The sequence below is a fragment of the Fringilla coelebs genome (genome assembly GCF_963513975.1).
Source record: "Fringilla coelebs genome assembly, chromosome: Z".
Taxonomy (NCBI): Eukaryota; Metazoa; Chordata; class Aves; order Passeriformes; family Fringillidae; genus Fringilla; species Fringilla coelebs.
The window spans coordinates 9,222,385-9,483,238 of NC_140031.1; the positions used below are offsets into that span (position 1 = coordinate 9,222,385).

The 260,854-nt window shown below is 42.2% G+C and overlaps 2 protein-coding genes across 4 annotated transcripts; both read left to right on the forward strand.

Annotated features, from left to right (window-relative positions):
• Nucleotides 1-22,003: 22,003 nt before the first annotated feature.
• Nucleotides 22,004-229,769, forward strand: LOC311165470 (protein unc-13 homolog B-like; the record flags this gene model as incomplete). 3 transcript variants are annotated; one of them, XM_084225439.1, is made up of 39 exons in its annotated part: nt 22,031-22,052; nt 48,926-48,955; nt 52,209-52,308; nt 56,140-56,257; nt 57,201-57,324; nt 64,940-65,010; nt 68,098-68,155; nt 85,787-86,009; nt 101,037-101,363; nt 103,279-103,369; nt 144,632-144,678; nt 148,931-149,009; nt 150,724-150,798; nt 151,438-151,657; nt 159,396-159,623; nt 159,932-160,073; nt 168,677-168,846; nt 169,712-169,827; nt 171,666-171,829; nt 173,688-173,838; nt 174,821-174,889; nt 177,137-177,226; nt 178,665-178,799; nt 179,599-179,732; nt 180,640-180,725; nt 188,186-188,312; nt 193,400-193,496; nt 194,285-194,428; nt 194,557-194,634; nt 195,197-195,274; nt 202,277-202,365; nt 205,432-205,584; nt 207,500-207,623; nt 214,137-214,193; nt 218,690-218,770; nt 219,161-219,308; nt 225,292-225,384; nt 226,460-226,619; nt 227,821-229,769. In XM_084225439.1, 39 exons carry the CDS (start codon nt 22,031-22,033, stop codon nt 228,104-228,106), a joined length of 4,785 nt encoding a protein of 1,594 aa, XP_084081565.1. In that variant the 3' UTR covers nt 228,107-229,769. The 3 variants fall into 3 exon arrangements, with proteins under 3 accessions (XP_084081566.1, XP_084081565.1, XP_084081567.1); XM_084225440.1 differs by lacking the exon at nt 48,926-48,955 and having other exon boundaries at nt 22,004-22,052; XM_084225441.1 differs by lacking the exon at nt 214,137-214,193.
• On the forward strand, nt 131,216-136,688 carry LOC311165559 (uncharacterized protein; the record flags this gene model as incomplete). The annotated part of the gene is made up of 2 exons (XM_084225635.1): nt 131,216-133,514; nt 136,528-136,688. The coding sequence occupies 2 exons, from the start codon at nt 131,216-131,218 to the stop codon at nt 136,686-136,688; spliced, it is 2,460 nt and encodes an 819-aa protein (XP_084081761.1).
• Nucleotides 229,770-260,854: the final 31,085 nt, after the last annotated feature.

Sequence of the window (260,854 nt, forward strand, 5' to 3'; positions counted from 1 at the left end):
CATGGGCACTGCGTGTCCCACCCCACGGGCAGCCGTCTCATTCCTAACGCGTCCCACCCCCACGCTCCATGGCGTGTCCCACCCGCGCACACACCCACGGGCACAGTATGTCCCAACCCCAGAGTCACGCTTCGCCCAGCCCCACGCGTGCGACGTGTGCCAGCCCCAGACACGGCCCTCCCTGGCCCCATGAGTATGGCCTCCCCCGGTGAGACCCCCGCCATGTCCCTTGCCTCATGTGCCGAGTGGGGTCACCGCGGCGTTCCCCACTCCCCAGGTGGTGCCGGTGCCCCGCAGGCCGGGTCTGCCATCCTGCCGGGCTGGGAACTGGCGGTACCGGCCTGTGCCAGAGCCCACCGTGGATGCCGGACCCGAGGGGGCAGCTGCCCCCTGGGATACGGCTGCTCAGAGATATCGAAACACCCAGCAGCCGTGGGGCTCCTGGGCACTGCCAGCCGCCTGTGGGGATGCCGGCAGGACCCACGGCCTCATGGGGAAGCCGCCCTCAGCTCACCAGCCTGACCACGGGCCATTCAGGTCAGGGATGAGATGCCTTGACTTTATCAATTTTGGGTGAAGTTTGGTAAAGATCAGGCCCCCAACTGACTCACCTAGCTCCTCAGAGAACTGCAGCTGCAACACCACGCTAAAAATAGTGGGGACCAGTATCGTCAAATGATAAATATAACCAAGATCTCGTCTTCTGACAGTGTTAGTGTGAACCTGCAGTGCACTGGTTGCTGAGTCCCAACACTCCCCTCGCCTTGCTGCTGATCCTGTAGCATTATTTTCGGAAGTGCTGTCATGGATAAAGCTGTGCTGGTGCTGTCTGGGAATAGCTGTGAGCAGGACAGCCGTGCCCTGCACGTGCCTCTGTGCAGGGCGAAATGGCAGCTCAGTGTCCTATGGACAGCTATGTGGCCATGGAGCAGCTGCCAATATAGGACCTCATCTCCTCCTGGGGCCTCAGATTGCTGCTCTTGGAGATTTCTTGCTAAATAACCCCTGGCTGTCCCCAAATTCAGCTTGTGAGCCACTAAAGGGTATTTAATGTATGGAACATTCTAATTTCTGAGTGTAATGACAGGAACAAAAGATTCTCAGTTGTTCCTGGTGACTTAGGAGCTGCCTCAAACTTCATGTGTCCAGGTGCTGGCGTCAGGAAAATCCCAGGAAGCTCATTTCCTCCACATGCCTACTTGTCCTTCACATTGCAGGTTTCCTACAGACTTCTAGGGCAAAATTTAGCTTTTCTGCCTTTTGACCCTGCATGTCGTCTCTGCTGAGCTCTCAAGAAGCTCTGGAGTCCAACCAGCAAGGCAGCAGAGGCCATGGAAAACAGGGACGGGCTGAAAATGGCTCAGTCCCCATCACACAGCTGCTTCCACAGGCTGTGTTTTCCAGTGTGAACTGGCTGAAATGAGGTCACAGTTAAAAAATGGTTAATGAATCTTTATTGGCCTGAACAGGAACTCAACTGGAACAACTTCAGTCAAAGCTGAACCCACTGTGAAGCTGAATCAAAAAAATTTGCTGGTTCAGCTCCCTGGCTGGGGGGAAATATGGGCTCCTTTGTCCTTGACAAGAATAATACATTTCTGTTTATTGTGTGGGCAGTGAAGGATTAATAATATCCCAAGTTATTTACCTCCTGCTTTTGAGTGCTGGGGGTTTGTGAGCGATGTCCCTGCTGAGCACACCGTCCCTTAGCAACCTCCTCTGATATTTGAAACATGTTCTTGCTCCAGAAGCAGGATTAAGGAGCAGGACATAAAAGCCCCTTTTAGCAGTCTGATGGGGTGAGGCTGCTCCCATTGCTCTTCCCATGGGGCAGAACCTCAACCATGGCCATTTGCTGGGCACAGAAACACAAACTGTGGTGGTTTGGAGAGCATCTGGAAAAACTTCCAGAGGCTTGGGAGGGTTGAGGATGGGGCAGACTTACTGCGCAAGCTATGCTACTTCTTTGCAGAGGGGCCCACTCTAGGCCTTGCCAGGAGTAGACTTCATCTATTCCTTACACACCCTGGGGGCTTGAAAAGGGCTTTACAAGGGTTGGTGAAGGCAAACGAGGGGTTTAAGCACATTAGGCATGGCTCTGCACCACAGCTGGCCACTTTCCAGAGACTCGCCTGCCGGGAGGGCTGGGAGAAGGGTGTTTTCCCAGGAAGATGAGGTTTCCCAAGCAGCACATGTTGGAATGACGTCTTTCCGTCTTGAGCCCTTCTGCCTGCAGGGCTTCCCTTTGAAGGGTGCCCTGGTGAGGTGACTGAGTGGTGGTGAGTTCATCCCTGGGTTACCTCCTTCCTGGAGCTGCCAGTGCTGCCCCAACCTGCCGGCAGCGGGCTGGGGCTGTTCAGCCTGTTTGCCAGGCTGGCTGCTCCCACCGGAAAAGCTGTCATGTGCCAAGCTCCAGGATGCTGAGGAGCTGACACCAGCAAGGCTCCTGCCCCACATTTAATTTAATTTAGTGGTTTTCATCAGGGAAGAGTGATATCCCCATGCGCACACTCGTTGTGTTGGTGTGGGCAGATTTCACAATTGCAAAAGCAACTTTGAGAAGTACATGGATCATCTCCCAGTGCTGATGAGGCAGGATGTGCCTCCATAGAGGTGATGCTACCCCTGCGTCACCTGTATGCTCCCCGTGCCAGCAGGCTTGCCATACTATATGCACGTCTGATCCAAGTCCATAGGTGGGTAAAGCAATAAAGGACCCACGTGCAGAAGCAAGCCTAGAAAGACCTGGAGTCCTGCCAGGGAGAGATTGTAGGAAATTTTAAAAGGACCTTGGAGGAAGCTGGTGGAAATCAGCTGTCACGTTGCTTTGGGGCCCTGGCAAGTGGTGCCAGGTTGGGTGGGGTGTGGAGCAGTGGCAGAGCTGGACCAGGCGCTGTGTGGTGACTCATGGCCTCATCCCAGCTGTCAGAGGAGCTGGAGAAAGCCGAAAAGTACTAGAGGAGGATTGGGTGTCACTTCCATTCTTAATGGTGTGTTGCCACAAAAAAGCTTGGTTTTCTGTATCTCACAGCCCCAGTCCTAGCTGTGCAACACGGACTGTATCTCCTGCAGTGGCTGCCTCCAGGAGGGTTTCATGCTTCTTGTCCTCCCTGTGTTTTGCAGGAGACAAAGGCCAAAGCCTCTCCCTCTTTCCCTGAGACTGTCACAAGGAGAGGATGCACTGTAGTGCCTCATGGTCCTGTGTTGGAGCCAGGGAGTGTTCCCAGGGGAGTGTGAACCAGTGCTGCAGGACCTTTCCCCCGCCAGAACCTGTTTCCATGACATGCTTGGTTTACCTGTTTGACCGAAACAGCTGTAAAACGGAAGATAGAAATCAAACTCGGAGAGTTTCCTGCTGGAGGAGTGCTACTGCTCTCAGGGGTAGAGGTGGCATTCTCTTTTGGCACTGTGGGAATCCCTTCTGGTACAGCTCCAAGCAGAGCTTGGGATCACAACAGAGATGTAGTCACTGTGGTACACTAACTGAGTCCCAGTGCCCACCACCTCATACCAAACTGGGCGTGTCTGTCAGAATTCAGAGTCCTGAAGGGAAAGGGAGAAGTGAGAACAATGGATCTGGGATCACTTTAACAAGCACTGGGTGGTAGGGCCAGGCAGGGCTACTTCTTTCCTCCCATACCCACACCACACTTATAGTTTCAGTGTTGCCTCTCCCATCAGCTGTCTCCCAGCACCTTTGTAGAGGACCCCCAAGGGGTGGGCCTTAGAGACCAAGGAACAAAGGATGGATGCTCTAGAGCCTGATGCAGGTCATTAACCCAGTGCTACAGCCACCAGACTTCCCTGTTGCTTGGGGTCTGAGACACACATGGGACTTCCAAGAATTAAACAGGGGTCTTGGCTCTGTGCAAAACTCAAGTGATCCATCCTGGAGCTGCTGGGAGACTATGTTCTGAGGGGTGAGGGCTGTTTGCTACAGCTGGGCAGGCTGAGGATGCTCAGCAAGAAGAATTTCTGTGTAGCCCAGGGCAGGGATCTCCAGACCTGGGGATTTGAAGCACAAAACCATATCAAATATGATGTTGTGCTGGTTACACCCTACTCTGAGCAGGAGGTTAGATTGGGGATGTCCCTGCCTGTCTCTGCCACCCTATATCCAGGGCTGGAACAACACCTAGGGACTGCATGTGCCTGTTCAGCACCAGGGAAATAATCCCTGCTCTCTTTTCAATGTTGGAAATGTAGAGCTCCAACTACTGCCATTTTACCCCTCCAGGTCACCCATTGTCCTGGACAGTTGTCTTCACATAATGGCCCTCTGCCCTAACCTGCAGCTGGGGAGATGTGGGAGGGGCTGTGGATTTAAGGCAGCATAAGGGATGTGCTCTGAAGAGGATGCTGGTGATCTGGGCAGACTCTGGGAACAGAAGTGCCTGGTCCCACCACTGGATGTGTGAATGGTCCCCTCCCTCGTTCCTTTTTCATGCCTAAGCCTCTTTCCCTACAGCTTCCCTGCAGAAATGTTTCCTTTCTTTCATGCCTGCCTTGAAAATAAAATAATAATAATAAAACTAAAAAACCTAAAGGAACTGATAAACTCCGTTTACCCTCCCAGATAATATCGGCTCCAAAGAGCTGGCCAGTGTGGGTTGTGCCAGGTCTGGTGCATGCCAGGGCTGCCCGAGCTGGGCAGTGACGTCTCAGTGTTTGTGCTGCCCCTCGAGTGCCCCGTCAGCCTTTGCTGGTGCCAAGTGTGCAAACCAGGGCTGATAGCAGAAGGCAAAGGTCTCCTTGGCGTCACCTTGGTGAGGTGGCAAAGCCTGGGGCCACCCAGCAATGCCTCTCAGCACTGCAGACTGCACCAGCAGCTGAGGCTGCTTGCTCATTGCCTGCACCTACGTTTAGGAATTTTGGCATTTCTCCCTGACCATGCTTGGCATTTGGGGCAGAGCCCTTCTGCTGAATTCTGTGACTCGGAGCACTCGCAGGAATCCTGTGCCCGACACAGTGCCAGCACCTTGGGTGCAGCACCCTCTCTTCCAGCTCCCAGACATTTCCCCGAGGACTTGACTGCTGGATGACAGGGCCAAGATCTGCACAAATACAGGAATTTTGAACCCCAAGGTGTGTGTGAAGATGACTTCATGGAGTGACAACAAAGTCCCTTGCCTGCTCAGCAGGGAGCTGCTGAGCTCTTTGGGCTTCATCTGGAAACTGGGATATTCCAGGATATACACTGAGGGTATATCCCCATTTAGGTGACTGAAAATGTGGGGTAATGGAAAATCTTTGGGGTCCATACGGAAAGGTCCCATTGCCAGGCTTGGTCAGTGGATGCTGCCTGTTGGCACAAGGTGGCAGCCCAGCCCAGCTTATTTTCAGCAGCAACTTTCCAGGAGAGCCCGCACCCTGGCATGACCTGCCCCTTTCCCCCAAATCTGGGGTGGGTGACCCCCACGGGCTGCTGCCCTCACCCTGCCAGGGGTCAGAATTGCAGGAGGGACAAGTCCTGCTGCAAGGGGCAGCCCTGCCCATGCGCACACAGAGGATGCATTTTGGCTGTCCTGGCTCTGCTGTACCTTCTCTCTGTGAGGGGATGTGGGGACAAGGGGCATGCTGGTGGGCAACAGTCCTTCAGCTCCTGGACTAGAGAGGGCTTGGGGTGAGGCCACACCAGGTACACAGCTGCTACCAGAATCTTCTTTCTGAGAGGTTTTCTGGGCAAAAAGGAGCAATGTAAACATGGGGGAAATTAGCCAGCACAGCAGAAGGGAATGATGGGTTCTTCTCTGCCAGCGTGGGAGAGCGGGGACACCCTGGAGAGTTTGTGATGACTAGTCCAAGGTGAGGGTGTTACAATGCATTTAGAGTGCTCATGGACTTGTCATCCTGATGTGCCCATGAACCTACAGTAAAGGGATAGAGAGACTTCTTACAAAGTCTGGATGCTGTGGGGACTCCATTGTTTTGCCACCAGTTCTTACCTCTTGTTATCTACTATATTTCCATATCCTATTGCTTCTCTCTGAATATGGCAGGTTGGAGACTGGTTTGTGCCTGAAATTCCCTGTGAATATGTTCAATGATACAGCTGTGAGGAGGCGTGGCACATTCCCATTTCTTCCCTCTATCCATGTTTGCCCTGCAGGTGCATTTTTTTAAGGACAAGAAGAGCTGTGAAGTTCCTGACATGAGATCATTCAGGGGGTCTCCCTGATGGAGCCTGGCTTAGTTTTGGGATTTAGCCAAAGCCATTGTTTGTGCATGCATTGCTGAACCAACTCTGTTTTAATGTGCATCCTTTCACATTTTGTTTGCTCATCTGCAACGGGGACACATGAGAATGCCATTGATGTGATAGACCTTCTTAGAGACCCATTTACATTTCCTTTGGGTTTACAGTCAAATCTCATGCCAGACTTGTTTATGCCTTGTTTTCATCATCTGAGCCTTGACTTCCTAAGGCCAAGAGCTGAGCCCCCCCAACTCTTTGGAGGGCCCCGCTTTCTAGGTGCTGCACCTTTATCTCAAAAACATTTTTTTGTGATAGGAGCTGTCCCTAGTTTCTGTAGAAAACTATGGCAGAAATATATGTCTCTCTGAGCCATTGATCTTCTCTTCTGTGCATCTTAAGCTCATCTCCATCTACATTTATAGAGGAAAGCAGGTCAGAAGGAGCCCATAGAGCTGCGGGTCAGATCTGAGTAACCTGGTCTAGTGGAAGGTGTTCCTGACCATGGTAGGGGGATTGGAACGAGATGATCTATCAGGTCCCTTCTGACCCGATCCCTTCTGTGATTTTATGGTCTGAAGGAGGGTGTGCCAGTGTTATCAGGGTGGGCTGGGCAGCACCAGCAAGCTGCTGGACTTCCAGAGTGCCTGTGAGCATCTAGAAAAATCCTACCTGAGCCCCCATGTACAGACAACTGCTCAGTGTGCTTGGATGTGCAAACACACACAGCACCACAGTGTGGGCATTGCTGCACTTGGGGGGCAGCACATGGCAGAGAGGACAAACATCCCTGCCCCAAATCACAGCTGCTCATGGCCTGTCACCTCTGCTGCACTGGGCTGGGACCCTTCCTAAGGTTTCAGTGTGCTGCATATAGGCACAATGGGAGCTGCTGGCTCCAGGTGGTTTGCTGGACAGAGAAATGCCCACACCAGCTGTTATTTCTGCCTTAGTTTTTCTCACCCAAAGGGACATTTGGGAACAAACTGCTCTCAAACCGGGTCTTTCCAGCTCCCAGTGCCTGGCTCTGCCCCTCAGGCCTCTCCTTCATTTCAGTGAACACACTCAATCCCTCACCAGGCTCTTGGGAGGATTGAGAATTAAACGATGAAAAAATCCCTGCCAGCTGCCTGCGTGGGGCTCTCGGATGAGCCTCACTGGCTCAGCGCAGGCGGGTGCACACGAAATGAGGTCACGGCCATGGGGGAGGCAGAGCTCCCGGCTCCAAGCACCACGGCTGCCCCTGTCCCAGGAGCACCTGCCAGGGTGCAGATCCCTGGCACTGTGCTGGAGAGGCACAAGGGGGTCCGGGGTCTGACTAAAGCCCTTGCACCCATGGGCTGCGCATTACACTGCTGGAGGGTGCTGCAGCCGTGCTGGCAGTGACAGCAATGTTTGGGAAATGATTTTAGGCTCTCTGAAGAAATTTTCAGCCTGGGTGACTGACCTCCATATCCTTCACACTTAGATCTGGAAAAGTAAAAAAGCCCAAGGAAAAAGGTCCCCCTAGCAGAACTGGTTTGATTTTAGTTGAGAGAGATAAAAATCATTACATCCCATATGTGACGTAGCACTGATAAAACATAGATTCACAGAATAACCTGAGTTGGGACCCACAAGAACCCCCAAGGATCATCAAGACCAGCTCTTGTTCCTGCACAGGACACCCCTAAGAGTCACACCATGTGCCTGGGAGGATTGTCCAAGTGAACTTCTTGAACTTCTTGAATTCAGACAGGCTTAGTGCTGTGGCCACTTCCCTGGGGAACTTGCCCAGAGCTCAACTAACCTGTGTCTGAAGAACCTTTTCCTAATATCCAACCTCAATCTCTCCTAACACAATTTAAGGCCATTCCTTTGGGTCCTGTCACTGGTCACCACAGGATGATGATCACTCAAGTGACAGGTCATGTCACGTTATGCCACTAAGTGAGTCCTGTGTGCATCATCTTCAGGCTGTGGAGGCCTAAAGGCACACACAGAGCATAGTTCTCATCAGCAAAGCTTTCCAGTATGAATGCTCAAGGGCCAGGCGAGGAAGGGATCACAGCTCTTTTGTTCCAGGTACAGGTGGCTGCACAGCAGTGGGAGGCACTTGGTTACTTTTGGGGTAGCCGTCCCCAGGTTGTGCTCTCTAAACATGCTCCACATGGACAAACTGTTTCCAGGAGCTGGCCTCTTGCCCCAGCAGGGCTGGCCCTTTTTCATCTCTCCTTGCTGCAGCTGGAATAAACACACAAGGAAGCAGAGGGGTGCATGTAGTTCTCATAAAAATGTTGCTCAGTGGCCTTGCATCCACTTTAATGCTGAATGGGTGAGGGAAGAAAAGAGGATAATGTTCATAAATTAAAGTTACAGCCCTTTCCTCCTCTGCCACTAATCCCCATTCAGATTTAATCAGACAAAGAGTCCTCTAGTCTGAGCTATTGCAGCAACAGCCTGCTCCATAGAGGCTGTGCCACAGCAGCTGTTGTGCCAGCTCACAATGAAAGGACAAACGTGGCTTTGAGAGGTTGGGATCTGAAACACAGCAGCAGGTAGAGACAACGCCAAGGGGCATTGAGAAAAATGTCAGCCAATGCCACATGGATCTTGCCTGATAGCTGAGCTAAACAGTCAGGTTACATTTTGGGAGTGTTGCAAGAGGAGTGTGGAGGGATGCTGAAAACCTCAAAGATGACAGGCAGATAGTGGAGAACTAGGAGAGCTGGATGAAAAACACAGGAGGTTCATGTAGTTTCTCTTTAGGACTGCATCAGCCAGATGGGTCCAACATTTGGCAGGGAAAAGATCCTTTGCCACAGAGTTCAGAATAACTCAGATGGGAGTTTTGAACAGACTCATTCATGTGAGGAAAGGGGGAAAGAGTAGTGGTATTCTGAAGGAAGGCTCTGCAAAACCTTGGCCAGGAGGACATGGTTTGAAGTTGACATATTTGTTATGGCCTGAAAAACTGGCAGGATAATAATTCTGTACTCCACCATGGAAGGACTTGTGAATATGAAGAGCTCTGCTCTAGCTGGGTTGAACTTGAGGCCACAGGATGTATCTGTGAAGAGAAAATTGTAGGACATCAAGGTTTGTTTTGGACAAAGAAATCTTGGTCTGGGACAAAAAAAAACTGTAAGCATGATGCTTTATGTGGTGGTGCTTATATTCAGAGGTAAAGCATTAGACTCATCTTATCTGACATTTGCCTTCCTCTGAGCTAAGGTTCCCAGGCTTCCCTAATGGTCAGTTAAAAGAGGTATTTTCAGGGCATCTAACCTAAGTTTGAATATTCTTTTCAGGGTGAAGAGGACTGTTGTCAAAAAGTGTTTGCATGGATTATAAAGAGGGACACAACAGAGGAGCTCACAGACACCCAGACTGCAGGCACCTGCTTTTGCTAAATCCTGACCCAGAGAGAATCTTACAGAAGCCTAGGGGCATTCCTGCTCCAAAGGACAATGAGGGAATGAGCAATAAGGACACAAAACACTGAATCTGATGGAAAATGGGGTCTCCAGGAGAAAAGTGTGGTCAATGACCCAGAGGTGACAAATGAGAGAGGACAAAGCATCTGCTCACCCTTGTAACACTGCAGCAGAGTTGCAGCAGGACAAAGACAGGGCAAAAAAATGTTCTCAAAACCTTTGCCAAGGGACAGAGCAGTTCACAAAATCACGAAATCAGAGAATATGCTGAGTTAGAAGAGACCCACAAGGATCACTGAGTCCAACACTTAGCCCTGCAAAGGACACTCCAAGAGTCATATCATATGCCTGAGAGCATCATCCAAAATTGTACATTTGCACAAACTCAGTGTCAGGATAAAGCCGTATCTCCTGCTTTTGCTCCATGGCCAAGGCACAGGCATATTCCATACCTGTCAAACAGCAAAAGCTGCCTGAGTGGTGGTACAAGCACTCAAAAATGTAGAAATTATGAGGCTGAGAGCATCCAAAGCTGATGGCTTTGGAATAGGGTGGAAGGACGAATTTGAGAAACCTCTGTGTGCAGAGGGGAAGTCTTTTGTCTTCCTTTGATTCTGTGAGAGAGCTGTCAGTTCCCAGCTGTGCTGCTTGCTTGGCTTTTGGCCAAGACTCCAAGAGTGTATCATAGCCCCCCTTTCCTTGCTGTTGGGGGTTGCTCCTGGTTTGGCTGATGGCCCAATACACACCTAAAGCACTAGAAAAGCTCTGCCCTTCCTTACAGAAAGCTAAGATGTGGTACAGTTGCCAGCTCCCCCATCCCCACATTCAGACATAATTACTACTAAACGTAGTGCCTATGGTGTTGGCTTCAGAGCATCCTGCAGTTAAATGTTTTGGTCTATGAACACTCACTCTGCCATCATGGAATTGGTGAGGCCACAGGGAAAACTTCCACTGAATGACACCAGAACTGCGCAGTTTTCTGGTAATTCCTCAAATTAAAAGCAACCCCCAAGAAACAAATTAGGTTCAACCTATGAGGCTCCTGGATACCTCCAGCCATCCAAACCTCTAGATCCTGCAGGGAAACATACCCTTTATTGCTGCTTGGTGTTGTCTTAACAGATCTTTGCACAAAAAAGCAGAACTTGGGCTGCTCAGTAGTAGAGAGACCTCTAGAGAAACTTGTCTACCTTATGGGAAGGTGTATTTAGATAGGGATGCTTTTCTTCTACATTTGTGTAGTCTCTATAGGGTATCTTAGTGCCAGAATATCAGTGGCTTTTTTGCAGTCAGGTTTATGATGGATGCTGTCTGCTGCCGTCAGACTGAGGAACTGGGTTTTCCCCTGCGGATGTGCCAGCCAAGGCTTGGCTTTAAGGATCTTCTGGATGCAGAATATAGCACCAGTGTCACCATATGGGAACAGGAGGTGATAGCTGACTGGATGAGAGCTGCAGACTAGAGGGGAACTGCTGGATATGGGAAGAGTCAGACAAAGGATAAAAGTCCTATGACAGAAGAAAAATTGCTTTATCTGGCATCTTTGTGAGACATTAGCATTTTTGTATGGCACAAATAGTCCACAATAGATAAATGGCTGGCAATTAAGGATAAAAAGGCAGTGAAAAATTATGGTATCTGACTAAAATTTCCTGCATTTTGGATGCTGACTTATCTTGGATTTGTGTAGCTGTAAATGACCATTTTTCCAAACAGAATTTTCTGTGTTAATGCATGTAGCTCTGAACATGAAAGCAAACAACATCTGGAAGCAAACTACTTATGAGTGCCATTAAGAATTTCAATCTGGAAACCACAAAATGATCCCTAGCACATGTAAATGACTCCACCAATCTGTTTCTTTCCTACCCACTAAGCATGACAATGGCACTATGTTTCTTTCCCTGCTTGGGGGTCTTACTGCTTACCTCGGCTTTATGAGCAGGCTTGAATCAGCAGCTCCCCAACGGAGAGATGGCAGAAGGACTCTACTACCACAGGCAGTACTCCAGCTAACAGGCAATGCCATCCTAAAGCAAAGCCATGTAAAGTGAAGCCATTCACAGAACCAGAGAATCCAGACAACCCCACTGCTATGGGGTTCTGGACACCTTCCACCAGACCAGTTTGCTCAGAGCTCCATCCAGCCTGGCCTTGAACACTTCCAGGGACAGGGCATCCATAATTTCTCTAGGCAACCTGTGCCAGTGCCTCACCACCCTCTCAGTAAAGAATTTCTTTTTAATATCTAACCCAAACCCACCCTCTTTCAGTTTGAAGGCATTCCCCTTTGTCCTGTCACTGCATGCCCTTGTGAAAAATACCTCTCCATTGTTCTTGTCGGGTCCCTTCAGGTACTTGAAGGCCTCAATAAGGTCACTCCTAACCCTTTTCTTTTCCAGGCTGAACAATCCCAGTTCTCTCAGCCTTTCCTCACAGCCAAGGTCCTTCAGCCCTCTGATCATCTTGGTGGCCTCCTCTGGGCTGACTCCAGCTGGTTCCTGTCCCTCCTGTGCTGGGAGCCCAGCTCTGGATGCAGTGCTCCAGGTGGGTCTCAGCAGAGCAGAGCAGAGCAGAGCAGAGGGGCAGAATCCCCTCCCTGCCCTGCTGCCCACGGGGCTCTGGATTAGCCCAGGACACGCTTGGCTCTCTGGGCTGTGAGTGCCATGGCAGGGCATGTGCAGCCTCACATCTACCAGGACTCCCAAGTCCTTTTGGGCAGGGCTACTCTCTGTTCATTCCACAGCCTGTGCTGATTTCCCAAGCTCTGGCAGCATTTAGTCTCCCACTGGCAATGGAAACAGCCTTAATAATGACTAGAAATCCTAAAGCCATCAAATAACTTAGAGTCAGGATCCCTAGGGAAGTGTAATGGCATATGCAAATGGTTACCTAATAACAGGCTAATTACCCAACTGGAATTTGGCCAGGATGCTGAAACTAAGAGTAGTACCCTAAGGAAAGGGTTTTTGGGTCTCTGATGAGTGCACACATTTGGGATCCTGGCTCTGTACATTTAGCAGGAGTTGTAGAGGGGCAGAAAGCATGCCTGGTACTGCCAAAAAACCACTCTGGGCTAAGCAAAAGATATTGCATGTAGGTTACTTCTTCACAGCCTCATACTTCTAGAAATTAGACAACCACCTCTGCCTTCCAGCAGCTTTTAGACTCCCCAATGATTAACTGGCAGGGGCAGTTTTTGGTTCAGATGGTGGACCAAGGCTTAACCTTCTGCTGCGTATCCCTGTAATGATCCTATCAAATTATATTGATGGATGTCACTACAGACTGTGTGGCCTCAGTGCCCAGATTTGAGAAACTTCACAGATGAGGAAAGGGAATGGCATCTCAACAGACTGGGAAAGTTTGTCTCCCACAGATGATGGGAGGCTAGACCTGAGCAGCTCTCCAATCCCTCCTACACACTCTGCTTTCCACTGTGGTGTCTGTGACTGTATCTCATTGGCATTACTGTGTTGCTGCCTTTTCCTCCATGATTGTTTTACTTTTGTGTGTATCCCTTTCCTCAGTGAGAATCATTAGATTCTTGCACAAGGCAAGACCTGGAAAACTCAAGTCAGTTAAAGTCTTGCATCCATGCTCTGACTGCAGGCTCTGAGAGAAGCTGCAGCTGAGCCCTTAGGCAGAGGGGAAGAGATGAGGAAGAGGAGAGGCAGAGAGGGAAATGACAGCCCTGGAATCAAGCAGGTCCTTTTCAGAGTGGAGATGGGGGTTGAGGGTGGTGGTGGCCCCTGCTCCTTCCCTTTGAGTGGGTTCAGACAAGTCTCCCAGGTTTGCTGAGGGATGGATGTGGCATCATGGTGTACGGCAGAGGCTCAGTACTGCTCAGGGCTGCCCCATCACCCCACAGTTATAATCCAGTGACTGGGACTGCTTACCCTTCAGCTTTCACAGCTTCCTGCCAAGGCAAACCATGGCCGTGGCAGGATCCTTGCAGACCCCTTATCACAGTGCCAATGTTTAAATACACTATCTGTCCCAGGCTGTTTCCCTCCAACCTTTGCTGATTTTCCTAAGCAACTTTATGTAACCAGCTGGGCTGGATTTCCATGAGTGTAGAGCAAAGGCTTATTGACCTTGTTTGTTCTTTTATGATAGAAAAGAAAGTTGGAAGAGCAGTTTTAATTTACATTTTTTTAAATTTACATTTTATTTCTTTAAATTTAAATTACATTTTTTAATAAAATGTAATTTTATTTTAAAAATAATATAATTTTTAAATTATATAATATTTTAATATTTTTAAAATAATAAAAAATTAAAATTAAAAACAATTTAAATTATATTTTATTTCTTTTTATCCTTGGCTCTCAGAAGAGGCTCAAGAATTCATGGATGACGTCTGTTCTTATTGCAACATAAAATGATAATATCCAGCCCAAGAAACACAAGAAATTTGGGATTCTTAGCTACAGTTTTGAATTTTGCTTTTGTATTTGCATTTCATCAACTTATTTCATTCAAAGATGTGAAATAGTCCCCAGATGATACCCATCCTGTTCATGGTGCTTCTGAAGGGAAGATTTCAAGAGGATCCTCTATTTCAGTTATTCTTTCAAGACTCACCCTCTCAGACCTGCCATCAGAGATAGAAGGTGAAGTTCAGAAACAGGGTAATAAAGAATTATGGTCCATAAAACAACTTTCAGGCTGTAATGCTGCATGTTTTGTGACTTATCTTCACCTGCAGTTTGCTTTGTTATTAAGGGAACCATGCCCCACAGCTGCCAGGCACACTGTATTGTGGACACAGGTTTGTAAAATCTGAAGAGTCTTAAATTTTCATTTTTTGTTGTTTTAAAAAAAAGCTTATAGGGAGTAATAGGAAAAAAATTACAATATGGACAGTGAGATATTTCTTAATTACTTGTTAATGCTTGTCTTACACTGCAGCCATCAGCAGCACAGTGCTAGACATTGCATGGGCATTTAATGAAATGGATAAGCTTCTCTTATCTTTGCATTTAAAATTCTTTTGAAAAGGATTTTTCTAAATCCTTTGGAAACAGGGGCAAAAAAGGGGAGTGAAAATGTGAACTAGAGAGACTCCTGGTGAACTGGGGAAAACAGAACTGCAAAATGCTTGCTTTTTGCACACCCCTTTGAGGAGACTGGTGGCAAAAAGTGTCACAACTGGGCTTTTACTCCATTATTGCAGCTCCAGAAGCTTGGAGGAGGGTGGGCCAGCTTGCCTGCCTGCCTGCTTTCCCCTTTTTCTTCAGGTAGCAGGAAGGCATGGTACACATGCACACTGCTTGAACTCCAGCACTATGGAAAAATTTAGCTGGAAGGTTAAACAGCCTGTTTGCATAGGAAGTGTCAGTCGCTTGGCCTCATCTAGAGGGCTGATGGCTCTCCTGAACTGTGTGAGGCTGGCCTTTCCCTGCTAAGTACTTTATTCTTCCAGAAAGCAATTTCACAAGAGCACTATAAAAATTCTCTGACAAAAACTATGTTATACATAAATACAGTTAAATACCCTCCTGTATTTTTCATGGGTCTTACCGAAGCATTTTTTTTGTTTTCATGTAGAACCCCTTCTTCTGCCCCTGCTGCTCTCAGGTACCAGGTATGCTAAGACAAAAAATCACACTAGAGAGGAGAAACTCTCAGCTGCCCCACAGCAAAGTGAAAGACATCCAATATTCCCGAGAGGTAACTTTTCTGCCTGTGATACTCTTTCCTACAGGTTGACTGACTTGGTGGCTTTCGACTGGTGGTGCTGGGATGGTGCTGCCAGTCAAGCAGGCAGAAGAACCCTTTGTGGTCTCACAGTGCTTCTTCCTCAGAGCCAATTGCTTCTGCTGTGTTTGCCAACAATTTCAACTTTGACAAATAGCTCCTCTTTTATGTCTGACAAATGTTCATCTTCAAAGAATAAAAACTACAAAAGCAAGAGAAAAGCTACTCCCCTAGGCTCCTCTATTGAAGAATAACCTTCTGCACTGCTCAAATATCTGCTAATGTGAACAGAACAATAACTGAAGACACAGCTGTGAGGCAGGAAACAAGCCTAGGTAGGCTAAGGGGATTTTGCACCTTGCCAAGTTACTAGTGGCTCTTCTTGGAAATGGAAAATATCTGATTTACTTGAAATAAAATATTTATTGGCTCCCTTTTAAGAGGGAAGCCATGGCTCAATTTAGACATTAATCCAGTCAAAGCAGAGCATGGAACAGCAGAAGGGGTGTCACCTGTTCCTGTAGAATCAGTAGGTGACCATCTCACAGGACTCCACAGCTCTGTGTAGCTGATCTGTGGCACCAAGAACAGGTAATACTGCTTTTACCCTGATGTGACCAGCTGTGCACAAGACACGGCACTTGTGCTTGAGAAGTGCTAACTCAAACTGAAAAGGTGCAAAACACGAATAATAGTCAGAAACAGACATCTCTAGACTTTTTTGAAAAAAAAATCCTTTTTTTTAATCTGAGAAAGCAACTCCATCTTCTAATTTTGCTGGCTTATGTCTAAATATTAGAAAGACAGAAACACTACTTTAACTGTAAGGTGAAGTTGGCAGAATGATGAACATGAGTATGTTGGGATTTTGGAATAGTTCCTGTAAAGTGCCATGGTAAATACCCAAACTGTAAATAAGAGAGAGCTGGGGAATAGGGGCAGTGTGACTGTAGGAACAGGGGTTATGATCCCAGGGGTCTTCTCAGTCTTGTGTCCCATATCCCTATCAGACTGCCAGACACTATGTATGTGTTGAGGGGATACTTAAACTAAATGCAGCCAAGAATAAATATTGCTCAAAGTACAGTATTTTTGTTGATCAGAATGATCCTTTCAGCCTAAGGCAGAGGCTTTCAGGCCTCCTGAGCATCCTTCAGCTCGTGGATACACTACAACAGAAATAGTGGGTCCACGAGGATCAGGGAAGTGATTGTGCCTCTCTATTTGGTACTGGTGAGACCACATCTTCTGTCTTATGTCCAGTTCTGGCCCCTCAATTCAGAAGGAACCTTGAGGTGCTGGAGTGGGTCCAGCTGTAGCTGGGAAAGGGTCTGAAGTTCGAGGAGGAGTGAATGAAGGAGCTGGGGATATTTAGCCTCGAGAAAACAATGCACACAGGAAGCTTATCTCTGGTAAGAGTGGTATTGCTCTGACAGTGACCTGAAAGGAGGGGTGCGGGGCAGTCCCTTCTTCCTACAACCAGAGACAGAATGAGAGGACATATTCCCAAACTCTGTGAGGAGAGGTTTAGGCTGGACATTTTGAGGAATTCCTTCACAGAAGAGGAGATTAAACACTGGAATGGGCTCCCCAGGGAGGTGGTGGAGTCACTGTCCTTGAAGGTATTTAAGGAAAGACTGGACATAGCTCTTTGTGCCATGGTCTGGTTGACATGGTGGTGTTAGGTCACAGGCTGGACTTGATGATCTCAGAGGTCTTTTTCAACCTAATTGATAATACCTGCTTTTGGCAAAGCAGCGATAATGGCACTGTGCATGCTGGCTAGGTGAGGGATCACTGGCAGATAGCATCAATCCTAGCATGCTTGGTTTGATCCCAGGGAACTATCCCTTTTGGGGTCTCTACTTCACTTAGCTGCTCAGACAAAGACCAATACTGCATGTGTGTAGCTCTGGGTGTAGTCTGCAGTATAATCCTACTGCATTGCTCAAGGAAAACTGCCTCAACATGAACAAGAAATGCCATGTCTAGGATGCTTGGCATAATTGTAGAAGAAATGGGTTCAGTTCTATCAACTCTGCCATAAGCAGTTGAAAGACTTTTCTGCAGAGTAGCTGTAATTGAAAGATCAGTTCCCATGGAAGCTGCTCTCATGTAGAGGGTTTTTTCCTTGAGATGAAAGGACCCCTCTTGCCTCTCCAGCCTTTTGAATACGCATTTGTAATCTAAAAGCTGGCAGGTCTCTTTGTGCTGTTTTAAATGGTTATGCAGTGACAGTGTCCATGCATCTCATCATCCCTAATGTATTTATAATCAGGACACCCTTTTATACCTCCTTCCTTAAAAATTATCCCCACCTCCATTTTGTGGGTGGAGAATTGAGGCACAAAAACTGAAGCCTACCCAAGTGGTCATGCTGTGCACGGAGAAAAGCTGCAGAGAGTTCCTGAGCATGCCAAAAAGAAAGGCTCAGTACAGGGACTTCAGTGGCACAGCGGTGGGTAGGACAGGACCATTGGAGGGGCTCTGCTTCAAGAGGCAATTAAAATTAAGCCACTGATTAATGCCTCAAATTTCCAAACCACTGTCACTTCCAGATGTCATCAATCTTTAGGAAAGGACAGGACTGGGACTGAAAAGAGGATGTTCCAAGTTGCAACTCAAAGTTTGGCTGCTTGTTTGGTGGGGGCTGACGCCCTGTCCACCTTGCTACAGGTGCAGAAGTCCTATCCATTCCCCAAACTTTAAATTTTTTTTAACATTTTTGAGTGTTAAAAACATCATTATAGTTCATGTATAATTGAGAGGATGGCAGGCTGCTTTCCCTGTACACTTCAGTGCATGTATATGGTGTTTTTTAGCTAGTGCACTGACTATAGGCTGCAATCCCTCCCACAGAATGTTGCATTTCAAGATGTTATTCAAATGTATATTGCACACAGGTAAAACACCACATCATGTTGTCCCTAGTGGTTGTGCAAATATTACATTTTACTAATAAAGAAATTAATCAGAAATACCAGTGAAAGCCATTTCAGTAGCCTGTTATTTTACAGCCAAATAAATCTGAGGGCTGCCTCCCAATATCAGAATATCAATCAACTGCTTAGTCTATATTCAGCACTGAATTCCTGCCAAATGTCATAGGGAAATTAAAAGCTTTTTTTTTCCTTATCTTTAGAGCTTAGCCCCAAAAACCAGGTCTGAGATTTTTTTTGTCAGTTGCATAACAGTAAAAATGGTTTAACAGATCTAAACCCTTTCATTTAAAATAAAGCCCATGCGGGTTTGCTACACACTGACTTTCAGCTTGACCCATTCTCTAGCAATAAATACAAAACTCAAAAAAATGCAGAACAAGAAGACAAGAAGCAAACACAGTTTATGTAGACTGCAAATATAACTATAGGATTGCTCTCTGAACAGGGAAAGTAGAGCAAATAGGCAGGTATAAAACAGCTGGTAAGCTGCAGCGACTGGAGTATCACCCATTTATTACTTTCCTCTTCAACAGCAGGTGAACTGAGACCAATGGCTGGGGTCTGAGTAGCCAAGAAAATTAACTCTTGCTCTTCAGTGAGTAAAAAAAAATCAGATGTCACTTTGGAGTTGACAGTAATGCCTCTGTTTTGTGTTTGCAGAATACCTTTTGTTGTTCAAGAAGGCAGATATATTCTCACTGTGTATGGAAGTTACAGTAGTGTGCTTGCTGCACTGTGTTTTTTTCTCCTTAATTCAGCAGGTCTCCAATTTTAAAAAAAAGTACACTGCTGATGAAGTGTGCTGCCTGTGCTACCAGAACAGCTGCACAATTTAGATCTGGTCTGCTGCAACAGGTTTTAGGGCTTTGCTTCTAGTTAAGCATCTGTGAACCTGCCATTTCCTTTTGCAGATTTTTAAAAACAAACTTGGAAAGATCAGCCATATTTATTAGCTTGAGAACAGCACTGAACTTGGGGGTTTTTTACCCCTCTTTCTACTGCAGCTTTTCTATCTCTAAGCTATTTTTTGTATTTATGACAACAATGTCCAGAGGAAGAAATAAAAACAATAACAGAGCAAGATCCACTGGGGAGTGTCACTTCAGCTGGGAAAACACAAGGAAGTTGATTTCAAAGAGCAAGCATAATTTAGAAGAAGGTAACTCTACCATGCAAAAGTTTTGCAGCAATGACTTTCTCTTTCTTCCAGCCTATCTGAGATGGAAAGAAGAGATGGACAGATACACAAGTACAAATTATTTCTTTTGATTAGACAAAGTCTGGTAAAACATTTACGTCTAATTAGACCTCAGAACTGCAGGGAAATCATAACATCCGTGATAAGCCCAGTGTTCACTGTTACTGCTGGTGGTAAGAGATCTCATCCTAGCTACAAGACACTTACTTAATTGCCACACTTGCTAATAACGCATTACTATGATTTTAAAATGCATATGACATCATGTGCCCTTGATGAGATAATTTTCCTATTCTGGTAGCATTTACAAGCTGTGGGCAAGATAGGGACTTGCTGTACCAGGTGCTGTGTGACGCAGTCTGTGACAATTATGGCCTTGAATGTTTTAATTTTTAAATTAGGACAGGCAGAGCAATGGGGCCCAGTAAAGGGAGGAGAGCAATCATGATGAGATTGTGTGATTGTGGCAGAAATTAGTTTATGAACAGTTCAAAGGATTTTGTTTGCAACAAGGCTGCAACGAAGACAGGGAAGGAAAGGCATCAGGGCAGCTCATGGACCCCTGAGCACACCTTTTGTCAATGAAAAGCTCTGAGGCTCTGAAGAAATGCAAAGGAGCAACAGATATCTGAAAAGGCCAGGGACATGGCACTATACCCTGAGACACATGGGAAATAAATAATAGTGGACTTTGCAGAGTGAACATCACGTTAACTGGAAAGTCAGAGGCGTGCCCAGCTCACAGGTGCAGCAGCCTTGGATGAGGTACTGCCACAATGTAGAGTCTGCTGTGCTAGAACTCTTAAGAGTCTGCTGCTGCTACATGCGATGAACACACAGAGAAGAAATGCAGAGTTTTTGAGGAGTCTAGCAGCATTTCAGCAGCACTAAAGCCACTTCAGGGGCAAGAAGAGGAGATTTCTTCCCTGGCTGCCTCAGTGCTGGCACTTGCAGCTCCCTGCACTGACAGTTCCCATTCACACTGCTAAGTGGAAGTGTTCCCAGTCCCTTGAGTCTGCCTTTGGTAACACTCTTAGCACACAGTCTGGTTGATTGTTTGCAGGAATATCATAGTTTATCCTTACAACTGGTTCCTCTTGGTATCTCAGAGATATGTATGTTTTTGACACATTCCCTTCACTGATGCACTTCTGGGCAGCAAACATAAAGGCAGAAATATCTGCTGTGCAGAAATGAAATCTCCCTTGTCTGGGTGTGAACCTTGGGAAGGTTGGCTGGTTTTTGAAACATGCAACCTTTGAAACACCCAACTAGGAGTCTTGTCCTTCACACTCTCTGCAGACTTTGAAGTTGTTCTAAATATTAAGGGACTAGCAATCTCATTATATGACATTTTGCTGTTGAGTTTTCAATTTCAGAAATTATTTGCTAGATCTTCTGTTGGAACTAGAAGCACATTCTGCAGTGTTGTGGCTATTTATAGTTTGGGATGAAGCAGCACTAAAAGCATTAGAGACAATCAGAGAAAACTGCCAGAACTGGATTCAAGGGAAACCACCTCAGGACGTTCTTTCTGCAACAGGCAGCTGACCTGTGATCTGCTCAATTAGAAGATGAGGATGCAAACTTTGGAGGGGTCTGAGATGGACTAGATAAGCAGAGAGATGGACTGGGCATTACCACACAACACAAGGGTTCCAGAAACCCTCAGAACTGCCTGGTCATTGTAGCTGGAAGGGTACGGAGACAGATCTTTAGGACACAGTAATCACATCTGCTCGTCCCGCTTTTCCCTAAGTGTTGGCTTATGGCTTTTTCCACGTGTGGAGGGATACAGACAGCTGCTGCTGCGCATCAGTTGAGATTCTTCATCATCAGCTGAGCTCCTTCCTCAGCAGTGGAGATGGGGAAGGGCCTTGAGGGGAAGCCATATGAGGAGTGGCTGAGGTCACTTGGGCTGTTTATTCTGGAGGAGACTGAGGGGAGACCTCACTGCAGCTTACCTCTTCCTCAGGAGGGGAAGCAGGACAGGCACTGATCTGTTCTCTCCAGTGACAGGACCAGAGGGAATGGCCTGAAGTTGTGTCAGGGAAGGTTTTAGTTGGATTTTGGGATAAAGTTCTTCACTCAGAGAGTGGGTGAGCACTGGAACAGGCTCCTCAGGGAAGTGGGCACAGCACCAAGTCTGACAGAGTTCAAGACGCGTTTGAACAATGCTCTCAGGCACATGGTGGGATTTTCAGGTTGAACTGTGCAGGGCCAAGAGCTGGACTCAATGATCCCTAAGGGTCGCTCTCAACAAATTCCATAATTCTTACGCTAGCACACCAGAACCTGTCCGAGCACTCCCGCGAAGACACATCCAGGGCGTTCCTCCTCCATCGAGTTCCCTCACCTTTCGGGAGCGAAACAAAAGCCTGAAAAGAAGAGAGCCTAAGCAGCAAAGCCCCGCGCCCGAGCGCAGCCTGCCCGGCCGGCCACGAGCTCCCCCTGACGCGTCCGTCGTCACTCGGCCCTGCCCCGGCGGGACAGCCCCGCCCCGGCTGAGGCGCCGCCGCCGCCCGGTGTCCGCGGGGCGGCATGAGGAGAGCCGGGGGCGGCTGCCGGGGCCGCCATGTCGCTGCTCTGCGTGCGAGGTGAGCGGGGCGGCGGCGGCGGCGGAGCGGGGGGACACGCCTGGGCAGGGTTTGGCTTTGTCCTGGGGGAAGTGGGTTTCAGCCTCCCTGGAGGCAGGGACGGGCGTGCCGGTGTTTCCAGTCTGAGCTGCGGACGGCCGCGGCCCGGGCCGCCACCTGCACCCCTGGGCCGGAGGTGCCGCATGTAGAGGGAGCAGGTGCGGGTCCAGGAGCGGCGGTCTCGGCCGGGGAGGTGCGGAGCCCCGGGAGGAGCCGTGGCTGACTTTGGGAGTTGGCTCGGACACGAGTTGAATCGCCCAGTGAACGGCGCGGGCAGGAAGCAGGCTGCTGTCACTCCGTACACTCGCCTTAGAGCCTGCATTGTTATTTCGCATACATTCCTAATTACCTCCTCATCCTGCTATCGAGCCTCGCCTCCTTGCTGAACAGGTTGCGGGAAGCCGGCACTTTCTCTGCTCAGTGGATTATAGTGCTGTTTCTGGTTTCCCATTTCTTGCTGCCTTGTGCTAAAATATAATGATAAAGAAATCCGTGGGGGAAACCATCTGCCAGGGCTCACGCTACTGGGACGTGTCTCCCTGCACTGAACGCCGCGGTCACCGGGCGTCCCCGAGCGCAGCCGTGCCCTGCGGCTTAAAAGTGTAGTTTTAATGTTCTCAGCTCCTTTGCCAGGAATGATAAAAAAACTGGCACTGCTGGCAGTTCGGCTCTTCTTTTACACGCACAGGTTAATTGATAACAGTGCCTTGTCCAGCTGTTCGTCACTCTTTTGAGTCAAAAGCCCTGTGTCGGTGATGGTGTAAGATGCCCAACAGAGCATCTTCAGATGTGTTCTTTTGGGGAGAGCGCTGCTTTTGGAGAGTGTTTCTGGATTAAGTTTCAGCCCTTTTATTGAACACATGTTGTGTTTAAGGGATTAGGAGAGCTGCACAAGTGCAAAGTTTATCTTAAATATGCTTTTCGTACACATATGTGTAAACTGTGAAGTGCAGACTTGTGTAGCCCATTTTGAAGGTTTTGCCAAAATCTCTTCTTTGAAGTGGAGTCTTACTAGCCAAAGGATTCCTATGTGTATTACAGGGTTTTTTTTATTCTTGTTGGTGGCCCATCCTCAAAATGTTTTCAGAGTGTCCTTTAAAGTAATGTGGGTTTGATATCACTTGAAGCTGATTATCTTAAGAATGTATTTACATGCCGTTAGTGAGGAATAGTGAAAGAGCACAAACTGAATGAGCTGCTGAAACTGTCTTCTGTTTTCAAGGTGTTTATTCTTGATTTGTACAGTTTTTAGGACAGAAGCATTTCAGGAGCCTAGAATGGTGTGCTCTTGTGTTTCATTTATTCTTTGTTTGTGTGAAGAGCTAAAGAAGAAATTTGAGATGGCTGGTGACTTTGTGTGAAGATTTACTGTGAAAATTTTATCTTCCATTTCCATCTGCTGTGCGAAGACGGTAGAAGACACCAGAATTCATTTAAGTGGATGATACTGAACAACTTTATTGTAAGATTGCAGAATGTAGTCAATTTACTAAACGTCAAGAAACATGTTTTCTGAAATAGGCATGACTGAAAGGATGAGCTGATGAGCTCTCACAAGAAGCAATCATCTAACATGATATGGAAATATGTTGAGGTGGAGCAGTGTGAAAAACAAAACAGATACCAGGAGCTGAGATAAAACAACCGGGGCAAGGAGGAGCAGCTTCATTGTTACTTTTTTAAAAAAGGCCAACATAATGGCACTTCTCTTGATTCTTTTACCTTTCCATTGAGATGAACTAATCTTGTTGAGACAGCAGTGAGCTGTTAGTAAGAAAGTTGGAAAAGTTGTTTTTTTTCCTATTCAAAATGGTACACATATAAGTACATAGTAGTGTGGGGTTGGATGGTATAGAGCTGAGACTAACAAAGAAAGACAACAAAAACCCCCATGGAATAAATGTAGGTGATTGGGACACTGTTAATAGCATCTGGATTGCAGCTTTCTGTATAAAGTAAAATGTGGAAAAAGCCATAAGTGTCAGCGTCACAAGAAGCCTGCCAGTCAGAAAGATAGTGTTTTAATTTATTGATTTATTTTCCACCCTCCTTGTATTGTGTGCATTAATAGTATTTTAATGAATCACTAATCTAAAACAGTGCTCAGTGTTTGTGACTAAACATGTCTGGGTACTGCCTTTGTTCCTGAAAGACCAGCTAGCATATGTCTTCTTGATGTCAAGTGCTACATTTCCCTTACTTTCTTGGAGAACAAATAATTTTTTGTGTGCATGGTTTTTTTCTTTTTTTCCCTCTTGTTTATTTGTTTTGATTTGTTGCTGGTTTTATTTGTTGTTGTTTTGTTCTGTGGCATTTTTTGTTTGTTTCTTTGGTGTATTTTGTTTGCTTTGTTCTGTTTTTTTCAGAATCATTGAGCTGTATCTGCCATAGAAATAGGAAACACCTGACAGAAAATCTAAGCTCAGAGGAATTGTGAGTCTGGGTTTGTCTGCAACAGTTCAGGGTATGTGTGAAATAAGCCAGTGATAATGGGCTGTTGTAGGAGCAAATTAAGCATTTCTTTGGAAGCAGGAAAATATGCAGTGAGTGTAAGTGAAGTGAAGGAGAAAAGAAGTCCTGAATATTACATGGTTGAGGCTTTTAGGAGTCTTCTTTGTATTTTGATTCCACTGCTTAAGTGCAAGAGAGGTTGCATACACTCCTGTTCAGAGCAGCTGTGTCTGGATTATGTCTGATAATCTTCTCTTGGCATAGTTTGCTTTATTAGTTTGCATTTAGTGTTGTATTTGTGAAAATAGTACATATTAAATAAAACTAATCCCAGGGAAGCAGTCTAGTTTTTCACATCAGTCTTGCATTGTTAATTTTCTTGGCTTTCTCTTGTAACTGTTGATTTTACCCCACATCTAAATTAGATAAAATTTATTTTCCTGGTCTTTCCTGTCTCCTGACTTGGTGATGGGAATAACTGCGGTCTCAGCACAGCTTGCAGGGGTCATAGCAAAGTGGACCCTGCTGAGGCTGGATCACTCGGTCACTGGCCCTGTTTATCATTGTCCTGGCACGTAGTTCATGCCCTTTCACCTGCTCACTTTTATTGCATCCTTTGTTCCCAGCCCTTGCTGTCTCAAGACTGATGGCTCTCTTCTCATTTTTCTCCTCTCTGCTTCACAGCAGCTTAAGCTGTATCTTCACTGTCACTCTATTCCAAAGTGTTTGACTTACCTGGTCCACCTGATAATTATCAGGCCAAGAATGTTGGCAGTGGGGTTCTTCCCTCATCCCTGTGTACAGTACCTGACTTAGTCCCATAAAGGTCATAGTGCTTTTGTGTAATATGCCTTTGTCTTGGGGCCTGCTATCTGTGTGAGATTTGGCTGCCGGAGTTACATGGAAGAATGACTTGGGTGAGCTCTTGCACTCTAGAATTTCAAGTTGACTGCTGTGTGAAATGACATTAGCTGGAGGTTAGGAGTGATTTTTTTTTTTTTTTGTTTGCCTAATGTTTATCTTGTGGCTCCACTGAAGAATTAGAAGAGCTTGTGACATTTTTGTCAAAACAGCTGGAGTGTTGGAATATCACTCCAAGAACTTAACTGTCCATCCCTGTATTGCCAGAAAAATTTGCACTCCAGTACTGAATTGAACTGTGTTGACATCCAAGAGAAGGAAGCAAAGAAGGAAAATGGAAATGGATGTTAATGATAAAAGAAATGAAAAAGAAATGAAAACATGTTCAATCTTGCAGTGTACTTAGAAATACCTTTACCTAGAAGTGGCCAAGCACCAGGAACTTCTCTTTAAAGGATTTTTCCCCTACCTTGATGTAATGGCCTCAACTTACCTCAGTGTTCTCTGAAAGACTGAATGCAATGCTTCTGGCTTGCTGTTATGACTGTTCTGAAAGCGTTGTGGAATTGAAAAAAAAAAACCCATATCCACCTTTTTGTAGGTCAAAATGATGAAGAATTGAACATTTAAAAGTAGCAGCAGAAGTGCAGGGTTATAGCACTAGGATATTAAAATAACATAATGGTTCATTTGGAATTTGCTGTGTGACTATTACAAACTCCATTTCTCTAGCTGTCCTTAGTCAGGAAGTTACCAGTGTAGGTAGTGTTGGAGCACAATGAAGTGCGTTAGAAATTTGGGTAATAAGGCTAAGATAGAAGCGTTCTTTACTAAAAGAGCATTTTTGTGTTGAGAGTTAAGCTTTAGGTTTATAAAGGTGTGATTGAAGAGAACTTTTTAAGATTTCTAGCTTTTTCTGTTGCTCAGTAAAACCTGCAAACCATGTCTGGCTTTTGTTGCATGGGTGATCATCTGATTTCCTGTTTAAAATCCTCACCCTTTCAGCTTTGGGCACTGTTCGTGCAGTGTGGAATCTACTTTTTAGGTATTTAGGGGACTATGAACTACTTGAAATCTCCCTGTATTTCTCAGTGGGATGAAGGGAAGGTACAGAGATGCATCCTGGTACAGAGATGCATCCTGAATTTGAATAGTGTCTGCTTCTGTCTTGTTCTCATGGTGTGGTACTCTGAGCTGACTCCTTCAGAGTGGGATCTGCGAGGCCTAACTTGTTAAAGTTGTTATTAGCATTCTCTTTTAATATGCAATAAAGTGCTGCATTTAATCTAAATGCTGAAAGAACCTAATTTTAAACTCTTAACCATCCAAGATCTAATTGCAGCTTACACAGCAGCAATGAAAGTCCGAGCAAATTAAACTGCTTTTTTAATCCAGGACCTTATTTCAAGTACTTGACTTGAATGCATGTGAAATGCATATGTCTGATGGCAAATCATCTTCCTATATATCTCCTTTGAAACTTCTTCCTGGTTATTTTTTTGTGCCTTGTGATCAAATTTTACTGGGTGTTTTGAAAAATACTTTTATCACTCTATAAAAGCTGTTCTTGCTGCTCTTCCAGCAAGAAGAACTGGAGGGATGTGTCTAATAACTCTTTCTCAGTTACTTTTTCATTCTCATAATTCCCTGTGTAGTCTTGCAAGCAGATTTGGAGCTGCTCTGAAAGTGTGTAGGGTCTTCACTAACTCTGCCTCTTTCTTATGTTAGAGCTTACTGGTTAATCCCTGGCATTTTCTTGGGGTGGAAGTGTATGTAAGCAGTTTGCTGGTTTTGCCTCTTGTTTGACAAAACGATTTTTGGAGTCAGGAGTTTAAAAGGTTTCTCTTTAGCACTTGGATTTGCTTTTCTTTGCTGCTTTTACTTTCTGACGGTACTTCAAAAGTTCGTTTAGTAGTGAAATTGCATTTAATATAGTTGTGTTGATATAATCATTGTTAAATAGAGAACTAAAATCTGCTTTACTTGTATTGTTGGTGTGTGCTTATCTGTGCCTGCTTTAGCCATGTTTACCAAGAGCTTTGCTGAAGTGTTTTGCTTGTAAACTGTCACCTGTAAAATTTGGCAGATGCTTTCTGTGACACGGATTCCTATTCCATAGGTATATCCTGGGTGTTTGGATCAGCTCTCTTTGCATTTAGAAAGATTTCAGATGGATTTTTTTTTTCTCTTGGGCTCTTCTTGTACCTGACAAGGCTACTGTGCATAATTCTGCTTTTATTATTTGCCTTTTGACTGGCCTCTGTGTCCTGCTTGATTTTGTGTAAGTGGTAAATACCCAGTTGAGAAAGAGTGAAATATGGCACGCTTTGGGACAGGAAACATCGCTGATCATGGCCAGCCTCTCAAGTGACTCTCTATTACTGTTTCAATGGATACCCACCCTACTATGTAATTTTTCACTTTATCGAGACACTGTTCTACCCTAAGTGAGTTGTGTGTCTCAGAAAATTCCATGTGTGTACAGTTTGGATCAGTCTTTCCAAGCTGGTGCTGAATAGTAGTCACCTTTTTCTTCACCAGAACTTTAACTCCTTAGACATTTCAGACATTTGTCTGGAGTGCTCAGTGATGTGTAGGTACCTAACCTTCTATAGGTGTGCTCTGAGTGTCACCTTGGGTGTAATACTCTGCTCTTTTTGGAGCCTCTTTTCTAATCTCTCTGGATGCATTTAAAACAAAGGTTGTTGGGCTACAGACTACTTCAATTACATGCAAGTTGCAGTTTTTTAGACCACCTGATTTTTATTACTTGCACATTGAATATTTAACATTATCTTCACTCGCCTTGGGCTGGAAAGTACCTGATCTCACAAGTGCTTGCCTCTTCCTGAGCATGTGGCACATGTTTATGGGAGGCTTAATGCTTTTTCACCATCAGCAGTTAAATCAGCTGATGAGTTGGGAGGCCAATACCCTTGTTGGTGTTTTGTCTCTATTCAGATTTTTTGTTAAGTCTCTTGCTTTTCCATGCATTTAACTTTCTACATCTTGGGCCACACAACCTGTGTCAATACAGGTTCTTTCCTGTATTTTACCATGGCTTTGTAGCTCTTTGAGGTGGAATGGAATTCAGCTATCCTTCTTGCTTGAGGAGTAGTGGCTTTTTGGTCCCCTGGAAAACACCTAATAAATGATTCCTAATCTGATTATGATGGTTTTGGTTCATATTTATTCTTAGTCAATTGGTAGTAATTAGGCTCAACGTTGTGAAATTAATTCCCTCTGAAATGTCTCTCGTGTATTGCTAGGGATTGTTTTTGGACAGCCCATGTTTTATTTGATTTGATCACAGCTACTGCAGGTAACTATTATATAATTGCTTTGTAGAAGAAAATGGGAGTGGTGATCCAAAACAGTTCTGCCTGTTTAACAGTTGTTGAGTTGGAATTCTATTTGCAAGTTTTGAAAGAACTGAAGCAGTACTGGCAGGCATATGAGCTCTTCAGCATTTCTCTGTTTAACTGTCATATTTATATGAGTACTGCTATCTTCTGTGATGAGCAGATTTCAGCTAAATATATTATGAAATACATTATGTGCATCTATATGTCTATTTCAGCTGGGAAGATCCAGATTTAAAAAAAAAAACCTGAGAAATCTCTGGTTGATAATTTCATTAGAAGATGCAAATGTGATTTACTTGGTGCATCGTAAACATCTAATGCATCTCTAGCACACTAAAGACATCTAACTCCTTCACCAGGCTTTCAAGACAGATTTCTTACTGTTCTTTTAAGGTATTTCCCCATTATGAACTTTGAATAATTGAATAATTACACTTAAAAAACCCAAAATGTTGAGTACGTACAGATCTTAGGAGCCTTTCCCTCCTTGTGTAGTGTGGGGTGCAAAAGACCAGCTGTGGCTAGAGGATCAAGTTAGATGATAAGTCCTCAGCTGAGGAATTTTTTTGACTGATGCTGGTTGAACTTACTAAGTGCCATATTATGGCTTGGATTCATGTCCTGCTGTTGTAGAAAGTGGCAAGGAATTGGAGCACAGTACCGCCAGGAATGCTGCCTCTGATAGCTATGTGTGGGCATCCTAAAAATGAAAGGGAATGCTGCCAACTAATGGTTGTGGCTTAGTTTATGTTCCCTCTGCCATACTGCTCTTGTGTGCATGTTCATCCTTTTGTCAGAATAGCTGGGGTGGGCTTTGGACAGACCCCTGTGGTATGTGGGTCCATGAGTTCACCAAGGAAGTATATGCTGAGAGAGGTTCAGTTCATGGAAACCATGTGCTGAGAGAAAATTAAATTGAGGCAGTGTCAGATATGAGTAAATGTTGTCTGCTTTGTTTGCTGGATTTAATACGGCTGGCCACACTTAAGTTTGTAAAAATCTTAAAATTGCTGGGCAGGATGCATGGCATAGGAACTATGTTAAAGGAATTAAAAATCCTGATTTTGTCCCCTTACGGATTGCCTGCGTCTGGGGAGTCGGAGCATTAAAAAACATAAAGAAGATGTGGCATTTCAACAGCTTTGTGCTGACCTCAGTTTCTTGATGCTCTTCCTTGCAGTTGAGCAAACTGTATAAATGGAAAGTGAATTGGACTGGGATATCTTGTCTGATGAAGTATAAGAGGAGGTGTCTTGTTCAAGATAATCTCTAGCCTAAATCTGTTGGCGAGTTTGAAAAGAAATTTGGCTTCAGGCCTTGACCGTGTCCCTTTAAGGTATACTGGTTTTAACCTTATTACTTAAAGCTCTTGTGACTTAACTCTCTTAAATCTTTACAACCTAAATGCTCTGCTAAACAGACTCCATCATTTCCACCATAGAGACCTAATTATTAGGTATAAAATAACTGCAGAATTATGCATCTGAGTATTGGCACACTTCTGTTTTGTCTGCTCAGGCCAATGTAGTAATACTCAGTTTAAAAAACATCATTAAAAAAAACCCCAACATGCTTTGTCCCTTCACTTTTGGGTTGCTGGTCTGTTCAGGCAAAATCTGCACCATATAACCAACCTGCTGTTGTCTTTGTTGGCATCTGCTGAAAGGATTTTGGATCTGGAGCTAAATGTGGTGGCCCATGAAAGCTTTCACTTTTCTGAGCTGTCTGGGCAGCACAGTGCTGCAGTCCATGTGCCAAGGATTCAGGTGTGCTTGGATAAGGAAAAGGGAACTGTGAAGGAGCTGCATCACCTAGAACATGTTCTGAAGGATATGTATGGCTTTTATCCAGCGTCATTACCAAACTCAATTTTTCCCAATCCTCAAGTACTGGAATGGCAAGGAGTACAACTTTAGTGATAGTGTCTCCAATCTAAGGAAAGGCACACCAACTTCTGCTGTTCTGATGCTAAAGTTAGTGAACCATTTCAGCATAAAAACTAGAAATTCGTCATCTATGATAATCAACATAAAGCTGATGAGTATGTAAATACTGAATTTCTAGATAGAAACCTTTTAGAGACATTTTCCTTTCCTAAAGACTTGTATAAAACTTCAGAACAGGTTTTCAGAAAATGTCCAGGGATTTCAGTACCTGTGGTTATTTGCTTGTAGTTATCACATACTCTTCTGTTCCAACAACCTCAGTCTTTTGCAAACAAAGTCCTTGTGGAGTGTTACAGCTGCAGTTGCACACTGGAGAGCTACAAATCCTTGTTGTGCAAATCTTCAGTAATTATTTCTTCCTATAGGGCCAGGAGTACCAGACACACAGTGCCAAGGTAGTTTGTCAGCTTTGTGTGAAGAAGGAATTTGACTGCTTAGTAAACTACTGCACACATCCTAGAAAATTGTTGTTCCCCATTTTTACCCCTTCCAAATTTAATGTGTTATTCTTCATTGTAAGATTTCTTTAAAGGCAACCAGGTGGTATTTTTCAGGAAATTGTTTGGCCTCTTGATGCATGTGGCTTGGCTTTGAGAGTCAGAGAAGTCATAAATTACTAGAAAGCTGAGATTGCCTTTGTTTTTGGATTTGGGATTTCTGACCTTTCCAAAATCATAATCCTATTTCATAGATTAATAAAGTAATGGTTTTAAATGAAACTCTCAATATTTTGGGGTTAGGACATCCCCCAGTTTTGAGCTTCTGATCTGAACCTAAACTTGTAGTGTGTGACTTGAATTTGGCATGCAACGTGGATATGGATTGGTAGGAAGGGAAAAATGGGCATGAAACAGTTTTATTTCAGCCTTTCCCACCTGGTATAACTTACTGCATGTGCAGAATTTTATTAGATTTTGAGCTATCAAATTGAGTAAGTGGAGTCTCTGTATACTCCATTTTAGTAGGAGATTTTTGGAGGAGATTAACTGCTTAGGAACTCCATAGTTATAAGGCCAGAATGGCTTGTTGTAATCATCTAGTATGACCCTCTGTAATACATAGTATTTTTTAAATGTAACAACCTAGAGTCTTAACAGAAAAAGATCAGATTCTGAACTAAAATTGATGAAGGATTTTCTATGGTTCTTGATAGCTTTATGTTGATTACCTTATGTGATGAATTTCTGCTTTTTATGCTGAAATGGTTTATTAGCTTCAGCATAAGAACAGCACAATCTGGTGTGCCTTTCCTTAGGTTGGAGAAGCTATTATGAAAGTTGTACTCCTTGCCCTTCCAGTACTTAAGGATTGGAAAAAACAGAGTTTGGTAAAGTCTGTTACTTGAGTAGAGGCAAGTGGATGTTATATGATGAGTAATCTGACTGTAATGACAAGTGTTTACATATTTTTCCATGGTTAAAAAGAGATCAAGACATGCCATGCCCTAATAGATCTCAGTTTTAAATCAGTGTATTGTTACACTTTCGCTTGGTGGCAGGAGTGTGGTTTACCGGAGCTCGACTGACAGACCTTTTACTTCTGTTGTGAACTTGAGTTTGAAGTTACTGTTCTGTATAAACCTGACACTTTAGTCAAAAATGTAGAAAGATGCTCAGGCTGTATTGGAGAAGAGTTGCTCGCAACAGAGGTTTGAATATAAATGAGTTAACCCTGTGCACTCTTCCTGGGGGCCCTGCATTGTATATTTCTTTTTCCTCACAGAATGTCGTGAAGAGCTGGTGCTGCAGATGAAATAGGGGTTACTGGATCCATGACAAATGTACAGTTTTATGAAGTAAATAATGTAAAACATTTGAATTAGTACTGTTGAGTTAGTTTTTCTAGAAGATGCAAACACATTTGTGTTATAAAGCAGGATGGGAAGCTTGTGGCTAAGGTGGTGGGAAGGAGGCTGTTAGTTTAGAACTCAGAACTAGCCCCCAAAAGGTTAGCAGGAGTCACAGGAGTGGGGGTTATGAGGGGAACAGAGATGTTGGAAGGGCTTTCCTACTCTAGAAAGAGAGGAATAGAGGTGACTGGGAAAATTCCACTGTGGTTTGGTGATGCAAAATTGTAAAGCAGCATTAGCGTGGATAAAAGAGAACCAGCTGGGCTGAAATTGCTTTGGGAAGAGCTGATAAGAGATTTTGCTGTGATAGCACAAGAGATCTACTGCACGTAGTCCAGGATTTAAATGTGGGTAAAAATCTCATAACATGGTTAGAGTGAAGTTCTTATGGATGTTCTCACTGTGAAAGACTGACTCCCCACAGCAGAGAATATATCCTGCTGGTTGTTCCTGGGGTATAGGGATCTGTGTTATTTGACAGTTTCACCATCAGACAGTGACTACAGCCATAAAACTCATGGAGTGAACTGTAGGTGTGACTTTGACAGGCACAGAAGATGCTTCAGGGAAATTGGACATGGAAGTGAACTTGGTTTGAATGATCACAGCTGAAGCTAAGTTAAGGTAAATAGATGAATATGTAGGTTAGTAACTGTCAACCCTCCAGGGAAGCTGAAGAAGCTTTCTGGTGAAGTGAGGAGGTTGGATACCGAGGAGGGCAGGAAATTCAGGGAAGCTACAGGGGTAAATATTTGCATCTCAAATAACAGAAAAGGCTCCACCTAGGAAATTACCCCAGAGCTGATGATTCACCTGTTCATTACGTCAGGATATGCTGAGCAAACAGAGAACCTCTGAGAGGTGTGGGTAAAAAAAAAGTTTGTAGAGGAAGGTGTATGTTGAGTATCAGAAAGTCCTAGGCTAAGGCAGGGGCTTCCACCTCAGCAGACAAGGTGGCATCTTGCAAGTGGTAATAAAACAGGTAACAGAAGGCACTTTGGTCACATGAAAAGGGGAAACAGCCAGCCTCCAAAGGGGGAGGTATCAGACTTCTGTGCATGGGAACAGGGGAAGTGTAAAGATGGCTGGGTATGGTCCCTGGACTATAGGAATTGTTTCTTATGAAACTGAAAATGATGCACAAGCATGGGAGAAAAAATTGTAATATCCTGCATTTGAGTCTGGTAGTCTGTATCCCAGAGTGCTGAAACATGCAACACTTTAAATCTGAATTCTGCCAGCAGAAGTTTAACTGTGGCTACAAACAAGCGCTGACATTGCCTAACTGGAGAGGAATAGATGTGGTTTCTGTGTATAGGTGGGAAGATAAAGGAGATGCATGATAAATGTGGATAAATATGGATCTTGACTTCAAAAGCAGGGAGGACTATGACAACATGGAAAGTTTAAAATAAACTGTTAGGAGAGAATAATAAAATTATTTTAGACAGGTGGAAACAATATGGAAGGGTATCGTATGAAATGTGACATGGGTTTGTGAGAAGAAAATTGTTTGGGCTAGCTTCTTATTTCTACATGAAAGCATGCATCTATTTGTACTTCTGTAATATCTCACAAATCCTATAGCAGACTTCTTTTTAAAGAAAATAGAAATTGACAAAAGATTGTAAAGAGGATAAGGAGCTGGCTGTAGCAGAAGCTGGTAATGTTACTAAGACTAGTGGGAGAAGCAGATACCTGTCTTCAACTTGTGTCATGACAAGAAAGAATACAAATGTGTGTGTCAAAGCTGTTCTTAAGAGAAGTCCTAATTACATAGTAAATTTTGAAGCAAATAAATACAATGCAGGAAGGACTCCCTGAGGAGAATGAGAATGAAAATGAGTTGATGTTCTGTAAAAAAACTATATACTTAAGAGGCAAATGACAAGCATTGCTGAGAGATGTGAAACTTATTGAGAGATGTTGGGGAGTCCTTGTGTCTCTGCACCATGCTTGTAAACAGAAGCTGATGGGATCTGTAACTTGTGTCCATTAAAAACATCAGGAAATTAAACATGGATTGAGGAAAAACATAGAGAGGGGGAATAGTGTTGACATAAGATACAGAAGGCATACACATGCCATTAATTAGAGTGTTGGGTAGAAAGTAGGAATGATTTTGAATGGTGTAAGTGGTCCAGGTGTTGGGAGAAGCAGCATTAGAGTTTGGACCCTTCCAGTCTTGTGATCCTCACTGCGTTAACTTGTGCAGTGTGTTACTGTTCTGACAACAAATTGCAATAGACAAACTGTATATTGAGGTAAAATTTTGACATGGTATCTTCCTTATTTATAAATGTTAATAATAAGGAAAAGAACCTACATGTGAAGGAACTTGCTTTTACTTGATTCTTACCTCAGGCTGTTTATTTTGGTTAATGGTTTTGATTCTTAATTTAACCTGGTGTATTTTCACCTCGTTGTTTATGGAGATCGAAATGCAAGCAAGCAGCATGGCTTTCAAGGGAGCAGTCTTGAGGACACTCCTTGTCAGTAGTAAGACCATCTTAGGATTCAGTTCTTTCTATACATGATGTTTTGAAACAGTGTTTTGAAAAGTATGGGCAGGTGAATGCTAATGTGTTTGTGAGGTGCGGCTCTTTTAGATGGCAATTTATCTGACTGTCCTATTTCTGCAATTTGTGGGTGTCCTCCAGGAACCAGTATTGTCTGAGCAGTTTGTGAATGTGAAGATTAAAATCAGACTGCCAGAGGTATAGTTTGCTAACAGTGTTTTTTTATTAGGTTTCCTGTTCCTGTCTGGAATCTCATTCAGTTACACCATAATTCATACCCTAACAAGTTCTTCTACTCTTTCTTAATTGTTACAGTCAAACTTATTTCTGTCTCCTAGATACTAATATTTTCTCTAGTTTGTGATGCCAAACAGGTAAATATTAAGTAACATAATAATAAGATTTTATTAATATTTTACTTTAAAATATTTTTCATGCTAGACCAATCTTCATTATTCGGTGTGGAAAACACAGGTGCTGTTTTTCATGGAAGTTTATCATTTACTCTAGGATGGCAGGATGTTTTTGTTTAAAAAATTATATATAAGAATTTACTGAATACACCACAAATGGGCTGTTGCTTTATTTTTGAGTTTCTCTTTTGGTTAATATGCTATACTACTGAAGTTGAACAGTGATATTTGTTAGTACTATTTTTTAATCTCCGTGCCTTTCAGGACTTGTGCTCAGTCCTGCTTCACAAGTAGCTGTGTTCCAGTTGGCTGAGTGCTTGCAATCCTGTAACTTAAATCAAAACTACCAGAAAACAGACCAAGTCTGTGATTAGGTAGCAATCACTACTGGTCAGGTTAGTCAGCAACTGTTTTTCCAGGGTGCATCTTGTTTACACTAAGTCTGAACAGGGAGTGTAGAAACCTGAGTCACTGGGGAGACTGTTCAGGTGACTTTTGTTGACAGGTGAAAAGCACACGCCAAAGGACAAGTGCACAGGTGGGTTTGTTCTGTCATTTCTGCTCTTTCCTCTTTGGTACCACAGTACTTGTGTTCTAGCAGCTGTTACCTTGGCTGTGACCAGGCTGTGTGATTTGACCTAATAACTCTGGCAAGATTCTAGTAATTTAAGTGGCCTTTACATCTGTGTACAATGTCTGAGCAGAAGATGCATGTGCTCTGTGTCTTGGAAGAAATGATTCTGCAGAGAGGTGTATCTTTTTTCAAAATAAATACACCTACCCACCCCCCTCAAACCTGAAGAAACCATTTTCTCCATTCATTTGGTTTATGAATTACTATTAAGGGGTTTTCGCTATGTTTGGAGTTTTAAAATAATTTTTTATTTGCTCTTTGGTTTTTTTTTCCCTCACTGACACTTTTATTTTAAACTAGTTGAGCTGTTGCTTTGTCATCAAAGTCAGTTTACCAGCTCAGACTGGCTCCTAGCAGACTTGATACATTATCAGTCTATCTCTTTTCCTGCCTTCTGCTGCAAGGATATGGCTTTCATTATGCATATTTCCTTAGTCTTTGGCAGCTGGAGGCATATGTAAGTTGCAGTCTGTTTTGTGTAAAATTTAGTAGTGTGGGTTTTGTTCCCTTAATCAATTAAGGCATTTCCATTAACTTAAAAGAATATATTTCTGCCACTAACTTAAAATAATGTATTTCTGAACCTTGCAGAATTTGAAAGAAGGGCTATTATGCCACTGAAAATTGGAAGCCTCCTTTACTATTCTGTAATCCCCCAGTCGTACATATCTTATACATTTAAAAATTCTGTAAGATTTGGTTGATGTTTTTTTTTTTTCCACCATAAAGCACAGATTTGGGAGTAGGATGCTGTCTTTTCTGATCATAAAACAGCTAAGAAGTTGAGGAGAAATCAGTAACCTGTAGGGAACCCCTTAAGGCAAAGTACCAAAGCACAGTCTAACAGAATGTATCTTTGGGGAGAGTCAGACACGCAATAACTCGCTCTAGTACACTATACCCAAGCTGTTTTTTGACTAATAATATTAAGGCTGCAGGAGAATATTGGAGAGGCGTGGCAGCTTGGATTACTGCTTAGTTCACCTCTTGGTTGGGGAACCAGGTCGCCTGACAGAGCTGTCTGTATTGCCAGCGTCAGGAGGATTAACCTTTTATAATCTCTGTGATTTGAATAAGAGATTTTCTTCCTGTCCTCACTGCTCAGTTCAAAGCAGCTGCTGCGCAGAAACTTCATGGATCTTCAGAAATGTGTCTGTGTTGGTCAACTCAAAAAGGAAGAAATAGATGTTGCAAGGATTTCTGCTAGCTGTGCTTTTTAGCAACTGATTTAAATGTTTGCAGGGTAAATGTATATAGGTGGATTTAGCTCTGGAATCAGGGAAGTTGGCTAAGTCCTTAGTTTCCTTTCTCTTTGCAAGGTGTTTTGTTACACAAATAGTATCAAATCCATTTCTCCATCCCTGCACTGCTTCCCCAGCCCCTTGGAGAGCAAACTTTGGACAAAAGCAGAGTCTTGTAAGCGCATAATAACAAAACTTCAGTCTGTGTTTTCCCACTTCTCAAGTATAACTGATCCAGACCAATCAGTTGGAGGTGATGCTCACCTGCCTGTGCTAGGTCAAGCCAGAACCAGGAGGGATTACTCAGTCAGCTGAGGTGTATGTGTTTGCCCTTGAGAACTGGTGGTGGTAGTAATAAGGTACTTAGCTCTCTGCTTACAGCCCCACAAAATTTGAAGGATTTTCTTTTGTATGTTGTGGCTGGAGAAGAAGCTCTTCAGTTTTAAAAAAGCCATGTTCTGTTTGCTGTGTCAAACAGGTAGCAAAGCTTCTTGCATCTTTGATAGTCCCTTTCTTCTTGACACAGAGCAATATGGGTTTGCTTCTGCTGTCTACTTTAAAACATCTGATGCTGCTGTCAAGTGACAACAAATACATATAGCAAAACTATGAAATAAGGTGTCTCAAGCATGTATTCCCCCTTGCTTTTGATGAAATACCAAAGTGGAATTCATCTGTAATTGCTGGCACCCTTAAGCATTGATTATGTTGGTGATGGAGGAGGTTTGGGGGTAGAACAGACTGTATGAAACTACTTTCAAAAATGTCACCTGGGTCCCATGCCTAGGGGCATATTAATTTGTAGAGTCGGTACTGCTGTATCATCTGTCATGCTCTTTTCCAGGAATTGTCTAGATGTTTGTATGGATGAGATGCCCGCTAATGGTGTTGTTTTGCAGCCCTCACTCTCATGGTGTAGTTTCTCTTAGTGTAAACTCTTGCTGAAGGTGTAGAAGGAGCCCCTTGGTCTGCAGGGCAGAAGACATCTGGTTTGGGACCCAAGTGCAAGATGTCATTGATGTCAAGGTGGTTTTTGTGAGCTCCAGCATCTAATTTGAGCAGTGAGAATGTCAGATTTTTGAAGCAACCGATGTTTTTAGGGGCAATGAACTACAAATCTGACTGGCATTGTCATGGTGCTGGCAGGGGGAGATGCAGTAACCAGAAGGTAAACATCTGTGGGACAATATAAAGAGTCTTTGTGGCACCTTGCTTGTGAATATTCTTGTGTTGTTGTTGAATATTCTTTGTGGAGAAATAGGACTGACACTTCAAAGGCTTTTCTCAGTGAAGAAAACCATATGAAGGTAGTTTGAATGGTCCACTGTGTCTCATAGCTCAGGCCTTTGACTTAGGCAAGAGGCTGTTGAGGTGACAGCTAGGAGCAAAGTGAAATTACAGGTACATTTTAACATGTCTGTGGGAAGGTTATGAAGCAGCGAAGCACAATTCTGAATAAGCATCTGAAGATGCTGACTCTTGCCTTGCTAGAATTGACTTGTCGGTTTGCACTGAGATCATGATTGTTGCTAGATAAGTTGAAAAGGTGAGTAAAGGGCTCTCTGCCGAGCAGTGTGCAGGCTGGAAACACCTTGGACTCCAGCACTGGCTGTGGGGCTCTGGAGCAAACATTTAAGGACAGTAATGAGATGGATTGTGTAGAGGAAGGATTTTTGTCTGGGTACTGGGAGGCTGTCATTTCAGCAGGTCCCAAAGCAGACAGAAAATGGCTTATGATTCTTGATCATTGTAATCACCTAAACGATGACTTGAACTCAAGGGATTTGTCTGTTTTATGCTGGCCAGAGAAGTATCCTGAGACTCTCTGCCTGACAGCTGAACTGGGGGACCATGCAGGCAGGAGAAAGGGGGTTGGATACGCTCAGAGCCTGGAAGAGCATCTGCAGTGATGGGAATTTCTGGAAGAGTATTCTTTCTGGTTTTGGGAGTTCCACTCCTCAGCTGCCACTTTGTCTCTCTCCTGTTCAGGGTTTCAGTGCACAAGCTGCCTGGAGGTAGAAGCTTCTGCACTTTTTCTGGTTCCAAGTGTATTTAATATAAAAACTGGAAAATATTTAATAAGCTGTTGACATTCTGGATTCACTGGCTGTGCAGATCTGTTTCAGGAGGTTATAAAGTTCAAGACCTGCATGTTCCTGGTTTCTTTTACTGCTTCCAGCATCTGATTCTAGCTTTCTTGGCTGTATGGTTCATGAATGCATTTTTTTTTTTTCTCCTCCTGGATAGAAAAAACAATAATGTCCTGCTTATTTCAGCTGCTCTTTATCTGAAATCAATTGAATGCTTCCTACTGCCTTTCAGGAAGCTTTTTCTGGGATTAGCTGTAAGTAAACTTCTTGCAGCTTCTGCAAAGCAGAAGTTCCACTAAGTGCTAATGTTTAATGTAATAAAGATTTGAGCTGTGGTTTACCAAATAGCTTATCAATGTTTTAAGCATTTTATTGTTATGATCTCCTGAGGCTTTTTTGGATAAAATGATCTGCATGTTTTAAAATGCTGGATTTCTTCTGCAGTCCTGAATGGTCGTGATGTATTGTATATATTTTGGCAGTGTAGATCCTGTTCTGTGCTAGCTTTTTAGTAAAATCAACATTATTTACTTAAAAGTTCAAAGATGAGGGTACTTCTGCGTTTTGGGACCTGTTATTTTGTGAATCTCCTCCCTCCCTTCCTCTCTGTGAACCCTGTCCTAGTTGCTCTACTTCAAATACTGTTTTCAAACCAACCAACAATAGCCTGACCTTGCATCCTGGTACTACTTTCCTGAGAAATGCTGGTGTAAGAATTTGGGAGAGCAGTCCGATGTGTGTGTCAAGGAAGGAATCAGTTGCAGACCTCTTTAGTTTTCCTTTTGCCTTTAGTCCTCTGTCACAGTTGCCTTCTACTAGTTGGCATAGTTTGAGTTCTACTTTTCCTGTTCTGTAGTTCCCTAGTAAAATTGTTTGTGTTTGAGATATGTTTCATTTTTCTGTCCTAAATTGTTCACAACTGCAATCCCCATATTTTCTGCAGCACTATTTAATTTTTTTTTTTTAATTTCAGTAGTGTTTTCTTCACCTGCAAATTTGTATTGGTGAAATAGTTCAAGGAGTATTTCAGGCAGGTGAGTTCTTGAGGTATGCAACAATCAAGAATACATACAAAACCCTTCAGTTCAGGAAGTTGAAAACCTGTGTGATGTTAAGTCAGTCTGTCAAATCAGATCTGGTAACAGATTAACCTGTTAACAAGACCCAGATGTGTCCCTTAACTGTCTGTTTTGTCACTGAAAGTGTTTAGAAGTCTACTTGCATTAACTGCCTAGTACATTAAACCAGAATAGAAAGTAAATTGTCGCCCCTTCTGTTGCATGAAATACCTTTTAGAGAAGTAGAACCTTTTAAAAGAAGGCTTCTTTTGCTGATGAGGACTGACTTTTATAAAATAACCCCCACAATGGAACAGCTCTTGCCAAAAGATTTGCAGAGTTTATCTGCTCTTGCAGGTATATTGTCAGAATGTGGGGAATATGTGCAAATGACAGAAAGGGTTTCCTACACAGTTCTAAAATTTGTTCTGTTCACATTACATAGTAATTTTGGTAGGGATGGAAGAAATTGAATGCTATGAAGTTATGATGAAAGCCGAGCTATGTTGTACACACAAAGTTTCATGCAAAGGCTGAGTTGAAAGGTGACAATATTTGCAGGAGGTATGAAATTACCTGCTGCACTGAGGGGATCAGACTGGATGGTTGAGCAAAATAGTTGTATGTATCTTTCATTTTATAACTGGATCAGCACAGTGTATTTACTGTGGGCTTCCTCAGGTTTGTATAGATTTGCCATCGTATTGTTCTGCAAGCTCTCCCCAGTTCATGTACATGAAATACTGGGGAATAGTCCAAATATTCAGTCACTGTGCAGTGTTGCTCTGATGTTCATGGGCTATGGCAGTAATAGAGATTTAGACAAGACTGTAATATATAGCTTTTACATAAAAATGTTAAGCATTTTCTGCTTAGGTTTTAATACTTTGCTTACAAAAGTTCATCCTATACAAGTGAAAATTCTAGGAAGAAACAAATGTTTAAGTTTAGTAACCAGAAACATACAGCAGTATCCCCTTAGGACTTAGCTATGAGCCCCAAGTTGTGGAGTGTCTGGATTACAGAGGGGAGCAAGTGGGCTGCTCTCTTCCTGCAGGTTGTGACTCTTGTGTGCGTGCAGGGCCTGGATCTTAACTGATCAGAGAACTTACAGAGGAGCAGGGAAGCATCTAGTGAGGTTTGGCAGTGTGGGATGTGTACGTTATGTAGTGCTTTCTTGGAAATCCTCTATGAAATGGTGCTGAACCTTGAATGGGAATGGTGAGTATGTGTCCCCTTAGCACAGAGATTTGGAAAACCCTGCAAGCAGTCACATGTCCCAGCTGCTATCAGTCACTGTCCAGTGGGCAGGAAGGGTGGAATGGCTGGTAGACAGCTGTTTGTTGGAAATTGTATCATAAATCAAATAAACTTCGTAGCTTTGTGTGCCTCTGTACAGGGTAATGAATTTGCAGATCTTCTGAGCAGGAAGATGCTAATTCATGTGAATTAGGAAGGATTCTAATTAATTTTGAAGACATCTGGCAATACAGAAATCTCTTGGGTAGATCAATTTGCTATCACAGACTACAGATTAAAACTCTCTTTTGCCCACCTCCTTCCTAAGAAGAATCCTTGAGTAATGTGAATAACAGCTGGTTGCTGAAGGAAATATATCCTTCCCTTTGTTTGACATGATTCTAAAGGCCTTGGGAAGGGCAAGTCAATCTGTCCTGTGGGCATTCAGAGTGGTCAAATTGAAGAAAGCTCTTTGCTACATGATTGGAAAATGCAATATGTGAGTGCTTTGTGGTATGTTAGGCTTTTTTTTTTTTTTATTTCTACGAACTATTAAAAATTAATGAACTCATATCGCATCTATTCCATTTATTCTGGACTACTTATTAAAGCAGATTGATCCCTCGGTTCAGTTGAGGTAAACTTGGCTATCTGGGTTCCCTCACAGTTGTCTCAATCAAAGAGGTAATGGATTTTTGAAGGACTGTTTCAAGTACTAAGTCAGAAAAATTCTGTCCTTAGAAGCAACCTTAGTTCTTTGGGCACTTTTAAAAATCTATGCTATTTTCCTGCTCTCTACTAGTTACCAAACAGAGTGGCATTTCACAGTGGCTCTTCCTTCTGGCAGCAGAGCAGTTCTCAGATCAGCCCAGCCTGCCTTTCACATTAAGCAGTAACAGAGTGTTATCCCCAGTGTACTGTGGAATCAGTCTCAGCTTTTAGGACTGTTGGTCCATGAAGGTATCCACTGTGTTTCCATCACGTCATTCTCAAAGAGAATACTGGGGCATAAAGTACTCTCTTTCCTACACAGTGGAACAATGTTTATATGTAAACCAGTGGTTTGTTTTGCCTGGCAGAAAAACAAAGTATGAAGTAATGAATGTGACTTAGGTCCTGTGTCTCTCAGTGGCCCCTGAGGCTGCAGGAGGCTTTCTACGGTAACCACCCCAGCTCTGCAGGGCTCTGCTGGGAGAAGTTGGAGACTGCTGTGGGCTCTGCAGTTACAGCAGAGGCTGTTGAGGTGCTGCTGAGTGCTGGTGGCTCCCTGGGGATTCCTGTGCAATTATCCTTCCTTTGAGCTAGTTCAGGGAAATCTCTTCCTACTGAACGTAATTTAACTCTAAATGTATGAGAATGCAGTGGAGCCTTTCTTTTTACACCTGTCTCAGGCTGGGAATATCAAGGTGGCTTTGTCACATTGAGTCTTTGTAGCAGACTTGGAAAACCACCAAACTGTTGTTTTATCCTGCTTTTCCTTTCTTAGGAATTAGGAAGGGAGGAGAAAAGTTTCATGGCACAGTCAGTACTGCTGTTCTGCTATGGCACTTGCAATTGCAGTTAATGGTATAATTGATGTTGCTGGGCTTTAATAGGGGTAGTGTGAAACAAAACAGTGACTGAGGTGAAGTCACAGGTGAGGTCACTTCATGGCCTCTGCTTCCTCCAGGCTAGAACATCTTTTGGGTTCGAGTGGTGGAAAAGAAAAGGTTTCCTCACCCTCAGGTGGAAGATGAGAGTGTGCAAAAGCTGTGCATGTTTTGATCTCCAGGGCAGGGAAAGAGATTTTGGAGTCTCCCTCCTTGGAGGTATTCAAGAACCCTCTAGACACAATCCTGTGCTGTGTGCTCTGGGATGACCCTGGCTGAGCAGGGAGGTTGGACCAGATGACCCATTGTGTTCCCTTCCAACCTGACCCATTCTGTGAAAGGGGCTGTTGTGTCAGGGTGGGATCTCCAGGGACAGAGCAGTTCTTGTTAAAAGTGCCAGTCTTGAGCCAGTTGCCAGCCTGTTGTGGATTTTACCAGTAACTTCCAAGAAGTGAGTAGGAGGCATTGATTTTCTGGCTCTGCAATGGGGTATAGCTGTTGGTGCAGGGTTTAGGCAGCAAAATTGTTTCCAAAGGCTTAGTTGTAGAAAGTTAAGGGCTGGAGCACTGCCTAACCACTCCATCCCTCACAGAGGAGTTCCCCTCCCTTCTGCATGCCTGCTGGAGGGCACATGGGTGTGAATTTGGTGTGTTGACTTAGTCTTGGGTAGTATTGCTGTGGTCTCTTACTTATGTTGTTTAAGCAACCTTTGCACCTAGTGCTGCATGTCACTGTACACTGAAGTCTGAGCACCTGGAAAAGGTGAGAGGAGCAGAGTGAAATGGAAATATGTATTGATTCTGCTGTTCAGCTGGGGAAAGTTACTGTAGAAGTTAGAGTGCTCTCAAAAACACATTAATGCTGCATTTGTGTTTCACAGAGAGGAGGAAGCTATTTATCAAGTAGCTGATCAGGAAAATGCATTTTGAATGCTCTGCTTTCAGCATTGCAGTACTTTTTAAAAGTGGTAATTAAAACTGTGCCCTTCCATTCTTCTAATTTCTCCCACAGCCCCTCCATGGCACTTTATTGTCCCCTGCGAAGGGATGTTGGTTTTGTTTTAGTGTGGGAGTGACCGGGTTGTAAGTCATGTGCTGGATTTAGTTAGAATGTAATCTTTTGGCCATCTGCTCAGGCACTCCCTGTGTTGCATTCCTCTCCTTTGCAAGCAAGTGTTAAAGTGATCTGGGATGTGCAGGTGTTCACAACACTTGGGTTCCCTTTAACTGAAGAGGATCATGTGCCTGCTTAGGAGGTTTGAGTAGAGTGTTTTTTGAGCCTTGCAGTAATTTGTCATGCCTAATTTTAATTATCTCACTGGTGTATGTAGCACCTGCTCAGAAAAAAAAAACCCTATTCAGACAGACTGTTTGAAAAATATGTGGATAACAAGGCTTCCTCTTTTGAACTGAGCTTAAGAATACTCTGATGTATGCTCTGCTATTGTTTTTTGTCCTCCCACAGTGATTCTTGATTTTTTTTTTTAAATTTCTGGCTTGTGTTTTCCTTTCCTAGTCTTTAGGAGTTTGTCTGGCCCTCCAGTCATTTGTAAGTGATGGCTGTAGAGCATCTGGAATCTTGCTATGGCTTCTTAAAAAAATACTTTATTTTATTTTATTCTTTTTATGGTGGTTTTTTTTTTTTTTTTTTTGTAAGTTGCAGGCAAGACTTCAAGTTAATTTCTATTTTGTGTCTATTAGAGTAGCACCAAAATGGTGAGAGATGCTTAGAGGGAGGAAAAAAATCTCCGGATGAATTTAATGTTTGCATCAAGTTTTGTCTGCTTTCTAATAACTCCATGGAATAGATGTATCTCTGATATGCTCAAGTCTTTTGTGTAGATTAACTGAATCTGTGTGTGCAGGAAGAGCAGGTGCATTTCTTTCATGAAGTGCTTGCACATGGCAGTTCAAAGCACTAGGTCTTGCCTTCCTTTCTACTTTTCTATCATTTTCATTCCCTCCCTGGTGTCCTGCTCATCCTCTGCAGTGACATAGGATCAGTATAGTTCGATGTTTGTGTCTGAATGAATGCACTTCGTGTGCTGCCCAGTTTGCTGAGAGAAGCCATTTGAAACTGAACAGAATTTGACATCTTCAGCTGGGTTTAAAATGTTCTTTCCCCAGAGAGCAGGAGTACTGTGGGATTACTGGGAGTGAGTCAGGAAATACCTTATCTAGACCATTAACTTACTTTATGTTTAGGTTTTTGCTTTATGGCAGTGCAGGAGCAACTGTACCTGTAAAACTTGGTGTTGCTGGGTGCTCTAGAGAATAATTTCATTTTTGTGGAACAAGTTTTATATGATAAAAATGAGATTTTGTATTATAAAAATGTACTGTTACACGTGGCTTGACTTCAGAGTACTTTCATGCTGCATCATGTAGCAATGACTTTTCAGCCTTTGCTGTAATGCTGAGTAACTAATGCATCAGTAACTAATGTAGAACTTCAGAGCTCAACTTCCAGTCCTTCCTGAGAGCTTGGCATAGAGGAGCTATAACCAGAGTGAAAGATCAGGTGTGGGTACTAAAGTTTTCTTAGTAGTGTTCCTTTGGAAAGCTGTGGTTCTTTGTGGCATGGTGCATGGTGTTCAGTGCAGTGCATCTGACCTGCATCTGACCTTCCCTGGGCTGACAAACAGGCTGGGCCTTAGCAGTGCCTAACAGCCCATTCCAGCTCCAAATTCCCAGAAATTCAAGCTCTTTTTTGGGGAATCCTGCAGTCTCCCAGCCAATCCTGGGGGATGTTCTGGGAGCTGCACTTTTGGAATGCTTTCTGCACACCCCTAGGAATTGTGTTCCCATGGGGCTAACAAAATAAAAGCACACCCAAATAATTTTTCATGGGAACTTTATGGACATGCTGTGCAGGCTTACAGATAGAGCAAAAGAATTACTGATGAGATGAGACTCTCAGGTTTGTGATTCAGCTCTTAGTTATAAGTTCTATTTCTACAGCTAAAGGTGTAATTTGTTGCATGCACTTTGTCTAGAGGGGTGCTGCTCATTCCTGGGAGTTGCTAAGGATTCAGTCTGTCAGTCTGTAGCAGGCTTGTGGTCTTTGTTTAGTCTGGCTGCTTCCCTGGGATATCCATGGGACAGCTCTTGCTGAAGTGCTAAACAGGCACCCCTCTCAGCTGCTGAGGCAGTGCAGGTTTTGCTGGCATTCATCAAAGGAACCTCTGAATATTTAGGGCCTGTGACCACAATGTACAATTGGCATCTGTCTCTTAGTTTGCATATTGCTGCTGCAGAGGCTGTGTCTCTTCTCTGTGTTTAGGAGCCAGTGGCCCTCTCCAGCTGCTTTTGTAGCAAATAATACCAAATTTCTACCATTGCCTCTGGTTCCATGCTAAGAGTAGGGGAGCTTGTCACAAACAGGGAGAGGCCAGTGGAAGCTTCCTCTGTGTCCATTGCCTGCTTTTGCCTTTTTTCCCCAGGCACATGCATTTGTTTCTTTGTCTCCTGCCTCTTCCAGAGGAGGGGAGCAGGGAGGTTCATAAATTAGCTGGTGCCTGCCTACTCCAGGGCAGTATTTCATGAAATGTCTGCTTTTGTGTAGTATACAAAGGAACCTAGAAAGTGGGTGGATTGTCCCACATATTTCTCAGTGTTTAAACAGACTGATTTGGATATTTAAAGGCATTTGTATCTTCAGTCAAGAACACTGACCCACACTATAGTATGTTTTGCTTGCACCATTACGTTCAGCATCAGGAGTGCTTCAGGCCCTGAATTTGGGAGAAAATGAACCAATTTATTTTAGACTTAAAGGCATGTGGGCCTTGTCAGTCTAGGTGAAAGCTCCAGCCCTTTTAACAGTAACAATTCCTAATGTACCTGGTGCAGCATTTTCCTTTGTGTGGGCATGCATCCGCCTGGACTGTTGTCCTTGGTTGACTGTATGATGCTTTTATCCCCAGTTGTCTTGTTCTGTTCATGCTGAATAAGAAGTTTTGCACCTTTAAGACTTGTTCCAGAGAGTGAAGGGATGAGAGAAGAAGCATGCAGTTTGTTTTCAGACACTGCGCTCACTCCTCCACATTCCTGCTCCTGGACTGTTTGTCTGTGGATGAACAGACAGCAGGACTCTCCTTTGTTTTAGTTAGTTTTAGCTAGCTGAGGCAAAGAAGTTCCCTGGACTGTGGGTTTTTTTCCCTTTTCTCTGGACCTGTTTAAACCTGGTCTGGACTGAACACCCAGCAGAGCACTGGCAGCTCGCACCTGTGGCCCACTGGGCCAGGCCTGGCCTGTGACATTTCCAGCGCCAGAGGGACTGATAAGAGACTGAGTGAGCTGAACTGCAACCCGGGAAGGGGACTTTCTGGGTTTGTCATCTCTTTTGGAGCAGCAAGGGGTCTTATTGTTTAATATTGTTTAGGTTTTATTGTTTAATAAACAGTTTTTTTCCACTTTTCTTGAAGGAGGTATTTTCTCCCGGACTGGTTGGGGGGAGGGGCCGATTGAATGTGCTTTCCTAGAGGAGCCCCTTTGGGGTTTCTCTCCCAGATTTGCCCTAAACCAGGACAACTGTAAATGCTCACAAAGGAGAATTTCTCAAATGGCAATCTAAATAGACTGTTGTCACACTGCTGCAGCTATGAGTGTAATGGTGTCAGGGCATTAAAAGAAAAATTAACGTTTCTTTCTAGAACTTTTATATTGAAAATTGGACACTGTTGAGCCTCTTATAAGTATTGGCAGCTCTGTTTTCTGGAGGACATTTTACTGCATCAGCTTTTAAATATTTTTGTTGTGTGGTATATCTTGCTTCTTAGCTTGTTAAGTATGTTTTCTTCTTAGGGTTAGTTTTCCACTGGGACAGCTAGGTGGAGCCTAGAAATGTCTTCTCTTAGCACTTACACTTAGCAGTTCTAGAGAGGATATGAGCTTGCAAAAGGTAAATGTAAACAAAATCTCCCCTAGGTAGACATGGACCTTCTCCATCTGGTGAGATAAGAGCCAATACTGTTTTATGTTTTAACAATTCTATTTTTATATATAAATACTGTCCTGGAATTAAATTAACAGAGTCGAGCTTGTAAAAATGACATTTGAGTTTACACTGCTGTTTGTTTGGCTTATTTAATTTAATTGACAATGTCACAGTATAGAGCTACTTACAGAGCTGCTATTCAGGCTTGATTATTTTCAATTTGTGCTCTGCTGTACAGCGTTTGGAGAATTTCTTTGTTTATAAAGAATTTCTTCTAGAGTGTTTGTAGGTAATTTTGTAAGTGAGGTGGTATGAAATGACATCTTGCTAAGCAGCAGTAACTTCTGGTTGCAAAGGGCTGATGTTGAGATTGCTTTGCATTAGACATATCACATTGCTTTCCAAACATTAAGACTGCAATTGTTTTTTTAAATGCATCACGTTAGAGAGCTGCCGTGGGGTACCACAGAGTTTTTGTCTCCAGATCTGTTTAACTGAGTGTGAATTTCCAGCTACCCGGACTGTGCAGGGGATGTTGTCTAGTTATGATGCACTGTGATCCTTTAACTCAAAGGAAACTGTAGCAGGACAAAATCACTGACAATATCTTATTTTGTTCTTTTCCTTTTTTCTCTCTACAGTCAAAAAAGCTAAACTCCATGGACCACCAGGTAAGTCATGCTCTTCTGCTTGTTTGCAGCAATGGGGACCCCAGCTCTCTCCCTGCTGTTCATGCTGCTCTCATCAGTTTTTCTCCACCTCGTCTCATCTCCTTCCTGTTCTCCTTAGGAGTGACCTAATCTACCTTGAGAATCCAGGCAGTTTGAGTCAGTAGAAAACTTGAGGCTGTGACCTGGTGTCACAGTGGTAAGAAACCTCTATCTGCTCATCCTGGCCTGAACAGGTGATGAATGAGGAAATGTGCTCCTTAACTGTCACCCTTCCCCACCCACCCGGCCCTTTCATCTCATCCTGCCTGTTTCCCTGTTCAGAACAAGGTCTGAAAATGTCCACTAGGCAGAACTGGTGTGTGCATCTGTGGGTTTAGTGCCTTCTCAATCCTGACTGGGTTTGCTGGATGGAACTGCAGAAACGAATCTGAATGTGCCAGTTAGTAGTGGCTGTGCTTGGAATTAAAATCCCCTCTGCTAGGTTTTGTGTCTGCAACAGCTAGTCACACCCAGAATTTACAGGCTGGGCAACTTCTTTTCACTGTGGTTCAGAAGCTAGCAAGGAATTCCTTAGCAAGTAAATAGATTTATCAATTGAAATTTGATGTACAGTTTACAAAAGAATAAGCACTTATATAAAATTCCTATGAATAAAAACTTCTGGCATAACACCTATTCAGGGGTTTAGATCTGAAACATTTGCCCACCTAAATTCATAACCTAATTGTTCAGCTTAATTCTTTGGACATAGCCATCCTCAGATTATGGCAGAAAACTTTACAGGACTCCTCCATATTCCACGGCAGATCAAGATTTCTCTGTGCACCAACCTTTAATTTCTGGGGAAGGAAAACTGAGTGCCCAGACTGGGAGGGAGACAATGTGTACTTTATCTTTTCCCTAATCAAGAGACCTGCACACAAATGCAGAAGATTTGTCCTCTAGACTAGGTTTAACTCAGCCAACGTGTGTGGTTTCACTGACAAGCTCAGTGTCCCCAGGAGGATGCAGGAGTAAAATAGACAGGGAGGAGTAATGTAGTAGTGATAACTGGATATGTAGGAATCACAATTCAGTGACTCTGACTCCTTCCTGAGCTTCTGGATCATATAATTTCTGTTTCTTCCCTGCATGTTAGGATATTGGAAGCATTTAGGCTGAGGTGTGCTATAGTAACCCGCAGCAATGATGTATTAAAATTACACAACCAAGCAGTTATAGAATGTTAAGAATTTGGAAGGGACCTAAAGAATCATCTAGTTCTATGCCATGGGCAGGGACACCTTCCACTAGACCAGTGCCTTATCGTGCCTGGCCTCAAGCACTACCAGAATTGGGCATCCACAGCTTCCTTGGGCAGCCTGAGCCAGTGTCTCAACACCTTCACAGTAAAGAATTTCTTGCTAATATCTGACTAAATTTCCCCTCTTTCAATTTGAACCTATTATTCCCTGTCCTAACACTCTGGTCCCTGATGAAGAGTCACTTTCTGGATTCCCTGTAGACCCCTTCAGGTATTGGAAGATTGCTATGAGATCTCTACACAGTCTTCTCTGTGCCAGTATGAACAGCCCTGACTTCCTGAGCCTGTCTTCATAGGGGAGGTGCTCCACTCTTACCAACTTTGTTTCCTCCTCTGCACTTGTTCCAACACTTGTTGTCCTTCTTAGGATGGGGATACCAGAACTGTATGCAGTAATCCAGGGAGGATGTCGCAAGAGTAGAGGGGATGAATTGTTTTCCTCAACCTGCTGCTCACACTCCTTTGGTTGCATCCAAGGGTACATTTGGCTTTCTGGGATGCAAGCACACACTGCTTATGCTGAGTTACTCATCATCCAACTTCATGAGGTTTGCACAGTCCCACCTCTCCAGCCTGTCCAGATTCGTTTGAATGGCATTCCTTCCCTCCAGAGCATTACTGCATCACACAGCTTGGTGTCATCAGTGAACTTGCTGAGGGTGTCCCTGATCCCACTGTTCTGTCACTGACAAAGATGATGAACACTATCAGCCCCAGTTCTGACCCCTGAGGGACACCACTTGTCGCTGGTAACCAGGTGGACAATGAATCGCTGAACACAAGTCTTTGGGTGTGGCCAGCCAGCCAGTTCTTTATCCACAGAGTGCTCCATCTATCAAATCCATGGCACTCTGATTTAAAGAAAAGGATGTTGTGCTTTGCATAAGTCCAGGCCGACAATGTCAGTTACTCTGCCCCATCCAACAGTGCCATAGCCCTAGAAGGTCATCAGATTTGTCAGCTATGATTTCCCCTTTGTAAAGCCTTGGTTGTAACATCTTTGTTTTCTATGTGAAATTTTGACAGTATTGACAAAATTGGCTTAAGATTGAACACAGTGAATAGATGTAGCAGAACACTGAAGTATTAAAATATGTACACTGCTTTCTGGGTATTTAGCATGTCTTGTTGCAGGCTGTTCGAAACTGATAGATAGGCCTGAGGTGATAACTCCCCGTAAAAGGGAGTTTGTTCCTTCTTGCATGCTGATATTCAAACGTTGAATGTGTCTATGCTTTGCTGCTTTTGGTTTTATTAGCAAAGAGATAGCAGAAATTAGGAAAAAAGTTCTTCCAGGATTTTTCTTCCGATTTACAATTTAAAGCAAAACATCTAAACAGAGGCTGTCTTGTCTAGATATGAATGTGATGTGGTTTTCCTATGTCAGGTCTGTTTCAGCACCCTTACCAATAAATCTGTATTTTTCTTCTGACCCTGACTAGTCTGTAAAGTTCTTTGTAGAGTCATGGGTGGAAAACTGAATTGCGACTAGGAGAGCAGTTGGGTCAGGAGGAAGGAGATGAATGACCAACACAATCTCTTGGGTTGTATGTTTTGCAAGTTTGTTTTTCACAGTTTGGTATTTGTGATGGGTCCTCTGCCTTCGGACTGTCTCTTCTTCCTCTTGTCTGCATTTCAGGAGCAGCATCATACTAAGTGTCTGTGATTTTTAGGATTTTGCACCCTTTGTCCCTGTCTTATTGCAAGTGAACATTTGGGGTTCTTGTTCATTTGTACTTGGATTTCTAAAATAGCTGTGATTGAAAATTTGATGCATGTGGAAAACATCTTGATCATTTGGCTTCTCAAAACCAGCGATATCTTCCCCTATGCGCTTTTCATCTGAGGCCTCTCTGGATGCACTGTATGAACTGAAAACATTGCAGTGTTGCAGGTGATGTGATGAAAGAGTATGATGATGGAGGTAACATTTTGTGTCTCATTCCCCAGATAAATTCAATACATATGTGACCTTGAAGGTGCAAAATGTGAAGAGCACAACAGTGGCCGTGCGAGGTGACCAGCCCTGCTGGGAACAGGATTTTATGTTGTAAGTATGGTGGTGCACAGCATGGTGGTATGGAGGTGCTCATGGTTGAGTCCTTCTGCAGCCCTGGTGTTCATACAGAGCTGCTGCTGTGTGAAGGAACCGGAATGTTTGGGTAGGTAAAATGCACAATCCTGGTGACAACCTAATTAATTTTCTTTCCTGTTGTATGCATTGGCTTGTGGTGGAGGATGTGTGTTGGGACATTGCCTTTCATGGTGCCATGGACCATTGTCAGTCAGGTCTGTAGTGAGAGGCTGAGTTTGAGGTTGAACTGGGAAGTTGCAGTGTGGGTTGGGTCTGGATTGATGTTGTCCTTGGCCAGTATGTGCACAGCTGTGCCTGTAAGCTGAGATGCACACAGACACCTACAACATAGCTTAGCCAAGGACTAAAGGCCCATAGCTGAGCTTAAATGGAGCTCCTGGGTGTGGGAAGAGGGCTGGAGAGGCTGCTCAGGGCAATTAAAGGCTGTTGTTAGTGCACTCAGGGCCTCTGCGAGGTGATCCTGGTTACCTCAGTTGGGAGCTGCTCCGTGAGCAGCAGAACCAGTTCATTCCAACTTTCCTGGGGCTTCTGGTGCAGTTGGCACTTCTGATTTGCTTTGGTTCTCACAGACCTGACATATAGCCAAGGATTTCCCGGTGTCTTTTAGAATGGTGTTTTTTTTCAGGTGGATGAATGATTTATTGATTATACTGCATCTGCTTCTGTAAGGCAAATTGAACTAAATTTACTAAATGGCGGGGGGGGGGGGGGGGGAGGGAGGGTGGGAATGATGTTGTATTCATCTTGTGGGGTCAAAGCTTGTGCTGCTGTTTCTCAATGGGTTTCAGGTGTTTACCTCGTATCTGCAGTAAGAGGCCCTCTGTGGAATTTTGTGAATATGTTTCCTAATCCAGCAGCAGTTTGTTTCTCCTCAGCTGAAAGTGAGAGGTTGTTGCCTCAGGTTAAGGAGGTCACCTGGGCCAGTACAGTATTTTCATCACAGCTGTGCTCCCATCTCCCTTGTTTGGTAGTACTCTGCTTTTGGAGCAGCACAAGAGGTGTGTGCTCCTGCATGGAGGGTCTGGAGCCTGTCCTTTGGCATCTGGCAAAATGCACACACTCCTGAACACTTCCATCTGCTCAGCTCTGCAGCTCCTGGTCAGACAGAGGCCGTGGCTGTCACTGATGTAAAACATTTCAGGATGGGTAAGGCCGGGACAAGGAGTTGAACCTACCATTCAAGTCACATGCCCATACTCAAACTACTAACTCTTTCTGCCTGTGATTTGTGCTCATCCTTGGGCAGGAGCTAGGTTTAAACCCAGCCAGCTACGAAGGAGGCTTCTCAGTGGTGATTTAAGAAAGTATTTGAATGTGTTGGATGAAGGCCCCCATGGTTGCTTCTCCTCCTTCCCCTCAAGCAGCTCCTAGAGCTGCACTCTGGTACCAGCTGAGAGCTGAGCTAGCCTGCTGTAAAGTCACTGAGACGCTCCATAATTAGTTGCTAGGGAATATGGAAGCAGAATATTAGCTGAACTACCTTGCCATTATTGTCCCTGCTTTAGCCAGGCAACTCTACAGTAGTTCTGGTGTCTCCGTCTCCTTATAACAGAAATACTACATGTGGGAGCGAATGTGTTTTGCATGATCCCGTGTACATTAAGTTGTCCTAGGGGAAACAGTGCTGGTATTCCAATATTGCTGTTCTCTAGTTTGCTCTTTTTCTTTCTGGAGTTGGAAAAGGATTTTGAGCACAGCAGTTTTTCCCCAAGGGAAGGTTGCTTTTACTGTCTGTGTTGTGTTTACCTTTTTCATGAGGCATAGTAGAAGAACAGACCATTGTAGGAAATGCTTCCTGTCTGTGTTTGTTGGTTTTGCTGCTGAACTCCTTGTGAGACAAAGCACTGCAGAATCTGGGGCTTGTTTGAGATTTGGCTATGTACCAGACCACTTCAGCAGTTCAGTGTATTCCCTGAGGACATCTTCGAATTTTGAAGGAGCTTTAAAACAACTGCGTATTTGCTGCATATTTGCAGGAAACACCTTGAGTGAAAGTGCCCACTGATGTTTAGAACACGGTGATTAAATTGGTATTGAAGTTGTGAGAAATGCTTTTATTTATATCCTCTGTGTGTGTGAAAAGGATAGACACCAAATTTCACTCTCAGCTCTATTGTTCTTAGAAGCTGTTCTGCATCTAACCAGAAGGTGGAGAAAGGGAGACACAAAGGCAGTCAAAGCCACTGTACAGAAATTATTTTTATGCATTATTCTTACCTGGTGATCTGTCCTTTGGAGATCTGTAGAGGAGCCCTTTGGGTGTATCATGACCAGAGTCCTGCTCTGACAGTGTACATTGAAGCAAAGTACGTGATTTTACACTGTGACTGAAAATAGAGTATTACTTCCTTCTCTTCCCTTTCTGGACTCACACTGTTCCAGCCAGCAGTCAGCCAGTCATCATCAGCCTGCCATCTGATGAATATCAAGCAGGGTGAGGGCAGAGCAGTGCTGGTACAGCTGTTGGCCATACTGAGTAACCCTATCAGAACAGTGGATGCTGGAGACTCGATTACAAGATGCTAGCAGTGGACTCATTGAAGGCTGTGTAACAGCTTAATTTTGAATTGTTGCAGGCTGAGCCACTCAAGCACTGGACCCTCCTAACCTCAGTTCCCATGTCTCAAACAAGAACAGAAGCACTTGGATTTAAAATAGATATTTATATGCTTTATTGTAACTGTAGGGTTTGTCTTGAACCTTGTAGGTATTATGTTCTCTTTCAGTTGTGAGAAGGAGATAAAATTCAAGTGGATACTTGGATTTGCAGCCGCTCTTTCTTATTTTGGCCATGAAGGCAGTCTATAGAAATAAGACAGTAACATGCTTTTAAATTTCCTTGATAGTTGTAACATAAATATTTTTGGTGAGAAGGCAGTAACACAGGCCTACTTTTGGGGATTAACAGTTGCAATAAAGGGAAGCCCTGAGCTCTAAAAATTACAGGTTATAGCCTTTCTTTGTTGTAAGTGTGAGACAGCTGTGATGTCAACAGATAGTTCAGGATTCTTCTCTACTTTATTGTTTTTACCAGTGTCTGCTTTGTATGTGTTAGGCTTTTCTGAAGCAGGCATGTTGCAAACCAGTATGCAGAAGCGAGGTATAAATGCTATAAAGCATTGAGAAGAAGCAAATTTGAGATGCATCCTTTTGTTAATGAGAGGAAAGATGTTTGTGAAAACTTTAAGATCAGTGTTTCCAAGAACCTGTCACTCAGTGGCTGTGTGGAAGTAGCTGGTGCTGGAGCAGAAGTGGTGCCACACAGCCCTGAGAAATAGGTAGTGCTGCTGATGCAGCTGTGCTGGATGTGGGACTGTTACTTTTGGCTAGGAGTACCTCCACTCACAGGTAAGTATTGGCATGTTTGCACCTGCCAGAGTACACTTGTATTGCTGTGCTGCCAATGGAGACAGTCGCTTTGTTAGAAATGGGGTTCCTGATGACAAAGAACAGCTCACCTCTAGGTTTTGGTCCAAGGTACACTTCCTTCTCCTGTGTACATAGCTGCAGAGATGAGTTCCCTACTGGCAGTTCATGCATGACATAGTTCAGAGTTTTAGTTTGCACTCTTTGTGTAATTAGTATTAAACTGTGAGTTACTAGAAACTGGTGTTCCCTGTGAGTATAAGCTGCCTCAGCCACACACTTCCAGGAGCTCTCTGTAGCTTGACACAGCTCTGTGGAAATAGTTCACTGGTATAATCATGGTGGTAATGCACAACATGAAACAAAATGAGATTGTGTTCTGCTTTTTTCTCATCTGTGCTGCCTTTACTTTTCTTGCAGTGAGATCAGTCGGCTGGACCTGGGGCTAATTGTGGAAGTATGGAACAAAGGACTGATATGGGACACCTTGGTTGGGACCGTGTGGATTGCTCTGAAGGCCATTCACCAATCTGATGAGGTTAAGCTGACAGAGAACCTGTATTTGCTCCAGTGTTGATAATTAATGCATTACAAATCTGGCCTGGTGCAGCCCAGACTGAGCTCCTCAGCAAAACTTCCACTTGCAAAGTCAGGAAGGCTGAGTGAGCAGAGAGGGCTGTCTCATCACATTAGTTTTGATTTTGTAGCGAGATCACAACTGAGAGCCCTCACATAGGGCTCTTAGGTCTCTTTTCACTCATGTGGACTCCAGAACTAGGAACTGATCTGTTAAGGAGCACAGACAAGTATCTGAAGTCTTAAGAGCTGACTGCTTAGTCTGATGGTTTGATTCCTATGACTTACTGCTAAAGACCTCTGTCTTTTCCACCTGACATGGTAGGCCCAGAGCACATATGCAGTATCTTGTTAGGGCTTCTGGTTGTATTGTTAGGTGAACCTTGTGCTAATATGTATGGACAAAAGGAGGAAGTTGGATGTGCCAATGTCTGTAACTGCCCTAACTACTGAGTTTGGCAGTTGCAGCTAAGCATTTTTAACTCAAATTTTAGGGTATTTACTTAGAAGATTATTGGATTTGAGCAGAGAGAGATAGATTATATTTGCCATAAAAGGAAAAGAGTGGGGGTGCTCTGCAGTGTGGCCATGAGGTCTGGCTGGTGCTCAGTTCCTCTTGCTGTCCAGATGCTCCTCAGTCCTGCCTTTGAGGGTCTACCTTTGCAGTTCCACTGAGAAGGCAGCACTTCTCTTCGCTGCTTGCTCTGGTAGAAGCCTCTGAGATTTGGAAGGAATCCAGTTTGGAAGAAAAAGCCATTGCCTACTGGATGGATGTAATTTTTTGTTAAAATAGGGTTGATAATGCTGTTAAGCTCTTTTTGGACTATATTAGCAAATGTGTGAGAGTTGGTGCATAAAGTTCTTCAGACTTGAATGTTCGTTCACTTAAGGCCTTTGATTCACAGGAAGGTCCTGGGGAGTGGTCTACGCTGGAGGCAGAAGTTGTAATGAAACATGATGAAATCTGTGGAACCAAAAACCCAACTCCTCATAAAATTTTGCTGGACACAAGATTTGAATTACCTTTTGGTGAGTGCATTTCCATAACTTGCCCAGGGTGCTGACAGTGGAGAGAAAGTGAGAGCAACTTTGGGGAAAATTTTATAACCAAGGTGTGTTTTGTGTTAATTTTCAGTTCAGTCATTATAGTTCACTGGAGGTCATATGGCTGGTATTAATTTTTTGTTTAGCTTTTTCCTAACAAGATCTGAATATGTATGAAATATTTGAAAGTCTCTGGGAGCTGGAATATTTAGATTAGCAGCAGTTTTTTCTTCTAATAGTGTTTCAGGATTGTGCAGTGACACATTTTCTTCCTGAGCAGGAGCATTTGCTTCTTTGAATCTAGACAGATTTGGCTCTAGAGGAGGTCAAGTGTGTTGTTAGAGCTATTCTCTGGTGAGTGCACGTAGCCCTCTTAGACGTGTGCAGTTCAGTTAGTGAAACATTAATGCTTAGTGCTCGTGAACATTATCATTAGCAGAGTATATAAATAGCTTAATGTTGTAAGAACTGCCTTTCTGGCAATTACTTATGGTTGAAAAATGCAAAATACGGAAAAGCAGCTAATTGGAGCAAATTGATATCAAGTAAAGCTGTGTGTAATTTTAAAATTTTATTTTACTTAAGCAAACAAAAACAACCCCCTAACCAAATAAACCCAAAAAGTAAGGCCTTAGCCAGAATACATCCTAGGCTTGCATAACTTCTCTTTCCAGCTCTTAGCTGATGCTGGAAATCAAGAGCTGAGATGATGTTTTTGGGGTTTGTGCTATCTTTTTTTTCATGCACTGAGCATTGAAGTGTTTCAGTGTTCTGTCATTGTGAGGCTCATCCCTCTCCTTCTGCCTGTTGCATCCTTTTTGCTGCAATGCCCAAGTCAGTGTGAGCAATTTGTATCCCGCTCTAAGCAGGGGTAGAGCATTTGTGGAGCTGCTGGCATTAGGTCAGCATCTGTCAGGATTGTCCATCTGTTGTGGGAAGAAGTTAGGACATCTGTGGGTCTCCTACTCTGCTTCCTGGTGCCAGGGGACAATGCAGGCTTGGCCCTGCAGGTGGACAGTCAATCCAGATTGAATTTTGTGCTGTGAGTGCACTGTTGTGAGTGCGCACAGTCCCCTGAATGGTTGTACTTCTGGGAGAGCACAGTGTTCTGTAGGAGCAGTGGCACTGCTCTTTAAATACAGTCCAGTGTGCAAAGGGGAAGAGGTGTCTGGCACCTCAGCTGACATGACAGCTGTCTTATGCTGGTCAGGAGCCATCCCTCTTCCTCAGGGAAATATCCTGGTGTTCCACTGCTGCTGTCCATGGGAAGTTTATTGCTGAAGTTATTTTTTATGCGAGAGGAGGAACAAGCCTGTTTTACCTGACCAAAAATCTTGGTTCTTTGGTACAAGTGTTGAGGCTTCTGGGAGGGACAGAACAACCACACAGAGCTGAAGGCAAGGCTTGTAGCCACTGCCTTCTCATCTGAATTAATTTTGCCACACTTGCTTGTAAACTGTCACTGCTTTAAAAGAAAATGAATTTCTGGTGTCTCCCTATGCATTTAGAGTGTCCAAAAGAGAATTTGCATTCTTTTGCCATTCATATTATGGACTGCATTGCATTTTGAGGTGTTTTTTTTCAAGCATAAGAGAACAGACTCCATGGTAGATATGTTACAACATCTGAATTTTAAAAATCAAAGTATTTCAGGTAATAATGTGTTTTCGCATTACTTATTTCTTTGCTTACCATGCCAAATACTGAAATAACAGGGATTCCACACTGTCATGTTGAATGGATTTTGTTCTAAGGTGTGAAAAGTTGTCTGCCTGTCCAGGGTTTCATAATATCCAGGTAAAAGTGGGCGCATGAGTTAGCTCTTCCAAGGCTGCTCTTCCCTAGAAGAGTGCTGCAGTTTTTGCTTTGATCTCCATTTTCAGTCTGATGTGCCCTGGCAAGGTCAGAAGGAGGTTGAAAAGCAGGAGGCACTAAGAGTGTGCCTCTAGAAAGTGGCATCTACCCACGTCCCCTACTCCAGTGGGGCTTCCCCTCACACCACGACTGTCTCCTTCCATCACCTTTGGGAGAGAAGGACTCTGCACCATGGATTAGGCTTTGTCTCCTTTCCCTTGGGAGATGCCTCTGCATCTCTCCCAATGGATTTGCAGGTCAGTTTCCCTTTGCTGGATGGCAGCAACATGGATTCTTAGTCTCCTACATGTTAAGATTCTTTGCCATATGAGTTGGGAGCTGTTGCTTTATCCCTACACAGGGAAGTAAATGGATCGCTGATACACTGTGGAAATTCTTAAGTCAACAGCTGGGCTTTAGAGGCAAGATTTTACTAACAGCAGGTTTGGAGTGACACTTAAGAACATTGTGTGTCGTGTTTTGTTTCCCAGGTGAAGATCTCTGGGCTATTGTAGGTGCATGAGAACCAGAGTGATGTGTGGGCTCATGTACAGCTTGTGCTGCTTTTCAAGCTGGGTAAAACACTGCTGCTGGGATAGCAGCTTTAAAAAACCTGTGTGTTCTCCTATTTGGCTGTGCTTTTTCTATACTTTCTCACAGGTGGCTCATTTAGATACACACAGATGCAGTACCCCAGGTTATTCAATGTATTTAAAATATTTCATTATATTTAGGGGGAGCTTGAGAGGTTTTTAAAGGTTTGTAAAAAAGAATAAATTAATTTGAAAACCAGAAAAGCTGAAGTCCTTGATGTAAAACATGATGGTGTATGCAAAGAGGTTTAGAAACTTGTTTGTTGCTTGCACTATATTTATCCCAGATTAGTTTGCTGTTTCTGCTTCCTACCTTGAATCTTGATACATTCAAGATTCTTCCTTCCTGGTATCTCTTCTGCTGGTACTCTGGAGACGGGAGCTGCTAAAGCTAAAATAAGTGCAAAATGTGCTGATGCTGATAGTGGTAGTACGTGATGAAGACAGGTTAGAGATTTTTAAAATTTTTTCTTTCATATAATGTTGTTTTCAAGTATTTACCAGGCTTGGAGTTGCGAAGCAGTCATCTCCTAGCAAAGGCTGGTGGGAGTTTAGTCTCTGCTTCTGGTGATAGAAAATAAGGGACAAAGAACACTGATGGTGGCCCTCATATGTCCCCTGTGTGTGCCATTTCATGTTCCAGATGCATCTGTTGCCTTGTGGTCAGCTAGTGTGACATCAGCACATGCTGTGCAGGGGAGGGCATCTCTGTGGGCCCTTCTGTGTTGCATATCTCTGTGTGATGGACTACAGTCTTGGGGACCAGGCTGTCATATCATGCTCTCTGCCAGCCCCATGTTCTTGAATGTGCAGTCTCGCAGAAACAGAATGGCTGCAAATCCTCTGCTACAAAAATGTAACAAATAGTGGGGATGGGAAATGTGAGGCATTAGTCTGCAGGGTGAGAAGATTTGTGCTTGCTAGTCTATTAAAAAAGGCAATAAACTGCCTTCTTCATGGCAAGAAGTGGTTGTTAGCTGGGACAGGCTGGAGCCACTTTCTCCTCTGATCGTATCTGTTTCCTCTTTGGAACAAGAGAGACAGTGGAGGGATACTGCTTTCCTTGGTTGGTTTAGAAAATTTTCTGGTAGGGAGAAGACAATCTTGCTGTTATTATTTTGATGCAGTGAGTGTGCATTGGCACAGATTTTTCAGGATGCTGCTTTCCATGTGTAAAATTGTTCTGCTTGATAGCAATTTACTCTGTCCCCCTTTTTTAGAAGTGCAGTGACTGTGCAAATCCCTCACAGGATGCAGTACTCAAAAATGCTTTTGGCTCCCAAACGATAACAGTTTGGTTCTGTGCCAAGCAGTTTCTAGCTCATAATTGGAGTGAAGATGCTTTTAGTGTTCTCAACACTCCCAGGGTGGGAGCATGCTGATCTGCATCTAACCATGAGGTAGGGTAAATGTGCTTTGTTATTTTAGTGTCTTGGGAACTGAACAGAAAAAAAACTCAGCTCAGCCAAGTCATTTCAGTAAGAACTTAGGAAGATTCCCATACATTGGAAAAGGGAAGAAATTTGGGCTGGGAAGAGGGGAAGCCAGGTGAACACTTGCAGGAAAATAGAGGAAGAGAGGATATAATTTCTGCTTTCAGCACTTGTTCTCACTCCTGCCAAGCTAGGTTTTTCCCCAGCCCAGGACTTGTTACCTTGGGAAAACTCAGAAGGAACAAGGTGATGTGCAAGGTTCAGAGCAAGGACCAAAAAACCTGAGGAGAAGAAGGGCTTTAGGGCTGAAGTGCCTGCTTGTTGCCAAGCTAGAGATCTCTAAGCAGGAATGCTGTCATATTTAGCTTTCTGAGGGGTTTAACTGAGTGAAGTGGTCTGTATGGATGCATCAAATTCTCCTCTTTTTTCCTTTCTCACTCTGACAAGTCACTGTACCGCTGTGTGCCCATTCCAGGTGTTAGGGCATGCACTTGCCCTGAGCAGCCCCACCTGGGACCTGCACCCACACCCCTGCTCCTGTGCCCAGAAATCCCACATCAGCTCAACTTGGAGCCTTCAGTTCTGAAAGATGCTGTGGGAGTTGCTCACCCCCCGCCAGCCATTGTCATGTCTGTGCCTGCTTATGGACCCTGCAGGTTCAGGCCCTGTAAATTCAGGAACTCAGAGAAGATGGGGTTCAGCTTCCAGCTGAGGATGGCAGTAAAAGCAAGGACAGTAAAGCTTGCAGTGTCTCTGTATTGGTATCAAATTAATAAGCACTAAAAGATACTGAATCTACCTGTCTCCTCTCTGTTGTTTTTCAGCAATTTTGTTTCACTGACATAAGGCCCTACTCCTTGTGTTCACCAAACATGATGTCTGTAAAGTCCTGAGATGGCTGAGGCCTCAGGTGGCCTTTCTCTGGACTAGTTCCTCTTTCTATCTTTTAAGCAGAAGTTCAGGTAGTGCAGTAATTTCCATGGTAGTCAAAAGCTGAGCAGTGATGCAGGAGCTTGCCAGTGGATGGGGCCTTGCAAGCAGTCTGTGATCTCTGTGCTTGGGATTTCCACTCTGTGCATTCCAGAGAAGCAACTTCAACAAGACTGCTGATTGAGGCAAAACACAAAAGAAGCTTCCTCAAAAAGAAAATTCTATCTCATTGAGATTTCTTTTGGGCAGGTAACTTCACTCAAGATCATAGGCCAATTGCTTCATGTTTAAAGTTTGCTGTACAATAATTTTACTGATACTAGTATTGATGACAAGACTTTCTCTGAGATTAGGAAGATGTCCTTACAGCAGCCGTTATCTGGACAGTAGCTGATTTTTATCTCTGACCTGCATAAGAAGCTGTTTCAATAGAAGCAGCAGTCCGGCAGTAAAAATCTGACAGCTCTGTTTATGGAATGGGCATCTGGGCTGTAAGATACGAACAGTAAATCCAAGAGACAAGTGTTGCTCCTTGATGTCTGGGCATGCCACTACACCAAGGGTTTTGGGAAGGCATTTGAGGTCTACCCTGAGACATCCTCAATTTCTGCAGTGTTAATGGTAGTCATTGTTTCACCCCGCCTCAGTCTCTTTAGTCTTGATTTCCAGCTCCAGATTTGCTTAGGCTCTGCCTTTCAGTCCTCATTTCATGAGTTTTTCTTTTCCAAGACAATTCCATGGGCTTTGCTGTAATTTTTTAATTTCTTCATGTCATTGTTGGAGTTTGTTCTCCTAAATCTCATCAGGTTGCATGCTGATAGCCATTTACTTCACTGATGCCTTCTTTCTAGATCAGTTCTGTCCAGATTTGCTTTGAATGCCAGCCCTAATTTGCACAGAGACTATCTAATAAATCTGTGCAGCTATGATCCACAGCCCTGAAGATCAAAAACATCTGTGTGTTTCTACAACTCTCGTAGTTGTGGAAGAGTCTCTCATGTTTCTCTTACCGTGTTTTCCGATGGGTTTTAACAACAAAGTAATGTACTGTACATCAGAAAGAGCAGCTGGTTTTGTGTATTTTCATTAAAATAAATTATTTTGGTCTCCCTCCAAACAAGGAGAAATTAGTTGTCTTTTTTTCTACTTATTGCAGGTTTTTTGGAGTCAGATTCTAAGCCTCCATAAAACTTTCTCAACTGTGAAGTATTTTAACACCTTGTGTGGGTGAGGCTACTTCCATAAAAACTCAGTGGTGTTTCTGTTACAAAGATGTGGACATGAGTTCATAGTCCAAGAAAGTATCTACTGCTGAAACTTGAAATTCCACTAAATCTGGCATGTACTTGTTAACAGTGGTTTGTGTTCTGTTGTCTGCAGTGTTTCTGCCTTCCCAGGACGATTGTGTGGCTGAGAGAGGGCACAAGTAGAACAAATGTTCTCTCAAAGTACAAGAAGAAAGCAGGTCTTGCTCCTTTCTGAAAGCATTGTGGGTTCCAGTGGAATGCTCACCTGCCAATAAATCTTGTTTTGTTTTTTTTTTTCTGTGAGGAGTGAAAGTGGATGTAACTTTTGGAATGACCTTTTCATCAGGAGGTCACCATGTCCTGCTTCTCCCATTCTTACCAATGCATAACTTAGCATATCATTGTGGTGGTGTCCATGAAGTACAGTTCATTGCAGGGAAGCAAACTTTTTGGCTCTTTTTGAAGCCACCTGAAAGTGTGAAGAGTTACAGAAGATGGGAAAACCAGCTGAACTAGTATAGCACTATCTTCCTGACAGCTTGCAGGAGTGGTGGTGTTTTTATCTCGAGCACTCTCTCCATTTCCTTCCTCTGTGAGCTTTGAAGTTTGTGCAGTGGTGCAGTTTCAGGCCATAATTAGCCAGATTTCAGAAGTTGCTACATTCAGGGATGCTGAGTGGCTAGAAAAAAACCAAACCAAACAAATCCTTATTTTTTTCCTTTCCAGTGTTTTCACACCACTCCATCCCTGAATAATTTTGTGTTAAGCTTTTCACAGCAGGTTGTCTGCATCTCTGAGCATGTGCTTTGAAAGGCGAAATTTTGAGTGGCAGAAGTCAGTGTTCCATTAGGACAGTATATTACTTCAGGGTGTGAAATAGAAAATAGTTACCACAATAAAAGTGATAATGCTTGCTACTTGCTGTCAGCTTGGTAACTCTTCTTGACGGTGAAAATGTTGTGATTCATTTCACAATGAATCTGCAGTGGCGTAAAAGTAAGAATGTACTTTCATGTGAATATGACTGCCTATCACACTGTTTATTCCCTCAAAATATTTGGTTTATTGCTGGCAAAGAAATAAGAGATAGCTTATTTTTTGGTACTTAATTTTTGTTACATCAGGAGTTGTGCTATTGGTGTGCATAAGGTGTGTTATTCAAAGGCAGCCCTTGTGCTGCTGGGATTATAAAAAGCCTCCAGAAAATGCTCTTGTTATGTGTTATCAAACATAAGCAAGTGTATTAAAATACACTTGCTGTTGTGGAATGGCTCTCCATCAAACTAATACTTGAATTAAATGTGAACTAGTCTGTCTTTCTCTTTCCTACCTTTGTGTAAGTGTGCATTTGGTTAATCACTTTTAAACAAGAAAGCAGGTAAACCCTTGAAGTGTGCTGCTATTTACAGTGTTTATTTTCCATCTGAGTTCTTTTTCTTAAAAATCACATGGGGGTTTTTTTGTGTGTGATCTTTAATAGTAATGGTGATGAATGCAAAGTTGCCTGGTTAATAAGGTGGTGTGACTTACTCTTTTGACTTAGATATCCCTGAAGAAGAGGCCAGATACTGGACCAGAAAATTAGAACAAATAAATTCACTGGGAGATGATGAGGTAAATATCTAAATTGAAAGAATATTGTAGCCCTGAATGTCTTATAACTAGCTTTTATTCTTTGTATTAGATCCCTGTGATTAGGATAACTACTGAATGTTGATAATTTGAAAGTCCTTCATGAACTGCTTACAGAACTCTTTTCTCAAGTATACTGTTCAGTGTTAAGGAGGGGAGTATTTTTCTGCATGCTGGTAGTGCTTGAATAATGTTTTGTTGATGCAGATATGTTCAAAGGAAAGGCAACACCATGCTTTACCTGAGCAGACAGTGAAACCATTTTTGACAGGCTGTGGTAGGTTCTTTTTGTGAAATCAAGTCAAAAAAGACTTTTTTTGCAGTTGACTGTTTCTTTGAAGATGACAAAGCAAGATAATGAATCTTTATTTGAACTGAGACTGTTGGAGTGTTGGCTTTTGTCCTAATGCAGTTGTTAATGGCTCAGTTTATGTGCATCTTGTATTAGGATAAGTCATAGCTATGGCTTTATGCTTCCCCAGCTCTGGTGTGTACTTGGCTAAGCAGCTATGAAATAGAGGTTACTTTTTTTTATTTCTAAGAGAGACTGTTGCATGACTGAAATTTTGTTTGCAGTTCATACTGTTTGCAGAATAAGATTTAACATGTATAATGAAGTATATGGAAAACCCCAATGCTTTTGTGTTGATGTGAGCATCATTGACTAAGAGTACGGTGCTGGTGAAGCCTTTTTGACAGGTCTCTTTCCATAGAAAGATAACTTGCAAAATACTCTGCTAGTGCAATGACTTCAGGAGATTTTGTTCTGGGATCCTTCATCTATTCTTTTCTGTTTATTATGTGAGTGATTTGGTTTACTGTGCAGATGAAGGAAATAAGGTGGATTTTTTATTTTGACCGAGGACAGACCAATATTCGGGTGGGTAAAAACTTAAAGAATTTAGAGCAGCCTATCCTGCCTTCCTAGAAGTTTGAAAGCCTCTAAGAATCGATGAAAAGCCTAATCTGTCAGTTGTCCTGTCAGTGATGCTCCTGTCCCTCCCGGTCCTTTGCGCTGGAGCAGCAGTTCAGGTAATTCAGTGAAGCACAGGTGCCCTCTAGTGCTTCACTGAACTGGTACGTGCTGAAAGATATCCTGAGCTGAGTCTCCCCTTTCCCTGCAGTGCCACACATCTGCTTGCTAATTTATGTGCTTGTATCAAATACCAGTAACGAAGTAGTATCTCCTTATTTGTGACCTAGAAATTCATTATGGATGTTCCCTTTGACCAAGGAGAAAAAAACTTGTGCAGGGCCTGACCTCAGGTGGTTCTTCTGTAGTTCTCCACATTTGCCAGCCACCCAGAATGGGGATGAGATCTTCCTTGCATATTCCCCTTAGTGGCAGTGACTTGTAGCTCAGGAGCTTCCAGAGCCAGAGGCAGTATCCTTGTGTTGAACAGCACTCAATGGATTTCTCTTTTGTGGATGCCAGTTGCCCTTTAAATGCACCCAGGTCAGTTATGTTTTTGCAAAGGAATTCAGCACCTTAATTGTGCATTGCCTGAAAAAGTATCTTAATTGCTGTGAGCAAACAAACCCAGTGTTTGAGAAACCAGCTGGAGGCAGGTTTGTTTGAAGAAATTAAATGACTGATCCTCATGCATTCAGTCCCTGCCACTCAGCTTCACAGACCTCAACTTTTGGGCTGCACAATCCTGGTCTGCACAGTGTTTTTTAGCACAAGACAACTTTGTGCCCTTGTCTACTTTGTTTTAAGTGCACCTATCTGTGTTTGAGATAATGAATGAACAGACGGAAGCTGCAGAGGAGTATTGAAGAAGTAGGTTCATGTGGAGTTCAGATAGTGTCATAGAAACGTTTTCCAGCCTCTCTTCCTAAAAACACTTAATATTTTCATTTTGGGACTCTTGATAGCCATCAGGCTGATGCCTTAAAAAGAGCAAACTGCTGCCATTCTGGGATCTCTGAGGATAATAATTCAGAACCCACTGCTGTCCTGTGCTACTGCAATTGCTCATCAGCAGACTTCCTTTCACCACTTTGTCAACCAGTCAGTGCTGTGAGATCCGGCAGTTCTTGTTTTCGAAGTCCTGATTAACTCAGTGGGTTGGCAGTTTGCTGATGATAAGACTAACCACCTTTCAGGATCCCTTGTGCATTTTAAATAGCACAGATTGAAAGATAACCGCAGCGGAAGTTTGCAGGCTGTCACCTTCCATGCACAGAACTGGTCATTAATCCCAACCAAATCCAAGGAGAGACTGTCTGGTGGCTGTGTTTTGCACAGGCTGCTGCACCGGCTTGCTAAGTTTGCCACTTCCTTTGTTGTCAGATCTTTTTTTCCTAGCAAATACTGTTCTCGTTATTTTGGTCAATTGTCCTAATTTTCTCATATCTTTATGTAATACAAGATAGAAGAGAATAACAAAATAAAACCACTAGGTTCCCTAGGGTGTTCCCCTAGGGAATGCTTTGATGCTGTAACAAACAGCTTTGTAAAAAGTCAAAGCTGGCTAATTGAAATATCTCTATGTTCTCTAATTTAGTATTAAATGAGATCAAAAATTCTTCACTTCGGATGTGAAGTGGATCACAGGAGAGTTTGCAAGTGTTAGCTGGGCAAACATTGTGTTCTTGCCTTGCCAGGCGCATAATTACCTTACTGCTGCCATCTCCTACTCTGGGTTTGCTGTGAGCCCGCAGGAGATTTGAACTACTGTGGTGGAATGTCTAAATGTAAACAGGCTTATTCCCAGTTTGGAGCTCCCTATCACACTGGTATTGTGGTGTGAAGAATCAGGTCTTTTCAATGTTTAATTCAAGGTCTCAGAGTTGGTAGTAGGGCCTATGCTTGTTCTAAAGCAGACTTCACCTTAAACAGAAGTGCACTTTGTAACGTGATTTTGGCATGAAAAAAGAGGACACTTCTGGGACTGTGTTTAAATACAGATATAATGGAGAATATATTACAGATATTATGCTTATAGATATTGTGTTTTGATAGTTCCAGGGATATTTTCTCTTATGTGTGGATGCTATCATAAAGTTACCACTTGCTTTCTTATCTCTCTGTATGCCTTCCTATTTTTTCTTTCCTTCCTTTAGTATCCCTTTCAGGAGGAAGTCCAGAAGAAACCATTGCCCAGTGCTGCCTCCCAGTGTTGTAAGTTAGACTAATTTCTTCTCAATATTTTTTCCTCTTTCAATGTACTTAATTTCCTTTTGTGGTTAGATGTCAAGTGATGGTACATCTGACCAACATTTTCTTATTAGAAGTACTTAAATTTCTGTGCAGTTATGAAAAGCTGTGCTCATCAGAATATTGCTCTGCAGCTTCTGATGCCAGGAAGTTAAATCAGGCATTGAGTCTTGCACTTGCTGTTGTCCTTGTGTGCAATAGGAACAGAAAATGTGTTCAAAGTCACTAAGATTGTCAGACCCTTGTAATATTTATACCACTAAGAAAATGCTGTATTTTTTCATGTGACTATATTAGGCTATGTTCTGCTAAAACTTCCTGTGTTAAATATAATTTTTATTACTGTTTAATGAAATTTTAAGAGGCAGAAAATAGGTGGAGACAAGTACTACTGGTAGCCTTTTAAAATGCACCAGAGGTTTGTGTACTTGATGTCTAATTTCTTCAATATTACTTTTCAATGCTGCGTTGATGGATGGAAAAAATATTTTTACTAATTTCTGCTTGTCTTGTCTTGCATTTTTTATGCTTCTGAAAACATGGATGGAAAAATAATATAGCACTTACTGTATCTGATGATTTGCTAAATTAGATTTCTGAAACACTGCTTTTAACATACAATAGATGAAAGCTCAGTGATGTCTCTTGTGAATGTCTTATCTACTTTTGGCAACAACATTAATAAAATTCAAGCCCCATAATTTAAACAAATCTTTTATCCTCTACTTCAAATCCTTTAAGATGTGCATATTACACATTACAGGCTGTTTATCCATTAGGCTGATTATAGGATCTCCTCAAAACTGATAATACTAGGAAATGCTAATTACTGTTTACCTTTTTTGAGTAGAATTAATTTCTCTGTGTACTATTGTTATGTTATCTTTAAAGTATCTTCAACAACTCTAGACATTAAAGAATTGCCTAGGAAACCTGATTGTGGCGTGTAGCTGGAACATGACTCTATATCACAGTATTCCAGTAATACTTTCATTCTAGTTCATTCTAGGTAACACTTTATGTGTCCTCCCTTTTCGGGAAAAAAAAAGTATGTTAAGAATAAAGCAGAGGTTTTTTATTTGGTAGGGTGTTTTTTTGTTTGTTTGGGTTTTTTTTGTTTTGTTTGTTTCTTGTTGTTTTGGGGTTTTTGTTGTTGTTATTATGCTGTTGTTGTTCTGCTTTGGGGTGGTTTTTTTTGGTGTGTTTTGTTTTTTTTCAAATGGTCAAAAGGGTACAGTTGATTTGTTAAGCCCATAAATAAGAAACATTATGGGAGAAACTAATATTTGATTAAAACATACTAACACACTATGCAGAACCCGTAATGTCAAAAAGTCAAAGAAGAACTGCCTGCTGTATGAGGTGTCCAAGAAATGAATGTGTTATTTGCTGAAATTATTTTCCCGGCTCTGTGCTCTGGGCTTTCCTTTTGTTTGAGGGAGGCTGATTTGATTGAATCTCCCAAGTATTGAGATGTATGGGTAAATTAGAGAGAATGCTTCTGTGTGGGGAAAATAGCTGCACCTGTTCCCACATCAGGGTGCATTTACATCCCCCTGTAGCTGGTTTCTCCCCTGGAGAACCAGCTGGGCTCTTGCACACAGACACAATGAGAAGCAGCACTATGGCCACCCTTGTTGTGCTGCCTGTTAACAGCTTGCAACTTGCTGGAAAGTGACCTTTTGCAATATTCAAGTTGAAGGCCTTGTGGTTTGAACAATTAATGTCACATAGGAATTAATATAATCATTCATGGGATTAAAAATACTCATTAGAATGGATGTTAAACATTTCATAGCAGTCTGTTGTTAATGTATTTAAGAATTTTCAATAAAGTTGATGGCACTGCATGTACTTTGGCTTGTTTACTGCCTGCAAGTATCTGATCTCTATGAATATCTATTTACATGGAAAAAATACAAAATAGACATTTAATATAGAGGTACTTTTGAAAAATGAACTCTGCCTACATCAACTTGTGTATGAGTTGTCAGCTTGCCTCAATACAGAACAGTCCTTTGAGACTCAAGAGTTTAACACAGAACATGCACAGATTGTATCTCTATTGAAAGCTGACCTGACCTTTGCATGTGACACAGGAGCTCAACCCTTTTTACACAGGAGCAGGGTGGGTGTCCTTTACCACACTAAAATGTGTTCAATATGGAATGTTCTTACTTACCATGTGGGTAAGTAATTGGTAGGTATATTTTTAGATAAAAAAAAAATATCCTCAAGAAGACTTTTAAGGCTCATCCAATTTTCCACCACATCATTTTTCATTTTCATCATCTTGATGTGCTGGATAAGGTATGGTTACTGTGTGGAGCAAGACAGCAAACTAAGCGTTTATTTAGAAGAAGGAAAAAACATGCTCAGTGTGAGTAGGTTTTACTCCACGAGAATGTTTTCCCAATCCTTCAAAAACCACAAAAGTATCTTAAAACCTGAGGCACTATAGAACAAAAGTTCTGCCAAACATTTCACATAGCTTGCACTTAAAAATAATTGTACATAACTGCATGTGCCACTGGTGTCCTGCTTAGCCACTCTGGCTGCTCTCAGAAGACCATTTTGTTGTCCTTGTTCTAGCTAGAGAAAGTCCTACTCCAGCAGGCAGGATCAGGTTCACTAATTAGGAAGATACATGTCCTTGCATGTTAAAATTAGATTACACTTCTGCCCTCTTCTGCATGTGTACTTTACACACATCTTTTACCTTTTCCAAACCAGATTTTCTTGTGGTGGTTTCCCACTTCCTGCAGGGATACAGCTTGTTCAGTTATCTCCCCTGAGTAGAGGCGGGGAGAAGGATGGAGCAGGATGTGAGAGAATTGGCCCCATCTGAAAGCCAGCCTCTGCTGTGAGGGTGGGTTTTTGTTCCTGGGCATGTATGGGCTGCTGCCTTGGCGTGGTGCCATGGGAAATCTCAGCCCACACCCGGAGCTCTAATGTTTCCAGAGATTGTTGAGCTTTCAGGCTCCCTTTTACAGTAAGTCTCAAATGCTGTTTTGTTCTTAGAAGACTCTCACCCATAATTTCTGAGGTAATGTGGGATTTGGGCTTGCTACCTATTCTTAAATGAGGCAGGTGGTTCTGTTGCATATACAGTCTTTTCTAGGCCCTGCTGATTTTGGCACTTTTGCCTCTTTCCTTCATTATAGTTAACTGTTTCATTTTTAACTCCCAACTGCGGTGTGTCCCTATGTATTCCTCCTGCCCCAGAAAGATCACATGCTTCCAACTGATTTAACTTTCAGTGATCCCAAGCAATAAACAAAGCACTGGAGTGTCCATGCATCCAGTTTATTTGCCTTTCTATTAAATGTAGTCATAATTATTAATGTTTTGATATGTCATTGTTAGAAAACTGCAGCATCTCCATATTGGCTTTTACCCACAGCCTGAAATTAAATATAATTTGAAAAGAAAGCAAGGTTTTGTTTTGTGTGGAAATTCACTTTAAATTATGCAGATTGAAAACATATTATTTGATTACTTTGGCATTGAGTCAATAAGCTCTAAGTTATTTATTGTGAGGAGTTACAGAAATGTTTTCCTTGCAAGCTCAAGATAATTTCTGGACACACAGAAGTCCATTGTAATCCACAAGTGAGTCACACTGTGAGTATTTTAAATGCAGCTCTGACTTGGATCAGTTTCAGTGCAAACTGGGATGAGAAAGATACTCCGCATCTTTGCAGAATCAATTTGGCAGACTTGGTTAATATCAGCTGCTGTAAATACTGCCCTACACCATTTGTCAGGGAGTTTACAAATCTGGAAGAGAGAAAGTTTGTTCAGTATGATTCTCAGGCAAGATAACCTAAGTGTCACTTATTGTCCCTTTTCTGCTTCAGTGTTTTTGTTCCATTTCCTTTAGTCCTTTGCTCTGTGAAATCCCTGATTACCAGAGCTGTGGTGGGTGTTGATGTTTTGTTGTGGTTTATTTTTTTTGTTTTTGTTTTGTTTTGGTGGCATTGTTTTTGTGGGTTTTTTGTTTGGTTGGTTGGGATTTTTTGTTTTGGTTTTTTGTTTTGGTTTTTTGGTGGGTTTTGTTTTGGGTTGGTTTTTGTTGGTTGATTGGTTGGTTTGGGGGTTTTTTGTTTATATGTTTGTTTTCTTTTGGATTTTCTTTCTTTTGGGGAGTTTTGTGTTTTAGTGTGTGTGTGTGGTGTTTTGGTTTTTTTTCTTTTTGTGTATATGTGTGTGTGTGTTATATTGTAGGTTTTGTTGTGCTTCTTTTTTATCAGAAGAAGATAAAAATTTTGCTTGGCTCTGGATAGAGATACCAGCAGTAGGTTGGTAATGGCAACAAAAGAAGCAATAGCTTCTCATATACTCTTTTACCACTAGAAAGAATCAAAGCCAGCCTGTGCTTGGTCTGCCATAAGATGAGAGAGAAAAAAACAAGATTACATCTCTTAATGCTCTTTGGAACATGTGTATGTGCACATGCATGCAGGAAAAAAATGCTGCAGTTGTTTTAGATACATAAGCAGCTTTTTATCTACTTAAAATCTGGCAAAATGTTTTATACATATTTTAGGAATGGGGGCTATTTAATGCCAGATCAGTTTGTGGTGGTGACCCTTCTTTGCACTGATATTTGAAGAAATCTTGTTTTGCAAAATTCTTCTAATTCCTCTGCATGCACTGCTATTTCAAAGGTACCACAAAGGCTGACTTTGAGAGGTTTCATTCCTGATGCTCACTGGTTTTCTTTTTGGGAGATCAAATTCCAGTGGTACATTGGGGAGGCTTATTCATTCCCCTGAACAGACTCACTCTTAATGCTGAGATGATGATGCTTACCATGGCACTGTTGATTTTTGTCTGCTTAACAGCCAGATGATTGTCTTTCCTGCCCCTTACTCCCCAGCAAGCCCCCAAACACTGATTTTATATTTGTGCTGTACTGTGGATGCAGCATTTTCTGCTGCCATTAATGTGCCACTGGGTTTAGAGTATCCAGCCCTGCTGTGGGGTAGATGGCCATGTCTCAGCAAATGGCAGAGAATTAGCTTCTTTCCTTCTTTGGTAATAGTATATTAAAAAAGTTATCTGCTCTACCAGTCTCTCAAGGCCAGGCAGCATCGAAACACTTAAACAGACCCAGAATGTGCCAGTCCTAATTGTTCATAGAAGTGTATGGTCTGTGACAGTGGAGGGTCAGACAGCATTGAGAGTCCTGGGAGGTGACACTGCCCTCTTTGTTGTTAAGGTGTGTGCTATACATCAAGATTCTGGCTGGTTTTTTGTGGTTACCAGCCTGATTCTGCACTTAAACAACAGAGGTCAGCAGCCACCTACAGCATCTCTAGTCCACACCAGTTTGGGAAGGGTAAAGTAATCATAATAATGGTTATTTTACCCTTCTCAAGGGTAGGCAACCCTGAAGATCATGTTGCAATCATCGTATAGGTGTACTCTAGTAGGAGTGGAACTTCTGGCTGCAGTGCAGTTACAACTCAAAAGACTGTTCAGTGTAAGTGTAATTCGAAACAGTATACATGAATGACTTTGTTTGTTTGTTTGTTTGTTTGTTTGTTTGTTTGTTTGTTTGTTTAAGCTAGGCCAGGGAAAAACAGTTTTAGTCCATACAAGGGGAACCATTGTATGAGTTTTTTTGTGGTAGTTTACTGGAGGGCTGGGAAAGCTAGATCTTTGGCCTCTCTGCTTCTGGGTGACTGGCAGCTCCTGTTTCCCTTTGTTTAGGATAAATCCCCTCTGGGATGCTTGTTTTCCCGTGGCTTTGTGGCACTCACTTTCTGTGCTGACTGAAGGCATGATAGATCTGCTGAAAGGAACACAGATTCAAGGTTTTACTCTAAAATATCTGCCTGCAATTTTAGGATGAAACTGCTACTTCAGGACTGGATATGCCTAAGGAAGAGTACTCAGCATATGGAATTTAAAAATAAAAATACTGGTTATATTAGATTATACAGTAACAAAGTTTAATGTACTGCTGAACTCTAGAGAACTCTAGGGCTTTGATTTTGCTGCTGATACTCTAAATATGTTTTTTTAGTTTTTATTTTCCTAGAGTATAGGCTGCATTTTGAAAGGTGGTGACAAGCAAATAAAGGTTTTACTTTTAGATAAACCCCAAATGTAAAGTTCTTACTGAAATGTTGAGCACTGCCAAACCTGACAAGCATCTCTATAAGCAGTGATGAGACGAGCAAATATTCATTTAAACACTCTACCTTTCATAATTTTTCTAGTGCTCTTCATGACAGCTTATTTTTTTCTAGTGCAGTTTTTTTAAGGACTTTAAACTTTATTAGTCATTATTTAATATCATAGCAATAGGAACAAATCAAATTGAATTTTGTTATGACAGTGAAATATAAACTATTTGAAAGTTAAAGATTTTAAACTGGTAGAAGAATGATTCCCCAACTTTATGCACAAGCCATAAGTATGTGTCCTCCAGCAGTGAGGCTTGTACTTAAAGTCCAAGGTTAAAGGTCGGAAGAAAAAAGGCACCAAATCTTTTATCTCTGCTGCTGTAGATTAAATTCCATGCATTAAATTAAATGCATGTATGTCATGTTAGGGAGTCGACTATAGTCCAAAATTGTATCTCAGGAAGGGGTATATAAATCTTGTCTGTAGCAGTGTTTGAATCTTTTTGCCAAATAGTGTGTGACTTGGTAGCCTAGAAATTTGTAAGACAAGGCAGCTGTATGGGCATTATTGCAGTGGTAGACATGTTACAATTTTCCATTGAAATAAAATTAGTTGTCACTCTGCCTTTTTTCTATGGTTACTGATGAGATGCACAAGTTTGTAATAACTTAGTGGGTACACTGGATGATTGATGTAGATTCAAGCTCTCCTTAAATTCTCAGATCTCAATCTGATTTTGTTTAACCAACATAAAGGCGGCCAGAAGGGCCATCTTGTTTAGTGAAATAAAATACTCAAAAATTTCAGCATAAGCTGAATGCAGTGAACTGGGGAGCAAGGAGAGCATTCCAGGGTCATGCTTGAGTACCTGTCCTTGTCTCTGTCAGATCCTTCTAGCTCATTTGCCTCTTGTGCTTTCTTATCTCCTTTTATGCAGAGGCCTTAGCCCTGCTCTGGAGTGTTCCAAAACTGAGCTGGAAATGGTGGTACTTGTTATAAAACCTTCTTTGGCATTGTGCTTACTGAAAACTTGACTTCCTTCTAAAAAGCTATTCAATGTATGTTTTCTATTTTAGAATCTTATTCCACTAAAATACCACCTGTTTAGTTTTGGGGAGTACATTGAACACTGGAAGAATGTAGATTTTTATGGAATCTGAGATCTGTTCATACTATGTTGAGGGTAGTAGCCATGGGAAAAGGAGATTTTTTAAGCACAGATAAAAGAACCAACCAGAACAGTCTGCAAATGGTACTTTATCAGAACCAAATATACTATCGTCAGTTTTGTTTGCTTTTATAAACTTACTTAGATGATTTCTGTTTGTGCCAAACATGGGACATAACAGGGGGATTGAATAATTCACCAGCCTAACTATAAGCAGTGGCAGCAGCAAATGCTAATGTTCTGACAGGGATAGTAGGTCCCAACCAATCTCAGAGGCTTGTAAACAGAAATGAAACAAAATGGCACACAGGCAGTCAAATTAGATGGCATTAAAAACTTGGAATAATCTGCTTTTTTACAGTGTCCCTGCTGATCCAGGCTTGACAGTGTGAAGTGGGGAGGAGGAGTTCCTCCTTGAACGGTTGCATAACTGAGGCACAGAACAAGCATATGTTATATTCAGGGAACTTAGATATGCTTTATAGAATGTGTTAATGATAAAAATGTTTTAGCTTCCAAGGCACCAGGCTGCCTGCATTGCTTAGTCCTTAATTGGAGGTTTATATGAAACCTCATTTTTTGAGTACTGAAACTTACAGATACAAAATAATGTGATAACCAAGACACACACTGTTGGTATTTATGAACACATGGAGTGACTAGTCTGACTTGTCTGTATCATGTATTCCATTATTGGTGTATGTGGTTGTATGGTTTTGGAATTACAACTTCCTATTTTCTGTCTGGACTTCTTGGTGTTTTTAGTTTGAGTTTGCACAGGTTTAAATTTGTTCCAAAGGTGATCTGGAAGGGATGTTTTCTTAAAAAATCATGGTTATGCATATTTCTTTTATGAAGCAGAAAAACAACTTGAAAAGGCTAAAAAGAAATTCTGTTTTCATTAACCTTCAAAATATCAAGACTGTCAACCCAGGTCTTCTGCGATTATGCTGAAGGACTGAGATGTATACTGTTAGCTCCTGAATCTTAAATGAAGCAGCATATGTGTTGAATCTTTAATAAATTCATTTTTTTCCAAAATGTTAGACACTAAAGTGAAGTGGGTGTTAGTAAAAACAAACAAAAGCGGAGTTTTGAGCTTCTGACTAAAAATCCCTTACTCTCTGTTATTGCATCTCTTTCTCTTTGCTCCTGCAGCATTGCTTTCCCCAGCCTATAGTTGTTGCATAGCCTGGTCAGCCAAACCCAGCTTCTCAATGTGAGAAAATGAGCTGCTGTCTAAGGTCAGCTTCTCCTCTCCTCGCCCTGCCTTGCTTGGCATTGGCTGCTATTTGCCTTGGGCGTGGAAAGTCTGTGGGATTTTCATGCTGTTCATTAGGAACTTGGTAGCAGTGAGGTGGACAGGTAAGTAGCTGGCTCAAGGTCATCACTGTCAGCTTGAGGACTTTTTTATCTGTGGGCAGTGGTCATGCTTCTCCTCCAAGGACAGACCTTGTATCCCAGCGGGTTGTATTAGCACTTGGTGGTTTTCTCCTTGTTGCAGTTTCAAATGATGAGTAATGTTGTGCCAACCATCAGGCCTTTTTCTGTCAGGGAGGTAGTGGTTAGGAACATTCTCAGCGGGTTTCAGAGATCACTCATACCCTCCTTGCAGATTTAGTACAGTGGTTTGTGCAGAGGCTGGCAGTCTGGGATTTTTATCTTTGTGAAACCTGGAGGACAGATAAGCTCCATTTCCTCTGTGGTTTTTCTGATCTGCATACCAGCTTTGGAAATTTATAGTTATTGTCTGGTGTTTCTTCCCCAGTTACTCTGGGATTTTACAAGTGCATTCATTTGTGAATAATGACACGCATTTCACTAGCATATGTCCTGACTGCAATAATGCTGTGTCACTACAGAATTTTTCTGGATCTTTGATAGTAATGCAAGCTGCTAATATTTGAATTTTCCTTCCTTTGCCTCTTACTGTTCACCTGAGATACAGACATTTTGATGGAAGGATTTGCTGGAGTTGTTGTTACATGTGTTAGTGTCTTGAGATTTTCAGGAATGAGATACACGTGAGCTGTTGTTCAACTTCTACATTAACAGGAAATTGTCTTTAACGGGAACTCTTGGTTACAGCAGATCAAAGCTCAGTGCAGGGCTCTGTCAACATGTGTCTCTTTCCTAAGTCCCTTTTCCTATGTCCCTCTCTACTGTCTGTGCTCTCTCTGCCTTTGGTTTCCATTCCCTTTCTCCTGGTTGTCTCCCCTTTTCATTTCTTTGCCATGTCTTTTACTTCTGTTTTCTTTGCCAGCTTGGTTTTGCACTCCTCTTTTTCTTCTCCTCCCCCCCTGAAATAACACTCAGACCTCTGTCAAACCTGGTGTTTAGGTTTTTTGTTGTGAAAAACAAGCTTGAGGGTGATGGCCCTGTGGTCAGGATCATGCAAACAGTGTTAGGTGGATCCTGGCAGGTTTCTCATGCGTTTGGATACATCTTCATCTCATCTGGCTCAGCACATCAGCACATCTGGCTCAGCTGCATTTTCACTCTTGCTGCTGAGTGGCATTTGTCTTGTCTCACACTGTAGATTGTTGGTGCTTGACTTGATGGACTTCAGTTCTCTTCTGTTATTAAATCCAGAAAACAAGAATTTCTGTACCCAGCAGAGGAATAAATGTTCTATACTCTATGGTAACTGCATGTGTTCAGCATTATATCAGTGCTTCTTTCTAAGTCATTCAATTTGTTCCACTTAGTTAGAGCTGCTTCCTTTAATGACCAAAGCAAACATACATGTGTTGCTTTTTTGGTGTTTTTTTTTTTTTTTTTTTTTTTTTTTTTTTTTTTTTTTTTTTCTGACTACTACTATAGGAACCAGAAGGTAATGGCCTACCTTTGAAATTCTTCCAGATATAAAAGTGCCACTTGAACCTGAGCAATGCCTGTGCCTGTGTCTGTGCAAAGCACCACACGTGTGTTTATCAGAGCCTAATCCAGGGACCTTGAAGTACTGATGTGCATCTGAGGGACTGTGTTGCTTTGTAGATCTTTTGTTTCTGAAAAGAAAAGAGTAATCTGGTTATAGCTCTGATGCATCTCTGTGCCTGGCTGGTAGTTAGAGATAGTAGCCAGGACAGAAAGCTCTTGCTCATTTTCTGTCTAGCTGTGATGAATTTGTTTATTATCAGCTGCACTTTTCACATCAACACTCCTGTAAATGTAAATTTTTCAAGTGTTTTTTACACTATCTTCTAGAAATGCTGGTTCTAAAGCATTTCTTGGAGTTGCAAGTTGTGTGCATGGTTCTGAAGTTATTTGAGGACTGTGAGTACTAGTATGTTGAATCCATGGTACTGAGTATGACCTTTTCCTTATCAATACCCATGTTGTCACCATGGGGTGACAACATGGGTGTTGATAAGGAAAAACTTTGTTGTCTTATGAACTTGCTGTGCAGCTTTAGCATTAATTTGTTGTAACCTTCGATTTTACAGGGAAAGGTTTGCTTACTGTTGCAGGATTAACTTCATGTTTGCTTTAGAATGTCATGAGAGCCTTTAAGCTTTTTACCAGTGTGTATATCTGCCTAACAAAGTACTCTTTGCTTCGCATTGTTTACATACACAGTTTTTCATGCTGTTGTTATTGAAGTGATGCTCATCACTGGGTTAACTTTGTTCTGGAAAGGGGGCAGAAATGGAAATGTGAAGTGACTTTTGCCACTTGATTTGCAGAGTTTAGCCTGGAATGAGATGCTGTTCTAAACTGGGCTCTGGTTTCTGAGACATTTGAGTATGCTAGGGAATGACAGTGTTTAACTGCTCTTGCTAGGTTGACTGATAAGTATTTTGTCTACTTGTGTTAATAAATGCATGATTGCTTGTCAATTCCAAGAGTTTATAATGATCTCAGTTTTCAGAATGTCTTCTAAACAAACTGGACATGAGGCACAAGCCCCAACATAAACTTAATGTTGTATTTATTAAGAAAAAGATCCCTTAAATTTTCAAACTCACAATCTGTAAGGCGTTTTAAATACATGAAAAGTTTGCTTGTGGTTTGTTTTTTCTAAGCTTTCTTTTTCCATTCCTATTCTTTTCTGCCATTTGTGTTACATGCAGGCAACTGGAGTTATTTCGGATGGGGAGAGCAGCTGAGTACGTAACAGTTTGATTTCTTGCAAGCTTTCTGATCGTATAGTGATGCAGCATGCTCCAGTACAAGGAAAAGTGGAAATATTCATGCATATAGAAAGTCTGTTCCATTGTATTTTCTTTTATTTTCACTTAGTCTTCATATTTGTGTGGATGGATGGCTGTTCATTTTTTCACTTTTTAGCTTTGTTTTGGTCATGTTTTATATGATTTGCTTGTGCCTTCTACTGGAATTTGAGGACATGATGGCGTAATTGGACTATTATTCTTGTCTTATAAAGGTGATTCTAGTTTTTTACTTGTGTGTGTCTTTTATGTTGGTCTTCATACCTATGTAAGCCCAAATCAGTGTTTGAAGTAATGGAAAAACGCAAGGAAATCTGTAGTCATTGTCTTACTAAGATGAGATATGGTGGAGATATATTCTAAATAGTACAAATAGGAGCAAATCTGAAAGAAGAAATGACTGTTGCACACCAGTGAGGCTGTAGGTATTGTGTTATGTTCAGCCTCAGCGGGACAAGTATCACGGCAAAAGTTGCAGGGCTTTGCTTTCACTAGTGCTGACCAGCTTTAGACAGGAAAAACTCAGATACTGCAGCTGTCTGTGATCTGTAGAGCTCATGCCACACCTGAAGCTTCGTGTGTTAACTTCTGGTTACGCTGCAAAATTTTTGTTTTTTGTTCAAGAAAATGTGCCTTCACTTTCTGAAAGTGCTACAGATACTGACAGGCAAGGTTGAACAAAAGCTCAAGATACAGTGTGTGGCTTCCATAGTCTATAGAACATGCAAGGGTTGATCTATCAGTCTTAAAACAAAGGTGTTTGTTCCCTGAGTATGAGACAGAAATGCCAGTGTTACTTAGGGGAGCATGCAAAGAAAGATCACAGTGTCTGCATCCAGCAGGGCAGAGATTCTGCTTCATGCTTTTCCATTTTTGACATGGTGGAGTTTGGAGAGGATGCTCTTACTGCTTCTAAGTCTAATGCCCAACTAATGACACTGCATTTCATATATGGACCTGTTCTGCATTTGAGAAGTCTTCCACTAGTGACTTCCCCATTTCTTCTCCCACAACATTTTTTGTCCTCCTTGTTCTCCTGTCTTTGATCAAACGTAAGTTCTTTGTGCTTTGTCAGAGTTGACCAACTTGGTTGTACTGTCAGTACTGGATGTCTCAATTGTTTATTCTTGGAGGTGTGGTAGGATAGCCAAGGTAACTAATTAACTTTTTGACACTAATGTAAGAAGAAGTAGTGTCCTAAATAGCTTTATTTTCCATTTTTGGATATTTGGAAGGGAAATTCGGTTTAGGCACTAGTCAGTGAGAAGTCTAGGAGGGCTCTGTACATGTATTTCTCCTGTTCATCTGGAGAGTCAGTGTGTGGTGGTTTTGCTTTAAAAGGTACTTGTATTCATGAGGGTCCCTCCATCCCCTTCTCCCTTGAGGTGCTGTCCTCTTTGAAATAATTTTAGCATCCTTACAGTCAGCCTTCGGGCAGTGTTATTGGTGTTTCCAAGTGAACTCCATTAGCTGGACAATATAAAACCACTCTTCTAATTGTTATGTTTAAAAAGCAGCTGAGAAGGAAGCAGCAGAAACAGCATATTCATAGCTGGAAGACTTTTTTCTGGTTAGAGCTTCATGCAAGCAGAGTGCTGTAGCCCAGACCCTTGTTAGTTGGGCAGAGGGTGCTTTAGGAAAGAGGCATCTTGTACTGCTGACCTAATTTCATTTTAGGAAAGGGAAAGGCTTGAAGAAGTAGGGTAGATGTTCAAGGGAGTCTTTGCACTTCAGCCTGTCAGTTCTGTTCTTGGCTGATGAATGTTTCAGCAGCAGAATATTTTCAAGGGAGAAAAATAGGATTATGAAAGCTCTTAAACTGGAGACTTAGTATTGCAAACATACTGTCTTAAAAATATGCAAATTTCTAATGTACTTTTAAGCTGTGAGGGCAATACAAATGAACTAATGACCTGCAAAGTTCCATTTAAATAATTTCTCAAAATCTAGGCAGTTTTAGCATAAAAAAGATAGAGAAGGGCCTCAAAAATCAGTCTTAGGTCCTTTTGAGATTGTTTCCTTCATTCTTACTTCAGTAGTTCTCTTTCCACTAGTATGCATTTTGTTATAAGATTTTAGAAAGTGTATTTGTCAGAAGTGACCAGTGGTTCAGTAGATGATGGTGCAGTGGGATCTGAGACTTAAAGAAAGAAGCAGTTGGCGGCTATGATGAAAAGAAGTTTAAATGGATGACGGGAGGGGAAGGTGAATTAATTGCAAGGCCCATGGCGTAGAGCTGGTAGAGATTTTTGCTGACCTGGAAGTTATTCCTTCAGTTAGTACACTTTATTTTCTTCTGCCATTATTAAAATAGACAAAAGCTGTGAAAAGCTCAGTGCTTGCTTTGGAGAATTAATGAGGGTTTTGCTTTTGTCCAAGATTTTGCTCAAGTTTGTAGAGGATAACTAGGCTTGGGGGACTGGACATCAGCTCCCAGGGGCTGATGACACACTGTGCTAGAAAAGCAGGAGGCAATTTCAACTAAGTATGTTTTGAGAGGAGCTCCTGCTCCGCCTTGGGACCTTAAACCAGGCAAAACCACTTCTTCGAGTGCATTCATCCAGCCACCTCTAATAATTTTGCTGCTGGCTTTCCTTCCTGTCCTGAAGTTTGATTTAAAGAAGGCTGCCAGAGGCTAAAGCAGCCTAGTTGAGCTGGCGTAGCAGGACTGTCAAAGTGGTTTTGAGGTCAAGATATTAAAAACTGTATGTGTTCTACCCTGCAGCACTCATGTTATAACTTCTGGGGGTGGGAGTTAGGGGGAGGAAAAAGAGTCATAGAAGGTATCTCCTTCCTTGATTTTCCCCATTCTGTGAAATCCTACTGTGTGTTGTGACTGCCCCAATGGGTTTTCTTCTTATGCTCCCTATATGCATGAATATTCAGTAATGAAACATGAACAGCATGCTTCTGTCCTGCCCTTCAGCCTTACCCACAGCTCTCTACTCAGTAGGTCCAGTGACAAAGAAACCATTTTCATCCCTTGACAGCTCTTTGGTATATGTGAAATTTCTCAAACTGGGGTAAAAAAATTACTGTCTTTTTATGTTTATTGTTATGTGTCTTGTTACCAATTTTACTGATCTTCCGAGACTGAGGCTAAGCTCCAACTCAGCTTATAGAAGACTTGTTTTATCACCTGTTTGAAGAAAACAACTTGAATTTATTACACCATGTGTGTTATGAGGCATATTTTGCTGAAACACGGGCTGTAATGACTCCATTTGAAGGGGCACTGCATCCCCAAAGCCACTTCTGCAAATTCTTGTCAGTCTCTTAATTAAAATTTAAGCATCAAGTATGTTAATGAATGGGATCATCATTATATGTTGACATTTCAGAAAACACTTTCTTGCAAAGGAAATGTGTGCTGTAAGCCACATATGGGCCAGGTTTTAATGCTTTTGATCAGGCTGAGCAATGTCTTTGTTTGAGAACACTTCTGTTAAATAAAGTGAGAGTGCTCATAGGGTAGTTGCAGTTCAGCATGACTTAGAGTTTTTTGAGTTCACTCTTATTTATGAGTTGAAGATTTCTGTCTGGTATTAACATTTGTGGATGCTGTTAGGTTCATGGGGCATACATCAGAGAAAAAACATGTTCCTGCCTCATGGAGCCTTGCATCCTTTAAAATGCCTCAGGGAGGCATTTTGTGTCATGACCTCAAAGAGACTTCCTGCTGCTAGAAACCAGTAAGAACTCTGAGAAATTCTGGTGTTAGCTTTTATTAACGTATATGCTCTAAATGTTTGATTGAAATTTATGCTAATCAGCTATTTTGGGATGTTGCTTAGAGATGCTGTGGTTTGTGTCAGAAATCTTTGTTTGATAGTGCAGAGGTGAGATACGATGACTGGCGAACAAATCCAGATAGTGCTTCTGCAACAGTCTGATTCATTTGGAATTCTCTGAGCCTGTCAGCTGTTCAGAGTTGCTGATCCATAGAAGCAGTGTTCTGCTTCCTAATAGACATAACTGTGTCTTTGCACTCCCAGTATTAGTGAGTCACTGGATTCAGCTTTTTTCACCCAGATAATTTTTCTACTGGTTTGTATTTTTTGTTATACATTTGAGGCTAGCTAAGTTGTTTATCCCTAAAGCTGTTGGTCTGGTGACTTTTACCAGATCTTAAACTTGTATCTAAATTAGACTGCCTTCAGCATCTTCAAGTGTCGTGATGATTATGGAGCCACAGCTGAAGAACTTTCCATCATACCATAGTTACTTAGGCTTTACCTTAAATGACAGTTATGAAGAAATTAGTTGAGCAGCAAAGTGAGGCATTAAAAGATACTTTGGAGCAGTGTGTTTTCTGTCCAGTAGAAGTAATTATTGTTCCTTAGATGGCAATGGCTCAAATGTTGAGCAATAACAATGACATTGCTCAGCTGAGTAATAGCTTGTTATTCTTGTGAGGTCAATGTAAGCCTTGTGATTGACAAATAGATTGGCCTTTGATCCAAAGGCGGGTGGTTTGGTGCTCCTCAGTGGGGTTTGGCATATGAAAGCATTTCTGTGTAGTAAATATTGAATATTTTTCCTAAGCACTGAGCTGGGATAAAATTGATGGACACTGTGCTTTTCATAAAGCTGAATACGGCAGCATATGATTGATACTCATTTCTATTCAATTGACTAGAGACTGACAAGAGCCCTGCAGCATTTAAACTACTAAAAGGCAGGAGGCTTAACTCCATTTTTGGTGTGGACAATCAAATTGAATTGGTTTCACTTAAGAGTGTAGAGCAGGGCTTTTCAAGTGGCCCATATTTTGCAGGTGTTTACTGCTGCTCTTCTTTTCTCCTTTTCCATCCACTTTAGAGTACTTATCTTACAATGTTGTGAAGGAACTGAAAAGATCAGCAAGAACAAATTTTACCTCAGTTTAAAAAAATGGAAATTGAGTTAGGGGTATGGGAAGCACCCGTGGAAGAAAAGTGGGTTCCTTGATGCTGCATTCTATCTGCTTGGAATTTCAGCTCTTAAATGCAGGGTTCTTTAAGGATCTGGCATGTAAAGAGCACTTTCACTTTATTGTTCAGCCTCATGATGAATGACTGTGTAGGACACATACCACTGGATTACCTGCCAGAGAGTGCTTTAATTTGATTGTCCTTTTTAGACAGACTTGGTGGCAGAGAGAATGAATAATGGCTGATCCTTATTTTCTTTTATTTCAAGCATGTTAATGGTGCACTCCACTTCCTTATGGTGTGTGTGTGTTTCACTTTAAGTTTGCAAAGATAACCTTGCATCCTGCACAGCCACACACAGCCATATATTTTTCGTACCTTACCTCACTATAACTTGTCATTCTCCTTTCCTGAAGGATTACCAAGCAGAAGTGTTTCTGCAGGGAGAGGGACTCACTGGAAAGGAGCTTTTTCATTTGTGAAGGTTATTGTTAGTGTTAAGTACTATGCTTAAGCAAATTTACCTTTATGTGTTAAATGTAGCAATTTCCTCCTATAAGAAGTAGTGTAATATGTAATTGTTTATAGGCGGAACTGCTCTCCCAGTTCTCCAGTTCTTCTGATTTTCCTACTGAGTACTTTCCATTAATTTCTCTTAACTTAAACTAATACTTCCAAAAAAAAGGCAATAAAAAAATCCAGAACCGCAAAGTTCTGGTTAGGAATGCTGAGAAGAAAGGACAGTATTACAGCTTAAAGGCTGAAAAGTTTTCAGAAAGAGCTCCTTTCCACAAAGTGTTTTTTTGTTTGTGGTTTTTTTTTCTTTTTGAATATCTTAAGGTTTATTTTGGCAGCTGCAGAGTACCTGAAATTTTGGGTGCTGGGGTTTTTTTATTGTTGTTTGGTTATTTTTTTGTTCAGGGGGGGTGTTTTGTTTTAAATAAAGATGTTTTAATCTGCCTATTAGTAATGATTAAAGAAAAATAAACTGTAATAGGAAGGGGAAAGGAGGGTGTGGATCTAATCACTGCAGTTCCTTGTTACGCACTTGAGAGAACTGAAGGTTATAGCCAGCTCCCAGGTGGAAATACAGCCACAGCAGAAATAGTGGTTTTTTGGTCGTTCTTCCAAAACTAAACGGGCTCCACTGTCCCAGCAAGGCAACTTGAGAGAGCTGTGCCCTTAAACTGCTTTTGTCTCTTAGCCTTTGAAGATGCTGACAGTGCCGTGGATGACCGGGACAGCGACTACCGCAGTGAGACAAGCAGCAGCGTTCCCCCTCCGTACCACAGCACCGTGCAGCCCAACGCCTCTGTGCACCAGTTCACGGGCCCAGCTCGCCTGCATCAGCAGGGAATCCTGCGGGATTCCTGTGCCGACTCCCTCCACAATTATGATCTGGATTATCGGGAGCATGTGGTTGCCAGGTGAGTGCTGTCTTATGGGTAGCTCTCCTTTCCCTGTTGTTTTTCCACTGCAGACCATGAGGGTACTGAGCTGGCAGGAGAGGGCAGATCAAGGGCTCTAAAAGTCTTCTGGTAGGAACGTGTTACGTATGTTGTTGACCCTGGGATTCTGCTGTGAGCCAGGAAAAACCCGTGAGGCTATGTGTTACACCAGATCTGGCAGTTTAGGGAGTTACCTTTAACAGATATGCTCAACTTCAGGTCATTTGCTCTTGGTTGTACTTTCCCCTTACTCACTGAAGGCTAGAGTAGTTGCTTGTTCTGGTACCATGGTGTAGGTGTGCCTCTCTAGGCAGTGAAAAGCATCCTAGTAGGCAGTGAAACACATCCTAGCAAAGTTATCCTATTGGGAGCTTCTTTCTTGATGCAGATTTATTTTCTCTTCTGGATTAGCTCCAGTTCTATAAGATCTGCCAAAACAATATATTCAAGAAGAAAGTCTGTAACAGATTAGTTGTTGGGGTTTTTTTTTCCTTATGTTCCTATTACCATATGACACTGTTGAATGGTGTTCTTTTTCTTTAGATTTACTTTCAGCTGTATGAAAGATAGTTTGTTTGCTCTGAATTTTTTTTTTACCATAAATCAGTAGTTTCACAAGTGTTTTTAACTTGTTGAAGTATTGAGCATTGCAGCACTAACTTACCAGGATTGATGGCTGTGAGCTAGAACTAGTTGTGCAAGGTGAAAGCGGAAGACTTTGGACAGTGCTGCTAATTTTGGTCAGCTTGCTAAGAGTGGTTCTGTAGAGCAGGCTAAGCTGCTACTTCTGCCTTTGGTGAGGAAGGAAGAGGCAGCTGCTTAAGCACTATCACAGTTAGAGGTGCAGAGTTTTATTTGTATTATTGCTGATTCTTTTCTACCTTATCTCCCTTGGTGGGAATGTTCTTGTTTTCTGAAGTCTGAGCCTAAATTCAGTTATTGTCTTGGGTGTCTGAGGCTAAGTTTTGCCCCTCTTGATGTATGATCATTAAGGTAAAGGGTGAAGTTTAATGGTAACATCTAATGTTGTTACTGTTACTGAGGTTTCAAGAATTGAAGCAAATGTGCCAACAAAATGCATTTACTGCAGTGTGATGTGTCATTCCTAGTGCTCTATTCCTAGTTCATTAAATGTCTTGTATATAAGGAAGTTATTCCCTTTCCCATGTGAGTCTGTGCTGCTGTGGTAAAATTGCCGAAGATCTAAGTGAGGAGATGAGCTGAGGCTTTTTCTTTCTGGAAAAGCTGAGCTGAACAGTGATGTTGGCCCCCCAGTCAGGGGAAGCCAGTGCTGGCAGCATATATTTGGAGTTGTGTGATTTCTTGGAATGGTGTTGACAATACAGGTATTTTTTCATGGCTCACTTTGCTTGGAGTCAGTGTATATGTGAATTTCTATCTGTATCTAAAAGATAAAGGTGTTTTTTAAGACCTTCCAAAGAACCACTGCTCATTTGAATTTTTAGAGAATACCAAGCTGGAATGTATTTCTTTTTTTTCCCTCGATTTCCTTAAGGTATTGGTGTGAAAGGATCTGGACTGATAAAATTTACTTGGAAACTGTGAGCTTTGTAGTTTGCTATGGTCTAAAATGACTTCCAGTCCAGAAATGCAGATCCTCAGTGGTGATCTGAGCGTTCCTGTTCCCATGTGCATTTTCCACATGCCCAACAAGATTCTTTGCTACATATTTAATTTTATAACATAAAATATGCAAATAAGCTTTCTAAAGAGGCTATGTGGGATTCTCTTACTTACCAGAAAGGTATTTCTAACAAGCTGGCTGAAAAGAAGCATGTGGGTAGATCTGAAATATTTTCAAAACAAAGTTGTAGCGGAGTATTGCAGGAACAAATTGTATTTGACTTTTGTTCCTAGCAGTTCTCAGTGCTGTGTGCCAGGCAGTCACCTGATGAAATCAGTGTTCCTGGCAGACAGCAGCTGATGCTTGCAGTGAAAATGAGGCTTGTAGGAGGCTCTCCTCGGCAGACCCAGAAGAACCAGACAAGAACCTGCTGAAATGTGTCTTGAACTGTGCAGAAGGTTGTCAATTCCAAAATGCCTCAGTTGGAGCTGTTTGTTCTAGCCCCTGCGTTTTTTTCTTACAATATTTGGGTTTGGATGAAAAAGTTCTGCTTCTCTTTATTAGCTGTTACACGTGATCATATTCCTTTGATTGAAGTAATGTATTTTCTTCCAACCTCTCCTAAGGATGACAAGCAATATTTTTATGTGTCCTTGGAGTGTGTTTTGCTGCCAGCAACCAGCTTGGCTTCAGAAGAGCAGACATCTTTCCCTCAGTTTTGGTTTGTGGGGTTTTTTTTTGTTTGTTTGTTTGAGTTTTGGTTTGTTTTTTGTTTGTTGGTTTGGTTTATTTGTTGGTTTGTTTTGGTTTGTTTTTTTGTTTAAGCACTAACTTTTCTTTGCAATGCTCATTTTCTTTAACTGTTTGTCCTCCATACCTCCCTAGTCTTACTCAGTATGATAGCATAGATTCCACTATGAGAGTCCATATCTGAGTCTTTAGATCTATCAGATGAGTGGGTTACCCTCTCTGCACCTCTCTGCCTGTCTCCCCAGTGTTGCTGCTTTGAAGTGTTCTTGTTCAACTGATACTCGCTGTTTGCCTCAGCTGTTTTTTAAATCTGTAGTATTTAAATGCTGGGCTGATGTCTTTTTCTCCTCTCTTGTGTTGGGTTTCTCATCATTATTGCTAATAAAAGGGATGCTTTGTAATAGAGCAGAGGAAACACATACAACAGGAAAAGAAAAAAAGAAAAAAAATTTAGAAAGATTAGAAAGAAAAGTAATTTTCTTTATGCCTAAATTAGTCCATTTTTTCAGTTCAGCATTTACAGATAATGGCTCTTCAGACATTCATGTAGCACCCATTGCCTTCAGCTGAGTCCTGGAAGGGCTTGATCCAGTAACTATGGTGGCCCTGGGAATCTTTTGAAAGAAAATTATTTCATTTACTGGCTTAAAATAGAGCAAGAAGTGTAATAAGTGTTCTAAACTGTGTACATAACAGGATTCATTTAAAGTAATGAGCATCTTTCCAGTTAGTGTAAGGTAGCTAGTACTGTTGGAAATGCAGCGCTACAGCAGCAGTAGAAAATGCAATGACACATCTCTCTTTCAGGACTATCCTATCTGTATCCTATGTTGGCATGCTCCGTGCAGCTCTCATGGTGAAGACTCTTGGATTAGCAGTATCCATAAAATGCCTGTTGTCTTTTCCTTTCTCTGGCACTAGGAGGTCAGGGACACACATGCCCTTATGCTCCTCACTTCTCAGCAATGGATGATGTGAGGCAAAGCTGCATCTTTCAGATGATCATATTGATGTTTTTACATCCACTTTCTACCTGTTTGTTCGTATGTAGATTTGTTTGTTTGTATGTAGAAGCTGTCCTTGTGAGGTTTAGATGAAGAAGAAGTTTCCTTGCTACTACCCTTGGGGCTGTTGAATGATTGAGATAATCCTGCTGACCAAGGGATAAGAATTAATCCCAAAATCCCAAGGGTCATTTACTTGGGTTTCTAGGAAGCATCAGATTGTTTCACAGCTTAATCCATTCTCCCACAATGGACAATTATAAATTGTTGGATCTTTTCAGATGCATTATAAATGGGAAATGCAGATCATGAAAATCATCTGAGGCATATGATGGGCTAATATCCAACACCAGTGTTTTGTTTTTCCTTCTGATCCAGTAACAGCTCTGAGAATCTTAATTTTGTGTTGGTAGGGGCACCTTGAGGCCTTTACCTGCAGCAAGAGCTCTCCCAGCAAAGAGGAATGGTGAAATAGCTGAAACTCCTCTTGTTGCTCATGCCCATGGTTTACATTTTGTCTCCTGTCCTCACTTGCCTGGGGTCTAGTGACTCCTAAGTCCAGATGAAATCTCTGCTCTGATGCCATCCCTGGGAGACAGAGGGTCCCTGAAGGCTTTATGAGTACTGCTAAAGCAAAGTCTGCAGCCCAGGGTGACCAAAATGCAGGCGCAGCATAGTGGAATGATGCGCGTGGGCACTGCATCTCAAAGTAGTCCTGTTGCTGCAATAAGTGACTTCTTTTCAGCATGCCTAAAAAAGCAACAGCAGAATACTGGTACAGCCAAGGCTGTGTGCCCTCACTTGATCACAAAAAGCTGTTCTCCCTCAAAAAGGCATTTCTAAATTTTGTGCAGACATAACTGATGGAATCTCACAACCCATGCTGCTTTTTTTGACTATTTGATTGAAGTGTAATGGTGGTAGATTGGAAGGTTTTCAATTTTGTTATTTCTGAATGTTTCTGATTTTAATTTTCATTTATTTAATGCATGTTTTTCCATTACTATTTTTTCTCTCCTTCCTATAGCTTTTTTTAAAACTGTTGTTTTTCCCTTCCTATTTTTTTGCTGCCTCTCTTCCTTTCCCTCCCACTCCCTTTATTTCTTATCTTAGACAAGGATCTCTAGCTAGAAATGAAAGAGTCAGGATCATTCCATTTGACATTGAAGATGGAGAAGAAGAACAGGACAGTAACTATGAAGAGCTAGGAAAACTGTTAATAGAGGATTTCTTAGAAAAAACTCATAAAACTAGAAGTTGGCATGAGAAAAATGTGAAAAAGATACAAACTCTCTCAAGAAGAGAAAATTTAAATCACTGTGAAAGATCAAGGTACTGCCAAAATGTGTGTCTGGAGTCAGGGTCTATAGATGTCCCTAGATATCCTCAGGAATATGATACAATTGATAGAAGAAGGAAAAAGAAACCGCGATACAATTTTGAAGAGAGAGAACGAATAAGCCTGCAAAGAAACGGAAGTCTGCAGTTTCCTGGGGAGAAAACAATTTATTTCAATGGTGTGGCAGCTGATTCTGAACCCGTTGATGATTTCCCAGTATATGATAGAGTTAGAAAATATACCAGGAACTCTGAAGGTAAGGGCTTGCCTGCTTATCCAGTCCTGCGACCATACAAAAATGGGTTAATGGTTAAAAGTGGCAAGTTGCCCAACAAGCAGGGGATGAACCATGAGGACTCATTTCACCTGTGTAACACTGAGGACATGAAACACATGAGGATTCTAGAGAACACTTTTGTGCCTGTCGATGTCCTTGAGGAATTTGACAGCAGTGCTTCTGATGAGTTCCAGTACTCTCCTGTTTCAGACGAGGAAATGGGGGAACTTTCAAGAAGATGGTATGATTCTGACATCAGCCATTTGAGAAACATAACTGCTAATTTCCCTGCAAATATGGGCTCCCAGTCAAAAGATAGCTCTGATAAAAAACATAAAACTAAAGAGAGCAAGCGTGATCATCCTGTGCAAGACTTAACACTGTCACCTGTTGAAGAACCCAATGAGGAGTACATAGACACAATGGATGAACTTCAGTGTCTGGTAGAATCAGTCTCTGAATATTTGGCTGAAAAGGAGGAAGAAATCAGCAAATTTGGTACGTTGCCAGAAACAAAAAAAAAAGTTGAAAATCTGCCACTGAAGCAGGATAATGCTGATAATTCAGCAGAAGCTAAAAAATCTGAGCAGACCAAGCATCTTGCTGCAGAGGAGAGTACCAAAAGCAAATCTGAATCTCTTCCGGACTTGTCAGGTGTGAAAAATACAGTGAATTCCCTCTTCAGCTCTTTCACAGAGAAGGTGGGGTCAAGCACAAAGCATCTCACAGCGTCTGTTGAAAAACTTGTCTCTTCCACTCCAGAGAATACAGAAAACAAAAACTCATCAGAAGGTGGAATCTTGAACGTATTTACGGGTAAGGCTAAAAGTGAGAGTTCTGCTTCTGGAGGGGCGGCAGATAGTAAATCTGACACCAAGTTCTCCATTCAGTCTTTGCTACCATCCCAGGTGAGCAGTGATAAAAGAGCCCAGAACACAAACTCCAACAAGCCAGAAACCACTGAGACAGACAGTAAGGCTTCTGCAGCACATCCTCCCCAGCAAACACAAGGAAATTCTGCCGACAGTCAGCAGAACCAGCATTCAGTTGTGAATTCAGTTCTAGGCATGTTTAATCCTTTAAAGATCTTCTCTGAGAAGGAAGTGCCAAAACAAGAAGTCACAAAAGAGGAGCACACCAAGGACAGCCATGCTGTGAAAGCTGAGGAGGCAAAAAAGATCGAAGCACCATCTGGACAGATGTCAGCCAAGACCAGCAGCAGTGTTCCAGAGGCACAGAAAAATGAGACCAGAAGTGAGGCAGAGGTAAATGCAAGTAGCACTTCTGTGTCTTCCATCTTTGGCAGGCTAACAAACTCAGTCAGTTCCTTCAGTCTGAAAGCCAATCTTGATGGTCTCTTGGCTCCCAAGCAGCCGGACATGCCACAGAAGCAACCAGATTTGCATCCTATTACAAGTCAGCCAGGTCCCACTTTGCTAGAGGGTGTGCCCACGGCCAAGGACCAGCCTCCTGCAAATCAGTCAGAGGATCAGCATCCTGCAGGCCATGGACTGGCAAAGAAGCAAAACAGAGATAATGTGGAACCTAAGTCAGAGCCTCAAGATCAGGGTACAGCATCTGAAAGCTTTTTTAGTCCACTCAAAAAGTCTTTCAGTCAATTGTTGCTTCCTTCTGCTGAACAACAGAAGAAAGAAAGTATGTCTGAACATTTTAAAGACCATAAGTCTGAGGAGGATATAAAACAAAATAGTTCATCAAAGGAAGAGCACTCATTTCCTTTCACTGGAAAACTTCCTTTTATCAGTGGGCTGGGTTCATCAGCAAAGCAGGAACAGAGGAATGAGAAGGGAGGCTTTATGTCCTCATTATTTAAATTTTCTTCTGCAGAAAATCTAGCACCTACACAGCACCAAAAAAGTCATCAGGGTTCTAGTGGCAGTTCCCTGCATGAAGGCAGAAACAGTAATTCAGGAAATTCGGTTTCAATAAAATCTAGCTCCGTTCCAAATTTATCAGATAATAAGGAAGAACTTTTACAAAGAAGAAACATGACTAAAGAAAATCTATCTACTGGCCATGTAAACAGAGAAAAACACCAGGATAGTGCCTCTGCTACCCTTAAGGCCAAAGAAGAGCAGCAGAAATCTAAGAGTACTCAAGAAGAACCTAGAAATGTAAAAGGAGGACTGATGAAAGAGGGAGTAAATGCAGCAGACTTAAGGAAAGGCTCTGTTGAATCCACCTCTTCAGCCAAAGGGCCAGAAGCACTAAGTGCAGATGATACTCAGAAGAAGCACACAACAGGTTTTCTTTCTGGCTTTCTTCACATTCCTTCAAAAGAAAATACAGCCAATAATCAAGATTCAACTGCTAAAAGTGAGGGTGATAGCCAGAAAACCACTTCTCCTGGATTATTTTCTGGCTTATTTAGGTTTGCCTCAAGTGAAAACTTGTCTGAATGTAAGCAAGAGAAGACAAAACCAAATTCTTTGGGCTTCATGAAGCTTTTTGATAGAGGTGAGGACACTAGCTTAGAGACAAAACCCAGTAATTCAGGAATGGCTTCTGACAGTCAAAGCAGCATTGGAGAAAAGCAGGAAGCTTCCAGCTTCTTAAAAAATCTGCTGCCAAATCCAAAGGAGAAGCAGGATAATGTGAAAAGAGTGGAATCTTCCACTATTGACCAGCTATCCAGTGCGAGAGTAAAGGAAACAACTGAGACTCATCTTCCCCACAGTGGACATCCTGTGCTCCCTGAGGCCCTAAATCTGCAAGCCAATGTACAGGACTTGTCTGGAAAGCCTGTAAATAGTAAGCCTGTAAATATTCCTCACCAGGATGCAGACTCTAAAATTCTTCCACCTCCTTTAAACAAAGGATCAAATGAATCTCTCAATTTGACTAATAAAAGCTATAACCCTACGGAGCAGCGCTCAGCTTATCAGGAAACAAGGAGCCATTCTAGCTTTGAATGGGAATATGAAGTGGGGGGACTGGCTGACACTCATGGAATAGCAGTACCAGTCTACTATGTGTTAAACCAGAACCCTGTTCTGCCCCCTCAGTTCTTGGACTGGCCTGAAAATGATGTGGTAGTGAATCTTTGTAAAAAGGATGGGAATGCAAATGTGATGGATTGGCAGACTAATGCCAATTTTGATGGACAGAGTCTAGATTTAAGTGCGATATCATATGAATCATTTGACCAGTTAATGTTGCAAGATATTTGTTTGCAAGAAGACGATGCATGGACTGCTAATTCTCTCAATGAAAGTTACAGTAACTTTCCACCCATTGAAAGAGACAGCAGTTACTCATTTGAAGAGCTACCCATGGATTTGAGCTACTCCTCTGGCTGTGATGGAACAATGTGGACACTAATTGACCAAGACACTTTAAGTGTGGATGAAGGCTTAATGTACTCATCCTATAGCCAGGAGTATCAGGAGTGGATAATGATGCTTGAGCAGGGCGTGTGGTGGCCATCAGAAGATGGTGATTGTGGATACTACATGTACAGTGACAACCAGTATGTGTATTCCCTGCTCACTGATCCCACTGGACAGTATGTCTACGTGTGTGCTCCTGAAACTTACTCCTACATGGACTGCTGGGATTACAATTTCCAGATGGATTCCATTCCAAGAGCTGTGCTGGAAGACAGCACAATTGCTGTTTGTGGTTTCAAAGTCCCTCTTGGTAGTGAAGATGAGCTGTTTTGGTTTGCTGAAGAAGAGTGTCTAGATGATTATACAACAAATAAACCCCTGGATTTGTCAGTAGCTTTGCAGAGGAGTGACCAGCTAATGAACATGAATTTGGAAACTTTTTCACAAATGTTTGAGGAGTCAATTTATTATCAAAGAGAGCAGCCATTAGACTTTTCAGGTTATAAACTTCAAAAACTCAAAGTAGATTTCCGACCTGAGAAGGAAACCCCGAATCATTCAGAGGAGCCTCCATTAACCCTTGATCTCAGAATACATTCCAGGGCAGCTTTCAATAAATCTCTGAGTAAGGAAGTCCACACCAAGGAAGTTGGTAAGGCTGTCCCGGTGACAACTTCTGGGAGTGGGTCGTCAGGATTCTTTGGATTCCAGCTGTTTCAGTCTACTTCTAAAGCTGAAGAAACTGCAGCATCTACTGAAAGAGTAACAGAAGCAAAAAAGACTGAGGAAGATAAGAAAACACCAGTGAACAAAGTTAGCTCCCTATTTTCTGCTTTGGGTGGACTAATTGGAAAGTCTGCAAGCCCTGGCTCTGAGATAGCAGAAGATTCTACCTCAAAGAGAACAGACACACGGTCAACATCATCTGAAAATAAGGCTGATGTTTTACCACTTACATCAAATAAAAAGTTAGATGAAGAACAAGCTGGACAGAAGTTTCCTGTTACACCAGAACCAAGAAGAAATACTTCATCAGAACTTAGTTTGGAGGCAGCTAGAAATGAAAAGCCAGAATTACACCGGACTGAAAACATCCATGTTAAAAAAACAGGATTAACAAGGTCTCCTTCTATACTGAGCCAAACTGCTGCAGATGGCAGACCCACACGGGAAGAGAGACCTGTTAAAGCAACTCCAGCTTCCAGGCGTCTTGAAAGGCATGCAGCTATTAATGAACCAAGTCAGCCACAGCCGACTCCGAGCCAACCAGCCACTGAGCCTGAGGAGACATTATTTAAAAGTGCCCTGAAATTGTTCAGTCTTGGAGAAGATTCTCCTGCAACCTCAACTGCCAGCAAACCCCAATCTTCTGGATTTTTTGATTTCTTTAAAACACAAGTAAGCAAAGTGCCACAGCCATCACCAGAACTGGAGAAGAGGCAAGGTAATAAACCAGAAGAGGTGAAACAGCCAGAACAGAAGGAAACCTCTGGCATCTCATCTTTATTTGGATCCCTTGGAGATCTCTTCAAAGTGGAGCCTGTGTCTTCTCAACCAACCTCAAGTACTACAACTCTGCCAAAACCCAACAGCAGAACTGTGACTGAGCCAAGGCAGAAACCTGAGAAGACTGGGGGTCTTCAGAGTGCCAGTATGCCATGTCTGTCCTCCACCCCCAAGGAAGAGATGAAAACAGAAGGCATGGACAAGCAGGTCTCTCTTAGCCCCAGGGTACAAGAGGAACAACAAAGTAAAAAAGCCATGGATGAGACTCCTGAGAGTAAAAAAGTGCCTCCTGGAAATGTTTCACAGAAGCCAGTGAATGCAGGTCCCAGAGGAAGCCAGCTGGGCCAGCCAGTTGGGCAACAAAGCAGCACACCCACGGTCACACCAAAGCAACAGGGAGGTCGTGTAGGAGACGCAGCTAATCGGGCAAAACCAAAGCCAGACCAGACGCCCAAAGAGTCGGGTTTCAGTTTGCCATTCAGCTTCTCTGATATAACTGCTCCGAAATCCCAGCCAGCCGGTAAGAGCATATTCTCCTTCTTCACTGGATCAGATGAACCAAAGCCTTCAGCACCTGCTGCTGCTCCTGCTGGTGGGAAGCAACAAGAAACAGAGGGGCTGTTTCATCTGCCCTCCTTCTTCTCCAGTGGTCCAGCTCCTGAAAAGAGTGTACCTCAAAGAAGTACTAGTTTTAGCTTTTTCAGTTTGACATCCTTTTTGGATGAAAAGCCACAAACTACTCCAGGGCAGGAAAAAACAACTAAACCAGTGAATTCCAAGCCACCAACTGCTCCTAGACAGGAGAATAATACAAAACCAGCTAAAACAGTGAATGCTAAACCACATATGAAGCCAAGTGTTCTCACCGACTCTGGTGTCAAAACCAGCAGTTCTACCATGCAACAAGATGCAGACAATAAAAAAGAAGTTGATGATATTATTGCAGCAGTGACTGGCAAACAAACGTCTAATGACCTCAAGATGCCAGAAAATAAATCAGAAAAGCTGGCAGGGGACAATGTAGAAAGTATTGCTGCAGTAGCTGAAGAGAATGGTTTAGAAAAGCTTCCACAGACCAGTGGAGACATTGATTTAGGAAAGCTTCCACAGGCCTATGAAGGGAGTGGCTTAGAGAAGATTCCACAGGGCAATGAAGAGTGTGGCTTAGAGAAGATTCCACAGGGCAATGAAGAGTGTGGCTTAGAGAAGATTCCACAGGCCAGTGCAGAGAGTGGCTCAGAAAAGCTTCCACAGGCCAGTGCAGAGAGTGGCTCAGAAAAGCTTCCACAGACCAAGGACACTGCAGTAACCAGCTTGGCTGCTCCTGGTCCTTGCCTTCAGACTCCCGCTGTGCAGGAGGGTTCTCAGGATCAACAGAGTGTTTCCCCAAGGGCAGAAGAAGATGCTTTGGGTAATGTGGAGAAAACGAGCAGTGTTGCATTTCCTACTGATGAAAAGCCTTATTCTTCCAAAGAGCAAACTTCTGAAAAGGTTGATCATAGCATGGCCTCAGGTGATAAGATGGATTCCCAGGGTCTAAATGACTTAAATAATATGAGTGACTTGAAAAATGAAGTGGTCTCTGAAGAAGTAAGTGTACAGAATGAGTTGCCAGAACAAAAAGTACCTGAACAAACTGACAGATTACAGAGGGCACAACAGCCACGTGTTCCTCCTAAAATGCCAGAGGCACCTAATTTGCAAAGCAAACCAAAGGAACCTGAGAGTGATAAATCAGTTCTGGATTCTTCAGTTGAAATGTTTTCAAGTTTCATGACAAAAATGAAACCACCTAAAACATTTTCTGGTTTCTTTTCTCAACCTCAAGCTACTGCACCTCCACCTGCACAGAAGAGGAGCTCCTCTTTCTTTGGTTTCTCATCCCTCCCAAGTGGCCCAGCACCAGCTTTCACAAATGATATATTTGGCATCTTCAAAGGTCCAAAAGAATCTCCAAAAGAGATGCCTCCGAAATCCACCCCTAAACCTCAAAGCACTGGTGTGAAAGATGTCACTGGGTCTGTTCCAGCAAAAGACTCTAGGGAGCCAGAAAATGCAGCTACAGCCAGAGAGTCTAAAAGAGATGTCTCTACCTCTGGGAAGAAGGATGTAATAACTGCTTCAACAGAAGAGAACTCCACAGAAGAGTCTCCTATGAAAACAGAAACTGAGGAGAAAAAGAGCTTGGAAACATCTAAAGAGGAGCCTTTGAGTGCCACTCCAGAAACAGGAGTCTCTAGGGAGAATGAAGCCCTTGAGGTGCTGCAACAGGATAGTGAAGCACAACCCTCTGAGGTGGTAGATGCTCTGCCATGCCAGTCTGATCTCAGTGGTGCAGCTGATACAGTGCAGACTGAGGCCACTGACCAGGCAGATGTAGGGACTTTCCAACCAGCTGTGGGGCCTTCAGCTGTAGCTGAAGAAGCTGCTCCTGCAGACAAGGCAGCCTCTGACATCCTTCACACTGGCTCTACTGATGAGCTCACACTGGAAATGGAAGCCCAAACTAATAGGGCAGACACAAACCTTTCCCAGTTAGATGAGAGTGCTACACGTGAATCAGAGCCTGCTGTTGCAGGGGATCAGGCCAATGCTGGTATTGTTCAGCAGGACTTGATCACTAGTACTGATGGCAAACCCACAGCTCCAGCTGATGAGCCCAGTGTTCATCTGCCTGAGCAGAATGAAGAGAAGACAAGTGAGGTAGAAAAGCAAACTGCTGAACAGGAAAAACATTTAACAATTGAGGGGGTGCCTGTAGGAGGGATTGCTTCCAAATCTGACTTGAAGAAACAGGTTAAAGCTAATAATGTTGCTCCAGATGCAAGCAGTAGTAAACCTGTCTTTGAAATACCAAGCATACCCAGTTTGCCAAAATTCGGCTTTATGTCATCTTCTGATAGTGGAAAACCTTTTGGGTCATTCTTCTCTCAACAGCCACCTTCTGCTAATAAAGCAGGAACAGATGAGGGCCTCGTGTCCAGTTTTAAGAAAATCTCTATGTCTCTGTTTGAAGGAGGTGGTGAAGAAAAGGTGAGTAAGCCAGAGAGTGCCCAAGGAGCAGTATTTGGGAAAAAGCTAGATTTCTCCTTTCCCTGGCAAAAAGACATCAAGGAGACCTCTGCCAAAAAGGAACCACATGTACCACCACAGGCTTTGTCAAAACCAGATGACAAGGTGTTAGGAACAGTCAGTTCAGAAGAAAGCTCAAAATCTGCAGTCTCGGATCAAGTGACTGACGCAGATATAGAAGTGAAGTTGTCTTCAAAGCAGCCTGACGCTGTAGACAATGAGCGTTCTGAAGTGCCATCTGGTGCAAGCACTGTTGATGATACATGCAGCAAAGAGCTGGGAGAGGATCTTGACAAAGAGTCGGAAGATCAACAGAATGTGATCTCAGGTGAACTGCAGAAAGAAGATCAAGCAGAGGAGTGTGTGCCAGAGAGGCCTGAGGAGAGCGAAACTGGGGTTGATTCTGCTCCTGATGGAGTAGTACTGCATCCTGACACACTGGCTGCAGATCTGCATAGCGTGGAACAACTGAATCAGAAAAGGCTAGTTACAAATGAGGCATAATAAATGGGATTTGACCATTTATAATGCAATGCTGCAGCAGTAGAGAGTGTCCTTGGTGTCTGATGTCTGTAGCTCAGTCCCAATCCCCTCCCTGTTGTCAGTGTTTGTGATATCACTGGTGGCTGTGACAGATAATAGGGCAAACTGCAGTCACTAGTTAGGTACAAGCCTCTACACCATTTTTCCCCTTTTTCCACTTTTTTTCTGTACGTGTAATTGAATTTCTCATGTTCTTATAACGTGTCCAACTGAAGGAGTTGTTCTTAGTAGGCTAATTTCATTAGCCTTTCAGAAGTTATAGCCTTTGTGTGTTAATTCTGCTGCATGCAATTCATTTTGCTCTCTTGTTTAGTGATAATAATATTGTGTTTGCTAAGAAAAAAGTTAACAGGTAGAATGTATTGGTAGGGAGGAACATTTTGTTCTCAAAATGCAAGGTAAATGTTTTAAATTTTAGAGAGAAATTCGACTTACTGATGACACATTATAGAACTACTTAGATTCACTTCATGTTACTGAATATATTAAAACACTTTCAGAAATATCAGTGAAAGTATTCTAATGCCTGGTCTTCCTAAAATCAGTGCAAAATTTATTTCATGCAGTAATGAAAGTTTCTAGAGGAAGATACCTGTATTTCGTTGAGTGCATTGAGTCTGTGCTTGTGCTAAGTTACAGTTGCCCTTAAAAATCAAAACAGAGGCCTGCTAAACTTAAGTTTAAGTATATATATAATTCTGTGTAATGTAAGTGAAACTTGTTCCTCTGATTATACAGTTGCAACTCTGCACTCACAGAACTTCCTGGCTCCAAATTCTTCCAAGATTGCAAGAGAAAAATATGATTGTTTCTTAATTCTTGGCCATAGTTTTCCTGACTGTAGGAGAAATCTCCATCTGCTGTATTTTATTTGAGGATTTTAGGAATTCAATCCTGAAAGTGGTGTCTTGAATCACAGAGGTCACACCCCTATGAGTGGCTTTTCTATGAAAAATTTTTCCATTTTTGTAAAAGGTTCTAAGTTGCAGGTCTTGACAGTCTTTATCTTGACTGCAACATACTTTATCATAAACTTTTAATACATAAAAGTGAAGGTAACTTTATTTTTTAACAACAGTCACCTTAAATAGATGCGATGAAGACCCCAACTGCAGCAAAACTGCAGAAAACAGAAACACTTTCACTCTGAATTGCTGTGTTTCCATCCTTATTCCTCTCTGGTTATTAGAATATCTTCACTGCAGTTTGTAGCTGGTGTAAGATGAAGCAGTAGTTGGTGCAACAAAGACCAGTGTATAGAGCATATGTGAATGTATATATACATATGTATGTATGTGCATATATATATATACACACACACACACATATATACAAAAGAAGTATATATGGTCTTTATGCTGGTAGATTGTGTATCAAGTATTTCTGCTGCCAACCAAACTTTTGAGGTTCACAAATCTATATTTACATAATAATCATAAGAATATAATAGTTAAGTATGACTTCATAGCATGCCTTTGCAGTAATATTTAGTGTACTGCTCAGTTTTTTTACATGTGCAGGTTGTTTTGTGTTTTTTCAAGCCACTGTTTTTTCTGATGGACTTTCTTACTCTCTCATAGTCCTGCTGGCAGTAGTAGATACGGCTCCTCTTGCAATGTCAGCCAGGAGAGCTCTCACCTCAGTGAGCTGGAACATTCCCATGAAAGTGCCCACGGCTCTGAACAGGAGGATGATCACCAGGAGAGGCAGTCAAATCACTCTTACCACAGTTCGAGCAGCTACCAGAAGGATGGTCAGGCGTGGCTCAAGGAGCAAGAGGAGCCTCATGGCAAGGGAGAGGAGGAGAAGGTCTGCAAAACTGAGGAAAAACCTGCAGACCATTCTGCAGCTCAGTTGCCTCTGGAACTTCAGAAGCCCAAGGACGTTGATGCAGGAATCCAAATTAGGTAGGTGAAGCTATTACCAATTTATTTTCAGCTAGTTCAAAGAGGATTCTTCTATTTGCTGTTTCCCAGGGCAAATTATGTACCTTGTTCTTCCAGCCTTTTCTGACAACTGAGTTGATGTTGGTCTGTGAAATACCTGTTGTAGAAGACCAGTTACTTAGGGGACGTTGGCTAAGGTGAAGCTGTTTGCCTTGTGTGCAAAGAGGAACACTTGTTAAAACTGTGGTTTTTGTGTGTATAAAGAGGAACACCACCTTGGAGCTCATTTGCTGGCTCTTCTGTTTCTGGTTTGATGAACATACTCTGGCCCCAAAATAGTTGATTCCATTGCTCATGTGGGATCAAGTTTAAGCTTGAACAACCAGGAATTACTTTTTCATGGTTAGAGCTTCACTAGTTCCATTCTCATAGACTACCACTGTTAAGAGTTAGTGTTTATGTAGTTGTAGGTTGTAGAGAATTACAGCATGAATAGACATGTTGGTCTGACTCACTGTGGGAGCTTTTCTTGTCCTTGTACTTTGGCTTTCCAAGTTGTCAACAGTATTGAAAACAGGCTTCAAAAGTATTTCATCTAAGTTTGGGCGAGTAGAGTACTGGGTTTTGCACAGGTTTTACAGAAATTTCAAATTTCACTACTTAAATTTGGGAGTGACGTTTTTCCTTCAGATAATCAAGTCATTGCAGCTCCTAGATGTGGTTTTACTTTCATAAGTATGAGGGATTTTTTTTTTTAATCTGGTTCATTTAGATCCATGGGAAGATGTCTGCCCAGATACAGGAGGAGGATACAGCTGGTGTCACTGTGCTTGGATGATAGAATTAACTGCAGGAGTTCATGTGTAGGCAAGCCTTACACTAAAGATGAAAAGAGGAAAACAAGACGAGAGAAGTGTTAAACTGTTTTTAAACTCTGATTCACTTTCCTCTTTTCCTTACAGAGCAGCAGGAGTCTTGTCCCAGAATGGCTGGCCTATATTTGTTCACAGGAAAGGTTATTCACATAGTCTATTTCAGGCTAATTTAGGCATCTAACTTGGATGCTCCTGCCTCACTGTCTCCCTTTCTCTCCACCCTCTGGCAGTGCTCTCCTGTCTCCATGGAGTAGTCATGGAACTGAGCTGTGAGTGTTGATCCCAAGAGTGCACCTGAGCTAGACCTGTAGCATGGATGTGTTTTGGTCTCATCTATGGGGTTCTTTTATACAGTCAGCACTGTGCGATGGGTGCTTTGCAGGCAGGAGGTGTTTGTTTTTGTGATTTACACCTCAGCAATATACAAAAGTAGGAATGCAACCAAAGGCCCAAGGTATCACAAGCTTAGGGAGAGCAAGATGTGCTGTGGGGCACTGAGGTGGAGCGCCTGTGACAGATCTGCCTGTCCTCTTGAAAAGCTGTACGAAAGCGTGGAGTGACAGAGGTTCAATGAACAGGGGAGACTCAGGGCTGAGCCCTGTTGCCAATGTTTCCAATAAAGAGGGGCTGTAAATTTGTAGCAGGAGGAATAGGGAGGGGCAGTGGCCAGAAAAAATCTGCAGCAGGCACAGGGATATAAAATCCTCCATCCACATCTTTATGTTTGATACCAATTATGATACCATTGTGTTGCATTGGTTTGATCTGGTGTCATTGATTGCTTTCCTCATATTTGCACAAACATCATCTTCCTCCTGGGTTTGGATTGTGTACAGATCATGTCTTTCAGGTCATCAGTTTCCAAGGTGGCTGCTGAGTTTAAGAAAACCTCTCTTTTAGCTGCTCACTTCTCAGAGCACATGCACAGCTGTGCTGACTGGAGCCTGTTGGTTCCTTCAGAGCTGAAGCTGTAACCAACCAACCAACCATTATGTGGTTTAATCTTTAATGCTACAGGTAAGTATCTTTCATGTAGTGATTTCCTGTTTTTTACTTTCAAGCTACCAGGGTGACATTGAGCCACCACCCTTTCCTCCAGCAAGAGCCCGTTGGATTAGAGCCATTAGCAAAGTCCGACTGCAGCTTCAACAGGTAGGATGGAGTATTGCTTTTCTCCTTTTCTGAGCTGCTGTGGCTCAAGGTTTCACTTCTTCCTTATTGTAAGGCGCCTCTTACAGTTTTGACGTTTTGCAGACAAAAATTGTATCAAATGTATTGTGTAGGACTGCAGCATGTTGTGATGGTTTTAGAGCTCTCTGATTCTACCAGACATTTTTAACATCATTGTGTGGAACTAGAGGTTAATATCAGAAAAGATGCATAAGCTGAAAAGTTACCTCTGAATTTGTAAATAATAATAATGGTGTCTAGGACTTGAGTGGTTTATTCTAAATGGTTTGAAATGAAGACTTTTTCTCAAGGCAACTTGAGGATAGCTTGTTAGTTTAGTAGGAGTTATCTGTATTATTTGTCGTGTGAAAATGTTCCTTGGGAAACTTTGCATTAAATATTTTTATATATACTTATTGAAAGTGGGCGTATAGTAAGTCTTGGTATTTCCATCTCATGAAAGTAAGATTTAAAAATAAATAGTCTTGATTTGGGAAGTCAAAAGGAAAAGGTTGTGACATTTTCTATAACAGTATAAACACTCTTGTTTTAGAAAACACTGTTTAAGAACCAAAAAAGTTGGATTAAAAAAAAAATTCTTATGGTTTTATCCATCTATATGCCCACAGAAAGATAACATATGGTGTTCATGTTCCCTAGATTTTGACTGCTAGCCCAAGTGCAGAGTTAATGTATTTCACTTAGAAATACTACTTTCTTCTAGAGATTACTTGTTTTGTTTTTATGAGAGATTTTACAGTATCTGTCACAATCAGGACTTTCTCTTGTGGATTTTTGCAAATTTTCAAGAACTGATTGTTGTTGCTTTGCATCTTCGGAGGCAAAATAGATTTTCTCTTGTTTTATCTGGATTGTAAATGCTTTTTCATCTAACAATGGCTTCACTTCTGAATAGAGAGGATTTGTTGCAAAGCTCTCAGAATGACATGGAAAGTGAAGAACACCACTAGTATTTAAGAAGAAATGAGCTTCTGCTGTGATTTTGTAGAGTATGCAAACAAAACGGTTTAATTCTGTGCCATATGGAAAACAAGTGCACAAACAAGGGACAAGAGATTCAACACCACCTAGCCATGGATCTCTCTCTTTTTCTGAGAGACTAGAAAGGCCATAAGGTGGTTCACCATTGTTTCGTGATTCTGCTGAATTGGAAGGATAACATGCTTTGAGATGATTGCTGCTGAAACAGTAGTTTAGCTTTGATAGCAAAACATCATTATTTGCTTTGCCTTGACCACTGCTGACAGCTATTGATCAAATTTTCCCTTAAACCAAAAAAGGTAGGAATTGGAGCTTTCTGGCAGTCTGCTCTGGGGCTTAGCTGCCTTTTGTGTCCAAAGACTTTTCCTTACCTCTGCTCTAGGTCTCTCTTGTTCCATATAAATCCGTATCTCATTATTAGGACAAGGAACAGTGGAATAACAAAGGGCTACTGCAAAAACAGGACAAAGCCCCATTTGCTCTTCTTGTGTTAACTAGATGACCCTTTTTATTTTAGTCTTTTCTTGCCAGGATTTTTAGGCACTTTTCCATCAGCCTGGCTTTATTTTTTTATTTTATCTCCTACTCATTTCTTTATTTTCCCTGAAGTACAGTGTCCAAAGCTGAATGTAGAAATCCAGCTGTGAGCCTGCTCATGTGCGCTGCAGAGCAACTAAGACTTTGTTCTCCTGCCTGTGGTCCTGATATTCCAAGATATACTGGCTGTCCTGCTGTGATGGTGCTTTTTTTATCACAGGCTATCACTGCTGCATAATTAGCCTTTTACACTTTGCAGAGCTGAGGTTCTTTCTGAAAAAGGGTTTTGTCTCTTGTTGCATAGCCTTTGTGTTGGATTGTGGCTTTGAACTTGTCCTTACAGAAGTTGTTTTTTGTTGGTTTTTTTTTTTTCCATTTTGTAATCACTTTGTTGTCTGTGTCTTCCTTACCGTTTACCTGAACAAATCATTCAGGTTGTCTGTGACAAAACCAAAGCTGATGGCCTGTGTGCTACCAGAGTTGCCTGAGGGATCTTGCTTGATGTATTCTTTGAATTTGGCTACCATGATTGTCAATTTTTTACCAGTATGTTTGCATCTATTTTAACAGCTTCATCAAGATCACAGGGTATAAAGGTTCTATTATTCTCTCTCTATCCCTTAGAATAATTTCGCTTGTCATAGAAGGAAGTTAAATGCATTTGACACAGTTCTACTCTTGATGAAACCATGCTCGCAGTTATTTATCTCCTTTTCATGTTCTAGAAGATTTGCAAATAATTTGATTATTTGTTCCAGTCTTGTTCCAATCCCCAGGGAACTGGAGTGTGTGTGAAGCTAGTGCTTTTATAATTATACAAGCCTTTCTCTTATTATTTTTTAAGCATAAATTCTTGCTTTGTCTTTTTCAAATCTTGGAGCGCGTTGCCTTTTTCTCAAGTTCTTAGTGCTGAGTGATTATCAGTGTTGCACCCTGGAACCTGAGGATAAATGTTTATCAGAGCCATCTGACTAAACAGACAGATAAGGTGGTAATTTCTTTTTTTTTTTTTTTTTTTACTGCAGCCTCTTTTTAATAACTTTCTAAACCTTCTTCCTTTAAAAACCCCCCACAACAATCCAGTATTAATTCTGTCAGTTGCCTGACTGCGCTTGTCCCTTTCATTGAAGACCTGAAGCAATCAAGGCATCAAATTTCCAGCCTTCTTAATGCCACCTGATGATACCTCTTCCTATGAATGGCATCCATCCTTTATTTGTCATATTGTGTGTTCATTGCTAGATGTTTAATTTTGTGCTTCAGCCTTTTGATTCCTTTGCTGTGCAATCATTTTTGTCCTTAAAAACTTCCTCAGGAAGAGAGTTCAAGCCCTTCTAGAAGGCAGGAGGTTTCTTCACTGGGTGAGTCTTCACTGATTTTTGTCCAGTGATGCTGTTTCATTAGCTGTTAACAGCTTCTTGAACTCCCTGGTCCTTTAAGCCTCTTTCTTTTGACTCTAGACATTGAGTTTTTATTAGTTTGTGTTCTTGAATCACATAGTGTTTTCTAGCTTGTCTAATTCCTTTCCTTCTAAGGTATCAGGATGACTCTTACAGTTTCCTCAGATGCATTTGCATCCTCATTTCTCTCTGCACTTATGCTCAAATCTAGAAGAGCATCTCTGCTAGTTGCTTTCCGCACAAGTTGAGTCATCAGTTTCTCCATAGATTTTGTTTTAAAGTCAGTGATGCAAAGACAGACTTTCAGATGAGGATCAGGATTTTAAAGGACCATGTGGTGATAGTCTAAGCAGGTGATTCTCTTGGTAGCTAGAAAAGATTATGTCTCATTTCTCTGGTCATTGTAGTAACATCTTTTTATCTTCTGTCATTGCCTAAGAGCTTTCAAGAGGACTATCCTTGTTTGTTCCAGCACTTCAGAGCAGGTGGTTATGTCCCTAGTGTTGGAAGGGATGTCTCCAGCACACTTCAGTGTTCCTCTTTCTCCATGTGCCATAACATTTCATGAACACGCTTAGAGCTCTACTTCACAGATCTGAGGAGCTGAACTCCTATCACATACACTAATGAAATGATTCTTGCAACCCTTAATTGTTAATGATCTGACTGAAAACTGAAAGAATAAAGAAAAAGTCCAAAAAAGAAAAAGACACCCAAGAAGTTTCCATACGTGATGTGATTATAAATCCCCTGAGCAATTCAGCCTCCTACCTGGGAAAAGATTAATATTCATGTGAATAATGTACATGCATCCTACATTCTGACCATGAGTCAGAGAAATGTAGTATTTTAATTAAGACTTGACAGTTACAAAATGGCACAGGAATTTGTTATTGTGCATGTTGAAAAAGCTTTGTTGTAGCATGCACGTACGTTTTGTTCTTTGCTTCTGCTGTTTTTCTTGTTCTCTTTCTCTGTGAAGAGGAAACTTAATTATGCTAGAATCAACTAGGGTTTTCAGCCCTTCAAGGAATGACTCAGTAATCCTCACCTTCACACTTAGAACTTCAACTACAAAGAGGGATTAATTGATAGTTCATCTGCTGCAGTCCCTTAGTGGGAGCTTCTTTTCCAGAAGAACAAACACGTAGCTATTGCATCTTCAACTTGCAGCCCTCAGTAACTGAAATAGCCTCCAGCTAGGGACACAGCTATGTGACTTCTAAAATTATACAAATTTGAATCTGACTTTTGTATAACAGAAGAATTGGCAGACCAAAGAAGAGCAAAAATTCAGTTAAATCATCAAATTACCTCTCTTACCAACTCTTTTAAGTATATTTAAATATTAGAAGATGGTATGGGATCTGGGATTTTCTCCACTTACATTGAATTTGTTGAGGGGGGGAAAAGTCTTATGCATAATTTTCCTCTCTTATATGGGTATATTAAATGCATCAATTGACTTGTTTTTTTTTCAAAACCAAAGTAACAGGAGCAGTGTTTCTTCCTTTTTTAAGTAATGCCATTTTATACCAATTATTTTGATTTAACCTTTTTCTTTCCCTGTTACATGTCAGTAGTCTGTTCTTCCTGAATGATACATATTCAGGTCACAAACTGAAATGGCAGATGTAGTTCATGACAGTAGTTTTCTGGAATATGAAGATCACTTGCAGTAGCAAGGACTAAAGGGGGTTTTCCTTTAGTGTTGCAGGTACCCAGTCATATCCTTAGTCTGATTTTCTCATGCTCTGTAGCTTTTCCTCTGCAAATATTTAAGAATCATGAGGGTCTCAGTTTTAAAAGCCCTGGTCCTGGGAGGGTGATGTGTTGGTCATTTTGTAGTGTGAAGCCCTATTTTGATTTTGAGAAAGCAAGCTGTTGCTGCAAAGCACCAGTATTCCCTTCATAAACAACAGTGGGATGCCCTAAGGAGTCCTTGCTGGACTTAAAGTCATGGTGAAGAGACCAGCAGGATCTGGTGCCAGTTTTGGTTGCAACTTCGATTGTAAGTTGTCTGCCTGTACCTGTGTGAAATTAACCTCCACATGTGAACCAAGGCACTTTGATCTGTAATACCAGGGACTGTGCACCTGTGGAGAACAAACTGTTTTGAGGCAGTCAGCAAAAGACTGGAAGCTGTCCCTTTCTACCTCTCATGGATCTTGCAGTCCATGCAATAATTTACTTTTGGCATTTTATTTCCCTTAAGCTTTGTTGCCTAGGTGTCTCTTTATCAGTCCCGTGAAGATGAGTAAGCTCTGCATTTTCAAAGCCTCCCACACAGTGGCAAAGAAGCAAACCAAAGCACTGTGACTCTAACAGAGAGTTACTAGAAACTTCTCTTCATGCAGAAAAAGTATATCTCCAGTTAAGTATCTTCCTTCTTTTCTATCTAATGATCTGTGGAGGTTATCTTAACCTCCACCAGAATACCAGCGTTCCTGATCAAGTGTTCTAGGGATCAGTGTTGGTGGGGATCTGTAGAACATTCTTGTGGTCATGAATTTGGTGTTCCTAAGCTCAGGTGGTGATCCTGTCGGTCAGGCATGATCTGAGGGTTGCTGCCAGCAGTATTGCAGACTGTCTGGTGTTAGGTGACTATAGTAGTCAAATCATTTCTGAAAATGCAGCTTTTACATCTCTTAGGGATTGCACAACAGCAGTTATTTAGAAAGCATTCAAATACAAAAGTACTGGGGACCATCTCCTCATGGCATAATCTTGGTTCTCTCTGCTGCATCTGAGTTTCCAGGCTGGCAAGTCTTGTGAGACTCTCCAAAGCCCTTTGTGCCTTTCCTGAGGCAGCTTTTAGTGTGGGATGATTCTGTGGTGTTTGAACAATTTATGTCTGTTTTTGCCTCTGTCAGGAACGGTTCAGCTGACAGGCTGTGCTGAAATGAGGGAAAGCTTATTTTTTCTCCAAATATCTTAAATAAAATACCTGCATATTCACATTTGTTTGGGATAAAAGCCATTTTTATTTATCCTTTCTGAGATTCCCTAAGACTTATTATAATTTTTTAATGTGCTTTTACAATGAATGTTAGAGCAAAGCGATAATTATTTGCATGTACACACCATGAAATAGTGTTGTGCCTTCATTAACTGCTGTTGTGATTTTTGAGCAGCTGTTTGATAACCTTACCTCCAGTGAGAAAGATCAGCCGCCTGTCCCCTTTTAGAGTAGTTAAGAGAAATGGTGTCTTGTGAAGCAATGTGCAATGTTTTCCATGATGACCACAGCAGCTCAGAGCCTGCTCAGTTACTCTTTCTGCAAGCTTCTCCAAACATATCAATATATTGACAGTCATCTCTGCTAAAACCCAGTTTTGGTATCCCCTGTATACCCTGGCACAGTGGGCATCGGTCCCCTTCAGTTTTCTCAATATCTTCTTGTTGCTGTTTAGGAAAAAACCCTAACAAATTCAGGGGGCTTTGCTTCTCTAGAGCTGTGCTGTAAAGTGCACATAATCTGTAAGTCATAATTAATTTGAAGCCTTTAAATGGGAATCCAAGATTTGTTTGCTTTTCTTCTGAAGTTTATTCCATTTATTTCCTTAAAAAGAAAGAGAATGTGATTATGCAACATCTGGGATATAGTTCACAAACATGGTGTGTTCCACCATCAGGTGCATCTCTTTCTTTGTGGCAGTACTGCACATTATGTTCAGGTAATCTGGTTTGCTGAACACTGTGCTTCTTTAAGGTCATAATGACAGCATTGGTTACATGGACTGTCATGATACCTATTAATTTTCTTAAGGCAGGTATGTCTAGAATAAGGGAGGAATAGGACTCTTGGTCCTGATCTAAATAGTGAGTGACACTGAGATTTTCACTTAGGTTTGCCATGGTTTAGAAAAGTGCATTGAGTGCTAATATGTAACACTCCTTCAGGGAATGACTCTTCTCTGCACTCCCTCAACTGTTTGGACATCTTAGGTCCTGTAAAGCAAGTTTTGATTGTGACAAATAGGTGTTTTCTAAAGGAAAAGGTATCTCAGTCACTTTTATTCCTCTCCATGCAAGTGTGTCTCTGCTGATCAGAGAAAAAGATGTGGGTGGCAGCAGTGTGCCGGCGATGTGGATAGATGGTCACAGTTGAGTTGTCTTGTATAACTCCGAGATTTTTGGTAAGACTGTGTATCCATGATTTCTTCCTTTTTTCTCTGGCAACATATCTCATAGTTCATCAAGTCACAGCAGTTTCTGTGGTGGTTTTGTACAGAAATTATCTGAGTATGGCAGGCTGAAGGAACTGTCTGTGTGCGCATAGCTCATCCCTCTGAACTGAGGTAAACTACAGTTAGCTCTTTTCTCTTGTCTGATGCTGCCCAGCTTGCATTCACGTTTGTACTGAGACTCTTCCAAAAGCCCTCTTGACCAGGTGATTTTCTTTTCTCAGGACCTGCTGCAGAGGTGAATGTTTCAGTAAAAATGAAACCCAGATCTCTATGAAGAGTGTACCAAGTCCTCTAAAGACCGTAGAACAACACTAGAAATGGAGCTGAGACAATAATTGCAAAACTCCCCCCCTTGCACCTTTTTTTGTGGATATAATGGCGGCCAGAATTACAGCAGTGTGCTCTGGGGATAGAGGTTGTGTCTGATTTGGAATGGGGTACAAAAACTTGTGGTGTCCTCATCACCTCAACATGACACTCATGCTTATCAGGAAAAATTGTGAGAGTTTCATCTGACACTGGAGTAAGTCAGTTGCTTCTGCTCAAAATAGGGGTGCAATGGGAGAGGTGGGTGGGGGGACTCCTACCTGCCACATACGCAGCCCTTAAAAATAGCATTGGCTGTTGGGAGAGCCAGACTTCACACTCTTATTTTTAAGGATCTGTGTGGGAGGAGGGGATATTTCCCAGTTCTGTGTATTACTGAAGCAATCTGTACAAGAAATGCTTCACCAGAGAGATAGCAGTGGGCTTCAGCTTACAAAGCACAAGAGTTTAAAAGATGAGCTAATCAGCGCTGGCTGTGAGCATCATGAACAAAGCAATAACTATTCGTGCAATGTTAGCAAATGCATTGAATAATAACATAACTTCATAGAAAAGGCCAGAAGGCCAGAAAAAAGTGGCTAGGACTTTACAATTTTTGCTTTTAGTATTGCTTTTCTCTCAGTTGTTTCTTGTTTTCCAAGCTGTGTGGTTACACAACATGTTTAGATGTAGGGCAGGGTTACCTTGCATGCTTCTGAGCCAATTTTTGAAGTCGTGTACAGATTGTGTAACTGAAGTCTTCCAATACCGTGCATCCAGATTGAAGTAAGATGATTGCTTTGTTCTCCCCCCCCCCCCCCCCATTGTAAAAGTGGTATTCAATGGTCAAAAAGCTGTTAATATTGCATAATAGAATGCCTGAAGACATCAGTACTCCAGTTCTGCATGGTGCTGCATAGCATGTAAAATCAAATTATAGAATCATAAGATGGCTTGCATTGGAAGGGAACATAAAGACGATCTAATTCCAGCACCCAACATCCCACACTTTCCACAAAACCAGGTTGCTCAAAGCCCTGTCCAACCTGACCTTGAACACTGCCAGGAACGGGGCTTCCACAGCTTCTCTGGACAACCTGTGCCAGTGCCTCATCATCCTCACAGTAAAGAATTTCTTCCTAATATCTAATCTAAACCTACTCTTTTTCAGCTTGAAACCATTTTATTTCGTCCTGTCACTTGTGAATAGTCCTTCTCCATCTTCCTTGTGGTCTCCCTTCAAGTACTGGGAAGGCCACAATCAGGTCACCTTGGAACTTTATCTTTTCTAGGCTGCACTATCCCTGTTCTCTCAGCCATGATCCATCCCTCTGATCACTCTCAGTGCCCTCCTCTGGGCTGACTCCAGCAGGTCCCTGTCTCTCCCGTGCTGGCAGCCCAGCTCTGGATGCAGTGCTCCAGGTGGGTCTCAGCAGAGCAGAGCAGAGGGGCAGAATCCCCTCCCTGCCCTGCTGCCCACGGGGCTCTGGCTGCAGCCCAGGACACGTTTGGCTCTCTGGGCTGTGAGTGCCATGGCAGGGCATGTGCAGCCTCTCAGCCACAGCACCCCCGAGTCCTTCTGGGCAGGGCTGCTCTGGGGCTGCTCATGCCCAGCCTGTGCTGGTACCAGGGGCTGTCCCAGCCCAGCTGCAGCACCAGCACTTGGCCTTCTTAAACCTCATGATGTTCCCATGGTCCACTTCTCAACCTTGTCTGGGTCCCTCTGGATGGCATCAAATTGTTCGGGTATGTCAGCTGGCAACAGAGTAGCATTTCTGGTGATGCCGGAAATGAATGCTGCATATTAGGATGTAGTTCTTACTGAGTTAACCCTTACTGAGTTAATAAGAACTTTCTTTGTATCCAGACTCATTTCTTGGCATTCAGATGGGATTTTTAAGGCATCTGATTGACACACATGTACTGTCTGCTAGTCTGGATAGGTTTGTGACCTTGTGGAGGACCGATCAGATGAGATGGATTTGGGTTGAACTGTGTGTTCATTTCTATTACTTTGATGGTTAATGACTGACACTTTCAAAAGGGCTTTTCAGTGGTTCCCCATTGGTTTGATTTGAAATCTGGAGATGGTAAAGGTGGGACCAGTTCTTCCTTTCCTCGGTTTTTGAATCTGTAGGAAAAGGCCTGCAGCCTTTCCTGGCAGTCTGCGAGCTGGGTTTATAATACACCTCCTCTGCTGAAAGGCACTTGAGAACATCAGTGTATCAATATCTGTTCTGCAGGAGGAATTTCCTGAGGTTGTTGACAGCTCTATTCTTTGTGTGCTTTAAAACTAAAGATAATTTAGGCATAAAGCTGGGGTGAAATCCCAAATGTGGCTTGAGATTCTCATCTGTTGCTCAAGTGTGCAGGTACCAGATGCTGTAAGGACTGAGGTAAATCTTAGTGCCAGTTTACTGCAGTGCTCTAGGCAGGGAGTCTCTTGCTGACTGGGTGACTTTTGCTTTCAGGTTTGCAGGATGATGTAGTACCAGTTGAGCAGTGGTGCTGCCCTCTGGACTGTGGGGGTATGTGCTCAAAACAGGAGTATCCTGTTTAAGCTGTGTTTATGCATTGGATCAGTAAGAGAGGGAAGGGCTATTCTGAGTAAGTGTAAACTCATTTAGTCGGCCCTCACTAGTAGGGCTGTAGAAATGAAAAGAAAACATTTCCTGGCAAATGGGAAATTACTAAAATTAATTGCTTTATGCTCCATGCTACACTGTGACAAGCAAGGTAGGCAATAGGTCACTTCTGCCTATATTTCTTTAATATTTCTAATATGACACACAAGAATCAAATCAAATGATTTGGAGAAAATGGGGACTATTGCAAACATCAGAGAGTACAAGTTGGGAGAGGGGAGCCCAGGGTGGAAGGTGCTGGTGTTGCGTGAGATGAGACCAAACAGGTATGGCTCAGCTTAGTAGACTGGAAGGTAAGAGGAGATGTTGCTGCCATGTACTAATAGAGCATGGAAGTAAATATTGGCAAGTTTGCAGCTATTTAAGTGAAAGGTTCATGTTAGCAGAAGAACAGAAGGGCATAAGAACAAACCAGGCTAGAAATCAGAAATTGATTTTATTAATTGTTAGCGAGCAGCTTCCAAATTGGTTTCTTTGCCCTTTCTAATTAATCTAAAACCTGGTCTTTTTATGAATGCTCTTATATGACAGTTGCCTGTGGGAGCAAAGAATAGGGACTTCATCATCCAGACAGCCTCTAAGTAGGCTGTCAGAAATGTCCATGGAACCACAGCCTCCGTCACTGTTCCTCAGAGCGTGACCTCCCTGTGTTCACTCTACCCACCTGCCTGCCTTTGCTGCCAAGCTGCCACATTAGAGGAGCCTGTGGGTTTCCAAACACAGCCAGAGGTGTGTAGGAGAGGTATTTGCTACTTAGAAGCTCTCACTGAACTGAAATTGTGAAAATAATGTTGCAGCCTTTCTTGAGTGGTGGCTTTTCCATAGAATTGCACAGCAGATATTAAGAATGCTAGACTTGTGTGAGGGGTTTCTTGAGGAATGGGTGTTCTTAGTGACCCGTGTCTGGTAATGAAACTGTCACAGATACAATTTTGTTTTCTGACGAATATTCAGGTGGTAATAGTTCAGAAAATATGGTATAATTTGTAAACACATTTATTCTATTAAATCAGATTTTAGAAATTCCCCATGGGATTTCAATCTCTTATTTAGGCAGAAAATTGCAATTGAATTCATAGTCATTAAAAGTTTTTTAAAAGCTAGCCCTTGAAAATTATTTTATAGGAGACCTTGAAAAGCAATAGAGACAAAATGAGGGACGTGCACTAAAAAGGATATAATAGAGCTGTCCATCTAGGCGCAAATTAGATAAATCAGTTCAGGACTCAGTTCATTTAGCCTCACTTTGGTTAATACTTAAGATTGTTGCGTACAAGAGTATTTGAAATACAAATAGAAATTGCTTTATGTGAAAGATCAGTTTATTTTAACCATGTCTCCATCTGGGTTTTATTTTTGTTAATGAGTCAATATTCACCTTATATTTTAAGATAGCAAACACATTCTTGAGAAACTGTTATTGAGAAACTGAGAGTGCTAAATTTTAATGCAATTTATTTATATTTTTCTATTTTTATTCAATGTATTATGTTAGTGCAACAGATTGAAATCATGCAAGTTTTTTGTGGTATCTCATATAACGTGTAGTTGAGGGATCCAGTTTTGTCTACACAAATACCTATGGATTGGCTGGTGTATTCACTCTGAATTTTGTTATGCCTAATTTAAGGAACTCAATTTAAAGCAAGTACAACTCTCCTTCATATTTTGTGACATGGATACATGTTACTCCTCCTCCAAATTATATCACTCTATTTTCAGCTTGCAGCAGTAATAGCTTGTTAATATACAACTGTTTTACAGCTGCCAGAATGATCCCTTTTTAATCTGGCCTTTATTCGCCTTTCTCTGGGAGGTTGGAATGGTTTCTGTGACCTGGGAGCACTGAACAGTGGCAGCAGGTATAGGAATAACCCCATCATCCCTGCTCAGTATTTGAGTGTGTGCTTTGGTCCCCCCCATCGCAGATTTTTGCCAGAGGGGCTAATTGACCTCTCAGTGACTTGACTCAGGTCAGCTATGTTATCAAAGCCTGGTTTGTAGTGCAGTTTTCATCCTCTTGCAGAAGCTTTCTTGGTCCAGGCATTTTTAATTTTTTGCATTGAATTTCTTCCTCTGCCCCTTCCAGTAAGCTGAGCAGGCTGACTGGATTTCCAGAGCCCCTTAATTCAGGCCCAGTGTGAGCCTGTCAAATGCCTTCACTGGCAGTGTGAAAAGTGTGTCTGAGTTTATTAATATGGGGGTGATTGCTGGAGTTGACCCCTGATGTGGGTTTTCCTTGTTCTTTTTTCCTTGTTCAGTGTCTGTGTTAATGGTGTTCTCAGAGACTGACAGAGGCTTCTATGGGGTTTGCAGCAAGTATTTGTGGGACATTTGGGTTCATTGATCAACTGCTGCCTTCTGCAGGGAATATAAATACACAAAATTATTGCCACCCAGAGAAAGGTATACTACTTAAGCCAGGAGACAGGAAGGCGAAGGTAGGATAGTAAACAATGTTTTCTCTCCCTACTTTTTCAAAGCTGGGGCATATGTATGAGAAGGAAAGTGCTGATAGAGGACGCAACCTGTTAGCAGAGGGAGCTGAACATTGCTTTGTAGGTTTTTTAGTTGTTATTCCCCTGCCATGTTATTACATGATGCTGGACAAGCCACTGTAGTTTTTGAAATTATTTTTCCATTTCCTCTCTCTCAGATCCATGAATTGATTTCTGGTTATTTGATTTAAGATTCTGGAAATGAGTTGTCAGAGCAGTAAGTGAAGTAACTAAAAAGCCGAACTTTTAGTGCTTGATATGCTCCCAGCTTAATTACTTTGAGAAATCTGGGGTTTCTTGTCCTAAGATGAGTGTTCAGAGAAGAAGCTCTTGACCTGATACTGCCCTTGTACTTCAGTTGTAGTGGGAACTTTTTAACTTCACTGGTGTGCTGTCAAAACACCAATTAAGCTTGAATTACTTTAGTAATATGATGAGGAGTGCCCCTTAGCTGACTGCATGTAATGGTGGTATAACTGTAATGGTAGGGTCTGGCTGTGGTATGATGAATAAAGCACGCCATCCTGCTTTGAGTAACACCAAGGAAACAATGTGAAATAGTTTCTTGTTCAGTGGGCAGGACACCCTCTTCTAGCTGAGAAAAGGGGGTTTACCTTCAACCAGAGAAAGAATTGTGGAAGTTCATGTAGAATGCTACCTTGTAGGATCAAGGCACTTACTTCCTTCAGCCAAATCCCTGTGTGTTGGACTGACCTTGCAGAATGCATGGACAGTTTTGTGAGAGGCAATTTCCATGTTCTCACTGTCAAGCTCAGGTAGGAGAAATGGGCTCTGCAGTGTGTGAACTAAGCTGTTGTGTTGTGGGAAGCAGGGTTGTCCTGCAGACCACCCATGGGGGAGTAAGGTACCCTCATGCCTCTTAGCCAGCTGTATGTGTTATCGTGCACTTTCGTACCTGAGATAGGCTCTGCAGGATAAAGAGCAATAAAACTGAGATGTGAAGAGATTAGCTAGACCATCTATGTTCTTCAAAATCATCCTCTAAAAATATGTGCACTTCCACTTGTTAAAACCTTCTGGGAAAGAGATTTTTTAGCTTTCCTTGGTAATCTATGCTCACTGCTGATTAAAAGCTTTTCCAGGTGTCTAACCTAGCTTTCCACTGCTGCAAGTTAAGTCTGTTATTTCTTTTTCTGTATTTACAATAGAAATGCTGAATAGTTTACTTCCCTTGTGCTTGCCTCAAGTTCATGTTGGAAAGCTGTTATGTCTGCTTGAGGTCTGCATTTCATATAATCTGCAACCTTTCATTCCCAGGTTTCTTCATCAAAAAAGCAATTACAGCTCCAACTGAGAGTATAATTACAGGTTTTTCTACACACAGCACATGTCTGTGCCCAGATGCCTTTGCATTTTAGGGATGCTGATTATTTAATTAGGTGTACAATTAACACATTGATTGTAATTTTCCAATTTCATAGGATATCAAGTCCTTACATTTTGGATGCTGTTAGGAGGGAGAGACTTGTAATTTGAAGGAGGAGGCAGCAGAGGGAGAGTTTTCTCTGCTGTAAATGTTTCCATGCTGCCTGTTGACTTGAGGTACTTAAGCTGACTCCAATCTAAAAACCAACATAACAGTTGGTAGTAGCTGTTTTCAGAATGGGGGCATCCACCTGGTTAAAAGTTTGAAGTTGTCTGAGTTGTAGAAGGTACATAATTTTTTGAAGAGTCCATCTTCTAATTGTACTTCATAATTAAAAATAGAGAATCATCATTCAGCTAGAGGATGGCTTCTGTATTTTCAGATGAGCAGCCAAAACCCAGGGCAAGAGCTCTGGGATTATCCTCATGTTTTCAGGAGTATGTAAAGAAGGTTTTATGTCTGTTTTTGCTGAGGCACAAGGAGACAGCCTGTCACCTGAGACAGCTCTGCTTTTAAAGTCTCATCACCCTGATTTTAAAGGCTGATGTGGGCTGTGACGAGTGGGGTTGGCATTGTGTCGGCGTCAGCTTCTGAAGGGAGCGGGGTGTCTGGGTGCCAAGGCTTGTTTGTGCCCCAGAGTGGTTGGAGCCTACTGAATGAGGAATAAAATAGCCTTTTCTGTGAAGTGTGCAGAGCTGATAGTGTTTGGGGATTTTTTGTATCCCAAAATCAAAAATGCAAACATCCTCATCAAGACACAAAGGGGACGAGCAGTTTTAGCACTTGCGTTTAAAGGCTGCCTCACATCTCTGAGGAAAGGCATTGCCATTGTGAGTAACAACGATGGCTGTAAACAAATTAAATAGAGGATGATAATATGAGGGTTTCTGACTTTATGACCAATGCTCTTAAGGACTTTGCACCCTAAGACTTCTTATGTGAGACTAAATCTGTTCAGCCTCTGGAGGAGTTTTTTGAGTGGGGTAGTAGCAGCAGCCTCAGAAGGACAGAGATGGGAGAATGCATTGCAGGCAACTCAAAGGTCTCTGGTTACTCCCTGACTCATAAAGATTGGCCTAAACCGTGAAGGTGTAAAGTTTTTGGGTCTTAAAAAATATTAGTGCTGTGTTAATTGCTTTTTTATTAACCTCACAAAAATCCAACTCTTTGAATCTTGTTACATTCTTGGCCTTGGAAATGCTCCTCATTCTCAGGTATGTTAACATCTTTGGTTCTGTTTGTTCAGATATGTTGATATCTCAGGGTTCAGCAGATGTCCTTACAGTCAGATGATGTTAACAGATGGGGTGTAAATGTCTTTGCTGTAGAGGTGAGTCGGCCAGTGGTTTGGTCTCAGTCATTCACAAAAAATGAACTGAGGTTGCCTGTCTTTGGAACATAAAAAGTCCTAATACCTCTAATCTGTAACATTTTTTTCAATGAGCTAGTACCATTCTCATTGTCTTTCTAAAAAAAAAAAATAATTCAGCTTGTATGAGAGGAAAAAATAAACTTTTCAAAGGGTGAGAACCATGGAAACTTTGGGGAAGATTATCTCTTTCATTTTCTTTAAGTCTTTCAATGTAATTTCAGGCCATTATCAGTTTCCATGGTGCTCAAGGTGCTGTGTGAGGTACCTGTGCCTTTCTTCCCTTCCAAGTTTGTATGTTGCCCTTGCCTTAGCCTTTCCTAGGGGGGAAAAAAAGCCATTAGTGCTTTGAATGGCACTTTATTAAATTTGTTCTTTCATCTGACAGCAACATCTTAAGTATATGTTTCAGGAATGTATTCTGGAGCTGCGGTAATGACAGCAGCATCATTGACAGGGCAGTTTAAAATGCCTGAGAATATACAGTCTCATCTCTTCCAGGCTCTGTCTCAGCAGCACTGCTTGGGTTGTGCGATGCACAGTTCCTCAGAGCTGGTATTCATTGAGGACAGCTGCCAAACAGCAGGAGGTCACTGCTTTTCATTAACACTTCGTCTTTAGACTGCTGATTGATTTAATCTTCTTGTGCCTTTGAACAAGATAATAAATAGCATGTTTTCACTGCTGAATAAATTGTTAAACTTTACTCTGTGTATTTGAGCTTGTGAGGTCTAGTGCAGCACTGAATTTAGGCTGCCTCACGGAGAACTCTGTCTTTAGGGAGATGCAGCAGGCAGTGTCACCTGGGACAGATGGTTCTTATATTTTCCCAGTGAAATAAAAAACTTTGTTTTGGAGAGCTCTTGGCTCCAAGTTGTCCAAGGCCATTTGTGAGATGAATTAAACCTGAGAATGATTGGGCATTTTTCCCTGCAGTTCTAGACAAGCCTTTCTCCATTGACTTTTCTGTCTTGACTTCCCCTACCTTGTTTCTTTGTTTCATCTCTCTGTGTAATATTTTTATCCTCTAATTTCCATAGCCACTTATTTTTCTATTTGCCCCAGACCAAGTAGAAATGTTCTTGCTTGTCTTGCTGCAGGGAGAAGGGGTCTAAGTGTGAGAGAGGGAGGAGCAGGACCTGTGCTTGAAGAGTGCTCATTTTCCTTTGGTTAATCCACTCGTGCTCATGAAGGAATTGCTTACTTTTTACAATTTTATCAGTAATTCAGTACTTTACAGGAAGTTGGAATGAAATAGATAATGAGGATTAAAAAAGAAGAAAGGGTAACGTATACCTCGCAGACATCAAAGCATTTGGCCTATATAGCTAAGCCAGGCTTTATCAGTTTTAATAATTCCCTGCTGGCTCAACCTAAAATTAAAATCTGTTGGTGAATTAAAAAAATTGCAGTAAGAAGTATTTAATTTTTTAAGTGGAAGTTTATTTCTCTAGTAGAAAGCAAATAAGTCAGTGCTCTGAGCCTTAAGGTAAAGCATACACTTTCTCATAGACTTTTTTATGTGCAAGTCATGCCTATTTCACTCATGAAATTATCTTAATAATTTTAGGAAAAAATCTCTGACAAACGGAGTCTGTCTCAATATCCTGTGCATTATTAGATAAGGGGTTCTAAATATTTGAAAGGTGTCATCTTCCTTTTTTCTGAGGGCACCTGTTTTTTTATCTTTTTTAGCCACATTGTGAGCTGTGGTAAGGGCAGTGACATTTTCCAGCTCTTCATTGCTCATGACCTCCTTTAGTAATGTCCCCATGTTCTGTCTATTGAGACTTGCTCACTTTTCCATGGGTTTTTCTCTCCTGTTCCTGTAAGACAGCCATGGGAATATTGGTATTTTATGCAGCAGTGTTTGGAAATTTGCATGGGCTCTTTGTGTCTCAGGAACTGTGGCTGGAGCATTGTGTTTGACTCCAGTACATTTTTGACTTTGATGTCTGGTACTGATCTGGTACTGTCTGGTACTGTCTGGTACTGATGGCTGCAGGAATGGGCATAGACCAAGGAAGGAGAAGATGAGAGGGACTGAGGCAGTGATGGCAAGATGACTTGGCTCCACTTGTAGTAGGATCCTTGGAAAGAGTAAGGCATTTAAAAGCCTTTGAGACTGTCTAGTGGATACTTCAGGTGCTGTAGAGTGTTAATGTAAATAAAAAAGTGTGTGATAGACACCTACTATTTTATTTCTAAATTATTGCTATGTAAGAGACCTCTCTCAAGATCTTTCTTATCTTACTCATAGGCAGAGCTTTGAAGATTCTAAGTGCTATTCAAATCCTGGATTGAGTTTTATTTTCTCAGCTGGGCAGTCTTCATCCTTATGTGGATGAATTTGATGCAGGGCTTTGACTCTGAGCTCAAGGGCTATAATTGCTGTGTTTAGTAGAATCATTCCTATTGCAGTTAGACTCAACGCTCTCAGCTGGGCAGGAACCCTGCTTTCCTGGCAGAATGCAAGCAGGGTTCAGACTCTTAAAATGAGAGAGATGCTCAGGGTCAGACTCTTAAAATCCTTTAAAGCTAAATCACTTTTCAAAGTCTGACCTAAACTCCTGGCCCTGCAGCAAGGGAAAGAGCAAATATGAGAGGGTGTTCTGGGAGAGGGAGGACGTGAGTGACCGTGAGGAACATCAGCCTTTCAGAGGATCTGAAAGGAGGTTGGTGGCATGATTTGTGTGCCTGGCTGAAAGGGGCAGTGCTGTGGCTGCACACAGAAAGAACATGGATACAGTTCACCAGTGGTGCTGCTGAGTCAAAGTATTGTGAACTGTGACATTAGTCTGTATGTGAAACTTGTTACCCAAAACAAACAAATGAGCTGGGACACCAGCCTGGCTGTTACAAGCTGGCACTACAGCAAGGTACTGGGATGGAGCTGTGGGAGCAGAGGGTTGAAAGTGCCAGGAGAATATCCACTGCATTGGATATTCTCTTGCATTAGACATTGCACTGCCCCTGGTGAGGGCAAGATGGGGAGCACAGTGATGCTTGTGGAAGAAGTGGTGAATAAAACTTGATATTGGTGTAGGTGAGATGTTGAAGGGGAAGTATCGTTCACAGCAAGGCTGGCTCACGAGGAGGTAGGAGGTATTTGAACAGATGGGAGGATAGTGGCATTTCCACAGCTAAGTCATATAGGCCTCTTCAAAATCCCACCCCACACTGTGAAAAGACACTGTTCTGAAAGATTGCAGTGAGTTGTTCTTGAGCAACACCAGCACTCACACAGTGCTTTTGATGCTAGAGGCAGAGAAACAGTATTTGGGAAGGAGGTGGGTGTTTGTGTTGGGTGCACAAAGAGGGGGGAGAGGATAAAGGGAGCATTTGTGGAAAGCGGGATGTGAATTTGGATCGACTGACCAGCGAGGTTTTATCAGTGGCAGTTTGTTGGATACCTCTGGAGCAGGTTGTGGGGCAGATAAATGGTGCCTTTAATTCAGGCACTCCTTGCAGGATGAATGCCTGCTCCTGCTCACTCCCAGGAGAGAAGTGTCAGTACAACGTGAGTGGATCTGATTCTGTGCACAACACTTCTGCAGTCATTCTTTTATGTAACAATGTGACTTTTATTTTTGGGAAATGAGAGATCAACGGGTGTTCAATCCCCCACACTTGTAGCAGAGCTGGTACTAGTCTTCCTTGGAAACTGGATTCCTTTCAGCAAGGGCATAGCTGAATCTCGTGGGTTAGTAAGGGGGTGAACAGGAGAGATAAAAATAAACCTCCATCTCAGAGCTGGGCACAAAATCTTCTTGGAGCTGGTTAATTATGTTGAGTCCTGGGCTTTTTCCCCCAGCCCCCCTTCTCCACAGTCCCGCTGGATGCCAGAGCGCTTTTCCAGCAGAGATCTGCTCGCTGCGCTGCGCTGCCTGCTCTCGTAATGCCAAAGGAGTGCGTTTTGTCTTTAGTCAGATTGGCTCCATCAGTTCGTATTTCCTTCTGAATGGATAATAAAGTGGAGAATCATTTTGAGGCGAGGAGTGAAGCGGGGAGGCTGCGTGTGTGAGGAGCTAGGCAGTAGGCAGCTGACGAGGAGGAGTAAAGTAGCTGCACAGCTTTCTCTCTGCCTCTGAAGTACAATATTTTCTGTTGAGTCACATCTGAAGAGAAGGATGAAGTTTTAACTGTACTTGGTACAGCCTGAGAAAGGGAAAAGATGCATTGTGATGGGGAACTAAAGAATTTCTGTTGAGGGATGCTCCTGGAAACCGAAAGGATTTCTGCATTTTTAGCTTTTGCAATCATTAGCTTCTGCTGGTTTTTGCTTTTTGGATTTTTTTAGTAGCTGTTTGCATTTTTTATTCCCTTCAACATGCCTTCAACTTTACGTGATTTCTCATGCTAGTGCTGATGTGGAACGGGAAACTCTCGGTGCCTTTAACGTTGCTTTCCCTGATACCTCAGATGGGACACCAACAATATGTTGATAATCTCCATAGTGAAAGTTCATTATCTGGTGAACCTTTAACAATATTAGGAATCCTTCAGGACTTGTATTTTCTATGAGAGCAAGCTGTTGTATTCTGTAGTTTTCTATTAATTCTATACATTTCCTTTACATTTTAATCTTTTGTTTTATTTTGAAGCAGCAAGGTAAGTGAAAGATTGGAACAAATGAAGTGCCTGGGTATAAACTGCAAGTAGGCAGCAACCAAGGAGAATTGCTCTTTATTTTTAGAGTGAGCTCTCTGTGTGCATGTGTATGTGTTTACTTTAGCAATACAATAGCTCAATTGGAAGCTGACTGGATTTAAAAATGTGCTTTGTAAAACAATTTACACTTAGTTTGTTCATTTGTATGCTCTATTTCTTAGTTTTTGTTTTCACCCATTAGACACTAATTGTAGATTTCTTATGACTGGTAGAATTGAGGTTGTGTCTGTTTACTTCTCATACTTCTCTGTAAGGAGGGTTTGTATCTCAGCTGGAATTTGACATCGAAATCACTGTGGGAAGAAGAGTTAAAGGGAAAGGAGCTTGAGGATAATTTAAATTTGATCATTTGAGGAGCAAATAACTTGAAGTAATAAATTACTAGTTTAATTCTTACTTAAATGTCACTTAACAAAGGGGTTTTTTTTAACACAGAGTATTTGTCATTGGCCTGATTTCTTGTGCTGAGAAGCTTGTGAGTTGATGAGATGGAATGACTGGCATGCAGGAGCAATGAGGATTCTGTGCAAGCTCGTGAATCAGAGCAGATGGTGTGACTGTTTTCAGATATCTTTTCAGTTTTCATTTCATTTATATGGGCAGGTTTCATTTGCTAATGGAGCAAGCCTTTCGGGGATAAACTTAAAGACTTACTTTTACAGAATGCTAAGGTCCTCAGTCACTGAGATGAAAAGGAGAGAGCTTATAGAAATAAAGCTGCAGTTTTAGCCCAGGAGGATTTTATTTGCCATGTGCTACGTGTTAATATCATGAGCTGTAAAACCCTAATTATTCCATTTGCTGCATATGGTACCTTCATCCACCCTGGCTGAACACTGCCAAGTGTCTGTCCTAAGGGAGTGCAGAACAGGTCAGAATCAGTGAGTAACATTGTGTAGAACCAGTCTGTACCAGGGCTGTGCTTTCTCTGCCCTGGCAACAGAAGTAGGGTCTCCTAATTCATCATCCGCTACTGGTGAGTGCTGCCTGTCCCTCCCCTGCCTGAATGTCCCTCTGAGCAGAGCACTGTCACCTGAAAAACCAGCTCCAAACATCATCAGTGAGTCATCAGAGTTTTGAGAAAATCCTGATGAGAGGTTCACGGTGGCTCTTGTCAGAAATGCAGGACTTGGAGAATTCACACTGTTGGTCCAGCAGGAGTTCAGCATTGGGCTGTAAGTTGGATTCAAGTAGAGGAGAGGCACAGCACGTTCTCTTTCTGTTAGTCTAGGCAGAGGTCTTAGCATCATTCAGCATTTTCATAACAGTGTATGCAAACCTTATTTAAGAGGTACTGTGTTTGTACTGCCAGTGTTGTTTGTTTTCCTTCTGGTTAGAGGTAGCTGAATAATGAGAAACCTTTCCCCAAAGTCTGGCAGACATTTCTAGAGTTTTCGTCCCATGGCCAGCCTACTTGTCAGCATGCCCTGATAATTTTGTTTCAGTTCTTGGAGCTTTTTCCTTTAAACAAGAAGTTGCTCCTTGATCCTGCCTGATGTGTTCAGTATAATGCTTTGTTCTTAGAATCCTGATTTGGGATGAATCTGTTTTAAGGAACAATTAATGCTTTAGGTTGTCATGGCCAAGCCATCTATTGATTGATTCAGCTGTGTACAAAACCCCCATGCTTTGGAAGTACTTAGTTCAGGGTACTGCTGAACTTAACTATTTCCCCATTTGCTCTTAAACTACTGATAGCTGCTGCTCAAGTTTTGTATTTGCTGGAAAAAAGTAAAGTAACTTTTACATAACACAGAAGCCGCTGTGATGTCTGTTTTTAGTAGTCAGTTATCCCTTTTGCCTTTTCCTCAGCACAGGGTTTTCTCAGAACTAGGTGGGTGCCTCAGAGTTAGCTTGATGCTCACCAGGCATGAGCCTTTGCACTGCCATGGTCGGCAGCTTGCAGCCTGTGCCTCCCTCTGTGCTTGGGGACAACCCCTATTTCTGTCTCCGGATGCCGCCTTTTCCTGGCTGCCAGGTGGTGACAGACCTCATTTGTTACTGCAGGCGATGCATCACTCTGCCAGGCACTGCTGCTTCCAGCCTGCAGGAAAAGCTGGGATAGAAGGATGTAGAGGGAATGAGCACATTGAGCCACTGAAGAATGGAAGAGCTGAGTGGTGCTGAGGTGCCCTCCAGGGGTTCCGAAGACAGCTGGACTTAAAGTCTGCGTGTCTCAGTCCCACTCCATCTGTGCTCACAGAAGGGATGCTGTCTGGATGACAGACATTAGTCCCCATTTTACAGAAAGCTGAAACACACTTGACTTCTGGGGTGTCCCCTAAATTTGTAAGAGGGTATTAAGGAGTTCTGTTTTGCATCAGAAGTTTTTACGCTGGTGGATGCCATGAACCTGCCACACTTCCGTGGGTGTTTCACCCTCATAGTTTGTGATTTTTACTGTTCCTTTACTCAGTAGCTACCCTGGTAACTTTCTGGTATGGCAAAGTATTATTCAGATGTGGTTTTTTTTCCTTGGTCAGCAGGCCTTGTATAAAAGGTAAGAAATAACTATGCTGTGGTAGGTGCAGAACTGTGTTATATGCAGTGTTTCCTGAATCAGTTTTCTACCCTGAGGACTGACCTCACCTGACCTTTTGTCATTTCTATCAAACTGCTCCAGAAAGGTTTTAAGGTTTTTTTTTTCTGAAATGTGTCAGGTGTGAAGACTGGCTGTCATTGCTTTGAAATCCTGTGGGTTAGATTTGTCGTAGTTTTCACTTAGCTGTATTGAAATAAATGTTGTAGATACCAATACAACCTATAAAATATATTTGGAACTGTTTAAAAACTTAAGAAAGTTCTCCAGATGGGGCTGGGATGTAATTTTGCAGCTAGAGCAGTAATTCCTGAACAGAAAGTATTGAGGCTTGGCAGCAGAGGGACTGTGAAAGGGTTACCAAGTAGGTAACCCTAGTAGGTGGGTAATAGTTCTCCTCACACTGTTTTATGTAAAATTGTCATCCTTTTGTTACTACTGTCTTTTCAATGGTGTGATTGTATTTCCTCTTCAATCCACTGTGGAGTTCCATGTGTCTCTTCTGCATGTTACTTTGAGCCTAAATGTCCTGAGGTGAAGGTGTTTCTCAATGAATGTTCTCCAGCTCGTCTGCTTTTTGCCCAGGATTGCTCAGCTCAGTACATTGTTGTTCTGATCATCCAAGCTGGGACTCAAAAGTTAGAATTTTTGTTAATTATCAGAAGAAGGTTAGAAGACAGACACATTCTCAGCAGCAAAGCAATAATGCCATGTTCAGGTATGATCCAACCCAAAATTAAATCTAATGATATTAATTAGAAAATTATAGGCTCATCTCCAGAAGTCAAGCAGCAAAACTGATGACAACTTTTCATATCTCTGTCAAGCCTTGTTAGGATTCTTTCAGCAATTATTGTTTTTAAAAATGCTGTAATATTCTCAGGAAGAGTCAATGTTTCAGCCTGCTGAGTGCTGGGGCGATGTTGCTATGGCAGCCTTAGCCATGATTTCTTTCTCTTTTAAATGCCAAAATCTTTTTCCCCATAACGTCCTGCATTTTAGTTATGGGTGTTCTTCATGTTTAAATGGCACTTTATAATGTAGCAAGACCATTTGTCAGGCATTTTATTTATTGTTGCTTTTCCAAGTGTAATTGCTAGTACAGGTAATGCAATACCACTTTGTGTGGATGATACAGCAAATATAATCTAATAAAAAGATTTCACTCAGTAGCATGAGTGAATAGCCAGAAAGGCTGCTGTGAAATGTTTTTCTGATCATAGTTAATTGTTTTTATATCTCTTTGCTGGGTTCCTTGAATACCACATGTACTCTGAGGTACCAGCACCTTCTAACACGACCCTGTGGGCTAAAGGTATCTCAGTATTAACCTTAGTGTGATGAAAACCAGATTGCCATTAACAAAGCGTGTCAGACATTAGGATTAGCTGCCCATGGGAGTGGTGGAGTCACTATCCCTGGAGATATTTCTAAGACATATAGGTGTGGCACTCAGTATATGGTTTAGTGGTGGCCCTGGCAATGCTGAGTAAATTGTTGGATTTTATGACCTTAAAAATCTTTTCCAACCTAAAAAATCTGTGATTCTGTAAGATAAATATACCTCACTTTGGCAGAGTTTTTGTGCTCTCACCCCCTTTTCTTCCCCCACACTGCAGCCAGCCCGCTGCAGTGTGGGGCAGTTCTGAAGGCGCACAGTGCGGCCTTTGTTTTGAGCCAGGCTAGTCCAGTGTCTCAGAGAACTGAAGATGCTGCTCAGAAGGGGTTGCAGTCACCTCCCCTCTCCCTGGTGAGAGCCTGACTCTCTATTTTATGCTGTAAGCATAAAACATGGCTGATCCCCAGCTGATCAGCCGAGATAACATAATTGGATTTTATTCCTTCATGGGATTTCTCATGTTCTTTTTTTCTCATTTGTGGATGCTGGCATGACATGCTTTTACTCCTGTTGTCATGGCAAATTGTATGTCAGGAGGAAAAGTATCTGTTTGTCATGTGTTACAAGTATTTCAAGTATTTCAAAAGTGTGTCCAGTCACAAGGTAATGTGATGTGCAATGTTTATGGTAGCTCACCTGTTTCCCCTCTCTAAAATCCTAATATGTCGGCTTTGTTTTCATGGGAATAGCAAAATAACCCAAACATCCCCAAGTAAAGCAGCAATGTATTCCTCATGTTGAGCTTGAGGTTGGCTCTGTTTTGGGAAGTTGGGGAGCATAGAAGTGGTGGTGCCTGCACATACTACTCTCTGGCACGTCCAGAGACAGCTGTACTGAACTGAGCATGGAATTCTCCTGGAAGAAAATGCCTGCTAACAAGGCAGAACAAACCGTGTGTAGTCATTGAAGGCTTGCAGCATCTGGCAGAGCACCAGGACCCAAATATTATTTCCTAAAAGACCTGATATCTTGTTATGTGTTAATGCGACTCCTGGAGTGATTCTGGAAGAGAAAAAGACTTTAGCAGGGATTTGCATGTAGATTAGGTTTTGGGTTTTTTTCCTGGGTGAACCTGCATTAACTTTTATTGTCACTTCACATGTCTGTGCTACAGAAAAGCATGCCTCTAAAACAGACTACACGAGAGAAATAAGGGATCTTTATATGAGACAAGTTGCAGAGCACCTAGTCTGGAGCGTGGAAGGGGACAGGAGCACGCACACAGTCCGGGCTGGAGTGGAGGAGGAGGGGATGTGGCAGGAAGGGCAGAGAAACTTCGGGACCAGCCCACAGAATGAGTGAATGCTCATTGCTTCAGGTCTGAGCGTGGGCTTGGGGTGGAGTATGGAGGGAGGAAGCCTGCAGGAGAGGGACAAAGAGGGCGATTCTTTTACTTGATTCTTGGCATTCCACTCAGTGGGCAGTGATTTGAACTTTGCTGGTTAACAGTGATTTCCGTTTGTTTCCACCCACTGTAGAGAGAGGTAGAAAGGCTTCCCTCTGAGCCAGAGCTGCTGTCCTCGTGTTCTGCTCTGGCCTTGTTCCCAGCTTTGGAGGAAGCAGTTTCTGTCCTTCTTGGGGAAAGGTGCTTACTGCTGGTATTTGATGAAATCAAAATAAAAATGACAGCATTGGACTGTTTGCACTGAGCTGCCAGCTTTGGAATGGCTGCAATCTTGCAAGTAAGTGTTCAGCAGGAAAAGATGATTTCTGTTAAAAACTGCTGCTCTTGGGTGTTGTAGCAGACAAAGGAAGTGAGAGTGAGCTCTGTCTTGAATTGATTTTTTTTAAAACTAAAGTTATCATTATGCCTCTCTGGTGCCTTGAAAGCTGTGTGCAGAATGAAACATGATGAAGACTGAGCTTTCAGAGGGAAACCTTGCACAAGCATATGTAGGCTTTTCTCCTAGCACTTGGAGTTCAATATGCTGGATAATATTTGAAATTAGCATTTCCGTGTGCTACCCTCAAGCAACATGTGTAGGGAGCCACAACTAGGGAGCTCTTTTTCTTGGCTGCCATTGAATCCAATTGCTTGCTTTCCAAGCAATTCTTGGAGATTCTCCAAGCAATTCTTCTCTCTTCACTTCTTACAACTGGTACAGAAGTGATTTTCTTATGTTAAAATATCAATTACCCACTCAAGCGAAATTGGCTAAACTGTGTAAGTGGTGGAAGAAGACAGGCTGAGAAAATATTTCTCATGTCAGCCCTGTTTTATGAGGAAATAGTTGGATTTAAAAAAGCCCCAAACAAACAAACAAAAAAACCCCAGCAAAAAATCCCAACTGACTTTTCTGGACCAATACCCTGAAAATTCTAGAAAATTAAAACTTACTTTCTTTAAAGAAGCTGATAATCAATCTCACAGAGAATTTGTTTAGCCTACAGAAGGGCAGGTATTCCCTTTGGTATGGAAGTTCAGCTGAGATGCTTGGAAACTTAAACCTGAAGCACAGATGCAACCTCTTTTATAGCATATTAATTTAGCTCTTATTATTGAGATTGGTATTTGCAATGCTGCTTTCTCCAGATCAAAAAACACTCTCTGCCTTCCTGCCCACAAAGTGAAGCAATAAAAATGAAAGTAAGTTACAGTAAGTCTTAAATAAAACAAGAATATGAGAAAGAATATGTGCTTCAGGCAGCAAGTCCAAACTGAATCATCAAATACAGTGGTGTTATCCAGTCACCTTGCCTCCAGGAGGATCCTGTGTGGGTCTCTGGTGTGCCCTACTCTTTGGAGGAAAAAAATGGTTGTATGTTGCTTAGTAAGTAAGGCAGTAAAAGCACATGGAAGTTTAAAGTAGTTAACATTGTGGGGGTTTTTTTTGCTTTTATTTTGCTCATTACAGAGGAGATTTAAATTGGGGAAAATAATCAACTGCAAAATCTCCAGAGCTGGAGTAGAAGTGACTTGCAGAAGCTTCATGCTGTCAGCTCAGCCTGTTTGTGCATATGCTGAGTGTAGCATATTTAACTGCAGGTTAGTTTGGGAGCTTGCAAGCTTTGAGGTTTTTTTTGTTTGGTTCATTTTCTGGATTTTTTTTTTTTACTGCTTCGTAGCAAAATATTAAGATGAAAATACTAAAATAGCAGAAAGGTTTTACTCCTAAAATCTGTCATCCAGTCTCCTTGCCACTTTACATCACTTTGTGCAATTCCTGTGGGCTAGCTGGTACTGCGCCAAGTTAAATTTGATTTCTGCTTTGGTTTGAAGAAAGGATGAAGATTGTGAACTTGAAAGGAGAGGAAATGTGCAAGGATAGAATTTATAATGTCAAAACTCCACATTTGGGGGGTAATTAAATCACACAATGCGCAGTTGCCAGGAGCTCAAGCTTGAGATTAATTTGCAAACCTGGTAGAAAAACGACCATAGAATTGCTTTTTGAATTTGACCTTTTTTTTCCCACTCTCTTGAATAGAAGAGGGAGTGAAGAACACTTATTCCAGCAAGAACCTGATCTGGGGAGGTGGCCAAAACCAAGACAATGTCTGTACGCTTTAAATAGCACATCCTCTTTCTGTCTGATTTTATGTGTATGCTGGTTTTAGGTTTTGGGGGTTTTTTTCATTCTTCTGCTTAAGTTACCTCGGATATTTCTATCTGAACCAAACTGTAATGTTTTTTTCCCCTCTTTCGGTAGCTGCCTCATGACAGAATAAAAACTGGATGCAAGTTGTGCATTGAGAAGTGATTGATGTGTGCTTGTGCAGCTTGTAGCACTATGAGAAACACAGGTGCAGCTGATGATGTTTGCTAGAAGTAGATTGAAAAAGCAAGCAAATGAATTTTCACTTCTGCACAGAAAGCCTGTTGTAAAACTGCAGGGCAGGAAGCAATTCCGGAAGCAAAAACTCCATTTGTTTCTGCGGGACAAAATGAAGAGGCTTCTCCAAGGCCAGGTAGATGATAATTCAAACCATACACATCGCTGCCAGCTCTCTCCAGTGGAGATTGAGTCAGACATGTTTGTTTGTGGAATCAACAGGAGCTCTCCAAGCACTGAATTTTCCATGGCTGGAGGGGACTTTCATCAGGATGGAGGCCATGATTCCAAGGGAATGAGTGAAGTGTGCGTTGGTGAGGTGGAACTGAACTGGGGTGGCTACGTGAAAATACCATGTTCAGTTCAGCAGAACAAGAAGGACTTGCAGGGAAGTTCTGATGGTATCACAAAGACCTCTTCTGAAATAAAGGGCAGAGTGTCTGAGGGTCAGGACCTTTCTTCCCTGAGCATTACCATGAGCTGGAGGGATGCAGCTGAAAGGCAAGGGTGCTTTCCCAAGGAAAAGCCCATCACATACAAGAGTCGAAGAAGGCAGTCAAGAGACCGCTCAGCTGATGTGGTTGATTACATTGTTAAAGAGCTACAGGGAATAAGTCGAATCCAGACAGAGATTGCAGAGCTCCGTCAGCACCTCACCTTGATAAAAGGCTCTGTGGATGAAGTTTCCAGCTGTGTGGACACTGTCTTGAGTGAGATAGAAGGCCTGCAAGGTGGTTCCGGTGGCAAAACCCAGGGTACGCATGCTCGAGAGCCAAGAATGGATCTACAAAAGGAAGAACCAGTGTTATATTTTTATGGCATCCCAGAGAAAGATGGTGAAAACACAGTAGAGCTTATCTGCAGCTTTTTGTCTGAATATCACTGTTTCAATGGTATTCAGTGCAGTAAGTATATAAAAGATGCTTATAGGTCAGATATTGGTACAGGCAAGCCATTAATGCCAAGACCAGCAGTTGTGAAACTTGTGAGTTGTGAACAGAGAGACTTTATTTTACAGAAGTCTATCCTTCTGCAGAGCTCAGGGGTCCGGGTTGCTACCAGTGAGGAGGAAAAGAGGCAGAATGGCCAGAGGGACCAGAAAACAGATTCAGTCTCTTTGCAGTCTGGCTTGAAGAAAAACAATCAGAATTCAGTGAATCCTGATGGAGAGAGAAATGATGTAGTTGGGCACCTTCAGACGGACTCATGCCAGGTTAAGTATAAAAGCACAAGTAGGAAAGCAGAGTGTGCAGGGGAGAGACTTGATTCTGTGCAGAAGTCAGCCTTGACCAAGAAAGACACCTTGATACTTGAAGCTGGAAAGGAAGCACAAACAGTAAGCTGCAGTGAGCAGCCTTCAGATGACAGGGACCTTGCTGAACCTCCACAGGTGACCAATTCACCTAAATCAGGTGATGGAAATCACTGCTGCTCATCTGACTCTTCGGGTCATGCAAGCCAGATGTGTGCTTCAAGTAATGGTAGTGAGCAGAGGCTTGACACTAAGAGCATCACTGAGAATTCTTCTTCTCTTCTAGAAAAAGATGAGGGGATAACCACAGAAGAAATTGAAACAGACTATGATAACTCTTGCAAGTTTACCAATGCAGAGAAAGGTGATGTTCAAAGAGAAGATGTTTCTAGTGGGGTGACAACGATTAGCTATGATCATACAACAGATGAAATGGCTGACAGTAGTGACAGCTTGAAAGATATGATCCAAATGGACCTGAATGATCAAGATCCAACTGATCAGGTCTTTAGGGATGTCCTGGAAAATTCCCAGTATTTCCTTGACCACTCCCGGGACAACATTGATCTTGTAGACATGAAGTTTTACACTAATAAGCTTGGGAAAGCTATTCACCACTTCAGGTCTGCTCTGCAAGTGGTGTTCCATAAACTGGAGACAAGTGATTCTGAAATCCTTTTGGAAAATGATAGTGGCTTACAGATGGATGATGACAACACACTTATGCTGACCAGTTCAGGTATGGGTGGCAGCTCTGACTACTTTGCAGAAACCCCTCCTAGTCAGTCATCTGAGAGCCAGGCAAATGTAAATGTCAACAGTGAAGCATCTGCTCAGATGCAGCTTGCTCCTTCCAGTCTTTCCTCTGTTTCTCATGAGCGTCCTGTTTCCAGTGTGCCTCCATCATCTGTCTGTGAAATCCCTGCTAGGCAGCAGTTACCTCCTGAGGAGCTTGGAGAAGATGGGAACTGTTTACCTGAGCCGGGAAGGGAGTGCAGGCCCATGAGCCTTGACAAGGTGTGCGCAGAGACCATCTACCTGAACAAATGCATCAACAATTTCAAAAATGTGCTGAGGGAAAAGAGACAAATGCGTAGGAGACTCTTAAAAGAATTAGCACAGGAGGGAAACTGGATTTCTGCTGAGGAGACAAATTCAGGTAAAATGAAAAAAATGTTTTTAAGGAGATGTCAAAATCTGGTATTTATGCAGTCAGCAGCCAACACTTCATTCTGTAGGTGAACTATGAACATTTTGTGAGTTTATTAAAAGTTGTGAGCAAATAGTTACAAAGACGAGTACATGTGCTCTACAACAGTACTGACAAAACCCCCTAAAATTTACTGTGTAACATGCTGAAATGCCAGTTAGCAAACTTCAACTTTTTTTTTTTTCTTTGAGAGAGGGAGATTTGCACTTCTTCTTCCAAATAGCAGGTGTTGAGGTTTTTCGTCATAATTCGTGACTTGGTTTCTTGTTAAATATAATAGCTAAGACATGTGATAACAAAGTGTGCATTTGAGCTATAAGTAGCCAGATTTGCAGTTTTGAGAGTTGAGTGGATCTAGACTTCAAGTGACTCTGCCACAAAGTGGGAGTTCTCAGTGTTTAATCGCTCCTAGATTTTATCCTAGTAGAGACCTTTAAAATAATAAATACTACTACTAATAATAGTTTAAAAATGGGAATGTTTGAACTTGTATTTTGGTATTGTTTCCATAGCTTGTCTATGAGATGGAAATTTTTTTGTTTCTGTGGAACTGCATCCCTTATTTCCAGCACAGATTTTGAAATGTGGGACCAAAGCAGATATGAGCTGATACAGTGGTGGAGCAGTGTTGCTAAACCATTTCCTGAGTCTGTGGGAGATAGAGCTGACTGGCATCTTTTGATGGGACATGTTTTGACAGCCTTGATTTGGTAAAACAGAACCTAAAGTTGAAGTGTAGGTCCGTCTTCCCTCTTCCTCTCCAGGCAGTGAGAAGGCTTTCTCAGTGTCATCCCTATGAGTCACTACGCAGTTAAGGAAAGAGGCTTTGTTTCAAGAGTGGAAGTTAACTACTTCTTGAAATCTTCACGTATCCTTGTATCAAATACTGTGTTCACTCTTCTTGCAATCATGGAAGCTGGTCTGAATGATCAGGGAGCTCCACTCCCTGCTGAATTCCAAGCGCTTTTCCAGTGACTCTGCTTTCACTGTGAAGAAACAATCTGTCAACCCATACTTGATTTCTGTACCAGTCATCTTCTCAGATAAGCAGATCATAAAGCTGGTAATCAGCTCTCTGCTTTCTTATTTTATACAAGGTCTTTAGTATACAGTTGGCTCAAACAGTCAGTTTTTAATGAGGGAAATGATGGGGTTACTTAGTGGGCTTGGCACAGATACTTTTTTTTTTTTTTTTGGGGCAGTGTTTGTGTGGTGCTCAAGTCCGGAACATATGTCCTAATTTTAGAACCTGAGAGAACAGGCAGTGGTTTGGATTAGCATGTGCCACAGCACAAGTACTGAAATAGCCTGTTTCTGAATGTGAGAGGAGGCTGCTCATCTCAGCAGAGTTTGAGCATCACAGGCATGTTCACAAGGCAAGAAGTAGCCAAAACAATTGAAAAGGAGGAACAGAGCTGCGCATTGTACCTTAGCTCTGGCTCCAGGGTGAATTTCTTGTCCTCCCTGGTTCAGTTCTCTTGAACATCATCCAGTGATGTGACAAAAAATTGGTGGTACTTGTCTGCCACTCCCATAAAGATAGACCTGTAGTAGATTTGGCAGTTGAAGATATAAAAATAAGTGTGTGATGAAGTCACAATATAGGAAATGTACTCTGAGAGACAGAAGGAGTCAAACGAGCCAAAGATAGTGGAAAAAAGTGAATGAAGGATAAGAAAAGCAGGACCTTGGGGAGAAAACCCTGGAGATGCCAGGAAGCAAAGCAGCCCAGACCCTGACAGCTAGACAGGGAAAGAGTTGGGACTAGATCATCTTCAAGGTCTCTTCCAAGCAAAACATTCTATGATTTTGTGACTCTCTGAAGCAGTGTTGTTTTGGCATGCATTTTTCAAGAAAGAGAAACTGCAGTTCTATGTCCTGTTTCAATGTTCTCAATTGTAAGCCAAGCTTTTATTTTCTTCCTTTTGAAAAAGCATCATACCTGGAATGCAATGGAATGTTGTTGGTTTGCTTTTTTCCCCAGCTGTAGATGAGTGCTTGTGTCTTACTTTTAAAATGTAATTTGTTGTTAGTAGCCTTTTCAGTTCTTTGGTTCTGAACCTAAACCTCACATTTGCTCAAAAGTTCAGTTCAAGATATTTTCTTAAATGTGGTTGGCAGCAGCTTCCAGCAAAGGAATGGAAGATAAGTTTGAAGGTGTTGGTAAATATGCATGTTTTGGTGAATCAGAGATGATGCACTGGCATAAAGGTTTAAATTATTTATAATTGAACACAGATGCAAATTACTGAAAGAACTTGGAACTTGGCAGATGCATATAAATAATTGTTGTGTTTAATTGGAAGTCAAAAGAAAAAAAAAATAAAATATCCCCTGAAAATCTGAGGAAGCTTTTAAAGTTTAAATTTGAAAAAAAAAAGTATAAGTGAAGATGATGATAGCTTGAATTTGTTTAAAGTAAAGCCTTGAAATGCTAAAGATTTTATGCTATTTAAGGTGGCTGCTCAGAAGTGAAACTGTGACAAAATTCTGTGATCAGGGTTTAGCCAAGTTAGTCACCATTGATGAAACTGTGAGTGCACGTGCTGTAGTGAGATACAAGATTTTAAATATGTGTCTGCAGTTACTCAGAGCTTTGCCAAATTTTACATTTGGCCTGAAACTGTCCCTACCTGCTTTAAACTGATGGGCCTCAGAAATCAAAGATGAATATGGATTTTAAGCCAAAATGGGTTTTTTGGTGTTTGGTTTTTTTTAAAATTATCCAAAAATTAGTCTAATGCAAGATTTTATTGCTTTGTATTTGTATAAAAATAAGTTTGACCTATATTTGAGAAGCTCCAGTGCCCTGAGGTCTTAAAATTTGGCAGTGCTAGCCTGTGTCAAGGAATTTTCTGTGGAAAATCAACCCCAAATGAGCGGAGTGAATACGCTTTTGAAAAATATGTAGTTTGCATATGCTCACTGGTAGCTTGCTACTGTTGAGCTGTTGCATTGCCAGAGACTCCATCTGTCCTCAGTGTTTTCCAGCCGGGAGCTAAAAGCAGGGTTTCCCTGCTCGACGTGACTGAGAGCCACAGCAGACCTGAGAGGGGACACAAGTCCGGGTCTCCCGCATCTTCTGCGCTTCAAGACTCCACAGGAGAGGCCAGGAAGGAGTAGAGTTCAAATGCAAAGGAATGAAAAACCCAGGAATGAGGGATGCCTGGATCTGCCTGGGACACACTGAAACCACCCCAGGGACCAAGTCAGGAGAGATTTGGCATGGGTTGGAAGGGCTTGGGGTGACTGTGTAAAAAGAAGGACAAAACCAAAGGACTTAATGTGGAACTGTGTCCGTGTAGGTGAGAAGGTTTTGCTTAATTAAGCAGGATGGGCAGGCTAAGTTCAGAGAACAGTCAGAAGGGTCCATGTCAGGCAAAACACATTGCCATCTGAGTCTGAAAGGGACTGCAGGTTTCCTCAGTTTCTCCAGGTCAGCTGGTGCAGAGCAGACTGCCAAAACACAGCACTTGTGCCACATCAGTGGTTGCAGTATCCTGCTGCTTGTGATTTCTTCTCCATTAGCTCCAAAGGTGAAGCCTGCAGAGTGGTACAGAGGCTTTCTGTCCTAGTGAGCATCCATGCAGGCATGTCTTAAGGTGGAAAACAGGATTTTTATTTTAGCTACAATCCTGCACTTTGTTTGCTAAAGTAATTTGACTTCTCCTTAGCGATTGAGTTAAAATAGCTTCTCTATTTTCCTGTCTTAGTGATTGCATGTCTGTAATTACACCCATATAGACAGTAACTTCAAAAACTATTTTTGCTTTTAAACCAATTTGAGTGTCTCCTGTTGCCATGAAGATATTCCTTCCCCTCCATTTTTCATACACAAATGAGTAATAGGATTCTTCTGTGCAGATAGAGAATTATCTGATTGGAAGACTTAAAAAATATCATGTCTGTACCGGAAGTTTTGAGTATGACTCTCATGTAACTTTACTAGCCTTGAAATTGCCTATCCATAAACATGCGATTTTGTGTAGGAGGCTTCAGGTTTTTTGGTTTTTTTTGATCAGAGGAAAATTGCCTAGATGTATAAACTCAGAAAATATCTCTCTGCATTATGATATTTGCAAAAGCAAAATGTGTTCCGTGGGAGCTGCCAGTTTCCTCGTACCGGGCAAAATATACAGGGAGTGAGGAATGGAGCAGGGGGGATGTTTCAGATACAGGGATGCAGGCAGTAGATGCAGTCTGGGGGAGAGGGGAACAAATTTCTTCCTCCTTATAATAAATCCAGGGTTTTTTCCTGTATGATAAATGGCAGGTCCAATTCAGTGTTAAGATTACTTAAAATTCTTCAGTGAACAAAACAGGAACAGTAACTCTGAAAAGAGCTCTCAAAAGCATATATTTTAATGCAGTCATGGATAAAATCTGATGAGTTTAACTTGAGGTGGTCTGTTAGAGATCAATTGTCTGGTGCATGTCCCAGGGAGCACAGCACATGGGAGAACTCTACTGCATGTACGTGTTCTCAACTTGAGACAAACCTTTACCCCAATTTCTTTAAAAATCACTATACAGAACTCATGGCAGAAATCTGGTGTACTAACTTTTGTTCCTCTCCTGCTTGTCTTTTTTTTTTTTTCTTTCTTTGCAGAAGGAGGTAGAGGAGAGCTCCAGGTTGGACATGTTGTCCCTTGTAACCAGCATCTCTTTCTGAAACCCCTGTGTGTGCGTGTCTCGTCTTCCTGTAGCCAATTGCTCCTGCTGAGGCACTGAGATTCAGTTTAGCATGTTGTGAATGTCTGACTGTGTATGAGTAAAGAGTCTGTTCAGTGCCTATGACCTTGTACAAAGAGTAAAACATGAATGCTTGGAGTGATCTCCTCCCTTTGGTGCTCTGTGGGGTGCGTGTGATGTGCACAGGCACCACATTAGCAGAGGACAAGTTGTTAATCTTCTCTTTTCCAGTCTTCCTCTTTATGGATCTAGTTTAAACCAAGTATTTCCTCATTTTTCTTCAGTTGTATTATTTCATTTCATCTCTGTCTTGTTCACTTTCATCAATTTAAGTCAAAAGTTCGTCTGGGCTATAGTAGTGAGATTAATCAAACCTGGAATGCTGAAAGATGTCTGCGGAGGTCCTATGCCTTTTTAGGTAGTCACTTTGCTTTGAGCAGGACCCTGTGCCCCATGAAAACGGCAGAACCTTCTCCTTAATATGTACAGTTGTTGTCTTTCTAGTCATGGACTGGTTACCTCTCTGCCCATTATCCTGTGGGCAACAGGTAACTCCTCCTAGGAGGATCTGCAGAATTGTTTTGTTGACTGCTGTGTGCTTTGTCAACAATTGTGTTAGCAACTGTATCTCACATAGAGAAATTACTGGCTTTTGGAATCTCAGCTCTTTTATTTTCATGACTCTGTGCTGTGTGCATTCAGTGCCTGCTGTGCTTCCCCCTCTCCTGTAGCTGTATAAATAAGGCAGAACTGGCTTCCAGGAGAAGCTGAACCTTGCACGGATTTTTGGGCCTCCATGCAGATGTCATCCCTTGAGTTTGTGTTTCTAAGCTTCATTGGCTCATATATAAGTAGTTTTGTTTCCTTCTTACTGATAAATATCTGTCAGTTAATGACTTTTCAGGAATGCAGAGATACCTGGTGTCAAATATCAGTGTTAAATACAGTCCTCTTTTGACTTCAGGGCAAAACCACTGCAACCTCCTTTAAACTGTTCATCTGGCAGCTGGAAACATGGTACTGGATGATACATCAGTTGGAAGGAGCTTCCTTTGGGGCTCTTCAGCCCTTAATAAATGGATGCTATTGCAGAATACAGAATGAATTTAAAATAATCTCTTGACTTGGTGAAGCTTTGGATTCCATGTAAAATTCAGCATACCTGAGTGAATTAAGACATTGAACCACGAGACTGACTAAATTGGGAAAATTTAGTTCAGTCTGACTCTGTTCATGCCACTGAAGAAATGCACTAATTAAACATGACCAAAAGTTTAATTTAGTCAGTTGCTCCTTGTTTTAGCCTGATTCAGATTAACCTATATCTAATTGACGGTTTTGAGGTTTAATAATAAAACATGGTATTTGGAAACGAATTGGGTTGATTTTCAAAACAAATAAGATGTCATTATTGATTTTTTTATCTGTTTAAATAAAGCAGCATAAAGCAGCTTTACATGTTTTACATCTGATTTATATTTTAAGAGGATAATGTGCTAGACACAGTACTTAGATGTGATGGAAAATTACATTGTTAGGAAGCCTTTTATGTGGAGAGCTAGATTTATATAAAAGGCTAACCGATCTGTGGATGTTCTTCCTTTCCCTTGTGGTGCTCCAGACTTTATGATTTCTTATCTTATTTCTTTTTTTCCACTCCGTCCATTTTATGGACTTTTGCTTCTACAGAAGTGCATAATTATTTGTTTTGCATTAAAGTATCTTCTTGTGTATGAGAGAATTTGCAAAATTTTAAAATTGGAGCTTTGTTAAATAACTTCTCAAGTTACTTGTAAGCCCAACTACTGCTTTTCCTTAGTAAGCAAAACTACTGTTGTTTCCTTTATAGGCTTCACCAAACATTGCCTTCCCTATGACTGAATCCTTTGCCTTAAGTAACCGTGTCTGTTGCCTTGTTTAATCCAGGGCCTTACATTTATGCTGCTCTGTCACTGTTGTAGTTTTTCTTACTGGTTCTTGGTTGATAAGAGACTTCAATTACTTGGAGAAGACCTTTCAGCAGCTGGTTTTGGTATACTATACAGCTTTACTGTGGGTGAATATACTGCACTACTAGGGCGTAACAAGCATTTCCCCATTTAAAGTATTTGTTGGACAGTAGGTATAAAAATGTCATCCACCAGCATCAGAAATTTTTTTTTTAAAATCAAATGAATGCGATGGTTTGTTTTATTTACATGTTTGTTTCTCCATTGTTTCAGTGCTCTTATATATGCTTACTTCAGGTTAAAAAAACATTAAATTCAGATTCAGTCTGATGTGGCTGCTTTCAAGGAAAGATCAAGTGACAGAGCTGTGCAGAGAAGGCCATAATCCAGCAAAGCACTCTCTGTGACTTGCGGCATGTGGATGGATGACAGGGTGTTAAATGTGTCTGCTTTCCCTTTGCCTTCCCATTTGTCCTTGGCAAAGACAGTGCTAAAACTCTCACAGGTGTTGCAGTGCTGTTCTCACCTGCCTGTTGTTTCTGCTGCTTGCCCAGGCTCTGACCAGCTCAGGCTCCTGCTGTGGGCTGAACTTGAGGAGACCCATGGCTGGTGACAGACAAGCCCAGGGCAGCTGCTGGAGCCCTGCTGTGTCCTGGTGTGAGTGCTGCCTTTGGAGAGTTGGAAACTCACCACCTGCAGCAAATCCATCTGGATGGACAGTACTGGTGTTTGCTTTCTTTAAATGAGGATGAATATATGAAGAGTTCTTATGCCCAAGAGGGGTTCAAACTGTAGGTTATTTTGTTTAGCTGGCATTGCTGGAGATGTCTTAAGCCCTCATGCCAGCGCGTGTAGCTAATGCAGGTTCTGGTTTTTTACTACGCTTGCACTTCATCAGTGCAAGAAGGGATGCAGAGGACTTCTTGGTGACTGCCACTGTGTGATCTTATGCCATTTTCTTTTTATATAAACCTCCCAATGTCATTCTCTAGAACTGTTACAGTTTGGTGTCTGCTTCTCCTTTTGAAAGGCTCCTACAGAGCTGTTGTTGTGACACGCCTTAGAATTTTCATCCTCTGTTTAGCTGCAGTTCTTCTCCAATTCACCTGCCTGTTGAACAAGCACAGGAAAAGGTTCTTTTTGCTAGAATAAGCAAGATGTTTTGTTCTTCTCCTTATAGGATTGTGTTTACATACTCCAGCTGCTTTTGCCATTTTCCTTTGTGATTGTATTTTACTTTGATGCAGAATAAAAAGATTTCATATGCTTTTCTGAAGGAATCTTACCAACATAGTACAAAGGTATTTATACTTTTACTTCTGTGGAGACATTTCATTGGACTTATTCTATGGATTATGTTCTGTTCCTGCCTGGCTGTATCATAGAGGCTTATGGTCAGTTTGATGACTAGATCTCAAATCCATTATTTCATGCCTTTCTCCACTGAGGAACACCTTGTATCAGTCAAATTCATGGCAGCCTTTGGGGTTTTGACCTTGCCATTTTTTCCATGTTTGATCCTCCATTGTTGCAGTATTTACTGCCATCAGTTATTTCTACTCGACCTATGAGTTCAGTGTCAATAATTCTCCTGGGTTTGTCATTTCCAGATTTTATCAGCAGATCCCACTTACTCCCACTAGCTTCCTTATTGCGTTGTCCATGGCTGGCTCAGTTACAGTTACTTGTTTATCCACCTGAAAGCTCCTTCCTCCTCCTCAGCTTATCCGGTCTTTATTAACGTCACATGGCACTGCATCAAAAGGGTTTTTTTTAAATGAAAATACAGTTCATCATTCATTCTATAGTTAGAGAAAAATAGTTGCTTTGTGAAACAAAACCTGTTTTTCAGTAGCCTCCATCTTAATGCTTTCCTTCATGTTTGCTCAGAACCCTGTATGGATTTTGAAGCCATTAATGGTCCTAAACTAATCTGGATCACATTTCCCACCTCCACATATACACACTTTAACTGTGAGTACTGCATTGGCTCTTCTACAGTCTCAAGGCATCAGCCCTTGTTTGATGGATGTCAGGTGCTGATTCTCTTGGCATTTTCTCAGGGAGAAGGCTGCCTGGAACAAATTGGCTCTTTACTTTGCTTTCAGCAGGTGATAACTCCTGCTTTCACACAGCCATCACCTGCTTTGGCCTTGCATCAATATTGCCACTTACTGAAAGCTCTTTCTTTTGTTTTGTGCTATTATGCCCAGATGATTTTCAATCTTGACGCTAGAGAATCCCTGCCTTTTGTTTTTATTTGCATGTCTGAAAGGCTTGGTCAAAATAAATTATATTTTTGCCCATTTTTTTAAATGACCTGGAATTCCTGGCAAGTTCTACTTTGCACATCACAAATCTGGGACATGATGTAGGTTTGTTTCCTGATCATACTTTCTGCCTTCCCCACGTCCACATTCCTGTCTGTTCTCTGTTGACTTGTGGTTGCCTGTAGGAAATTGCTTAACTAGGTAACAGCTTTCCTTATATCTTTCCTTCCCCCTTTTTCCCAGATTCTTGATGCTCTTGTGGTCTCCAGTGAGCACACTGTTTTGTGGTCTGTTAATGTCTCAAATATCAGTCACATTTCATTCTCACACAAAATGATTGAAAACATTCTTATTACTGACTTCTGCCATCGATGTTGCCACACTTGTGTTTGTCATTCTCTGTCATTCAGCACAGCTGAGCCGTTGGTGTCAAGCTCAGTCCAGTATGAAACCTTTGTCCATTTTAGTGTTGCTTTCTAACCACAGCTCTTCCAAGTGTTCGGATGCAAAGATGATTGTAGAGATGTCCTCCCCTGTGTGCTCAGAAGGATCTGGTTGCCTTTTCTTTGTGAAATCTCTCTTGACCAGCAGTTGGTTCAGATCCCTCTGGAGAAAATGCAGATTTCAAGCTGAGGGGTTTTGGTAGCAAAGCTTGGTGGAGCCTGGTGTGCTGCTGCAGCTCTGGGGAAATGTGCATGGTACTGGACTGTGGGTCTGGGGCCCTTCCTGCTCTGCCGGCCTGCCTGGTCATGCCCATTCCATTATGGATAACATCGTACTGTTCCATCTGTTTAAATACAAAATAATAAACATTACTAATATGTAGTCTTTAAATCTGTCTATTCTGTAACTTGTAAGACTCAAAAATACAAAGTTTGGATATTTGCTTCTGTTCGACTTGTTATCTCAAAGAGAACTCCTTTCCTTGGTTATTTCAGCTCTTCTTGGGAGTCTTTGTCTGTCACCTGTGAACAGTGTGGGATTGCACAACTCACACAGAGTATAGGTTAGGAAAAAAAAAGGAAAAGAAAAAAGAGCTTTCTTCTGGGGCTGTGTTTCTTTATCTTGCATAAAGTTGGATCTTATTTCCTGATTCAAGCTCCTTTACTTTGTTGACTCTCAGGTTGTGAGTTCCATGTCTGGAAATACTTTCTTTTTCACTGTGTGCAAGTTGCAAGTTGCAGTCTCCTTTTTCTCTTGGCAGATGTGATTATCTGAGGTTGGAGTTTTAGCTATTAGCATCATGAGTGGCTTAGTCCTGTGTGAAAGCAGCATTTCTTTCGTGGAGCTCAGGAGAACATATGACCTGTGAGCTGAAACAAAGAGGTTTCCAGTTACAGATAGCTATTTTCCCCTTATCCAGAACCTGTTGTTTCTTCCAGGTACATTGCAAGTGTTCAGATACTTCTAATTAGTCCACTCAGGATCCTCAGAGAAACAATCTGTGAATGTAGTCTTAATATGAACATAAAAACATGGTTTGAATTCATAAATATGAATCCTTCATTTGCAGTCTGTGGTGTTTTCCATCACACTGTGGGATCCCAGTTGACCTGCAGGTGGTGGCCCTTGTTTCATGTCTGTTAGAAGTTAAATACTTCCAAATAAATGAGTGAAGCTGTTACGGGACCTCTCTGCTTAGAAGACTAAAGAGTCTTTGCATTTGGGCACGAGCCAAGCTCACAAGTGTTCATACAGAGGTTCATGTTAATCTGCCATTTGTGCATTTCATACAAGGGCTTTTAATTTATAACATCCTCATTGTGACCACATTCATGTTAAGTGGTGACCTGTAGTAACAGGAGCTCTCCAGTAACTTGTTTGAGTTGGAAAAAAAGAAAAAGTTGGTCTTCAAGACCGCCTTTTGAATGTGGAGCTGCACTGAACAGGCTCTTCAGGTTCTATTTTGAATGTGGAGCTGCACTGAACAGGCTCTTCAGGTTCTAGTCCTGGCTGTTCAATGAAATTGCTGTGTGTGTCTGTATGACTTACCCTGGCATCTTGGTCATTGGAGATGCTTGAACGAGTTTCTGTATGCATTTGCCTGCATGCAGTGTGGTCTGTTACCCTTTCTGCAGAATACAATACAAATACTTTTTCTGGTGTTTCTGGAAACTAATTTCATGTTGGCTTTTTTTCCCTTCTCCCACTTCAGGGCCAAGATGAGGCTGATCCATCAAAACCACCCTGGCTCAAAGGAGGGTAAGTGGTATTTTGAGACCTTTTATACCTGTATTTGTAATCAGAATGTACTTTAGAAGTCTGCATTTCAGTCTAAGTAAAAATAGCATTTATGATGATTTTAATAAAATAATCCAGTGGCCAAACCTCACGGAAGGCCAGGCTGCTGCTGTATTTCAGTCTCTTCTTAAGCAGTGGAGGTGGGATATGCAGCTCTTCCACAGAGACCTGTGGTTAAGAGCAAAGCTATAGCTGCAGTGTGTAATCTATAATGTGTTGGTGGCAAGTGCTTATGGCAGCACTATTTAATAATTGCTGCTGAGCACCTCAGAGTGGTCCCCATGAAATCCTTTCTCCTGGATCAGTCATTGGTGGCAGCAGAGGGGAAAAACTAGCTCTGAAGGAATGCTGTGTCTTCTGCTCTTAAAAGAAGATGATAGGTTTGAGGGAGTCTTCTGTATTTGCAGCGATTCCTTGTAGTAGTTTAAACTGCACTAACTCTAGAAATGATTGCAGTTTGTGTTTTTAAAGCATTGCTCATCATGCCTGTTTTGCACAGATGAGAGTGAGCAGGTCGTGCGTTCTCTCCACAACACACTGCTTGCAGCAAATGAAGCAGAGAAATTCTGTTTGTAATTGCAGCATGACACTCTGTGGTAAAAGGTGCCAGCATGGCAGCTTCCCTGGGATCCTGTGGCAGGAAAAAGACAGTGACACATTTTATAGGTTATGTGCCTTGTACATGGTCAGGGTGATTTGGTTTGGGGGTGGGGCACCCATTAGGAGCTGTCAGTCAGCAGCAGCAAAACTTGCTCTGAAATCTCAGCTAGACGTTGGCTTGCTGAAGTTAATTCTCATACTACTGAAGGAAGCTTCCCCAATAAAACATAAAGTTTAATTGGAGGCTTCATTATATGGCTTTCTCCTTTTGAAGTCATTGTTCTGTGGTGTTGGTATTCCCACAAATCGTCACCTGCGGATGCCTGGAGCTGCCTAGCAACCCTCTGCTTTTCCCAAGGAACCTGGGACTTAGTGAGTGGGCTGCTGAAGAATTGGCAATTTGCAGGAGCAGGAGGCAGTGATTTATTGTAACTATAAACAGCACCTTCTCCTGCTTTAGCAAGGAGACAGTGTACTCAGTTTATTGGTTCATGCACATCAAATTATTTCCTAGCCTAAAAGGTGGATACACCTACAAGTCCTGAATTATTTAAACGTATGTTGTCAGTTTGAGGCATAGTTTGCTCTAGTCTGTAATTTTTTTCTTTTCTATGCAAAATACAGCCAAACAGTCTGGCTAATGTAATTTTGACAAAAGTTTGTCATACTCACTTATCCCATGCACGGGATTCCCAGAGATGGTGGTTGTAGGAGTTAAACCTTTAATTCAACCCTTAGCCACATTTTGGCTTATTAGCCTCAAATTATAATAAATTATTTATGTTTGGAATTGTTCTTTCAATGGGAAGATTACAGCTGTGGTGTCCTTTGAAGGAAGTAGTCATCCTCTGTTACTGCAAACCACCTTAGATTGGTTAGATTGTCGAGATCTGATGGAAGCCTCTGTGTGATTCAACTTGTATTAAAAGATGAATACATGCTTCAAGCAATTTTCATTTATAGTATAATGCAACAGGAGCTCCCTGTCTGTAATCACTGGCTTTGGAGATATAACTTCAAAAGAAAATGTACCGTTGGTATTATTGATCAGTCTCTGAGTGTAGTATCTCATATCTATATCTTTTATTTATTAGTGCAAATTATCTTCTCATACAGAAATGCTATTCAGTCCTCAATACAGCTCCCTATAATGCTATAAATATTACATCCACTGCAGAGGAGAGCCTACCCTATTACATATAAAACTGTGCTGTGCACATTTGAGGCACTGTCACTTCTTCTGTTATTAAGTTGAGGTAGCAGTTGTGCTTGAATAAAGGGACTGAGGTAGCTAAAAGCACAACACTTTTGAAAATTAGGAATTGTTGTTGAATTTTTTTTATTAATATTACAAGCTTAAAGCAGGTCATCTGGGTTTGGAACTATGTACGTACTAGTACACCTCTCTTCAGTGACAAATACAAGCACCTTTCAAATACATTTGTCATCCTGGATTACCACTGTTTCTGTCATAAACCTCAATCTATCAAAAGTATTTTGCAACAAACCAAGTTGTAACTAGACATGTTTCTCAAGCACAGTAATTTCTATAGGCTCATCTTGAATTTATAAAGCATGCAGTTTTAATGTTCTTCTTTCTTGGGAAATGTCAGCATATCCTTTCAATTAAATTAGAAAAAAAATTTGAAATCATGTAGGAAAAAGCTGTTAGCAGGAGCATTAACTCTGGAGTTTTACTTGTGATCATTTTGTTGAATCTTTTCAGGTTATACACTCTCCCTTTCAATTTTATATAATCTTTCATAATTCAAGGAATTTGCACAAATCCTTGACAAAAAGCTTATCAATAAGCTGTGTTGTGGTTCAGGTAATCCTGAAATTCTTTGCATCATCTGAGTAGTCTGCCATGACACCTATTTTACCTCGAAACAGTATCACCAGAATCAGAAAGGTTTTGTAGCATAAGGGCAGCAGACAAATGTGGCAATATAAACATATTTCTTACTTCTTTATGTGGGTGAGATTTTTCTATAATAAATCAGAAGGGATTTTGCAGTATGACTTGGTCAAAAAAATTTTCTGGAATTCTCTATTTGAAGCCTCTAGTAAAAAAACACAGTGTGGCCTTGCTGTGAGGATTTCCAGTGTTGGAAAACTGCACTGTTGGAAAACTGCGGAGCTGACACGGCTGTTGCAGTCACACGTGACTGCTCACCTTCCCACCAGGCTTGTTCAGCCAGCAGCAGCTGTCAGCTCAGCCATGGTTTGGACATGTCACCCTCCTACACCCCATCAAAAAAGTCAATTATACTATTACAATTCTGTCACATATTTCTGTAATAATGGACTGCTTTCCTCTTTGTCACAGCCTCATGCTAGGCTGTGTTGTGACATCCTTGTCCATTCTCAAGCTGTAGCATGGGTTTGGTCATGCTGGATGTTTTGTTGTTTGGGTTTTTTTACCTTTGGCTGTATTTAAGGGGGCTTGAGTAGGCCCTGCTCTCTAATGGCTGCAGGTTGCCTTTTGTCATTTATCAACCTCACAATTTTCACAGCATTTGTGAATTTGTAGTGGCAGTTTGATTTCCTAGATTGTTTGGAAAGGTAGTTTTTATGGCTGTATGAACAGTTTGTCCCACACTCATTTTTCCTGTAATTTTCCTGCAGAGCATGTTGTACCAAATCAACAAAATAACCAGGCTGAAATTGCCAGCCAGTTTATCACACAAATACCAAAATGTGTAAGCCAGAGTGGCAGGGTGTGGAGACAAATGGCTAAAGATAGGCAGAGGGTTCCTCTGCAGTCTCTGTAATCAAGAAGACCTCAGAAGCCATATTCTTAATGATAGCAAGGCCTGAGACCAGAGTGGAAATGGGGAGGGTGAGAGAGACACTGAGAAGTGCTGTGGATTTTGCCTGCTGGGCTGGGTGTTCATTGTGGGGAGGAAGCTACAGCAGAGAGGTGTGTGCTCAGATTCCAGCTTTAGGAAAAAGTATTATCTAAATTCCTTAGAGATGGATGCATGTACTTGAGACCTTTAAGCTGGATTGGTAGACCATCTTCAAGTACAGGGTTGCATCCATGTAGTGTTACCAGTAAGTGGTAGGATCCAGGTATGATTATCCAGTCTGGTCTCATTGGGAAGGGGAAGTAGGTCAGAGTGTTTTATTTCATCAGGATCTGACTGTTGCTGGGATAATCACCCTTTTGCTTCGTTGTCTCTTCTGCCAGCAAATGCCATCTCTTGTGTGTACAGGTCTGCATGGCTTGAAATGCTGAGCAGCACAAATGGTCTCTTTTATAGAAACAAAACCAAAGTATTTTCTCCTCCAATATCAGTTTTTTCTTAACAATTATATGGTCCTCAAGGGCCAGTATTAAGTGTGTTCTAGACTAGAATCAGAACATGGCAGCATCCTGCCCCAGGGTTGATCCTCTTTGTTGTGCTCCCTCCTAACCACCAACACCAGGCAGGAATGTCTGGATTGTTGCATGTGAAGAAGATAAACACTTAATCGTTTTTAGCATTAACTTTACACTTTCTTAAGTATAATCTTCTGGCTGTTTTTCTTGCACTAGTAAAGCATCCCCCTCTTCACCCCCCCCAACCCTGAATTAATTAGGTTTTTTTTTTCCCTCCTGAATTTCCAGGCCCGCAGGTGGTCTCTATGGCATCGATAGCATGCCTGATCTGCGCAAAAAAAAGCCAATTCCACTTGTCAGTGATCTGGTAAGAGATTTGTTTGTTTCTCTTCTGCCACACAGCATTACATAACTGGCTTTACTTTCTTGATATATGGGCACATGCATTGTCACTTCAAGAAGCTCATGCATTTTATTAAATTAATTCTTATACTAAAGGGTTAGGAGTACTGCTTGAAAAATCTCAGTGAGAATGAGCTATGGTTTTGTAGACAATTTCATTCATTTCACAGAATTAGGGTATTTTTCATGTTTTTATCCTTTTTATTTTACACAAAATATTTCATTATTTTTCGGCCTGCAGAATTTTAAAAGGTTTTCCTAAGAATCACATACCTTAGGGAAAGTTATAACGTCCGTGTGAGGTTTGGCAGCTTACCAGAAGGCTGGAATTTTAGAGGATAGATAAACGAGCATATGTGGTTGGATTTTAAAAGCTATTTGCGATATTGCCAGTAGACTTCTGCACTGAGGAAGCATGAGAACCAAGTGAGTAATGAGGACAAGTTTCATATGCTTGTATGATAAGGCTTCTACAGGACAAATGGTTTTCTGTTGGTTCTATTCAGTACACGTAGCGATTTCATACTTGAGAGAAGTGCTGTAACAGCTGAAAGACCAAAGTTTCTATATCCTGTAATTCATGTGAAAAGATGCATACAATTTTGTCTGCCAGCTTATACATGGGCAGCTTGGCATGTGTCTAGCTAACTGCTTGTATCTTAAATCGTTGCAATAATGGCATTAACTTGTGTTACTTCCCTTGAATGCATTCATTCTCTCTGTTCACAGGCCATGGTAAGTGGAGGTGAAGACTATCCATCAAGTCTTTACCAGAAAAAAACCCCTTACTTTATGTTATTTCCCCCTCTACTTCCTTGCTTTTTGTTTGAACCTGCCTTATTGCAGTGAATGCATATCCAATACTCTGTCCTGCTCCATCACTGTTGGAATGAACTTTTTCAGTTTCTCTTGAAACAGCATAAAGCAGAACATAAGTGGTACAAAACTGATAGAGCTGGATGATTTCAAAGCAAATGCTGCTATCTTTAAGTATCCTTCCCTGCCGTCATGTTACTGGAGTGGCTGTAAAAATCCCTTGTATGCCACTGTGAGGTGCTGCAAAGACAGTGCCCTGTGCTGTCCACAGCCACAAAAGCAGTGCTGGCATGATGTGAAAGGCAGTATTCTGAGGGGAAAATGCAGTTCATTGTGTTCAGTGATGGCTGATGAATGTGATACACTGTCACATTCAAACCTCTGCTCCCAACTCATTCCCCTTTCTTTTATCCTTGTTACTTGCAACCTCTTTACTGTCACATTTTGGGGTGTTGTATGTTTTGTAAAGCTGGTGAAATAATCTTCCCTTTGGATATGAACTAAGTTAGATACACTAAAGTGAGTCTGTTGTAATGACCTCAGACAGCAGAAGGGTTACTGTTGCTATGAGAAAGTAAAAGTGGAGATGGGAACCCAGGTTTCATTGGCAATTCTTTCAGAGAAACAAATAGAAATTTACCAGAGTGAGACTGATTATGGACAGATGGAAACAAGTTGGAGACCTTTCAGAGTATACATTTGATTCCTCTGAGATGTGAGCAGTCATTTAAGGAACCAACTTAAATGCAGTAGATTGCTGGTTTGGGGACTGGCATGACAGAGACCCCTTGCTCACATCTCTGGGCATGTAATGCCATTGTACTTGTAAATGGTGGTGAATAACAAATTTTCTTCTTCCCTAGTCACTGGTTCAGTCCCGAAAAGCCGGAATTACCTCAGCAATGGCTACTAGAACATCTCTCAAAGATGAAGAGCTGGTAAGTGGGAGGGTTACTTGACTTCTCTTAATTCTGACTAAGCAAATTTAAGGGATTTGGCTCTCTGAGATTCAGAGCCAGCTTCGCAGATGTCTGGAAATATAGGTGCAAAGTTTCCTGTATCATTTGGTCAAAGAAACTAAACACATAAAAGTAATATTTAATGTACCAATATAATCCTGAAAAATGTAGAAACACAGAATCACATAATATGCTGAGTTGGAAACTGTGCCCATCAGGATCATTGAGTTCAACTCCTGGTCCTGCATAGGACACCACAAGAGACATCATCTGCCTTGATGGTGCTGTCAAGCATTTTTTGATCTCAGTAATCTTGCCATTTCCTTCTGTGCTGTCTGCCATAAGGCACAGTGTGTGAAACTTGCTTTATTCAAGATATTTCCTATCCCCAAACATTAATTGTTGTCTTCCAATTTTTTTAACGCCTGGGGAGACACTTTTGGAAGGTGAGGGGTGTCTTCTGACGCTGCATGTAAAAATTTGATGTGTTTGTCCACCTCAAATGTGTAGCTTTATAGCACTGGTCCTGCCTTCTCCTGTAAAACCCTTGTGCTAACCAGCAAAAATAGGCTCAGTCACCTCCCTGGATATTGGTTGACATGTGCTCTTGCCTTTCAGAAATCTCATGTCTATAAGAAGACCTTGCAAGCCTTAATTTACCCCATCTCTTGTACAACGCCACACAACTTTGAAGTGTGGACAGCCACAACTCCTACCTACTGCTACGAGTGTGAGGGGCTGCTGTGGGGCATCGCGCGGCAGGGAATGCGCTGCGGGGAGTGCGGGGTCAAGTGCCACGAGAAGTGCCAAGACCTGCTCAATGCTGACTGCCTGCAGAGTGAGTAGTGGCCAGTGGAGTGTAGCTACTCCAGAAGTTGTTGCCAGAGCCTTCCTAAATGTACTGCTGATATCTCAGGGATCAGTGAAGCTGTAATGATTGAAGGGACAGTGTGTTTTCTGAAAAGGTGCTGTTGGACTAATCCGACCTCCTTGAGGCACAGACAGCTCCACTGATGCAGAAAAACTTTGCGGCATTGCACTTGATGTTCTTTTAAAGAAGGCCTAATTCTTTACTCTTTCACATCTGTTTGTTGGTTTTGCTTGATTTTTTGAAGGCTGGTTTGGTTTTGTTTGCTCTGTTTGTGTCAGCTCAGATTGTGTATTTACTGGCATATCCTGCATTGAAGTATGGGTTGGATGAATAGGGTATGAAGCTGAATATTCTGACATGCATTCTGTCCCCCCTGCCCTGGTATTGAAGTCCGGTTGCTTGTTCCAACCAGCAGTCTGTGCCATTGTTTTAAGCGTTTTAGAACAGCACTAGGGTCATACTTAGGGTATCGAGTTCCTGGACTTAGCTTGGATTATCTGTACCAACAGCAGTCTGGGAATGCATTTTGTCTTTTCAACAGTAGGCCTGCTTTGCTGAACCTCTTTAGAGACCTAGGGCTGAGTTAACAGAGATGGTGAGTCAGATACAAAGGTAATGTTTCATCTTCCTACTAGCATTTCTGATTATTTTGTTGGTGTAAAAAACGAAGTCATCTCTTCAAGGAACTCTGTATCTTTGCACAATAAATGACACTTTACACAAACAATGGAGAAGTTTAAAAGGAATTTGATTAAAGGGGGAAAAAAAGAGAAAAAACATTCATTTAGGCATCTGCCTTGGTTCAGTTGTTCTTATTTGCTTGAAATACCATTTCTTAATTCAGTCTCAAATTCATATTCCTGCTTGAGAGCAAAATATCTCAGTCTATATAGAATAGAAATTTCTTCCATGTGTGTTAAATGTTGAGTAGGAAGATGTTGCTCTTTTTGGTCACTCTTCTTGTCATTGTAACTTGGTGGACTAAATCTAAGGAATTAGAAAAGTTTGTGAAGTATGAAAGGACTTATTGCAAATTCCTGTCAGCAATTCTGTGAATTTAAAAAGTTGGATCTTGTGATCTGAAGTGGGGTGCAGTTGTTTGGGAAAGCCAGGCTGAGTGATTCAGCAAGGGATACCAGTGAATCATAGGTCATTTGGTTTTTTCTTACGACTCTTCTTAACACCCAAATGGATATTGTTTATACTTGTATTTTTGATGTGTGCAGAGTCTTAAAGTTGTCAGTTAGGTCTAGGGCTATTTGCAATGGCTTATTTGTAAGACACATCCTGGCCAAACACCTCTGTCTCTGAGTTGCTCAGCACCTCTAGATTTGTCTGTGAGAGCTAGGAGGTGAGTTTATAGTATTTATTGCATCATTGGCACCTTGGCTTTGTTGAGACCTTTCCAAGACTAAGCAAAAGAGCATTTGGTGCAGGAGAATTTAGTTTGGTCATAGCTCAGTTTTCTGTCACAGTCTGATGCACAGGGTCAGTTCCTGAGAATAACCTTTTTATTTCTGGAGTTCACCAGAACTCTCTGCTGACTGGTAATTTTCAGTATTTGAGGTGAAAAGCTCAAGGCATCCAGGCTGGATTCAGATGCATACCCATGATGCTGTAATGGAAGGGAGTTGTGGTATCGCAGTAAGAGAGAAATCTGTGGAGAACAGAGGAGGATTAGATTTGCACCAGCAGCAGAGAGGAAACAGGCCCAAAGCTGTTGTACAGAGCAGTGGCCCTGAAAGTGAAAACAGCAGGGAAAAACCTCTGTATAAAAGAAATCGCTAATGACTTAGAGGAAGTATGTTCTGCAGAGGAGGGTTGTGGTTATCCATGTTCAAGAAGGAAGACTGCGGATGGGAATGGGTACTGGAGAGAGTTCAATAGTCATGGGAGAATTATGAGAATGTCTTGAGAGAGGATGATACAAGATTGTTAATCTTTCAAAAGACATGCTTGGCAGTCTGGGACTTCCTTCCCGGGAGGAAGGGAAAGAATCATGCTGTTTCAGAAAAAAAAAAAAAAATATATATATATATATATATAGCTGTAGTAGGTCTTCCCTAATAGCATGTTGCTAAAGAGATGCTCTGGAGCCCAGGGCAGAGGTGTAGAAGATCTGCATGTAGTGCACCTGCTACATCTCTGGCTTACTCTTACAATTTACAGATATCCATGTCTTAAAGCCTTTCTGGGCAGCAGATACTGTTTCGTAGCTGGCAGCAGTGGCTCTGTGAATTGGTATAGTCCTTGTTTGAACCTGTTTATGCTTTCACCATGTTGGGGAATAGGCAGATAAGCTACAGGGAGTAAGATATCTTTTTAAGCTCATTGTTTACAAAAGAGTAAAAGGGCTAAATTGGCTGTAAGAAAATTAAAGGTAGAAGACGACTTCAGTAATTCAGACTCCCTGAGAACAGGGAGTCTCTGGAGCTGAGAGTGAAGAATAACCATGGGGGAAGGTTTTCTTATCTCTAGTTGTAATTACATAATCTTATGCAATGGGCTGTGGGATGTGATGTTGGCAGTAATGTGTGTTTTTTCATAGAACAGAAGAAACAACTGGAAATTCCATTTCATATGCTTTAAGTAAGAACTTGTTATTTTATTCAGGGGGTTGCAGATGTTTTCACATTTTCTTTCAAAATGTAAACTCAGGATACTTCATCATGCAAAGTTACGGAAACGGAGAGGAAACAACTGAGAGTACACCAGGCTTAAAAAGTGTGAAGTGTGTAGAAAGGTAAAACCCAACCAAACAAAAATTTTACTTACTGAGTTACTTGTAAGGTGTCCAGAATCAAGGAAGAGAAATTGTGAGTGGAGTCTGCAGGGTTATCCACTGTGAATGTGGAAGGTATCCTTAGCTGGGGTAGAGATGCAGAGGAAGCTGGAGACAGTAATTGTGTAATGAAAAGGTAGAAAAGACAGAGGATAGTGGAAGGAGTTGAAGAAGGGGGTGAATGTGGTTCTGGAATGGGAAAACAACTGTTATCAATACTAGCAATGTAGTAAAAGGCAATTTCAGGCAACTGTGTTCTTTGCTTTGGTGTGTTCAAGCTAAAATTCTTCTAACTGGAACCCAAAAAGCCAGAGGAAAATGGAGAAGTTTACTTTGTTTTTATTCATATGTTTGAAGAACCTAATCTGTGCTTGAGGAAGGAGAAACAGGGTGTCTGGGGGACAAACAACAGTTTAGAGATCCCATAAATTCAAGACTGAACTTTCTTGTATACTGAACTCAGGAGGGATTTTTTTCCTAACAGAAGCTTTGTTGTTGCTGTCGGCAAAAAACCCAAAACATTCTCTGGACGTATCTTCACTTATGTCTATTTAGGGCTTCCAGAAAATGTTACAGTGGAGTAAAATGAATTTTTAGACTGGTAACAAATACAATTCTATTGATTATACCTTGATGCCTCAGGATATATCTTCACTTCAATCTGTGTAAGTCTTATAGAAAATGTTGCATTGGAGTAAAATGAATGTTCAGGCTGGTCACAAATACTTTTCCATTGTTTATGCCTTAAAATTTTGGGTAGACACCTGGGGTTTTATTCCTTAGATTTAGAATGTGCTGTTTATCCATTTTCTATCCTTCATACCTTTCTGGGGAAAGTAATTCTCCAAGTCTTGTAGAATTAAGTTTGATTCTCTCTTCTGAGGGTATTTTTCTTTGTCTCTGTGTTTTTAAGAAACTTATTATCTGATGCACTCAAAAAATTTATCATCAGTGTGGGACTGCACTGGTGAAAAATTCAGCAATACTATGTTGCAGTTTGAATCAAACCCCGTTTGCAGACTGCTTCAGCAGGGCTATTCCATGAATTGGTAGTGTCTGAAGTGCAGTAACCTGGAATCAGTTGTAGTATGTGTACTGCAGCCTCCTGGTTCTTAGTGTTGTAGGTACTTAAGAGTTATTATTCTGATGATAGGGCACTTACCTTTTTTATCATAAACTTATAAATACCTGCTCAAGGGACAGTGTTCTCTTTTTAGCCATCTGCTATTCTTGGAAGTAGTAGAAGTCTCTTCTGAATGGGTACTTTTCCTTTCTTACTTGGGTGAGAGTGGGTAGAGGGTTTTTCTTTTAACATCCCCAGGGCATGCAAAGCTTTTGGAAACTGCACTTTTATCTCTTGCCTTGAGCATTGGTGTAGTACTAACTGAATTACAATGGGTTGGGAAATTCTGGTATCAAAGAAAGAGTAAATCCGGGGCTGGATGAGTAGGAGACTAAGGAACGAATGCAGAAAAGTAATTACCAAGAGGGTGGAAGGAAAGGACATAATGTGAGCAAGAGCCTGGTAAGAGGCCTCTACGGTTGAGGACTAGCTTTTTTATTCAATGCATTTTGACTCAGGACTGTGAGGCAGGTGTGAGTGTTGCTTTTTGGATGAGAAACTTGTGTGTGTTGTTCTCTGAGTTCAGAGGCTGCAGTTCCAAGACCGAGTCAGTGAGTTGGGGGTTAGTCAGACAAATTAAGTCATGTGCTAATCATCTTGGCTTCTGAGTTGAATGATGGTTAGACACCATGGTGATGAACAGTTGTTTGCTCCCAGAGTCCTATGTGGGAAAATATTTGCACAGAAGGAAGAAGGATACCTTTATTTGAAACTTGAATATCTATTTTAAGTTTCAAAAATATATAATTTCTAAGCATTATCCGCCTACTGAACAGCTGCCTTCTATCCTGACAGTGTTGCTTTCTTGAATTCTTCTTAAAGCATAGAATAACAGCACTGGTGGTGTACTAATAGCTGTACCAATACAATTCCCAATATAGATATATTTGCTTTCTGTTTCCAGTCATAAATTGACTGATAATTCTGTCATAGAGAAGAAGGAAAGCCCAAAAGTTGTACATGTTACTTGTATATTCCAGTGCCTTTCTGTTGCCATTCACAGGATTTGAAAAACTGATCCATTGACCAAAAACGTCCTTGCAGCTTGAAGAAACAATCCTAGTCCAAGAGTAGGAAAAGCACCCTCTGCCACTCAGCATAGTGACATATTTTGCATTTAAAACACATCATCATAGTTAATTAGTCCCCCAATAGTTAATTAGTCCCCCAGTGGTTGGTTTAGAAGCCCTTTTGGTTTTGTACCAAGAAGTAGGTGTCAAAATTAAGAAAGAGTGTGTTTTTGAGACAGCAGAACAGACATTGTCTGTTCTTTGTCTCTGTTATTAAATAAGGTGTCTGTCTGATTCGGGCTTTTGCCCTGCAATTCAGGCACAGTCTCTGCAGGCAGAGAGAGACCTTTTCCAGGGAAGGAATAATGAAATTGCCAGGACAAATTATCTGGGCTTAGTGGGGAAGCAGTGTGGGTGAAGGTGGGGAGTTTCCTCTGGAGTCACAGGGCTGAGCCAAGTCTTGGAGGTGACTAGAGGGCTGCTGGGGTCTGTGTGTCGTGGCTTGGACATCCTGCAACCCAGGGTGCCCTGGACTGCTGCTAGGCTTGCAGAGGGATAAATCCACTGTGCAAGGTCTCTGGAGGTTGTGGGGATGTTAAACATGTTTTTTATTAGAATTCCTCCATTTGTCCAAACTTGCATTGTAAGGCCTCATTTGATGCTCCTGCAATGCTTGCATTAAGGCTAGTTTTAATTGGTTCTTAATTTCCTTGAAGCCAGAAAGGTCAGGGCAGAGTTGATTTATTTGGATCATGACAGATCTCAGAATTCCGGCTAGAAAAGGCAAATTGTTCAGTTTGGCCTTTCCCAATTTCCCAGTAGTTTTCTGTAGTTCTGCTTATAAAGCACAGAGTCCATCTCCATCCTCAGGAGACCTAGTTCTGTTAAAGCTGAATAGCACTTCTTATCTGAAGTTCAAAGCATAGCCCCTGGTATCATTTCAGTTTCATATTCCTTTAATAAATGTTAGGTGCATCACCGGTGAGTAGAAGCAGCAGGGACTGTGTAATTAATTCCAGTATTTTTGATTTCATTTCATCTTAAGCCAACAACAGGAAACTCTGGGGCATGTACTTTTTATTGTACTAAATGAAATACTGAACATCAAGCCTCTAGCAAGGAAAGTGAAAAAGTACTCAGGCAATGTAAAATTATAGCTTGTTTCACACTCAGGTCCTTAATAACACGCTTTGGTATGCAGTGTTCTTAATGAACTCCTGACACTTCAGTGGTTACAGTCTATTGCAAACTGAAACTCTTTTTTTTCTCTTTGGTTATGTGCTGCTGGGCTCCTCTGTGTGTGTGTGTGTGTATGTGTTCATAGGACTTTTTTCATATTTAGTCACTACTTGCTGAAACAGTTTCGTATGTAAAATTGTAGTTCCTTATAGCAAGGGTACTTCAGATATCATATTTGCTCACTTCTGGAAGAAGACACAGTTTCATGTATCTTTGTGGATTGATGACTCCCTTTGAACACACCTTGCACCTGCTATAATACATATTTTTAAGGTAATTTAATATTTGGTGAATACTTGAATTGAGGACATTTTTCCTGGAACTAAGCTTACTTTAATTAAACTGTCCTGGAGAAGAAAAACAAACAAAAGTATATTACATTAAACAGAAAGGTTATGATTGAATGTGTTCGTAGGACTTTTGTACTGGTTTAACTTAATCTGACTTAAGATCATAATTTGAAATTGCTTCAGGCAGGGTATAGAGAGACTGTGTACAATCCTGAGTTCCTGCTTTTCATTTCACACCTGAGTTAACTGCCCTGTTAGCTCACATTGGTGCTTTTATTGATGCATGTCTCACATCTGACACAGTAGTCAATTTCTAAATTCTGACAGTAAAAATGATTGTCAGAATTGAGTAGCAAGTATTTGGTGGTGGGAGTAGTCTTATCTCATAATTATATGAACTTCGAAATCTTTTAAGAGATATGCAAGTGACCAGAGGCTTCTCTTTTGTCAGATGGAGTTGACTACCTATGCATTTATAGACTCTGTGCCTGGCTCTTGTGTTTCCAGCTGCTGGACGCTGTGGTAGCACTGCATGCTTATAATGGCCCGGGTTTTGAACTGTTGAATTTGCTATCTTACAGGTGTATTTGTTGTGGTTAATATACCTATGCAGTTCTAGAAATGGATTATTTGAGTTGTCTCTGTGTGAACTGATAAAATAGAATGGCATCCAGAGAGGTGCTTTGTGTTTCTGCAGCTTGGTGCCTGATCGAAACAGGGTGGTTCCAGGCAGCAGGAGACATAGGTTTGCAGTTACTCTGAGCTCAGCAGGGAGCTTTGTTTGTGACACACACGGGTAGAAAATACTGACAGTGGAGACCCATCTGAGTTTCTCTTCTGTGGTGCTGAAGTGCAGCTCTGAGACAAGCTCACAGGTACCATTTGTAATGGAGATCCTATGTCCTCTTCTTCGCACTTGCTGCTTAGGCAGGGATTTATTTGTTCATAGCAAGGTGATGAGAGCAGAGGTCGTGCTGTTAAGAACATCAGTCCTGGGTGTTCTTCAGCTCTAAGGATATGAAATTAACCTGTAGTTAGAAGGGCAGTCTGATCCCAGATTATAGAGGAACTGCTCTGTCTGCCTCCACATGGTCCAAGTTCTCTGTGTATGTTGGAACAGGGGGAACAGAGTGTAGATGTCAGTATCAGGAGCCATTATGTGAAGGTTGACTTGTAGCTTTGATCCTCCTGTCCAGATTCAGTGAATATGATTCTGTGTGTGTTTGTTCCTGATGAGCATTGTGAGTTTTCTGATGCACAGGAGCAGCAGAGAAGAGCTCAAAGCATGGAGCTGAAGACCGGACCCAGAATTTCATCATGGCCATGAAGGATCGCATGAAAATCCGGGAGCGGAACAAGCCTGAGATCTTTGACTTGATCAGAGATGTGTTTTGTGAGAGCAAAATGACACATGCTCAGCAGATGAAGACAGTGAAACAGAGTGTGCTGGATGGTACTTCAAAATGGTCAGCAAAGATCACGATCACTGGTGAGTGGGATAGTCATGGGGTCTCTTGGTCTCACTTGGGAGCCTCAAGTAAGAGAGTTGGTGAGAAATTATAACATAGAGGGAGGGCTTCTCTGACCTCTGTGTCTTTCTGCTGAGTGCACAAACAGGTAGCAGGTGCGATATCCCTATTGCAGGTGCTATAATGCACCATGAGCTGAGGCTCATCAGAAATGCTCTTATGAGGGGTATTCCTGTTTCTCTGGCCATTAAGAGCTGATACTTCAGGTGATGGTCGGATACATTGTCTTGTTGCAGGGTGGTGGTAACCCTTCTGTTTTCCTTTCCAGTGGTGTGTGCTCAGGGTCTGCAGGCCAAAGACAAGACTGGGTCCAGTGATCCGTATGTAACTGTTCAAGTGGGTAAAACGAAGAAGAGGACAAAAACAATCTTTGGGAATCTGAACCCTGTATGGGAAGAGAAGTTTTACTTGTAAGTGCTCTGACAAGGACTCTCATTCCCATGTCACCTGTTTGTATGATCTCTGCTTTGACAGCTGTGTCTTCTCTCTCCATACGCATTCCCACATCACCTGTAATCTGGAATGGTTCTATTTTTGTTCAGCATTGTGTGTGTGTGGAGGGTTGACGTCTAACAATGTACATAGTGCACACCTATTTATCCCATCTGTCTTCCATGTGTATATACAAATTGTCTGCTTTATGAACACTTCTATACTGATGTTCCAAGAGAATGCTAAAGGGAAAGGAAAATATTTAAATCAGCAGCTATTGTTCCTGGCTAAAAAAATTCCTTGTAACATGAGAGTAAAATTCATGTAAAATAAAAATAGGCCACTTCTGTGGCCTATTTCTGGGATCTGCTACTGGTGTTTGGGAACCAAATTTAAAGGTAATTTTCAGTTGTCTGTGACACCAGCAGCTTCTTCTTTCACTTTTGGAACATCAATGTAACAATAACTCAAAGGAGTTATTGATGCGAGAGAGAGCTTCCAAGATTACCAATGTATTGAGGTCTGAATTTAAAGCAAAATCTAGAGGCACAATTCTTTAGATAACATTGTTCCATCCTGCTTTTACTGAATAATCTGTACCCTCAGTTTGTCATTGAAGATGTTAAAAACCAAAATGGAGACATGAAATCCAACAACTGTTTTCTGAAGACTCTGGCTGATCTCATTCAACATCAACAATCTTTATTTCTTTTAATGTGTAAGGTCTTCCATTGTACCATCTCTCTCCTTCCTTTCTTTTCCTTCCTGTTCTTTCCTAAACTGCTTGAGGGGAGCTCTCTTGCAAAGTGCAATTTGTTTGTGTTTTAAAATCAGTTTCATATCAATCCAGCTTTGTCTTTACAATAGAAACAAAATATTTTTAAGCAGTTTTGAGCTACTCATTAACTTCAGAAAAATCCTACTGCTATTTTGAGTGAGTAAGCCCCTGGCTTTATTCTTAGTTTAATCCAAGGTAACATTTCTGCTTGGTAAGTAGGAAGAATGCTTAGGTGCCATTTGGATAACTCTAGTCACAATAGCAAGTCTGTGTGGGAGCCTTAAGGACCTTGATTTACCATGCCAAGTAGTTACCATGGTATTTGCAGTGCGCTCCCTTCTAATTTTAGGAACCTCAGCAAATACTCTGTTTAAAGATAGATAGCAGAGTGTGATAAATGTCACCATTTTAACGGTGACACTGTTTAGACTTAATTGCCATGTCTGTGATTCAGCAGATAACATGCTCTTGGGCATTAGAGTTGATGCTACTTTCTGTCTTGCCTGTGGTGGTTGCCTTCCTTGCCTTGAAAAAGCAGGAGGAGATGAAGGGAATGGGCACAGTTTCCACACTGATGGCTGGAGAGCATTCAGTGCTTCAATCAGTGTGTTGTTTCATTAGTAGATGTCAAAGCTCACCTTCTGCTGGATGAGGAGGGAGTCATTTAGAAGCACGTGCAGTACTGGTTTTCTGCACACCCATGTTTCTATTTTGTATCTATGGATCTTTTTGCGGCTTGCAGCTCTTTAGGTTCTAAAATTTTCTAACCCATTATCAAGTGGAAATGTAAATCAACATATTCAGACCCAAAATACCCATTACGTACAATCCGTTACATACCAGGCTTTTTTAGAAGAGGTTGTCAGGTCAATCAAGAGATTGTCAAATTTTAGGGGTTGGATGGGGAGGTGTCTTTGATTCTTGAAATGAGGTTAATTTCTTGTAGTGAGAGAAAGGTGTGGGGGTAGTTACTGAAAGCCTTGCAGTAGACATATGGAAGCTTTGATGTTCAAAATGGTTAAACAATTAAAAAGGAGCAAGATATGTAAGTGGAGAGGTCAGGTCAGTTACTAATGTGTGTGTCAGCAGTGCTTAGTGGACTTGTTTGTTGCTGATGTTCATTAGGAGCTTAGTGCCTTTCATGTGATTACTATTCCAGTGTGCTTTCAAAGGTTGAATGTAGAGCCAGAAATCAGTCATTAAAATTATAACACTGTTATTATAACCATGGCATGAATGAAGGCACACATTGTACAAATTAGTGATACAATTCTTTCTACAAGCTCAATAAAGTTTATTAAAAATAGCTTAAATAGGTTAAAAAAATTTTATGTCTCTGGTATTTTAAATAGGGGGGTTTGTGCTTATTTAAATAGATATAAGTGATAAATGGAAAAGTATATAAACTTAAATATCTCTCCCTAAAAATGGCTTTGTTCGTTTTCCATGTATTTTCAGAAAAAAAATGTGGTAGGTTTGACCCAGTTTCAAAGTCCAGATTTAGAACCATATTTTAGAAAAGGCAAAGTTCAAAATGCTTTGGGTTTCCATTATAAGTGCTTTTTAGGTCACTAGTAGCCTGTGTAACTGTAGGCATCTGCTTTGATTAATCACCAGTTCTTGCACTGTATTCTTGTTGCCTGAGCAAGCAATTTGCAGGCTGTTTCTTTCTGAAAATTATCTCTTTGTATATTTACATCTATAGCTTTAGGAAATAGGTTGCTATGGAGAGATTTTTGTGTATTTCATCAGCGTTTGAAGACCTTTGAAAACATAAGGTGTTGATTTTTCTGCTCTGTTCAAAGTGTTGCAGGCTTGATGCAGACTGCATATGTGGCGCTTGGCAGCAGGAAGCTAGGTGGGGGACTCCAGCCATTGCTGTAGCATAATGTTCTGTGAACATGCACTAAGAAAACCCTGCTTTCCTTGGATTTACATCCCCTTTCCTCCTGCAGTAAATCCTGATTTCTTTCCTCTAGTTGTGATGAGAAGGGTTATAGATGTCCTCCTCCATTTGCTGTGTACTTTTCTCCCCATGCCCTCAGCTCTGGCTGGACAGAAGGCAGCATGTGTCCTGCCTGCAGCTGGATTCTGAGGTGTCTGTAGTGATTGGTCCGTCAGAGCCAGCTGGCTGCAGGCTTTCCAGGGACAGCAGCTGGTATGAGTTTCTCTTCTCAATCTTGCTGGGTTTTTTTGGTTTTTTTTTCACAAAACCTGTTGGAATATAGAAGCTTTCACAAAAAATCTGCATAACTCTTGTTTCCTTAGGAAGGAGTGCAGTAATATTAGAAGGAAGCTATTTTTGCCATATTCAGTGCAATTAAAACAAGACAGTAATTCCCCATTTAGACATGTTTTAGACTGTCAGTGGAAATTACAGGGCTTCTGGAATCTTTTTTTTTCTGTAAAGGCTGAAGCTGAGCATCATTTTGCATGGGTTACAATAGGAGACAGTGCTTATGAGGATAAAGCTGACCACAGGGCAATTTCAGTTTTAAAGGGAGAGCTCTGGGATTGTTTGGAGGCTGCTTGTCCATGTCTTTTGTTCAGGGAATGTCATAGTCTTTAAAGACTGTGAGTACTAATTGTTACTGTTCTCTCTGGCGTAGGTGCAAAATTACTTGTTCATTTTACAGTAATATCCCCTTGAAGTTGTATGGTGTGAGTACAGCTGTGTTTGAAGCTTTGAATGCTGGGTGTGAAGTCATAGCCTGGAACAGATTACATTGTCTCTGAACAGGTTGCAAGAGGCATATTTATTCTTTCTCACTGTAGAAGAATAGCTGAGTTAAAATGAATGCAGGGCCTCCTGCTAGCAGACAGCAAATATTTTTCTGGGATGTGCAGAGCCCCCATGATATACATACCTGTTAATACTTTAGGAATGGTGCTGCTCTCAACTAACCACTGACTAGTTGCCCAAAGGCTTCTGTTTGGTCCCAAAATTTTCCTTTTAGCTGCTGAGCAAGTTGTCAAGCTCAACATCTTTCAGTTATCTCTGTGATTATATGTGCTCCAGATTATATGTGTTCCAGAGCTATATTTCAGACTTGCCCTTCTGAGATCACTGTGTTTATGACAATGGCAACTCTCCCCCCTCAGACTCCCTTCACTGAGTGGCAGAGGCCATGCAGTTTGTCTTTCTTTCTTTAATCTCCAGGTACTGCAGATACTGAAACTGGCGCTCTGATAAAATCTCACTTGTTTTCCTGCTCATTTACCAACCTGAGACTTAAATCTGAATGCAGACCTGGTGTCTCATGGCAAGCACTAGCTGGAAAGCTGAGTTAATGTAGCTAGCAATGTAAAATGCAGAATCACTTTATCTGCTCTTTGTAGTTAGAAGAGCTGCACCATTAATTTGTCAGTTGGTGTTGTAACATTGGGTAACAGCAAATGATTGTACTTGTTCTCCTAAGAAAAGAAAGAGCTTCATGCTAGTAAGAAGTGAAAACTCATTTCTTTGTTCTTAGACAGCAACAACGGGCTCTCAGGGCATATTATTGTGCTGTCATGCTTAACTTATAAAGTACTGAGGATTTTCCATCGTTCTCTTTCCACTCTGATTTTGCCTTAGGTGTTTCCTCCACTGTCCTTTTTTCTCCCTAAAAGAGGAGTCTTGTCATCATTTAAAAATGATGACAAGACTCCATTCTCGCTATGGTTGACCACAACTGAGCTACCAGTTGGACCCTGCAATGTTTTGACACTTCATTTGAACCACACTTGAATCCTCCTGCTTTTTCAGCTGTACCATTTCCCAAAATAACTTTTTTCTGCTCCTCCTCTGTATGTTGTTGCAACTTTTTACTGGTGTTTCACATACTGGTTGCTACAACTACTCCATCCTTTCTCATTTTCCACAAAATCACTACCTTTTTTTAGGCTTTCCTCCTCAGAAGCAGAATTGTACTCTTAAATGATCACACATCCTAACATCTTGCTGATCTGTTCTCTCTTTTGCATTTTCCCACCTCCGGTACTCTCATCCATTATTTCTGCAAGCAGCTCTACACTTTCTTTCTCTCTCTTTCTCTACCATTGCATGAAATGTCCCCTGCACATCTGGAACTTTACAGGCCCTTCTTCACAACTGTGTCATCAGGAAGGAAACTGCTCACAGAATAGAACACACAGACATTCACTAGACTCTTTGAACCGTAAATATTTTTGGTTCAATACAAAAAAAAAACCCCAAAAATACAATAAAACTACTTAATTCTGGGCTTGACTAACCAAGGTTAAAATTTGCAAAATGTTGTTGCTTCGTCTGGACTTTTACTTTCCTTGTCTGTTCTTGTGTAAATCTTCGTGTTGTGTTTTGTCTTTATTAGCCTGTCAGTTCTACAGGGTAAAATTAGCAAATTCAGCATAAATTTTGTTGGGGTTTTTGTTTCAAAGAATGAATCATTGGCACAGGAGTAGTATTCTGGTCATTTTTTGACACTTCTCCCTTTTCTTTCTCTCCATGTTTTGATGGAGATGAGGCACAGTCAATGACTTGTCCCAGACCCCTGACATCATCCAAGCCCATCTGGCCCAGACTTTACAGGCTGGCAGAGATCTCAGAACTAAGAATAATTTCCTACAATTTTTTTTTCAGAAGTTGGAGCTACATTAGAGGGATACAAATTACTAACTTCGTTGTGGGAGGAACTATAGTGTAAATTCAACAGTTGCTTGTTCTGTTTAGCCACCAATATACTAATTACTGTGTGTGTGGGCATGTCACTGTGTGAGCAGATCAGAATTAACCACAGCTTCGTGTGCTCTCGTGCTTCCCCTCAGCTGGGCATGGGAAGAGACCCAAATATTGACAGTGCAGGGGACGTGTGTGGGTGCTGGGGCTTTGGTGCTGTGTAAGACTAAAGGGGAATGTGGCAAAATTGATCGAGGTAGAGAGTGGGATAGTGGGCAAATCAGCAGAACCAGGCTCAGCTTCTTCCAGTGCAGCAACGACTGGCTTGAGGCAGAAAATCTTAATGGAAAAAAAAAATCTGATTTTAATTTTTCTTTTAGATTTTGTATGCTGTTTCTGGAAAACCTTACTTCATTTGGTAGCTTGAAATGTAAAAGTAAGTGCTTTTATAAAAATGGCACTACTCCAAACACTGAGACAATACAGATAAAAAATAAAGGGTCTGAGCCATGTACATAGCAAACTTGGTTTCCAGTCTCTTGATCTCTGAAATGGACCTGAAAGTATTTGGTAATTTCCTCCTTTTGGTGGGGTCACAGAGTGTTTCTTTTCTCTGCATCCTCTTGGGAAAAGCTGTGAGAGCTCAGCTGTAGGAGGGTAGAAAGACATATGTGTGCACGCAGTGAAATCGAGCTTCATAAAAACATAATAATAAGTGGGGCAGGCACCTTGAGAAATATGCCAGCTCTTGTGTTAATGATTGGAAGAGCAGCAGAGCTTGTTAGCCACAGTCTTATGGAGTCATGTCACTGTCACAAATTGGAAGCTGTTTATCATTAATTAGAAAATTCTTACCCATCAGCAAGCCCAACTCTTCCAACGTGCATGATTCTGTTTTGGGGTGCTCACTGAAAAGTGAATTGGTTTTGACACAACTGTGTTACTTCACCAAATCAAGGACTATGGTTCTACAGACTTACCCTTTTGTTGGTAAGCTACCAGCTCAAGGCTCTCAGCTGCAGTAAGCAAGTTGTAAAGCTCACTCAATGGCATGGCACCAGCACAAAGAAAGCAAGCTGAGCAGTCTCGTAAAAACAACAAGGAAAGGTGTGGTAAAATAGAAGCTTTAGTAGCTCAGTAAATGCTATTGGAAGGCTTCCTGTAGGATGTTGCAGTGAGTTATATTGCTGTCTTTGAGTGAAGGATGATAGCCAGCCACCTCAGGAGCAGGGGATGATGCATGTGGGACTGCCTAAGTTAGATTTAGGTTTGAACAGTGAATGTTTTCCTTGAGGAAAGACCATTGGAGGCAAAGAAAAAAGACTAAAGTGGTCCTAGCAAAGAGCTGTCAGCCAGAAGGTGATGTCTGGAGAAGTCAGGAGTTAACTTATGGATGCTTGATAAATGGCTCTGTGTCACAGTTGTGTTTTGAGGCGCCAATCCATTTCTGAACACTGAGCCTCTACAATACTGCCAGGCTGTACAGTAGTTCACTGTGTCAGGAAAAGAGGATTTCTTTTTCATGCTTAGGCTGTATTGCTGGCAGACGTGGCAAAACACTCGGATAAATTTGAGAGCTACAAAGAGCAGCAATTCCAACCATTCCCTGCTTGTGAACACTTGTTTGCGGGGTTTTGTTGGGAAGACATTCTTGAAGTAAAAGAGGAAGAAGAGGAGAGTGAAGATGGGAGACAAACCATTGAACCTTTTTTATTCTGAACTCTGAATACAGATTTGATTGCACAGTAAAGGCAGGGAACAGTGATGTGCTCTGCCTGTGATCTGAGCTGCATGGAATTGCCTCTAACCTTGTCCATATAATTCCCAGCTATTCCCCTCTACTAGAAAAATCAGTAGGTGCTGCATGGATGTCTATTAAACCTTGTCCTGCATCACAATGGTGGCAGTAAGAGCCCAAATGGTTTCTTGGCAGAGGGCATGCTCATAACCAGCCACTGCCACATCCTATTGACCAGGCTTAGCAGAGCTCTTCTGACCCATTTCTTCTTTCTCCCTGTTGCTAAGCAACAGATGCAGCATGTTAATGTTAAAAAGGCTGGAAAACAGGCCTTCAGCAGCAGTTGCCTGTTTTCATAGGTTTTATTTGCTTGAGGGTAGACATTTGTAGTGGTTATGGTGAGTAATCACCCTTGTCATGGTCTCACATGCGCATTCAAATTGCTTTATTGCATGCCCTGTAAATGAGCAGAGCTGTTATAATACGGTTCTACCCACTTCTGACATCCAAGAGCCTGTTTGGATATACAAAAGATATCTGAAACACTGGAAAAAGGGGGTAGAGTCTTTAAATCCCGTCGGTGCATTAAACTGGAGGGTGCTGATTCATCAAACAGTAAACTGGTTCTTTTAATGGAAGTGTCTTTATTGATCTGCCCAGAGCACAAAGTATCAGTCTAAGCTGTGAATAATAGGCAGAATCAATTCTGGTAATTAAATACCAATGCTATAACTTCTGTATCACACCCGTTCCCCTCAGGCATTGTGGTGTATCATCTGATTGTAATGTATTATGCATTGATATACTACTGCTTTGTGAATGTCTTGAAGAAAGAGATCTACTTCCACCTGAACTATTTATCCTTTGTTAGAAACCAGCACAGGTCTTCACGGTGCTAACCTAGAAACTGCATAAAGACAGGTAGCCCTTACAGCCTACAGCTGAGCAGGAGGTCATTGATGGAGAGAGCTGTTGAAACCAGTTACATGACGATTGTCATTTTTTGTGGGGGTGTATGCTGGCATTAACCAGCCTAGCTATCCCCTGGCTTCTGTGGGCTTCACAGCAAAACTGACAGCTATGAAGAGAATTCCCAGGTTCTGTGAGCTGCTGCTGAGATTCAGGACAAGCAGCAGAGTCACAGCTGCTTGGGAAGTGAGAAGTTTGTGGCTGAGGTCGGGACAGGGCTGTCATTCAGCATGCATTTGGAGTATTTTCCATGTCACAGGAGCATTTAGAGTGCACCGAAAAGGTGTTGTGTTGTTCATATCAGACACCCCGCTTTTGAATGAATACCCATTGTTTACTCTTTGCTAATACATCTCTCTGATGTTGGAGGAGAGGGTCAAGAGGAGTACAGAGAATGCAGCAAATAAATGTTGGCTGTATTGCACACTCTTACAATTACATTTTCTCTTGTTTGTAGTGAGTGCCATAATTCCTCTGACCGGATCAAGGTGCGAGTGTGGGATGAAGATGATGATATCAAGTCTCGTGTCAAGCAGAGGCTGAAACGCGAGTCAGATGATTTCCTGGGGCAAACAATCATTGAAGTTCGCACTCTGAGTGGAGAAATGGATGTATGGTACAACCTTGGTGAGCAGGGCCTTGAGGCTGAAAACATGTTATGTGTTGGTTTGGGAATGTTTGGGAGCGCTTGGATGCGTGTGGACAGTTTACAAGAAGGGAGAAGCGTTTACATGGTTTCAACAGCATATGATGCTGCTGCAGAGCAGCTGCAAAGCTGATCCCAGTTAAAATGGTGTGCAATGTGCCAGAAGGTTGATGTTTTTTCTCTGTCAGCTATTTAAAAATACAGTGGAAGAAATGCTTGGAGCGAGACTCTATTCTGCCTCTGTAGGAGATGTGCTGTCCTGTGTTCCTTTTTTTTGGTGTCAATGCAAGCATTTTACCAGTCTGTAAAGAACTTCAGGTGCCCTGCACTGGGCTGGCAAGTTGTTGAGACCTTTTCCAGTGACTGTTGTAGAAAGTGCCAGCAAGCAACCAGAGGGTGCTGAGTTGACAGGCACTGTGAACCTGTCATCTCCTAGGAGATCCAAAATCTTCTTCCAGCAGGTCCCAGGACTTCAGGGCTATGGTAGAGTTAGGGACAAATTCCATATCAGTCAGCCCTGTTCTCGGAAAAGGAATCTGTCCTTGGTGGTTCTAGTTCAGCTGACTGAATCCAAGAGCCTGTAGCACATTTGCTGGCAGAAAAAGTGTCTTGTGTCCAAAAATGCACATCGTTCTAATTAGATGTGTCGTATTGAGGGTGTATCATGGCAGTTGTTTTGCTGATGTCTACTTAGTATTATTCAATGTTTTGAAAGAAAAGAGAAAGTTTTCCCTGTGGTGACTCAGCCCGAGGTTCCAGCAGTTTCTTTTGCCACTGTTGTCACCCTGAGATGGCTGTGCTCTAAACATGAACAGTGCAATAATTGCTGATGGTTTTGCCTTCTAGAGAAGCGAACAGATAAGTCTGCAGTGTCCGGGGCTATTCGCCTGCAAATCAGTGTGGAGATCAAAGGCGAGGAGAAAGTGGCTCCATATCATGTTCAGTACACTTGCCTTCATGAGGTAAGAAGTGTGAATATTTGTTCATTCTGACTATTGAAAAAGCAATTTTCTGACCTTTATTTCCTTGAAATGTTAGCCCTAGGTGAGCTTTCTTTTCCCTGCCATGCAGTGGTAGCACACTGAATCATCAAACTCGCATTTGTCAGGGAGCAGCTTTAAGCTGTCTCCCCGACACTGGCTGGCTCAGTGTGTCCCACTGTCACAGCTGTGCTACTGTCAGAGATCAGGCTTTGGTTTGACTCAGAACCCATGATGAGTTTAAGGTGGAGAAACCTGTGAATTTCCTTGAGTGATGTTTTCAACATGTACTGTATCTCTGTCTTTCTTTAGAGGAAGCTTACTAAAATGCATTATGAGTAAATTCTAATTGAGGAGAGAGTCTCTAGAGAGTCTCTGTATTGGGCTGTTGAGTGATGCAGGTATTGGTGGTATAAATTCTTTTGTGCTGCTGCAGTGCTGTGTAGTTTTGAACAACTGCTGGGGAACAGAAGATTCAGCTGAGGTTTCTGAGTACTGACCTGTCTCAGGATGGACTGAGCTAAACAGGCAGTGCTGCAGAAGTTGGGAGAAATCCAAATATGACGTGCGAGTAAGACTAAAGGGAAAATCCTGTCTTGGAGAGATGCCCAGTCTGTCTGTGTCAAAGAAAAGGCAGGGAGCAGGGTCAATCTCAAAAGTGCCTGAATAAGGAACAGTAGTCGGAGCCCTGTATACAAGAATATCCTGAAGTCAGTGAGGGTTAAGCAAATTCATCTTACACAGAGCAGGACAGTTGTATCACAGAGAGTTGTATCGCAGTTGTTCATCTACAGGAACAGCATATTTATCCAGCCACTGAGCTGGAGGAGCTCTGTGGTGTCTTCTGACCTTACCAGGGAACTCTCTATAAGATAAATATGAAGCTCAGAAAGTAGGCTTCTTTTAGTAGGCTGCGTTGTATCCTTCAATACATATTTACTGTTTTTCATTTCAGTAATGGCTACTATTTGGTAAGCTCTTTTGGTTTTGTCCTTTGAACATTCATGTTCATTTGCTGGTTTTTTTTTTTTTTGCAAATAGGTATCTTTTTAACTATCACCTTTTTTTGTGATTGTTCTAAAATGAAGATGATTTGCAGCAAGAATAATATAATCAGGAAAAATAGTACTGTAAAGCAGAGTCCTCTAGCTACTAATGAGATCATTAGACTTCTGCATCGCTTACTGTAGGGAGCCACTCTCTGAAAGGCTGATGAATCTGTAAGTGACATGAATTTGAGGATTACTGAGAAGCCCACTGAGCTGAATGTGCAATTTCTGCATAGCAATGATAGCTGAAAACTTTTGCAGTGTTAGATAAAGTGAAAGGTTATGTTGAATAATAATAATGCAAGTGTCTAGTTGTTAGGGGTGATCTTAAGGGTATCCTTTTCAGGTAAAGAAATCTGTTTGGACTGCTCTGTATAATAATAATTACAATGCTGATACAGAGCTGTAACGTCAGCTAGTTTAAATAGCTTGTACATATTAAGGCATTTTCATGATGAGGACAGAAATGCGTAGGTTTCAGGAAAACTAATTAGTGTATGGTTTCAGTGCACTGAAGCACTCTTCTGAATCATTCACATTGTCTACTGGGTAAAGTTGTAGGTATGCTTGTGAAAAATTCAGCTATTAAATTCGTTCAAGAAGAAAAGAAGGTAAAAGCAGAAAATACAGAGTGGGCAGGGGAAAAAAAGAGGAGAAGAACAAAAAAATTTGTGATAGTGCCACCGCATCAGCAGTTTCATGCTCTTCATGAATCTTACTTAGCGGCTTCAGCAGCCTCACGTACAAACTTGTCCTTGTTTTGTTTTTCAGAATCTCTTTCACCATCTCACAGATGTGCAAGGGAATGGGGTGGTGAAGATCCCTGATGCCAAAGGAGATGATGCATGGAAGGTGTATTTTGATGAGACAGCTCAAGAGATCGTGGATGAATTTGCAATGCGTTACGGCATTGAGTCAATATACCAGGCCATGACGTAAGATGCATTTCCTGTGTTCCTTAGTGCAGATAATTGGTGTAACTGATTGATGTAACTCTCACTGTTTAGCAGATGAAGTGTATTGATAATGGAAAGCTTGGCAGGGGCAGCTGCTCCTTATGGGTCTTACTGTGAATAGGAAGAGACTTCCTCTCTTTGAATCACCGGTGTCCTCAAAGTCTAAAAATTACTGTCTGCCATTTGTGTTTTGAGACTCTCCAATCTCTCTGAGAGCTCTTCTGTTAAAAAGGTGTTGCTTAAGGTTCCCACTGAAGGTTTCTGATGATCTGAGAAGGGATGAGATTTTGTGGAAGCATTTGTCCTATATGTCTGTTGTGGCAAATGTTACAATTCTTTCAAGAGACTGATTTCCCAGGTGCTGCTGAAAGCACTTCCAGAAAGTCTGAGTAATGGTGCCACTGATTTGTCCTCTTTGGAGCTAGGTTAATGCAGCTCTTTATCTTCAAAGAACCTTCTCCTTGTCACTATACTTTCACTTGGATTTGGGATTTGTCATTCTTCCTCTTAAAGACTAGTATTGCTATACTTAGCTCATTTCTTATTTCAAATGTAATATAAAATGTAGCAGACAAAAGTGAACTTTTTCACATTAGAAGCTAAAACTTTTGGGTTATGGGTCCTTAGATGAGTTATGAGCTGTATTTATGTCACCTTGCAAGCAGCTTTTCTGCATATTGGTTTAAGCCAAAATGGAAGAGAATTGGCAGGTTTCTCTGGAGGTCTAGTCACTGCTTATAGCAGGGCTAACTTGAAAGTTGTACTAGGCTGCTCAGGGATGTGAAAAATTTCCAAGGATGAAGGTGTTGGAAGCCTGTCTGATACAGATTCCCATTCCTCACAGGTTCTCTTCTTAAAGCTAGATGAAGCCATTTCATGTGCTTGTATTTATCCAGTGCCTAAATGACCAGTTGGTATGTGTTATGTAACAAGCATGGTTTTAAACTTGAAGAGTTTAGATTTGGGATAGATAAAAGGACAAAATCTTTTACAGTGAGGGTGGTGAAACAGTGGATGGATAGGCTAGGCTGCCCAGAGAGGTGGTAGATGTCCTAACGTGGAAGTGTTCAAGGTCATGTTGAATGGGATTTTGAGCAGCCTGGTGTGGTTGGAGCAGTGGGTCCCTGATCACTGCAGAGGTTGGACTAGATTACCTCTAAAGGTCCCCTCCAACCCATACTGTTCTGTGATTCTATTAGTCCCGCAGGGAGAAAGTTACATTTGTAAAGTAACAGATTAGATTAAATTTCTCAGTGAGTATTTCTGCATAAAAATGGCCCATCTCTTCTGCCTCTTGAAATGAACTTGCCATTTCCCATGATATAAGACCTCTTAAGCTCTGAATTCTTGCAAGCTGAATGGGTTAGCCATAAGGAATCACACATATCAGTGCAGCCCAGAAATACTAGTGTGTACTCTCACTGGCCATTAATGCTTTCCAGCAACTGCTGCTACCTCATGACACCTCAGAACCTGTGTCTGCCTCAAGCCGCAGCAAATTGTGTTGATTTCCTTGTGTCAGGCTTGGATCTAGGAATTGGCATCAGGACCCAGGGCATCACTAAGTCATGTACTGTCAGCAGCAAATGGCTGAGAAGCTGTTTTATGATCTGGAAATCACTGGCTGCAGTGAAGGGATTTCTCTTTGTTTTCAGCTGTTGTCTGGATGGCACCTTTCTAAATAAAAGCTCTGAGATGCTGGAGTTCTGTAAAGTGATGAAACATAACTTCCATCTGTTCATGGTGCCTGCCAGCACACGGGGTCTATACAAGGGATAAAGTCAAGTCCTGCTGCACAAAAGAGACCAGAATGACTTACATCACTGTCCTTTTGCAGGCATTTTGCATGTCTCTCCTCTAAATACATGTGCCCAGGCGTGCCAGCTGTGATGAGCACCTTACTTGCCAATATCAATGCTTATTATGCACACACCACTGCCTCCACAAATGTGTCTGCTTCGGACCGCTTTGCAGCCTCTAATTTTGGGGTAGGTTTGTGTGTTTGGTGATGTTGCAATTGGACTTCTTTAATTTGCTTCAGTTCTTCCACCCTTGAGTAAATAACTCGTTCTGTTTAAAGAACATTTAATTTGTGAGGAGTTTGAAGCAGTGGAACTCTTTTATACCAGACAAAGAGCATGGGTTTATTATCTTCATCATCACATATTTCAGATATCAATCAATGTAATGCATTGTGATGTTGATTATTCGTGTTCACATTACAGTGGAGCACAGATGGTATGGAATGAGCAAACAATACTAACTTTGCATGTTAGTGCTGTTGGTAAAATATATTGTGTGATCTGGTAATTTCAGAACTTTGTTTTTAAAAACAGCAACTTCTTTACGAGAAAAAAAGCACCACCACAAAAGAATGGTTAAAATGTTTTGTATATAATTTGTGGTGGAGTTGAGCATGCTGGAAGAGTATTTGGAAAAGCTCATGCTTCCCATCAGACTGAGAATTTATTAATAGATTGAGGAGGTGTTCACAATGCCAAATCAGAATTCAGTGGAGAGACCTGACCTCAAGAAGTTATGTCACAAGAAGCCTATATTACTTGTCACTTTATCTAGATAAGATCACAGAGCTGTATCATTGCTCTGAATTAGACCCTTTTCTGCCTGTAATTTATTCATCTCTGAATAAGTATTTTCTCTCAAATATAAGTTTGGTGTAAATTGCAGATGGAAAGTCAGAGTGGTTTCTGTTCTGCCTCTACTTCAGAGTGATAATGGAGTGTTTTTTCTGACAATTGTGATGTTTCACAGACTTCAGAAATAATTACAGTTTTAAAATAAATCCAAGAACTGAAAGAAAATACTGTTTGCACAATGCCATGTATCCATACTGATTTCTCCTGCTCTCATGAGATCTGACACTGTTTACCTGATACTTTGCTGCTTACTCTGAGCGTGGATTGGACAGTGGTGATATGTGAATGTTTATTGGTGCTTTCTGCTCAACAGAAAGAACGATTTGTAAAGCTCCTGGATCAGCTTCATAATTCACTTCGGATTGATCTCTCAATGTACAGGGTGAGTGGGAATAAACAGAATCCTTTCAGGTATTCTGGTGGGCAGAGTGGAAACATGCCATTTGTAGTTCTCTTACATTTCTAACTTCTTGCACAGTTTATGTCTTAAGGAATTGTCATTACAAGCTCGTTGCTCAAATGTACCATTTTGTTTTGCTCATGGATTGAGCTTAGACCTTGTTTTTTTCTTTCATTGTAATTTGATCAAGACTTCTGAAATAATTTGAGCATTATGAATTGTGCTTATCTCTGATACTTCCCCAGAAGTTTCCAATCCAAGTCAGATTGGATAAAATAATTTGAATTACTCTTATCAGCTACTTCGGGTGTCATCTAAAATAGGAAAATAGACTTGTTCTCCCCTACTATGACAGAAATATTTTAGAGCACCATGTTGTCAATTATTTAAGGTTTGGCAAACTCGAATCATGATGTATGGTCAGGTTTGAGATCCCCCCCACTTCAGCAGATTGTGAGGAGATGAGTTTCACATGTTAGCATAAGTCCAGCAAGCTTCATAAACCTTCCACTTTCTTTCCTTGCTACTCCTGAGTCAGTATTATCTTAGCATGTGACTTGGCTGTTTTTCCCCCTTAAATTCCTTGCTATATTATTTCAGTTGGTGACTAATTCATTGAAAATTTTGAAAATGGTGGCAAAATGTGAGCTTCGATTTTATTTAGTTATCCACTTCTGATTTTAGCATTTACCTGAAACACAGAAAAATGTATAGAGGAGAAAAACATGAGAAGATAAAGAGAAGTGCATTAGGAAGACAAAAAAAAAAAAAGAAAAGGGGAAAGGTGCAAAAGAAGATAAAAGGAATATTGTGTGAAGAGCTATTCTAAAGCTACATTACTAGAAAGAGAAGGTCTAAATAGAGGCAACCGATCCACAGAGTAGCAGAGGGAAAATTATCAACCCATGACAATAGGAATCTGTAGCAGTGCTGCCTTTTTTGTTTGCTTGGTGTTCAGTAAAAGCTGCTTTTTGGTGGCTAATGCAACTGAAATGTGCACAAACAAGATCTTACATAAAGGACCAAGAAAGATTTGTGTAGTTTAAATAATTTAGGTGTAATCTAATTGATGTTATATTTAGAGAAATGGCTGAAGCATTATGGGAGCATTTAGTAATTATTTTAAGACCCTAAAGGGCAGGTTAAGTTTTGAAAGAAAAGATGTTAGTTTGCAGCTTTCCAAAGAGGAGATGGCAATTTATATTCTTCAAATAGTTTGTATTTAGGTCTTTACCCATGAAGTCTTTGATTCTGGTATATACCCTGAGTTCCAGAGAACCCATGTGTGGACAGCTTAACTTTTAAAAGGAGAGTTGTCTGAGAAGGACCATCTACAAATGACTGCAAAAAGCATCAAATTGCCTGCAGTGGTTAGCTGAACTTCAGTAATACTCAATTACTACTGTCAAGAGACAGCAAATTTTCCTGCAAGTCCTCAGTAAAAAGTGAAAACTGTTCCTCTCTTTTCACCTTCATATCTAATAATTTTTGAACGTGCAGATATGAAGAGACTATGTGAAGTGAAGGTTGCTCCTGCTGTTTTGCTTGCAGCAAAACCAATCCCATCAGCTTGAATGTAAGAACATGCTGAGGAACATGAATGCTCTTAAAGTACACAGGCCCACAGGAGACAGTGGGAATGTTGGAAAGGGCACAGTGCCTGAGGTCAGAAAGGGAAGAGTTTTGTGCAAAAAGCAAAGCTAGCTGCATTCAGCATATGTATTTACATATGGCATCTCACAGGTTTCTAGCTAGTTCCAGTACTGTCTTATGGGAACTGTGCTAATTTTTCCTTCTTGGTCTTGTTTACTTCTCTGGAGATCTGTTGAATATACCACACCCCTTGGCATCTCAGAAGAGAAGCCAAAAAATGGAGCATTGAGTGGAGAAAGGAAAGGTCTCGCATAACCTCAGGCGAAAGGCCAGGGCTGCCAGTGGTGGGGCTGTTCCCAGCCTGCTCCTTCTACAGCCAAGGAGACCGTCCCTGCCACCAAGGGCTGTCAGTCTCCTGGCATCCACAGACTTTACATTTATATGAGAAGCTATTTAATTAAGCAAACAGATAAGCTTCTGCTGCAAAAAGGCCTTATTTATTGAGCATTGTTTTGACTGGTACAAGCTTCTTGAGCAGGAAATGTTTCCAAGACAGTTTCCTTATTTAGCACATGCTTGAAGCCTTGCATGGATCTGACTGTGCTTTCGAACAGGATTTCCCTTTTCTGTCAACAGAATAACTTCCCAGCCAGCAGCCGTGAGCGGCTGCAGGACCTCAAGTCTACAGTGGATTTGCTGACCAGCATCACTTTTTTCAGGATGAAGGTAGGGATATGGGTGGGGTTGGGAAAGACATCTCTGCAGTTTTTTTTCCCCCAGGAGTTGATTTCCCATTTTCAAACCATTGTTTCATGTTGGTTTTTTTTAGACACTTAAGGAAAATGGAAATCATTTGCTGACCACATATAAACATCCACATTTTGTCTTTACTTTTCTGTATTTTGCATTATGAAGATGTAAATTGCTTTTCCCCTATTATTCTTCAGTCACAAAAATGGCACAACACTCTCCCACCCTCCCTTGCAAAAAACCAGAAAAAAATTGAGGAGGAGGAAGAATAAAGGGAATTGTCTAGTTTTAGGAAGATAATTTGCTTTTTTTAATAACATTAGGAAGGTTTTTCACTATCTAGTAAATATTTTAGAGTTTCTCTTGTGGAGGATGAGATACTAAAATGGGATAATATCTCTCAGTAGAGATCCAGGAGAGTTGTTATGAATGCTAATGTGCTGGTTTCGTAGTTAAGTTTATTGTCCTAGCAATGTGTAATGAGATTATTTTATATTCCTGATTTTTGGCTTCTAAACTTTTTTTAAAAGATTACAACCTAATATTGTTGGTTAGTACATGCCACTTAAAAATGTTTATCTTATCAAAAACAAAGCAAGTGTTTAATTTGAGCTACTTCAAGAAGTGCTTAAAATTTTACACCTAAGCCCTAGTGTAAATGATGATTTAGATCTTTATTTTAAGAGTATTCATTCAGACAGTCTGTCTGTGTTGGAAGCTTGATTTATAGAGATATTCTGAAAAGTTTAGAGGTACTGAAAATATCAAAATTGTCAGGTTATAGTTGTATTTGCAGGGTGATGACTGCCTGTCTGTTTAGTTTAAAGTACCTCTGCAGCGTTTTCCTAAAATAGTGTAACAATGAAATAATGAAAACAGCTGCTGTTGCAAGAGGAGAAGGCGTATCAGTTGGCATGTCCCTAATGATTCTGGTTGCTTTAAAATTCAATAAAGCTTGTGATGAAAGATGTCCTTAATGAAAGTTTTTTGTATTTAAAGGCAGATGAGTGGTCTTTGGCAGGATTTTGCAGATCAGATGTAAACTGCTCTGCTGGCCTGTTGCACATTCTTCCAGTGCTGGGGAAGATTGCCTGCAGGCTTTGTAAAAAAGTCCTATAAATTCAGCAGTTTGGCTCAGATTATACACATATTGAGCCACATGATCTGTCTGTTCTGGGGAACCTTCCTTGGCACATCAAAATCTCTTTTATGCTTCAAATGGTCCTGTGGGGAGATAAGTGTTGTCACTGCTTTTTTGTGCCTGTGGAGAGTGACCCATTTGTGTTTTCAGGTCACAAGTTGCTGAAAGCAGATCCACCAAGCCTTGAGTGGTTTCCAAAACAGTGGTGTGTCCTTTCTCTGTTTGATTTATGAACTGTGCTTTGTTTGACTCTCTTTGTTGTCCCCTTGCCAGGTCCAAGAGCTGCAGAGTCCACCCCGAGCTAGCCAGGTGGTGAAGGACTGTGTAAAAGCTTGCCTCAACTCCACCTATGAGTACATTTTCAACAACTGTCATGAGCTGTACAGTCGGGAATACCAGACAGATCCTGTGAGTAGCTGATAAGCAGGCAGAAATTGAATTTTTCTTACTTTCTTAAGATAATAGCAAGAATAATAATTGATACAAAAAGCCAGCCCAAACAAAGTTGTGTGACTTGTTATCTTCTGAATGCAGAAAATCTGTAATCAATTAATGAACACTAATTAGTAAGGGGAGGATGATAATTGTTTTACACTGACTAATTATGTGTTTTGCCAGCCTCAGCAGTTATTTGTGAAGCGAAGGTTTGATGTAGCTTTTAGTGAGCAAAAGCCAATTACAGCAAATGTAGGCTGATGAAGGAAGCTGTCATTAGCATATGTAAACCTCAGGCAGTGAGATTTTGCCTTGTTTTCAGGCACCCAGTGTCCTGTACTGGGTTAGGAGATGCCTCTAGACACAAACTCTTCTCAAATGCTCAGTAGTTCCATTGGCCTCTCTGTAGTAGTGCGCACACAACATGTCAACAGGGGTGCAGTCACCAACCAGGTGCCTAAAGAGCAAGTATTTGGAATAGGCTTAGGGCAAATGATGTCTCAGCAGGGCCCCTGGAGCTTGGCCTGCTCCTGGCATGGTAGATGACAAAACAGGGGTTAGTTGGGTTTGAGGCCACCAGTCAGCAACGTGGCTTGGCGTGTTAGTGTGTTTTGCATTAGATCAGACAAGTTGCCAGCCATCATTAATAATTTTAAGCTCTTTGGAAGAAAGGGTCTGCAGGTGTGCTTGGAGTTTGCATGGTGATCTGCGTTTGCCAGCTTTTTCTTTGCCCTTACATTTTATGCTGGTTTTCCAATGGCTTCCTTCTCAGAACAAAACTCAGGACCTTCCTGCCGAGGAGCAGGGCCCCAGCATCAGAAACCTTGATTTCTGGCCCAAGCTCATCACTTTGATAGTTTCCATCATAGAAGAGGACAAGAATTCTTATACCCCAGTCCTGAATCAGTAAGAATCCTCCGTGTCATGTTTGGCTAATGCTAGTCTCTGTCTACTCTGCTTTATTTGTTAAACTGCTTTCTATCTCTTCTGTCACTTGTGCATTTATAGAAGTACTTATCTTGTCTGTCTGTCTTTCTGTCTTATCTGTCTCTGTCTATATAAATAACTTTTTGATTGGGATGGAAGAGTTTCAAAAGGTTCAGTTACGATGGCGTTCGAGCACAAACACCCTGATAATTACAATCCTGAACTCAGGGAGGCACCTGAAACTGGGGTGAGAGTTCTTTTGGTTTTTTCTGATGTTGAGCAGTTCTGGGGTGCACATTAATGCGCACAGTCGTGCTGTGGTGCCTTACACTGTGGCTTAGGAACGTGGTGTTCAATGCAGCACTGGGTGATTGCCCTGGGTGGAGTTTGCATAGCATTGGAAAGGACCCTGAAATGGGTCTGTTCAACTGGAGGATACCCATCCTACAGTCCCACAGGGCAGAGAGAGCCAGAGGTCCTATAAGGTATTACACACAAAGACCTGGATTGTGCCCTAATCATCCTTGATCTAACATGATTAGCAGTCACCTTTCAGCCTAGTAACTCTCAAAAAGAAGAAAGAAAAAAAATGGACAAGGAAGGGAAAAAAAGTCAAGGGCATAGAGATCACATTCCCAGAATGACTGTGTGCACCTCTTCTAGAAAAGACATGCAGGACCTGTCTTTTTGAGTTAAACAATTTTTTTTGTTTACTTAATCTGTACCACAGAGTCTAGTCCATGATCTCTGATTTTCGCCTGGTCCATTAGGGTGAAGGAAGCATCTGTAAGGTTGAGCTTTTCAGCTTGTAGCATAGCTCAGAGCTAAATAAAGAAGAGCCCTTTGCTGTGACATATGCCAAAACCTTTTCCAAATGTCCCCTCAGGTTTCCTCAGGAGCTTGCAGTTGGGAAGATCAGCGCAGAGGTGATGTGGAGTCTTTTTGCCCAGGATATGAAATATGCCATGGAAGGTAAGAGAATGTCTAACTGCTGTTAGCTGACTTGTTGCTGGTCTCTTGTTCTCCATCCGTTTGGTGAAAATGAGGCTTAAGCTTGTGAGTAGCATCACTGATTGGAGTGGGGATTTTTAGTGGTTTGTTTGTTCAAACACAGCTGGTTTAAGGGTCAGAACTGAGGCTGAGATCTGCATAAGGTGTAGACCTCCATGTCAGGCTTTGTTGCAAGCTGTTCATTGACATACCAGCTGGTTTGAAATCAGAAGTTCCCTTTGGCCTAGAAGTTAGGATGGCTTGGATCAGCAGGTAGCACTAGCTTCATCTTCCATTGTGCTGTGGTAGAAAGGGTTGGAGAAGTTCGTGGACTCTGGGTTGTGCCATGGCTCTAGTTCCTTGGACAATACAGCACAGGTTGTCTAAGCCATTGGCAGAAAGATGCTGTTATAGTAATTCCTGCTGCAGACATCTTCATTTCCAATTAGTCTTTGCATAATTCCATCTCCTAGTAAGTAGGAAATTTTACTGTTTCTGAAAATGAGTTAGGCATGCAAAACTCAGCAAACGTCCAGAAAGGAATTCTTCTTTCAGTACTCTTCTGATGGTTGGTTTTTGAACTTGATTTTAATTCTCTATGTTGATTTTCACAATCTCACCAACTTTTCACAAGTTTCAGAGAGCATCCAGCTCCGACTGTCTCTGCAGGGTTGGGCTTTATGATCATTTGTAAGGTGAGACTGTGATAAAACAGAAGCACCAGTGCTGTCTGCAGTGTGCTAGCTGTATTTATATCCAAAGTGAAGTCAAGCTACTTCTTTTGATCACTCACAAAATTTTGCTCAATCCGCTTATCTCCACTTTGATCTGAACTCACTTACAGGAGTGACAGCCAATTGGACTCTTCAGATTGCTCGGAAAAAATGCTGCCAGTATGACAGCTGCCTCCATTTTGTTCTTTGGAAACAGTCTGTGGGGTTGCTCTGTAGGTGAAAAAGATTGACTCCATTTATTTTATTAATCTCTGTCAGTGCAACAGATGTAAAGACTGTGCTGTGGGGGGACACTCTTTGCCAGGTGAAGGCTTGAATCTGACATGCTGCCGGGCTGGATGAAATGTTCTCAATTCTGTGTTAGGAACTTTTTATATATGCTTGTACCCCACAGTTCCTTTTTTTGTAAGGTCAAGCTCATGTAAGAACAGACACTGGGAAGAAGGACTGTGACCTACTATGTTGAAGAGTCTTTTCTATAGTGACTGTCACTGCTTGCTCATGTGTTAGAGAAAAGGCAATGGTGATAATTTCATGTTCTCTTTCCCTAGAAATTGTTTGCTCCTGCAAACCATTTTAGCTCTCCTTTCAATTTTGTTCTTATTTATCCAGGAGGGATGGAGCACCTCTCCTATGAAGAAAGACTGAGAGAATTGCATTTGTTCTGCCTTTGGGGTGACCTACCTGGGGTACCTGAAGGGAGCCTACAAGAGCAATGGAGAGAGGCTTTTTACAAGAGTGTGTAGTGACAGGACAAGGGGGAATGGCTTCAAACTGAAAGAGAATAGATTGAAATTAAGTATTAGGAAAACGTTCTTCCCTGTGAGAGTGGTGAGGCACTGGCACAGGTTGCCCAGAGAAGCTGGTTTTGCCCCATCCCTGGCTGTGTTCAAGGCCAGGTTGCATGGGGATTGGAGCAACCTGATCTAGTGGAAAGTGTCCCTACCTGTTACAGGGGGTTGGGATGGCATGATCTTTACAGTCCCTTCCAGCTCAAGCCACTCTATGCTTCTTTCTACTCTTGTGTGCTCTCCTTCAGGAATTTATAATGCAATTTCCTCTCCTACGTGTTAAAAGCGCCCTATCTTCCTCCTTTATCTGCAGCAGTGAGAATTGCAATTGCATGTCTCCAGATCTTGTTGCTCACCTTCCTAAGACTCCCTTTCCCTGTTGCATCCAAAGTGCAGCTGTATGACTGTCAAAGGGGAAACATGATATGATTGCCAGTGCCCAGATTAGCCTGGTCTCCCAAGTTGTCTCTTTTCATGTTTCATACCATGTCCCCCCTGATGACACTGGCCTTATTTTACCTTTTCCTGATAGCCTTCTGGTCATTTGTGAGCTTCTTAGGACAAGCATTGGTATCACCCATGAGTTCCTCAGTGCATAGTAAATACTTGCTGAAAAGAGCATCCCTCTTCAGAATATTTATTGGTGACAGAAGTTGATACAAATGCAGCTGGTGGACAGGGATTTTGCATTTTGAACAAAAATCTAAAAACTGCATGGTAAGTTATTTGTAGTCTAACTGTTCAAGTTATGCAGGAGGATTGAACAGTGATAGAGTCTGTGTTAGGAAGTATCTCTTCCAAATATATATTCAAGAAATGCTTAGGGTGCAGAATTCTATTTGAGGCAAGTGTGATTCCTCACACCGCTTTGCTCTCCAGAAACTTGTGAAGATAACCTTTAGAACAAGCTCTACAATAATTCAATTACAGGCCTTACTACATACATTTAAAATACAGATGATTGCATTAGCTCACTGCATTTTTTTTTTTAACAAGGGAAAAAGGGATTAAAGGAAACTGATTAAATGATGTGTAGGATGATAATTAGATTTGCCAGCCTCAGCTCTTGGCTCTGTCATTTCTCAGGTTTAGCTGCTGGTTTTTCTACCAGTTAACCTGCACCAAGAATTTCATATTCCTTTTCCCAGTTTGTGGCATAATCCCTGGGTATATTTCTTGTCTGCTCTGAGATCAGGAGCTCTGCAACAAAAGCTAATCTATATTTTGGAGATACATGCACATGACAACAGAGTATATTACTTGCCCCTAATTTTCTTCATGGTGTTTTCCCTTATGTTCTGTTCCTAAGTTCTGGATAACATGAGCTCATTCACCTCACCAAGTGGTAAGTTCATGTTCCTTGGTGGAGCTTGTAGCTGTGAGTAGACAAAGACTTTCATTTGTTACCCGTAGTTTTAGCACTTTGAATGTAGTATATAACACTAGCTCTAGAGTTCTGTCGTTTTTATGCCAGCAATAAAAAGACCTGCAAAGAAGACTTGAAAGTCCATGCTGTAGCTGTAGAAATGGAGGGCATGTGCTATAAAGAGACTTTGGAGGAGAAGGAGTTCAGACCTGGCTGCATAAAACTGCTCCCTCCCTTCTTCCTGCCTGAGGCTTCCACGCTGCTCTCCAGTAGGCAGTGTGGAAGAGACTTGGGAGGTTCAAGTGGGAGATGGCTTCTCTGAGCTGGAAAGCAGTACCTGGCTGCCTGAGTTTTTCTTCTCCCCATCGTGCCTATCTCCTATAAGCTGGAGCTTACCCCCATATGCGCTGTGCAGCCAGTGCAGGACAATGCATAAATCCTAATTTATACCTAGAATGTTGAGGGATTCGGACCCGATATTTGTGCCAGCCTGTGGATGGTGCAGCAGTGTGTCCTTTGGGCGTGTGTCCTTCTGGAGCATTGGATTGCTGTTATGTAAAATGTTGAACCATAAAAATGAAACACCTATTCTCTGTATAAATCAGCAGCTGGCAGCAGTAGCCATGGCAGCAGTGTGCTTGACTGCTGGATATAATGCCTTTGGCAGTCCAAAGGAGACTCTGTCTGAGGCACAGCAGAATCTGCAGGATCTACTCCACTTGTTTTTTCTCTCCCCCAAAGCAGTGACTACTCAAGGCACCATGCACACTCAACCCAGCTTTTCCCTGTTTGCTGGGTCTTTAAGAAGTGTGCCTTGTTCCCCATTAGCCCAAGAGTAAAACAGGTTAGATACACATGTCCCAGGCTTGGTTGGCAGGCTTATGTTACCCTGCAGTCACTCTAGGGTAGAGGATGATTTTCCAAGCTATATAGTTGGCTGCACCCCTGGGACACTGCCCAGTGCTCAAGCAGCTGGATAGCCTGTCTCTTAGCACACTAACTGTAGTTAGTAGTTTTCTCGTTGACCTCCCTGAAACCTCTATCACCCAGAAATCACAAACACCCTGAGCAAAGAGGCTTCTGCTCTTCCTTTGCTAGGAAAATCTTAAAAGAGAGTAATAGAAAATCAACGTCATCTTTGACAGCAACATTTCATCTTAGTTTGGACACATCAGTATTAGGAGAACTGCAAATTGAAAACATCTCTGATAGGAAAAGAGACTGAGTAGACTTGGCAGTCAGGATTGAAATAAATCATTCTGCCACTTTCTCACTTCTAATAAGGAGAAGGGGATCAGAGGCACACAAAGATGCCAACTATGTGAAGTGTTTACACTTCAACAGCCCTGGTACCTATTAGAGTTTCTTTACAGAAATTTGGCATTATTTGCTGGAAGTTAACCCATGAAAAATAGGTTAACAATCAAGAAAAAAAAATCTGTAGGTAGAAGTCCTGTTCTCTGCCTGAAAAGGAGAACTGGACATAATACTAGAAAGTGTGCTGCTAGGCAGCAGTTCCCTATTACTGCCTTAATAATATGGCCTTGGTTACTCCAAAAGCTTTTCTCCGAAGAAGGCTGTTTGCCGCTGAAATCTGCTAAGGAAGTGTGGGAGACTTACAGAACTCTGTGGTCTTTTCAGGATAAAACACAGCAGTTGCTGCACGGTATCTGTGTCCTCTTCTGATGCTGCTAAGCTCTTTTAAAGCCAGCAGGTTATAAACCAGAACAGAGATGTTCTAAGACTGATGGCTGCCAGGATCTTCACTTTACTTTTTCTAAAATGGGTTTTCAATGTATGCCTCTGACTGATGTGTTTCGATGTCACCTTCAGGTGGTCTTAAACATTTCCACTTACAAAGGAAGCAACTGATCAAAACTATGTGGGGTCCATTGAAGGGGGAGGGGGAGATGATGCAAGCTGGGGATGAGGGAGTTTGGGTCTTTGTTGGCTTTCCTTGTCCTCCAGAACGTTTGAGCTGTTCATTCTTGTCTTCTCTCTGTCACAAGCCCCTCCTTTCTTTCGAATACGTAAAGTTCTCTTCTATGGTGGTAAGACCTCTCCTTTCTTTTAGTTTCCTGTGATTTATCCCTTAGTATCAAGCATCTCCTTTAGTGCCTAGATGGCCAGGTAGTCCTAGTAGCTGTACTTGGTTTTATGTTTCTGTGGCTGTTTTGCATCTTCTTCTTCTGCAACTTAGAAGTATTTTAGATGTCCTAGAAAACAGGAAAAAGCTGGAATTGCTTGCTTTTATTGCATTGTTTAATTTTGAGGGACTAAATCTGATTTAAGTCCTTTTTAGATCCAAGTCAGACCTTTCCTCGGCAGGAACAGTGCTTTCCAGTGCGGGAGCAGCAGCTGGCAGCAGCACACATCCGAGTTAATGAAGTTATAATTGTCCATCAGTTTCCTCACTCACAGGGAGCAGAGCAGGCACAGTTATTGCTCTGTTTGTTTCCAGTTTTAGATCTGCAGAGGGAGTTCTCATTTTCTTCTACCATTGCTTGAGGTATAGCAGAGGGTCAGCAGTTCAGACGCTGAGTATACTCCTGCTTTCTTAGTGCTCAAGAAAGATATGAGGTTATTAATGTAAAACAGGAATAGACTGTACACAGCTCCCTGTGGAGTGAAATGGACCATAGTACATGTAATTTGTCCATTGAACCATCACTCCTGAGGATTATGTCTCTCAAATATTGGGCATTTCAATCTCTTCAAAACAAAGACTGGGTTTCTCTTTCTTTTTTTTCTTTCTTTTTTTTCTTTCTTTTTTGCCTTTGGGTGTTTTTTTTTTTTTTTTTGATATTGTATCTGTGTGGGTCTGTAGACGTGAGCTAGGAGGAAATGTGTATTACACTCTTACAAAAGGTTGCAAACAAACCACTGGAACATTCAACTGCTTGACAGTTGACAAAGCTTTATGGAAAAATTTGGCATGAACATTTCTGTGGATTTTGTGTTTTCAGTTGGGTAATTCACACTTGATTTGTACTTTATTCTTGTGCATGTTGATGAAGGTTCATGAGTGATGTGGAAGTTTCTCAATGGTTTGAATTAGTTGCAAGAATTCACATTTACCTGAAAATAGATAATGTTGTAACATAGGCATGCCTATCAGTTAATAAGCCATTCAGAGTTAAGAAAAATACTCACTCTTTTTAACGTAGCTGAAACCTGTCTGCACATGAGCAGTGATGCCCTTGGAAAGTTACATCAGTGATGAGGTTTTCATCTTAAAGGTGAAAAGAAGAGTCTAAAGTGAAATACTGGGGTAAAAACCTGAGGCTAAGCCAAAATCATATATGTTTTAGTATAATATCTCACATTGTAGCCGTATAATATCTCACATTGTAGCCATGGACTAGCAGCTTGCTGTGGTGCTAGATTGAACAAAGAAGCTTGGCACAAAGTGTATTCCTGCTGTGAAACTTGGCAGAAGAAGGAGATGGATGCAGACAGGAGGCACAGGGGAGCGGCAGTGCAGAATTGATCACCTGATGATGCAGGGTCACAGTGCAGGCAAAAGTCAGCTGCTGAGTCCTCATATAATGAAAAAGGAATTAATTTTAATCTCTTCAAGGAAGATTTGGAAGAAAAGCAGTGCAGTAGAAGGATCTGCCTGTGTAAGCACATGAGGGGTGGCTTGGGAGAAAGCATTGAGCTGCTTTTGGGAGAATTTAGCTAGTATTTTAAAGACATAATTGTGGGCTGATCAGAGGTGGGAGTCAATTGCTGAAAGATGGTAGTGTGGACGTAGGTTGTGAAGAGCCTTGAGAGTGAATACGTGGACCATACATTTCTCCTGATAGGGAAGGGGAGCTCTGCATCTCTGCTAAGAGGTGATCTCTGCAGAAACGTAGGTCTGATTACGGCCAGTGCTTTAGTGGTGTAGATGTGTGGGAAGGGTTGTGTTGTGGAGGTATGGGCATTATACAGGGAAAAACTGCATTTTCCCAGCATTGCCTGGATACAGAAACATAAGGAAACCTGGCAGGAGGAAGAAGCTCAGCAGCAGGCCCTGCTTTGTGGAAGAGAAATACTAATTAAGCAGGAGAAGAGAAAGCTCCAGTTCCTGTGTAGCTCATTTGATCTTGTTTGAGTCACACTGTCAAACTCTTGGTGCTTTCTACTGTTGTCTCATAGGGCATGTAATGTAACATGTTGCTATTGCCTTTGTTCATATCCAAGAATGAACAGATTTGCTCGCCTTGATTTTTCCCCTGCAAAGATGGAGTCTCAACTGTGATATGTTAAATGAAAAGGCCATGAGACATTGCTCTGTTTTTATTGCTTTGACAACAAAAAAATGTTCAACAAATGGAAGTATTAATTACAGCTACAGAAAAAAACTCTAGAGCCCCAATAGTCCCAACCTCCAAGAACTCCTGCCTGCTGCCAAAACCCTGTGTTCAGAAGATTTTGTGGCTCTATAGATGCTTCATGCTCAACACCCTTGCATTCTGCAGACATGCTTCATAAGTCCTTCCCATGCCTGGTGTGGTTACAGTGGTGAATTCAGACCTAACTGCTTTTTTTTCCCCTTCCTTACAGAGCATGAGAAACACAGACTGTGTAAAAGTGCAGACTATATGAATTTACACTTCAAAGTGAAGTGGCTGTACAATGAATATGTTCGTGATCTGCCTGCCTTCAAGGGAAAAGTGCCTGAATATCCAGCGTGAGTGTTTTAAGTCTCCTGTAGTAAATCCCCATTATCTATTTCCTTTTGTTACCTTGGCAGTAGGGTGGCCATTTGGATCTCCTGCAGCTGCCTTCAAGATACATCATTTCTTGCCTCTCAGTTTTCTGTGTGTGCATGTTTTTCCCCTGTGGTGTTCCGTGCCACTGCCCCTCACCCAGCTCAGTCCATTATTGTACAATATCTCCCAATATGTCAAAAGCTTAGCAATGGGATGGACTGATTTAAAGCTACTCTGTGTCGCAGTGTGGGCAGTTCTTGACTTGAAGATGTGTGCCTACAGGTATGCTTTATGCATATATACTGTACATGGATGTCATATGTACACACGCACAACAGGATTTGTAAGTAAAGATGTTTTTTCTTAGTAAGACTAGGTGGGTTAGTTGGAAGCATCAGATAAGCTGTTGCTCTTGAGCTCTAAGCAATTGTTTGTAACTTCTGACTTTAAAAGAGCAACAATAGATTTCAAACCTGAAGAAGTTATATGAGACCAAAAGGTTGTGAGAAGTTGTATGAGACCAAAAGGTTGTCTGAACAACCTGGAGAAGATGGTGTAGCTAGAGTCCCACACCTGCTTCAAGCAACAGCAGATATCCTGGGTCTTAGCAGTGCTTTAACTTGTTTTCAGAAGCTTTCAGTGATGTTTGCTTCACAATTCCTTTTATCCTGTGTTTCACTGTTACTCCTTCACTGGGTTTTGGGGATTTAACATACACTCTCCTTTTCACACTCTCCAAATCTTTCTTGCTTCGGTTTGAGCTTGTTATGGCCTATATATAGGCTGCACATAAAGAGTAAATTGTTCCTGCTTTACAAGAGTAAAATGCTTTTCTCGTGCTTCTTTATGGTCTTCTGCTGGTTCTTGTTTGTTCCTAGCTTTCCTTCTAAGTGGGGTTTACTCACCCTTTCAAGACAATTTGTGTCTGCATGTTAACAGTTGATCTAGACCTTGCCATGCATTGTCTTGCAGGCAGTGCTGCTGCTTTCATGTGCTATGTGCGGTGTTGAAAGCAACCTTTTTATTTTCTTTTATTCAAAGATATTGCTGGCTAGTGGTGCTCTCAGTGAGCCCCTGGCTGCTCTGCCAGCACCCTCAGCATTGTGTCCCACCACACTGCTGTTCCCACCCTGTACATGACTGTTCTGTGCTGTCTAAATGCAGCACTTTACCCCTCTTAACAAACACATTTTTCCTGGACTGTGTTTCCAGTTTGGCAGTTTGAATTCTCTTGCCATGCTGTTGTTCATGCAGTCCCTCAAGCCTGGTGCTAGCTGCATGCTAATCAGACTTGAGGCATAATTGCTCGATGTGGGCTGTGGGCCTGATTAAGAAATCAGGTCAGCAAGAGACATAAGCTGCTCACTGAGCAGGGTGCTAGAGTGACAGTCTCAGAAGCCCCTTTCTCTTTGCTATGTCTCTGAGCCAGGGCAGTCTCATGCAAGGCATCGGATATTCTTAATCTCTCTTTTTCTCCTGTGTAATCAGGATAATGATGCTCGGTTTTGTTCTGCAGTCTGTTCTGCTCTGCTGGCCTTTGTGGTAGAGCTTCAGTGCTCATGTGCATTTGCAGCCACTGACTTTGTTACGTCACCCTCCTATTTAAGTACAATAGCCCCATTGTCAGACATAGGTGATGTTTATCTCAGCCGTAACCTTCACCTGTCACAAAGTATCCCCTTGATATGAATTGTCATTTGATTTGTTTCATCACAAGTATTTTTAGCTTCAGAACTTTGTTAAACAAAGGAGTCCACACATCAAGTTTGCCCATCAGTAAACTCCTTAGATTAAACTAAATTGCTGCTCTCCAGACAATGGTTGGGCTGTTGATGCCTCAGGTTTTAGCTTTTATATTTTTCAGATTCTGTACTGCTTTAGTGTGTAGATCTGAGGTTCATATTAGGGGATAGTAAGCTCTCTTCACAGAGTAGGGAGACAAAACAATTCCTTTTCTAGCTGGGGACCAAGGACAAATGATCCAGATCTCAGGCCCAAAAGCACAAATAATGGCAGAATGAAGAGAGAAAAACAAGAAGAATGGGACTTCATAACCTAAAGCTATAACTGGACAATTAACTCCAATATGCTAATGGACCAGAACTTCTAAAAGTGAGAGACTTGGTCTCTCACTGGTCTTCCATTTTGTGACCATTTTGTGTTCATCTTGGGTGTAGCCCTGGCTGGGCTCTTGTACTGCTCAAAGTGTATCCATTGAGGCCTTTTAATAAACACCTACTTTATTCTTTAACTCTGTCTAGCCTCTGTTCTACATCAGCCTTTACAAGGCATCACTGTCTGTCTACTTGTCAGACAAAAGGCTGTCCGCAAATTCACTTTTCCAGTTTATAAACTCTGAGAAGCCATGTTCCTGGTAGCCTTGAGATATGATTGAACAAAGTGCAGGGTGCAAAGTATTGAAGTTTTTATACTCCCTTTATTTTCAGAAACTCAGAAGTGTTTTCTGAAATGGAAGTAGCTATGTAACTAGGAGTGTATCTTCAAAACTTCCTCTCTGCCAGCTGTGAAGTGTCAGTTCCTGAAAAACCCTAGCTTTTTTGGTGTGTAAATACATGTCCTATGCTTTGTTTAAATACTGATCTTAGTGTGCAGGTAGCATTGTAGCTTTACTTGACACTGCCTCCTCTCTGGTGGGGGAGGATGTTCCTTCCTTTGAGATCCTGTCGACTTAATCTGGCTCTCTTTATCAATATTTATTATTTTATTCATAGGAACCTTGCCTGCCTTCTTGGCTCAGCTTTTGCTGAGGTACAGAGATTGTTCCGTAGATACCCACAGTAAATGAGCAAGATTAATTCACCTGCAGAGTGTGACCATGAGGGAGCCAGGCTCATGGCCAAGCTGAAATGGTAGCCTTTTGTGTTACCTCACTGTTGTGCAGCCAAGAGAGGTGAACTTACATTTAGTCCTGAAGTGCTGCTGTCTTTCCCAGCAGGCAAGACTGAAGTGTATTCTGTGCAGACCTTGTTTGGAGAGTGTGGCTGTGCCATCTGGAGCCAGGCTGTGCTGACCCCTGTAAGCACAGAATGTCTCTGAAGCAGCACTATGAGCCACTGCTGTGTGTGTGTGCTGGTGTGTGAGTCATTACAGTGTTTGCTTCCTGACCAATAGTTGAAGCAGATGAAGGAGAAGATATTTGCCATGTAACAACATTTTGAAGCTATTTCTGCATGAAATCAGATTATTTTTATTCATTTCTGTGCTAGATAATTTTGCATATTGTTCTGGATATATTGCGTTCCTAGTCCTCGGAGTTCCCCTGACTTGCTCAGAAGCCCAAGCTGATAGTAAAATATTATAAGAGGTATTTGGCCTAAAATAGTTCTAGGTTTGTGTTACAACTCAAAGCATAGTTTGGCCCTGAATGTACACATGGACTGGAAGTATTTGTAAATTATTTGCATCTCTTAGGTTTTTGTGTCAGGCAAAGGACAAAATTAAGGCTGGCTTTGCAGATGTACTTACAGAATTTCCTGATCTAAGTGGTTCACTCAACATTCTTAATAAACCTCTTCCTGAAGGTAATGGTTTCTTTTATTAGAGGGGGAGCAAATACACCACTCCTACCCACCCAGCAGTACCGTTTTCTCTGCCACCTTTGCTTAGACAATTTGGCAAGACTGTTAGGTATACCTAGGCAGTTGGTATATGGTACCATATGGTACCATAAAAACGGGCAGTGTTCTCAACAGCAAATGGCTCTTTCTTGTGAATTGTGCAATAACTAAGGATGAATGATAATCAGAAAGTTGCTCTCCTTCTCAGAGTGAAAACTGTGGCTTCTGGCACAAACGAGTAATCTTCTGTGCATGTTGACCTGTGACATGTGAAGCAGTCAGCAGCTCACAGCCTGGGAACTGTGAAACAGGTGGAAGATGTATAGTTGCTTCCTTGTGAAGTGCCTGAGTTCCCTTCTAAGGCTTAAGCTGTTTAAAATACACAATTGCAGTTTAAAAGAAAATGTTGAAAGCTTGAGAAACTTGCAGCAGACTTCAACATATGCTGACTTTTAGGAGCCTGAAGTGCCATTCAAAAGGAATTCTTCCAGATTACAGGAAGTCCATATGTCTGTGACAGTGTTCCACTGTTGCTGTCTATAATAAATAGGGCTACATAGACAGGTTGCTGTTGGCATTTTAACACTGTGTCAGTTACAATTTCCAATATTAGCATTGATGTGCTTTATATTTCAAAGTGTAGAGATTATTTAAGGCTATCTAGTATGCTCTGCCTGTGAATTTGCTCTTGATCTCCCTCTCATGTCTGGCACATGCTTTCACATTCTTTGCAAACTCAGCCCACAATTAGCACAATCTCTATGAACACAGCTGCCTATGTAGAGAAGGCTGTACTCTGTAAAGCTCATATAATAATCTTTTGTTTGGACTGAATTATACGTGGACACTTCTTTCTCTTGTTTGTGAATGCTGTTCAGTAATATTTGAATTAAGATTTGCTTCAGCTGTGCTGTGTTGGCACTTGCATGCAACAAATTCTAGACAGACATTTAAATAAGGCTGTAAGTGCTGTGTTACTGCTTAAACACAGGCAACAAAAACACACACACCCCCTTTTGTACTGTGTGTGTCCCTTGGAGCAGAGGACAGAGTGACCAGCTCTCAGGTCCCATAACTGAAGCTGCTTCTCAGCTTGCCTATTTTCACACTGCCTGTTTGGTACATCCAAGTGAGCAGCAGGACAGGTGCCTGTGGGCCTGGAGGTTTTCCTTGTGCTCTGTGGCACGTGGATGGAAGGGAAAAAAATGACAAAGTGCTTTGAGGTGAAGCAAAGTTAAAGATGGCTCTCCAGGGGGGTAAAGGGGAAGGTACCAAGAAGAGAAAAGACAGGAAGGACAAAAACAACCCAGAACCAGCCCAAGTGATGGTAACAGGCCCTGTTAGCTTGTGTAGAGGTGCAAGTATATTTGGGAACTTGGACTGCCCACATGGGTAGCAGCATTCAGATATCTGACAGCTTTCACAAGGCTTGGTGGGGTTGGATGCTCCTCTTCCTGCTGTAACTTGCTGTCTTTGCTCCCCTGCAGATGGTTTGAGCAGTTTGTGATGCAGTGGCTGGATGAAAATGAAGATGTTTCCTTAGATTTCCTGCATGGTGCTCTGGAGAGAGATAAAAAAGATGGGGTATGTAGGTCACTACTTGGTGCTACATCATACAGTGCACAGAACCAAATAAAACACTCTAAATTTGGCTGTCTTATAAATGGAGGATGTGGTCCTTTTTACTAGCTAAACAACTGGAAAACTCATTTATTTTAGTACTTTACAGGTCACAGAGAACTTTTTAATAGCAAGGTGCATATCATTCATTTTTGTCTGTTCTGCTGCTGTTAATCTGTCAGCCAGTGGTTTGGTGCTCTCTCAGCTCTCTCTGTTAGGGAGAAGTAATTGAAATTGAAAATTGAGGCACTTAGCATGTACTTAGTCATGCAGTGAGAAGTGACCTTAATCCACTGACAGACCAATCTTACTCTTAATTTGCTGAGTATTGCCAATGGAGAGAAGAGCTTTCCTGTTATTCAGTGACTGTTGGCACTGTAGTCTGATACTCATGCAACATTCTGTTTAATAGCTAAATCTAAAAAAAAATTAAAATAGCTCTTTACTCTCTCCTTCTTTCCTCGTTAACTGACAGGCAAACCATGCATTGCATTAAGGATCTCAACATCATTGTACATTTCCCTGGTGCTTTTCATGATCATTGTTAGTGAAGGACAGTAAATTTGTAATCCAGCCAAAAAAGGCTATTTATCTCCTCTAGGCCTTTTGAAGAGTTTTTGACCAATTCTGAGGAAGATGTAGGTTTTGGTAAAGTTACCTTTCCTTCAGTGTGACAGATGATGGAAACACCCATGGGTGGGTTTATTTCAGATCTTTCCATTAGACAATGACTTTCTGTACTTCTGTTTTAGTTCCAGCAAACATCCGAGCACGCTTTGTTCTCTTGCTCAGTAGTGGATGTGTTCACCCAGCTCAACCAGAGCTTTGAGATTATTAAGAAGCTGGAGTGCCCAGACCCTGTCATTGTTGCCCACTACAATAGAAGGTTTGCAAAGGTAATATCCTCAGCATCCAGATGTTTTTCATAATGAGGTGTAATACAATATGATTTTTTTTTCTGCTTCCTGGAGTTCTTCTGCAGTGGTAGAAGACAAGTAACAGTGCTTACATCTTTTCTTTGCAGACTATTGGGAAAGTGCTGATGCAGTATGCTGACATAATCTCCAAGAGCTTTGAGTCCTACTGTTCAAAGGAGAAACTGGTGAGTTATGCTGGTGAGCTTTCCTTTTCCAAATAGTGAGCTTACCTTTTCCCCCAAAGAATCATGTAATTGTCCTGATGAAACCAGACTCACATTGCACCTGACCATGGTGATGGTGTAAATATTTTCAGTGTTGTTTTTTTTATCATCATTTGGATGCTTTTGAAGTTTGAATTCTGGCTTGGACCTAAAATAGAAACAGGTCCTAAAGATGATATGCAGAGTTTGGAGGCTGTCGGGTCCCCTTGAAATTAACTTCCACACTGCCTTTGTTGTGTGAAAAATAAAAGTGGGCACGATTGCTCTGTAGGTCTGGTACTTAGAAAGGTCTGTTCATCTGGGTATTCTGCAACTGGGACCAGTCAATTTCAAGCTGGAAAAAAAAGGATTTCTTTAAAATTATTTTTAAAATATATTTGAGTGCTGAAATCTCTGCATGCAATGCCTCCTATGTGTAACTCTCAGATCTGGTAGTACTTGGGAAAGGTTCTTGAGGCATAGAGTCTCCCACTGGTGACAGTGTGGTGGCATCCTGAGCAGTCACCTGCTTTTGTCCCTTCAGCCCTGCATCCTGATGAATAACATCCAACAACTGCGGGTGCAGCTGGAGAAGATGTTTGAAGCCATGGGTGGTAAAGAGGTAAGAGAGCCCAGAGTCTGAGTGTTATCCTCATTCCTCCTGCACTGTTGTTGCTGGACTGTTTGCATCATGTTGGTTCTTGAAGACTGCAGTCATGAGGAGAGCCTTGTGACGCCTGCCACTGTAAGTTTGGGGAGACAGCTATGACTGAAGGCTTCCCAACAAAATCTGTCATCAAATGCAGGAGCAAATATTTTCGAGCACAGAATAGCATAGAAAAGGAAAGAAAAGACTGGCTATTGTGCTCACATGGGCGTGGCTGGTGGAGGTCTCAGTACTGTGGGCATTGAATCATTTTATAAGTCATATAAATGTGGGGCAGTGCCTTTAGCATGAAATGTCCAGTATCTAATACATTACAGACATGCAAATGAGTTCTCTGCTCGTGTTTTGAGGGGTATTTAGATGTGTGCATTTCTTACAAGATGGTAATTTTTACGGAAATAATATTTACTCCTCCAGGTCACTGTTTTTGTTCTGATGTAATATATGTATATTCTTTTTTCTCTTCTTTTTTCATTGCTTTTCAAGATTCAGGAAGATGAAGAAAAGCCTGCTGATGCTGATGTTAGGAAAAATTATTTTCTAGTGCATTTTCTTTGGTTGTGTTGTGATAGAATCTGTGCTATGACCTGTACGTCAAGAGAAAAGTCAGCTTTGCTGATGGACAGCTCAGTTTTTGCCTGTATTGCTTTTCTAAATCTTGCTTGTGCTCAGTGGCAGAATTCTGTGAAGTGGCAAAAATCTCAACAAATAGATTTACCCCATGAGGCAAGGAAAACTGCTGTCATTCTTTCACATGTCAACTCAGTAATCCTAATTTCTGAGTCCTGTATCAAGAACTAGCATTATATGCTTCCTGCTGTAATAGCAGCAGTAGCTAAATACTCATTTTTGGGAAATAATAAACTTGTGATGAAATGTTTGTGAAGTGGCCTATAAAAGTTTAATGTCTGTGCATATAATTTCCCTTAAGGAATCAGTTTGCTACTATTTTCCATAGTGGTAGCCATTAAGTAGGGTTTCCCCATATTTAAAATTGAAAATATCCCTTGATACTGTATTAAATAAATGGAGTAAAAAAGTGTTTCTTGAGGTTATTGGCTACTGTCCCTGGACTAAATCTCTTCATTCTGCCATTTAAAACCTTCCACAGGAGGTGTAAGTAAGGTAAAAAAGGGGGTAAAGAACCCACTATTTCCCCTGTACTGTGGAATCAAAAGCCTGGAAGGGGAGAGGAACTCAGACAGTGAAGAGTAAAACAGGAAGAAATGTGACAAACACACTAAGAAGCTGGGGGTTTTTTGGTTTTGTTTTTTTGTTGTTGTAGTTGTTTGTTTGGGTTTTTTTTCTTTTTTCTTTCAAATGGTGCTTATTGCACTTCATAGGCCTGCCACTGATCACCAGAAATAAATTGTGTTGTGTTAGGTGCCTGCACTGTCTGCTGTCCCTGGGGGTTTCCCGCTTGGTGACTGTGTAGTGCATCGCTTCTTGACTCAAAAAGTGCCAGGTTCTCTGTTTTGCTAGAGTAAAGAAGGTCTTGTCCTAGTTTGCATAGTCTCTTGGCTGCAGATTGAACCTGACAATTGGGTAACAATAGGTGAGACAACACTTTTGACAACAGAACTTACTGGAAATGCATCTGTGGGTTCTATCCTCCTTCAGGAAGGACAGTTCTTAATTTCTGTAGTAGATTTGTTCTATGGTCATCTATCCATGACACTGTAGCTTGCACAAAAGTAAGCATTATCCTGACTGCTCTATCCAAAAAAACTTCATTGGGAGAGTAAGAAACTACCATAGTGTTATGCCCTGGTGTTCAGCTATTCAACTTCTTGTGTTCTCAAATGTGTTCTTGAGAGCCAGGTACAAAATATTCTGCTGTTCCTGTGGCAGGTATGTTACTTGTGCCATGTGTGCAGCCAGACCTTCGGACTGGCTTCAGTTACTGTGTGCCTGTGGCTTCATCTGCTTCTGATTCCCAAATCCATCTCGATCTGCAGCTGTAGCTGTACCACTGCACAGTTCTGGAAAGCTCTGAAATACTGCTGCTATGAGGTGTTCTTTGCCAGTGGGTCCAGAACACACCCTTGGGGAAATTCAGGTCACCTACTCCCTTTTGCAGTGACGGAAATGAAGGGTCAGGGCTTACCTGTGGTCACCCTGCAGTGTAGTGGCATAACATGGAACAGAAGTGCTTGCCCAATTTATTGAGATTGGGCCCTGGATATAGGCCTTTCTTTACTCTCTCCTCCACCCATTGCCCCCATTGAGTTATGGTACCGTTTCCCTCAATATTCTTATTCTTTTCTGAACTGTAGTACTCAAAACAGGGAAAAAATTGCCCAGCATCTCTGAGTTTAATGTGAACATCATGTGGTTTGTGAACATTACTACTCAGAAACAGTAAGGACAGCAGCAGAGCTTTAGAGAACTCTGTTTGGAGGGATTCCCTTGGATCAAGGCAAATATATATAGACATAAACACATATGCATACACAGAGAAAAGTACCTTAAATAAATTTTAGGAATTAGGATTAATGCTTTTCTTTCCCTTCTGAGCTGTATTGATCTCATGGGATCAAATCTGTTTCATCATGACTCAGGAGCATTCTCAGACATCCCAAAGGCATGTTTTGGAAAGGCAGTGTTTATGAAGTGGCAGATAGTATTAAGAGCGTAATGAACAGTGTGAAACTGGGGGGTGAGTCCTGGATGTCTTTTGAAACCTTTTATTTCTCTGAACCATCTCCAGTACTGCAGCAGAGCAGAGATTATAATTTAGGTCTCTGCTGGGATGGGTTACACACATTCAGTGGTAGTGTTTGCCTAAACTTGGCCCCATTTATTTAATTATTCATACTTTACCTAATAAAACCTAACATGACTTGCATTTTCTACCCACCTCTGTGGTTTTCCAGCAGACTTCAGCCTGCAGTCCATAATTTTGCTTAGCTTTTCATGAGTAATGAACTCATGGCAGTGAAATTAAAAAGTGCTGTACTGCATTGCACACTACTGGAGTCCAGATGTAGTGTGAAAGACTAGTTTAAAACATTTCTACACCTTTTTTCCCCAAGTGAAGCATGTGAGGTGAGTATCAGAGACAAGCACTGCTTAGGGAACCCAAGGACTTAGCTGCTGAGCAGCAGCATATTGTCATCATACAATTTTCATGCCTTTGGTTTCAAACTAATCTTCACAATTAAAGCTTCAGGAAACTCTCGTCTTAATGCTTTGCCAGGGTAAGCCCACATTTTAAATCCTAAGTTCGCCACCTGAATAACAAATTGCAGGACAGCTTAGAAACAGCTAAGACTTACATAGAGATATGCTCAAAGGATTTGTGATATCTAGTGTTTGCTCCTCTTTAGCATCCCACATGCCATAGCTAAGGCTGCCCTAGTGTTTGAGAAGTTGGCAGCTATTGTTTGGATTCAGTGCTTCATGTTTCTTACTCTTGAATCCTGTAGGAGAGTGGGGAGATGCTTGAAAATTCAGTTCACGTCCTTAAAGGGGGGGTTGGATCTGCTAAGCTCCCAGGGGCTGGTGGAGGGAGGCAGACCAAAAATCAGCAGCTTCAAACTGGAGGCAGATGAACTCCATAACTTGCTAAAGCTAAAATATGTTAGCAGGGCATAATTCTTCAGCTGCTGATATACCAGATCAGACCTGATGATTTCATAAAGTCTCTGCCTTTTATAGATAGGAATTGATTAACATCTTTCGCTTTCTAGGAGGCAAGAGTCATGTCTCTCCACCTACACCACTTACAGAGAAGCCTTCCAGTTCTGGCCACTCTCACTTCACCAGTGTGTGTAGAAACCAAAGAACTAATTCTATCTCCTGGAAACTTTGGAAGCCCATCATTGCAAATTCTTAGGCTCAGGGGTTCTTTTTCATGCATGAGGAAAGGATGAGAAGATCATCCCAAATTCAAGTTGATAGCACTTCGGTATAAATGCCACCATTCAGATGAGCAGAGAACTTGAGGTTCCAGCTCTAAATGGGTTCAGATGAGACTTTGAGGCCCAGATTCTCTCAAAAGCCAAGTCCCAAATATTTTCAGAAAATTAACAGAGGCTTGATTTCTCCCCTGAAGTTTAAAGAGGGGATTAGCTTTTCCCTCTTTGCACCTCAGTTTTCAGCATCACACATTTAGCCTCAGACACAGAACTGTAGCTATACCAGCCATTATTTCCACTGGAATTGAAACATTTGCTCGGAGATCAGAAGCCACTTCAGTGTGGCTACTGGCTCATGTTTTGCACAGAGAACTTTTCATTCTTCCTCTGAATTATCTCTCATATACCCACAGAATGGAGATCATAAGCCTTCTGAGAGAAATGGTGTGGATGTGACATGTGGCAGTGACCCAGCTGCCTAATCCTGTTTTCTGCTATACCAGCCAGATTTATCATGCAGTCCAAGTAGCATTTCCTGCTATCAGTGATAGCTGATATGCTTAAAATTCATTGACTGAGCAGCAACAGCAACACCATTGTGGGTTCATTTAAGCGTTCTTATCAGTGCTTCACCACATTGGCCAAGTTTGCAGTTAATACCCACATACTGCAGTACTCAGTAACTGACATGATTTATTTGTGGGAAACAGCAGTACACACCTACCAGCACCTTCCTGATGAACTTATATCACACTCAGATAATTCCCCAGACTTTGCTTTTGAGCCAAAGCAGGCCAGTGCCTAAGCATTAACCATCAGTAATGTGTTTTGTGGAGTCCTTGTTCCCTTGTAGCAGTTGCTCAGAAAACAACAGCTTTTCTAGCATGACAGGGGACTTGGTGGGTGCTGAACCAGAATGCTTACTAACAGGGTTTGGCTTCCTGAGGATGAGGCTGGGCACCTAAAAGTTAGATGTGGGCAGCTGTCTTGCCAGTTGTACCCAGAGAGCTGTGTGTAACCTCATGCTCTGGAGGAGTGAGAGTTCTTTATCACAGATAATAGAGCTCATCCCCTTGGCAAAGCATTGTGTCAGCTGTCTCTTCTTGCAATACTGGGACAAAAATGCACTTGCTATGAGGAAGATCAGTTTTCAGTGAAATACAACAGTGAGGGGAAAGCTTAGAGGTAGCCAGGGAGCTCTCCAGGCCACCTCACAGTAAAACAGTAAAATAAATCATCAGTTGTGCGGTTCATGAACCAGGGCAATATGTTGTTGATCCTGACCTCTAGGCTCTGCATCTGATAGCTTATAAAGAAGTAGAAGTAAATAGTGAAGAATAATTGTCTTGTGCCAAATTCTGGGGTTTTTTTCCTTTTTCCTGACTGGAAGAGCAGTTAATTGAAATGTTTTGATGAATCATGAACTGGTCCTACCTCAAATCTGTCAGAAATGGCTGAAATCAGAGGGCAATTCAGTGCCATTAATAGTAGAGCAAATCAGGCAGCTTGTGACTCATTGTGCCTTTACGCAGTAGGAGGGAAGGATTAATGTAGGGGCAAGAGAAACCACCACCATCAAATGCTGTTTTTATTTTGTTACCTACAAGCTTGACTAGAATGAATGCTGATTGTCATGACATTAGCTTCCTTCTGCCGTCACAGAGCAAGAGCATTACAAAGATGATAGGAAAAGAAATTTACTTTAATAAGGGAAAAATAATCAGAAGCAGCAATGCCTAAAGTTACAAGGCCTAAGTAATCATCATTTGCTTGATTGTTGGTTCTTACTTTAATTACTTTTAAAATTCTGATCCAGAAGTTTCATTAGCACAGGTTCAAATGCATAATAGAGTCAATTTTCCATGCCAGCTTACAACAGGAAAATGAGCAGATCAGATTCCAAATCCCTTAAGGCTTGGCTTTCTCTGATGGATGCTGAAGCAATATGAAGAGGGCTTCAGCACTGATTTTAGAGGTGGTAACTCCTGTTGTGTTCAAATCCTGTGTAGATGGATATACCATAAAAGTCTAAACTGATTTTTAACCATGGTACTGGTACCTGGCTCATTACATTCCTAAAGAGATGCTCTGCCTTAGAAGAAGCTTTTTTGTTTTACAAATGTCTTGCCTGCCTGCATACACAGGGAAATCTGTTTTACAAGTTACTCTTTATGAGCAAATGATGCCAAAGCATTCATCCTGTGTTGCTATGTGTACACACAGGTATGTTGCTCAGAAGTGGCTCGTTTGAGGCTGGAGGAGTGATGGTAGCTGGAATACAAGACTCTGTAAATCATGTTCAATTTAAAAACAGGTGGCTTTGCACTGATAAGAATGGAGGAAGCACTTCCTTATAGAACCTGCCAAGGTGTCAACAGCATTCATGTAGTGCTTGGGGAACTTGTTTTTTGTTTTCCTCTGAATATTTGTATACAAAAAGCTGTGTGGTTCCATGTGAGGGTAAGCTATGTTTGCTCAATACCAGTAGCTGAGATTTTACTTTCCAAAAACGATCAACAGAAGTGCACAATAGCTCCTGCCATGATACTGTGGCCAGATTTTCAAAACAGCTGGTGTCCAACCTTCTGCAAGCAGTGACTGAGTCAATCTTCAGTTAAAATACTTGGCAGCAGGAAGGAAGGTGAAATAGCTTCTTTCAAGATCATACATGGAGAAATGCATGAGTAGTAACAACCAGTCTGAAAAGCCCTGTGTCCTTCTAGGCTCAGAGGGGTGACATGACCTGTGAGCCCAGGGTAAAGCACAGTACTTGATGGATTCTCAGCCTAGATACACTCTTGGCTGCAGGGAGTTCACATTCCCTTTCTTCCTCAACTTCACAAACATCAGGAAGGATATTGAAGGGTTATAGGAGCCTGGGGAAATTACTTGCTGCTTTTTAGGCAAATATCTGCTGACTGTTTCACAGCTTCTGTAGCAGCAGCAGTCAGTGGAGGAGAGCATCCTACCTGGCAGAGTCCAGTGGGGATAGTTCACCTGCTCATTAAGTGTAGCCTCAACAGTGAAGAGAAGCATTGCAGAGGACAGTGGACTGCCCTCTGGGTTCAAACTTAAATGCTTTTTTTTTCATCCACAGTTGGATGCAGAAGCAAGTGACCATCTCAAAGAGCTCCAGGTGAAGCTGAACAATGTTTTGGATGAGCTCAGTGCTGTGTTTGGTAACAGGTCAGTACTACAAGGTCCTTGTCTTTGAAGCATTCCTTTCTTTTGTCTAATCTCATTTAGTCAAGTTACAAAAGAAAAGAAACTCCTGTGAACTGCATTATATTTTTCTTTTTGTCCTAAATTTATGGCCTTTAATATGTATACAAGTGAGAAACATTCTTGAAGTCTTTCTCTTCATGTATTTCTCTGCTTGGAAATGTAGCATGGAGATTTCTCAACTGTGAAATGTATTTGAATTACACAGAGTGATTTTTTTTTCCCAGTAAGTCGTTCTTGTCAGTAACAGAATTTCCTGCTCCTTTACTGCTCAAAAAGCAGTTTCCAGCTAAGCATTTATGAAGCAGCATTCTTGTTTAAGCATTCTGCTCTAAATGTATGAAACAGCTGACTGATTACTGATTGTTAAATGAATACTGGAATAAGAAGGAAACAGGTTTAGAATCTGAGATTGACCTGTTCTAAAGCTTCTGCAAATGTTATCTAGTGTTTAAGGGAGCTGCTTAAAGTATTGCCAGAGTAATTGATGGCAATTAAGTTTTATTGCAAATCATGTTTTCATTTACCTGAGGATTAAAATGTGCTCAACATTATGAGACTTCTGTAGTGAACTACAGAGCATGTCAGTTAAGTGAAATCAAAAATACAGAACTCCTGACTGATCTTTGAAAACAACCACTTCCCATTACAAACCCCATTCATTTCATGTTGTGCTGCTTGACAGGATTAATGCAGGCATGAACTGTAGTGTAGCTTGAACATGGGCTAGGCAGAGAAAATTGTACCAACTTGGCCTCCTGGGGTTGAAAGGTTTGCAATTCTTATGGCTAAAAAAATCATAGTGGGATTTGTCAAAGACTGTTTGAATTTCACCACACAAAGCTAAGCAGGGAGGTAAGTAAACAGTTCCCATGGCCAGTAATGGATGCTACAGCAGGAGATGGAAAGACTCAAACTGTAACTGAATGGAATCAGTAAAGTTCATAATTAGGCAAAGAGTGACTGAGAAATAATGATTAGGGAGGTGAATGTTTTTAATCTGAATATTGTCTCCATGGTGTCATTGCTACAAAACAATTTGGGGACAATCTTGACATATGATAATGTGATTTAAAGAGATTATCCAGTATCAGTGTACATATTGGGGTGTTTTTGAGAGAGATGAGAGAGATCCAGCGAGTCAGATGTCTCAGGTGCTTAATTTATTCTTTAACAGTCTTAGAGAGTGAAAAGCAGAGCTGCAGTTCACTATATAAGCATGATCTCCTAAAGGATATAAACTTAGAAGATGAGGTAGATACCCACAATATTCTGTGCAGAGTCTGTAAACAGTTGTTCTTTCACCTCTGTGCACACCTGACACTGCAGATCTTAATTCTTTTTCATCTGTGTGAGATTAACTGTATTTGATGAGAGGGCAGCACATGTCCAGAGAGCCTCAGCCCTTGTGCTGAGAGAGGATTTTGTGTGGACACGAAGCATTTTCTACTTTGAGAGGAGATAAGTCTTGGAAGGGTTTATCCTTCATGGAAGGCTAGCTCCTGTTTTGTTCTTGGAGGCTGTAGGAGTGAAGGAAGGAATTCCTGGAGGAATTAGGGAGCAGCAGGCCCCATCTGACAGCATAGGTGAAGTTGTTTTTTTAGCTTGCTGCTACCAAGGGCTCCTTTTAGCTGTACATCTACACAAGCTTCACTCTCAGGTGAACCTGTTGCCACAGTAACTGATCTATTATTTTTCATAAAATTGGCAACCATTTTGACTCATATTACATTTTATCCATGAGGGCATTATTATTTTCCATCCTTGACCTGGGGGATTTAAAGTATCTTGAAGTAAGGTCCTGCAATAGATTGAAGCAGTGGGAGAGCTGTGGGGTGGGACTGGCCTGTGACAGAAGAAGAACTGTTAATGGCACAGGAAATTTTTTAGGCTCTTTTATCTGATGTGGCTTAGGTCTCTGGTTAAGCTGACATTGCAGCCACGACTGCGTGCTGCAGGACTCTTTCTGCTAGAAATAGGGCAGGTGGGAGACAGCTCTGGAATTTTTCCAGTGAGAAGCAGGCTAGAATTGAGCAAGAAGGACCATGAGGCTAGAGGTGGCAGAGCAGGAAAGGTGACCAGGTGGAGAAGGAACGTGAGAGCCATGGGACACTCACATCCAACCCACAGGTGTCCTGGTGGCTTGCATGTTGAAGTTCAGGTCATTTATGCAGATGTAAAGCTGGATTCCAAACTTTTGTACCTCCTCTTTACCCTAGCTCCTTACACTGGCTTCTCTTCCTGGTTTCAAACCTCTGTGCCATTAATGGATAGTTAAATGTCACTTGCAGTGCCTGTTGTTAGTAACTGTTCTTTTAAATGTCAAAGCATTTTCCTTTATTTGCTGAATTGATTAGTTGTCAGCTCTGCTGATCTATTCATAATTTTTAATCGCTGCCTTATTTAATTTTGAATCTCCTCTTAGCAGGAAGAGGTGGAAAAGTAATTGTGCTTTAATACCTTGTGTGCCACTTCGTTGCAGGGAGACTGCACTTTGCACAGCTGAGTCCCACATCCCAGTTTGACACTTGGCATGGGCTGTATGGCAGTGGACTGGTTTAAGCTGGTGCCTGCCTTCAGGCTCTCTCTATTATTTTAAAGACTTAAGCTATGATGGGTCATAACTGGATTTCTGCTGATGGACTCCTGGGTGCTCAGAGCAGGGCATGCATTGTGTCATTGCTCCATGTGATATCCACTCTCTGTGGTGGAGAAATCAAAGGGTACAGCAGGGTGCTTTGTACTAGGGATAACAGCGTTTCTTGAAGTCAGGAAAGGATCATTTCTTGCTGCAAGATGAATGAACAAACTCCTCTCAAATGTGCTTGTGTCTCATGTTTAGAGGTGGTCATCTGTGTGGGGGTGGTGGGCATAAGGAACTGGAGAGCATGCCCCTTGGTAACAAATACAGTAAGGAAAAGAGCAGCAAGTCTTGTTAAAGAAAAGTGTGAAATTGAGTGAACTTGAAATTTTTTACCTTGTATTTCTGCCACTAATAGTATTGTTTTTGCCTCTCTCTTATCTGTGCAGCTTTCAGACACGGATTGATGAGTGTGTCAAGCAAATGTCTGATATCCTCTGTCAAGTGAAAGGGACTGCAAATTCTGCTGCTAATGCCAGAAACACAGTTGCACAAGATGCAGATAATGTCCTGAGGCCACTGATGGACTTCCTGGATGGAAAGTAAGGGAGTGTTCAAATGTATGCTACACATACTGTTCATTGGATTGGAACAAGAATGAGGCAGAGGGGAAAAAAGCTCCATGTTCTTGGATTGTTACTGAGATTTCCAGTCTCCATATTTTCAAGAAGAATTAATAGCTTTTCTTCCCATATCTGCTTCTCACAGGGCATGGATGGGCTCTTCAGCCTTCATTCAATTCAGCTATGACCCAAATTACACTCCAGTTCTTCTTTCTACCTCTGGCAATTATAGCAATCAGCAAAACACACTGCTGATCAAGTAGTGAAAAAGACTGAAATTCTAAATTTTCTAGCTAAATTTTCTCTCTATATAGAGATTTTACTGTAGCCAGTTAGCAAGCATATTGCGAACAGTGCTTATGTACTTGATACGTATTCTGCTCAGTATCACAGTCCTGTCAAACGTGTTCTAGTCGTACCTACTGCTGTTCTGACTAGCAAATAAGCTTCTGAATGATAGCACATGAACATGGTTGATCTATTGCTTTAATTAGCTGTTGCATTAATACCATGCAGCATGAGTCAGCTGGACAAGGACAGTTAAATGTTCAAGACAAGTCTTGAACTGCAAAGAGAAACAATTTTCTGTCTTTGTACAAGTAAAACTTAATGCTGATGCACATAATTTCTTCATTTAGTAAGGGACAACCAGCAATTTTCATTATAAATGCTGCAAGAGATAGGAAGCTTTACAAGTTTAAAACATAGGGGGTTTGGTTGCTCTTAGTGTTGATTATCCCATCTTTCTTTTGGGTCACTTGTGTTCTAAGTGACTCTCTGCAGCAGTCATTACATCTAGATGCCTTCTCATCTGATCATTTTCCCTGCTTTCCTTCATGAGTCCCTTTGTACCATTGGGAATGTGGATTGCATCAGCTGTGCATCTGCTTGCATACAGCATCCAGCTGTGGAGCAAGTAACTTTGATTATGATAATCCATGCTTGGGTTATTTTCTTCCCTCCTTTACAGAAGCAGAGTATTTTTTAGTGCCTCCTGCATCCCACCCATATCAGTCCCGTCCCTGTTTGTTTTGTTCATTTACTGTCTAACCATCTGTGGGAAGAAGAGAAGTTGAGAGAAGACACAATGGAGAAGAGTCAGCTGTCTTAGTTGTACTGGTCACAAAGTTCCTGTTCCCAATGTGGTCAGTAAATGCTGAGGTTCAGCAAATGGTTCAAAGAAGATTGTAGCACCTTGGCCTTTTTTATAGCCTGTACAATAATAAAGGAAGAAAACTTAGGGAAATAAAGCTCCCTGTGTTAGAGCAGATAAACACATGGCAGGTGGTTGGTGAATGCAGTCATGACAAAATATGGAGGCGTCCAAGAAATATTTTGGGGTGCTTTTAGAGGTGAAAGATTTAGCTAACTTCAGCAGCTTTCAGAAGCTATGCAGGAATTTCTGCACAACACTCTGGGAAGTGTTAATTTAGGTATTCATTGAAAATCATCATAGTAACCCCTTGAAGCTTAAACCTGTTATTCTATATTTATAATTTTTTCTGTATACTCTCTAAACCAAGTATGTCTTCTTAAAAGGATCATGTTCAGTGGTACCTGCTCTTATTTGGATCATATGTAGTATGCCAGTTATTACTATATGTATTATTCCACCTATCACCAAGGGACACCTTCTGTAATCCCCAAGTCAATAAATGGAAATTATTGAGATCAGAAATGTCAATCATCCATTTTGTGGTTTTAGTGTTTTTAGTGCTAGAACTCCAACAGTGAGCACAGATTCTATGCTTTAGAAAAGGGAAGATTTTTTTATCCTTAAAGCAATTGTTATGAGAAACTGCTTTGGTAGGGCCCAGAATCTACCATATGCAGCTCCCTTTTCATTGGGTATTGTGCTCTTTGAACTTACTCAGTGCTTGCTCTCTCCCTGCAGCCTGACACTGTTTGCAACTGTGTGTGAAAAGACAGTGTTGAAACGGGTGCTGAAAGAGCTCTGGAGGGTGGTAATGAACACCATGGAGAAGCTGATTGTTCTGCCTCCTCTTACAGACCATACGGTAAAGCTTTTTATCCTTCCTGACTCATACCAGAAAGTGTTGCCATTGCCTGTGTAACTCATCCCCCTGACCTAGTGAGTCATCCATCCAGGTAAATTTGTCTGCATGTAGCCTGCCTGAGGATGGAAAAACATGTCTGTAAGTTGGTAAAGAAAGGGAGCATCTCTATTTATGGTAGGGTTTCAAGATACAGAGCATGCTCTAGAAAAAAACCACAATTCAAAGTCCATGAGCCAAAAGGAATTTCTGTCCAGTGTATCAGTTTGCACTGATTAGTGTTTTGCAATCCTCTAAGGAGAGCTGTCTGTGTATGTGAATTATGAAACAGTTAAGCTTCATGGCCTTAGGTCATGACCTGCAGCCACATTTGCCCTATCATCGATTAGCCAGAGTGTCTCTCTATGTAGATGTGGTTCATTTGAGCTTGATTTTTAATCAGCCATCCCCCGTTTTACCCCCCACAGAAGGTTTTAACACCAGCATTGGCTGATAGGATTTCTCTGTGATGGTGGGGAGTTGGAAGGGAGTCCACATAGTTTTCTTCAAAGGCAGTCTTTTGTATAATTGTTCAGCTGTGTGGACATGTTGGATGAATGCGTGTTGTGAATGTAGTGATGCTTTTAACAATGGAAGATTAACTCTTCCCCAGTTCCCCAGTTCCGAGAAACCAGAGAAACTGATTAAATGTCAGTCATGCATGCCTAGCTGCTCTGGGGGATGACACTCAGTTGGAGGCAGTGTGAAGTTTGGGGTGTAACCTCATTATTTACAGACGATCCAGAACTTCTTTTCATCTTGCTGTTAGAGTGAACTTGCAGTCTGTAGCTCAGTTATGCAGCCTTACTTTTCTCCCAGTGGTGGGTGGAACAATAGTGGGTTTCACTATTCAGCAGCTCCCTCACATATCTGGGCTGGGATTCTTGGGTTGCAGTGTCCAGGGAAGTAATGCAAACCTACCTCTTACTATAGGTGTTTCTTGCTCTGAGAGGGAAGGCCCCTGTCTCTGGCCATGATGATGATGACTTTAAATAAAACTGTTGGGATGAAGTGCACTGTTATACCTACAACCATGAAATTAGCATGAGGTATAATTTGCTAAAGACTGCTTTCTCTGAGCTCAGATTTGGAGTAATCATTTCTGCTTACCTTTATGATTTGTAAAGAAGAAAAAGAAAATAAATTTAGGATGGTGAAATTTCTTTGTCTTGGTTGAATTGCTTTAAAAAGGAGTCTTTGGGGGCAGGTGCTAAAATCATCATGTAGGAGCAGCATTAACATGACCCATTTGGAATGGAATCAGTGAGATCAAGGGCCTCAGAGAGAACTAGGGAGGAGCTGTTTGAGCTTTATACTTGCTAGTTTTGGAATTCAAAGGCAGAGTAGGAGAGTGATTTAGTACTTGTATCATGAAGGAGGCAATAACTGTGATCAGCCAATTCTTCCAACCTGCAGGATATTGCCATAAGCCATGTAAAGGTTTTTTCATAGTTTCTTGTTGCCATCATTTCAGTTTCAAATGGAGAAGCAAATTGAAGCATATATTCTCTTGTCTGAGATAACACAAAACGCTCATAGCTGGATTTCTTGGTGTCTAACTAGTTGTATGGTAGCAAGGAGGCTGAAGTAGTCTAATCCGGAAATGAGTTGCTCTTCCAGAAGGACAGTTATGAACAATGCAGTGATTAAAATGGCCTTGTCTGCAGTCCTTGAGCAGAAAACTAGTGGTGAGGCTGGATGAGCTACAAGGATGAAGAGCTGCTTCTACTGTTCTCTGGGGCATAGCCATTTATTCTGTCACCAGCAGATTTTCATCATTCAGTGAAGTCTAGCAGGGCAAGGCAAGGCAAAATCTGGGGCTGCCAGCATGGGCAGAAGCAGTACCTCTCTTTGTTATTCTACTTCTTTGCCAAGTTGCTCTTATCTAATTTGGCTTGCCTTTTTTTTTCTTTTCCTTTTTTATTCTTTTTTTTTTCTTTCTTTTTTTCTTTTGCAAGCACATCAGACACAAATAGCCTCGGGCACTGTAACACACTTTCCTCCCAGACCTTAGCAACAGAAAGCCCTAGTGGCGCCTGTCTGTGTTTGAAAGACCACTGATGGGGATTTCCATCCTAAAACTCATATGCAGCCCTTAAGAAGTAGGAGATATTCATGATAGAAATAGATAGAATGTCTTTTATGAAATATTTTATCTTCTTTCTGCAAAACTGCTTGAGGTACAGAAGTCTTTTTCGTGGAGGTCATGGAAAGCATACTCAGGTAGAAGGTTCCTGTCACCCTGCAGTTTGCCTCGCCTGTCACTTGCGTGACCCTGCCACTGCACAGTGCTTAAATACCTCTCTCCAGACTTAACAATTTCACTTAAATTAGATTCTGGAAGATTCTGTGGTGTGGGGCTCAGGTGAGAAAGGGTTAGCACTGCGAGGGATCCAGTGAGGACAGGGCAATTTTACAGCCTCCCACTCTGACAACCTGATCTGCAGCTCCTTCATGACTTTCAGATGGGTGACTTCTCTGAGCATTCTCTGCCTGTGCCTTGTGAGATTAGCAGCAATATGATCCCAGTAACTCACCAAGTAATTCACACCTCAGTAATTTTAAGATCCAGCATGTAATTAAACGCCTTCTGTCTTGGTTGAGTGGATATACACTCTGGGAATCCATATTTTGGGGTTCAGTGCACAACGCTCGGTGATATTAACAGAATAGTTATACATTTCTTTCTCAGCTGCTTACAATGAAACTATACCATACCATCAGTGACTAGTCAGGTGAGAGAAGAAGTGCTTAGTTTACACCCAGGTGATTCCTCTGGAGCCTCTCCTTTATTTATTTCACACAGTACCCTGCAGCCATTCACGTGAGGTTCCGTTTGTGCTTGCTCCTGCTGTGCTTTTTTCTACTTGTCAGACTTCTCGTTGCTAAATGAGAACATCTTCCAGGATAAGAGCTAAATTTTCTTTAAGCTGAGGACAGAATTTGCATTTGACTTCCAGACTGCCTATTTTTCAGGCTCATCTGCCTGAGCCACTCCAGAGCTCTGTGCCGGAGCAGTGTGGCTTTAAGAGGTTTTCTGAAACCTCTCTGAACTTCTGTTATTTTAAATGAATCCTCTCCCTTGTGCTAGCTTGGAGCAGAAAAGTTGAAGGCTGCCTCTGTGAGGAGAAACAGCTTTCTTAGCCTTGAATAAAATTATGGTCTGTGAACTGCATATGTGCCTAGTTCTCTGTACTGACAGGTAATTATTTTCCTCTTTTCATCCCCACTTTTAAGCTTATTTTGTCAATTTTTGTGGCTTAATACACCACAACAACTAAAAAATAGTTTTATCTTAATGTGTGCTAACAGACATTGCCAGATACAATAGAGTTTTTAAAACGAACTTAAATGCTGTTAAATTCTCAGATCTCATTGTTGTTGAGCATAGGAATTACAAAAATATGGGAAATAAATGTACAATATAAGATAAAACTTCATTTTCGGTGTTATGTTTCAGAAAAATAAGCATCACATATAATACAGTTTCCAAAAGAGGACTGAAATCCAAGAAACTTGCATTAGGCTTTTGTTTCTTAATTTTGTCAGCTGAGCAGTAGGACAGTTAAGCTTTGAGGGTTTGAGTCACCTGGAGTATAAATCAGTGCCATTCTGTTGGCTTCCAGCAATTCCAGCAAAAACTTAAGTCAGCTGATGATCTTTCTCTGCATGCTTTCACTGAAGGGACAGAAAAGCATCAGACCCTTAACAAGGAATTTAAAATCTCTGTGTTGTGGACTATAGGTGTGTTTCTTGTTTCTACAGAGTTTAGGAAAGTGCAACTAACATCATGGAAGAGCGAGGAAAACCAGCGTGGAGGCCCATCCTCTTTCCAGCTGTGTTTGCCGCAGAGCTAGGCATGATTCATGATGAGGATTTAATTTGTCCTCATATTCTATCCTTGACATTTTAATCAATTCCATTGTGGGCAGCTTTTCTCAAAGCTACCTGATAATTTAAGTTCAGTTGTTCTCACTCTCTGGCACAACTGGAATAAGTGCTGTCTGTAAAGCATTGTGGTATGTTTTCCATCATAAATAACTTCTCTGAGGAGTTTATAAGAATGCCATTTGGCAGAGGAAGCAGTTGTCCAGATTTTCATTAGATGTTACCAGCACTGATGACAAACTCAGTGTAACAGCAAAATAATTTCTCCTTGCAGATGCATTGACAGAGATTGCCACTGACTGACAAGGATTTTCTTAGTGTGCAAGAACTGGGAGTTATCTGAGCAGCATTGTTCCATCAAGCATGTCCAGCCACTAGCTATTGCTCAGTGTTCCTGACCTGCCCCCATTAGAAGCCTGAGGCAGGAAGACTACGTGCCTGAGATGGTTAATGTTGTTGTTCAAATGCATATTAAAAAAGTGTCCAGTGAATGCTGAAAATACTGAATTAAGAAAGATTGATATAACTGTGTTTTGCGACTACTCCCTTTTCCAAAATTCCAGATATGTTTTTGTTTCCTGCATGGTCAATGGACTCAAAAACCTTAAATTTTAAAGACCCTGTAAGTCAACAGAATTTCATGGCAAATCATACAGAAGAGCAGGCACATCTGTTGGGTGGAAGAGGATGGTGAAACCCTCTATTCTGGTCGATTATTTGGCATGGCCCACAGTGCAATATCTCTGTTGCTGCTGGTGTGCAGTCATGCTCAACCCTCCTTGCTGGCAAAACATGGAAATTTGTGCTCTTTCAGATTAGAGAGCTGTTCAACACTACCCTTTGGATACTGACAGCAAGAAAAGCTCTCCTTCTCATTTCAGGAGTTTTCCTTTGTAGATTCATTGTGCTTGCCTGCACTTTCCCCTCCACCCCTGCCGATAGTTGTGAATTTAATCATTTATCAAGAGCTTCTGTTTAGCTAGAAAATCAATAATGTTCCTTCTATGTCAGTTTCTATTCAACAAACATAAAAGGCTGAGGAACAGTGAGGGTTAGCTGGTGGTTACAAGTAGAGCAAATCAAGAGGTGATCTGTGATTTCAGGTCACAGAGTCTTTCAGCTTGAAGAAATTTCCAAAGCTGGAAAAACTAAAGAAAAGGCCTTTCCTTGCCTTAAAAATTCAGTTCTGAGTTTCTGTTGTAATTAGCACAGGGTGTCCAGTTGCCCTAGAACAGGTCTCGAGTTTTCCAATGTTACATCTATAAGCTGCCTATTTTTCTTCTGCTACCCCAGCCAACAGGTATAAAGACTTTTTGCTGAGAGCAAACTTGTAGAGGGGATGATGTTCATTTTAATCCTTTAAAAAAAAAAAATTATTTCAGCAGTGATCTTTGCAGTAGTAGCCAGTTCCCAGAGTCTTCTCTGCAAAGCCCTGTGTGAGACAGTTTTTGTTCCACAGAGTACTGACCTAAAGAGCAATGAACAAATACCCAGGAAGGCAGCAAAGGAAAGCTGAATGACATTGGCAGGGGCAAAGTGCAGTATAATAATTCTGGGTTTACATCTTGCTTCATTACAGTTGGAGGTATTTTGGGGTGAGGTGTGTTCAAGGCTGTTGTGGTTAAGTGGAGGGTTAAAGACTGTGAAGATAAGAAAGAATAGTAACGGAGAGGGGAGGAGAGTTGGATTTACCGAAGACCTTTTGTTTGTGAAACCAACAGTCCTTATACAACAATGCCCCATTCCAGGTTAGATGGGGCTCTGAGCAACCTGACCTAGTTGAAACACATTTTATGTGTTTAAACATTTGTTTTCTAAATGCCTAAATAACCAGTTGGTACATAGGTATCATGTAGCTTTTAAACCAGGAGAGGATAGATTTAGGCTAGATAAAAGGAAGAGATTTTTTACAGTGAGACTGGTAAAGTGCCTTGAAGCAAGAATTCCTGTCACTGGGGTTCATCTTCCCATTATGTTTCTTCATTGGTAATACAGCTTTAGTAAGGCACAGTGGGGGAAGAAGAGCCATTGGCCAAGCTCTAGAACATTTGAAGGTGATGCTGTAGTATTCACAAGACTTTGTCAATCTCTCACCCCTGAACAGCTGTGGTCCAGTTTTGTTTATGATCTGCTCTGTGCTTACCCCCATCATGATCACTGGGCCCTACCTCTGTGGACAGATTCTCATCATCTTGGGGTTGTGTGGTCTTTTGCTGTGGCCAGTCTTTGCAGTCTTTGTGTGTATTTAGATGTGAAATCTAGAGGAGTGTTTGGAGATGGCCTTCACTCCAACCCTGTGCAGTCCATTCAAAGGTTCATCCTGTATCAATGAGTGGTTGCTGTAAGCAATAGTGAGCTGGTTAGCAAGACATTGTGCTCTGAAATAGCTCTCGATGTGGTATCCACAGAAATGCCAGGGTTCATACTAGGGAATAAACTGGCAAGGAGAGTCCAGTTGTTGTGCCTGGCCTTTGGGTGGTTATGTGAAGTTGCTGTGAACTGACTTGACTTGCTCAAAAGAAAAATATGTTAAGCTTGTTTATAACCTTTTTTCCCCCCTCCTTTCTTTTCTAAATTCTGCAACCATAGGGCACACAGTTGATTTTCAGTGCTGCTAAGGAACTGGGACACTTGTCAAAGTTGAAGGTATTGTCCTGCGTGGCTTGTGTTGATGTCCCTCTGTGTAAGCATGGAAGTGTGGTAGTGCATAGCATGTCTTGTGCTTCCAGTGGTTTGTTGCTGAATGGAGTTACAGAGAAATGCCTTTAAATGCATCAAATGTGCTTTTAAATGCATTCTACTAACATTAGCATAGTGCTTAACATTAAATCTTACTGTGTGTTTAATCATCAAAGTAGTTTTTCTCTTCTGTATATATGCTGCTTAGTCTGGTACATTGATTTAAAATGAAAAAAGGAAATTTCTCAATATCTGGCCAGTTCCGCTGTATCCCCATTTATAAAAGGGAGTCCCTAATGCTTGGAAAGACACTTGCGTTAGCTGTGGGTGAATTACATGGACTGTTAAAAAAATAACTGTTGCTTATGGAAGAGAGCCTGTGTCTGTAAATTCCTTCTGCGTGGGCTGCCTTCACAGGCAAGCTGGCATTTAGCATGAAGGCTCTGTTGATGTGTTTTGACAGTGCATGACGTGACAGTGCATGACATGAGCATTATGAAGCGCACGCCACCTCATCATAAGCGAATCAAGCACTAATTCAGTGATCACGACAGGAATGGTATGGAAATAGTGACGCCTCACAGCACTCAGATTGCACTCTGCTGTGGTTGCACTTGTGCTACAAGACCAGTATTGTGCAAGAGGAGGAGGTCTAAATCTTAAGTGTCACAGTGCACAGTCTGCTGCGAGGGAGATGGAGCTGGACCTGAACTCTGTCTCAGAGCATGACAAGGAAATCTTCCGAGTGCAAAGGATATTCTCCTGAGTGATTGTTGCAGTTTCAAAAGGCATTTGTCCCTTCCTGTAGTTTTCTGGTTTTGTTTTGCACCCTAATGCAGCTGTCTTCGTACACCTATGTCCCTTGCCCAGCAGATACATTTTCTGTACACGTTTATGTGGCCAGTACACAGCTCATTTAAGGTAGTGCTTATTAGCAGTCCTAGCAAGTGATCAGGACATGCAGGTATGTCATTAGATGCACACCTGTTCTCCAGCTACATTTTGAGGTTGGTACATAGCAGTTAATAGTCACCTAGCATAAGCCTCCAAGTGTGTCTCCCCAGGGAATAGCTGTCACTTGTGCTGAGTGATGGCCTTATGCACTCCCACGGTCAGGCTGTCATCCCTGGTGACATGGTGTCTCAAGAGGATTGCGTTTCCTTCCCTGCTTCCTGTGCTTGCAATTATGTCTGTTGCTTCCATGGGAAAAATGGGGAGAAGGGAGCTTTGTAGCCAGCCTGGGAGAGTGGCAGCTGAACCACAGCATCCAAATGTGACTCCTGTTTCCGGAGTTTTCCCTTTCTCTTGCAAAAGCATCAGCAAGGCTTCATCATGTCTCCACATGATGAAAAAGAAGCCATCCCTGCCTTTCACATGTGCTCCTGGTGTCTGAGGGCAGAGCTCTGAATTTGCTGTTTCTTCCCCCAGGTCACAAGGACAGTCTGTGAGTTCCTGTGGTTTGCTCACATTCTTGGGCGTGGCCACTGAAATTCACTGTTATCTTTTACTTGTTCCATATTTTGTCATTACTGGAATTTCGAAGCATGTGCAGGGCCCCTTCTGCCAGGAATGGGTTGGAAGCTTTGCTGGTTTCCAGTTGCACTGGTTGGGTGAAGGCTTCCCCCAGCAGCAGCCCTTCTTCAGTTCAGTTACTGTAAAGCTTAACTTTGGTGACTCTGGACTGCATTTTTAGAAATGCTCGTAATCATGCAAATCAGGCAAGCCCTGGTGTGTGTTCAAGCCTTTATTTGCATATCCACATATAGAACTGCAGCAGTACAGGTACATAGGATTTTGTATGCGGCAACACAGTTGTGCTCAAGTGTGAAAGCACCTGAATTTCGAAGACCATAAGGGAAATGACATTGTGTCCAAATATTTCCAGTAGAATAGGAGTATAAGAGTTATAAGAGTAAAAATTGTTGGAGTCTGTGTAAGAATTGTGGATATTCTATTTTTTGTCCTTTTGTTTTTGCAGGCACATACAAGCTAACAGGAAAGGCATGGTTCTTCAGACCCCTCCTCTTCTGCATTTTTCAGTTCCACTAAAAGCCTGGGAAAATTATGGGATGGATTTTAAGCATTATTGGTCTTAAATAGGACAGGGAGAACAGAGCCCTAGTGAATCAGATAACTCAGCTGAAAAATGAGACAGGCAGACCTGACAAGCAAAGGCTCTTGTCCTGATGACAAATCAGTTTCACAATGTATTTTAAAATGCTCAGAAAGCCAACCATAAACCTGACTCCTTGGTGCCACAAATCTGCCTCCCACTTATTATCAAACTCTTTCTGCTCAGTTTACTTAATAGCCAGCAACTGGAGCAGGGAGCAGCTGCCTCCTCTCCCTTGTGCTGCCCCCAGGGTAAACAGCCAGGCTCTGACTGCAGAGTTTCTTCTGAAAATACCTCTGGAGAGTACAAGGATGAGGCTGAGAGATCAGGAAAAGTTTGTTGGGTTGTTTGGGGTTGTTTTGTTTTGGTTTTTTTTATACTTCTTCTGCTTGAACTTGCATAATTATTTGATATAAATATTTGTTTCTTGCTCCTGGCTGGCAATTTGGGAAGTGCAAGGTAGCACTGTGCACAGTTCTTTATAGGAACGGTGTGGGATTTGCAGAGGGCAGGTATGCACAGGAATGACAGTTGTGGGCTCCTCTCTGAGTAGGTGCAAGTGTTACCAGTCCAGTCTCTGGATTATTTTTACATAATGTGTTGAAGAAAATGACACTGGGAAACTCAGAAAAAGCAGTGAAGTGTTGCTGTGCATTGACAGCATGGGCACAGGTGGAGTGGCCTCTCTGTGGGACTGAATGAGTTCTGTAGGTGTTTGAGAGAAAAGTGCTGACCACCTGGTTTCTGTGGCAGCTGGGGCAATCTGGCAGGCAGGCCCAGAAAGTAATTTTAGCAGATGTGAAAGTAGCTCTGCCTTGGGAGCACAGCTACCCTGACTAAACTGGCCTTTGCCATGAATGTCGCCTTGGGCTCTGTCTGATTTTGTGCTTAATCTGACTGTGAGACAGAGAAAAGAACGCTTTACCCTCTGTGCACTGAAGACTCTGTGTACTGAAGTGTTAAGCCACATCATCTTCAATTGAATTACCCCCAGCTCATGAAGAAAAAGGAGGAGAGCTATTGCTCCCCTCAGGACAGCATATCACAACAGAAGGCACACTGCAGCTCACCAAGTACTGTGCCCCTGCGCACAGTCCCCAGACCAGAGACATCCTGTGTGGGGGAAGAGGCACATTGAGGCACATCTCTGCTACTGAAGAAAGCAGGGTGTGAACTTGTCTGAGAAACTGACAACTTGAGAGGCATCTTCTGTGCAGTTCAAGGCTTCACTGTGTAAAGTTGATAGCTAGATGTCTGTGAGAGGTGTGGCAAATGCCTTATGGTTGCCCCTAGACTGCAGAGAGCCCTGTGTCCATCAGGCAGGAGATGGATTACAGTGGATAATGAATGGGGACAGCATCAGGAAGTGTGAAGAATCAGCAAGCTGCAGGATAGCCAGCAGATTTATCCCTGTGAAAGCCACACATGATGCCACAGACTAGGTGTGCTTTTCCCAGAGGCAGTTTAGCAGATGTGTCTCCTGGGAAGAGTCTAGGGGGCCTATGACATGTTTAAAGTAGGGATAAAGCCTTTGCCTGGTTGACTTACATCTTTTTTATGAATGCTTTAGAGCCCAACCTGAAGTCAGCTGGCCTGACCCTCCAGCTACTCAGTTAGAATATGGGCTTGTGCAAAGCTTTGACTTCCTAAAATACACTGTTTTCCCCTGAGATCTAGACTAAGCATCAGAGAAAGAGCTTAGTGAAATGCCAAAGGATGGCACATCCTTGCAGTCAGCCAGGACTCTAACAGGGATGTGCTTCCACTGCAGAAAAGGGAATTCTTTCCCAAGTGATTACTGGCTTTTTGCTGTTAGACTTGGCAGGTCTTAACAGAAACAATGTCTTCTTTTAACAAATCTGTTTTCTTTTGTTTTTCTTCTTCTTCACAAATGATGGAATAAATTAGTGACCTTTGTAGTTGGACGAGTTTAAAAAATCCACAAACAACAGACATATAACAACTTTCACTAATGCCTAGTACTCAGAATTCCTTGATTTAGATGGTATTTGGAGAGTTTTGTTGTGGCTTTTCTAGAATGACAGTGGTTTCAGGCTTCTGTTTGGGTTTTCTTGAGAGACAAACTGTTTTAAATTGCCACTTACCTTTGTCCAGTTCTTTCCTTATTTATGTCTTCTGTGCCTGCAAGAAAGAGAGAAAATCAGTTTATTTCCAAGTTAAGTTGTAATAAATGACTCTGAGAGACTCCATTAAGCATTCCTTGAACAACTGAATTATTGGTGCCACCACACAGATGCAGCGTGAATCTGGAGAAAGTGGTGATGCTGGGGATTCCTTTTCCTTTAGCTTCTGACAGCACACTCATGTCAAATACAATGGTTATTTGCAGGATCATATGGTGAGAGAAGAAACCAGGAGCCTCACTCCAAAACAGTGTGCTGTTCTGGACCTGGCACTGGATACAATAAAAGTAAGTGATTACATTTCTCTTTCTGCTGTTCCCAACTCCATCTCCAAGTCCTCTTTTGGAGGACAGTGCCTGTGCTGGTTTGGGAGATGGCAGGAGTTTGTCCTTGCTGTCACAGTGATAAAGGCTCTAAGTAAATACTGCCATATATGTGTACACCTGAAGAGGTTCAGGGGACTGGCATGCTGGGAGTCAGCATATTCACATTTAAGTGCTTTGAAAGAGGAATGCCATGAGCAGTTGGTATCAGCTGGTCTGAGAGCTGGGTTTCCAGTACAGAAGCTGTTTGGAATTTTCCCAGCTGTTTCCTATCCATATGCACAACTGCACATTCACATTGCTTGCTCATTGCAATTCTTGCTCAGTACCTTTCCCATTTCTTTTTACTCTTAGCAATATTTCCATGCTGGTGGGAATGGTCTGAAGAAAACTTTCTTGGAGAAGAGTCCAGACCTACAGTCACTTCGATATGCTCTCTCCCTCTACACTCAGACCACGGACACTCTCATCAAAACATTTGTCCAGTCTCAGACAGCTCAGGGTAAGACTCTTTTGTATTGGCAGGGATCAATGGAGCTCGTGGCTCTGCTCATAATTTCTCTCCCTTGTACTGCCAGTTTGTAAGAGTGCTTTTGGCAGTAACATTTCTGAAATGTGACAGTTTGGAGCTTGTGAAACTGGAAAAGAGGAAAAGGGGGTTATTTCCCACACCATGACTACATCTGGGGAGAGCAGAAATATGTGAAACATAAGGCCTAGGGTGTTTGTGGTCTTTTTTTCTCTGCAGTCCTCACTTAACAGTCACATTTCATGAATTAATGTGGGTGGGTGGCTTAAGTGAAATTTGAAGTTACTGTACTGTGGCTTGTGTGGTGGTATGAGGCACCATTTCAGCAAGACACCACTGCAGAAACCTGTCAGTGCCTGTGTCACAGGCCAGCTGTGTTTGTGGCACAGCCTGTGTGGCCCTGACTAAGGCTGAGTGACAGCAATGTGATGAGTCACAGAGCTACAGGCTGCCTGTAAAGGGAGAAGTCTCTGAGGTGAGCAACAAATGCACTGTTTTGTCTGCAGCCAGTACAGGCTATGTGGGAGCTAGATGATTATGGATTACCACAACATATTAATAAACTGCTGGGATGGGTCACCAAACTGTTTGGTGACTCTCTGAGAAGCCTTATGGCTTAGTGGTGCTGTTTTCATTGAATGTGGAGGGGTAAACAGTTAATTTTGTTGCTTTCATGTGAACATCTCCATATTATTATACAGAATAATTTGATCTCTAGTCAAGGACCATCACTGGCTGACTGTGAATGTCACTATTCTCAGTAAGAGGAGACAGATGCTACAAAGGATTGGGTCTAAACAAAAACTGGTATTTTTGTGTTTTCAGGCTGTTTAATTAAAAGCCTTGCATTAAGCTACTTTATCCCAGCAGCAAAGTCATGCCACCACCTGGCTTGTCCTTCTGCAGTCTTCTTGCATGGGATCCTTTTTTTTCAATCCTTCCAAGCCTAAGAGAGCTGGCAACCTCACAGACTGTACTAACTCTGCCAGCAGGTCATCACACCAAGTCCCAGGATCAAGGGGAAAGCACTCCCTAGCTCACATACACTCCCTTGTGTGTAAATGAGGCAGCTTGATATTGGCATTTCCCTAGCACTGTAGGGAGTTCAGAGATTCTATGAGCAAAACAGGGTTTGTTTCTAAAGAGGAAAGTTTAGTTTAGTCTTGGTGGGTTGAATCATCAGAATAGGAGGCTCAGAGGGGGCCTGAAATTACTGGGAAGGAGATTGTGAGGTGCAAGTTGGTCTTTTTTGCCATGTCTCAAGTGAAAGGATGAGAGGAAATGGACTGAAGTTGTGCCAGGTTCAGATTAGATAAGAGAATTATTTTTCATTGAAAAGGCAGCTAGACATTGGAATAAGTTGCCCGGGGAGGGGGGGGTGGAGGGGTGCAGGGCATGGAGAAGTGTACAGTCTCTAGAAGTGTACAAGAGGTGTCTGAATATGGAATTTGGGGACACAGTTTAGGGATGATTTTGGTGGTGCTGGATTAGCCGGTGGACTAGATGACCTTGCAGGTCTCTTCCAGCTGTGATGGCTCTGTGATTCTGTGATCTCTGCATACAGCAACACAGTCTAGTCTTCCTTATGTTCAAACATACTGCATTAAAACACTGAAATTAAATTAAAAATCCCTACCTTTGAGAGAATGGTCCGGTAGCTGTGTCCCAGCAGAGCAATGATGACATCCAGTGGCCAGACAGGTCAAAGACTGCTACATCCACTAGGGACTCCAGGAATCTGGCTGTTGCCATCACTTACACAAACCACGTTTTAATAGGGAACTTGAGTGCACACTTGAGTGAGTGCTTACAATCTTTGCTGTTCCGTGCACGTATTTCCCATTATATATCCAAACTATGAATTAATTGAAGCTAGTTTTTTATGTGGATACTGTTAAATTGTTAAATAAATGCTGAGCTAAGAAAGTGTGCAGCACTGATGTCCTGCAGTCCGTACTACAGTCTGGAGTACTTAAAATTAGAGAAAGGAAAGTGGTCCACTGAAGACACAAAAGTGACAAATTCAAAGTTGATGTGTGAAAGTGGCTTCATGCAATGCATGATTTGACTGTAAAACTTCACTGAGGGCAAGTATTTAGCAGAAACATAAAGATAATGGAACATTATCATTACCTCTCAGAAGCAGGAATATACAAGGCTGCCACAGAAGTGGGTGCATGGATTTTTAGGTGTTTTTTAAGCTTAGAAAGAATGAAACTCTGGCTTTAGGACATCATATGCACACAGTATGAGGTCATCAATTAGATCTCAAAGATGACTGATGACATTTCTTTGTGACTAATTCTAGGCCACTGCCGGGAACAAGTACTGGGAATCTAGCCACTGGTCCAAGTCAGTATCTTGTACGTTAGTAAGATTGAGAATTTTGGACTCTGTTTGGGGAATAAAAGATTTGCAGTACACCACCTAGTATCTGTAGAATCAGTGCAGAGTTATCTCTGAGAAAGGCATGACTCTGATCTTCTCCTCCCTGTGCTGACCAGTGACAGGACCTGAGGGAATGGCCTGAAGTTGTGTCAGGAGAGATTTAGGTTAGGTATCAGGGAAAGGTTCTTCACCCAGAGGGTGGTTGAGCACTGGAACAGGCTCCCCAGGGAAGTGGTCACAGCACCAAGCCTGAGTTCAAGAAATGTTTGGACAATGCTCTCATGTAGAAGGTCTCACTCTTAGGATGGTCCTGTGCAAGGCCAGGAGCTGGACTCCATGACCCTTGTGGGTCACTTCTAACTCTGTGTATTCTGTGATTCTGTGACCCCCTCCCAGTACTGGGGCTAAAGAAGGATATTAATTGCTTACCCTTCTCATTAACTATGGCTGGTAAATGGGTTTGGAGAACTGCACACAGGTTGGAGGGACAGAAGGGACAGCACTACTATTTATGGCTCACATCTGCTTACCAGAGCCCTGTGACTGAGGTTTCCCTTTGCATAAGTGCCACAGGCTCCTGGGAAGACATGGCTTCATGGAGCATCATTTAAAAATGCTGTTTGCTTCTCTTACTTCCCTGCTCAGTGGTTGTACCTTCCAGTTTATGAAGTACCTACTGCTTTCATTTCATTACTGAGTAGGCTTCTACGGCACTCTGCTGCTAAATGTTTGCTCTGCAGATTGGATCTGGGCTGCAGTTTAGTTATGCTAGCACAAATTCTGTTCTATTTTAACCCAGACTATGCCTTACTTGCAGACAGCTTTGCTCTCCAAATCCTGGGGCAGAAGATCTAGGAGGATATTTTGTCTGTTAAGAGCTAGAATATGTGCCTTGTGTTTAAGTGACATTGCTAATTGTGTTGTAATTCTTACTCTTCTCTCTTTATCCTGCTTGCTTTCTTGCCTTTTGAATTCATGTCTCAGTGCATGATGGGAAAGGTATAAGGTTTACCGCTAATGAGGACATTCTTCCTGATAAGGGTATGTTCAAGATTAATGTTGTTACCATAACAACATTACCCAACTGCCTTGCTTTTGAAATCATCTTGCCCATGCTCAGAAACCTCTTCCAGAGTCCTGTTCCCTGTAGTGCCCTTGTGGAAGTGAACTTCCACTGAATGCTTGCATCCCACAGACTGAGCCACAGGTTGTGTGGTTTAGAAGTCTGTACCTTGCCTGAGAACCTGTTCCCACGCTTGAGATTTTTTCATGGGATGTGAAAGCTGCCTTGAAAATGGACTGGTTTTTGGGAGATGCTGCAGATTTGTTCCCCTTCCCTTTACCATGGGGTGTGTATTTCAAGTCCTGGTCTTGCATGCGTGTGGTCTGCTGAGAAGGGCTATTGTAATACATGGGAATGTTGGATATGCACTCAAGGTTATGGCCAAGCTTGAACCATCTGGCTTGAAGGGGGGTTATCTAAAGGTCTGGATGCCCAGGAGACCCCTACATATATTAAGTCTTGCAGTGTTTCAACTCTTAATTTATTTTTTGCTGTCCAATGTCTTTTCATTATCTCAGGTGAAACACATCTATAACCCTTTGCACGAGCTCAGTTCTGCAGTTTCACCTTTCAGCATTGCAATACCAGTGAGGCTTTCATGTCAAGAATTAAATGTGCTTGTCACTAAACGTACAAGTGTGTGTATGTGCACAGTTATACATGCTCAGAATATTTTTGTTGGCCATCTTCAGACTAGTTTTTTGTCTCTGGAAATGTCAGTTCGTAGAACAAGATTTTTACATGGAAAGACAAGAATGAAGGTAGGAAAAAAACTGTAATATGAGTTTTGTCTTCTTCAAAGGTAGTGAAATTATTCTGCTCTTATTCTTCTGAGGCATCAGCATCTCCTTTATAACCTACTAGTTACACTAAAGATCGATAAAGACCTGAAGGTTTGGTGGCTGATATTTCTGTGGATATGGCCATTACATACTGTTGGAAATTCTGCCTCTTCTTGTGGAAAATGCCAACAATGAAGTGACAGACCCACACCAGCAGATGGACCAGGTCAATAATTAAGCCTACCAATTTTTAAGCTTTGTGCTTATATACAGAAAAAAAAGCAATATTGCCCTTCTAAGCAGGGAAGAAACAGTATGTTCAAGACCATATTTATTACACCCTAAAGATTATTTAATTTACTCAGGTCAAGAATGAGAACCTACCCTGAGGTAATAATTTGAGGTTCTGTTTTGGTTGCTCAGATGCTTTTACTGGTATTTTAATATGACTTTCACTGCCTACAGTTCTGTGGCATGTAATTTTTCTCAGAGAATTGCAGTGGTTGGCACTCAACGTCTTGGTTTTTAAATGAGTGTTTTTGCTGCTGCAGACCATTCTTGTGGAGGTTGACTTGTTAGATCAGTCTAATCAAAATGTTTGTGTAATGATATCCTTCAGTCTCCTTATCTAGAATTTCAAACAGACCAGTTTTTCACTTAGTAATGTATCTTACCCTCAAGTTTGACCAAATAACAGCTATTCATAGGTACTCAATTACCCTCTAGATATCTCAATTACAACAGCATTGCTAATTGTCAAACTGCGGTCAGGCAGTTATCAAAGAGAAAGTCAGAAAAATCTCACTCTCTTATCAAAACTTGATTTTCATTTTGCAAAGCAGTCATTTTCTGTAATTTGCATCACATCTTAACTTTATTACCCAGAAAAATGTAATTTCCACATATTACATGATGATAATTATGATTAAAAGTTTAAAAGTTGGAAAAAATCATAATATATGAATTGTAATGTTCATGAGATCTCCCTGTTTTATGAACATGTTATCTTTTCCCTCTGAAACTACATCTTGTTTTCTCCCTGGCTAATTGATAAAGAGAAATAAGTATGCAAATTGTGAGTGCTTCTCTCTCATCATTTTTTATGCACAACAAAGAAGGGGTTCTCATCATCTTCCAGAGGGAAGCAGATAAACAGTCAGGATGACAACTTTTAGGTGATGTACAACATGCAGGAAGGTTCTTGTAGGGTGAGACTGCACTATGGCTCTGTGCAAATCACTAATACCTATATATATATATATTTTCCCTATATTTCCTCTGTTATGTGATGTCCTCTCCTCCTTTTTCTTTTATTGTTGAATTTTTTTGGCCTCCCTTCTTCCCTGGGCAGACAGGAATGCCAATGCCCACCACTGGAATGCCTGCATGTATACACAGTAGCTTGGCAGGAACCTCTGAAAAATCCTTGCTCCCTGTGAAGGTACACTGTTGAGGTCTTTTAAATTCTTTAAAAGCCTTCACTGGTGTTCTCAATAGGATGCAGTCTTTGGTGGAGTGGAAGAAGTGTTGGTGTTTATGTGTGTTGGGCATGTGAGCCTGATGTTAATCTTGCACTCCTGTGACATTCTCCGTGCTGACTGAAAAGCTGGCTCTGGGAGGTGTGCTGTGAAAACACCACATTGTCTTCCTGAGGCTGTAAAGACCTGTGCCAATAACCAGTAATCCATGTGTGCATGGGGGGGTGTCCATTTCCTCCCAACAGGCTCCGGTGTGGATGATCCCGTGGGAGAAGTGTCCATTCAGATCGACCTGTACACCCACCCTGGAACTGGGGAGCACAAGGTCACGGTGAAAGGTATGGCAAAGCACGTGCTGCTGCTTGGGCTCACTGGGCAAATCTCCAGCTGGCAGTCAGGATGCTTCTGTGTTAGCTCGTGGGATCTCAGGCCAGAATTGTTTTCTCTGTTTCACATCAGGGACACATAGGGAAGCAGCAAATGAGCTTGTCCAGCCAGTGACATGGCAGTGCACAGCCCGGTTGTTTATTGGCAGCGATGTATGCAAGTAAACAAAAATCAGATGGTGGCTCTCGCCAGGCGCCACAGTTTAGTCTGTGCTGCAGAGAACGGGGCAGGCTGATCTTGCGAAACTGCTCAGTGTACACCCAGAGAGCACAGAGGCCCTGAGAGTTCAGAGGCTCCTCTCCCCAGTCCTGAAGGCCACACTGGTCTCCGAACAGCCACTCTGGAAATAACCAAAGCAGTGATTCATCCCAGGGTTCCTTTTCCTCCTTCATCTCCTTCACTTGAATACAGCATACTTAACTACTCAATTTCCTCTGAAGATTTATATAAACAGTTCTTCAGGCCTCTCTTCTGGTTAAATCGACACTGAAGTGCAAAAGCTGGTTTTCAGAGCTATTTCCTCTGCTCCAGTCTGTTCCCTGCAGTGACCTGAGATAGAATGAGAATTAAAAGCTAATAATTCTGGATCCTGAAACCACACGCAGCTCATGGGCTTTGTTTTTTCTTACCTGCACTCTTATTTTCCTTTTCAACAGAGACTTTAATATTGGCCTCTAAAATGCCGCTTTTCTTTCTTATCCCAGACATAATGGTGATGTAAGCATGGAACTGTCAGGACAGCCTGCCCGGAGCTGGAGGAATGCCTGTTTTCTTGGGCTTATTTCTTGGCAGTCTTATGGCAGAAGTTACATACTAATGCAAACATTAAATTCCTTTCACAGAACTTAAACTAGATCAAAAATCATATCCTTGCACTACAAAAAAATCCTGCCCATATGTGTTGTGACACTGTCATGTTTTGAGTTAGAAACAAGAAACTGAAAGCAGGGCAGAGCTGAAGGATGTCCAGAGCAAAAAATACAAATGAGTATTTGCTGTAAACCAGGTTGTGACTCTCTTTTGTAGTTGTGGCAGCCAACGACCTGAAGTGGCAGACGTCTGGCATGTTCCGTCCATTTGTTGAAATCACCATGATTGGGCCCCACCAGAGTGACAAGAAGAGGAAGTTCACAACCAAGTCAAAGAGCAACAACTGGGCTCCAAAATACAATGAAACGTTTCATTTGTAAGTCTGAAAAATATCCTGAGGATCTGGCATGGCAAGTGCAGATGCAGAGGGATAGATAGGATTGTCCAGTGTCCCCAGACAGTCTGCACAGGGCCAAGAAGGGTACATGAACCAGTAGCTTGGTCCTGTCTTTGATGTCTTGGCAGAAAAGCTGGATTATGGAAGTTTCTGCTGCGGGTGGGACACAGAGGTTTGTTCTGTACCAGCAGTGTCTTTTGGCTACCTTCTGAAATGCTCTGTTTGTGTCCTGTGAACACATTTTACTGTGCTCTGTCATTTTAATGAACTTCGTATTTTTTATTGGTAGAGTTGAGGCTAAAAGTTCATTTTTATTTATTTCTTAATCTTAATGTGCGTTTTTATCCCAGCTTGACTCGTGGGACACACTTCCGGAACTCGTTTCCAAGGATACGGCCCTTGGAATTGGTAGCAAGTTGCACTGTGAAAATTGCTGTGTTTCTCAGCATTGAGTATTGATCTCTTCTTATTTCATTTTCTTTCATTATTACAAGGATATATTCCTTCTTGGGAGGCTTAACAGAAGCAGCTGCAGGCTTGAACTCTCTTAGCTGTACATATAACAATGAGATGAGGAGAACTGACCAGCAAAAGGCTATAAATGTCTGGGGCAGAAGGGAGAGAAGGGAGTGCTCATATAATTGTTCCATTCTCTGAGGAAAGGCAGGCTTCCTCTAAGTGAAGAGATTTTCTTCCTTTTATTCTTTTAATTTTAGAAACCTCAGAAGGGTTGGGGATTTATTTTTATTAGCTTTCACATTATTGGAAGGTCCTGAATCTTTAACAAAGACTTCATCTAATTAAAATAGTAATTCTGAAATGAAGCCACCCTTAGCAGAAGAAGAAATGTTTAAAGTGATCTGAGTTGAAAATCTATTAGCATGGCTTTAATGTTTCCCACTCCTCTCCTTTCACAGTTTAACACACACACAAACACACACAAGTTGCAAAGGCAGCTTGAAAGGGGTTGCTTGTCTTTTCTTCTTCAGTAACCAGGTTTTCTTAATCTGTTGTAAATCAGCAAAATTGCCCACATGCTTCAGGTTTTACTTCTCTTCCTCTGACCAGGGTTTTCTGTAGAAAGGAATTTTCTGTGACTTACCATAGCCCTCCAGTCAGCTGCTGGCACCTTTGTTTTTGCAGTCCAGACACTGTAATTGAACTTGTGTGTGTTTTTCAGCATCCTGGGGAATGAAGATGGCCCCGATGCCTACGAGCTCCAAGTCTGTGTGAAGGATTACTGCTTTGCCCGGGAGGACCGGGTTCTGGGGATAGCAGTGATGCAGCTCAGAGACATAGCAGACAAAGGAAGCTGCGCTTGCTGGTGCCCCCTCGGGCGCAGGATTCACATGGATGAGACTGGACTCACAATCCTGAGGATTCTCTCTCAGAGAACCAATGATGAAGTTGCCAAGGAATTTGTGAAGCTGAAATCTGAGTCCCGCTCCACAGAGGAAGGCACCTGAGCTGAGCTGTTCCCTTTCCTCTTCTGCCTTGTGCCAATATGTGCAAGTGTTCAACAATTCTTTTATTAATTGCAAAAGGTTTTTTTCATGTTGTCTTTGTCAGCTCCAATAGCGCACGTGTGCTGTATAGGAAACAAATCCATCAATCTGATGTGAATTATTTATTTTTTAGTAGCTGGGTAAGACACCGTAGAGAATGAGACAATCTCTTCTTATTTAACATGTAAATTCTGCTTTGTGTATATAAATTATTTTATATTGGAGGCTGGAATTGCTGGGTTTTGTTGATATGCAGCACTGTGATTTTATCCTCTGAATTTGGCAGGCATTAAAAAGGTTCTGCGTAATCACACTACGATGCAAACACAACTGTGTGGAAATTGGGAGGAGATGATTTGGGGGGGTTTGACAAAGCACAGTTATCTCTCATTGAATTCACGTACTGTGGAGCTGCCTGGGGATCTTCTGACACAGATTATGCCAACGTGATATATAGACACCTCAGCATCTGCTTAAAGAAGAAGAGGTTGCAGATGGCTCTGAAGATGCACACCGAATGAATGTATGTCCACGGGTGTGCTGCTGTGAGCACGGGCCAGACCAGGGCCACAAGCCCAGGGTGGGGCCTGAGATCTCACAGCCAAAAGCTGCAAAGGCAGCGCACCAGGAGCAGGCTGCAGCTGTAATTAGCTGATGTGTCTTGGAGAATACAAATCCCCACGTGCTGCTGGGAGTCCCTGATGGCCGTGGGAGTGCTGTAAGCTGCTCGGCTCTGTAAGGCACGCTCGGGCTGCCGTGACCAACACGGTTGGGAAGGGATCAGCGCTAGAATCGTAGAGTTAGAGCCATTACAAATCACATGGCTGCTATGTGCTTTTTCCACTTCAATATTCTTTTGTTAGTGCTTGACAGAGGATTGGATAATTTAATATTGCAGGCTTTCTGTAGCATTTTATTACCCTGGAGTAGCTAAGACCATTCCTCACTATGAACACAGAAATGATGGCTTGCTTGGGAGAGAGGAACACACCTCCCATCTGCAAGCCTTCAGTCTGGAGTGCTGGTCAAGGGGCAGCACATCCGTTTGCTTCTGATCTTGGAGATGCTGTTGGCCGTGCTGTGGTTGATCCATGCTGATTGTCATTAATCTTATAATACCATTGACAATACCATTGAAATATTTTTGCACTGTCTTAAAGAAGCATCCTGCTTTTGTTTTCTTAAAAAACAAAACACTGTCCTGAGCAAAGTAATTGCAGGGAGGTCAGAATTTCTGACTGAAAATTAGTGAGCAGGAAGGTCTGGAATGGTGATTGCACCTGAGGCATGTTTGTTGGAGGGTTTTTATTGGGGATATTTTTGCTTTTCCAGCTGCCCTTGTGCTCTGGAAAGTGCAGCTGGAACAAGCCAGTCCTTGCCCATAAAGTACTGTAATACTGTCAATAAATTCAAGGACTGCATATTGAATGACTTTTTTTTTTCCTTTCTATTTTCTCTGACACTTGTGTAGCTGTATGATGTGACTCCTGTATTTCATGGGCCTGCTTGTAGAGTTCTGAGACAGCACATCTGCTTTGTTCTTGTCCATGGTGTGTTATAATAATGCTCTTCAAAACTCCACACTATTTGTCATGATTTTGAATCATTGTACGTGCCATTGTTATGAGAACTGTTAGTATGGTCTTTAATAAACTCTTTTAGCAGCATTTGGACTTGTGTGTTGGAATGTAACTGTGATTGGGTTTCCTAAACCATGGAGGGCAGAACCACTGCTGCATCTTTGGAAATTATTCAAGTTTAGTACATAGATTTCTTTAGTGCTTTAGATGCCTAGCAAGGAGTATGAGTCAGACAGTTCCCCCCTCCTCCATGGTGCTTCTGTCTGGGACGTCTTTCCCTGAAGTCCTTGGTTCTGATAATACTCTGAGACATCATGGAAAAGCATAAAAAATAGCTTGCTTACTTTTTTTCTCCTGTCTGGCCTTTAAGTCACATTTCCTTTGTACTTAGGGTAGTCTCCTGAAGGTGCTGAATGGAAAGACTTAGAAAAGGCAGTTGGATACTTTGCAAATAACAGATGAAGAAAATTATATACCAAACTTAATCCATAACTTTCAGCCTCTTATGAACATTAATACTCTTTAGATGGCATGCACAAAAGATGAAAGTGTAAGCCTTCTTGATGTCAAGTAAACTGCTCCCCCTCCTCATTTTTTGGGGATTCTGCCAATTTCCAGCAGACAAGGTCAGATAATTCAGAGACTCATATTTCATGATAACTTGGGTCTCTGAATTTCTGTGATCTGAAATGCCATTTTTTTCCTTGGTTAGCATATGCTTAGCAACAGAGTCACTTGGGAGGCAGTCCTGAAGAGCAAAGGAATCAGGGAACATTGGATATTCTGTAAGAAGTAAATCTTAAGGCACAAGGCACAGGAGTAGGGCATCTCCATGTGCAAAAGATGAGCCAGCAGGGAAGCAGACCGGCCTGGCTGAACACAGAGCTTGGGCTGGAACTTGGAGAAGAAAGGGAAGTTTCTGACCTCTGGAAGAAGTGCCAGCTTGGGACAACAGCAAGGACTTGTAGTTGTGGGATTATGCAGGAGAACATTGAAAGGGCCAGAGCCCAGCTAGGACTTAATCTGGCTACTGCCATATAAAATAGTTTCTATAAATACATGAGCAACAAAAGGAGGGCTAAGGACAAGCTCTGTCCTGTATTGGGTGTGGTGGGAAACATAGCCACCAAAGATAAGAAAGGCTGAGGTGCTTTATGCCTTCTTTGCCTCAGTCTGTAATAGTCACCCCATTTGCTCTCGGGGTGCACAGCCCTGTGAGCTGGAAGACAGGGATGGGGAGCAGCATGAAGCCTCCACGATCCCAAGGGAAATAAATGGTCAGTGGCCTGCTGCAGCACTTGGATGCACACAGGTCTGTGGCCAGATGGATCCCCCTGAGGGAGCTGGTGGAAGTGCTCACCACACCCCTTCCCATCATTTACCAGCAGCCCTGGTCACCAGGGAGGTTCCAGCTGAGTGGAGCTTGGCAAAAACGATGCCCATCTGCCATCAGGGCCAAAAGGAAGGTCCAGGGAACTGCAGGCCTGGCAGCCTGCCCCAGTGCCGTGGAAGGTCAGGGGGCAGAGCACCCTGAGTGCCACCATGGACACACAAGGAAACCAGGGAATCAGGACCAGCCAGCGTGGGTTTGTGAAAGGCAGGTCCTGCTTGACCCACCTGGCCACCTCCTGTGACAAGGTGACCCGTGTGGGGGTGAGGGAAAGGCTGGGAATGTGTCAGCTTGGACTTCAGCAAAGCCTTTGGCACCATCTCCCACAGCATCTCCTGGAGAAATCTGGCTGCTCATGGCTGCTCGCTGTTCACTGGGTGAAAACTGGTTGGATGGGCAGGCCCAGGGAGTGGTGGGGAATCGTGCTGCACCCAGTTGGTGTCCCCAGATGTCAGTGCTGGGCCCAGTCCTGTTAAATATCTTTATTGATGATCTGGATGAGGGGATCAAGAGCACCCTCAGCCAGTTTGCAGATGGCACCAAGCTGGGTGTGAGTGCTGATCTGCTGGAGGGCAGGGGGGCTCTGCAGAGGGATCTGCACAGGCTGGATCCATGGGCCAGGGCCAATTGTGTGAGTTCAGCCAGGCCAGGTGCTGGCTCCTGTCCCCTGTCACAACAACCCCTGAGCTCCAGGCTGGGACAGCGTGGCTGGAAAGCTGCTGAGTGGGAAGGGGCCTGGGGGTGCTGGTCAGCAGTGGCTGGACACGAGCTGGATGTGCCCAGGTGGCCAAGAAGGCCAAGGACATCCTGAATGTATCAGCAGTGGTGTGGCCAGCAGGAGCAGGGCAGCGACTGCCCCTCTGTGCTGGGCACTACTGGGGCTGCACCGCAAATCCTGCTCAGTTTTGAGCCACTTATTGCAGGAAAGGCTTGGAGGTGGTGGAGTGAGTCCAGAGAATGGCAAGGAGCTGAGGAAGGATCTGGAACAGTAGTCCTGTGAAGAGCAGCTGAGGGAGCTGGGGGTGTTTAGCCTGGAGAAAAGGAGGCTCAAGACCTTATGCCTCTCTACAAACCTGAAAGGAGGGTGTAGACAGGTGGGGGTCAGTCTCTTCTCCCAGGTAACAAATAACAAGGGAATGGCATCAGGTTGCCCCAGGAGAGGTTTAGGTTGGATACTAAGAAAAAATTTTGTCACTGAAAGGGTTGACAAGCACAGGAACAGGCTGTCCAGGGACATGGTGGAGTGAACATCTCTGAAGGTATTTGAAAGATGTGTAGATTTGGCCCTTGGGGACATCATTTAATAGTGGAGTTGGCAATGCTGGGTTAATAGTTGGACTTGATGATCTTAGAGGTCTTTTCCTACTAAAATTATTCTATGGTTCTGCAGCTATTATGTAATTCAGCTAACTTAAGTACAACTCAAAGTCCTGGCTTTGTCATGAGGAAGTTGCTGCAGTTGATGGCATGTCCTGAAAGGTGTGTAGTTTAAAGCATGACTTTAAGCCCCAGTTCAATACCTGGTCCAGTGGTTCACAAGTTTTAACTCATCAGAATTCCTGCTTGTCATCACTTCAGCAAGTGCTGCAGTGGAGAGAGACCAATACAAAGCAATTTAAAGGAAAAAAGTGTTGCCTATAACCATGGAGAAGAGGAGGCCTGGACAGGGCAAGAGGTCTGGCTTTTACAACAAAGCCCAGAACCCAGCTCTGCTGAAGGTACTGCTTACCCACTAGTCTACCACTTCTCTTGCCATCCAAGCTTGAGAGATTTTTAATCATAGCATCAGTTTCGTTTAGGTAAATGCTACAAACGTTGCTTTGTAGCATTTACCTAAAATTGTTGGACCATCTTGCTTCATTTCTTGGGTTTACAGTAATTGTGGTGCTTTGAAATTTTCCTTTCTGCCTGAAAAACCTTACAGTCTACAAACAATGAGGCTTCTTCTGCTACCTATGGCAACAATACTGTGGTGTGCACATGAATATATTTTTTCTCAGCATTCCTCAAAATAACAGCTGGATATAGGATGTACACTGTAGGTATCATATATGTCATAATAAATAAACAAATAGAATACTTATTTTATGAATATCTATATGGTGGTGTACCTGGGGTGGAAATGACTACCTTTAGTTGGAAAAGACTGTTCCAGGAACAGTGTGACAAAGATGACAGGGAGTGGTAAATGGCCTGCTGTTCCATGCAGGAATCATCTGCAGAATGCAGTGACACCAACTTCCAGCAGCACAGGAGGGAGCTGAGAGCTGCATGCTGGAAGCAGGTGGGTGAATTCTGCCAGTGTTCTCACAGTTCTTGCCCAGGAACTTTCTGTGAGACCTGTGACCAGTTTCAGACCATGAACCTTGCCTCCAAAAGTGGGTACTGTTCAGAGCAGCTGTCCAGAGAAGAGAAAGGACAAGATAAACTTAATGATGTTTCATTTTGATGCTCTTTGTGCTGCTGGTGATTTTTAACTACAGAGCTGTTCCTGACTCCATGATTCCTCTCTAATAAGTCTAAACTATCTGTTTCCTATCCCTTTTAGTGCAGTTCCATGCATTTACAAGTTCTTCTAGAACATGGCCTATCTTCTTTTATTTTACATATGATTCCAACTAATTAATTTGACATCCTCCATTATTTTTTTCAAAGAGATGCTAAAATGCTTGTCCTCCTGCCAATGGAGATATGGTAGATCTCTATCTTATCCCACCCTAGTCATTGTTCTTTAGGGTGGCAGTGTCCTGGTTTCATTTTTCTCAAACTTTTGATAGTCTTTTTCTTTCTTTGAGCCTTTCCCATTTAAAGGATCATTTCTGAGCTGTGAGGCCCAGGAATATTAGGACAGAACAGAATTCACTATGCAAAATGTGGACCAGCTTCCAGGAGGAAGCCTTTAGAGGATAAGAGTTTTCTCCTATCTTAAGGGCAATGGTCAGTAGTTCAAAAATCATTTTCATTTTTCATCAGAGGGTGCTGTCAGGCTGCTGGGAGGAGCAGAGATGGTGCCAGACCTTCCCAGTGACACAGAGACTTTTCGTAGGATCCCAAAAGAGGAAGCTGAAGAGGTTGCTGCAACTTGGGAAGTCAGGCTGAGAAAGAAAAAGGTCACCCTTATGAGAACTGATGAATAGTTGAGACCTTTTGACAATACTTTCAATTCTAGACTTCTAATATTTTAAAGTATTAAATAGTTTTGTAGGAATGGAGAGAAAGAAAACAAGCCTCGTTTTTCAATTTCAGAGACTTTTTCAGATCTTTGGGAAATCACCTTCAAAGCTGTTGCTAACTAAGGTCTGTGACATCATCAGAAAACTTTGCTGGAGGAGTGATAACTGGACTCAAAGGGATGATGTGTGCTTGTGTGCACATGGTGAGGATAAAAGGTCTGTATAGGAAAGGATATTGCGTTTCTGGGTGTGTGATGGATGAGAGCAGGGACCCAAGGGCAGGAGTGGAAAGGGTGGTTTATCAGCCTTCCTGGAAGAGATTAGAAAACTGATGGATGGAGATAAGTAGACTGGGAGTGACTAGCGTAGACACTGAGAAGGCAGACAGCACTTGAAATGTGGGATTCAGTTTCTGGACGGCATCAGGGAGGGAGTAGGCAGTGAAATGGCAGGGGATAGGTCAGGCTGAAATGGGATTTCCTCCAGACATGTCATCTTCCTCCTTTTCTGCTTTTATGCTCTCATTTCCTCCCTTCTAGAGAAATCTCTGGACTTGGCCCTGTGAACATTTGCAATAGTCTAATGAGGCTGGCAGTATTCCCTGGAGCTTGGTGGAGCATTTGCTGGAGGTTATGGTACACGATCCCTCAGACTCCTCTTTTAAACTAGGAGTGTGGATGCTGGAGGATTTTTTTCAGGATCTCATTTTTCTGGTATTTTATCTTCGCAGTTGTTGCCTGAGATTATGTCCAATGTAGAAATACTTGTTCTTGCACCAGTGGTTTTTAATCACAGTAAAGTCTCTTTGGGTAACAGCATCATCTTCGCTAGACTTTGTTCTGCTACACCAGACAAGAGCTGGGGTTTTGCTCACAAGCAGTTCTCTCCATTTCCAGTCCCATGCACACAACTTTTTGTTTCTCTAATGTACAGCCTCTCTAGCACCACCTTCCCCTAGCTTTAAGAAATACTTTTCATTATCACTCCCTGCCTTTGTGGACTTCTAATATTTCTCTGCCCATTTCTATTATGTCACCCCATGGTCCTTTCATCAGTATTTCCCATTTCACATTGTGTTCAGTGGTGGTTTTTTTGAGTCCGTCTAGATTTGAGCTTTCAGAAATGTACCTAGAAATTAAGTTTGCTCACCCACAATGTGTGGGAAGATTCAGCTGGCTCACAAATGACACTGAATGCCTCTTACTATCATGCATTTATTCCTGCAAGCAGCCACTGCTCCCATGTCATCTCAGAAATAATGGAGCCAATTTTCAGAAATGTACACCTTGAACAGGTTAGTGTTGAGAAATCAGTGATCAGAGCCAGGATTAAGCTGCTTCTGCACATTCCAGCTCTGCCAAACCCATGTTGCATCTCCATTCTCTTTCCATCCTTCCTTTTACTGTTCTTCAAGACTGCTAAAGCCTGAAGTGTTGTTCAAGTCACCTGCAAAAGTCAGAAGTCACTTGGATATGGCATATATATTTTGGACAAGAGCTCCACCTTCACAGATGAACAGACCCTCTCTGCCCTCAGTTCTGCATGTCAGTGTTACCAGAAGTGTAGCATGGAAGTGATCCTTTCCTATGGATCAGGGGAATTTGAGCCCTCTGAATTCTAGTGACCATAGCACAGTATATTCTATTTCCTTGCTTTCTGTTTTGGGCTGTTTCTTTCTCTGTGGGTGATGTTGGAGGCCAAGTCCTTTTGTGGGACTTTCTTTCATCTGCCTGTCCTTGCCCACCTTCTTCCTGACCAAGAGCATGTGACAGAAAGGACACCAGGTTCCCTTTGAAACCTGTCCCTTTTGTGTCCACAAAAGAGGCTTTATCCTCAGCAGGGTCCCCAGGAACTGCCTCACACCAAAACACCAAGGAAACCCTCCAGCATCACTCCAGCAAGCTCAAAATCTCAAGAAACCCTGATGACTTACAAGGAGGGAGCAAACCAGAACCACAGCACTGCAACCACCTTTGCCAATTCCTCTCTCCTAAATGTGTCCAAGTCAGGGAGGGGCAGAAGAGCAGGCAGGTGAAGTGTGCCTCTCTAATCCAGACCTTGGTGACGTCTGTCATTCTCACCTGGGGACCTCTACTACCACAATCCTGCATAACACTGAGCAACAGCAAATTTGTGAGATGCTTGAGCTGATTCCTTTGCACATTTTGTGTGTTGCAAAAGACACTGAGAATCAGAGCAGTTGTGGTCTGGGAAAGAAGAGCGATGGTTTTTGGCAGCCAGCAAGGTGACAAGGAGAAGTCTGGAAGTGTAACATTGATTATTCAGTACAATATAAAACACTTTGTGACAAATAATATAAGCGCATTGAAAGGTCAATGAATACCACATAAATTTTGTACCTTTGAGCACTCAGGATATCCATAGGCCCACAGTACTCATCACAAACTGTGTTGAAGACTTCTTCCAGTCCAGTAATTGTTTTACTTTGAGACAAAGGCGTTAGCTCCAACTTCTGCCATGACAATGTATATACTGCTCAGTACTCTCAGTCTGTGCACCTCAAAGAATCTTCATATTTTCCTCTGTTTCCTTGGCAAGATTAACTCAGATATACTTTAACCTGTTGTTATTTACCTTTACTTGATTTTGCTTTGTGAAGTCTTTTGTTGTTTTTTTCAGAAATCAAAAGTCCTTTACTAATCCTTACGTATCAGCTACAGGTAACTATTCACTGGAAAACAGTGCTTTTATAAGTTACTCTTTCTAGTATTTTTGCTTCTTATTGGAACTAGACCCAAAATACCACCTCTTTTTATCATCTCTGTGACTGTGTAGTGACAAAACCTGTCAGCTGTCACATCTGGTAGTGCCATGATTAATAGAAGCTATTCTCCAATTGCTGAGATGCTGTTTTCCTGTAATGACAACTGTCAGCCAAAAAGAATCTCATCTATTTTCTGTAATTCTGATAATGTGAGAGCACTAACCCTGTGAATGAGCTTACAGGGAGGTGCATCTGAATTAACCAAATTCTACAAAGAAAGAAGTGCTCTCACTGCCTGCTGGGAATCTTTTTTTCTCTTCTCCCCCACCCTCTGCCCTTGAGATGCGCTTTCTCAAGGCTCCCTCATCACCCACTGGTGTTCAGCAAACTAAGGAACATAAGCCTTGTCCGTCAGCATCTCCAGAAGCAGAAAATACAATTTACAGTGATTTTCCTCCTTCCTAATCACAGTTAGAGGTGCAGAGAGGTGTATGGTTTTGGCAGCTGGAAGGGGTGATGAAGTCAAAAACCCTTCATTAATTTAAGTTGCTGGTAAACATGGTCACTTTATCCTTCTCTGGAGCACAGCAGCTTGTCAGGCTGCAGGTCCTTATTTGGAATTATTTTCATGTGCCTGGAGTCAAGCCTAGGTCATCAGTTTCATCAAAGGAGGAAATTTCTGAGGATGACCATCACAGATGCAATAAAAACACAATAGAAACCAAGGTTTTCTCTCAAAGCTTGGCAGCAGCAATAGCTTATTCCCCTGTGTGTGTTTGCGTGCCTCTGTGTGTCTCTGTGTGTGTGTGTAGTTTGAAGACATAAACACCCTCTGTGTTTCAGTAAAGTTCTAGGTTCACTTTTGAAACATTTTCCAACAAACCCACACATCCTTTTGCAAATACCCTCAATCCCCACATGCTACAGATGTGAAGCTTTTGGGGCATTTTCCTCCTTGCTTTTCTTCTCCCCACTGGAAGTAGCAAAAAAGCCATGAGCAGAAGTGGGAGACCGTGGCCAGTGCTGCATATGGAGCAGCTGATTCCTGCAAGCCACCCTTTCCTGACAGCACCTGATAGCACTGCAGAGCACCCTTGCACATTTTTCTGCAGGGAGGGCAACTTGTACTCCAGCCTTGACACTGGAAGCAGGAAAAACAGTATCTTGTTCAAATAAGCCCAGCTCCTACCATTATTCCCCAAATAAAGGAGGTTGTGAAGGCTTCAGTCACCAGGTGAGTGCTGCACACTATCAGATCTGAGAGAGACAAATTATGAAAGATATTATAGCAAAATCTCTGCCAGAGGAAGTTTTGCTTCACAGATTTGTCGCCCCAGTGACTTTCTTGGGAGGGGACCGCTCTTGGAAAAGAGAAAACATGAGTGTGTCAACCCCAGGAAAACAAACCAAGCCTGTCCCACTGGGTCAGCTCACAACCTCATATGTCCAAATGGCTCCTAAATCTCTGTGCTAGTAAAAGCATTCCCATAAGCCAGCTAGTACAAACCACAGCAGCCATATCATAATTGCCACGATGGCACTCGGTGATCACTCTTCCCTAGTCAGATTTGGTCCCCCATCTTTAACAATAAAAAGATGGCTCTTTAAGCAATATAAATCCCTTAAATTTCACAGTTGCAGTGTTGTCAACAAATTAAAAACAGCAATAAACAATATGGAGAATTATACATTTTGTTTGGGAAGTCTTTCTCCTCTCTGCCCTTGACCAGTCATTTAGTAGCTTTATCTTGTATGTCACAATATTTTTTCTTGTCCAGACAGCCAAGGTGAGTTGCACCTGTGTTCAATCTTATGATTTTGACATTAAAAAGTCAGCAGGATTCTTCCATGCCATCTGGACTAACTATGGCAATCAGTCATTTTGCTGAAATTTCAAAATTTTTACCTAATGTGCATGAGGTTTGCACTAAGGGGAAATAGGGACAAGAGGGAAACATGACTTGAGGATAGCCACCTTTAGTTTTCCCTGCATGGTGTGGGATGGTGAAATGGGAAATAAAGAAATGTGGTTTACTTCTTGGCATTGATACAGCTCAGTCTCCAGTGTCTGTCTGGTGCCATCCTGGTGCCAAAGCAGTAACAGCTCACCCTTGGCAAGGGCTCACATCTGTCCTGCAGAGCACACCTCCACGAGCAAACCAAGAGCTAACGGTGCTGCAGGCAGCTTTGCCCGTGCTGTGGGTTCATCTGAGTCATGGAATGTGGTTTGGGAACACTGACAGAGAAATGAGACTTGTCAGAAAGCATTGCTAACATGAGTTTTAATAAAGGTTATCAACTTCTTTGAGAGAAGAGCCCACCGCTTCTCTCATCATTTAGCACCCCACCATCTGCCCAACTCACTGCAGACTTTTATTCACCACAGCAGTGATGACTGCAGGATGTCCCATCCCTGGAGCTGTCCAGGGCCTGGCCTAGCGTGTGGCATCTCTGCCCACAACAGGGAAATTGGAATGAGATGATCTTTAGGGTGTCTTCCAACCAAAACCATTCTGTGGTTCTATGATTCTCTGTAAAACGCCCATAAAAGCAGAGCAAAGGAAGGACCAGCAGGTCATTTCACCTCATCTCCTGCACTGCCAGGTCACAGTGCACCACCAGTGAACTCTGAATTGAGCTCAGTGGCTTCAGACACATTTGTGAACTCTACCAGAAAAATATTCTTTATCCTGCTGCTAAAACTCTAAGAAATGGAGATCTGCTCTTGGTGTTTTGCCCTACTGGTTAATGGTTTGGGAATTTTTGGTTTTCTAATACTCATTTACTTGGTTTGAGACTTTGAGACACTTTTTTATTACACACTTGTGGTAGAAGGTCCAGTGTTCAGAGCAAATAAATGGGGGAGCTTAATTGGTGTTGTCTATCTGCAAGTTTACCAGAGCATTAGATGCTGAAATGAACCCAAATGGACCCAGTCAGCCCAGAACAAAGAAAGAAATGCCCTGAGATAACACACCATTGCCAGGCCATGTATTTTGGTATTTCAGAAGCTTCCTGGAAGGATCAGGCAGTATCCCATCCATCTCCATCTCACTGAACAGCTGGTTGGAAATAAGCTAAAACTAAATGCAGGTTTCTTCCTCCTACCTTTCCTGTGAAGCACCAGAGCTGACCTTACACAGCCCTCCATGGTTTATAGGCACCTCAAACCTTCCCTTTTCTGAAACATTTGGTTGCTGCATGTCATGGTTTAGGAATGGTGTTCCATAATTTAGTAGTCCCACTTAAGAAAAAACAAAACCAAAAACCAAACAAAAGTAAACAGAAAAACCCTCCACCAAAACCACACCACAAAACAAAAAACAAACAAGAACAACAAAAAAACCAAAAAAACCCCCACACAACAAAAAACCCACTATCACTCTCTTACACTCCCAAACACTTCCAGCTCAGAACACAAAGAGATAACAACAATTTACTGGAAAAAGCAACAAGATAAGAAAATGAACAGTAACTGTGATAATAATAACAAAAGGTGTGGGAAAAAGAAACTATTTAGAGACACAAAGCACAGAAAGCCGGTGGCAAAATACCAACCTGTCTTCCCCTCCACCCAAGGCTTCCTCCCAGCTAAAAAGGAACATCCTTCTTCCTGGAAGTGAGTGTCCCTTTCCCCATCCCTGGCAATGAGATGAAGAGGTGTTGAATTCCACAAAATCTTGGCCATGCTCCCTCCCTCTGATCCCAGCTGGAACCAGGCCTGGGCATCTCACTCACATTCCCAGGGTGATACTGGTTAATGGATTTGGGATCAAGCTGTATTCTTTCAGGTCTTGTTGACTGGAGATGCAGGGGGTTTCCACCCAGCTTGTCTTCAAGGAACTTTCCAAGCTCCCTTGGCATCCCTGTCCCAGGCAAAGCTTTCTGCATGGAAAGCCCTGGCCTGCAGGAGGCCTCTCAGTTGATCCCACTGCCTGGGATGATCCGGCCAGCCCTCTGAGAACTGAGGCATTTTTGTCAATTAGTGGTTTGGGTTCTTCCCACCACCTTGTCATCTACACCCAGCCTATTCCTCAGAGCGCCTGATCTGACTAGAGAGTTCTGCACAGTAGGAAACCTAGGCAGAAATTCTTTCATTTCCCCTTTTTTTCAAGTGTTGCCAAATCAAAAAAAAAAAAAAAAAGTCACTGGTCTACAAATCTGGGAAGCAAAACTTCCTACAGCAGAAATTTAGCTTTCCTTTCTTTCATGTATTGACACTTTTGGAGAATGGATTGGTTTTGGGTGGATTTCTCACCCAGACTACACAGGTCTCTGGGAAGACTTTGGGGGCCCCGTATCTTCCCAGGTTTGTAATTTCCATGGAGCAACTGTTTTGCAATTATGCAATGGACCCCTTTGCAGAACAGGAAACACTGACACTGGGTAGTTGGTGAGGATAAAATTTTCTTGTCCAATGTCAGGAAAGCAAACCCCGTTTTCTCTGAGAACAAGCAGAATTCCCACATACCTGCCACCCCAGCATGCTCAAGTCCTGGCCTGCTTGTGTGCCTTCAGCCAGGACTAGCACATCCTTCATCACACTGAAGGTCCTGCCTGTCTTAGGATCCTACCCTGGGCAGGCTGATAGTGCACAATCTGTGCAGACACACAGGGATGAGATCCTGGGACTGCTGTGGCTTTGCTGGCCCGCTGCCCCTCCAGCCAGCCACGGGCTTCTCCCTGCCAGGTTAATTGTATTGCTTTTCTTTGGACCTAGGTCTGGCAGGGCTATTGCTCCAGCACACCACAATGAGTTCATTAATAAAGAACTTGGAACAAAGGCTCGCAAGACATGATGAAAATCATGAGAAATCACAATTGTCTGGGAAGAATAAAATGATGGAGCGTTGCTACATATATAAAATAATCGGTAAAATAACAATTGTTAAAATAGCATAAAGTGCTATTTTAACAGAAGAATAACACAGACTTTGGGTAATTTTCACATTGTCAGTCAAGCTGACTTTTCTGGCTCTTCATGACAGCCTGCAGTGGTGACAAAGGCTGTGCAATCATGGCGTGTATCCCTGCGCTGAATGCCTGGCATGAAATCAACCACCAGAACTGAAGGCACAACTGGAAGGGTAGCTCTGTCATCACAGAATCACAGAATGGTTTGGGTTGGAAGGGCCTTAGAGACCATCTTGTTCCAGCCCCCTGCCATGGCCAGGGACACCTTCCACCAGACCAGGTTGCTCAGAATCCCATCCAGCCTGGCCTTGACCATTTCCAGGCATGAGCTGTCCGCATTTTCTCAAGGTGGTGAGAGATTACAGGTAAAGGCAACACTCAGCAGTGCAAGAGCTGGTGTGCAGCCATGATTCATGCCTGGAGAGCCTGGAAAGGCTCCGAGGCGACCAACTGACATAATCTTTGTGAGCTGGTCACTGCAGTTAAATAAGGGGACAGGAATCCAAGCCCTCAAAATATTGCCCATGCTTTGCCAAGGTCTAAACACCTTTGTCATGATATTGGAGGAGAGTGCTGCCTTAGTCACAGGCTTGCCTACTGGTTTAGGTAGCCATTTCAAAGAGAAAGGTAACACATAAATGTGTATTTGTATATCTGAAACAAAGGGCAGTATATCTAGTGGTACTATTTCACACTCTGACTCCTGCAAGGAAATAAAAAAATACCCCAAAGCATCTCACAAGTGTATTTCTCCTTGGATATGGCTCATTGAAGTTCAGTGTAGAGCCTGTCCTGAAAAACGTCACATCCAACCCCAGCCATTCTATGATCTCCTAGGACTGACAGTGTCCAGAGGCAATGGAGAGGGAAATTGGAGTGATAAGCAGAAAAATAACTTTCCCCTCTCCTTTGAAGTCTTGCAGACGCAGTGCTGAAACCAGCTCTCTTGGAAAGCACAGCAGCTCGCTGTGTTGTAAATTCACGTACGCTGGGGCTCCTCCAGAAATCTGCGAGCAGAGAGTTGAGAGAGATCAAAGCCTTAGGTAAGTAGGGCACCCATTATAGCAAGCATTTATCTTTTCTTGAGAGGAGAGAGCAGGGAGTTTGATGATTTTGCAAACCTAAACCAAAAGTTTATTTCTGTAGCTGGGGGATATCAGACACATCTTCACAGAGGTTTTGAATTTGCATCTCTCAACAGCTGACGTTCCCAGCATACAAAGAACATACTGAGGGCACTCCAAAAACATGTAGGGAAAAGGGGAAATGATGCTAAAAAGGTAACATCATTGTTTAACTTACTCCCCTGACAGTTTAAATTCTGCTTGGCTTTATCAATGTTGCAATTACTTCTCTTGTTCTTATTTGTCAGATGATATTTTTCAAAATAATATTATAGATAATAGATAATAGATAATAGATAATAGATAATAGATAATAGATAATAGATAATAGATAATATTGCTGGTTTAAAGAGAAGCTTTTGGGTATGTCGGTGATATTGCCTTAACTCAAGTTGTCCTGGGAGGAGATGGAAAGCTCTTCACATGCTCAGAATGTGGGAATATGTGAAAAGTCTTAGAAAGATATAATTCCTGCCTAGTTTTTCCTCCCCAAACCTATTCCAGAATCTTGGAAACCTCAAGCACCTCTTGGGACACATCAAATAATGAAAAGCCAAAACCTACATAAGGTTTTCAGTAAAACAGATATGGGAAATTTGAGCAGTGGGATGTATTCTCATATGGTGGACTCTGCAGGTCAGTTTCACTGGAGGCCCTTGGCACTGACTGCCTAATACTGAAGGTTGGAAAGAGCCACCTGGCCTGGAAAATACAAAACCTTTGGCCAATCCTCAGTTAGCACATAGTATGTTAGCTTCATTTCTGACTTCAGCTGGGACAGAAAATGGCCCTTAGTAACTCATTCCACAAAGGGAAGCTGAGTCTCATGTACTCTGCTTTGCCTGTCATGCTGAGGGAGTGTTTTAACTCAAAGGTTTTATTATAAACATGTTAGCCATTAAGCTTCTAGAAGTCCTTCACCAAAATTTCTCCTCTGACATAATGGGTATTGGTATGTCTGAGTCTGCTCTTGTGGGCATTAAAACCGTATGAACTATGTTGTTCTCAATGAACACTGTTGTGCTTGTATATGGGACATGTTAAATAAAAGTATTTTGTGATGTTCTAGAGTTCCCTGACCAATTCAGGGTGAATGGGGCCAGACAGACATATGTCAGCCATCACTTGCAATAATATTTTTAATGTTTTCATTGTAGAAGTTCATGTGTGTTCTGTGATTTCAAGCTTAACATGTGTCATGATCTTTTGTTTGCTTGCACTGTTAGGCCCATAGGGTCAAATTCTAATTTATGGTCCTGTTGTAAATTCAAAGTCCTGTCACATTAATGATGTTACCTATGAACCACACTGATGATGTTAATTGTGCCTCATGTTAATGGTGTTAATTTCAATCACAGAAAAAGTGAGATGAACCTTGCACAAGACTTGACTTACCTCTAACAAAATCGGCTCTGAACAAGTCATTGACCCCTATATGAGGTTGAGTTTCACTTTTATTGGGGACAGATCTTATTTTGTTACTGATCTCTAGCTGCTATTTTATCCAGATGCCTCTCATGGTTTTTAATGTCCTTTTCTTGCAATGTTCCCTACATTTAACTGCTGGTCAGAGAGCCAAAAGTTTTCTCTTTTCTATTCAGCCATGAATGAAAAATGTCAGTTTTCCGGGAAGCCTTAGAAATTGTTGCTTTGAAGGTTATGTCACTGATATTCTCACAAACTGCTCGGAAACTGAGACTTTTCGCAGCAGCCAAAGGGAAGTAGGAACATGAATCTTCTTGAAATTCACAGGAAGGTGACAACCACACTATAGCAAAAGTTAAAAAGGAAACCTCGGTCAGGAGTTCTCATGACAGCAGTGGGTTGTAGTGACTACATGACCATGTGCTGCTTTTAGACTCAGACCCGTTCTTTACTTAACACCTCTTATTTTTAATTTTCCATCATGATGAAAGCATCAGGGAGTCTGTTTGTGCAACAAACATCCGACATGCCTTAGAACAAATCAAACCAGTACTAACAACACCAGGGAGGGCTGTCTGAATCCTAATCAGGAACAACAAACCCATTTTATACAGAGCTGTCTCTCCCTGGGGTCTTATGCTATTCCTTCATATGTTTCACAGTGAAAGGCTGTTTATAGCCCCATTATAACATGTTTAGTATTAAATGTCAGGAAGCATCTGCTGAAATATTTCTCAGTAGGAGACTTCTAAATTCTGCAAGTGAGTTTGGGTAGCTGTCCTGAATATACATGGGAGTTCCCTCCAGAGATTTAAGTCATGTCTTTGAAGGCAAGTTAATGCTGCCTTATTGCAAATATTCTTCATAGCATAGGGTTCTCAGTAAATGGTCAGGCTGAATATTCAACAGCAGACACTTTGTTCTTCCTTCATTTCAGTAGCATCCACTCTCTGGCCCATGTTGTAGGCACCACTGGGAGATTTCTATTGCTGTTATTTCTGACATGTGTGAAGGCACCCTCCCATGACATACTGGTTTCAGTCATAAAGCTTGTTTAAGGAGTTAATCACTGCCTAACTCTACTACCACGGTTCATCTGATGTGGATTGTTACAGTGCAAGCCTTTGTGAGACCCTGTTTGGAACTCAGTGGCTGAAAGGATGTATTAAAAAAAAAAAAAAAAGAAAATTTGAAAGCCTTTGTGCCTGATTTGTCTGACAATAACTTCAAGCAGACATAGCCAGAGCAGACATTGTAGTGTAGACACTACATTGATGCCAGTGAGTCAGATCACAGATTCATAGAATGGTTTGTGTTCAAGGGATCTTAAAGATCATCCTGTTCCAATTCACCCACCATGGGCAGGAACACCTTTCACTAGTCCAGGTTGCTCAGAGCCCCATCCAGCCTGGCCTTGAGCATTTCCAGGGATGGGGCACCCACAGCTTCTCTGGGCATCCTGTGCCAGGGCCTCAACACCCTCAGGGTAAAGAATTTCTTCCTAATGTCTAATATAAGCCTACTCTCTTTCAGTTTGAAGCTGTTCCCCCTTGTTACTATATGCCCTTGCAAAAAGTCTCTCCATCTTTTTTGTTGGCTCCCTTCAGTTTCTGGAAGGCCACAATTAGGTCACCCTGAAGCCTTCCCTTCTCAGGCTGAACAACCCCCCTCTCTCAGCCTGTCTCCACAGCCAAGGTTCTCCATCCCTCTGATCACTCTCAGTGCCCTCCTCTGGGCTGACTCCAGCAGGTCCCTGTCCCTCCCGTGCTGGCAGCCCAGCTCTGGATGCAGTGCTCCAGGTGGGTCTCAGCAGAGCAGAGCAGAGGGGCAGAATCCCCTCCCTGCCCTGCTGCCCACGGGGCTCTGGCTGCAGCCCAGGACACGTTTGGCTCTCTGGGCTGTGAGTGCCATGGCAGGGCATGTGCAGCCTCTCAGCCACAGCACCCCCGAGTCCTTCTGGGCAGGGCTGCTCTGGGGCTGCTCATGCCCAGCCTGTCCTGGTACCAGGGGCTGCCCTGACCCCGATGGAGAACCTTAAACTTGTTTTTTTTAAATGTTATGATGTTCCCATGGACCCAACCCTCAAGCCTGTCTAGGTCAAGGGGGAACTAGGGACATCAAGGGGGTTGCACCTTTTTGACTCTCCTTTTCTGGTTAACACACCATAGAAGCCCTTTCAGCTTTTCTCTGTGTGCCTTGCCATGTTCAGTTCCAGCTTTGCCTTGGCCTTCATTACCTCATTGCTGCAAAACCATATTTCATCTCCATTCTCTTCCAGCTCACTGCCCTTGCTTCTCTTGCCTCTGCATTTGCTTTCCCTCTAGTTGGACCAGCAATTCTCTACTCAGCCATGCTGGTCTCTTGCCTTCCTTGCCTGACTTCATGCTCCTAGTGATTGCTAGCTCTTGTGCTTTATGGGAGACGCTCTTAAATTCTGACAGGTCTGTTCCAATCTCTTGTCCCTGTGGACAGTGTCCCAGGGGGTCTCTCTGAAAAGCTGGAACTCTGCTTTCCTAAAGTTCAGCTCAGTTCCTGACCTTTACCTCCTTACCTGACCACATCCCCCACAACTAAAACTCCATCAATGCATGGTCACTGTGGTCCAGGCTGCCTCCAGTCGTGATGTCCCCAGTTATCTTTTTTGCATTGGAGACCAGCATATCCAGTACCACATCCCCTCTGGTAGAGCTGTCCATTACCTGGCTCAAGAAGCTATCCTCCATTCCACGAGTTTCCTGGATTGCCCACAGCTCCCTGTGCTCCTTTCCCAGCAGATGTTGGGGAGGTTGAAGTCCCCCAGCACTACTAAAGCCTACAACGTAATGCCTCCCGCAGCTGGAGCAAGAAGGCTTCAGCAGCAGGCTCCTCTTGATCAGGGCTTGTGGTAAACACCAGCCCAAGGTTCCCTTTGTTTCCTCAGTCCCTGATCCTTTCAGCTTGCTCATGACTGTTCTTCAAAGATAGCTCTTCATGCTCAATCCACCTCTTGATGCAGAGGGCACCCCCCTGCCTCTCTTTCCTGCCCCGTCCTTTCTGAAAGGATCCAATAAAAATGCAATTTTTAATTTATTTTTATTTTCTTTTCCAAATCAGGTTCCAGTCTGTAGATGGGGGCAAAGGGGAGCTTCTAGCAGTGGGGTTTGAGTTAAAGTGGGTGTCCCATGAAACCACCCTGGTTGTTTGTGAGAACCTCTCTTTGTTTGCAGGAAGTTCTGTGCCAAACCCATCTGAGGTTTGGTGTCCCTTAATCAAAGTGTCCATTTCTCCTCACACCCAACCCCAACATGTTCTTGACACTCATCTGTGTATATCTGATGGCCTGTATGGTCTTTGTGGCCTGCAGGGCAAGACCCAGTGAAGGAAGTAGGGATAGCCCTTGCCCAAAATGTTGAATGAAATTGTGTGGTTGATGAATGCATCTGTGTTTCAGGGCCGGTTCTTTCATTAGATTTTATCCTTTCTTTTGGATATGTAGAAATCCCAAATCCAAATATCTGCTGCTTCATCTGCCAGTTGAAACAAAAAGTTTTAAATCTAACAGCAAAAAGCTATTAGACAAACATTCCTAATAACAATTTTGAGTCAAAATTTGGAACACACTGGGAACTTATTCACCATGGACATGTTTAAAGAAACAACAATTTTCACACATTTATATACACTATGACACCCAAGATTTTTTTATAAACACTCCCAAAAGTCTGCCCAATTTATTGCATCATGGTATAGGTGTTTACTTTCTTTTCATTCCTACCAGAGTATCTCATCTATCTTTGTTTAATGAATAACCCGAGTTTTATCCAGCTAAACAGTGCTTTATTAAATTCACTGTCCTCGTTTGCCCATTACCATTGATAAGGTTTTCTGAGGTGTACAAGCCTATGGAGTGGGTCCCTTACTGCACCTGCAATGTATTAATCAAGTTTTCTGGGGTGTATAAACCCTTGATACCTTAACTTCCTCTAGTTATCTTTATTGTTCTGTGACATCTAATTAATCTGTAGTTATATGACAACCATTAAACAATTCTTTATTGAATTTTGTTCTACACCTATTGATTAAGTTCTCTAAGGGGTATGGATCCATGAAGTTCCATTCTGCAGGTGCAGTGAGGTAATTTCTCAGGGTTTTTACTGACACTCAGCCAACACAGATTTAAATTAAAACCAGCTAAAATCACAATCAAACATTCCTTAACTAATTAAACATAGTACGCTACAAAATTTTTAAAGAGTCACAAAACTGGCTAACTAAGATATAACTCCCTGCCACAGTGTCATTCCAAACTTTCTTATCCCAGGATGTGTGGTGTGCTAATTGCTGGCAGGACGAGCATCCTTAATAAGTCACGAGAGGTTTGTCCATTGCCGTGCCTCTTTCCCAGCACATGACAGCCCAGCAGGAGCCACAGCCCAGCAGGATATTTCTAAGGTAGAAACCGAGGGTGAAGAAACTCCCTCAGTAGCTCTGAGCAAACAGGCACTGAACTGACAGAGCATGAGAAAAAGGGGGTTATTGGTGCGACCCACAGACCACAAGGAGGGAGAAAGCAGAAATGATCCCAGAAAACGTTGTATTTTGCAAAGAGGACAACAACTTTTGAAAGAACTGCTCTGGAAGAAATTTTCTGGAAAAGTGCTGAGAGTCATTAAGAGGAGAGTAGATCATGTAAGCAGCTCTTGCAACACAGCTTTTTATCAGGCAGCAGCATGTCTTTCTTTTTGCCTTAAAAATTGCATCATTCTCAAACAGTAGTTTTTAACTCCAAATGAAGGGAGTTCTCGTGTTACAAAAACATTAATCTAAAGCTCTACTCTCGGCTGCAGATTGTTAACCATTGTTAATTTGAAGTTATTTTTACTTTAGTGACCAACACAGCACGGCCAGGAAAGATACATGTAATTTCATGTATCCTCCAAGACTAATTCTGAATGCTGCATAAAAGTCTTCCTATCAGCTCGCTGACTCACAGCTGCAGAGCTTGGAGGCAAAATGCTAACAGGAGAGGCTGTCATATTTCCAGTTCACTCTGTGGCACCTTTTTCCCTTAAGAAGACCTCCTGTTTCAATAATAGTGTCATGACCCAATACAATAACTGGAAACTCAACAGAAAAAAAAGCTTATTCATTTGTGCCCAAAAGAAATATTATCACTGCCATTTTGGGAAAGGAAAAAAATGTCTGTTGAACAGGACTTTGAGACAGCCTCTGCCTTTGTTACATGAAAGAGACTCAGAAGTTCTCATGTTCTGAGGCATCATTGGTGTGTCTCTAATACCTTGTAGTTGGCAATGTCTCCTATTAGGTCTCTTGATGAAGTGAAGAATTATTATTCCCTTTTATGAATAAGGAAAGAGAAGCGCAGCAGCATTTATTGACTCATCCAGGGTTTCTCACTGATGTGAGAGGGGATTTGAGTTTCATTTCAGTGTTGCTTGGGCTGTTATCCTTCCTTCTTTGGGTCCTGTCCACATAACACACATGACCCTATTAGTCATAACCATGGCCCATTATCTACTGGGAGATCTTTAAATAAAATTATAAGCTTTCACTGCTATGTTTGCTATGTTTGTCTGCTGCTCTGAAAGCGAAAGGATAGATTTAGTTCGAAAAAGGCTGCAGTGGTACTGGTGAATCACTTTTCATTAACCAAGAACAGACAGAATAAAAAACGCCCCAAAGAGATAAGGTGGTTAAGGAGGTGTGAATTACCTTTTAGAAAAGCTTCTGATTCAATGATTTAGCATATTGGAAAGAATGTTAAAAAAAAAAAAGTGTCTTTGAAAAAAATCGTTATCTATTAAAACCTGCCGTAATTTGGAATTTTTCAGGCAGAAGGTGTCATTAAACCTAAAAGTAGGTGACAAAAAGACGTTAAAGGAGCAAATCAAAGCTTGTGAATTAGCACTGGAAGTCTGCATTAACAAAATGTAGGAAAGCATGCAATACTGGTATTGCAGATACACGTGGTTACTCAGACGATTTAAATTTTATTGCTGGTTTTCATATTGCGCCCTATCACCACCACCACCCTGTACTTAGGTGGCTTTTTTAGATTACTTCCGTCTCTTCTCTATCTCAGATTTATCTTTGTAAACGTTTTATTTAGTCTCAAGAGGGCATTGAAACAAAAAAGTGTGCCAAAAGCTGAACCTACGTGGTTTTTCCTCATGGAATCCAGGAACACGAATCAGGATCCTGCCTCACTTGGTCCCATAAACTCCTCAATCAAGCAACCATCCCACAGAAGTTGTGCGCGTTTTATAGGTCCTTACGGGAGGCGGTGAAATGTCTGACCTGTAAGAAAGAACACATATTGTGACTGAAATTCCCTGAGGGCTGTCCAAGAAGACGAACCTGCCGAGCGCCAGGAGCCGAGCTCAGGGTCTGCCCGGGCTGCAAGCAGGGTGTCCCGCCGGGATCCCGGGCTGCATTTCCCCCAGATGAAACCCAGAGTCCTGCCTGCGGTGTGTGCACCTCTGCAATACCCGGTGTCACACCCGAGTCCAACGATCAGCTTTTATTTACTCAGTGCTACACGGTGCCACGTTCCGGCCACAGCCCCGGGAACTTTGCCTTTCCCCTGGCAGCCCTTATCGAGGGCACGGAGCGCACCCAGACATCCTGTGACTCCTGCGCGGGTTGGCATCCCGGGAAGCGTGGTGTTCCCTCGCCAGCCTCACCTCCCAGCTGGGGAGAAGCCTGTGTCCGGGGAGCTAAAAACGAACCGCGGCTCTTTGCATGGTGCTGGAAACTATCCTTTCTCTTCGTCGTGACAAACAGCTCCAGGTTGAGCACAAGACACAGAATAGCCAGGTAGGACAATCTCTTTATTTCTTCTCCGAAGAGAAAAATGTAAAAACTTTCACAGAAGCCCACACTTCAGCTTTTGTGGTTGTTTTTTTTTTTTTTCCTTTTTTTTTCTTTTTCTTTTGCATACTGGATTGTTACTCCGTCTGTGCATGTTACTTCTCAGTAATGAGCCTGGTGTCAAAGTTTTCTGTTTGTAGTGCCAGCCCCCAGCGTGTCAGCAACACTCAAAGCTAGAGCTTTGATTACCGCTGCGTGTGGCTTTGGTAAAGCTCTCCAAAGTCGGTGGGAAAGCACATGTTCATTTATTTGGAATGATCCAGGGGGCTTTGGATCCAGGCCCCTCTTCGCTCTCTTCATAAATTTCAGAAGCGAGAGCTGGGCTTCTCCATCTCTGTGAAAGGTGCTCTGAGTTGTCCCTGTCATCATTATTGGCAATTGCGTTTTAATTTAACAATAAAGACACAAAACACAGGCCTCCATCGTGAAGAGGTTTGCATTGGAACTGACTGCCTCTGGAGGGGATGTGCTCTCTCTCAAACTGGTAGATGGGCCAATTAGCAAGTTGTTTTCTGGACTATCCTGCGCTAAGTGATAAATGGTGTCACTGCCTTTAAAACTGGAGGCTATGAGACCGGGATGAAGCATTTGCACCACTTGTTTAAGACCCTTATATAGAAATCACAGGACAATGATTTCTCCTGGACAGTCTTTTCTTAGCATAGTTATTTTTGTTTCATTAAGCCAGTATGTGACACACTGCAAAGTCAACTCGTGGATGCCCGAAAACTTTGCAAAGTTTTTGCTGGAGGTAACGCATCCAAAGTACCATCTGCACTACTGAGAGAGATCACCCCTTCCCCCCAAATCCTTGCTCATCTGATATACTAAGTTCTCCAATGTTTTCTCACATCTGGCACTGTTTTAACTCGCATCCCAGGAGTAAGACAATTTAGCATGTATTGAAGAAGGATTTTCACCACAAAACACTACTCCTCTCTCTGCCCATGATTATTCAGGTATCCTGGCACCTGCAAAAGAAGTCCCATGAAAGCCAGAAGGAGATTTTGATAAATGAGGCCATGGGTGAAGGAAGCTTTTTGTTTTAGGTAAAGCAAATTTACAGTGATACCCAACTCTACAAATATGAAATTGCTTCAAAAATAGTATTGAAAGCAAAGGTTAAGGCCATACTACTGGCGATCAGAGTCACTCTCTTTATTTCTCAGCGTTAACTTGGTTGCAAAGCATCAGAGGAAGGTATCACTTCAATTCACAGTACTGAAGTAACTGTTTACTTCCTTTTCAATGGGTGGCTTATTTTTCTTAGTGATAAAAGCTCCCTGTGGATCTCTATTTAGTCAATGTGTGACTTACTGCACCTTAGCTCTGGTTCTAGGTGTTGGTTTATTCATGACCTATACGCAGTTTTGCATTACTGAAATTCACTATTACAGGCTTAAGCAAAACAAAGATCCCTGGAAGGTAGGCTAATTTGCTGGTATCACAGTAAATCATGCTGTTTGGTAACAGTATAGGTCTCTATACTGTTCCTGGCTTCAAATGAGCCAGGAAACAGTTTCACTGGGAATAGCTCGTCTCTATCAGAGAAGACAGATCCCTGGTTATGACCAGGCTGTCTGTGCTAGAGGGACACTCTGGACTCACCTTCCACACAGTTAGATTGGCCGTGTTTAGTCTGGGTATCAGTCCAGCCCCTTACACTCATGGGTCCAGTCCGGGACCCATAAATGTTTTCATGCGCTCGGCACTGGCTGCAGGAGGAGCAGGATTAGGTTCCTGCACACGTGTGAAGTGGCGGAGAGGTAAGGAGGAAACCAACCTGAGTACCTGAGACTCATGCAGCAGGAAAATTCAGAGGTGAGCTCTGCTCTACAGTCTGTAGACCTACGCCTAATCTATATGTATATTTAAATATTTAAAGGTGATTTTCACACTTTAAAGGTGGAATGTTCTGATTTTGACGGTGCTCCCAATGCCACACTCTGAGCAGGAGCAGTGAAAGGGTTGCAGACAGGGCTGTGATCCATAGATAAACAAGACTCCTTTTCCCTTCCCCTGACTCACTCCAGGGGCCTGTGCAGCTCCCTGCCTGTGATTCAGTGTTACTCTTGAATCCATTACTTCTTTCCTGCTCCGTTGTTCCCGTGGGTCTGATTTTACTGGGATGTGCAGCTACTGCAGGTTGCCGTTTCAGTGGGAACTTGGATTACCCACAAGTTTAATATTTAGATCTCCACTTGCTTTCCCCTGCCCTTCAGTATGCAATTTGTACTCTTGTTGTCTTGTGAAATGCTGCCAATGCATTCCCTACCTGCCATTTCACTTCTTGGACAAACAAGACTTTGTTTACTTTCCCGTCTTAAATGTACAGATTCGGCTTTACAAGAGTACAAAGGGTACAGGTGTGAGTGGAGTCAGAACAATAGTTTTGCCTAATTTATGCATGTTTGCAAGAGAGTGATGTCTTACATTCCAATTAGGATTGCTCTCCCTTGCTTTCTAGACCCCTCCACCCTTCCAGCCATGTCCTCTGAGTGTTTTTCCCCGAGGGCTCTGTCTTTGCACTGTTGGGATGGGTGTATCCTAAAGGCTGCTCCCCCACAGCAAAGCCACCCAAACTGGAGTGCATCCCTTTCTGAGCTGCTGAATTTGTAGGAGCTGTTATGTGAGCATAAACTGAATCTATCAATGCTGATTGATATTTATTTATTTGTGGGACTGCAAATATGATGACCCCAATTAACATCCTCTTCAGCTCTACCTGCTGCAAGATCAATTGACACCTCAATGCCTGAGTCAGACTTCTCAGATACCTTTCAGGAACCTCCAGGCTCCACTGCCTGCAAAGACACAGGCATCCCACATTAAATTCACTGGTTTCCAGTGCTTTTCCTTACTATTATATCCATCAAGCAATTGGGTGTGTCATTAAATTTATTTCTAATTCTAGAGCTGTTTCTCTTCCTCCTAATTCTCTCTTGAAGTGAGGAATTCTTTTGCCTCTGCTGCCTGGCCTTCACAGCTCCATAAATGCATTCCTTTTTTCTTTGACTCTTCCCCTTCATGTGATGTAGAGCCTCCTTGGAGGCCTCTTCTTGTTTCATTAACAAGCAAAAGACTTGAAACAAAAACCAAAAACCTGAACAAAATTGTAGAACACTTGCAAGATCAGCCGCTCAAACAACTTTCCAAGAAACCATTAGTCCCAAAACTTTCCACTACATCAGATATTGATTAATGAAGCAATATACACTTTGGTCTATTTAAATTTCATGCCTCACTGGCATGATTGTCTCATGCTCCAGGCATTTTTGGGAGTCTCAAGGTATAGCTGTGTGAAGCTCCACACGATAGGGAGATTTCCCAGCTACAGCTGGACACCAGACATTACTTTGGACTTTGTGTGCTTGCCAGAGATTGTCATTCTCTGGATTGTCACCAGTTTCATTTCTGATCAACCCTTGCTGCAAAGCTGTACTGCAGGTCGACTGGCCAGGCAAATGTGCTTTTCTTTATTTGGTTTACAAACAGCATTTTTTCTCAGCATTTTTTTGCTGGACTAGTGTAAATACACTCTTCCCAAATATGCTCTGCAAACTCACTTGGGACACTGCCTTTGACTATCCCCTTTGTGTTAACGCTGTTTTTTCCTCTTATGGCCAAAACAGCAATGTGATCTTAGGAAGAAATTCAAGTCCTTGCCTGGGCAGACACCACCTGTTAAGCAGATGGCATCCAAAGAAACACTCAGACCTCTGTCCGACCTGTTTACATCTCTGTACCACTCTCATCCCCAGAGCTAATCCAATCATGCTTTTCTAAGAGAAATCATGACTTTCATTTGCTGACACAAAGCATTAATTCTGTTCTGATTACACCATCTTTACAAAGTCTTTAGGGATTACATGTGTTTTCTAGTATTTGGCTTCACCCAGGGAACTTGGCCAGATACTAACAGTCCTTAGAAGACTTTTCTGCTTAACTCAAGCCCTGTGAATATTTGCTGTCAAACCAGCCTAAGCAGCTACATGGGCAGCTGGGCACGGGGGATACCAGCAGCCCAGTGTGAAGCTGGGCCACAGGCAGAGCATTGCAGAGCTCTGCTTTTGAGATGTGACACATCTGGAATGAGGAACATGCTGGTTTTTGCCAAGATTCAAGGTTATCATCATAGAATCACAGAATGGTTTAGACTGGAAGGGACAGTAAAATGTATTTCCAGGGCCCCTACCATGGGCTGGCACAGCTTCCACCAGACCAGGCTGTTCAAAGCCCCATGCAGCCTGGCTTTGAACACTTGCAGGGATGGGACATCCACAGCTTCTCTGGGCAACCCGTGCCAGTGTCCTACCACTCTCACAGTAATAATTCTTCCTAATATCTAATATAAACCTACTCTCTTTCCACTTAAAGCCATTCCCACTTGTTCTATAACAGCATGATTTTGTCTGAAGTCCCTCTCCAGTGTTCTTGTAGGTTCCCTTTACATGTTAAGAGGCTGCTAAGAAAGTTAAAAATACAGATTTGGAAATAATGGAACACAGCACAAAAAGAGCCTAAAATAACAAAGCACACCCTGGAGATTTCGCTTGAGAGCACAGTTTCTCATTGTCTGCACTAATCCTCATGCAGTTTCCACCTCTCTGTCTATTATTTTAAGCTGGGATATTCTCTGATTATCTAAAGATTATCTCCTTGTGGGGGGGAGGCACCAAAAATGGTTGAGCTTTTATGCTTCAGTGCCGCACCAAGATAAAGGGCCATGGGTTTTGTGGGTTTTTTTACTTCCTTATTAAGAAAACGACTTTCTTTATTTCTCCTGACTAGGCATTTGGTGCTGCACAGTACTGTTGAAACCTTACTTCATTCCCTTTAGTCCCAGAGTCTTTTGATAATGTGAGGGTTTTTTGTTGTGTATCTTCATGTAGCACATTACCCGTTTGAGGCTGTGTGTCATTGCCTTTTGGAGATGCACCAACAAAACCTTGATTACTCTATCAGAAGTAGAAAATGCTGTTCCTCCTTATGAGGCCTACAATTTATTCAACCCTTAAGCAGCACAAGAAAATCAGAAGCGGTATGACAAATGGTAACACTGGGATTATGGTGTTTGAATACCTACCTCTTCCTTTCCTGTATCTCCTCGTTTTTAAAGGGATCTTCTGTGATACTTCATCATATCCCAACACAAGAAATGGCAGTGATTAACCTCAAGTGAGTTACACACCCACATCCTTGTGGCTGTGTGCGCTGCACGTTTCTCACTGGCTTAGCTGCTGCTGTCTCCTTTGGGTTCTCTTGAGCTGCTGGGTGAAGAGCATGTCCTCCTTCTCCCTGCCATCACATCCTGAAGGCCACAGGCACCCTTTAGGTTGTTTCCATCCTTCATAAGGCTGCAGAGTGATTCACATGTACAGCTTCTATCTCAGTTAACAGGAATTCACTGCCTAAACACTGACTGTCCATGTGCACAGAGATGGGAATAATACGTCTTTGCTCTCGGACAAGCAAGTGCAAAGGAACATGCACTTTTGTTAAATACCTGGAGAACAGATGCTGGAACAATATAACATAAATTAAACTTGCACTGAATGAAAGCAAAGGCTGGCAGTGCTGGGATCTGGCATGTGCTGCAGCCACGCTGGGGCAGCTGTGGGTATATATGGCTTATTTACTGCCAAGGTGGTGCTGCAGTTGAAGTGCAAACTGTGGATTAAAATGTCATGCAGTTTTGTTGGGGAAATATCCAGGGAAATAAATTGTTTTGTGCTTATTTATGTCATATTGTGTTAGCACAGATATTTTAGATCTTTGCTTAATTAGCTGAAGTTTTGCGTTCCAGAGGGGAGCCAAGTTCTCTCTTGTCAATGTATTAGACTTCCTGTGCCTTGTTTTATATGATGGCTATTTTTTTTCCAGAGCACCCTCCTTTGCCACCAGGCAGGGACTTCCTTGTTCTTCTCAAAATTCACAGAACTTGAGTTCTGACAGGTCAAGAAGCCAACTCAAGACCCAGTCACCAGCACTACAAATTATTGTAGCACTACAGTATTATACTCCTTTATGCTCACATCCCCTTTTGGGATCGTGGCTCAATGGAATGATGGTCCTGCTGCACATCCCTAAAGTGAACATCGGTTGGTCACCCCCAAGGTCCTCTGGCCTCTCTGAAGTGGGCCAGCTCATCACAATCTAACCATCAAAAACTATAACAACATAATAAAGACCTAATTATAGTACTATAGAATGATTTGGGTTGAAGGGACCTTAAAAATCATCTTGGGCCCAAGCCCCTGTGATGGACAGAACACCTTCCAGCAGGTTAATCTAGCCAAGCCTTCAACACATAATTCAGTAAATAATGCTAGAAAAAAAAAAAAAAAAAAAGATCATTTGATACTAGGAGTAATTTTGTGGCAGGCAGCAAGTTGCCTCAAGAAGTGGACGATAATGTCCTGGTTTGTCCCTTCCAGTCCTGTGTTTCTCATGCATCCTACTCTGACTTTTGACAAGAAGAGGATACAGAAAGTCTCCTGCTGGAAAGCCATCTCTGCCCTTGGACCCATTGCAGGGGCTCATAATAACAAATGTTTCAGGTGTCCCCACAGTGAAGTGAGCTACTTATCCCTCACCTACACAAGGAGCTCCTCACTGGTCAGGACTAGTAGGGAAAGTTGGGACAAGGGAAGCATAGGCTGTGAGAGGCATTTCAGCCATCTCAGGCTAACCCTTGGGGGTTTGTGAGGAAGCCCTCCAGAGCCATGCAGAAAGGTTTTTCTGGAACAGTGACTGGCATGGTTAGGAGCTGAGCAATGCACTTGTGCTGTTCAGGGAGATGGAGATGAGGTTGGATGGGTGGAAGCTATCCCTGGAGATTGCATCAGCTCTGGGCTGGGGGATGAGCCCAGCGTGGCTCATCAGAGAGTGGCACCATCACTCATCTGCAGCGTGGTACCAGCCCTGGCAGAGCAGGTTGAGCTTCAAACCTCACAGTTCAGGAGCGGCAGAATGCATCTATAAGAGAGTAAAGGAAAGCACAGACCATCAGTGCTCCTTTTGAAATACATTGGATCATTGGGAAAGCATCAAGATGAGCATCAGTAATTTTAAAACTTGCACATCATAGGGAGAGATTCTCTCAAGGACTGGCATTCCATTTAAGTCTACATTGGGGGATGCTCCAGGGTGTGCTTCTCTCCTATCCTCTAGTTTGCTCCAGTTACCCAAGGGCATATTAAGACATTCAAAATGTTACTAGGTCACCAGACATGTTTGGGTTCTGGGTGCTCCTGAGATAGTCCTCTGCTCTGTCAGCTTTGCTGTTTGAAGGAAGACCAAATCTAATCTGGAGGGTGGGTTGAGAGCACCCTTTAAAACAGTATTAGTGTGGATTCAGTTTTGCATCTTGATCACAGTTGAAATGCTGCAGAGGATGAAGGATTGTAGTCACTTTCCCAAATAAAGTCAGTGGATAAGGTCTTAATGGCATGAATTTAAATCCATCCCACCCTCGTTAGCCCTCTATGACTAGTGAGCATTGGGAAAAGTGGAGGATTCAAAGGTGAAGGGGCACAGTATGGAGGAGGCTGCTTGGCTAGGAAGACAGCTCATTTACTGGAAAACCTACAGATTTAGCTTCTTCCCACCACTGTGGATCATGGCAAGTGACTGCTGCCCTGTTGCATCTGTCCAGCTGAATCTCTGCCCAAACCATGTTGGCTTCAGGGGCCACTCAGACACACAGCATATGTGAATACCCTTTATAGAGGAACTGAAATTTTGACATGCCGCTGCAGGCAGCAGCACTCCCTGGCATGTTTGGAAATCTGCAAAGGAGGATACAAATTGTGTGGCAATTGTGAAGATGCTGTCCAGGGAACAAAGTGTAAGGCAAGGACAAGAGAACCCAGAGCTGAGCTCATAACCCTGAGTCACTCCTCCTCTTCTGAGTGCTTCCACGTGGGTTAAGTTTCCCTGTGTGAGGAGGTTCACTGGAGTCCACAAGGAAAGCGTAGCTGAGGGAAAAAGTCATGGTCAATGTATGTGAGAGAGATCTTCAGTGTCAAGAAAAATCATAAAATCATAAAAAATTCTAAATCCTTAGCTACTTTAAAGTCTAAACAAGACCCAAGGCTGGGTGACTTTATGGTTGGTTCCACTTGTGTGTCAAAGGAAGGAGACAAACCTAACTCTAGGAAAGAAGAAATTACAGTGGCTGAGGCCAAAGTGGAAACAAGCAAGTATAAAGACAGCAGCAAAGAAAGTAGGAGTAGTGTAGAATGACTCGTAATCAACTAACATATTAAAATGTCATGAAGAAAAGCAGATGAAAGTTACAAGAAGGAGGAAAACTCCAGAAGGAGGCAAAACCAAGGGGTTCTCCAAATATGTAGAAGGACCAAAATTAATCCAGATCCTTGTACTTTTGCTTGCAGGAAAAAATGTGATACTTGGGCTGTTGCTGTCGAAATGAGGTGTGGGTGGCAAGAAAATGAAAAATGGCTAGTGCAAGAGGAATGGCTAGTGCATCTCCAGTTAGATGCTGTCAAGGTCACAGTCATCTGAAAATGACCTGGATCTTCAGGAGATCAGTCCTGTGTGCCACGTCCCATGTTGGCTGTTTGTCTGTGTGCTCGAACTAGGAAGCCAATTCAGCGAGCATTGTCTCAAATAGGTGTAGTTGGAATATCCCTGAAGTCATAGTAAAGGGCACAGACTCCTTTTCTTCCTTCAGAAATTGCTTGTGGTGTTAAGAGTGTCCTCTTCATTGTCATTCTGTTCCTCAACCATCATGACCAGCACTGGAGCACTACCACTGCAGCTTCCAGAGTCCTCCCTACCTATCCTCTTGACTACAGAAGACTTCATTTTGTAGAAAATACTCTTTGGCAAAGCCTTGACTCGTGTTACTATAATTAATCAGCTGATTAGTGCATTCTAGTGGGTAGGTATGAAATTAATTTTAACAATGTTCATGAATTTCCCTGTAGGAAAACTCAGAACACAAGTACACATAGAAATGCTAAAGTTTCTCATGTTGTCACAATACATGGAGATGTTCCTGGCAGTCATTACTGTGAACATGACTATGTAAAGAACATGGTGCTTTAAAAATAATTGCAATTCACATTTATAGGGAAGCTGGAAGTGGATCAAAGTTGTAGTTGCCCCAATTTTGGTCTGGAGATTAGAGCAGCTGCAGGTAAAATGCCAGGGCACTGGCACATAGGAGGGCACTGTATTGTGAAAGGTCCCACAACTTGGGAAAAAAAGTGAGTGTTTTGTTTGTTGAAGTGGGAAAATGGGGTGGGAAGGTTGGAAGGCTCATGAGAGTGCTGGGGGGCTCTGGTGGGCAGGGTCCCTGTGACCGCAGTGTGGTCAAGCAGGTGTCCCAGAGGGCAGGGGTAGGTCATGCTCTCAGGATGAGCAAGCAATTTGGCGCCGAAGCAATCCTCTGGCTGGCTGGAGGAAGCTCTGTGGTTGAGTTATGCAATTGTGCTCTATGAGGCTTTTCTCTGCAGAGTTTTTGCTACTCACAACTTTG